At 37.1% G+C, this 288,358-nt stretch overlaps 3 protein-coding genes, 1 long non-coding RNA gene and 1 pseudogene across 7 annotated transcripts in view; 2 read left to right on the forward strand and 3 right to left on the reverse strand.

Moving 5' to 3' along the window:
* LOC106056254 (uncharacterized) overlaps positions 1–11,274 on the forward strand; it is a 46,280-nt gene extending 35,006 nt beyond the window's left edge. The window contains exons 14-18 of the mRNA XM_056019520.1: positions 1,089–1,324; positions 3,851–4,095; positions 5,599–5,734; positions 8,100–8,983; positions 10,234–11,274. Coding sequence (XP_055875495.1) covers positions 1,089–1,324; positions 3,851–4,095; positions 5,599–5,734; positions 8,100–8,983; positions 10,234–10,578 — 1,846 coding nt within the window. The 3' untranslated portion in view covers positions 10,579–11,274. The remainder of the gene's footprint in view (positions 1–1,088; positions 1,325–3,850; positions 4,096–5,598; positions 5,735–8,099; positions 8,984–10,233) is intronic.
* A 747-nt stretch (positions 11,275–12,021) lies between these two features.
* On the reverse strand, positions 12,022–17,907 carry LOC106056253 (ciliogenesis and planar polarity effector 2-like). Of its 3 annotated transcripts, none has more exons than XM_013212887.2 (6): positions 17,763–17,907; positions 15,776–15,944; positions 14,636–14,788; positions 13,958–14,082; positions 13,452–13,588; positions 12,022–12,446 (listed from the first exon to the last, which is right to left on the reverse strand). In XM_013212887.2, the coding sequence occupies exons 2-6, from the start codon at positions 15,882–15,884 to the stop codon at positions 12,254–12,256; spliced, it is 717 nt and encodes a 238-aa protein (XP_013068341.2). In that variant the 5' UTR covers positions 15,885–15,944; positions 17,763–17,907; the 3' UTR covers positions 12,022–12,253. The 3 variants fall into 3 exon arrangements, with proteins under 3 accessions (XP_013068341.2, XP_013068343.2, XP_055875496.1); XM_013212889.2 differs by having other exon boundaries at positions 15,776–15,926; positions 17,763–17,905; XM_056019521.1 differs by lacking the exon at positions 17,763–17,907 and adding an exon at positions 17,589–17,633.
* Positions 17,908–20,840: 2,933 nt separating this feature from the next.
* LOC106072555 (glutamate receptor ionotropic, NMDA 2B-like) lies at positions 20,841–217,084 on the reverse strand. Of its 2 annotated transcripts, none has more exons than XM_056019524.1 (18): positions 216,889–217,084; positions 63,575–63,654; positions 61,717–63,154; positions 56,984–57,198; positions 55,659–55,766; positions 54,025–54,155; positions 51,451–51,637; positions 49,031–49,166; positions 48,050–48,267; positions 46,720–46,855; positions 45,064–45,241; positions 38,854–38,979; positions 37,074–37,294; positions 32,799–32,959; positions 30,987–31,183; positions 27,009–27,244; positions 24,926–25,089; positions 20,841–24,300 (listed from the first exon to the last, which is right to left on the reverse strand). In XM_056019524.1, the coding sequence occupies exons 3-18, from the start codon at positions 62,848–62,850 to the stop codon at positions 23,646–23,648; spliced, it is 4,203 nt and encodes a 1,400-aa protein (XP_055875499.1). In that variant the 5' UTR covers positions 62,851–63,154; positions 63,575–63,654; positions 216,889–217,084; the 3' UTR covers positions 20,841–23,645. The 2 variants fall into 2 exon arrangements, with proteins under 2 accessions (XP_055875499.1, XP_055875497.1); XM_056019522.1 differs by lacking the exon at positions 216,889–217,084 and adding an exon at positions 151,840–152,170.
* Positions 182,266–187,855, forward strand: LOC106051001 (uncharacterized). Its single transcript, XR_001214790.2, has 2 exons — positions 182,266–182,786; positions 187,478–187,855. It is a non-coding gene; the product is annotated as an uncharacterized LOC106051001 (long non-coding RNA).
* A 21,311-nt stretch (positions 217,085–238,395) lies between the features above and the next one.
* Positions 238,396–238,850, reverse strand: LOC129924645 (40S ribosomal protein S12-like; annotated as a pseudogene).
* Between the last annotated feature and the right edge of the window lie 49,508 nt (positions 238,851–288,358).

The raw sequence follows: 288,358 nt of genomic DNA on the forward strand, positions 1-288,358 counted from the left end.
CTCTTCCCAGACAAGCGAGGGTAGTTGGTCCGCAAACATTTATTAAAATAACACATAGTCTCGACATAGTGTATTCTCTCTTCCCAGACAAGCGAGGGTAGTTGGTCCGCAAACATTTATTAAAATAAAACATAGTCTCTACATAGTGTATTCTCTCTTCCCAGACAAGCGAGGGTAGTTGGTCCGCAAACATTTATTAAAATAACACATAGTCTCGACATAGTGTATTCTCTCTTCCCAGACAAACGAGGGTAGTTGGTCCGCAAACATTTATTAAAATAACACATAGTCTCGACATAGTGTATTCTCTCTTCCCAGACAAACGAGGGTAGTTGGTCCGCAAACATTTATTAAAATAACACATAGTCTCTACATAGTGTATTCTCTCTTCCCAGACAAACGAGGGTAGTTGGTCCGCAAACATTTATTAAAATAAAACATAGTCTCTACATAGTGTATTCTCTCTTCCCAGACAAGCGAGGGTAGTTGGTCCGCAAACATTTATTAAAATAACACATAGTCTCTACATAGTGTATTCTCTCTTCCCAGACAAACGAGGGTAGTTGGTCCGCAAACATTTATTAAAATAAAACATAGTCTCGACATAGTGTATTCTCTCTTCCCAGACAAGCGAGGGTAGTTGGTCCGCAAACATTTATTAAAATAACACATAGTCTCTACATAGTGTATTCTCTCTTCCCAGACAAGCGAGGGTAGTTGGTCCGCAAACATTTATTAAAATAAAACATAGTCTCTACATAGTGTATTCTCTCTTCCCAGACAAGCGAGGGTAGTTGGTCCGCAAACATTTATTAAAATAAAACATAGTCTCTACATAGTGTATTCTCTCTTCCCAGACAAACGAGGGTAGTTGGTCCGCAAACATTTATTAAAATAAAACATAGTCTCTACATAGTGTATTCTCTCTTCCCAGACAAACGAGGGTAGTTGGTCCGCAAACATTTATTAAAATAAAACATAGTCTCGACATAGTGTATTCTCTCTTCCCAGACTAGCGAGGGTAGTTGGTCCGCAAACATTTATTAAAATAAAACATAGTCTCTACATAGTGTATTCTCTCTTCCCAGACTAGCGAGGGTGCAGCTTCAAAGTTTTATTTCCGACGAGGACCTGAAGAAAGAGGAAGACAATAAGATAGAACTCAACAACTACATCCACATCTACCAGGACAATGTCACCAACAGAATCTTTCTGAACGGCCCGGACATCACGGCCTTCTACGCTAGACCTCCCCCGACCTTGTTTGATCACCTGCACGTGCTTGATCCCGACTTTGGTCAGCAGACTGACTGGGAGATCAGTGGTATGTGATAACATAGTGAATAACAGACTGACTGAGAGGTCAGTGGTATGTGATAACATAGTGAATAACAGACTGTCCGGGAGATCAGTGGTATGTGATAACATAGCGAATAACAGACTGACTGAGAGGTCAGTGGTATGTGATAACATAGTGAATAACAGACTGACTGAGAGGTAAGTGGGATGTGATAACATAGTGAATACCAGACTGACTGAGAGGTCAGTGGGATGTGATAACATAGTGAATAACAGACTGACTGAGAGGTCAGTGGGATGTGATAACATAGTGAATACAAGACTGACTGAGAGGTCAGTGGGATGTGATAACATAGTGAATACCAGACTGACTGAGAGGTCAGTGGGATGTGATAACATAGTGAATACAAGACTGACTGAGAGGTCAGTGGGATGTGATAACATAGTGAATACCAGACTGACTGAGAGGTCAGTGGGATGTGATAACATAGTGAATAACAGACTGACTGAGAGGTCAGTGGGATGTGATAACATAGTGAATAACAGACTGACTGAGAGGTCAGTGGGATGTGATAACATAGTGAATACCAGACTGACTGAGAGGTCAGTGGTATGTGATAACATAGTGAATACCAGACTGACTGAGAGGTCAGTGGGATGTGATAACATAGTGAATACCAGACTGACTGAGAGGTCAGTGGGATGTGATAACATAGTGAATACCAGACTGACTGAGAGGTCAGTGGGATGTGATAACATAGTGAATACCAGACTGACTGAGAGGTCAGTGGGATGTGATAACATAGTGAATAACAGACTGACTGAGAGGTCAGTGGGATGTGATAACATAGTGAATACCAGACTGACTGAGAGGTAAGTGGGATGTGATAACATAGTGAATAACAGACTGACTGAGAGGTCAGTGGGATGTGATAACATAGTGAATAACAGACTGACTGAGAGGTCAGTGGGATGTGATAACATAGTGAATACCAGACTGACTGAGAGGTCAGTGGGATGTGATAACATAGTGAATAACAGACTGACTGAGAGGTCAGTGGGATGTGATAACATAGTGAATAGAAGAATCACTGGGACATAAAGGGGAATGTGATATAGTGAATAGAAGAATCACTGCGACATAAAGGGGAATGTGATATAGTGAATAGAAGAATCACTGGGACATAAAGGGGTATGTGATAACATAGTGAATAGAAGAATCACTGGGACATAAAGGGGTATGTGATATAGTGAATAGAAGAATCACTGGGACAGAAAAGGGGTATGTGATAACATAGTGAATAGAAGAATCACTGGGACATAAAGGGGTATGTGATAACATAGTGAATAGAAGAATCACTGGGACATAAAGGGGTATGTGATAACATAGTGAATAGAAGAATCACTGGGACATAAAGGGGTATGTGATAACATAGTGAATAGAAGAATCACTGGGACATAAAGGAGTATGTGATAACATAGTGAATAGAATAATCACTGGGACATAAAGGGTTATGTGATACCATAGTGAATCGAAGAATCACTGGGACATAAAGGGGAATGTGATAACATAGTGAATAGAAGAATCACTGCGACATAAAGGGGAATGTGATATAGTGAATAGAAGAATCACTGGGACATAAAGGGGTATGTGATAACATGGCGAATAGAAGAATCACTGGGACATAAAGAGGAATGTGATATAGTGAATAAAAGAATCACTGGGACATAAAGGTGTATGTGATATAGTGAATAGAAGAATCACTGGGACATAAAGGGGTATGTGATACCATAGTGAATAGAAAAATCACTGGGACATAAAGGGGTATGTGATAACATAGTGAATAGAAGAATAAGAGTGAGATAAAGAGGTATATGAATATATCATCATCATCACTCCTTTGAGTTCCTCATGGAACATAGGGCCTCGACAAAAACACGCCACTCTCCACGGTCTCTTGCTAGCTTTTTGATGGTGTCCCAGCTCTTCCCGGTCTTCTCTGCTTCTTCAAGTACACTGCGTCGCCATGTTCTTTTTGGTCTTCCTCTGCGTCTTGTTCCCTGGGGGTTCCACTCTAAGGCCTGCCTAGCTCTGTTGCTGGTATCTTTTCTAAGGGTGTGACCAATCCATCTCCACTTCCTCTCTAAGATCTGCACTTCTATATTTTTCTGTCCACTCATCTCCCACAGTTTGGTGTTTTCTACTTTGTCATACCAGTGTATTTTTAGGATATTTCTCAATATGAATATATAGAGAAGACATTAAGAACGTGACCTATGAATTTCTATAAACACTTACACTATTCGAATGAATTTTGTTCTAGTTACACATAGGACTAGCAAGTAACGTCAAATGGAAATGTGGGGGATGGTTTTCGAAAAATCAATCGTTACAAATTTATAATGTCGTCAATGTCTTTCACTCATAGTAAAAAGAAAAAAAAGAATTTTAAGAACAAAAAATTATCTTTAAAAAAAAAGTCTGCCTACAAAGCAAAATACTGAATCGATATTTCATAGTAAAAACATCCTTATTTAATATTCTACGCAGGCTCCTTAGCTGATGTGACGGAGGCTATCAAGGTCATGACCTCAGGACACCAGCTGAGCGACATCTTGTTGACCATGTCTGATGACTTCCGGTTGGGCAGGTGGAGTTTGTACGACGGAACACTGGTCTGGAGCAAGACACTAGGAGGAGAGGGCAGTGATTTAAAAGACCTGGTGTCAGTTTACTATGACCAGGCAGTACTTATTGTGGACAGTTCTAGAATCGGCAGTGGTTTAAGTTTGTCAGTAAGCACTCAACTCAGCTCTCTCTCTCTCTTTTTCTTTCGAATTCTTAAGCGCTAGCGGCGCTACACACTCAGAGCAGCACTTTGTTTTTCTTAGATCTTTTATGTCATTTTCTGTCTACTGTTAAAATCATAAAAAAATTTCCAGTGGTTCTCACCCAGTTAATTATGACAAGAGATCTATGGGAGCAATGTAAGTTTCCGAATAGGGTACCAATAATCTTCCCTGCATTTTGAGTTGCTTAGATACCATCTCCAGGAGTCTGAGGTGAACACTTCATCATAGTAACAAGCAAAATATTTTTTTTAAAATCCTTCTAAAAATACAAACACACAGAAAGATTTATATAAGGGGAAGAACTCCACACTTACAACTATATCTCTAAATAATGTAGAAAATATTTTCCTTATTCTATATGAAACAAATAATTAATTACCAATCATTAATCGACTGATTGGTAATTTTTTTTATATTGATTCATGTTTTGTTGGGTACAATAAATAATTGTTTAAAATTTAAACTTGATCTGAGAATGGGTTGTGGGAGAAATAATGTGAGCAATTATATATGGGAACGAAACCCTACATATTTAGCCATATATAGTGAATACTGAATGCCATTGTCGATATCAAACAGAATAATTAATTAGCAGCAGTTAATTAACCAACTGGTTATACTTTTTTTACTGATTCCTTTTTTTTGTCTATGCCAATGAATATTTTTGCAAAGTTTTAATTTGATCTGAGAATGGGTGTTGGAGAAATAACGTTTTCAAACGTTTTACCAGACAGAGTGAGTAAATATAAGCTTCGCAAAAACAATGTAGGTCAAATAGTCAAGTAAAGAAAACTGAAAGTGTGATACACTTTCAAGGCACATACAGCTTATGAACGTCTGTAATGTCGCGTACCGTCTTGAAATCAACTTATCATAGAGAAGGACATAAGATCGATAGTACAGCGCTCGGTAGAAATTCTACAGGTTTGAAGTGAGAAAGACGGATAGAATTGCTTTAGCGTGAGACATTGAGATACCTTCTGCAAGAGGACGTGTCAGTTGATATAGTTGCAGATGCTTCACTCGAAAACGGTTTAAACTTTTTTGCTGGGAGAAATTTTCTCGTGCTGCCTTAGTAAACACGACTCTGCTCCGGGTGTCAAAATGGGCCCCCCTGATAGCTTGCCAAGCTCCCTTGATAGTTTGCTCCTTGATTAAAGCCTCTCGGTCACACACAGCACAATGTATTTATTAATTATTAAAAATTAAAAGCCAAAAAAAGACAATGTAATATATTTACCTGCGCCTATTAGTGGGCTGCTTGGATAATACAATTGTAATATTGATTGTTATAACACATTGAAAGCATTTACTTTAAAGAGCGTCTCAGTCACAGAGGTGCCGTATTCAGTAAAGTACAGATGCTTTTGAAGTACTGTAGACATTAACAAATTACATACTCCTTTGAGGTACTGTAAACATTAACAAATTACATACTCCTTTGAGGTACTCTACACTGGAGAGGGTCAAAACAAGATGATAACTCGGGACAACGTGACTCACTACTGGCTGTCATCTGACAGAACACACATACTTATGTTGTGCCATATGCCAGGAAGGTCCAGTGCACTACTCACGACAGGTAGTCATCCAAAAGTTAATAGTTGAAATCAATTTAAATCTCTCCGCTAAATAAATATTATAATTTAATATAAAAATCTCTTGATATTTCTGTTCTGTATATTTTGTTAATCTGTTCTATTAGCACGATATGATCATGTGGTAAAATCATTCATACTTTGTTTATGTAACATGATGAGAATGTGTTGAAAACATTGATGTAGTGTGATGCCATGGGCCCCGCAGGAGGGTGAAAGGCCTGGGCTTGCTGCCCTGCCTAATCGTGGCGCCCGGGTGGAAACGGTCGTGAGAGGGGACGACTAGGCCAAATGGGTTGCAAAACAAGGCTCCCGCGGGAGTGCCTAAGAGGGTACTAGAGTCGACGAGTCCGGAGTGTCCGTGTCCACCGGAAGTGAACGCAAAATCAAACTCTAAGTTTAACCCCAAGTCTTACTCCCGTCAGGCAGGGTGACGGGAAGGAGGAACACGCCGGCCACTTCGTGTGCTTCCACTGAAGAAGTAATATTGTAATAGGTGAACATAAATAAGTGATATTGTAATAGGTGAACATAAATAAGTGATATTGTAATAGGTGAACATAAAGAAGTGATATTGTAATAGGTGAACATAAAGAAGTGATATTGTAATAGGTGAACATAAATAAGTGATATTGTAATAGGTGAACATAAAGAAGTGATATTGTAATAGGTGAACATAAAGAAGTGATATTGTAATAGGTGAACATAAAGAAGTGATATTGTAATAGGTGAACATAAATAAGTGATATTGTAATAGGTGAACATAAATAAGTGATATTGTAATAGGTGAACATAAAGAAGTGATATTGTAATAGGTGAACATAAAGAAGTGATATTGTAATAGGTGAACATAAAGAAGTGATATTGTAATAGGTGAACATAAATAAGTTATATTGTAATAGGTGAACATAAAGAAGTGATATTGTAATAGGTGAACATAAATAAGTGATATTGTAATAGGTGAACATAAATAAGTGATATTGTAATAGGTGAACATAAATAAGTTATATTGTAATAGGTGAACATAAATAAGTGATATTGTAATAGGTGAACATAAAGAAGTGATATTGTAATAGGTGAACATAAATAAGTTATATTGTAATAGGTGAACATAAATAAGTGATATTGTAATAGGTGAACATAAATAAGTGATATTGTAATAGGTGAACATAAATAAGTTATATTGTAATAGGTGAACATAAATAAGTGATATTGTAATAGGTGAACATAAATAAGTGATATTGTAATAGGTGAACATAAATAAGTGATATTGTAATAGGTGAACATAAATAAGTGATATTGTAATAGGTGAACATAAATAAGTTATATTGTAATAGGTGAACATAAATAAGTTATATTGTAATAGGTGAACATAAATAAATAAGGCATTGATGGCCGACACTTCTTATAGATTTGCGATTCTTTACATCAGTGACGCCCAACCGAATTCAACCTGTAGGGAGTGTAGGCTTCCGGTTTGTTAATGGAGATTGTATTCAAGAAGACTTGGTTTTGTCCCTGTTGTTCAGAGAAACGCACTGTCTGTGTCAAACGTCATTGTCAACGAATACATACAGTCTAGACATGGACAAACTATTTGGCCAAACTTCGATGGCTGCTCAGTGATGACTGTTCATGGCAAGCTACAACTATGAGCCACAGGTTGCAGCTTGCACCCTCCTCCTGTGAACAATTTTGCGGGCGCCCCTGTGTGTTTTTGTCTATCTGTCGTCAATTCATGTACCGTTTTAGCTCAATAAAGCCTTGTATTTGAGTTGTCAGTTGTGTTGTCTTAATTCTTATAATTTGTTAAGCTAGTTTTTTTTTTCGTTATTTTGATTTTGCAACTATCTTATCTTATCTGTCCATTGACTTTTGTCGTAAGGGTGGTGTGAATTTTTGCGCAACCGAATCCTTCCACTTTTCCCAGTCAGCAAATGTTCTTAGCAAAAGGAAGGCCTGTCCATTGGTTTATGTTATCCAGCCAGCTTGTCTTGGGATGACCATTTCTTCTTGCTCTCTCCTCTGTACCTTGAGGGATGACTTGTCAGTAAGTCATGTCTTGACCGAACCAGCTCAGCTTTCGTCACCACATAGTATTGAGGAGTTTCTCATTTTTGCCAGTCAAAGTGTCCACCAGCAGAAGTACATACTCGTGTGTCTTTTGTTTGACACCCAGCATTTTTCTGTAGCATTTAGTCTCAAAGGCTTGACTTTTTCTTTGAGCCTCATCGATCAGTGTCCAACTTTCACAACCATATAGGACGAGATAGAATAGCTATTTAGGTCTTCAAGTTATTATAAAGTTCTTTAATAATAATTTTGTAACTTTTGTTTTTTGCTTCGCAGATATAAAGCTTTATGCTTGGGATTTGATCAATAGCATAGAAACACGTCACAGCTTTATGACGCAACCAAATATAACAGACGACACAACGTCCTTTGTATTTGTCTCACCTGAGCTGACTCAGTGTGTCACTGTGACCCTTCCTGCAAACACACAGCAATTAAACGGAAGCGCCTGCATTTTCAGGTCATTGAAACAATCCAAAGATCCAGCAAGATCTCCAAAAAATGATTACTCCAGCTCGTATTCCAGTTTGGATTCCTTCGAGTCATTCACAGAAGTAAACGAGACAAAGGGGAGCCAGCCAAATGATGTCCTTGATGTGTCAAGTAAAGATGGGCATCTGAAGTTGCAAGTTCCTAAGTCTGACATTCCAGAACCTTTTCATTTTAATGAGCTTTGCCAGATTTTCTGGACAAGAGTAGCACATCAAGATACTTTATCTGGCAGTGTAAGTTCTGGCAGAATTCACTCAAGTCTAACCAAAAATCTACACTCAGATCTTGAAAGTAAAAATAGACTTTCAGTGGACACAAACAACGAAGCCGCCAGTTCAGAAATGTCTTTTCCAGTGAGAGTAACGTCCCTTTGTTTCGTTGGCGAAGAAAATATTTTAATCGGCACTGCCTCTGGACATGTCTGTTTAATCAATTTGCCTTTCTTAAAACACGTATGTGTGTTGACCAAAACTGGACCAAAATCGATAGAAAAATTGTCTGAGAAGATTCTTGTTGATTTCATGACTCCACACAGACAATGGGTTAAAAGTGTCAGAACATCAGAAGACATGAATACATTGATCAGTCAAGATTGTAACACAGTGTGTGTCTGGAATGCAAGAAATAAGAATCTAGTCATGAATATTGAGCTTGGCAGTCAAGAAAAGGTAACTCTAGGTTTACTTTCTTAGAAAATGAGTCCGTGTGTAACCAAACTATAAAGCTCGAAACTGAACTCATTAAAACTATACTTAAGGAACGGTAACTTCGAGTTTTTTGAAACAAGGCCTTATAGAGAGAACAGGGCCGCTGCGCGTCATGCACTGTATTTAAAAAATATTGAGACAAAGAAGGATTTCACGCCTCGACACACATTCTTAAATACTTCATCCATTTACTAGAGTAAAAGATCATCACAATAACATTTTAATTTTGATCACCCTACAGTGGTGAAAGTAGTGTTCATTAATTAATTAAAGAAAACAAATATTTCTTCTTCCCCAACTGTTAGGCTTATCTTATACTACCAAATAAATACTACCAAGTGACTAGTTTCTACTTTACCAAGTGAAACAAATAAGTTACATATACTTTTTGACTTTTAACTCATTAAAAGTAATGGCGTCGTTCACATTCTCTCTACTAAATAGTAAGTCTTAAGTTCCATGATTATTTCATTTTCTTCCATTAAATGTTGATGATTACATACGAATTACAGTGGTGTTATTTGATCAGTGACATTCTCGGCTTGTTTCTTTTCTGTTTGTTTGTTAGAAGTTTTGGACATTCCCTCAGAAATGAGAACAATTCCGTCCTAGCCCAAACCTCCAGCAGGAAGATGGAAGCGGGCAGTGTCCGAACTCTCGTGACAACAGTCCGAAGTGCATACCATACGACCAGGGAGCCATTGCTTGTATTGCTTTAGTCATAAACTTTTAGAATATCTAACGGAGATATTTGATACATTTTGTTTTGCTTAGCATTTAAAATTATGGCTATAAAAATAGCCATAAATATTGAGCTAAGGTACTTTAATAATATACAATAATAAATTAGAGATCAATGAACTATGAACTGACTTCTGTTGATTTTTATTATTATTGTACATAAGCTGGTCATGTCCGCAAGGATTGGCTCCTATTATCTATAAAATAGGCCCACTTTTAAAAAGCATGCATTTCTATAGTTTCTAGCAATAGAGTGTAGCACCTATGGGAAGACATTTCAAATGAGTAGTACACACGGGAGGAAACTTTTGTCTAGTGTATATCCCATATTAATCCCCCTGCCTCTTGAGATGAAAGCTTTATAATAGGTTTTTAATAACCGGTTAGTATTGTTTAAATGGAATGGTCTATGTTAAAGGCAATGCTATTCTAATGTATAATTCCGTTTTTTCTTTTTACTTTTCTGACAGATTTCTAACTTAGTTGTGTCGAAAGATGCAGCGATTATCGTTCTTGTTGCTGACTACCAAATACTTCACCTCTACACACCTCTAGAGAAACGAGAAATAGCCAACTACAAAACAACATTTGACATCACATCACTCTACATGACTTGCGATTGTCGTAAAATTCTGATACGAGGAACAGACTCCGGCATGAAACCGGTTCTCGAGATTTTTGAGGTGAGAAATGTGGATGACATTTTGATGCACATTGCCGGCCGAAAAGTGTCGCAACAGAATGAAGTACGTGAGAGCCTGACCAATGAGAGAACAAGAAGAGCAAGTCATGTTGTCAAGACTGATAAGTCATGATAACTGGACAACTTATGATGACTTGACAACTTTTCGTTGAAAGTTTTGGTCATGTGATATTGACAGTGAACTATTCAATTCTGAATTCTGTCAGATTTCTCAAACCAATTAATTTTTTTGTTAGTTCATGGGTATTTTCTAAAATACAAGAAGCAATGATTAACTATAACTTAAATATATTTTGTCAAATTAATGTACAGTATTTGATATAAGCTACAATGTTATTTATTTGATGTTATGATTTCTATTACCTATGTAACATGTTTAATGATACATTAATTGTATATCAATAGTAACATTTTTTATTTTTTGAATATTCTTTTTTTTTAAATTCAAAGTTCATTGTTCATATATTGTAATGTATTTATTTAAATTTCTTTAATTGACTTTTTGTCTCTATCTACCATACCAAACAATGAACATATCACACACTTGACATATCAATCATTTACCACATCAACCAATCAACATGTATCTTTTTGGAACAAAATCTTAGTGATATTGGTAATGTTTTGCTTATTATTTATACACAACATGTCCTGTTTTTTTTTTTTTTTTACATTTGTAAACTAAATTTGAGAAAACACATTCATAAAAATATTAGCTTTGTATTTATACAACAAAATTGTGTCCACTATTAAAATAGCCAAAGTGAACTTTTAATAAATTTAAAAAATGACAATCAGACACATCAACTCCCAATAATTATGTTTTTTTAGTGTGTGTGTGTTTACATATAAAGCTTCATAATTACAGGCTCATTTCGATGTATGCAAATAAAACTGTAGTGTCCAGTCTTGGCCTAGAAAAAGCAACTTACTCTCAAGTGACTTTTGAGATGATTTCAGTTTGTTTTCCAGAGGTTTTTCTTTGCTTGTTCTTTTTGCCTGTCAGCTGTTCTTTTGTTTCATAGCCTGAACCTCCAAACCAAGATAATTAATCCTTGAGCTAATTATTCCCTGATTATACATTTTTTGAGATACCAAATGCGTATTAAAAAGCTCATTGTGTGCCATCTTTACAATAGCTTCCCAAAGAGTCTTCTAGGAAGTTGACTGTCACCCAATGTAGTTTTATCTTAGTTCGAGGACATTTTACTTCTACAAATTCAGTTCTACTGGCTAATGATTATTAGTGCAGATTAAAATGATTCAACTGTTTGATATGCCACAAGTATAAATTCTATGGAGGCACAGTGGCTGAGTGGTAAAGTGCTTGACTTTCAAACCGGGGGTCCTGGGTTCCAATCTTGGTGTAGACTGGGATTTTTACTTTCGGGCGCCAATGAGTCCACGTAGGTCATTGTGGCTCGTTAACTGTGTGCCATAGAAACAGATGACCTTCTACATCATCCACCCCACAGATCACAAGGTCTGATAGGGAAAATTTAGTGTTTTTTTTATTTATAACTTCTATGACTTAAAAGAAAGAGAGGAAAAACTATTACCTTGTAAAGCTGAGAACAAGTTTTTTTTTTATCTTTGTACAAATCTTTTTATTTCCTTCTGAATTTATGTAACAACCCCACCCCCAACAACAAAGCATTACATTTCATGTATAATAAGAAAAGTAATGTTTACTGTACAAATAAGTCTATACATCAATCAGCACATTTTTACATCAATCAGCACATTTTATAAATAAAGACATTGGTTTATCTGAACACAATGGCACCTCATTTAGCTTCTTCCCCCAGCACATCTCTGTGACACAAATGTTCACACAGGCAGTTCAACACAGGGACAATGTCATTGATGCTGGACTCTGTAGACACTATATTGGACACTGTCTTCAATGGAATCTGCCATCGGACTTCAAACTCCCTCAGCTCTCTCTGGCTCACTTCACTGTGAGAAAACTGATCAAATCTTTCAAATGTTAAAGGGAAAACATCAGTCTATGTAGGTTGTTTACAAATAAATAATTATGTAGCTACCGGTATCTGAGAAATGTGTACAAATTAGAATAAACATATTTACAAGATTCTTGCAGTGTCTTATTGTCTCCCTCATGACCTTACCTTCACCCAGTAAGCAAGTCCTGCCAATTCCTATGAATTTACACCCCAAACCAGTTTTTAAAAAAATAGTTACAAAATATTGTGCATTAGATACATGCATGCCCCACACAAATAGTACAGTATGCTATTGTTACAAGCATAGGAGTGGTGGTCAATGAAATTAAGCTCATATAGCAGAAATATGAACTAGTATGATATCAACACTTGTTCAAAATTGATAGCACCTACAAGAATGACTAAAAATAGATTTTAGGTTTCTGGATTACAAATATAGAAAAAGTTAAATATCTCTTGAGGTCAGTAGAATCATCTGGAATCATCTTTCATTAAATAGAATTTTATTGTAATTTGGAACTACTTGTTCTTAATGACAGAAAATTCTACTGTAAACTAAATACCTTACTACTGTATTCTGCAGACAATACTACTGTAGGCTAAATACCATAATACTGTATTATCCAGACAATACTAGATCAAATACTAAGAGCAAAGTCTAGAAGTGCTGCACACTATAAAAGACTTGCTAAAAGCACTGCAGCAAGGTTTACTACTTTCAAATAGGACTAAGCACCCCTTGCAGCTACTGATAAACTACGCATTAAGACAATCTTTGAAGGAAAATTTGATTTTTTTTTCTTAAGAAAAATACTACAGAAATTCTGCTTACAATACTGAGGCTAAATACATGTACTGATTATCTGCACAAGGAGGAAGGACAGGTAATGAATGAAACATTAAAATGTGAGGTATTGGCAAATCAACACCAACATTTGGTGACATAAAAAAAAAGGTCTTAATAACTATTTAGCTTTATTAAATGCCTTTTATTTCATGAAGTCTAAATTTAGGATACTTTGTACCAATGACTAGTTTTGCAAGTTTGTCATTAGGTTCTGTGAGCCTGGAGATTAAATTCGGAATTTCATCCCAACTACCTTTGTCCACAAATGAAAATAAAAAGAGAATGCCATCTACTCCACTTTTGCAGGCCTGGAATCAGAAACAAGTGAAAAACAAATTAAAACAAACAAACAAAAACATTGAAGATCAAACACATCACATCATAAGCCAAATTATACAAAGTTTTATGAACCAATATTAAATATAATTTCCAAAACTGCTTGAGATAATTTGTTATTATTAATAAAAACGTTTTCCTTCTTGCAATGCATCTATGAGTTGAATGTTTAATGTCCATGATATCTTCTAGACTATTAAGAAACTTTACTATTCAAATAATTTTATTCAAATTAACCCAAACCAAGGCTAAAGTTTTTAAAAATAAAATGCTCTAGACATCTTTCTTTCCTCTCCAATAATCCCACAGGTACTATGTAAAACTTAAAAGAATCAACCTACTGGTGAAATGTGATCAAATTTTTTTAGAGCGATTTCTCCTGTGTCCCACAATTCTAAATTCATGAGAACCACTTTGTTCAAATGGGCTATTTTCACTGGCCAATACATTTTTGTCACTTGAATACCTGAGTCACAAAGAAATAATCACACCATCAAGTAATCTTCTTCAGCAAATGAAGACAAAAAAATCAGGATAAAAATTTAAGCAATTATAAGAAAATGTGAAGTAAATAAAAATACACCCTTTCAGACCTCACGATCTATAGGGAAGATGAAGATCTGATTCTATGGTCCATAGTTAACAATTGGGCCAGCAAAATGACCAACCCCCTTTACCTTCACCATGTAATGTCAGGCACATATTAAAGTTGGTTGGACTCAGGGGCATCCTAAAAATCATGAAATTCAAAATCTGAGATTCTAACATGAGAACACTCCTTCCAGAAGACAAGTACTTTACCATTCAGCCTATGTTCTCTATAATAAAATATAAGTGTGTAATATTGACAACACAATGGACATCAAAATATTTAGCAGTCCTCCAAAGGTTGACAAATTATTAGAAAAAAATGTATTCCCCACAATAATAATATATTATTTATATTATTTTAAAAGAAGATTAGTAAATTATAAGATAAGAGATGAAAAAAAAGCAACTAACCAAATAAATAAGCCTACCTGCTGTTTCACTGTGGATGCTTGGAATAGGGTGTCCAGAAAGTTTTGCAATAGTACTAGTTTTACCAACTCCACTTTTACCAACAACAACTATTTTGTAATGTACATTCTCGAGAGATATATTAGAAGGAAACATTGGCCTTTCCAGTAAACCTATAAAATAAATTCATGTAAAATACAATGGAACCTCGGCTAATAGGTTCAATTAATTCTGGAAAGTTGGTCGCACCTGAACTGTTTCTTATCCAAAACAGTTTTCCCCATATAAAATACAGAAAAAAGATTTAATCATGTCCCAGCCCATATTGACTTGCAAATTTATGAAAATTATGTTTTAAGTTATGTTTTTTAAATGAGAACAGTTAGAATGGAATTAAATAAAGAAGAAAATATTAAAGAAAGCATTTAAAGCGTGGTACATTTAAAAACATATGGTACATATGAGAACATGTGGCATTGCAAAAATGGAGCTCATGGCTGTTCGAAATCCAGTGCAAATTTTGTTTTGCTATCAGAGGCATTTGCAAGGTTCCACTGTAATTGAAATACTGCATATTTCTAAATAGCAAGTAAAGTAATAAAGTAAGTTTCCTTTCATACCTTACCATTTAAAGCTAATCTGTCGCTATTACCTAAGTAGAAAAAGGGTTAAAGTGGCCAACTAAATGACCAACCACCTTCACTTTCACAGAGTAATGTCAAGTATCCATTAGAGTTGGTCCTAAATATCACAAAAGTTTTAAAATGCCAGACTTCCTCAGGATTCAAACATAAGATCCCTAAGATTGAAAGCCACCTAGCCACCATGCACCTAATTATTACTTATACCGGTACATATTACTCATAACGACCATTTAAATAAACTGTCAAAATAACATTATGGAGATGTTATTATACTGCTATATAAAAAGCACATGAGGACGTCAATAAAATACTTAGTCAGAAAGTACTCAGCATCCTAATACATTTTGGATATGATATAGTAGAAATCTTCTCTTCTAAAAACTGTGTAACTTAATAAATTCCCTACACAGTGTATATGCCAGCATTAAAATAATGGTTATTACAACTTATTTTACTGTCTGTATAAAGAATTGGTTTAGATGTACACACATACAAAAGAAGAATTACAAGAATTACCATAAGGTCGCAGGTGCTGGCCATTGATGGAAGATAAATTTCTCAGAATGTCTACTCCCTCATGAGATCGTATCCAGTCATGGAGAATCAAATAGCCAGGTTGTAGCATTTTCTTTAGGCAGACTTTTCGGTTAAGTTGAGCCAATCTTATCTACTTGTCAATAAATTACTAAATAATAGGTTTCCATTAAAAAGACAAATGTTTACACAATAATATTATGGTAATTTAAATTATAAGTCTTTTAAATTTAAATTTTGATTCACAATTAAAAAAAAATATTAAAGGCTAGATGATACTTTATATAATAATCTGTCTATAGATAGATCTAAATCAGCGGTTCTCAACCTTTTTAGCTCCGCGACCCCCTAATACATCTTTAAACTAGACGACAACCCCAACCATAAAATCTTTTTCGTTCATTGGCTTAGGTAAATGGGATTTAGCTAGTGTTAAATGTTCTTCACTACGTGATTAGATGATCACCACAGAAATGTTTCATTGCGCAATGGCGTTACGACACATTTAATGGACAATAACTTCGGTTGTTGAAAAAGTATTCTGCAACAACGAAGATGTGGTACGCAACAAATATTTTTGAATAACAATTATACAAAAAAATAGAAAGAAGTAACTACCAATAAAAATCACTTCTACGTTCAATGATGAAACATTCACATAAGTGTCATTCATATTCCCTGGCTATTTGCTATATAGTTTTGAAACACCATGACTAGACTTCCAAAACCATGGTGTTAGTTGATTGATTGTTGTTTTTACATTTGCTTCATGTTTTAAAAACCCTTGTGCTAATCTTAAAGAAGGATTCCTAAGCTTTTGAATGATACCACATTGTCAACAAATGAAAATTGTGTTTATTTAGAAAATTTACAGTAAAGTCATGGGTAAGAATGATTTTGCATTTAATATAATTTTTAAGCAAGCTTGGAATATTTTGATCGAATTTAGACCTAGATTTATGCTTAAAGTTTGTTATTTCATTATTTTTTAATGAAATTTTGTCCTCCAAAATTAAAAAAACTTACCCTAACATGCTTTATAAGATGCCAAATTAGGCTATTTTTCAAAATGGGTAAGTGGAAAAATTATAACTACCATAACAATCTATGACTATAGTATTAAAATCAATATTTTTATTATAGAGTAGTGTTAGAAATCTTTTTTTTCTATACTTAGGTACACAAAATATAAAAGGAAATCAGCTTTATTAAGGCAAATTTGGGCCCATCCTGACGATGTTAAATGAAGTCACTCCATGATGCAGCGACATGTGGCGCCAGACATTAGTAATTCTCGTGGATAATATGAAGTATAAATGAGAGAATGCTATCAAGGTGTTATTTTACATTATATTTATAAATATTATAAAGCTGAGGAAATTTCTATCAAACAGCATTCTAGAAAAAGGATTGAAGTCAATTTTCAAACAATTGGATTAGCTGTGAATGAATGTTAGCTGCATGTGAGATGAAACATTCAAATTAAAAATCATATAATGCCATTAATGGGGTAGCTGTGTTCCAAATTTCAAGCTTTTATCTATTATGGTTATAAAGTTATGATGAGAATTGAGATAAGACGAAAATTCATTTTTTCGATCACAGCTTTTTGGACATTTTCTATATTCAATACTGTCAATAGTCCATTTTTCTACACATAAAACGGCATAACTTTGCTCCAATATAACATAGAAAGATAAATGTGGTATCATTGTAACCCTCTCAGCAAGCTCTACAAAACTAAATAGCTTCTGTCAATATATATTTATTTTGAATTTTTTGTCAAAGTACCTACACTATTAGTAGTAGTTAGTTACTAGTACTAGATCTAGATCTAGACCTAGATCTAGTAGTGAGTCTCACTCTCTAGCCTACTAGCCAGTCTAGGTCTAGACTAGACTAGTCTAGATCTATCTTATAAATTAGAAACGTTAATCCAATAAAAAAGAAGAAGATAATTAAATCCTACCAATATTAGATCTAGATCAATCAACCAATTTGACAATAAGCGAGAATAACATCAATAAAATTGTAGAGCCTTTGAAAGGCTATCAGTCTCATACTGATAATTTAGCATTTGAGTCTATAACAACAAAGCGGAAGTTATGCTTCTTATTTAGTTTTAGAGTTATCCAGCCTTTATCTACAGGGCTTCTCAAATATCCTCTTCATATATAGATCGATGCCTAAAACATACTCATAATTATAAAGAGCTCCCTATAAACTTATTTATAAATCGGAGATTAAAACGAGTTTAAGGGTCTACTATAAAAAATAAAACCAAAATTAAATAAAAAAAATCATCTTCTTTATGAAGCTGATGGGGTAGGCCTAGTTAATATAGGCCTATATTTCTCATTGTATTTATTTCTAGCAATGCTTCATAATCGCGAAGGCTCTTTCAAGTGAGGCATTGCGCTTCCCACAATTATTTATCTGACTAGAATCTAGCTCTAGTCTATGTTCAGGTTATTTTATATTTGTATATTTCAAAACATTCGTGGAAATTACAACTACACAAGATGGTGTGCATCATGCACGTTTATTTATTTCTACAAAGTGTGTCGAGTGCGTTATAAGTCCCGCTGAAACCGTGTTAAAAAACAACAAACACATTTATGTGACGTCATTCGGAGCAATTTCATTGATGAAAAAGACGGAAGCCAAATTTAATTTTTAGATGGTTATAAAAATAATTCTGAAAAATTATAACGGTCAAACCAGAGTTCTCACCGTGTATCAGCTAATAATGTTTTCACCAAATTAGGCCTATACAGAAACTGACAAATTTCTAGAAAAAATGGTTATTAATGAGTCGTCTAGATTCCAGTTTCTTTTTTCTTCCTCCCACCTATAAAGAGAGCAGTAACGTAGCTAGGGTATTTGATGCCCTGTGCGGCAGTTTCTCATGATTCCCCCCCCCCACCCAAAAAAAAAAACTTTTTAAAACAGCAAAAAGTTTCTAATTGTAACATCATGTAAGGATTCAAAAAAAGTGTAAAGGTTACCTTTAGAGAATAGAACACACCTGGTCAAATTTGATTCCAGTTGGTCTACAGCTTACATTTAATTTAATTTAATTTTAAGAAAGAATATATGAAAGAATATATATAACAAATAAATGTGTTTGTTTTTATTTATATAATTACAATGTGTAGTTTTACTGAGAAAGTTTGTCCTCAGTTTGATGCCCCCCACCACGTGATGCCCCGTGCGGCCCGCACATTGCTAGCTACGCCACTGAAAGAGAGTGCAAGCGAATAGTAGGAAGTGTTAACGAAAAATCGTTATGTATGAAAACTGACTCAGTGGCACCGTTCCAAGAACATGATTCTCTCCTTCTTTCCCCTTAGAAACTCAAAACGAGCCAAACTGTATGTAGCAGACGGCCTAAATGTAGGCCACTAAAAGCTTTCCAATGTAACTACTACCTATTACAACCAGGCCTCATACATACAAGATATTCAGTTAGGACTTCTTACAAGTCAAATTCTCAAGACATTTCATTCTTTTAGGGCTTTTAAGAAGGAATACAATGGATCAAGTTGAAACTTTACATAACTATTTTTTTTACGTAACAAATCTTGAAGACTTGAATCCATTAAAAAATTAACCAATTAGTCAATTAATGATTTGTAATTAATTATTTGGCAATGTATTCTTCGTTATTGAGAGCTATAGTTCTAAGCGTGGGATTCTTTTCATTAGATAAACCATTTTGTTAAAAAAAAAAGTAGGCCTACATTTATATTTTGCTTTTTTTTCCTTCCGAGTAGCAAGTCAGAAAGAAGTGTATCTTTTCTCTAGACGTTTGGCTGTTTATCACTAAATAGAACTATGATTCATAGTAGAAAGTAAAGTTCCCCTTTTAGACCTTGTGGTCTATAGGGCAGATGATGTAAAGGTCATTTGTTTTTATGGCCTACGGTTTACGAGGGTGTCATGTGGCCAACACAACGACCAACGGCCTTTACTTTTCCCCAACTAATGTCAGGTACCCATTAGAGCTGGGTGGACTCAGAGGCGCCCAAAGATCCCGAAATAAAAATACCAGTCTTCACCTGGATTCGAACCCGGGACCCTCCGTTCGGAAGCCGAGTGTTTACCGCTCAGTCACCGCGCCTCACCTTTCAAGATAATAAAGTGGCAGGGGTAAATTGTTTTGCAATGAAATTAATGAGCAGAGGTAATCATTAACCAATAGATAAAGACGTATTATTTACAGTAATAAGAAGACATCAAATTACAGTGTTATGCCTTACAATGGCGGCTAGAAATTTCCTTCCTGTACCCGAGCTACTCGAGGTAGAAGGTAACATGGCGCGAATTGGCAAATGTTTCACCGGAGCTGGCGAAACTATGAGTTGGTGGAAAAAATCAGAGGTTAGAGAGGCCACTTCTCTAACAGAAATAGGGACAAAAGCGATGAACGTATATGAAGGTCTTGAAATAGAAAATGGAAAAAAACAAAAAAAGGGAAGAAATTTGAATATTTCCATTGGAAAAACGAATGAAACTTATTTATGAGCGCTATATTTTCAATGAACTGCAAGAAAGCGAGGACATTGAAAAGTACATTACAAATACGAGAAGAGTAGCACAGACATCTGGGTTTGAACGACTGGAAGATAGTCTTTTTAGAGACAGAGTAGTTCTCGGAGTTAGGCAGGAATGCCTCAAAATGAAATTATTACAAGATAGTAATCTAACATTGAAAAGGTGCAGAGGCAATTGCAGAGCCTATGAGACTGCCAGCAAACAGATAGATACAAGCCGACCCTCCAATCATTGAGAAAGCAGTAACACCATCAAAGGCAAAGGTACGGAAAGAAAAATGCACGTATTGTGGAAGGATTAACGAATACGCAAAGAAATCCTCCCCTAGACACCATGCATCTAATCTTAGACGATTTACTTCAAACAAGAAGATGATTACGTCCTAATCAATGGAAATGTGTTAGCAGTTGTTGTTTTTTTTTGTCTCCACAGACTAAAGTTAGAATTTTTTTCTGTTATCTAAGATAATATTTTGAACAAATACTTGTCAAGAGAAAAAAATCATTTATTAAGTAACAATATACAAGTTGTAACAATAGATTTGTTGACTACAAGTTGTAACAATAGATTTGTTGACTAAAACGAATGGACAGTAAACAGATGCAATGATTAAAGATTTGATGTGGCAAGAAATCCATATTAAAAGGAACAACCATCGTAATGAATTAGAAAACAATGGATACTAAGTGACACAATCTTTCAATCACAGGATATAGACGACATACACTGACGTAATTCTAATTAATTAATTAATGGCGGTGTTCTTTATCTTTTGACCCATAATAAACAAATATCGAAAGGGAGCAAATAACACAACAGATATTCTAATATATCAGACAGAGCATTGATAAATTAGCACTACTCATCGGCTACACTGTTACACTGGCTACAAAAAAGTAGATTAAATTTTAAAAAAGGTAAAATAAAAAAAAAATCAATTCTTATTAGCTGACGATGGTCTTTCTCTCTATAGCATCTCATTCTTTTTATTTCTTTATTATTATAAGAAGTTTTTTACAGTGACCTTATCACTATCAAGTTTTACAAACGAACTAATGATTCGACAAGGGCATGTGGACTGCCAAAATATTCATAGAAGTCTATTTATTTATTTAAATCTTCACTGACAAAAAAGAAACATTGGAGGCGAGAGCGAAAATTCCCCACTAAAGTCGTTTTGAAAAAGGGTAATCCAAACCAGGGCCGGTTCTAACAATTGCGGGGCCCTATGCGAAACTGATTTCGCGGGGCCTAGTCTTGGTGGGAATAAGGATAATAAGTGAAAATTAAGATTTTGTATTAGAAAAAAAATTCGACTTTGAATTGTATTCATTCTTTACTAAGTACAAAATTGCGATCAAATTAACTTTACTTTATGAACCTTTCAACCTATGGCATATTTATATGCCAGTGACTATAAAAGTAAATAAAGTATTGGAACTTCCGATTAAGGTGAACATTCGCCCGATTATTAAATTCTATTGCATGAATGCTGACAATGCCTTTTTCTTTTAACGCGTGTAGGATTGGCGTTTTCCACAATGAATGACACCCACAAATGACAATTTTGTCTATTTTTCAGGAGATTTTTATGACTTTTCATGAGATTTTAATAAATTCAGGAGATTTCCAGGAATTTTTCGTAGGCCTACAAATTTTGAAATTTAATAATTACTTCGAATTAGCGCGGGGCCTATGCAAGCGCGGGGCCCACTGCGACCGCATAGGTTGCAGTGGCCTAAGACCGGCCCTGAGCCAAACTATAGAAAGGGAAACCTTTTACTTACTTTACAAAGCGAAATAAAATTTTAAGCTGGTAATATTTTAAAAAACTATCACGACCAAACTAGAGTTTTCACAGAGTGGCAAACTAGATTGTAATTTTCCCAAAGATATACATAATTGTCTAATTTTCAGAAAAACTCATTAGAGCAGTTTCCGAAATATTCGCCCAGCCTTTTTCCACCAAAGATGAGACTGCAAGCTAACTGGAGGAGTTCTAACATAAGTCTAAATCTTCTTAAAACCTTGCAACACAGATAGTGTTCAGATCCAAAAACTCTTTCGGTTTCCATTCATGACATCATTTGACACCGAAGATAATGAACAAAAGCAGTTTAAAGTTGATATTACAGAGCTACAATCAAATAGACACCAGCTAATAGAACTACAGACATCCTGCTTTATAATCAGGAGCAAATGGAATTTTAACACTCAGTTTACTCAAACATGCACATTGAACAAAAATGGTGTGTAAGTGTGAATGTATTTATGTGTGTGTGTGTATATAGGATACCGTCTGCTGAATAAGCTGTTCTAAATTTTTCTTCACAGCCTTAGAAAAAAAAAAAAAGAAAATGACTTGACTTAATAGCATGGCTGAATAAACACACACACACATACACATAAACTAAAATTGTTTTTCCTTTACATATCACTACAACGTAATTAAGAGATAAGCTGTTTAATTATCTAAAATTATTTTATCGAAGACACACGATGAATTTCTAACAACGCCGCAGAAATAGGAATTCGTTCTATTGTGTTACAAGGTTTCTTCAGTCCGAAAAATATTCTTAGAGTTTTTTTCCTCTCCATATAAAATTGTTACAAACAAAATTGGACAAAGATGCGCAGATGCAATCACAATTTTAAGAAAGTAATGATATCATATAAGACATCAGGTTTATGCGGAGAGAAACACCATAACGCCCAACATCGACCGGTTTTTACACAGAAACGCACAAAACCTTTAAGAAATTTAGTAAATGATACATATTGGAAACATTGAGACATTATTCGGTGTAATGCTTCACTGAAACTATGCTACTAATTAAGTTATGTCATTTTAATGCTTGAATAGAAAACAATAGAAAAAATACAACCGGAAGAAAAATGACGAGACAATATTTACAAATGGAAAACAATTCCAGATCAAAGCTCAAATATATACTAGATAGGTCAGTACTATGATGAATGTGCCGGTATAGTTATGCGTCACTTCTATGTATAGGAAGGTTTTATTTGGGACACCACACGCCAGCATGACGTCTGCCTGATTGTGTGCCCCTTTGTACTCCCCGCCACGGTGGTGTCGAGCTCGAAACCTTCACACCGCTAACTCTGGCCATCTTTCAGGAGCTTTGTGCTAGGACGCAATGATCTTCAGCTCGGAAGAAATGTCTGAAGCTTTCAAGTCAGACTTTGAAACAGCTCATTAAGAGATGCCCTACCATGTTCACCAAATGGAATGACACAAAAAAAAAAACCCAACTAATTACGTGATTAAGAATGATCATGTTATTCTGTTCCGGCTGTCTACTCCAATATATGTTTTACCGTCATACAGCCTGACACGGCCAGACATGTTTGGAGAGTTTTCTCCCGCGCTGTCAGAGCCAGTGTCCCGACCAACAGCAGAGGAGTAACTTGGCGTGCGTCTCAGAGCGTTGCCCGGGGAGGAACCCGACAAGTGTATTCTGCCGGCCAGGGCGCTGAGACTTCTGGCACTGCCGGACTCACTGGTAAAGTCATCAAACCCATAGCTAGTCTCCCCTCCTCCTGTGACGTTACTGACGCTAGCGCTAAGCAGAGGAGACTCTCCCAGGGGAGGTGGAGGCAGGGAGGGATCAGGATACTCTTCTGCCAATGGAGAGCTGTCCGTCTCATCAAAATGCTCCACCAGCTGGTCCATCTTTCCAGCAACAGGATCACAAAGAACCTGATCATTACTTTTCATGAAAGCAGTCTCCTGTAGATCTGGGCCGAATGGCTGCATTGTTCTCAACCTCATTCCACATTTAGATAAAGGTTGAGACCCTATAAAAGACGCTTGAGGACTTTGCATCCCATTGGCTCTGATGGCACCAAAATTCTGTGCATGTTCTGCTTCCTGCTCCGTGACATGCGTAGATGCTGGTAATATAGCTAAATATTCCACTCCAAGATCGCTGAACCATAGACAAAAAAAAAAGAGTTAGTATAAATTTACATGTACATTATTATAACTTGTTAAAAATATACAGCTAATTCAGGGTGGTTTGTTAGAAAAGAGGAAAATTTGAGGGTCTGATGAGATATGAATAAAATGCAATCTTACTTATTTCCATTTTGATTTACTTAGATCACGAATAGAATGCATGATTTTAATCTCAATATTTCATTTTTCAATGGCGTCAGTTCAATCTCTTCAGCAAATCTACCGGAGGATTTACCCTCCAAAAGTCCAGACTTAAAATGTCTTGGATTGCTGCGTTTGTATCTTGTTATTTAAAGAGCACCAGAAATGTCCACGTGACGTGAACTCTAGTGATGGTTTGAAAAGGAGCTTGGAACCATATCTCACAAGTTATCTTTCAAAACCCTACACGAGCTTGCATTTCTAGGTTAAGACACTGCTTCAAAATGTACAGACGAAAATTTTTAACCATCTATGAGAGTAATATAACATATTAAGATAAGAAGCCTTTAAAAAACTTAGGAAAATTTATCATTTGTAAAAATAAATAGATGATTGACAAATTTTCCACTTTTCAAGGGGGCCACTCTGTATTAAGACAGATAACGTGAGAATACCCGAGCTGATTCTGGAGATGGTCAATCTTTAACAAAGCCATATCGAGCTGATGTCTCAGTTTCCACATCTGTGTTTCACACGTTGGGTCTTTGCATCGGGATTTCCCAAAAGTATTCATCGCCTCCTCGACGTAGTCTTTAAACTGTAAAGATCTGCCCATACTCTGGGGAAATGTATATAGTTGAGTGCACATTGCAACGTATCTATTTATGACCTACTTTGAAGAGATATATAGTTGACTGCACATTGCAACGTATCTATTTATGACCTACTTTGAAGAGATATATAGTTGTGCACATTGCAACGTATCTATTTATGACCTACTTTGAAGAGATATATAGTTGAGTGCACATTGCAACGTATCTATTTATGACCTACTTTGAAGAGATATATAGTTGAGTGCACATTGCAACGTATCTATTTATGACCTACTTTGAAGAGATATATAGTTGACTGCACATTGCAACGTATCTATTTATGACCTACTTTGAAGAGATATATAGTTGACTGCACATTGCAACGTATCTATTTATGACCTACTTTGAAGAGATATATAGTTGACTGCACATTGCAACGTATCTATTTATGACCTACTTTGAAGAGATATATAGTTGACTGCACATTGCAACGTATCTATTTATGACCTACTTTGAAGAGATATATAGATGGCTGTACATTGCAACGTATCTATTTATGACCTACTTTGAAGAGATATTTAGTTGACTGCACATTGCAACGTATCTATTTATGACCTACTTTGAAGAGATATATAGTTGACTGCACATTGCAACGTATCTATTTATGACCTACTTTGAAGAGATATATAGTTGACTGCACATTGCAACGTATCTATTTATGACCTACTTTGAAGAGATATATAGATGGCTGTACATTGCAACGTATCTATTTATGACCTACTTTGAAGAGATATATAGATGGCTGTACATTGCAACGTATCTATTTATGACCTACTTTGAAGAGATATTTAGTTGACTGCACATTGCAACGTATCTATTTATGACCTACTTTGAAGAGATATATAGTTGACTGCACATTGCAACGTATCTATTTATGACCTACTTTGAAGAGATATATAGTTGACTGCACATTGCAACGTATCTATTTATGACGACTTTGAGGGGATACATATAGTTGCAATGTATTTAGTTCACATTACAACGCATGTCGTCATGCTCTAGGAAATATATATAGTTTATTGCATATTGTAAAGCAGTGTTCCCCAAACTTTTTATTTAACAGAACACTTCACAAATTCTGAGCTCTAAGCGGAACATTTTATTTATTTATTTTTGGGCAGATGAATTCACGTGTTGGACTACTAGTTAATTATTCCAGTAGTTTGTTGAAAATTCAGGCGTCGCGGAACACTAGGGAGCACAGTTTGGGAAACACTGTTGTAATGTATGTATTCTTGATATACCTATTTTCTGGTTAGTGCATATCGTTACATGTATATTCATGGTATGCCCATAATGGGGGAAATATATATATATGTAAGTGCACATTTTTACATTTATTTTCATGTGTTGCCCATTATGGAGGAAAAATATATAAGTTCATGCATATTGTTATTTTATGTCATTAAAGAAATGCCCATATTTGGGGAAATATATAGGTTAGTGCACAGTGTTACATCTAAATATTTATATAATGCTCATACTGTAGTAAAAATATGGGTTATGCACATTGTTATGTCCATGCCGTATCAAGGACGCTAAATTGAACTTCAATGTTGTCAACTAAATGTAAAAAAAAATGGACTACACCGGAAAAGCTTAGATAACTCTGATATAAGTCAAAGGGAAACAAATCACATAAAACATTGTTGACTTTGTCGCCAGTTACACCAAAAAGCTAGCTATTTATATTTTGTTTCCGCCATAGAGGAAAGTTTCAAATGTTGAAACAATGAAAAATATTTCAATGTATTTCCCTTTGTAGTTTCCCAATACATTCATCTTCATTTTAATGTATCCGCTTTCTCTTTCCCGCCATATGACGCTCTTCCAATAGAACATGATGAAAACTTAAATCCAACTAAAACAAAAAACCTAGACTTACCAAGGATACCAAAGCACAACATCCACATTTATCCCATTTTTTTAAACGCTTGCGACAGAACTTGAAGTAGATGTGTTCAAATATTAAAATGAGGAGCCCCAACAAAACTCCAGTACCCAATAAAATGAAAGCAGACGTGAAGTTCAAAATTCCCAAAGTTCTGTTGGACACGCCTTTTTCTTTTTTCGTATCACAAGCTCCGGCAAGCCAAAACTTTTGTAACCTGTCAAGTTCACCTGCAAAAGAAATAGTGAGACGAAATACTCAAACAAACTATTGAACAGTTTAATGTAGTGATTCTTATACCACTGTCACAACTATAGGAAACAATTTCATAATATCCTTAATTACTACGGAGAGTAAGCTGGGCCACAAACATGATGCACTTATATTGAAAATAATGTTGCACTAATATTGAAAATAATGTTGCACTAATATTGAAAATAATGTTGCACTAATATTGAAAAGAATGTTGCACTAATATTGAGAAAAAAATGTTGCACTTATATTGACAATAATGTTGCACTTATATTGAAAAGAATGTTGCACTTATATTGAAAATAATGTTGCACTAAGATTGAAAAGAATGTTGCACTAATATTGAAAAGAATGTTGCACTAATATTGAAAATAATGTTGCACTAATATTGAGAAAAGAATGTTGCACTAATATTGAAAATAATGTTGCACTAATATTGAAAAGAATGTTGCACTAATATTGAAAAGAATGTTGCACTAATATTGAAAATAATGTTGCACTAAGATTGAAAAGAATGTTGGACTAATATTGAAAAGAATGTTGCACTTATATTGAAAAGAATGTTACACTTATATTGAAAAAAATGTTGCACTTATATTGAAAATAATGTTGCACTAAGATTGAAAAGAATGTTGGACTAATATTGAAAAGAATGTTGCACTTATATTGAAAAGAATGTTACACTTATATTGAAAAGAATGTTGCACTTATATTGAAAATAATGTTGCACTAAGATTGAAAAGAATGTTGCACTAATATTGAAAAGAATGTTGCACTAAGATTGAAAAGAATGTTGCACTTATATTGAAAATAATGTTGCACTAAGATTGAAAAGAATGTTGCACTAATATTGAAAAGAATGTTGCACTAATATTGAAAATAATGTTGCACTAATATTGAAAATATTGTTGCACTAATATTGAAAAGAATGTTGCACTAATATTGAAAAGAATGTTGCACTAATATTGAGAAAAAAATGTTGCACTTATATTGAAAATACTGTTGCACTTATATTGAAAAGAATGTTGCACTTATATTGAAAATAATGTTGCACTAAGATTGAAAAGAATGTTGCACTAATATTGAAAAGAATGTTGCACTTATATTGAAAAGAATGCTGCACTAATATTGAAAAGAACGTTGCACTAAGATTAAAAAGAATGTTGCACTAATATTGAAAAGAATGTTGCACTTATATTGAAAAGAATGTTGCACTAATATTGAAAATAATGTTGCACTTATATTGAAAAGAATGTTGCACCAATATTGAAAAGAATGTTGCACTAATATTGAAAAGAATGTTGCACTAATATTGAGAAAATAATGTTGCACTAATATTGAAAAGAATGTTGCACTTATATTGAAAAGAATGTTGCACTAATATTGAAAATAATGTTGCACTAATATTGAAAAGAATGTTGCACTAATATTGAAAAGAATGTTGCACTAATATTGAAAATAATGTTGCACTTATATTGAAAATAATGCTGCACTAATATTGAAAAGAATGTTGCACTTATATTGAAAAGAATGTTGCACTAATATTGAAAATAATGTTGCACTTATATTGAAAAGAATGTTGCACCAATATTGAAAAGAATGTTGCACTAATATTGAGAAAAGAATGTTGCACTAATATTGAAAATAATGTTGCACTTATATTGAAAAGAATGTTGCACTAATATTGAAAATAATGTTGCACTAATATTGAGAAAAGAATGTTGCACTAATATTGAAAAGAATGTTGCACTAATATTGAAAAGAATGTTGCACTAATATTGAAAAGAATGTTGCACTAATATTGAAAAGAATGTTGCACTAATATTGAAAATAATGTTGCACTTATATTGAAAATAATGCTGCACTAATATTGAAAAGAATGTTGCACTTATATTGAAAAGAATGTTGCACTAATATTGAAAAGAATGTAGCACTAATATTAAAAATAATGTTGCACTTATATTGAAAATAATGTTGCACTTATATTGAAAATAATGTTGCACTTATATTGAAAATAATGCTGCACTAATATTGAAAAGAATGTTGCACTTATATTGAAAAGAATGTTGCACTAATATTGAAAAGAATGTAGCACTAATATTGAAAATAATGTTGCACTTATATTGAAAATAATGTTGCACTAATATTGAAAATAATGTTGCACTTTTATTGAAAAGAATGTTGCACTAATATTGAAAAGAATGTGGCACTAATGTTTAGAAGAATGTTGCACTAATATTGAAAAGAATGTTGCACTAATATTGAAAAGAATGCTGCACCAATATTGAAAAGAATGTTGGACTAATATTGAAAATTATGTTGCACTAATATTGAGAAAATAATGTTGCACTTATATTGAAAATAATGCTGCACTAATATTGAAAAGAATGTTGCACTTATATTGAAAAGAATGTTGCACTAATATTGAAAAGAATGTTGCACTAATATTGAAAAGAATGTTGCACTAATATTGAAAAGAATGTTGCACTTATATTGAAAAGAATGTTGCACTAATATTGAAAATAATGTAGCACTGATATTGAAAATAATGTAGCACTTATATTGAAAAGAATGTTGCACTATTATTGAAAAGAATGTTGCACTAATATTGAAAAGAATGTTGCACTAATATTGAAAAGAATGTTGCTTTAATATTGAGAAAAGAATGTTGGACTAATATTGAAAAGAATGTTGCACTAATGTTTAGAAGAATGTTGCACTAATATTGAAAATAATGTTGCACTTATATTGAAAAGAATGCTGCACTAATATTGAAAAGAATGTTGCACTAATATTGAGAAAAGAATGTTGCACTAATATTGAAAAGAATGTTGCACTTATATTGAAAAGAATGCTGCACTAATATTTAGAAAAGAATGTTGCACTTATATTGAAAAGAATACTGCACTAATATTGAGAAAAGAATGTTGCACTAATATTGAAAAGAATGCTGCACTAATATTGAAAAGAATACTGCACTAATATTGAGAAAAGAATGTTGCACTAATATTGAAAAGAATGTTGCACTAATATTGAAAAGAATGTTGCACTTATATTGAAAAGAATACTGCACTAATATTGAGAAAAGAATGTTGGACTAATATTGAAAAGAATGTTGCACTTATATTGAAAAGAATGCTGCACTAATATTGAAAAGAATGTTGCACTAATATTGAGAAAAGAATGTAGCACTAATATTGAAAAGAATGTAGCACTAATATTGAAAAGAATGTTGCACTTATATTGAAAAGAATGCTGCACTAATATTGAAAAGAATGTTGCACTAATGTTTAGAAGAATGTTGAACAAAATTAAGGACAAAGTTTCATAAGATTTAATGGCAAAGTTGCATTAACGTTGAGAATTATGCCGCACTAGCATTGAGGATAATGTTGCATTAGTATTGAGGATAATGTTGCATTAGTATTGGGGATAATGTTGCATTAGTATTGAGGATAATGTTGCATTAGTATTGAGGATAATGTTGCATTAGTATTGAGGATAATGCTGCATTAGTATTGAGGATAATGTTGCATTAGTATTGAGGATAATGTCGCTCTAACATTGAGGATAAACTTTCAACATTGATTGTTTTCTAAAGAAATTTTTTAAAACAAAATATCAAGATGCACTACTATTAGGCACACAGTACATATACTTAACAGATAGAAATTATTTTGAGAATTAAAAAAATCGTATTCATTGAGCAGATCAAATTACCGTTTTCCTGCAGTTTGAGAATCACTTTGTTGAATTTATCAATCCAAGGATTTTTAAACTGTTTATTATTTGGCGGGAAACCAACACCGTATCCTGTCATGGCGTATCTGTTGCCTACAGTCACAAGTCCACACTTTGGGTCACGTGACGCTCTGTATTCCAACACTGATGAGTCGTAAATAAAAGCTTGAATCTTTCTGAAACATTTAAAAAGTTTCACTTGTAAAGTACTATTACAACGAAACAAAATAGACGCATAGACGGAACCATAGACATAAATAAATATAGACTGGCTGATTAAAGAGTTTTATGAAACGAACATTTGTGACTTGCAATTTTTTGTACTTTATTATACAGCATTTATGAGCAGTATAAAAATTAAGTATTCATATCTATTTCAGACATAACCTATATAAGTATTACAATATGTTCACTAATGTTTTGTTTAATCTCTAAGAATGAAGATCATGCAATTTTTCATAATTCGGAAATCCGAATACAATAGATATACATGTTTTCAAGTTACATGAAGTTACTTCCTTCGGCCAGTCTATATTTATTTATGTCTATGGACGGAACATAATAACCATAGACCATAGACTTATACATACTACTCTAGACTGGCCATGGAGATTTTTTTAGCACTACAAAAAATGTCGTGAAATTTTTTTTGAAAGCTGGATCAAGGCGTTGTTTTGTAAAGTAGTTCAAAGATGTAAAGTTGTTTTTTTCTCAACCCTAACCTACGTAACATATAATTTAATTTTTCGATCTAGATCTAGTAATTGAACATCAAAAATAAGAGTACTCTCGTCTCATAATTATTATTTTGCAATTTTTAGATACATAATCTAGAAAGATCTAGGTAATCAATCTATTTAAATGTACATACGATGATTTAAATCAACATGAATTATTTCGATCTAGGATTTTTAAAACATTATCTCAATGGAAACTAACAGGAAATGGCTTTGTTTCATATATTTGCTTGAATATCCGAGAAATGATTTTGCATTATTTCTAAACTTTGAAAACTAAAGATCAGTACTTTTCTAAGACAGAAAAGATTGAATGTGGTGACTCGCCTTAGAGCCTGAAAAAAGAGTTTAGGTACATAAAAATCTCTCTATATATATAGGTCTGTGAATCATCGATCAATCGCGGATAAGAATTTGTTTCCGGTTTCCAGTTTAGATATAGGCTAACCATGGCCTAATATATAAGTCTATGTTCAGGTTATTTTATATTTGTACATTTCAAAACATTCGTGGAACTTACAACTACACAAGATGGTGTGCATCATGCACGTTAATTTATTTCTACAAGTCCTTTATTAGTACAAAGTGTGTCGAGTGCCGCAGTGCGTTATATAAGTCCCGCTGAAACCGTGTTAAAAAACAACAAACACATTTATGTGACGTCATTCGGAACAATTTCACTGCTAAAAAAACGAAAGCCAAATTTAATTTTTAGATGGTTATAAAAATAATTCTGAAAAATTATAACGGTCAAACCAGAGTTCTCACCGTGTGGCCTACCAGCGAGTAATGCAAAGTAAAATTATATCAGAATTGGATACCTTTTGTTAATATCTTTTTATAAGTGCCACCTGGGCCCCTATTGGTCATGGGCCAGGGTTCATTGAACCCCTTCGCACCATGGATGCTAGGCCACTGATTCTATCGTATCATTCACTTCTTAACAAATCATCGTGTTTGTGTGTGAACGCTGTAAGAGTGAGTGTTTTGGTAACAAAGGCGCGTATTTATTTAAAAAAAATATGATTTTGTAAGTTCAAAAGGTTAAAAGTACCCTTGTTTCAAAGCCGTAATTCCTGACTCCACATCCGGTAAGTTGTATGCCTTCATATAGTTGTACATATCAATATGATTAGTACGTATGTTGGCTTCAGTGCTGCCATTCGGTATAGTGGCGTATTTAAAGGGAGGATTCATTGTATATGGATTCTGAAGCTGAAAACAAAGAGTTTCAACGTTATGACATTGCATCTTTAGTAAACAGAAACAGGGTCTTGAAAAAATACAAGAATAGTTAATTTCTTTTAAAACCTTTTCCCTAAGATATTTCTTCAAAATTTAGTTATTGTTTAATTTATTTAAAAAAAATCTGCACAAAATAAATAAAAAAATTGATTGTGGGGAAAAAAAAGAGCACATCAAAGCAGATGGGACACAAAGAATAATTTGATGGCCAATTTTTAGCGGCCCCCGTAAGGGGAAAAAGCCGCTATTAGGTTTGTGCAAAATGTCCGTCTGTCCGTCTGTCCGTCTGTCCGTCTGTCACACTCAGATCTCGAAAACTAGAAGAGATATGAAAAATATTATTTCATCATTAAATCCGGCTTGAAAAGTTTAGGTGCAACGGCTACTTTTGGTTTTCTAAAAGCAAACCGTTTAATTTATAAAATTAATTATGCAAGCGATTTTTTCATAAAAATACACCAATTCTAAAACAATTACGTAAATGTAAGGGAGGCAATGTTACAATATGCTAACAAAGATGGACTATTTTTGTGTATTTTCAGTATCACTAAGTCAAATATATTTTTAAAATGTACAGGAAATGTTTACAACAAATACAAATAATAGTTAAAGACGTTTTTTCTGGTCAACTAGCTGCTAAAATTAAAAGAAAACATTTCTGTTTGTTTATAAAGGCTAATAATGCACTTTGTATGTAAATATCACGCACATTTTTTTAAATGGACTTTTTATGCAGCGATTTTCGTGCAGTAGCGTAACGTCGCAACATGATCAGGTGCTAAACCAATTCCTTAAACTTTTTTTAAAAATCAGATTTTATTTATTTTTTGTTTAGTGCCCCCATCCGAATAAAAGAAGCTTATTTTTGTGCGTTTTGTCTGTTGGTCGGTCTGTCCGTCACGATTAGATTTAAAAAACTAGAACTCTAAAAGCTATTGAAAATCTGATTTACCCTTTAATGTTCCTCCCATAACATCTCAATAGTTTTAAGTATCTAAAATTGATTGTTCCGGATTTTTTTGTGCAAAACTAATCAACGCCAACAAATGTTTGTTTGCTCTTCTAACTTATATTACATTCAATTTCCATGCTTAAACGTTGCAAAAACACATTATCAATAATATGTTGTTCCGTTTTTTATGTAAATAGCATATTAATGCTAAATCATAATCTCTATACTGACTTATATTTCATTAAGTGTAAAAATGTTCCGGATATTGTTTAATAAAACATGAATTATGCCTAATGATTGTTTGAAATCGCATAAGGCTTTTAAAAAAAGTAATTTACTAGAATTGATTACTGAAAATTACTTTTTAGACATTTAATTTTCTTGTAAAACATAACATAGAAGTTTTGTAATCGATAAAGAAAGTTCCGGATTTTGTTTCTTACAAATCGTCGCCAGAAATTTCCGAATTTATTTAAAAATCTACTAACGCCAAATAATTGTTTGAACTCCCTCTTCTAATTAATAAACAAATAATCTTCTCATTTACGAAATAATGTTTTTACGGATTTTTATGAAAAATATTTTAACTCACTACTCTCTTACAGTACATTTAACTTTCTACCTTAAACATTAAAATATCTAATTATCGTTAATATTATGTTCCGATTTTTAAGGAAAACAGAATCCAAACACCAAAGTAAGGTATGAAAATCTCTCCACGTGGCTGTAGTACATCTAATTTTTATACGAGACCATCCAAAAAATTTAATTAACGGTATTACATTTATCTGAAATTCTCTTTTTCTTTTACTATTTATACAAACATCCGGAACAATCTATTATATAAACTTTTCAATTGTGTTCATACCTAAAAATTATTGCGATGTTTTGAAACGTAAAATAAAGGTTAATCAATTTTTAATAACTTTTAGTTGTTTTTTTATATCAAGATAACGGACAGACCGACTGACAGACAAAACGCAAAAACAATGTGGCTTTGATCCTTTTTAAATAATATCTATTAGAACTCAGTGCACCAATGTCTATGAACCCTCGTTAAATATCTCGTGTAAATAAAGACATTTTTTTTTATGGTACCGGTACTAGCCTATTGTGAGGTAATGGATTTTTTTTTCTTTGACGTCATATGAATGGACTCTTTAAATGTAATGTTAAAAGAACGCACTCGGTGCACCAATGTCTATTAACCCTCGAAAAAATTGCTTGTATTAATGAAAACATATTTTAGTCTAACTAAGCCGTGTGACGTAGTGTTTTTTTTTTCCTTTGACGTCACATGGAATGAATTCTTTAAATGAAATGCTAAAAGAACGCACTCGGTGCACCAATGTCTATGAACACTCGAGAAATGGCTCGTGTTGATAAAGGTGATTTTTAGTCTAGCTAGGCCTTGTGACGTAGTGTTTTTTTTTTCCTTTGACGTCATATGGAATGAATTCTTTAAATGAAATGCTAAAAGAACGCACTCGGTGCACCAATGTCTATGAATACTCGATAAAAGGCTCGTAATGATGAAGGCGATTTTTATTCTAGCTAGGCGTGTGACGTAGTGTTTTTTTTCCTTTGACGTCATATGGAATGAATTCTTTAAATGAAATGCTTAAAGAACGCACTCGGCGCACCAAAGTCTATGAACACTCGATAAATGGCTCTTATAGATGAAGGCGATTTTTAGTCTAGCTAGGCCGTGTGACGTAGTGTTTTTTTTCCCTCTGACGTTATATGGAATTAATTCTTCAAATGAAATGAAAAAAGAACTCGGTATAGTAATGTTTATTGAGCCTCGTTATGTAACTCGCGTTTAAAAAAGGAATGATATCTTGATTTAGATCTAATCTAGATTTTTTAAACTAGATCTAGATTTTTATTACAGTATATCTAGATCTGGATTTATATTCTAATTAAAATTATTTTAGAGTCTAGATCTAGAATTTCTAGATCTAGTTTAGACTAAAATAGACTAGATTAAGATGTAGAATTTCAATTTCTAAACTTAAAGTGTAAAAAAAAAGTGTAGATTTTCATTTCCAAACGTTTTGATCAATATTGTAATGTTTTAATATACTAAAACTAATCTACTATTTTTTATTAAATTTAAATTTAAATTTACGGCAAATGAATCTTTGAAACATTATTACTTTTGACCATCGGATGGCTGCCTGGTCGTGCGGTTTGCGCGCTGGACTGTCGTTCAGATTTATGGATGGCCCAGGGTTCAAACCCTGCCCGCTCCCATCCCCCGTCGTCCTGCGGGAGGTTTGGACTAGGAAGTAATTATCTTCAACTCTGAAGGAACATCCGAAACGTGTAAAACATTTTACATCAAAATTAAATCACCTCTTGAATATTATTTGCGAATATGCAGATCCGACAGGGATCCGACTTCGACGGGGGCCGCCTCTGAGTTTGTGTAACACAAACTCTCTTTGTAATCTTGTTTAATTTTATTTCGGTGCTTTTAGCCTTCTCAATACGCAATTATCCTATCTGTTGGGAAAATTTGGGGATGGGGAGAAGGGGGGAATATGGGTGAATTTTACCAAAACCACTTTATAAATGCATTCATAAAAAATGTAAATGACCTGAATTCGAACTCAGGGCTAAAATCTCCACAAACCGACACACTAACCTCTCTGCTAGTGAAGTGTTTCAAACTTACTTTAAAGTGGCGACCTAAAAAGGGGACTAATTCAGCATAAACCACCACTTCAGTCAAGTAGAATTTCTTTCCATTGTTTGATACCAAAGAAAATAATAAATTACCAATAGTTAATTAACTAATTAGTTAATTATTTATATTGATTCATGTTTCGTCAGGTAAAAGCAATAACTGAGCAAAATTTCAACTTGATCTGAGGTCGGGTGTCGGAGAAATAACGTGTACACACTTTTTACCAGACATTCAGAGTGAGTTGATATAACCGTTGTTAAAAAATAGGATTAGCTACTGCTAAAAAAATTGTTGGCTACTTGTGGCTAGCAACTTCTTTAGCTAACTTGGCTAATGTTCGATAGCTTAAGCCTTAAGGACTAAGAATTACAATTTACAATTAGAAAGATATATTATAAGGACAACTACAAATACATGGGTTCACTATCAAAATGTTTTACCCTGTAATCTTGAATGCCAGACAAATCATAGTACTCTTCTTTAGTGATCATAAATGCTGCCAGGTTGGCAGTGTAGGAAGCCAGAAACACCAGGGCAAAGAGAGCCCAGATATTGGCCAGGAACCTACTGGCTATTCCTTTCGGGGAGTCCGTCTGCACTGATGTACTGAACAGCATAGCCCAGATTAACCAGAAGGATCTGAATAAGGAGAACTTGTGATCTGTGGACAAAAGGATAGTGAATTATGTCCAACGCTATTCCTTGAGCAAGACTATTTAACGAGCTATATAAGTTAGATACTAAAGTACATCTTGATATTTGCATTAAGGATTGACGTGAAAACCAATAATATACTCAAAAAAAAATTAATGAATGAAATAAATTTATTGATTGATGAAATATGTGCCATTTTTAACACTTATAATAATCAATTTTTAATGGGGAAATAGGTTTTAAATATTGGCTTTAACTAACAAATTAATACACTTTTACTTGTTATTTAATATTAGAAGAAAGGCCATCAAACACCCAAAGCATAAAATGAACAGAAAACAAAGGACAAGATCTAATAGTAGAAACGGGTTAAAACAGAATTAAAAAACAACAATTATATAAAAAACAAAACATATAGATGATCAGTGTTTTGTTTGTAGATATCCCATCTCTTATCTATTTGTATGTAGGCTACACATTATTAGTTACGCAATTAGTGTGAAAATAGTCCGGCACCAGTTGATTTTATTTTAATTGCATATATTTTGAACACTAACTTTAGATTGCGTGTGACTAAAAGAAGAAAAAAGAGACAATTGGCAGAAGTAAAACTATTGTTGCCATTCCATAGGGTTATAAATAAATATCATGAGTTTTTCTCTTCTCAGAGAGTGGGAGTTCTAACGTCCAGAACTAAAAAGACTTTGTACTCTTTCTTTGCTTTTTTTTTTAAATACAAAAAGGGAGGAATATCGTCTGCCCTACGTAATGGTTTACATTTCTCAATCGCCAGATTTTTTTTTTTAAGGATACCTCAGCTTTTTAGCTTTTGTCTTCAGTTGTCGAGCTGTTTAAATCCTAAGAATCCTTGGGCCTTTGCCTCTTTTTTGGGCATCGCCTCTTTTTTGGGCTATTGGCCTCTTTATTGGGCTTTTTTTTTAATAACAAAAAGATGCATATTTTATTAGTAAGCGTACAAATTAAATAGATACATTTTAAAGTACAATGATTGTAAAACATGGCAATGCAAATAATTACATTTAGGTTGTCATAATATTTTAACGTTTTAAATTGCTTTGTATATGGAGTTATTTTTTTCCAATAGCATATAATGAATATTTTTGAAATTTAAGGTTCTTAAAATATATGTGGTGAGAATGTCAACAATAGGTAATTAAATAATTAATTATCGCCAGATTTCATTGTCATAAAATTATCGAGAGTACTGGTATGTATGCTCTCCACGTTTTCTCGCTTCTTTAATAACTACCCTGACAAAATTGAAGTTATGAAAATAGTAGAGCCCAGATTATGTATTAAATATTATTATTATTTTCTTTAAATTCCCAGCTTCCAAGAATAAACGAACTTTTCAAAAATTATTATAGGACTAGATAGATTTAAAATAAAATTAAAGTATTGTTAATTGGAGGACACGTTCTTGTAAGTTTTATTTGAATATAAGTTACCCACTTGAGTGATGAGTGTTCTATTCTCCCCTACATATGTGTGACATGCGCAGTATGGTAGATGGGAATCATACTTCCAGAGTTTTACCTCAGTTACCTCTCATATGTGTCAGTCCACGGTTCAGTCCATAGGGACTTAACCATTCAAATATCAGGATGGACGAGCCGGTAGCATGGACACTGAAGATTAGGATAAGCGACCAGGAGGCATAGTCATAAGGCTCTGTTGGGATACGAGAGAGGTGAAAACACACAGAAAGAAACAGTAACAGAGAAAAAGATAGAGAAAGAGATAGAGACAGAGAAAGACACAGAAAAAAGAGATAAAGGAAAAGAACAATAAAGAGTACAAGGAAAAGAAATAGAGAGAGGGAGAACAGAAGAGAAAGAGAAAGAAACATACTTTATATAAAATCTAAGTTCAATAATTAAACTTCAAATACAAATAAACATTCGTTTCAGAGAAATAACTCAATTAGTTGCTTTTTTTTTTAAAAAAAGATAAATCCATTGTATTAATAAACGTCACTTTCTTTATTTCAGACATTGCTGAAAATGAACCTGCAAAATATGGCCAATGGTACTTTGTATGTATTTTTTTTTGTCTTTTCTTTTTTGTAAAAGAAAATAGATGGATTTTGTACGCTAATTCTATAAAACTATTTTTAAACATTTTGAAATTTTAGAAGATTGACACACACTTGTAAAAATGTTGAAACAATTTGTTATATGAACTAGACTTACTAGACACTTAGATCACTTTAAAAAGTTCGTAAAAAGTGTAAAAAAAAAGGTGTTATGGAGGCTGCAAGCAAAGAAAATATTTGTACATGTAAAGGTCATGAAAGTGCGACGTTAGATTAAGAAACAAGCCAAAGGTCAAGGATGGGAAAAACGCCATGAAGAAGAAATTAAAACGACGTCATCACTTCAAATGCAAATTGTAATTTAACAAAAAAAAAGACTACAAAAAAAAAAAAAAAAAAAAAAAAAAAAAAACAAATAGCCCAACAGAAAGAAATTGAAAATTCTTTTTTTTTGACGCTAGCCAGTGGCTACCTTGATGTCTTCTCTTTGTCTTGGGCACTGCCCAGTCGAACAGGAAGATAACTGTAGCCGTGACGTGAACCAACAGAACCATAATCAGCATCCAGGAGAAAAAGTCAAAGGGCTCTGAAAGAATGGAGGGACTTCATTTGTTGAACAAACTCTCTGGTTAGAGGCGCAGCCATTTCACACCTGCTCAATACGTGCCTTCATATTTTACGCACAAGATAAAAGACAGTAGTAGGCCTACATAAACTGAGTATTATATGGTGCTAGCCTTATATGACCCGCGGCCTGCGGGTCATATTTTGGTATTACTGATCTACTGGTTTGAATTTAGATCTATGTTGAACATAGTAATGTTCCATTCACATTTTTTAAACATTTGCCACGAAAATAAAAGTAGTTTGTGACATATTTATATCAAATATAAACTACTTTGAAAACGGGTTAACCCGATTTGTAAAAAAAAAATGTTCGTTTTTTGATAGAGATACAATTTGGTACTTTTTGTGTATTTTTAGAGCCTTCCGGTAATGGTTGACACATTAAACATACATTACGGTCTCCCGTCATGATCTAAGGAGCATTTAAGCCAAGTTTTGTTTTTATCAGATTGGTCAAACGGTTTTGATTTCTATGCGAAACATACATACATACATACGCCTTTCTTTCTGCTTTATATATTACATTAATAATACGGCTTGTCTTCGAGTCCGAAGATTAGTGAGGAGTGCAGTATTTCCCGTGGCTGCGCAGCCCCAGATGTGACCTACATATTTTGCCACATCAGGGGCAAGCATAACCATTGTCCGCAGGTGGTCGATTTAGATTTTCTTTTCGCCGTCTGCGTTTGTCCTCGGCAGCGGATTTTCTTTTGGTTTCAAATGTGTATCCCGCGGCCTTCGTGAGTGACCTCCAGCTGTCTCGTTCTGAGGCCGCATGCAACCAGGTGCTCTCTTCTATGTCAGCCAAGGAAAGTTGGCGCCTAAGCTGGTCTTTGAAGCGTTTCCGTGGGGCGCCTCTGTTACGTCGACCACCTTTTAGCTCACCAAAAAAAGACTGCCTTTGGCATACGTTCATCTCCCATACGGGATACGTGCCCTACCCAGCGTAACTGCCGGACCATAAGAAGTCCCTCTATACTGTCCATACCGGCGTTCGCAAGGACATCGTTGTTTGTAGTGCGGTCTTGCCACCGTATGTCCATGATGGAGCGCAAGCATCTTTGGTGGAAGCGCTCAAGAAGTCTTAGTTGTTTTCTGTATAGCATTATGTATAGTATGTTAATCGACTTCTATTGACAAGCCTCGTAATAAAAATGTAGAAATGTCCTCAAGGTCTTACAATCAGGGGCGATCTTAGCAATGCGCGGGGCCCAGGGCGAGTGTCATGCGCTGGGCCCTGGGCGAATGTCATACGCGGGACCTTGAGCCGTAATGGTAGACTATATATAATGTATCATTTCACGCTAACGGACTCGTCCGCCTCTAATGCTGAAGGCCTTATTTTTTGTTACAAACATACTACCTTACGTCAGTTAGCCAAAGGCAGTCTTTTTTTAGCTATATGAACTCGAAATGTTCTTCACTATAACTTCTGGATCTGATACGTCAACAAAACACTATGTAAAAGACATCTGCTCTTAGTGGCTAACGTCAAGGGAGCAGTCAAGGATGACTCGAAAATATGCCCTGAGGTCTATAAGCTCGTTTTGAATAAGTATATAAGTATGGATGGCTGCCTGGCCGCGCGGTATGCGCGTTGGACTATTGTTTGGTTGTCTCGATGGTCCCAGGTTCTTACCCTGCCGGCTGCCACCCCCGTCGTCCTGCGGGAGATTTGGACTAGGAAGTAGATTATCCAAAACATTTTACAAACATTTGAACGTGATTTACAGCTGAGTTTTATTACCAAAATGTTTCCAGTCGCAGAAGCTTTCGTTTACTAATTGGCATCCATTAGCTCTCGTGCCAAACAACTTACTAGGAAAAGAAAATACTGTCTTTAGTCTTTGGTATAAGAACAAAGTGTACGATAGGAGCTACAGTGGTCCATTGACTTTTGGTAGATCCGACTTTCTAATGAAAAAAAATACGTCCGCGTTTTTTTTTGACACTGAAACACACGTGTCTTTTCTTTTCTATGTTGGACCAAAGTAACAGTATATTTAGTGTATACTTATCAATTATTTGTAAACTGTAATGCGACATAATACTACTCTATGACTCTTTATTTACGAAGTAAACGATTTTGATTGGTTGCTTCCGGATAAGCTTTTTTTTAAATGCAAAGCTAAACTGTTAAGCAGTGATAGCCGCTTCAAATGTACAGGCCATTAGATACTGTCTTTACTAAAAACTGAACAGTATTTCGAAACCAAAAATGTCATGTTAAGAGTTTACATGGTCATTGGTATCATATAGATGCCAGGGAATTATAAGCAACAAGTCCTAGTTTATGAGAACTGGTCTGTTTTCGAACCTGACGGTCACGAGAGAATCTCCGACCGCGGGGCCCCCCCTCAGGCGCGGGGCCTGGAGTGGTTGCCCCATTTGCCACCCTCTAAGTCTGCTACTGCTTACAATGTTTACAAACGTTGTGATGCTAACTTTCTAGATGCATGGCCAATAGATCTTCAAAATGACTGACAGACGTTTCTTAAGTCTAAGTAAACTTGGTCAAGTCACTATTGAAGAAAGGTGCATTGGTAGGTCATCGCCTTTATCGTGTCAACTGCAGCAAAATATGTAGGTGGCAAGATATTTGTCGCCTCGTAAAGCCTGCACTATGTGACCAACTGGAATACATCGCTAGACTTGAAGGGGACTCGAACTCTTATCTCGATGTAGACATGGAGTTTTTAATTCAAGAATCGACTCGAGCTGAATGTCCACAGGCAGCAGAAGACATCTTCCCAAACACCCCCTCCCCACATGTCCACAATGGATGTCGGGCTTTACTAAATCAATTTTTAAAATTTCATTCATCTTGACCTTGAACAAAAAAAGTTTGTACAGTATACAAATTTATAAAACAGTCAAACATCTATACAGCCATGTCACTGTCGATAAATTTGACTTACAGCAGATCAAAATTTTAGGAACCATTGGTATCTAGTGTGTTCAAAAAGTTATAGGAAACAGCAACATGTCAGTCCTCCAGGAAGACAATGATAACACTGCTAATGTCGCTGGGCCAAAAGACTCGGACACGTATCGATCTCAGGATCTCCCAGAGTGCCAGCTGACGCAAAGTTTTCCAGAGCTGCACCATGTAACCATGTATATGAGGTCTAGGATTAATCACGAGCTGTTTAGTGTTCAGATCAGTGCCAGAAAATGAACAATTATATTGAACAATTATATCCATTTGGCTTAGGTTCAAAGCCCAAAGGTGTTTCCTCCCTTCAGAGAAACTTAAAGGAAATCTAAACAAGTAAATTTAAATTGTTTAAAAATCCTTTAAAAAAACAAACAAAGCTTATCTACGGGGAAGAACTCTGCACTTAAAAACTCTCTCAGTAACGTGGAAGTTATTTCACTTATTCGATACCACAGAAAGGAATTAAATGCCAAAATTTGTTTATTTGATAATTTTATTAGGTACAATAAAATAACATTAAGTTTCAAACTGATCCAAATATATGTGTGTGGAAGAAATAATGTGTTAAATTATGTAAGGGAAACAAACCTTATATAAATAAACATATTTATGAATACAGACTGATTAATTTCCCTTGTTAGAATCCAACAGCAACAAATGAACTAATTAGTTAATTTTTTAAAATTCATGTCTTGTCTATGCCAATGATTTACTGTGTAAAGTATCAAGTTGATGAGAAAATGGATGAGGGAGAAATAACGTGTACAATCATTTTACCAGACAGACAGACAGACAGACAGACGATGTTATATAATTTAAAAAAAAAAACAAACAAATCTTGAATCTTGAGGGTCAGCCATGTCAAAGACTTAAATATACAGATAGTACTTTTCTTCTAATAAAACAGCTTAATACCAACTGCTTAGAAGCGCTGTCCCTGAACACATTTCACTTTTTATTGAAGATTTTTATCTAAAGCGGTTAACTATAAATAACTATTTTTTGGTGTGTCCATGAATTTCATGGCAGTATGAATTTTAAAAGAGTTGCTATATTTTTTAGCACTATAAAAACACATTTCTAAGGTATTTCGCTTGTAGCAAAAAAAAATTTTAACTTAGAAGGCAACAGTTATTTCTCACAATATTCAATTTTTTTATAACTTTTTTTTCTTTAAGTTTCTTTATATCGCCTCCACAGTCCTCCATAAAGCATTCTTTTCTTTATCTATGTTACTGTATTTTATGACTTGGGATTTAAGCGGATCTTACAAATCCATGGAGAGATTACTGATCTTACAAAATTATCGTGAAAATCCAAATTAAAAAAAGATACACATTTGTACTTATTTTGCCATAAAACTTTAGATTGACTGTACAAGGCGCGTGCATCTGGATATACACTCTTGGCAGACCTTGTTTAAGACATATGTAATATGTAATATGTATTCTTGTGGGTACATCTTAATGTACACTTAGGTGTCTGTGTGAACATAAAGTCTGTGTGTAAGCTTTGGTATGTTTGTAAATTACATATAAATGTCTGTGTGCATATTTGCGTATATTTGTATACAATGCCAGATTTAATTTACGATCGCAGCCTAACGTCTTCACTATTTTTGTACAAACTTATACAAGTGCTTAAAACTGCATTTAATTTTTTTTCAAGCCATGCATTAATTTTATTTATTTGCCAATCATTATTAAGCCATCTCAAAATTAAAAGCGACGAGAAAAACATAAATTCTAAAAGTTGTGAAACAAATCACACTCTTGGAAAGAAGTCTGAGAATTGACTTTAACATTCTAGAGTTGCGAGTTCCTGTCTCCACAATTGTACTGCCAGATAATTGAGTCTGAAGATTAAAAAGAGCTCGGGAAATGGAAACCTTTTTTTTTTTTTTTTGAACAAAAAGAATGGAAGAAAAACAGATGCTCAAATGTCCACCAACCTAAATCAAAAGTCCATCTACTTATTTATTTATGTCTTTAGTTACTGTCCTTATTTATTTTGTATCTCGAAAAAAAAGATTAAAAAGAAGGAATCTCTTTTAAGAAGAGAGAAAGTCTCCTCCATTTGAAAGCTCAGTAAATAAACGATTTGGCTGGGCTGCCTCCCAAGCTGGGCATCAGTAAGGAGAACAGGAAGCACTGACCTAGAAAGGCTGTTGGCGATATGGCGCCGTCACGTAGCGCCACAATGATCTTAATGCCAGTCTCCAAGTAGGGCACCGAAAAGTTCACGGCGCTGGCCCTGTCCGGGTTGATTTTGAATGACGTCATCACTATGTCCGCTTCCTTTGTCAACAGGGCTTTGACCAGGCCATTCCAAGTCTGGGAAAGAAATTTAAAAAAAAAGCACAAAATGATTTCGACTTTCAACTCGGTCGAATTTCGATTTGGAAATTAGACTAGTTATTAATGTCTTTTTAATGTAAACGAATGTGACCTTAAGTTTGGGCGCACTCACTGTCTCTCAAGACTTTACATTATGTATATATATATATATATATATATATATATATATATATATATATGTGCGTATGCGTGTCTGTGTGCGTGTGCGTGTGTGAGAAAGAGAGAGTGAGGAATCTTATTTAATCAGAAATAAACTAGTTCATCTGGTATTGTTACAATTTTAAAAAAAAATTAAAAAGATAAAAAATAATCAAAATTTAAACGAATACTTAAAATAAATATTATAAGGGAAAGAATCGCACAAATACTGTTATATCTATCAATACTGCAAGGTTCATCTCCATTCTTCTATATAAAACACAATTCATTTATAACTACTAATTAGCGCACGAAGGGCTTTCACTAGTACACGTGTGTGTGTATGTGTGTGTGTGTGTTCGCTTTTAATGTTATGATGAATCATCAGAAACCTTCTAAGTGGGCAGGCCCAAGAAAACCTGGAAGAGGTCAGTGATCAGTGAAGCTGCTCAGAACTGAGTTCGGTGGACAGGTGTGGGTGCTCTTCACCGGAAGTTCACAGGATTAAGTAAGTAAGAAGTAATTATTTAATTATTTTTTTTTAGATTTATGTATTGTCTTCGACCATGAATAATTGTGCAAAGATTCAACTTGATCTGTGTGAGAAAAGACGCGTACAAGATTTGTACCAGACAGACAGACAGACAGACAGACAGAGTGAGCTAATAAAATCTTTGTAAAGTTTACCCCAACCTCAAATTTAAATAAAAGGCAGATGTTATTAAAAGACACGCTCAAAGCTATAATTAAGGGGTTAGTACTCTTGCTATGTATATGTAACACACAACAAATGCGAAAAAGAGACAGCCTACAGAGACCTCAAAGGAAATAACTAAAAAAAAGACAACTAACTAACTAGACTCTGGTATTTGTTCAGTTTGTGCTTTAAAAGGACATTCACAGACAATTATAAAGAAAAATTAAGAAAACAAATTAGTAATTCCCCCCTCCCCCCTTCCAGACACAACATAAACTCTGATGCATATTTTAGCAATAAGTCTGCACAGCGACGTTCTAAATGGACGCGCTAATAGACGTCTAGACAGGATGCACTCGTGACTATTAGTTTCTTTTCTTAAATCAAACGCCATATGAAAGGGCAGACAACTAACTCTATATTAAATATTAACCTCTTACGTGTCAGATAAGATAAGAACAGAGTCGTTCAGAAAAGTTACATTTACACAGAAATAATCCTTCTTGGGGTCAGCTCAGTTCAGTTCACCATTTTATAACACGGTGTCGTGACTTGAGAAAAAGGTATGAGAACCACTGGCAAAGTGAGTAAATGTGTAAATTTAGATAATGTCACTGACCTTATTGACCAATAATCCCCACTGACCATCATAAACTTCCTTGATTTCAAAGTCAAAGTTGAGTTGTTCGCTGAATATCTTCAGTAGGTCCATACTTAATCCAGAGCAACATTTGAAGATTGTTTCGTTACTTAGTCTACACAGAATACATTAGATTGTTTCGTTACTTAGTCTACAAAGAATACATTAGATTGTTTCGTTACTTAGTCTACACAGAATACATTAGATTGTTTCGTTACATAGTTTACAGAGAATACATTATACAAAATATTTCATAATTTGACATATAAAACAATTTTAGTCACATCAATGTTAACTTGGTGTATAGTCACTGTATAGTATTCAAGTGTATGTTGTCATGAGTTTGGATTATTCCCCTTGGAAATGGAGATAATATTGCAATGTTGTGTATCAAATCGTATGTTGTGTAAATGTTGAGCCATTGTTTTTGCTTCCTTAGTTACTCACGTGTTGCTTTTAATGTTTTTTTTTAAATTATAATTAACATTAGATTTTAAAACTATGTTTTTTTTTCTTCATCTAATATTGAACCTTTGTGAAGATTGTTTGAAGATCTAAATGTATCATGCAGTTCATTGTCTCTAGGTTACTGTGTACTAAGTGTGTAGTGACTGAAATCAAAAGTATTGATGTTCCTCAATTATACTCAGGCAATCAGTCATACAAAATGTGTGTGTGTGTTTGCTTTCAGTATTGTGATGAATCGTGTTGAATAGTTCTGTTGGTGTTCATTGATCACAGAGAGGTGTTCATTGATCACAGAGAGGTGTTCATTGATCACAGAGAGATTGATCACAGAGAGGTGTTCATTGATCACAGAGAGGTGGTCATTGATCACAGAGAGGTGTTCATTGATCACAGAGAGGTGTTCATTGATCACAGAGAGGTGTTCATTGATCACAGAGAGGTGGTCATTGATCACAGAGAGGTGTTCATTGATCACAGAGAGGTGTTCATTGATCACAGAGAGGTGTTCATTGATCACAGAGAGGTCGTGTCTAGCAATACAACAGATGTCTATGTAATATAATGTATTGCCTGACTCATGAACCATTACCGAATAGTTTAACGTATTATTATAATAGTTTATTTATTGGAGATTATTATAAATGGTACTTATTAATAATTAGCTTTTTGGTGTTGATAAATGGGGGAGAGAGGGGGAGAAAGAGAGGGAGAGAGAGGGGGAAGAGAGACAGAGAGAGAGAGAGAGAGGCATCAGGCATAAGTTATTTGGAAGGGTCATGACATCGTGATGACTATGATTTAACCACGTGACTGTCACACAAAAAAAAGTGTCTCTACTAACAAGACTTTCTTCTCATTCCTCTGGTAGATGTGACATGGCAGTGACTTGTCATCACATTTCCCTTCTTCTTCCGGCTGCCGGTAAATGACGTACGGCTCTTCGTACAGCGTGGCAATACGGAGGAACGCCCTCTTAGGTTTCCCCGATGGAGGAGTGGAGCCCCCGCCTGGCCACGTGATCTCCGACATCTTTAAACCGTTTACTGTCCATCGACCAACCTGTAGAGCAAAAAAAAAAATGGTCCTTTGATTGCCGTCATGATATTGTCCACTCTTGGTGTTCACATTGTCAAACTTTAAACTGTCTCTAATATGTTCTATTTTATTAGCTGTTCGGCATTTTTTCTTTGGACTCAATGCTCTAGATGAGTGGTTCTCAAAGTGTGTGTGTGTGGGGGGGGGGTGCATGTATCCCCAGGGGTACTGGAAATGTTTGAAGGGGGTACGTGATGCACCGAAGGCGCGGCGGCTGAGCTGTAAAGCGTTTGACTTCCGAACCGGCGGTCCAAGGCTCGAATCCTGGTGTAGGCTGAGATTTTTACTTTCGGGACCTTTAGGGCGCCTCTAATTGGTACCAGATATTAGTTAGCCCAAAGTAAAGGCAGTTGGTCGTTGTGCTGGACATATGACACCATCGTTAACTGTGGGCCATTGAAACAAATGACCTTCACATCATCTGCCCCATAGATCACAAGGTCTGAATAAGGAACTTTATTACATGATGCACCTTATTAAATAAGCTTGTTTTTAAATACCTAGGTACTATGTTCAGTTAATAAATGTCAATTACTGATAAATAATATAACAGATTTAAATTAAAATTTTATTAATAATAATTTTAAGAATAATTTCTACAACAATCATGAAATAAGATATTACTAGATCTAGTTTTCAAGCTTATTCGTGAAACAAATACAATATGAACACAAACACAATTTTAAAAGGTTTCTGAGAAGATCAAAGAAGAAAGCTCTAGTTCTACCTCTTTCCATTCTGTGGTGTTTTTACTGCCACCCAACCACTGCAAGTTCCAGATGATCAGGTCTGTCTGTTTCAGAGTTCCATTCTGATTGAACTTCAGATGTGTTTCTCCTGGTATGGACACATTTAGCATGTGTCTGGGGGAGGGAAATAAGGAAGGTCATAATCATTCTGCATGTTTTTATTAGATTTATAGATAGATCTATTTCATAATTTTATATATAATGTTTTTCTTTTTTTTAACATGTTATAATTTTGAATTTCATGTTGAAATTTTTTATTTCATGTCTCTTTTTAGCGGCCCCCGAAAGGGGAAAAGACGCTATTAGTTTTGTGTGGTCTGTCTGTCCGTCTGTCCGTCCCGTTTAGATCTCAGAAACTAGAAGAGAAAATGAAAATCAGACATCATGATATTTTAGATCATTTAAATTTCTGATGCAACGGTTACTTTTTTCTTTTCCGAAAGTGAACCATCTCATTATAAAAATTATCTATGCAAGCAGATTTTTCTGAAAAATACACCAATTTTACAACTATTTACTATTAATAGTAACAAACACGGGCGGCTTTTTAGTAGGGGAAACTACATTTCACCATATTTTTAACACATTTACGCAAACGGTTTTAGATTTTTTGTAATTTTTTTTTTACATTTGTATTGCTAAGTAAGTTCTGTCATACTAACTACTACATTGACACAAACAAATGTTAACTATTTTTTGAAGAGAAAAAAAATATTTTTATGCAGATAAGTTGGACAGAATTTAAAACAACAATTAATAAGTAGTTTTTCATATTATTGCATGAACTGCAGGCATGTACAATGAATATAGAACACTCAACCAAGTGGAATTTCTTTTTTTTACGGAAATGTTTTTTTCTTGAGGATTTGAATAAGAGATTAACCCTTTACAAAATAATTAGATCAATTAGATATTCATTATAAGAAATTACTTAGGCCAGGTTCACATCTAACTTCACATTCACCTATCCTTTGGTCTGCTTGACCGCTGGGGCACCATACAAGATCTGTCAACCCTTTTTCTCCATTTTTCTCTGTCATTTGTCTTTGATAGAATTTCATTCTGATGTTCTTTCTGAAAATATTGAAACCTACCTTTTTTCCTGCCTGGGTGGACCACTTCGGGGGTCGATTTTGAGTTTGTGTTTTCACACAAACTGTCTTTGTAACCTTGTTGATTTCATATTGCCGTTTTATATTTTATGTTGTAGTTTTATATTTCATGTAATGATATTTTCAGTGTCTACTTTGTTATATGTCATCATTTTTAAAATTAAAATTACAATTTTATCATTTTCTACACTATATATATATACCAAAAATATTACGAAGTGTTATACACTGTAAGTTATAAGATTTATATTTATGTAATATGTTCATTATATGTCACATTATTTAGGGAGGCCAGTAGAAATCGTATTTAAGTCTCATAATTTATTTTTGGTGTGTTTTACTAATTAAGACCCTTTTTTTATTTATTGATATTCAATATTAAATTTACTTTGTTTTGATTTCGTATTGTCATTGTAACACTATTATATGGTCATTATCATGATTTAGTTTTGATTCTGCATCAATATTGCATTGTTACTGTGTTTTTAATATGTTGATGTTATGTTAATATTACATTTTAGATGACTACTTTACCAATCTAGTGCTGCTAAAGTAATTAGAAATATCTAAAGTATAAACAAATACTGCAAGCTTGCTCATTTTAAAACACTCATACACAAAACACACACTTGTAAAAAATGATTTCAAATGCAAAATGCTCGTTAGCACCATCTCTATTATTCCTACTTTTTAAATCAACCATTTGAAGGGAGCAAGATATTAACCGAAGTGCTCCCATTCTGTGTCTATTCCACTCGTGACCAATCATGTTCAATGTCTCTAGATTTGTGTTGCTATTTGAAACTCACACTAGTTAATCCTTTGTCGCCTTTCAATTCATTCAGTCTGCTGGGCGGATTTTGAAGATTATGTAATAATTGTGTTTCTTCTCTGCATTATCTAATTTTTATATTTAATACAAGAGAAGAAGATGCCTTAGTCTCACAGAGAATATAGTGAACTGCATGTGGATTAAGAACTTAATTGTAGACGATTCTCATTTGGGAAGTCCTGCTTCCAGTGTCATCATGACCTTATTATTTCATGGCGTGATGCTAGCCATCAAGTCTCAATGATACCAAAAAAAAATCTTCTGAACACCAAATATTTATTATATTTCTGCCAACTACCTCAGCATGTCACGCTGATCAGGTGATGAGAGTAGTTATTAGAAAAAGACTCTTCCATTGATATTGCATTGTGTGTAGAAAGATTTTCTTAATAATATCTAGATCTTGTTTAAAAACGAAAGATGAATCTATCAAATAATATTTAGAACAATGAACCTGTACAAAATTTCACCATCTTGCCACACCGGAAGTTGTTCTGCATCGCATGAAAACTTTGGCTGCAGTGTGATGTTGGTCAGTAGGCCAGGTTTTTTGCTGAGTTCTAAAAGTGTGTAGAGAAAGACCTTCATGCCCCACCGCAAGGCCTGCTTGATTGCCTGTTTGTCATAGTCGAAAGTTATCCCTGAAAAAACAACAGCAATCAAACAGATTTCGAGTTTTATTTTGGCCAAGTATTGTTCAGCATTATGACATTATTCAGAATGTACAAGACATATATAAGAAATAGGACATCAGAAACTGATACATTCATTGAAACTATGTTCTGCTCGTCGTTTTGTTTGGTTCTGACAGTTTGAGACCCCCTCCACCGATCTCTCTTCTTCCCACCATGCTACCATGTTGTCATCGGCTCTTACGTATAGCACGGGATAAAAGACAAGGAGTCGGGTCCTCTTCATAGAACGGGTCTAGCCTAAATCTTCTTCATAGAACGGGTCTAGCCTAAATCTTCTTCATAGAACGGGTCTAGCCTTAATCTTCTTCATAGAACGGGTCTAGCTTAAATCTTCTTCATAGAACGGGTCTAGCCTAAATTTTCTTCATAGAACGGGTCTAGCCTAAATCTTCTTCATAGAACGCGTATAGCCTAAATCTTCTTCATAGAACGGGTCTAGCCTAAATCTTCTTCATAGAACGGGTCTAGCCTAAATCTTCTTCATAGAACGGGTCTCTAGCCTAAATCTTCTTCATAGAACGGGTCTAGCCTAAATCTTCTTCATAGAACGGGTCTAGCCTAAATCTTCTTCATAGAACGGGTCTAGCCTAAATCTTCCTTATACAACGGGTCAAGCCTAAATTCTCTTTATAGAACGGGTCTAGCCTAAATTCTCTTCATAGAACGGGTCTAGCCTAAATCTTCTTCATAGAACGTGTCTAGCCTAAATTCTCTTCATAGAACGGGTCTAGCCTAAATCTTCTTCATAGAACGGGTCTAGCCTAAATCTTCTTCATAGAACGGGTCTAACCTAAATTCTCTTCATAGAACGGGTCTAGCCTAAATCTTCTTTATAGAACGGGTTTAGCCTAAATTCTCTTCATAGAACGGGTCTAGCCTAAATCTTCTTCATAGAACGGGTCTAACCTTAATTGGGATACCTCCCCCACCAAAAAAGGGCAACTTAAATACCTAAACTTGACCTATAAGGGAAAGAAAAATTAAATTGCAATCTAGCCATAATAACACAAATATGGTTGACAAACTCCCTTCGGGGTGCGGACGAGATACTCCACATAACTGTTGATCGAATTTAATTTATGTGTATATTTTTTACTGAAGGGGTATTTAGAGAAGACTATGTTGAGAAACGCTTAGCAATGCCCATTCAATCCACCAAGTGCTCGCTGTCCACTGCTTCGGTCATTGGTTTGTTGTTCCTAACAGCTGGTTCAACTAAACCGGTGTAAATAATTTAAAGTTCCCCTACCAGACCATGCAGTCTATAAGGCAGACGATGTAAAGGTCACCTGTTTCTATGGCCCACAGCTAACTAGGGTGTCGGGGCCAACATAACGACCAATTACCTTAACTTTTTTCCAAATTAATGTCAGGTACGTATTAGAACTGGATCAGCCCAGAGGCGCCCTAAAAATACAGGAATTGAAATCCCATTTCTTCACCAGTATTCGAACCCGGGAACCTCCGGTTCGGAAGCCAAGCGCTTTACCACTCAGCCACCGCGCCACCAACTAAACCGGTGCAGGCGTATTAAATTCTAAAAGTAGAACTTGAAATAAAACACAAACAAACATCTTTTAAAATAAAATTTGTATGTATACATTTATATAGATTCAACATGAAAGTAGAAATGTGTAGAAATATAAATGCAATGATAATCAAAGCACAATCTAAATCTAACTCACTACAGATAGATATTTCTGTCAGACGTCTCTTGTTGGTCTCCCCTTTCTTCCATTTTCATCTAAGTCTTTCTTCACTTTAATTACGCAAAACCACACCCTAACCCAAACTCTTCAGCCTAGACAACCCTAACCATCCGCTCTCCATTTCACATGCTTACATCATAAACACTCACATACACTCCATAAAACTCACCATATAAATTATTAGTCCATTACAGAATATCTGCTAATCTCAGAAGTAGTCTTTTCATACACATAATATTTTTATATCTATTTATAGTCAAAGAAAGATAAAAGGAAGAATAGATAAACAAATAAAAGAGGAAAAAGGAAGAAAAGTAACAAACAAAGAAAGAAAAAACAAACAAAGAAGAACAGATAAGAAGAAAGAAATAGAGACAAAACTAATTAAAAACAAAAGGTTTCTTTATTTAGATACACATATATATAGATAAATAGATAGATAGATAGATAGATAGATAGATAGATAGATAGATAGATAGATAGATAGATAGATATAGATAGATAGATAGATTAAGAGAGAGAGAAAGAAAGAGGGAGAGAGTTGAAAGGAAAAAAAAAGAATAAAGGAAATAATCAAAGCAAGTTGAACTTAAAAAAAAAAAAATCTGGCGTGCTAGTTCCTACCCATAAGTCCTATGGGCAGTTTGGTACTTTGCCTGACGTTCGGAATGGCTGATCGACTCAATATCCAGACGTAATCTTTATCTGCTAGACTCAAGTTCCTGGCCACGGCTATGACGTCAAAGGTCATGGTGCTGCAAGGACATGGATAAATTAGTACACCATCTTGTGACAGGGGACACGACAATTCGTGCACTGACATTTCGTTCACCCGACAATTCGTTCACCCGACAATTCGTTCACCGACAGCTTGCTCACAGACAACTTGTTCACCGACAGTTGGTTCACCACAAATCGTTCACTAACATATTGTTCACTGGATAGCAACATATTGTTCACTGGAGAGCAACATATTGTTCACTGGATAGCAACATATTGTTCACTGGATAGCAACATATTGTTCACTGGATAGCAACATTTTGTTCACTGGATAGCAACATATTGTTCACTGGATAGCAACATATTGTTCACTGGATAGCAACATATTGTTCACTGGATAGCAACATATTGTTCACTGGATAGCAACATATTGTTCACTGGATAGCAACATATTGTTCAATGGATAGCAACATATTGTTCACTGGATAGCAACATATTGTTCAATGGATAGCAACATATTGTTCAATGGATAGCAACATATTGTTTCATTTGTTTACATTAAAACTTGTAGCTATTTTTTCAACAAAAATTGGATTGCTTGAGATCGGGCCTAATCTGAGTTTCTTTATTCTTTTTTGGGGGGTTAATTCTTTGTCAATGAGGACAGAATGTGATAAAAATGTAGGTCTTCTTTTACACTCAACCGTCAAGTAGTCTTATTTGCCCCACCCACATTGGCTTATCTTCTTCATAGCGGTCCAGATGTTTCATTGACAGACCTGTTCCATCCTGCCGTTATTGTCAACACTCTTCCTCTACCTATACCTCCCCTTTTTTTTTATCTACCCATTCAACTGGATACTCTAGTTAACACCTAGCTGAGTGCTAGACAGAATGGCGGCTCTACTGTCATTATAACTTTATCGGACAGGGAACCATTACTTATAAAAGGAGAAATGGTTCATGGACAAGTCATTGTTTTTTTACATTCATCTTCGTGTTTGCAAAGCATTGGTGAAAGTTTTTGTATTAAATTGTTATCTTTGAGTATTTTAAATATATATATAACTTTTTTGTACCTAACTTAATAGACCTATTTGACATTGTTCACTATAAGTAAAGAATGAACAAAGAATTAACAAAAAAAAATTAACATGAATAATATTTTTTTTTTGGAAACAATAGCTACAAAAGTTTTAATGTAAACAAATTAAACACGCGACAAGAATATAAAATATTAACAATATGTTGCTATCCAGTGAACGATTTGTCTGTGAACAATTTGTCAGTGAACCAACTGTCGGTGAACAAGTTGTCGGTGAACAAGTTGTCGGTGAGCAATATGTCGGGTGAACGAATTGTTGGGTGAACGAAATGTCGGGTGAACGAATTGTCGTGGAACCATTGTGAAAATCTCCTCTACCCCTCCCCCCAGACACACACAAGCTCACGCTCTATCAGCTCCCACCCCCTTTTTCAAAACATTTGTAATCCCCCTCCCCCATGTCAATCCCCCCCTAAAATCAAAATGACCAAACCTGGTACAGTGCATTAAGAAAACTCTGCTGTCTGAACCTTTGATCTTGGACAATTGAATCGATATGTCTTTAACGTCTTTCAGATGAATATGGGAGATAATTTCCAAACTGAAATGAAAAAAAAAAAGTTGTGTGAGATAAGGACATCAGGTTTTTTTAATTTCTTGTTTGTATTTTGTGCTAGTTATGTCCCTTCCCTTTTTGTAGAGATCTTTTGTGTTTAAGTGTAATCAAGAGGCGCATTTACACGTGTGTTTGTTTGACATGTGTGTTTGTTTGACATGTGTGTTTGTTTAACATGTTTGTTTGTTTGACATGTGTGTTTGTTTGACATGTGTGTTTGTTTGACATGTGTGTTTGTTTGACATGTGTGTTTGTTTTACATGTGTGTTTGTTTGACATGTGTGTTTGTTTGACATGTGTGTTTGTTTTACACGTGTGTTTGTTTTGAAGATTATTTCCACCTAGCAATCCATGGCGACGGGAAGGATTTGCATCCGTGACCATAAAGATTACAGTCCAAAGCGCATATCACATGACCAGGCAGCCAAGTAGATTGGCAATGTCTTCACAGTATATTGACATATTTCATAAACCACAATTCATGGTCAGAGTTGTAAGACGTTATAACCATTGCCATTTCAAACATTAACAGTCTCAACACATACGCAGTCAATAATCCTGCTTCATAAACAGGGGCGGCATCAAATGCGCTATTGGTTTTAAGTGGTCTGTCTGTCACTCTGGCCGTCCTTGCGTTTATCAATTTTATATCTCAAAAAAGTAGGAAAAAGAACAGCTCTAAGTCCGTGTGTTCTGTCTGTCCGTTAGTCTGTCTCAAAAACTAGAAAAACTGTTGAAAATCCAATTTTATACAAACTGTCTGCAATAGGAAATACGATGAACGAGTCAAAGACTTTTTGTAGTCTTTGTTTTTTGTTTCTTTAAATCACCTTAAACGCATTCCAACCACACAAACCAACATTTTCAACCACTCAAATACACACTCTAACCACACAAACACACACTCTCCAACCACACAAACACACAATCTCAAACCACACAAACACACACTCTCCAACCACACACTCTCAAACCACACAAATACAAACTCTCCAATCACACAGGCACATATTCTCCAACCACACAAACACACTCTCCAACCACACGTGCACATACTCTCCAACCACATGGACAGGATGCATACAGCGGATAAATTGCTTGTCTTTCCGTCTCGAAGTGAGCATACAAATCACTCCACCAACTTTCCTCCGCTAACACGCCCACATCACTCACCACGCCTCTGCACCTAGTCGTTGGCCTACCTTTCTTTCCTTGCCGATGCGGGCGCTGTCACTGCTCTCTTCTGACTCTCCTCGACCATCAACTCGAGGGCCGTGACGAACTGCGTGCTGCCTATCACAGGGCAAGTCACGATAGTAAAAGCAGTCCAGTTGTATCTCTCCAGCATGCTGACCATGGCGGATGCCTGATGCTCTATGGTGGGGGCTAGCTGGATGGTACGATGCAACTGAGATGCCTGAAATAAGAGAAAAAAAAACAAGTAAACAATTTGTTGTCCAACTTTTCTTGTCTCAACATGGAGGCCACATCCACTCCCTTCTATATTGAGATTTTCATACATGGAGGCCACATCCACTCCCTTCTATAGGGAGATTTTCATACATGGAGGCCACATCCACTCCCTTCTATAGGGAGATTTTCATACATGGAGGCCACATCCACTCCCTTCTATAGGGAGATTTTCATACATGGAGGCCACATCCACTCCCTTCTATATTGAGATTTTCATACATGGAGGCCACATCCACTCCCTTCTATAGGGAGATTTTCATACATGTAGGCCACATCCACTCCCTTCTATAGGGAGATTTTCATACATGGAGGCCACATCCACTCCCTTCTATAGGGAGATTTTCATACATGGAGGCCACATCCACTCCCTTCTATAGGGAGATTTTCATACATTGGGGGCCATATCCACTCCCTTCTATAGGGAGATTTTCATACATGGAGGCCACATCCACTCCCTTCTATAGGGAGATTTTCATACATGGAGGCCACATCCACTCCCTTCTATAGGGAGATTTTCATACATGGAGGCCACATCCACTCCCTTCTATAGGGAGATTTTCATACATGGAGGCCACATCCACTCCCTTCTATAGGGAGATTTTCATACATGGAGGCCACATCCACTCCCTTCTATAGGGAGATTTTCATACATGGAGGCCACATCCACTCCCTTCTATAGGGAGATTTTCATACATGGAGGCCACATCCACTCCCTTCTATAGGGAGATTTTCATAAATGGAGGCTAAACTATAGAGCAAACTTTTTGGTGTATCCGGAGTACAGAATACGGAAGTATTGAACAAGAAACATTTCAATAAATAATTTTGTGTGTGTGTGTGTGTGTGTGTGTGTGTGTGTGTGTGTGCTCTTTTCATTCCTTTAGGATCAAATTACTAAGCTCTTTGGCTTGATGCCTTTGTTTTATTTAATGGACAGATCTTTGTAGTGATCTTTGTAATGATCTTTGTAGTGATCTATGTAGTGATCTATGTAATGATCTTTGTAATGATCTTTGTAGTGATTTTTTATTATTTCGTTTATTTATTTTAAAATGTCTCCCAATCTGCCTCTTTTCATTTTCATACGTTTTTCTGTTGGTCCCATTATATCGCCACCACGTTTCTCCATATTGATCTTTTTGCTTTCACTCGTCCAGCATTGAATTGTTTGAAGAACCTAAGCGGAATCTTAAAACTCAAAGTGCCAACTAAGAGCAGATTACTGTGATGAACATTGACTTTGAACATCCGCATCACTGCTTAACATGATCGATTCCAGCGAACCAAGCCTCTGAGGTTTCATTATGTTTGGTGGGCGAAAATTTCGCGGGTGTGGATAGCATCCTAACAGGTGCTGGAAATGACCCTCGGATCTTAGATTGGGCATCACTGAGTTAAACATATTTCTCGATTGCAAGACTTCATAAAATTGACAAACAAAACCATGGTCTAATATTGATTGCTAAATGAATGTAGTCAACTGAGCCGTAGTAGGCCGATATTGTATGAACGCAGACCTATAATGTAAAACCGAAGGCTACAACTCTATGAAGTGAAGGACAGAGCAGAGTTTTTGGTGTAGATATGTTCAAATTTATATTTGGAATTTTTGAAATGCGATATTAAGTTCCATATAGCAAGAACATTATAGCAATAAGATCGACATAATTATAATCTGTATATATACTGTATATATAAATGTCTAAGTCGCCCAAACATGCGGGACACGACGCATTCATGCCGACTCTCTATCCCTAGATGAAAAAGTCATGGAAAGATAACTCTTATTTCTGTAAGTCGGACTAGCAGTGATTCCCAAACTTTTTTGTCTCGTAGATCCCTTGCCATGTTTTCTGGTTTTCGGTAGACCCCCTGCATTTTTGCAAATTCATCAATATTTAAAAAAAAAATCAATTTCTGACTGTAGTGAGTTGAATATTGAAAAAGTCATTTAAAGCTACATCAAAATTTATAGACATCTATCTTTTTTATTGATGAAATTCAAATTTTAACAAACAAAAATAGCATTTAATATTTATTACTGGAATCACCAAACACACTGGAAAAGTTTTTAAAATTTTTGGTTGCTACGGATATTATGTTTCATATAGGAATTAGTTGTTGTATGAAGTAGTCCTTCAAACATTAAATACTTATTAATTTGCCTTAAATATCATTGTCAAAGTTTTCGCCAAGAGCAGTTTCCTGTTTATTTCTTGATCTTTCACGTGCGGTTCAAATATTGGGTCTGCGTAACTGTTGTCACTAACAGGAGAAGGGGGAAGGCGAGTAACTGGCGCTTAAACCAGTAAGCTTCGAGCAGGAATGTGTCATTAGCCTTGGCTTGCTACTCACCAAGTAGATGGAAAACTGAATTCAAACCTCTTCTGCCTTGAAGTACCTTCAAAATATGGGAAAGGTTATGTGGGTAAACTCTGAGGGAAAATAATGAGCCAACGACCATTAGGCTGTTTGCAGTCCACAACACCACACCCTGTCAGAACCTATGACGCCGCTGATCTCAAACTGTATCTTATCTTTCTGGGTCTATGTTGTTTGCAAAGAATTACATGAGAAGCTTTTAATTTTATAACTCTTGCCACTGATGTATTGTTGCTTATAGAAATTCTTTTAATAATATCAGATGTAGATTTGTGTAAAATAGTTTTTTAAAACTACAAAGGCTGGTAAAATTAATGTTTTATCTATAGTGTTTTCCGTATTTTGCTGTAAGTAAAGAGATCTTGTAAGACGCTCACAAACCGTTTTCTCTATATGATGTTGAAGATAGATTTTGTGGGTCTATTATGAACTTTATCTTTGAGTGTTGGCAAGTTTTTCAAATCTTTATCTATTTTGTCAGGTAGGCTTTGTCTCAAATGATCCTCCAGCGTAATTGGTTTCGTATAATAATTAAAGGGCAGTTAGGTAACAGCTTGTTTGACAAGGAAGGAATTAAACTCAGTTTTTAAATTGTCTACGCTGTACAGTCTACATTTTTTTTCTTAAACATAAGCTCTATAAATATAATTAAGTATTAAAATTAAATACAACAATTTTCTTTTTGAATGGCAGGATAAACATTTAAAGGTTTAACTGAGGTCAAATCATATATTAGTGTATGAAAGAGTTACATAAATGGAATGTAAAAATTAAAGTCACGACCTGCTTAAATGATATGTATTATAGTAGACCCACGTGGACATCTCATAGACCCCCAATTTATTTTTTCACTTTCGTAGACCCCTTGGAAGTCTTCGTAGACCCCTGGGGGTCTATATAGACCACTTTGGGAATCACTGGACTAGAGTTACCCCAGACAACGTTCGCGGCGACAGAGTAATCTTATCTTTTGGACAACTGTGTCTTTCAGGAAGTGTTCACCCGTCACGTTATAGCGGCGTATGCTACGCCGCGGGTCGCTTGTAATAATAAGTATGTTGAGAAGTAAAAATGTGTCCAGGACGATATTAGATTTAGGTGCACGATTTTTTTAAATAGTGTTGCATTTATTAAAACATTTTACCCGGTGGACGGTAAGCACTTTACGTTCATTGGTATTGAAAGAGAACTATCTGAGCAAGCAGCATGTCAACATACAATCATGGTAAACCAGTTTGTTCTATGCCCGAATAAGGCTGAATTTTGAAATATTGCATTTCAAATACATTGAGAAACAGAAGACTGTTTGGGCCTAAACTACTTTTGACTATCGATATGTAATTATGTATACAGGACAAGGATTTGCTACTAATTACTACTAATTACTAATAATTGCGGTATTCGCGCTATTAAAATGGTAATTTTCATGCGTTGGACGGAGTTCGTATCCGACAGAAAAAGAAACGCGTAAAAAAGTCCTCAGAGAACTCTGAAAAGTTGAGCTCCACAGAATAACCAACAAGAGACACATACATTAAAAACAAAAGACAATACCTCCTTTAGGCAACTTAATGAGCGAATGTTTTTCTCTTAAAAATTAATGAATGTTAGTTTTAAAAACATTTTTTTACCCTGCTCCCTTCCCCCCGAGAGAGACTCCTGGTGAAGTGAATGTATAGATCTAGTACACCTTTTAATATTCCAAATGATAAGCATTTAGATCTAGACAATGCGCAACATTTTCCTGAACATTAGTTTATTAAACTCGTGAATCGATAAAACATTACATTCGGAAATTTACGAACGCGATAAACCTTTCAAGAAGGCGATAGTCCTTTTAAAACCGATGTAGGATCTAGATCTAGATTTACTCTCTAGCCAAATTTACATTTAATTATTTTTTACAACGAGCTAGTAATTCTTTTCTCAGCAATATACATCAACTGTTAAATTTCTAGGAATATCGTTAGAGCCATTTTTGAGATCAGCGTTCGCCCACCCTCCATGAAGGAGTGACTAAAGTAGAGGTATTGTCAAAAAACAAAATCTGAGACTAGAGATATTATACCTAAGTGCTTACCTGTGAACTACCTGTATATTCTGTGTCCCATGAAATTATAGGTATGCCGAGATACCTAGTCAGCTGGTTGATGTAGTGGTTGGAGCTCGTTCTTCTGGTCATTCCCAGGGGGTTGTTGATGTTTAGAACTGTGATCACCTGGTTGGGGAAGAAATCCTTACAGAACATGTTCAGGATCTCTCGAGGGTCGTCAAACTTGATGGCTTTGTGAAACACGTGAACTGTGAAGTGGTCACGCAGGGAGATATGGCTGCGCCACACCGCGGCGAAGTTGTTCCACAGTTCGGAATGCAGATCTCTGGTAGCCATCAGCTCCGGATAGATGGCGCTGATGGCCAGGCTAATTGGCTGGCAGCTCGTGCGTGTCGTGGTCAAGGCCAAGATGGCTAAGAGAAAGGTGCATAGTAGTGACGTTGGTTGATAATGATGCCTGCATACACTCCTGCATACACTCCTGCTAGTGCTTCTTTTGGTATCTGAAACTTTCGATTTCTCACTAGAGACATAAACGTTTCTGTCTTCGGTACCACTGCTGAATTTTGCGTAGGTTTTAGAGCTTGCCGATGAATGGGATGAGGTAGTCTGGTTGATAATTCTGCAAGTCGAGTCAACAGCCCAACTTGACAACAAAAGGAAGCGACGAATGGTGCGTGTCGAATTCGATGTTGTGGAGTCATTCTCTAAGGCAGGAAGTGGTATGCAAGGTTCAAGGCCACGGGGAAAAGTCCATGCATCAGTCAACAAAACTGTTCGCTGGAAGTGTTTAGAACAAATGGGGTGATAACTCTCATGATTTTCACAGCTTACACCAGCGCAGAAAGGTGATCGTTTAAAAAGCAACGCTGGCATAAGGCAGAAATACTGACAGTCAGGAACCTTGACATTGTAATCTCGAGATCTGGCAATGGGCAGACGACATTGAGTGACGCAATCCAAACCGGTGTCATCTGGGTGTAAGGCTCCTCTGGAGGCATGATTTTCATGCATATTTTTGTGGCACCGACATTTAATATCGCAGACAAAGATCTGATTGTTACAGACATTTAAATCGCTTATCGCGGTATTTATTGAACCAATGCTGATAGAAATATTGACACGTTGATCAGTTGCCGATGGGATGAAATGGAAATCCATTTTGTCGTCTAGTTTACATTAAAGCCACATACTTTATTCTTTATTTGTCTAACATTACTCTAATCCGTACACAATGGAAGTCCTGAGCGTGAAAGCAGCTAACACACAATGAACTGTGAACATTTTTAACTAGACTTTATTGAACACATTTAATCTATTCCTATATTCTAGTTTCCATTTTAAATGAAGCTTTTATCCAGAGCAAGAAATATAGATATGTTTTTACAGTATTCTGTCAGCTCATTTTAAACGTATCCATTTAAGGTCCATACCAGACAGAGAGCTCCCATCATTATTAGATTACCTGAAACATTGGAATATATCAATAATGTGTGTTCTTTGTTAGCATGTTTTCTTTCTATTCTATTAGAGATATCTTAAACATTTGGAATATTTTAAACTTGAAACTTACATTTTTTATGTTCAGCGAATATTTTATCATTTTTGAGAATTTGTACAGAATGATCAGAAACTGAGTCTTAGAAGTGAAGTGTGAGGGAAAAAGAGAGAGAGAGAGAGAGAAAGAAAGAAAGAAAGGAAGTGAGAGGAATGAAGGGAGAGAGAAGAAGGGAGATAGAGACAGGGAGAGAGAGAGGTAAAAAAAGAGTAAAAAAGGAGAGAGAGAGAGAGAGAGAGAGAGAGAGAGAGGGAGAGAGGGAAAGAGAGAATATATACAAATAATAATGCCCGAAACTATGTCTTAATGTTCTGAAGTAAACTTTACATTTGATGTGATGGATATCCACATTTCTCCACAGATTTTGTCATCATTGACTTTCCACTTGCTTGGAGACACTCTAGTTTCTGGAAATAAAACAAATATTAACAACATTCATTGAATCATGCAAATAACAGTAGGTTAATATAACATAATGTTATTCATAAAATCATCCTCTATCTATATACTTAGGCCTATACAAATAATGAGCATTTTCTAAAAAAAAAATGATCTACATAATTTTTACAAAGCTTATCAACTCACTCTATTTGTCAGGTAAAAAGTTTGAAAACGTTATTTCTCCCAAACCCATTCTCGAATCAAGTTGAAACTCAACACAATTATTCACTGGCAAAGACAATAGATGAATCAATAAAAAAATTAAACAATTAATCAATTAATTATTGGTAATTAATTATTTTGTTTGATAATGAAGAGGGGAGATAATTTATCAATTATTGAGAGATTTAGTTGTAAATGCTAAGATCTCTCCTTCTCTCTAGCTCTGCAGTCAGCGTCCAAGACTCACAGCATATATAAATGTGGCCATGTCCAGGGAGCACATCAGTCTGATTTTAGTGCCGAGGGCTAAGCCTTTGTCTTTCCATATTATTTATAAGTTTTGAAAGGGCTGCTATGGACTGTGTAATTCGGGTCAGTAGTTCAGGTTTCGTTCCCCCATCTGAGACAATAGCTCCGAGGTATTTGAAGCTACTGACACTAGTCAGCTTTTCACCTCCAATAATGATGCCCCTTTTAAAGCTCTGTTGGCTATTGGTCATACTTTTTTTTTCAGAGGGTTTTGAATTTTAAAAAACCCTCCATCGGAATTTGAAGCTAAAAGTGACCTCGTTAATATAAAATTAAAGCAAACTACAGTAGCCAAACTGGTTTTGAATTTAAACTTTTAATTTTTTTTCTTAATATTAAGGTGGCGGACAGACAGACTGACAGACAAAACGCATAACTAATGCGGCTTTATTTTTCTTCAAATGATTTCTATTAGATCTCAGTGCAACAAAGTCTATATCGTTAAATCTCTCGTGTCAATAAAGATATTTTTTTGGTACTAGCCCATTGTGACGTAATGGAATTATTTTTCTTTTGACGTCATATGGATGCATTCTTTTAATGTTATGCTAAAAAAAAACTCGGCGCACCAATGTCTTTGAGCAATCGAAAACTTTCTCGTACTGATGAAGACATTTTTTTAGCCTAACTAGGCCATGTGACGTAGTGGATTTGTTTCCTTTAATTCTTTAAATAAAATGCTAAAACAACTCGGTATAGTAATGTTTATTAAACCTCGTTATCTGACTCGTATTCACAAAAGACATTATAGCCAGATTAAGATCTTATCTAGATTTTTAAAACTAGATCTATATTTTTTACAGTATATCTAGATTTTTTAAATACTAGATCTATATCTATATTCTAATTAAAATCATTGTGGACACAAAAACTCTTTTGTTCCCCTGGCAATCAAATCATTAAATAGAAAAAATTTGATATAAACTTTTCACATGTAAATTATGAGTGAGTCAGGTGTGAATGTACATTTTGTTTTTGTCTAGTTACAATGTTTTGTATGGTGCACAAATTGAAAAACAAATTTTCTTAAGGACAACAAAGATTATTATTATTATCTAGAATGTCTAGGTCTAGTTTAGAATGATATAGACTAGATCAAGATATAGAATTTCAATTTCTAGACTTAAAAAGTAGATTTTGATTTCCAAACGCCTAGATCAATATTGCAATGTTATAATATACTAAAACTAATCTAGTATTTTTAAATTTAATGTTGCATTCTGTCTATTAATAAATTATCTAGGCTTTTTTTTCATAAATCTAATGTAAATTACATCTAAATTATTCCAAATTTATATTTTAGATCGAGATCTAGTATATATAGATCGAGTGCTAAATCAGAAATACCGGAAATAGTGCTTGGCGGCGTGGCTCCACCCCAGACCCCGCTGTGGGAGCTTACATCGCTCCCCCAGACTACTTAACTGGCAAGGCCGTGGTGTCTACAGCCCTTCCTCTACCTCTACCTAGGGTACAGTAAACGTCTTTTCCAAAACATTGAAGGATTGGAATGTAATAAAGATTCATTACGTGTACACACACACACACACACATGTCGGGGAAGGGGGAGAAAAAAAATCCCCCCCCGAAAAAACTCCTGGCTACGCCCATGGACTAAAGTATCTTAATAGTATTGTTCTCGTGAACTTCCTTATGCTCCATGTTTCAGACACTGCACCACACAATGTGCCTCCATCAGGGAACAGAGACAAATACACCAGCAATTAGAATCTAGAAGAGGGAGATAATGAAGCATTTCATGCACTCCATTCTAATAGTAGACTTTGTAACTCTACTTTCCTTTTTTTTAATTCTACATTTTTTTAACCTTTTGTTGTTATTTGTATTATTCTTATTATTTATACGATGGGGTAGGATGGCGGAAAAAAAAATTAAATTGGCAAATTATCATTTCTGGAATCAAGAAAAACCTTGAAAGCACGACATTATACTTTCATAAGAAAGAGAAAGAGAGAGAGAGAGAGAAAGAATGGCAAACATAACGGCACTGACTTAAGGTAGAATAAAAAAAATCTCATTTTCCAATAAGAATATTTCTTGCTCCTTTATTCATTACACGCGAGAAAATCATTCAGAAGCGATGACTTGAACTTCTTGAATTACAAATGACAATCTTCAGCTAAAGTGAAAAGCACAAAGAGGCCAAAGCTCGTTTCATTCTCTTGTTTCATTAGCACACTCAAGTGTTTAGGTTTAGGTTTAGGTGCTTGTTTTTTTTTAAAGTTAAATACAGAAGCAGCTGCTCACGTTCAAACGTGTTTCTTTCAGATATAGCAAGTTGTGGAGTTGGATAAGAATTTGAGGTGAATAGGACGTAGAGTTAGGACATGACGTAGAGCTAGATAGGACGTGTAGATAGGACAAGACGTGTAAGAAGATAGGACAAGACGTGGAGCTAGACAAGACGTGTAGATAAGAAAAGCCGTGGAGCAAGACAGGACTGTAGATAGGACATGACGTGGAGCTAGACAAGACGTGTAGTAAGACAGGACATGACGTGGAGCTAGACAGGACGTGTAGATAGGACCTGAGATTGGATAGAATATTGTTGGAGGGGAAAACATTGATGACTACACTTAAAAACCGTGAGCAAAACTCTTCTTAATGGCAGTACCATGACGAAGAATGGATGCAACAAAACACACAACTTAATAGCCATTTACACACTAGCTGATAACATCAAAGGCAACAACAACAACAATACAACTGAACAATTAAGATATTTGATTATATAAAAAAAACTGATAACATACAACCTGACCAAGTGTCTGCATCCTCTTGTTGACCAACTTTTCAATGGTCCTAACTCTAATCTTATAAATCTATAATTAAAAACATTTTCACATGATAGTCCACGCAACAGACGGTTCCAGGAATCTTATCCATGCATGGAGATAGACAACTTAGTCAAAGTAGAAGTTAGCAACCAATAAGAACTGAGCAGCTATAAAGATGAATGCTTCAGGCTTTGGGCTTTAGGAAGCCATCATGTAAGTGTGTAATGTAAGAACAGGGGCCACTTTCAGTTTGTGACAACCTTTTCTTCTCTACCTCTAAAAAAAAGAGTCCCTATTAAGGGAGCAAAAAATCTGTTGTATTAGTAGATTGGGTATTTAGAGACTATAATATTAAGACATACGATTCTCTCAGATCTGTTTACTTTTATCACCGACCAATCGTCACTGCCAGTATATTTAAAGTTAGTTACTGAATACAATGGTGGTGAGCGTTGAAGGCATTCAATAAGAGTAGAGAGAGAGAGAGAGAGAGAGAGAGAGACCTTTGACCTTTCCTAATAACCGTGCTTTCCTTATTCTCTTAAAAGCAATCTTGCTCCAGAAGTCTTAATAATTGATAATTCGCCTTCTTTTTAACTTCGAAAGTATTTCTGTGTGTTATTGACTTGTCTTTATTTCGTACCGAACTGCAAGCACATTTTAGAGGAAGATGACATTGAGTCTTAGACACCCTCCCCCATTTCGCTTTTGGCCAGAGCTCCCATATGCTGGCGCATATGAAGCACCAGAGTTGCTTCCCTTTTGGCTTCCCTTGAGGTATGCGAAAATAAAAAGTAGGTCATGTCCTGGGAGGGAAAGACCTGGGATTAAATCAAACAAACTGTTAAGGGAGCTTTGTTTTCAGTCCACTCACGCGGTGGTCGGTTTACAAATGGGGGGAGGGGTAATAAAAGAAAGAGTTTAGACTAAAAAAAAAAGACAACTTGAGATGACGGGGAGAGGCTATACAGGGGCGTAACTAGGGATTTGGGGGCCCGGGGGGATTGACCTCTTTGGGGGCCCCTTGCATTTTGACATTCGACATATGACATGAGATAATGTAAGCAAAAATATATAAGCCCCAAATCAAATTGGTTCAGCATATCAGTAAACTTAACAAACAGTAATCATCAAGACTCTTTTAATAAATAATACCGTTGTTTATTAGTTAAATTATGCACAAATGACAAATCTAAATTGATATCGCTTCACGTCGTGCATTCTGTGCAGCAAAGAAATCTATAACATCAACTACATCGATACTTTCTAGTATTTGTGACTTCACTGACATTAAAGCCATGATAAGCCTTTCTTGTGTCATTGTGCTCCTGAGATAGTTTTTGATGAACTTGAGCGTTGAGAATGATCTCTCACATGACGTAATGGAAGTGGCCTGAGTTAGCGGTATTTTGAGTAGGTTGCAAAGTTTGAGCACACGTAATTACCATATGAAGCCTGTTTCCTCAATATGTCTATTGGTGATTGTATTACTGTTTGTTGATGAAAAGTGCTCGCGCATCAATGACATCATTGAAAAAGCGATTTTCCATTTATTTCATCATACAAACAGGAAAAGTAGCACAGTTTGTCACAAGCGTGTCTTCATCTAACAGGTGTCTTGGTTCAAGAAGAAACCCAAAGGTATCCATTTTCTTTCCAGCCTTTGGAATCTGCCCTTCATCTCCATATGAAATCTGTCCAGCTCATCTGTCGCAACCTGTTTGAATTGCAGTTCTAATGACAGTCCTACATTAGAACTCAACTTCCCATCAAGTCTTTTCTTTCTTCTGGTTGTTTTGATTACAGGGAATCCATACCTACTTTTGCTTTTTCGATGGATTGGGTTTTTGTCAGTTTCTCATCATTTTGCATAAAGCATGAAAGGGTACTAATTTCTTTAGCAGCTTCCCGTATATGCAGTCCAGACTTTTGTAGTTTCTTCCGAACTATATTAATTAGGCGAAGGAGCTTTGACCAGATTTCAAGATAGGCAAAAAAATCTTAATTTTCCACTGCATGAAGAAGATTCTGTGCTAATATTATATGGCATTACGTCATTGTTGGTTGTTTATGTTTTGTGCGAAAGCAAAAGGATTCAGAGAATACAAAAGTGGGAAAGATCCATATCTCGTTATGCTCGAGTATAGAAATACTCCGATAAGTGGACTGCCGTATTCACCATCACAACTGCTGACGAGTAGAAAACTCAGGGAATCATTCCAACTGATCCCAAACTATTGAAACCATCGGTAGCTGAAAATGCAGAGACATTACTCAACGAACGACAGATGAAAGCAAAGTGAAATACGATGCAAAAGCAAGACTACCTAAAGATTATTCTGTCGGAGAGTTCGTCTAGGTCAAGCATGGCAGAAAGCAGTTGTCATAAAAAAACATTCAGCACCCAGATCTTACATCATAAAGACAAACGATGGAAAAACATAGAATACAGAAGAAATCAACGCTTTTTGAATAAGAGTTTCGATGAAGACATCTCTGGGTACTATGATACCGATGAAGACAATGAACTGCAAACTGTTGGAACAAACGAAACAGACGGTTATAGACCAACGTCTAGAGAACTTGTGCCAATCAAGACAACCAGAAGTGGACGAATTGTTAAAGTTTCTAGTAGACAGGGCCGGCATTAGGCCACTGCAGCCTATGCAGTCGCAGTGGACGCCGCGCTTTCATAGGCCCCGCGCTAATTCCAAGTGTACGTTATTAAATTAAACAATTATAACGTATATAAAATAACAGGGTTTTCGCGACCTCCTGATTTTCCAGGGCCTCCAGGAAATCTCATGAAAGGCAAAATATACGATAAAGTCCTGAACTTTTTTTGAATTTATTCACATCTCCTAAAGAATAGACGAAATTGACATTTTGGGGTGCCAATAAATAAAAAGTGGCATTGCGAGCTTTCATTTGATAAAAATTTATTGCAAAGACGAAAGTAGGCCTATATTTCTAATTAAAAAAAAAATAATTTTGACATTATGCTTATCCTTACCCAGACAAGGCTTCGCGCGATCCGTTTCGCATAGGGCCGGCCCTGCTAGTAGATATCACTCTTAAGAACTTTAAAAGGAAGGGTGTGATAATAACTTCAAAAGGAAGGATGTGTTAATATTATATGATATTACATCATTATTTTTTTTTTATGTTTTGTGCGAAAGCAAAAGGATTAGATCATTAGATGTAAATAAAAAGAGAGTTTCCATTGGATTGAGGAAAGATGAATAAAGGAGTAATAACTCGAGAGTGAAGTTTAATTCTGAAATTATACACGCCAATCTAGAAAAAAGGGAAAATTTTAGCATTATTAAGAATAACTTTTAGATCTGTTATACTCGATTCTGTAAATTTTGCTTCAAGGTTAATTAGTGTAGCCATATAATACTCTCCATTTAGATCTAGTATTAGTAAAGGTAACAAGATACCTGGAATTCGCTGTATATTATGCAGTTTTATTCGTGGCAACAAAGTTTAAAATGTAAGACTAATTTTTTTTTTAAATTTGATCTCTGTGGGAAAAAATATTTTTAAAACGTCAACAAATATTTGTACTGATAGACCTAGATCTAGGTTTAGTCTTTGTGATAAATTTAATCCATAAATGTTGAAAAAAAAAAGACACCCGTTGACACTATTTGTCAATTAAATATATTAATTTATGTATTTACAAATAAATTTCGGACACCCATTTGGGGGCCCCCCCAGGTGGGGGCCCGGGGGGATTTAAAAATTCTCCCCCCCATCCCCCCCCCCCCCCTTAGTTACGCCACTGAGGCTATAGACAAAATTCTTGCATCCAATTTTTTTTTATTACAATTGAAATGTGGTGGGCAAATGTTGAGTCATTTATTGGGGACAATAGTGTGTTAAACAAAAGTGAAACCTGTCAAAGGGTATTTTCTTTTAGTTCCAATTCGTTCTCTTTGAATTTCAGTGTTCGTTGTTCGAGTTTCAGTGTTCATTGTTCGAGTTTCAGTGTTCGTTGTTCGATTTTCAGTGTTCGTTGTTTACATTCCAGTGCTCGATGTTTGCAAGTAAAATGGGCAATCTATATTTGGGTTGTGCCTAATCATAACCTCATCATGTTTGCAAGTAAAAGGGCAATCTATATTTGGGTTGTGTCTAATCATAACCTCATCATGTTTGCAAGTAAAAGGGCAATCTATATTTGGGTTGTGCCTAATCATAACCTCATCATGTTTGCAAGTAAAAGTGCAATCTATATTTGGGTTGTGCCTAATCATAACCTCATCATGTTTGCAAGTAAAAAGGGCAATCTATATTTGGGTTGTGCCTAATCATAACCTCATCATGTTTGCAAGTAAAAAGGGCAATCTATATTTGGGTTGTGCCTAATCATAACCTCATCATGTTTGCAAGTAAAAAGGGCAATCTATATTTGGGTTGTGTCTAATCATAACCTCATCATGTTTGCAAGTAAAAAGGGCAATCTATATTTGGGTTGTGTCTAATCATAACCTCATCATGTTTGCAAGTAAAAAGGGCAATTTATATTTGGGTTGTGCCTAATCATAACCTCATCATGTTTGCAAGTAAAAAGGGCAATCTATATTTGGGTTGTGCCTAATCATAACCTCATCATGTTTGCAAGTAAAAAGGGCAATCTATATTTGGGTTGTGTCTAATCATAACCTCATCATGTTTGCAAGTAAAAAGGGCAATCTATATTTGGGTTGTGTCTAATCATAACCTCATCATGTTTGCAAGTTAAAAGGGCAATCTATATTTGGGTTGTGTCTAATCATAACCTCATCATGTTTGCAAGTAAAAGGGCAATCTATATTTGGGTTGTGCCTCCTTCGGTTCGATTTCATCGTGCTCAACCACTCCGCACTTTCCCGCGGGAAATTTGAATTCTACAAGTATATATCTACAAGTATAAATCTACAAGTATATAGCCACAAGTATATAATAATAATATTATAATATAATAATAATAATAATAATAATAATAATAATAAGGCTTGTCTAGGAGTCCGAAGATTAGTGAGGAATGCAGTATTTCCCGTGGATGCGATGCCCCAGCTGTGACCTACATATTTTGCCACAGTCAGGGGGCAAGCATAACCATTGTCCGCAAGTGGTCGATTTAGATATATATAGGTATATATCTACAAGTATAAACTACAAGTGTATAACTACAAGTACATAACTACAAATATATACTTACAAGTATAAACCTGCAAGTATATAGCTACAAGTATATAATGTTAATAATAACATGGCTTGTCTTCGAGTCCGAAGATTAGTGACGAATGCAGTATTTCCCGTGGCTGCGCAGCCCCAGCTGTGACCTACATATTTTGCCTCATCCAAGGTAAGCATAACCATTATTCGCAGGTGGTCGATTTAGATATATATATATATATATGTGTGTATAAACCTGCAAGTATATAACTACAAGTATATAAGTACAAGTATATTTTCAATCACTAGGCGTGCATTGAGTAAGACACAACACCAGCACCACCAACAACAATGAACTTGTCCTCGTGTATGTTATTGGTTACAAAAAAACCACAAATGAAAGAAATATAAGTAGTAGTATCTCTCTTTCGTGCTCTCTCTGTCTCTCTTTGCTTCTTGTATTTTCTCTCTTCTGTCTTTCATTCTCGTAATTCTCTTACTCTATCTTTATTTTACTCTTTTTTTCTCTCTCTCACTAACTCACAATACATCTCGTACAAGATTCTATTAGAGAGGCTTGGACCCGGTCATTACTTGTCACGGCATGGCTGTCTTACATCTCAGGAAGGGGTGGGGGGATGTATGAGTGTCTATTGCTAACGATGTGTTCGGATATGACTTCTCCTCAGTCCGCGTCCCAGGGCCACAATTACCCCACGACTAGCTGGTGCCAGAGTTGACCGAATGACCGTCACCAAAAACTCCAGACTGTTTGATATTAAACGCCAATAAGGTAGCATCATCTTAAAGGTGACGATTACAGTGGAATGGTTGAGCTATTGTCAGAAGAAATAATACACTTGACTTGTGGAGGGCCAGTGTGTAGACAGATACCCAGTTGACTCTTTGTTACAAGGAGGTGCAGATGTCCATTGCACAATTTCTATTTTCTCCCATTCTTGAAAATCCTCAGATTTTGGCCACTTTGGACAAAAGTATTCGTTTTTAAAATGGTAAGTTTGGGGGGGGGGGGGGGGAGAGGGGGCTTAGTAACTCACTGCAAACAGAGAGCCATCTACTTTCCTTGCCTAGGAATAAAATAAAGAGTGAAAATGTTGGTGTCAATATTTTTTCATTTCAGGTTTATTATTTGCCTACTCGGGATAAACTCAGCTCGAGGAGGGATTAGAACTCAAGCTCCCAAGATAGATAGCTATTGCTAAACAAATGGTCAACAATGCGGCCCAAGTAACAACCTCAAAAGAAAGTGGACTGGTCACTAATTAGGACAATAGGAGAACTTTGTTAAGTATTATAGATCATATTTCTGTACTCTTGTTAATGTTTATGATATCTATAATTGCTTTTTACTTTTTTACAAAGCTTATATTAACTCACTGTCTGTCTGTCTGTCTGGGTGGATGCTTTTACACGTGTTTTCTTTCACTTCCCATTTTCGGATAAGAGAATGCGCGAATCAAGCAATACAATTAACCAATTAGTTAATCAATTAGTGTTAAATAATTTAGTTTTATATAAAAAGAGAGAGAAGTCTTGTAGTTTTGATAGATATGTCATTGATTGCGCGGTGCTTTCCCATATATTTTTTTTTTTTGACCTGCAGGCCATCTACATTTCCGACAAATGTGTCATAGACCGCTGAAAGTTGTCTGATCCTCCTCGGTTTCAATATACAGTGTGGGCAGTCATTTCGAGTGGCTAGATAGAATTGCATTACGGGCCGGATACGCCCGCGAGTATTATTGATTTCATTTCAGCCGTGAGTGTAGAAATCAACTTTTTTAATGTATAATATTATCCCCGTTCGGTAGGCTTTTAAAATAACCGCCCAGTTGAACTCTAATTGCACGTTCAATGTTAGCTAACAGGACTGAATGTTTTATTTCTATGTTGAATACTTGTATTTTTGTATTTTCCTCTTTCTCGCCATGACTACCGTTTTGCCATCGTGTTAAGTTTTATAACCATTTTACACACCAAGCTAAGGGAAGCAACTTCTAGTATTGCTAATTTTTATTAACCCACATTCTTGCACTAATATGAGACTTTTTTTTTTTTCAAAATATATTATTTAAAACATTTTTCTTCATTTTTATAGACGGGGTCCATTAAATAGGACATTATATATTTTATTACAATACCTCTATTCAAGTCACTCCATGGAGGGTGGGCGGACAGATTTTCTAGAAGTTTAACAGTTGATGTGTATCGCTGAGAAAAGCTCTTTGGCCACATGGAGAGAACTTTGGTTTGACCATTATGACTTTTCAAAGTTAAAATAAATAAATCGAAATCTGACTAGCGACTAAAGCTAGTTCTATATCTGGCATCAGTTTTCAAGGACAATCGCGATATTGAAAAGGCTATAGCTTTCGGGAATTCCCGAATGTAAGGCTTTATTGATTCAAGAGTTGAATAAATTAAAATTCTAAACAAAATCTAACTCACTACAGTTTTACATCTTTTCAGTCTCACGTCCTGGAGTGGCCTACCCTAATTAAGACCAATGACGACAACGCCCCCTATGTTGCAACATTCACATCCAATCGCTAACCACTTCCCACCATCACCATAGAAACACACACACACACCATAACAAGGAGCAAGAACATAAAATGGCGCCCTAACAAGTTTAGTTTTTTTTCCCCTCTGCCTATTTATAGAACTGGACTTCAGAACAACTTCAATACACAACTAATGAACTATCAACGGAAGATCCTTGAATGTGAGGCGCCATTAAAAGGGGTCGTACACACACATAGGGTTGTCAGTGACACAGAGAGTTGTCGCTGTGACGCGCTGGAGGTCTGAGATCAGCTTTCAAAGTGTTTACATTTCGTTTCCATGTTGGTGTCAAGTAACGGGAAAGCGACAAAATCAGATGTCAGAGAAGCTGATAGTGGATGGATGGATGAACCTAACTATTTGTCATAGAAGTTCATACCATTGATTACATTATTTCTCCCACAGGCATTCTCTGATCAAGTTGATACTTTAAACAATTATTTATTGTACCTAACAAAACATGAATCAAGAAAAAAAATACTCAATTAGTCAATCAATCTTTTGTTATTAATTACTTTGTTTGATATCGAATATGGGAAATAATATTGTACATTAGTGAGAGTTTGCGTTTTTGAGTTTTTCTCCTTTAGATAAGCTTTGTTTTTTTAAAGGATTTTTTTTTTGTAATATTTCTCTTGTTTCTGACTTGAATCAACTTCTTCCAACTCATAAACTCAAACAATGCATTGAGTCTAGATTCAGCATCAACTTGTCATACACTTTGTAATAATTCACTTAAGAAATACAACCTGTTAGACACCTTATTTATAGTTTAGTTATTTAGCGACGCACCATAGAAGACGCATATTGAACGGGACTAGTGACGTTTGGGATATGTTGGGTTAGAGACCGGAAAATCAGTTAGCGATATAATCCTCTAGGGTAACGACGTGTTTAGTGACAGAGACTTTTACTGTGGCCTTTTCTTAGAATAAATACATGTTACATTGTTCTTCAGCGTTGACTACATCTCTTTACTAGTTAAAACCGATGTGTTTGTTTTGTCTGGATTGTTGATCAACTACACGGAATACACCCGAACAATTATACCCAAACGCTTACAGAGTAATTGGTTGAAATTCAACAGTCATCCATAGTTGACCTCAAGACAGCCTGAACGAGCAACATCACAGTGGCGACCCCGAACCTCGAAGCCCAACCTCGAAGCCGAACATTGAACCGAACCTCGAAGCTGAACGTTTACTCAGGTGAGGGTCGTGCACTCGAAGATATAAAGTTTCATCGGAGTACGGCTGAACACAGCATCATCGCAGAGTGACTTTGTTCTAGATCTACATGCAGTCGTCGCCTGCTCGATCGTACGTTCAACGAGCCGTTAACTCAGGGTGACCTTCGTCAGGACAGTGATCATCGTAACGTCTGGTCTACTCAACGCTTATATTATCAACGCCTGATCTTCGTATGCTGAATCGACCTGAAGCCAGAGGAACCGTTCATTCATAACGGGTGAGAGTTTGTCAGTGAACCTGTTGGACATATTTTTTCTTCGCTTGAGAAAACAGTCGTAGGAGCCACATAGTCGTATCAAGTTTTACCTCGTCAGCTTTGAGAAGGACAGTTTGCCCGCTGTCAGAAGTATTGTGAGTACTACAAGTTTGGTAGCTAACTAAATCGCTCTGTCGTCTTACCCTTTGAGAGATTCTTGTGGAGCAGTTTGCTCATTGAACCGGTTGCTTGCCACTTTTATAACGTCACTGCATTTAACCTTTGGAAGGTTAGTGAAGTCGTATTTGTCGTTGCTGGACATTGATATATTTATTATACGTTGGTCTAGACCATTTCTAGACTTGTCAATATTGAAGTAGTGGAAACAGCTACATCTAGAAGCAGTGAACTATTTTAGAGAACCGTTATTCGTCAGCCCAGATCAAGTCATCGTCAAGAAAGTCGTTATTCGTCAGCCCAGATCAAGTCATCGTAAAGAAATTCGTTATTCGTCAGTCGTCCAGATCAAGTTGCCGTCAAGAGACTGTTATTTGTCAGTAGTCGTCTACGCAAATCAAGTCGTCGCCAGGAGAACCGTTAACCTATTCGTCAGTAACTGTGTACACAAAGTCGTCGGAACTACACATACGGTCATCAACAGTCGTCGAAGAAACTGAAACATTTTGCTGTGGCATATCAAGACATCTGGAGCATTACGTGGGATACTCGACACGGATTGTATCCACTGGTAGCATCGAAGAACAGAGTCAGAACTGGAAGAGAAGCAGAGGAATTTGTTGTAGATCTATCATATTCGAGAATCCGAACAAAGGGGATCTTTCTTATCAAAAGCTAAGTGCCATTTTTCTTATTAGTATATGTTTAGATTGCCCTTAGAAATAGATTTTGTCTAAATTTGGTACGTTAGCCTGAGTAAAATCAGGTGGTGCGCCTTAAAACCCGTCGGGGTAAAAGACGTAATTTAGATGAAAAGCTATATTATACGTTTAGGATAGTGATTGTTTTGTTTGTGTAAACGTCATATCCGTTGTTGCTTGGTTACTTCGTGACGTTATTAATGTGTGCCATATTGTCATATCCCAACCCATAGCGATAGTCTCATTTAATTATTTCATTTGTATATATTATTTTATATTATTTATTTTTATTAATTTAATTAGATCTGTTAATTTTTCACTTAATGATAGAAAGTACAGGTAGGATTCTTTTATTGTGAATCAGACTAAAATACATTTTAGTTTGAGCGGTTAAAATCAAATATGATTTTGCCATGAGAATAATGCCGAAACTGGCATAATAGTCAAACATTGTCGTCTGGCTAATTTTAGATCCACAAATTTTTGTACATTTCGTTTGTACATCTACTGATATGGAATCTAATTTTGAATATTAATTGGAAAGATGAATGAACTTTTTAATGAAGGTAGTCAATTCTAGATGTATATATCTTGTTAAAGATATATTTGACATTGTATGAACATATTTATTTCATATGGTTAAATAGAACCATAAATTCTGGATTAGATCTAGACTCTATCTACTCTACTCTAGACACTTCAGTCACATCAAATTTTAAAATTGATCATAGTTATTCATACTAATAGTCATAGTGCTCTTGATAACTGTAGATCTAAATGGTACTATTATATATACTATAATATACTAGATTTAAATTTGTGTGATATTAATATACAGATTTGAATATAACTCAGACTAGATTTACACATTTACTGAATCTATAGAGACATAACACTTAAAACTTGTATAAAAGTTTGTAAAAACTTAAATATAAAATTAGTTTAAAGTATAACCATAACTAATATAAGCTAAGTAAAAATATATAAATTTGGATGAAAATAAAATACAATGGCTACATCATCATATGTGGACCTTAAGGAGGTTAAGGAAACAGATATGCAGGATGGAAAGGCCATGGAGTTAAAAGGAAAGGACTTAGCAGCTTATGTACAGCAAGTTGTGAGGGAAGAAATGGAACGGCAAGATAAAATAAGAAGGGAAAAAGAAGAGATAGAAAGACAAGAAGAACGTCAAAGACAAGAGATAGAAAGACAAGAGATAGAGAGACAAGATAGGATCAGAAAGGAAGAATATGAGAAACAAAAAGAGGACCAAGAAAAGCAGAGAGAGCATGAGGCTAAAATGGAGAAGATGAGATTGAATGCAGCACAAGCCAGAGCTCAAACTGCACAGGCAACTCAAGGAAACAACACAAATAACTCAAATAATTCTACCACACAAAGAGACAACCCTAATTCGCAAACATGGCTAAAGAGAAAGATACAAAGTTTTGATGAACAGAAGGATGACATTGGTGATTTTCTGAAAAGATATGAGGCAAAAATGTCTACATTTAATATGCCAGAAGAAGAATGGTCTGAAATACTGATAGACTTCGTTCATGGTCAAGCTCTAACAATATGCCAAAATCATGACCATCATATTGATGATAACTATCAAGTTTTGAAAAGAGAGTTGTTGAATGCCTATGGTCATAATGCTACAACGTTCAGAAAGAAATACTTTGACAATGTACCATCAGTAGATATAGAACCTCAAACTACCATTAATATGGAGAAAGATTTTTTTAATAAATGGGTAAAACTAGAAAAAGTAGGAAATTCTTATGAGGGATTAAAAAATTTCATTCTATTAGATAACTTTATTAACAAATGTGATCCCCAACTTCAATCATTTATTAAAGAGAGAAATCCAAAATGTTTAGATGAAGTAACAGAAATAATGAGAATTTATAAAAATGCTTATCCAACTAATCCATTCTCTACTAAAGATAAGAATAAGGTAGATTTAATAGGATACACAAGTGAGAAAAAAGTCAGAAGTAATGATAGACATTCTAGAGAAACTGAAGATAGGTTTGAAAATAGAAATAGAGATAGAAATGCAAGATCAAAATCTAGGGATAATCATTATGAGGAAATAACTTGTTTCAATTGCCATAAGAAAGGTCACATAGCTTCCCATTGCAAAAAACCAACATACTATAAATCTAATGATAGAAACTCCTATAGAGATAGAAATCAAAACAGAAGTAGTAGTAAACATAGAGATAGGAATCAAACAAGTAGAGTTTACTATACTAATGAAAATCAGGATAGAGATTATAGTGATGAAGATAGTGATATTGAGCAATTAAATTATGGTAACACTATAGAAGAAATTAACATGGTTGAGGGAAAGAGAAATACTTTTAAACTATTCAAAGGTCTAGTAAATGGAAAATCTATAAATTTTATCAGGGACACAGCATGCACAACAATTGCAATTCATTCCAAATTTGTAGAACCATGGTGTTATTTAGATTATATGAAAAAGGTTAGATTGTTAGATGGGAGTATTAAGAAATTTAAGGCTTGTAGAATTTTTATTAAGACACCTTTTTTCACTGGTTACTGTAATGCTGTAGCAATACCTAGTTTGACACAAGATATGTTATTGGGTAACATTAGAGGAATTAAGTCTTGTACCATGAGGGACATTAACAGATGGCAAAACAAATATGAACATTTATTGAACAGAAATGTGTTAAACAGAAATACTAGACAATACAATAGACCTGTGAATAACTCATACAATAGAAAAAACATGAGTTGTTATAATTGCCATAAACAAGGACATTTTGCTAGAGAATGTTGGAATAAGTTCCATACCAATCAGAAGATAGCGAGTTCTCGTTGTAGATTTGGTGAAAGAATCAACCAAAGTAGAAACAAATACAATGATCATAGATCAAATGGGTACAGAGCTTATGATAAACAAAATGACAGGACAAGATATGATGTAAAATAAATAAGTATTCTGAATATGGAATCGTGATCAGGTTTAAACTTGTCTATTAAAGTTTATAATATGGAACAAAAGAATTTTAAATTAAAGTATTTAAGTTGATTAATGAAATATTTGACTATAATGATAATGAGTAGATTCTATGATGGGACATTCCATAGAATAGTAATAATATGTTTGAAACTTTTAAAGTTATAAAACTAAAGTGAAAGTACCTCTTGTATTTATTGAAATAGGGATATTAATTATTGATTGATAATTTTAAATTGGGTATATGCTGTCTAGATTGACATACACTTACATATGGAAGTGATACTTGTAAATACTATGTATATATTACATTGATGTTTGATATTAGATTTTTGTATGATAATATTAATTAACATGGCACAATTTATATGATATGGAAAAGGGAGATAAGTAAATTTGATGTTAAGCATTTAAAAGTAAGTATGGATATTTTTTGTGTGAATCATTTCATATATCATTGACGAAAGTTATTTCGATGGAAAAGGGTGAGTATAAAAGAAAAATGGACAAAAGCGTATAAAAGGGTGGTATGGAAAAACTTATTGAATGTGGAAATAAAGTCTATAATTGTTTTTGAAATATTGTATTTTGTCAGATTACTGCCAATGGAGAACATTTGTGAGAAGTGCATGACGTGCCCATGAGATGCCACATTTCCATGATGAACTGTTACTGTTTACTAATGAAGATGATTCTGGAATTTTGGAAGTAACGGTGTAATGTTATGAACATTGACATGAACATGAGGAACTGTCAAGCCAAGATGAAGATGTCAAGATTTTATGTTTGTTGTCTTCCCCTTAAATTGCAAATGCCCTTGTAAGACTTGACAGTAGTGGAAAAATATTGACATATTTTTTTTTCAAGGGGGGGGGGGAGGAATCTGTTAGACACCTTATTTATAGTTTAGTTATTTAGCGACGCACCATAGAAGACGCATATTGAACGGGACTAGTGACGTTTGGGATATGTTGGGTTAGAGACCGGAAAATCAGTTAGCGATATAATCCTCTAGGGTAACGACGTGTTTAGTGACAGAGACTTTTACTGTGGCCTTTTCTTAGAATAAATACATGTTACATTGTTCTTCAGCGTTGACTACATCTCTTTACTAGTTAAAACCGATGTGTTTGTTTTGTCTGGATTGTTGATCAACTACACGGAATACACCCGAACAATTATACCCAAACGCTTACAGAGTAATTGGTTGAAATTCAACAGTCATCCATAGCTGACCTCAAGACAGCCTGAACGAGCAACATCACAAACCACAAAATACTGTTTCTGAGTTACACTGTAATTATACAGTTACAACTTAACTCTGATACAACTTTATACTGATACAACTTAGTACTGATACAGCTTAGTACTGATACAGCTTAGTACTGATACAACTTAGTACTGATACAGCTTAGTACTGATACAACTTAGTACTGATACAGCTTAGTACTGATACAACTTTATACTGATACAGCTTAGTACTGATACAACTTAGTACTGATACAACTTTATACTGATACAACTTAGTACCAGCGGCGTAGCTAGGAATTTGCCATCATTTGGGGGCTCAGGGGGGGCTTGGCCTCTTTGGGGGCCTCTGCATTTAGCGTAATATTTAATGTAAAAAAAAACAACAAATTTGGAACACTCACTCTGCTATCTCAAGTGGGGGCCCGAGAGGATTTTCAAAGTCTCCTCCCTCCCCTCACCCTAGCTACGCCACTGCTTAGTACTGATACAACTTAGTACTGATACAACTTAGTACTGATACAACTTAGTACTGATACAACTTAGTACTGATACAACTTAGTACTGATACAACTTAGTACTGATACAACTTAGTACTGATACAACTGAACTTTTTATATTCAACTTGTCTCTAAACAACTCGTGGACCCGCCCTGCTCAAGGACCCGTTACAACGCAAGGACCCCGACTAGCTTTCCCTCAATTTATACCTTTTTAAACGTTTTTTTTTTTTTAGAATCATAGAAACTTCGAAATATTTTTAATTAGCTATGACCACTGGCGGATCCAGGGGGGGGGGGGGGGGGGCGGTAGGGGCGATCGCCCCCCCCCCCCCACTCGGCCGACCCCCCCCCCCCCGAAGGGGGGGGCGGACGAACTTTTTGTATTATAGTTAAGAAATTACAAATTTAAAAAAATCTGTCATTAATATAATTTATATATACTATAAATTAAATTCTTATATCGAGTCGCACCACCCCTATTCTTTAATGCCAAATGCAATCTTTAGCAGAAATTATTAAAGGAACGAGGATTAATCGTTTTCACTCTACCGCCCCTCCCATTTCCAGACAGAGTTTTTTGTAATTTCACATGAATTTATCATAAGTATTTTAAGAAAGACTTTGCATTGGAAAAGTTAGAATTCAAACGAAATTTTTCAGTATAAGAGTCATGATTGACATGAGTTTTAAACTCAAATAATGTTTTTATAGTCGCCTTTTCCCAACCTTTACTCAATCTGATATTTTTCTAGCTAAAAATTTTGAAACTATAACTCACAATTCATACTACGGTTTTCTTGAATACTATTTATCGAAATATTTTTTTTTCGGCGGCGATCCTCAAAGCAAAAATCTAAATATGTGGGGTATCCTATCTTTTCAAGGAACAAATCGGTTTTATTTGCAATGTATTATGGGCCTATAAATTCATATTAGAATATTTTTCAAGTACAACATTATTCGAAAGGTCCTTTTTTAATAGTATGAATAATGAGCTTTAGGTCAGGAGAATGCTTTTCTGCAGTGAAGAATGCAAGAAAACGCTTTTGGCGTCGGGGCTTCGCCCTGAACTCCATTTATTAAAAATGAGTTGTAGATGTCAGGAGAATGCGTTTCTGCAATGAAGAATGCAAGAAAACGCTTTTGGCGTCAGGGCTTCGCCCCGAACTCCATTTATGAATAATGAGTTGTAGATGTCAGGAGAATGCATTTCTGCAGTGAAGAATGCAAGAAAACGCTTTTGGCGTCAGGGCTTCGCCCCGAACTTTATTGATGAATAATGCGCTGTAGATGTCAGGAGAATACGTTTCTGCAGTGAATAATACAAAAAAACGCTTTTGGCGTCGGGGCTTCGCCCGAACTCCATTGATGAATAATGAGGTGTAGATGTCAGGAGAATACGTTTCTGCAGTGAATAATGCAAAAAAACGCTTTTGGCGTCGGGGCTTCGCCCCGTACTCCTTTGATGAATAATGAGCTGTAAATGTCAGGAGAATACGTTTCTGCAGTGAATAATGCAAAAAAACGCTTTTGGCGTCGGGGCTTCGCCCCGAACTCCTTTGATGAATAATTAGCTGTAGATGTCAGCAGAATACGTTTCTGCAGTGAATAATGCAAAAATACGCTTTTGGCGTCGAGGCTTCGCCCCGAACTCCACAAGAGAACCTTAAAGCCCTGCCCCAGTTGTTTTGTTTTTCGCCGAAGGTAGAGAAATGCTGCTTTTTTTTATTCTCAAATATATATATATATATATATATATATTATAAAGTAGAATGTGAGGTGTATGTATGTATGTATGTTACTTATAGACATCAAAACCGCTTGACCAATCTTGATAAAACTAGGCAGGAATGTTCCTTGGGTACTAACTTAGACCGTAGTGTATGTATTGTAGCCCTAAAACAAACTTACGACCCTAAAAAAAAAAAATAAAGTTGTCCGACTCTATTACAGCTATAGTATTTTATGGATCTAGGCCATGTCTAAAATGTTGACATGAGAAAAGATCGAAAGGATTTAGACCTAGATCTAATTTTAAGAAATACACTTTGCGCAGATAGTTTTTTACTTTGACACATGAAAATACAAAAGAAGATCCATTGATTTCGTTATATAATAAAATTAGCCTTCAATTTTGTGTTTCAAAAGCATTTTTTACATAAATTAGTTCCTGATATATGTGACTACAGATTTCCTGGCGAACATTCTTTCATTAGACAATACCAATTGGTTACACATTAACACATCTCTCTACTGAGTCTATTCCCAGGTCTAGGTCTAAAACTCTTATTGAACTCTAAGATGATAAAACTTCTTTTTGCAAAGATAGTTTTGTGCTTTAACACATAAACATACTAATTATTGTCCGTTCATTTGATATTCAAAAGGTCACAGAATGAACTCTATAAAAGCCAATTTTTAACTCTAGATTAGTGTAAATTTAGATCTATGTCTACCTCAAGATCTTCTTTATACTTTAACACATGAACATACAAAATTAAGTCTATTCATCTCAAATTTTAATCAAATATATGTAGGCCTACAAGCAAATGTTTTAATTTGAAAAATAGATTTAAGCCTATTAGTTATTTTGATTTGAGAGCTTCATTCACACTATTTTTACATTGACACATTCGCTTTACTTATTACATTATTATTTCGTTTAATTGTTTACAAAACACTCTCAGTGACTATATCGACAGTAATGCGCAAATAAAGACCCGCGGGTCGCGGGTAACATATGTCTAGTCTATATTATAAAGTAGAATGTGAGGGGTATGTATGGATGTATGTTACTTATAGACATCAAAACCGCTTGACCAATCTTGATAAAACTTGGCAGGAATGTTTCTTGGGTACCAACTTAGACCTTAGTATTGTAGCCCTAAAACAAACGTAAGACCCTAAAAAAAAAAATAATGTTGTCCGACTCTATTACAGCTATAGTATTTTATGGATCTAGGCCATGTCTACAATGTTGACATTAGAAAAGATAGAAAGGATTTAGACCTAGATCTAATTTTAAGAAATACACTTTGCGCAGATAGTTTTTTACTTTGACACATGAAAATACAAAAGAAGATACATTGATTTCATTATATAATAAAATTAACCTTCAATTTTGTGTTTCAAAAGCATTTTTTACATTAATTAGTTCCTTATATCTGTGATTACAGATTTCCTGACGAACATTCTTTCATTAGACAATTCAGTAATAAATCGCGTACTAAATATTAATTCGTTTAATTGTTTACTTTATAATCCCATCCCTAGATCTAAAACTCTAATTCAACTCTAAGATGATAAAACTTCTCTTCGCACAGATAGTTTTATACTTTAACACATAAACATATTAATTAAAGTCCATTCATTTCATATTTTGATCAAATAAACATTCAAATTTGGTTTTCTAAAGCTACATTCATCTACGAAAGCTGCGAAGCCGAGTTAAAGGCCTAGATCTATATTCATTCATGAATCGCGTACTAAAAATTATTTCGTTTTATTGTTACTTTATAATCCCATCCCTAGATCTAAAACTCTAATTCAACACTAAGATGATAAAACTTCTCTTCGCACTGATAGTTTTATACTTTAACACATAAACATATTAATTAAAGTCCATTCACTTCATATTTTGATCAAATAAACATTCAAATTTGGTTTTCTAAAGCTACATTCGTTTACGAAAGCTGCGAAGCCGATTTGAGATAGGCCTAGATCTATATTCATTCATGAATCGCGTACTAAAAATTATTTCGTTTTATTGTTACTTTATAATCCCATCCCTAGATCTAAAACTCTAATTCAACACTAAGATGATAAAACTTCTCTTCGCACAGATAGTTTTATACTTTAACACATAAACATATTAATTAAAGTCCATTCACTTCATATTTTGATCAAATAAACATTTAAATTTGGTTTTCTAAAGCTACATTCGTATACGAAAGCTGCGAAGCCGATTTGAGATAGGCCTAGATCTATATTCATTCATGAATCGCGTACTAAAAATTATGTCGTTTAATTGTTCACTTTATAATCCCATTCATTTAACAAAGCTATCGCTCTTTTTGTTTTTTAATAGATATGAATGTATCGGCTTCGGGTAATCCCATTTTCGCAAACCTAATTTTATTTTCGTAGCGAAAGAGAAAAAACTTGAAAGGATCATTAGTTAAGTTTAACATACATCTAAATCCAATCCACTAGATTATTCAAAAGCATTTTTTACATAAATTAGTTCCTGATATCTGTGACTACAGATTTCCTGGCGAACATTATTTCATTAGACATTACCAATGGTTACACATTAACACATCTATGTGACAAGTCAAAAACTCGCTGTCAGAGTCACTCAAATTTATCACAGCATTAATTATTATTTTTCCTTATTTATTTATTTTATTTTAATTATTTGTCCATCCTACCCCTAAATCATTCACCCGCCACACCTTTTCCGCTCCAGGCTAGACTTAGTTGACCACCTTGGAGATAGCTAAGGCGCGTCCTTTCATTTATCTGCCCTTGATCGGGGAAAGGTAGACACGCAATCTCTTTTGTCTTCCCGCCGGATGTCTGAAGGACGGTCGCAGTGGACACCACCTTGTGTGGGATGCAAGTCGCTCCCCCCCCCTTCCCACTTCTCTCTTTGATCTAGGAGATTACTCGAGTCAAAGTGCTTCTCGACGCTCCCATCTTAAGTCTAATTCACCCACGTGTAAGATAATTCTTAGCCTAGGACATTTCCTGTGTCCGCCCACATTCTCCAGGCCGGTATATAAGTAGATTCAAATCAAGCCAGACCCTTTCACTCCTCTATCGCTGTCGATCGAGTCTGGACTATATCATTTATTCTCCCTCCTAGAGGAATACCTGGTGGTAAGCCGAACTTAATCACAAGTTCCATCTTAATTACTTTTGTGCTATTTCCACTGGATATTATCATGTGTATTTTGCCTAGTTCATTTATATTTAATTAGTGCATTGTGTATTTCTCACTGGCGTAAGTAGAAAACATAAACATGTCCTATGTATTTATTTATGTATTGCATTAATCTATTAATGCTACGTTGCTCAATTGATCGTTGATGCAACCATGTATATATTTGTACATCCTAGTCTATTTCCTTTATCTCGGCTGACAACCGTGATATTTTTACTAGCGCACTAATACTGCGTCTAGAAAAGAGATACGAGTTATCTCCCCTGTAGTGAATTGTCTCCCCTGTACTCATTTTATTCTAAGGAGAGTTGCGCCGCTTGAAGGGACACCCTCTCCATTCAAGCACGCTTCATTGTTCTCGACCCACGGTCATATGTAAACAAACCATCTGGGTCGCTGACCACCGCCCATTCCCCCCCCTTCTTTCTCTATCCACCTGTGTTGTTTATTTGAGATTATTATTTCCCCTTCTATGTACATTTTATATTATTATTTCCCCTTTTATGTACATTTCTATATTGCTACTATCTGCCATCTATTTTCCCAAATCTCATTTGTCATCATCTCCTCATTGTGCTCTAAAGCAATTTCACCAATCTGACAAATGCACCTCAGTCGAGGGCATCGATAAGATGCATGAGAGACATGTCCTAACTTGTCTTTATTTATCCGCAGCCTCCCTCAGGTGTCTGCCTATTTAGGTGCTTAGTGCTATTCAGCACTGTATTTGCTATCGAGAATCACCTATTGCCTATTTATTTATTGGATCAACGATCTATTTACCTGCATCTGTGCTTAGTGCTATTCAGCACCGCACTTGCCTACTGAGATCTACTCAACTCTACCACTTGGCGCTATCGGCATTGCCCGCCTATTCGACAGCCCACCTGTCAACTTACTAGGTGAGACGTCCCTATAGACCCAGATCTGTGTGAGACGTCATAGCTACGCCAATCCCTCTGCAACTCACTGGACATATCCTGTCACCACGCTGCCCACGGCAGATCCGCTCTGCCCGCAGTAACCTTGTGCCCACGGTAGCCGGCCACCCGCCCTACTGTGCCCACTACAGATACTAGAACTTGGGATTGAGACTCCACAAGAACTATATCACCGGCGTCCCTCTATCCGCTAGAGCGCCACCTCCAGCTGCAGAACCTCAAGCCAGGACACAGCCAGCTGCGACATCAACAGGAAAACCAGCTAAGTCAGAGGACAAAGTGACATACTCTCTTATTAAGTGCAAGAGTGATGATTAAATCTAGTAATACTTAGAGATAGATGCAAACCCTCCCCCTTTTTATTCTTATATGTATATTTTTGTAAATAAATATTCTTTATTTGTAACTTTTGTATCTATCTTTCATTGCTTGTCTAGTTGCGTGTCTGCTCCCGATTCATATGCTGATAGGTTGGTGTGTGATAGCTTTAAAAATAATCATCCCCTAGACATAAAACGCGCCAAACACACATCACATTTCCCCACCTGTCACACTCTCTACTGAGTCTATTCCTAGGCCCAAAACTCTTATTGAACTCTAAGATGATAAAACTTCTTTTCGCAAAGATAGTTTTGTGCTTTAACACATAAAAATACTAATTATTGTCCATTCATTTCATATTTTAATCAAATTAACATTCAAATTTGTTTTTCTAAAGCATTTTAATACATTCGTTCGCTGTTCGCTAAAGCTGCGTAGCCGTGTTGAGATAGGCCTATATTTATTCATGAAAAAAGGTCACGCATGCACAGCACAGAATGAACTCTATAAAAGCCAATGTTTAACTCTAGATTAGTGTAGATTTAGATCTATGTCTACCTCAATATATACTTTATACTTTATACACATGAACATACAAAATTTAGTCTATTCATCTCAAATTTTAATCAAATATATGTAGGCCTACAAGCAAATGTTTTAATTTGAAAAAAAAAATGGATTTAAGCCTATTAGCTATTTTGATTTGATAGCTTCATTCACACTATTTTTACATTGACACATTCGCTTTACTTATTACATTATTATTTCGTTTAATTGTTTACAAAACACTCTCAGTGACTATATCGACAGTAATGCGCAAATAAAGACCCGCGGGTCGCGGGTAACATATGTCTAGTATATATATATATATATATATATATATATATATATATATATATATATATGTGTGTGTGTGTCTGTGTGTGTGTGTGTGTGTGTGTGCTGTACGCACGTTTATGCGTAGGATTAGGGTTTACTGGGCGTTAGGGTTAGGGTTTGGAAAAAAATCGCCCCCCCCCCCCAAGTCCAAAGTTCTGGATCCGCTAGTGGCTATGACCTTCTTAAAACTGACGTAATGAACTCGTTCTCTGATTGGTTGATTATAATTAGCACGTGTTTGTTCTGCTTTGACCAGACCCCCGGTTCTAGAAAGAGGTAGAATGAAGCAGAGCCGGGCTTACGAATTGCGGGGAACAATGTAATGGATGCTTACTAGGCCCTTTCTTCTAATTTATTTTTATAACTATTACTATTAATTATATCATGATACAAACATTTGCTATATAACATGCATTGGAAGCAACTCAAACGCCATCGGGTTAATTAAAGTTACGTCAACCGTATCGTACGATAGGCCTACACTAACTATCGGGTTAATTAAAGTTACGTCAATCGTATCGTACGATAGGCCTTCACTAACTATCGGGTTAATTAAAGTTACGTCAATCGTATCGTACGACAGGCCTACACTAACTATGTTATCCCTTTAAGTACTACATCTTTAAGCCCGTGACAAGAGCCTTGACTGATAGTGATAGTGATATGCTTAATGTATATGGGATTGGGGGGGGGGGGTAATCGGAGCAATTGATCAAATCGGCCTAAGGCCGGCCCATGAAATGAGGTCACAGTATGGATTCGTGACAGTAAGGATCGTTTTTGAAATAGCCGTCCATGGTCCAGTTGCCAGTTGTTGTTTTTGTTTACTTTTTGAACCCAGGAGAAGTTGACAAGCTCGTAGGAGACGTGTTAATAGAGGAGAAATACTTCAGAAGAGACACGAGTAGTGTAGTTATAGAGTCTAGGTCAGAGGTTCTCATACTTTTGTTGACCCATGGACCCATTTATATAGTCCAAACTTTACCCCTAAATGAATGAGTGTATTTATACCCGGCTCAGTGAGCACACATTTCGAGTCGGTTTCTTTTATTTGTGATGAGGTTCATTAAAGCAATGAACCCACGTTGTACCGAACAAGAAGGCGGGAACTTCTTTAATAATAATAATAATAATAATAATAATGATAATAATGATAATAGTGATAATAATAATAACAATAATACTGATAATAATGATAATAATGATCCTTATTGTCCGTAAGGAAATTTGTTTTACGATTTGTGCATTACTCCAAACAAAACATTATAACTATAACAAAAATTTACATTCACACCAGACTCACTCATAATTTACATGTGTTAAGTTTACATCAGATAGTTTCTATTTAATGATTTGATTGCCAGGGAATAAAAGGAGTTTTTGTGTTTGTTTGTCTATGCTATCTGTGTCTTGTATCTCTTTTGGGATGGTAAAATCACAAAATCCTGACCCAAAGGGTGATTTCTTATTTCTAGAATCTTTTTAGTTTTTTTTTTATGGATGTTCGTCTCAAACATCTGCCCAAATAGGTTTTTTTTTTTTTTTTGCCAATGACATTACCAGCAGCATTTAGGATTGCAATGACTCGTAATGCAGAAGTTTGTGGTATCCTTGATTAAACATTGGTTTCAGTTCCTCGATGGTAGATATTTCAAGTGAGTAGGTCTAAATTGACGTGCAAATGGGCTCAACATCCAGTCGGGTATATACAAGTGAAAAATGTCTAGAAATCTTCGATTTAGGGTCATCATAGAATAAGTAAAGTACGTACTAGACATATCAAACAGGAGTGATGGATGAGTCGATTCGTAGTCAAGTTATCCGATCGGAGTAACTGTCTTTTAATTTTAATTCTATACACTTTTCATCTTTCTGTAGACCCGTTTCAGTCATCTTCCGGACCCCAGTTTGAGAAACACTGGCCTATGTGATTGCCAACCAACAGAGGCTAGGGATATCAACCACCAGACAAAACTCAGATGAAGTAAATGAAATGGAATGTACTTTAACTAGTTTATTTTGGCTTTATTTAAATGGAATAAAAGTTACAATTATTCAAATTAAATCTTTGCAGAAAGAAAAAAAAAGCAATGGACCTTGAATTAAGTTACTCCAGCACAATTAAAGAACATTTCCTCTCATTAATATCCTTTCTTAACACGTGATAACCGTAACGGCTTTCGGTGGTTACACTGTCCAGACATGCGCAGAGGCAGACTTCCTAATCTCACTTTACAGTCCTGACGGCAGTAGATCTAGTTTCTACTCTCTACCAGCTTGTCAAGTTAGTTTTAAGAACTTCTGTTTTCCACGAATTTAACAGTTACCTTAGTGTTTTCCCAGCTAATTTAAAAGTCTAATTGATAAACATGAGACCTAGGACTCCATTTCGAAGATGGAGGTATTGAAATAGTCCAGCAGTTTAAAAAGTCTTGGGTAATGGAGAAGACAAGTCATCGATTATTTCCCCACTTAAAAGTCATTTATTTAGTTGTTTTTTTAATCAGAAAATATTCAGCAACTACACTTCTTCTTTTTTAACTTGAATTCAAATCTAGGTTTAGTATAAGAAGACAATTTTAATGGTGCACAATAATCCAGCCTTATATCAGTGGCTCCGAAACGTGTTTGTCTCGTAGATCCCTTGGGATGTTTTCCAGTTTACGGTAGACCCCCTGCTTAGCCTATTTTGCATTTTTAAAATCAAAGAGTCTTTTCCCCATTGATTTCTAAGTCGTATACATTTATTAATGAACTTTAAATTAAAACGAAGCAAAAATTAAAATTAATATTTAATGTATTACATGAATTCGGCAAAATAAAACAAAACCACGCCTATGAGTTTGCTGATGTACTAATAAAATGTCCATAATGGCCTTCAATTTAGTTAGGTTTAATATTAAAACTTCTTGGTTAGTGATGTCCTGTTTTAGTGATGTCCTTTTTTATTTGAAGATAGGAAACCTTTATCCACTAGATATCTAATATATCACCATCGAATGGATTGATTATTCATTGAAGTATGATCATTTTCAGAATGTCCTTAAACCTTAGCTGAAAATCGGAATAAAGAGCATTTGTTCAATGTTCAACATATGTCAATATATCAGCTTCATTACAATTTTTACTGTTCTAAATTGGAAATTAGGACAAATCGCAATGTCCATATTTTGTTTTGTTTCATTAATTACATTCTCATAAGAAACGTTGAGATTATAGACTTGGTTTTGATCCAAAGAAGTTATCACCTTGTAGCTGCAAAGTCATCTCATTACATTTATGAAACAAATCTGTTCAGTAGACTATGATTTCTATTTGATTATTATTTTGTTTTAAAATTAAATCTTAAGAATTCAAGAACTCTGAAACTCTGTTAAAAAGAGAAAAGAATATTGTCAAACTTCCGGCGGCCACCCTACTTCCGTGTGATTCAAAAAGTAAAGGGAAAGTTCTCAACAAACAACAGTTCTTCGTGGATTTCTTGATTCATAAGAAAATGTACACATGCCAAATAATAATGTTTTATTACCAAGCAAGGTTAACTTGTCCAGATTTATTGAGAAATATGTTGCTTGCAACTTTCAATATCATAGCTCTTTTCACAAATACGCCTTTGAACTGTATTGTTACATTGCTTACAGGAATTCTATTTATAATATCAGATGCAGGTTTGTGTAAAACAGTTCTAAAAACTTCTTCAATGGCTGGCAAAGTCAATTTTTCACTTACGGTTTTAAAGATTTCCCCCTAAGTAGAGATAGTTTAAGACTCTTGCAAACATCTTGCATGCATTATGTCGAAGCGAATAGTTTGTTCCAGTCTGAAATGTATTTTTGAATATTCGAAAGTATTTCAGACCTTCATCTGTTTGATCATAGTGTCCTCCTCTCTAATGATCTTCCAGCTAAGATAACGTCATAGCGCCATTACTTAAGAGTGTATTGCCTGAAAGGAAGATATTCAATAAATGAAGGAATGAAGCCAAATTTAAAATAATCAGCACTGTAATGTCTACATTTTGTTTTGATTCGACCATGTTTAATATGAGATTCATTTAGTTCTTAAGGAGACAGCTTGCCGCTCTATATGCCTGACGGTCTAGAGGACCTAAGTTTAAATCTAAGTAATTAAGACTTTTAAATAAGATGTTACAATTTTAAAATGCTAATGTACACATCATATGTGTGTAAGAGCTAGACCTGATTCCGTTAAAGGGAAATAACATTTTAAGTCTTGAACTGCTTAAATCAAATCCACTATCTTAGATCGCCATTTACATCTGATAGACCCCCTATTTATTTTTTCATTCTCGTAGACCCCTTGGAAGTCGTCATCGACCCCTGCGGTCTATAGACCACTTTGTGAATCACTGATCTAGATGTTTATAGACCACTTTGTGAATCACTGATCTAGATGTTTATAGATTAACTTTGTACATCGCATGTATCCATCTACTTAAACACTTTGATCTTGTCAGCTAAGTCGTCTTCCTATTTTGCACACAATAGATTTTACCGTATCTTAAATTTAGATGATTAATTAAAAGCTAAGGAAGTAAAAAATGAAAAACAATTTCTATAAAACATTTGAAGTCAATGTATTTATAGTTGGCAACAAAACCAGGGAGCACCCCATCACCCCACTCTCTACTACAGCACATTCTGCCAGAGTCCTTAGCGGACACCCAATTTAGTTTGTCCCACATCGAAATAGTCGGTAAACATGACACTAATTAACGCCAGCGATTGTTCTTCGAATGTTGGTAACTTCTATCCATCTACAATTTAAACAAGAAATCTCAGACCAACAAAAGAAACAAACATTTGTTTTCTTCTCTTGGAGTTGGAGCTGTAACGATGGATTTGTTCTCCCCCTTCATAACAGCACAAAGAAACTATAAGCCTGTGGATTCGAAGTAGTTGAAGCCTGTAATCTTGCAAGAGTGAATGCTTAAACAACTCCTCCTCCCCCCCCTCTTTCTTCTCCGCATTCAGTCTCTCTCCTTCTGCCATTGTAACAAAAGTGAACTTCTGATTGTTGCTCTGTTACAAACTAATCAATAGTTATTTCGGTACAACATTCTCTCTCTCTTTCTCTCGATTATTACAGTCAAATTGGTAGCAGGAGGATCTGATGAATGAAGTTGTTGGTAAACATGTCTCTCTTGAATTCATCTGTCACGTAGATCACACGTTTAATATTTTGTGATAGCTCGAAATAAGAAAGCTTGGGGAAAAAAGATGTATCATTTCTAGTTTCACTGCATTACAGTTAATTAATGGATTTGTCTGTCTGTCCGTCCGTCCCACGCATCTCTCTCTCTCTCTCTCTCTCTCTCTATCTATCTATCTATCTATCTATCTATCTATCTATCTATCTATCTATCTATCTGCATGTCTGTCTGTCTGTCTATTTATGGATTCCAATTTAACTCAATCATATCTGTCTATGTAATCAATCCACTAATTAATCTATCCCTGTCATCGATCAGCCCAGCGTTAAGTGCAATGTCCACTTCCTTTTATCCCAATACAAAAATATTTGATCGTCACACTGTTTGTCGTTCTGTTTTTTTTTTGATTAATTATATCCCATGCACCATCTGGCTAGTTTCTTGAGACTTGACCTGAGCAATGAGAGTATTCTAGTGCTTGCAAACGAAATATGGATGTCAAGAATTAGTAACTGTTAAGAAGAGTAACGGGATCTAAACGTACTCTGATGTAACCATTAGTTGCTCAAAGTCTGCAGTTATTGTTCTACATTCTCTCAGTGTATATATGTATACAATAAGTATAGTCGTTTACGAATAATTCAAAAAATGATCAGTTAGGTAACTGTTGAATTATTAATAAGGAATTTAATATCAGGGAATCTTTTCTTAACCCCTTCCATCCACTGGTGCGGTTCATAGCATTTTGAGTTTTCTAACAAAAGTATAAGGTAGATAAGGGCAAGAGTGGTCGCCCTATAAGTGGTTTGCCCGTGGCCTTGATGTTTGCTTGTTGTCGCTAAGTTTATTTACTTACGAAAAAGACATAGAAAATAAAGCTCTCAAAATTTTAAAAGAAAAAACAAAACAACAACAAAAAAAAATAAAAAAAATACAGGAGTTTTGAGAAGATGAGCTCGTTATCATTATTTAACTATTCGTCTAAGACAAGGTTACATTCAAAGGTTACATTCAAAGGTTACATTCAAAGGTTACATTTAAAGTTTACATTCAAAGGTTACATTCAAAGGTTACATTCAATGGTTACATTCAAAGGTAACATTCAAAGGTTACATTCATTTAGAATCTCCTCTACTTTGTGGTGCTAACATTTTGAAAGTTTACCTTAAGGAAGTAAAGCCACTTAAACGATAGGGACTATTAATGTATGGTATTTCCTCTGGCAGTCCTTGCTACTGAGTTGGTACCTGACACACATGCATCACACCAGCCAGGTCCAGAGCGGAGCCACAAGACGCAACCCTTTATCCCGTTTTCTATGACCTAAATAATGTTCCCTTAAGAGGTGGTCGTGCTGAAGTCGTTTGTATGAGCGCACCCATCATCGTCTCTAGAAAACCAAGGAGCCTTGAATACTATGTACATACTATATGTTCTTTGACGAAAAAGAAATGTGCATCGTCAACGACTTTTTTTCTTCTAAGTCACAAGTTAACACGATATAATCACCGAATGGTCGATGCTTATCAGTCCATATGTATAAAGATAGATAGACAGATAAATATTTATACAAATAAATTCATACTTTAAGCTTGAATAATATAGATCTACTAAACTAAAATTCATATTATATTTTTTCAGAATTTGAATAAAAGAAATAGCTTTGCATGGGGGAGGTCATATGCTAAAGGTATATTACTAATACTCGGTAATTAGGAAAAAATATTGGAACACTGAGTTTCAACGATAACTAAAATATACATTCAATAAGTAATGAAGTGATCATTTAGAAATTCTAATAAATTGGGTGGTCACGCATCATGAGTTACAGTGCGAAATGTTTGCTTGATTGAATACTAAAAAGTGTTCGATAAATAAAAATAAAAATTTAAATTTGTACTGACGAAAGTGTGCGTTATTATAAGTAATGTTAACAAACGTACACCATAGATTATAGAATTAACCAATAAAAACAATTCACAAAGCAATGTTTATTGTATTTTTGATATCGTTATATATTAATAACTTTTAATTAGTGTTTTAAAAATATTCTTCATATTACTAGGGCATGGTGGCCGAGGGGTGGGGCACTTGGCTTCTTAACAGTGGTGTATCAAGTTCGAAGACTGGGTTTTTTTCTTTTCAATTTTTAAAGGAATTCCTTGAGTCGACCCAGCTCTAATGAGTGCCAGAAAAACATTGGGAAGTAAAGGCGGATTTGTGTGTGTGTACTGGCCACGTGACATCCTTTTTAAAAGGAGGTTTACAGCATATGCTCCGATACGTCAAAAGGTATGAATGAAAATTATTCAAATATAAATTAATGTTTACAGAATTATAGTCCAGTGGAATAAAACAAACGATGCTCTGGTGAGTACTAGTATTTATAGAACTAAGACTATATTGTCTGTTGCCCAACTGTTTCAATAATGATTGGTTGGCTTTAAATTGAATATTTGGTTTTTAGTTTTAGTTTTACAAGGTTTGCATAACCAACCTTTCCTAATTTTATTTAAATGTTAGACTAGACAAATCGTTGAACTGGCAAATGTAATTCATTTCTTACGGGTAAGGGAACTATCCACATTGTATGTACTTTATTTACAGACGTCTAGATGTTCAATACACATTGTGACCTTTATCTGCGTGCATGAAATCTTATATGTGACACAACAAGCAATTTAAGATAATTGGATTCTATTTTTAGAATCTTACAGATTCAGTTGAAGAAGGGAAGATGAGAGGGGGATAGAAATAGATAAGAGAGAGAGAGGGGGGGTAACATTCTTCTATTAAGGAGAATGGGGTTGACCGCTGTCCTCGGGGACTGGTCATCAAAACACTGTTAAATAAGTGGTCAGTGTGAAATGAGTTGTTCGAGGTGGACGCTGGCCGAGACAGAAAACTGATATCGCGGCGGGAAGTTAATCGGTGTAGCTAAGTCTAACGTTAAATAAAGTCATTGCTAGATAGAGCTCTACACTATGAACCCACCTTCAATGTAGTCATTTATTAAATGAACTCACTGCTAGATAGTCTAACATTAAATGAATCACTGCTAGATAGTCTAACAATAAATGAACTCACTGCTAGATAGTCTAACAATAAATGAACTCACTGCTAGATAGTCTAACAATAAATGAACTCACTGCAAGATAGTCTAACAATAAATGAACTCACTGCAAGATAGTCTAACAATAAATGAACTCACTGCAAGATAGTCTAACAATAAATGAACTCACTGCTAGATAGTCTAACATTAAATGAACTCACTGCTAGATAGTCCAACAATAAATGAACTCACTGCAAGATAGTCTAACAATAAATGAATCACTGCTAGATAGTCTAACATTAAATGAACTCACTGCTAGATAGTCTAACAATAAATGAACTCACTGCAAGATAGTCTAACAATAAATGAACTCACTGCAAGAAAGTCTTTCAATAAATTAACTCACTGCAAGATAGTCTATTAATAAATGAACTCACTGCAAGATAGTCTAACAATAAATGAACTCACTGCAAGATAGTCTAACAATAAATGAAATCTCTGCAAGATAGTCTATCAATAAATGAACTCACTGCAAGATAGTCTATCAATAAATGAACTCACTGCAAGATAGTCTAACAATAAATGAACTCACTACTAGATAGTGTAACAATAAATGAACTCACTGCTAGATAGTCTAACATTAAATGAACTCACTGCTAGATAGTCTAACAATAAATGAACTCACTGCTAGATAGTCTAACATTAAATGAACTCACTGCTAGATAGTCTAACATTAAATGAACTCACTGCTAGATAGTCTAACATTAAATGAACTCACTGCTAGATAGTCTAACAATAAATGAACTCACTGCTAGATAGTCTAACAATAAATGAACTCACTGCTAGATAGTCTAACATTAAATGAATCACTGCTAGATAGTCTAACATTAAATGAACTCACTGCTAGATAGTCTAACATTAAATGAATCACTGCTAGATAGTCTAACATTAAATGAACTCACTGCTAGATAGTCTAACAATAAATGAACTCACTGCTAGATAGTCTAACATTAAATGAATCACTGCTAGATAGTCTAACATTAAATGAACTCACTGCTAGATAGTCTAACATTAAATGAATCACTGCTAGATAGTCTAACATTAAATGAATCACTGCTAGATAGTCTAACATTAAATGAACTCACTGCTAGATAGTCTAACATTAAATGAATCACTGCTAGATAGTCTAACATTAAATGAACTCACTGCTAGATAGTCTAACATTAAATGAACTCACTGCTAGATAGTCTGACAATAAGTGAACTCACTGCTAGATACAGTTCTACATTAACAAGCCCACGCTTCACTAAAGACTTACAAGACGTGACCTCATTACTAGATAGTAAATAAAGCTTTACATTAATAAGCCCACTTTCAATGTAGTCATATTATTAAATGAGCTCACTGCTAGATAGAATTCTACAAGATTACAAAGAAAGTTTGTGTTTCACACAAACTCATTTATGGCCCCCGAAAAATTTACCTATGGATCATTTGTTTGGTAAGAAATGCAGGCAAAAAACAACAACAACAGGTTTCAGTATATAATTTTTTTTTTTTACAAAATGCCCGTATGGTAGCTGGTGATGTCTGCGTTATGAACTCTGTCGGAACATAACTTTGACACAGGCATTGAATCTATTGTGTATGTCTAAGTATCATTTCAGAGGTTAGGATTAGTGCAGATAGCGAGTAGTCCTTCATGGTACCAATATCTTCCAATAATTGTATGATGTTGGTCCCTGACTTTTTGTTTGTTTTCATGAAGTGTCAAGTTGAACTAAAATAAGTTGTTGTGTTTTGTTTTTGTACAGACATTTTTTCTTTCTACTTCCTTGACTCAATCTGAACATTTCAAACAGTTCAGTACGTTACTTGAACTGCTAGGCTCCACCTTGGCTATATAATAACACGCACTCTAGCTCTCTCTCTCTCTCTCCTTAAGGATATAATTTGGGAGAAATAGGAAGAGGGAGAGAAAGGAAGAGATTGAGAGAGAGAGACAGAGATAGGGGGAGAGAGCAAAAGATAGTGAAAGGGAGAGACAGATAAGAAAACAAAGGGGAGAGAACTAGAAAAATTAATAAAAATCCTTTTTTTTAAATCCCAAAGTTTATACGAAGTGTAATTGTATCAATTAGTTTAGATCAGTCATGTAATTAAATTTGTAATAGATCTTGACCAGTGATGCCCAACCTAATTCGACCTGCGGGCCATTTTAATTTCCGACACTCATGTCGCGGGCCACATGACCGAAAAGATACAAAAACGAAATGGAATTTCCCTGAAACTTTAAGAAACTCGTGTATCTAGGACTTACATTAATTCATGAGCTATTTGATGTATATTTTATTACACGCCCGAAAATGGCTTCATTTCTCTACCTAAAATGTGAGCAACATTGTAGCTTTACCACTAACTTATTTTAGTCTCATTTTGCTAAATACTCTAATCAATCCTCCAATCTCTAGGCGTAGTTTAACAATCTTTTATTTGTGGCTCAAAACAAGAATTCAGCCATATTTGTTTCATAATTTCTATTGTATGTTTTTTTTAAACAGCAACACTTTCATTAGAAAACATATATATTGACATATTATCATGCTCCACAAAAAAGTAAAGATCCGTTCACTTTCCTGGTAGGTTATACACTCAGAGTCACACAAATGTTAAAGGTCATGGTACCAATCCACCAGAGAAAAATGAAGGCCCTAACGCAATTTTCTACTTTTTTTTTTTTTTTTTTGAAAGGCGATTTTCTACATTTTGTACCGACATTTCGTCGGGCCGAATGTGGTCCGCGGGCCGTATTTTGAGCATCACTGATCTAGACCAACAACAATAAAACTTTGCTTTCTAAATTTTAACCAATTGTTTTTATTTAACAATATTTCATGCTTTTATCTTTCCCACTACCTTATAATCTACTCACTTATCTGGGCCAGTTGGGAACATAGAGGAAGGGGAGAGTAATAAATGGATACATGGGGGGATTGTAGCGTCATTGGGTTCCAAAAACATTTACCAAAAAAAAAAAGGGGGGGGGGCAGATCTGAATTCGAACTCGTGACATACGCCTGCTTGTACTGACTTGCTAACCACTCTGTTAGTGAAATACTTATGACTAGAGAAGATAGAATAGTTATATATTGTTTGTTTTGATTTAGAGCGCAACTAATTCAGCTTATACCAACACTTCTGTCAAGTTCGAGATACAAAACAAAATAATTAATTACCATTAGTAAATTAACTAATTGTTTTTTTTTTAAATTGATTCTTTCGTTGTCATGTAAAATAAATAATTGTTCAAAATTTCAGCTAGATCCAAGATTGGGTGTCGGAGAAATAACTTGTACAACTTTTTAAAAGACAGACAGAGTGAGTTGATATAAGCTGGAAGAAACTCAACAGAGGGAGTAAGGAAGAGTGAAAGAGATAGGGAAAGAGAGAGAAAGAAAGAGAGAGAAAGAGAGAGAAAGAGAGAGGAAAACAGCAGGGCTTTAACCAAGATTAAAACCAAGGACCTTTCCCTAAGAGTTTTTAGAGTGGGGGTTTGGCGTATATCCTGGAAATGAAAGAATAGAACGGAACCGCACGCTGATTTGTGTAAATAGAAATTGGGGGAGATTGGAGTGTTGCTGAGAATTTGTTGAGATGTGCTCGCGCTGGGAGTCTATTACACTGTCTTCAGGGGGTCTAATGCCTTGAGAATATTGAGGCTTGGAGATTAGGGAGCACACGTCTGTCAAAGACGTCCTACACCGACGGAACACGTGGAGAGTCTAACAATCTATGTATTGGGAGTCTAGAATACTTGGAGAATATTGATATATGACAACTAGTGTAAGCTACACAGTTTATGTCCATGCCTTTCTTTTTATTTATCTCTAGTAGGGAAAACACTTTTTTAGCGGCCCCCGAAAAGGGAAAAGACGCTATTAGTTTTATGTGATCTGTCTGAACGTCCGTCCGTCTGTCAAGTTTCAACTTAAAAACTATAACTGAATATTCGATAACAGATTTTCAAATTTATGGTTAAAAGGCTACTTTTTATGTTCTGAAAGCGAACCGTTTTTAGAGGCCCTGAACCCTGAATAGCCACAATTAGTTTTGTGTGGTCTGGCCGTCCGGCCATTTCTTGTCAGAACTTAGAAAAGTTATTGAAAATCCGATATAATGATATTTATGATTTTTCAAAGTTCTGATGCAAGATCATGCAACGGCATTTTTTTTTCTGAAAGCGAAACAAAATGTTTTTAAAATCAACTATGCAAGCAGTTTTGTTTTCATTACATGTATACTAGCCGGATATGACCCGCGGCCAGCGAGCCTTAGTTTGTGTATCACTGTTCTAGTACATTGATGCGTGACCAATCGTTATAAAAGGCCTGAACACTGACCTGCAACATCACAACCTGTGGGCAGTTTAGACCAATACTTACAAATGCTATACCCAAACATGGGAAAGGTTTTGGTGACCACCTTGAAGAAACAACATACGAACTAACAAATAACACCCAAACTAACAAAACATCTTCCAAACTAACAAATAACACTCAAACTAACAAAACATCTTCCAAACTAACAAATAACACCCAAACTAATAAAACATCTTCCAAACTAACAAATAACACCCAAACTAACAAAACATCTTCAAAACTAACAAATAACACTCAAACTAACAAAACATCTTCCAAACTAACAAATAACACCCAAACTAACAAAACATCTTCCAAACTAACAAATAACACCCAAACTAACAAAACATCTTCCAAACTAACAAATAACACCCAAACTAACAAAACATCTTCCAAACTAACAAATAACACCCAAACTAACAAAACATCTTCCAAACTAACAAATAACAGTCAAAGTAACAAAAGATCTTCCAAACTAACAAATAACACTCAAAGTAACAAAAGATCTTCCAAACTAACAAATAACACCCAAACTAACAAAACATCTTCCAAACTAACAAATAACACTCAAACTAACAAAACATCTTCCAAACTAACAAATAACACTCAAACTAACAAAACATTTTCCAAACTAACAAATTACACTCAAACTAACAAAACATCTTCCAAACTAACAAATAACACTCAAACTAACAAAACATCTTCAAAACTATCAAATTACACACAAACTAACAAAACATCTTCAAAACTAACAAATTACACCAAAACTAACAAAACAACTAACAAATAACACCCAAACTAACAAAACATCTTCCAAACTAACAAATAACACCCAAACTAACAAAACATCTTCCAAACTAACAAATAACACCCAAACTAACAAAACATCTTCCAAACTAACAAAACATCTTCCAAACTAACAACACTTAAACTAACAAAAGATCTTCCAAACTAACAAATAACACTCAAACTAACAAAACATCTTCCAAACTAACAAATAACACTCAAACTAACAAAACATCTTCCAAACTAACAAATAACACTCAAACTAACAAAACATCTTCCAAACTAACAAATTACACCCAAACTAATAAAACATCTTCCAAACTAACAAATAACACTCAAACTAACAAACATCTTCCAAACTAACAAATAACACTCAAACTAACAAAACATCTTCAAAACTAACAAATAACACACAAACTAACAAAACATCTTCCAAACTTATAAATAACACTCAAACTAACAAAAACATCTTCCAAACTAACAAATAACTCTCAAACTAACAAAACATCTTCCAAACTAACAAATAACACCCAAACTAACAAAACATTTTCCAAACTAACAAACTACACCCAAGCTAATAAAACATCTTCCAAACTAACAAATTACACATAAACTAACAAAACATCTTCCAAACTAACAAATAACACTCAAACTAATAAAACATCTTCCAAACTAACAAATAACACTCAAACTAATAAAACATCTTCCAAACTAACAAATAACACTCAAACTAACCAACGTGTTTCTTCAAACACCCCATTCTGTTCTCTGTATTGATTGTAGAAGGCTCACGGGACAGTAATATTTAGGCAAATATTGTGGGCAGGACGGTACTGTTCCGTTTCCTGTACAGACTGTATTCAAATCTCGGACTGCGGGAACACTGAGTGCTGTTACAGACAAACACGCAAACACGATCGAAGGAGCAGCATTCTGGGATAGGGTTAGCCATTTCTGAATGTGTATAGGAGACTCTGAGGAGGTGACAACACTATAGACTGAATACATAATGAGCGTTTATAGTATTTATAGTGAATTTACGTTTTTTGTTTATTACAAACCAATTTCGTCTAGTGACCGCGTTCATAGCTCGCTTACTCATACCATCAAGCTTATTCAAGAAAATCTATTTCCAAAACATAAATGAGTAAGCTAACTTCAATGTTTACCAATTCAGTTTCAGTTTTACTGTTATTCAGGGAGACATCCCCGTGGTACATCCACACCTTATAAAACAAACTTCTGTTGAGTCTCAAAAAAACTAGTAAAAGCTTTACTATTTATATTTTGTAGTTAATAATAATATATAAAAAAAGAAACTTTGTTAATATGTGTATCTAAGGCAGTGTTTCTCAAATTGTGTTCCGCGGACCCCCAGCGGTTCGCTAGACGCCAGTAGGAGGTTCCACAGAAAGATGACAATGATATACAATTCAACTAAAAGCCATATCAGTCGAGAAAATGAGAATCAACTGGCTCCTCACTATTGTTTAATATGTTAATTACGAACCATTGCATGACTACCTAAACCAAAGATTTGATGATATTCTTCAATGATCGGATATTCCCAACTGAGCATTGAACGCTTTTTTTTTTAGCGCGGACAAACTTAGATTCCAATCATAGATAAAATCCATTCTAATGTAATAGCAGCTTAATGAAATATTCACACACACACACACACAAACCAGGAACTAATGTTTGAACAAGGGAGACCACAAATTCTGGTTACTAAAGCATACCCCAAATGTATATTCTGCCTTATAGGTCAATGTAAGGAAGTTGTTAACTGCTTTCCCATCTTCTTATGTTGGTACAACATGGATTCAGTGTCGTAATGAATATAATCACAAATGTAGGAAGCTGACTAGACATTTGAGCCGTAAATACATTCAGTGGGCAAGTTTTGACTATATAAAGGGTTCCCAGTTCAAAAAAGTTTGAGAACCTCTGTTCTGCGGGACCAAAACAGAGCGGCTTGGGGGGTCTTGCTTAACTGGAAAAAGATTTTACGACGACCTCACGCGTTTTAATTTATCCACTCACTTCGGCCTTCGTGTCCTCCAAGAAACATGGCCCCATAGAAATCTAGATCTAGACTAGTTCCAATGTTTAATATATATATATATATATAACGTTTACTATATATATATATATATATATATATATATATATATATATATATATATATATATATATTGCTCCTTTTGTCTCGAAAGGCAATGGATGCGCCCAAGTGAGTCACTGGTTTTGGCTTAATCTTGAGACGGGGCAGAATCTGGTGTGGCTAATCAAGCCAATTCTAGAACGGCAGACTTTGCCACAATTCGTACATGTGTATGCCTCTGATTTAGGGCTAGCAGACAGGGCAGCTTTCTTTTTTTTCCCTCTTGATTAAAGCCGCTTCAATTCTTTTGTTCTCAGCAAGGGTTGTCCCAGCACGCACAGTCTGTCTCCATGCACTCCGGTCTTTGGCTATGTTTTCCCACATACTTTCACTGATGCCTGAGGCTCTCATGTCTCGCTTGCAGACATCTCTATATGTTAGTCTTGGGCGGCCCTTGGGTCTGACTCCTTCCACAAGCTCAGCATATAATATATCTTTCGGGATTCTACCATCTGGCATGCGGGTGACATGTCCGAGCTAGCGTAATCTTCTTTGTGTCAGGAGAGCATACATGCTGTTCATATTGGCCAATCTCAAAACTTCCTGATTGGAGACATGGTCCCTCCAAGAGATGCCCATTATGCGTCTCAGGCAGCGCAATTGGAAACTATTCAATCTGTGCTCTTGGTACATGTATGTTGACCAGCTTTCACTGCCATAAAGGAGAGTGCTCACAACACAGGCGTTGTAGACTAGGATTTTGGTCGCTGTGGTCAATTTACCATTTTCCCAGACGCGCTTGGAGAGTTTTGCCAATGCTGTGGTAGCTTTTCCTATCCTTTTTGTCAGCTCGATGTCTAAGTCTAGGTTACTGACAATTTAAACCCAAGTAGGTAAATTCCTGCACCACTGAAAGGGTGTGGTTCCCAATTTGTATTATAGGTATTTCTGCGACGTCTTGTGCCAGGATTTCGGTCTTGGAGAGACTTATAGTAAGGCTAAACTCTTGACAAGCAGCTGCTAAGGCGTTCACTAGCTTCTGTAGACCTCCTTGTGAGTGAGATACGAGTGCCGCGTCATCGGCAAACAGCAGCTCCCTTATCAAGATACGACGCCTTTTCGTTTTGGCTTTAAGACGTGCCAGGTTAAAGAGCCTTCCATCGGATCTGCTATGGATGTATATTCCGTCTTCCAGGGATTTAAAAGCACTGGATAGTACGACTGAGAAGAAGATGCCAAATAGTGTAGGGGCCAGTACACATCCTTGTTTTACACCGCTCTTAATGGAGAATGGCCTGGAGGAAGAACTTTCAAACTGAACGGTGCCCTGCATATTTCCGTGAAATGCTGACACTAGTTTTCTTAACTTATTTGGGCAGCCGATTCTCTCTAGTACAGCAAACAGACCGCTTCTGCTAACAAGGTCAAAGGCCTTGGTCAAATCAATAAAAGCTACGAAGAGGGGCTGCTTTTGTTCTCTGCTCTTCTCCTGTAGCTGCCGCAGAGAGAAAATCATATCTGTTGTAGATCTACCTGCCCTAAAGCCACACTGCGACTCTGGATAAACACGATCTGCCAGGATCTGTAATCGCTTTAGTAATACTTTAGCAAAAGCCTTTCCGACTATGCTAAGCAGTGAGATGCCTCTGTAATTGTTACAATCAGAGCGGTCGCCTTTATTTTTATAAATTGTAACAATGTTGGAGTCTTTCAATTCCTGGGGGACCATTCCTTGTTCCCAGCACAAGCTTAGCAGTTCATGCAGTGGTTTAATTAGGGCATGTTTTCCAGCCTGAATTACTTCAGCAGGAATGCCATCTCCTCCGGGTGTTTTCCCATGTGCAAGCATGTCAATGGCAATGCTCAGCTCCTTTACTGAGGGCGTTTCGTCTAATTCCGTCAAAACTGGAAGTGATGGGAAGTTGGAAACAGCATTTGGTGAGATGGCGTTTTCAATCTGGTAGAGTTCTGCATAGTGTTCTACCCATCGTTCCATTTGCAGCGCACGATCGCTGATGATTGAGCCATCTTTTGACTTGAGCGGAGCACACTTGCTGGTGATATATATATATCATGGGCGTAACAAGGATTTTTTCCGGAGGGGGGGGGATTTTTTCTCCCCCTCCCCTCCCGCAAAAAAATTCATATGTGTGTGTGTACACAATTAATCCCTTCTTTCTTTAGGAAGACGTTTAGTGTACCCTAGAATAGGTTCTTCCTGGAGATAGTGGAAAAATTGTAGACTCTCCCTTGCTGGCAAGGGGGTCTGGCGAAGCCTCGCCGCCAAGCACTATTTCCGGTATTGAAAGCCAACAAAATATATATGCTGAGGTATCTACATGCATTATCCTACTAGTAAAAAGTTTTATTTCAAAAGCCTTATGTGCTCTTCTTACTAACTTAGATCCTCCCGCGCCTTGCGGCGCATCGGGCGGAAAGCTGTTTCCACAAAAATCTGTCACTGGCAATGTCTGAAGCCTCTACACAACTGCTCTGAGGACTTCCTTGAAAGTGTGGCGTGAAGTTGTACTAGGATGTTCCTGTTTGCACTTTCCTCGTAAAGGCCTCCATGTCATCACAAATCTGTGTATGCGACGATCTGTCACAAACTTACTGAGGGGTCGACTCCCAGTTCGGCATAGAATTTTTTTGATTGCGACCCGATCTCTATAACTGACTCCTAAATCCGTCTTAGCCAGTGGCGTAGCATGATACCTGTGGGCCCGGGTTCAAGAATATATTGGTGGGCTCCCTCCCCCAAAAAGACGAATACAATGTATGACAAAACAATTGAGTAATCTGAATGTATCGGTACATTGACCAAAAGACATTCCAATGCAAGTAGAGTAGCTTTTTAATCATCTTATTACGATTGACTCTGTTAGAACTCCAACACGAATTAAAAGTTTGTATGTTGGTACAATTTTTGAACAGAATGAAACGAGTAAAGACTAATACTAAGACTAAGACTGCTTTATTGATCCTTACGGAAATTTGTTGTGATTACAAGGACTCGTTTCTCATATAAAGACAACACAACAGAAAAATACACATAAATACAACAGACAACATAAAGAGTTCATTCAGCGACTACACACAGGTATCTTGGTGCATTTCATGTTCCCTGATCAATGAGTGGCGGTGATAGAGTCTGACCGAGTGAGGTACGAACGAGTTTTTGTACCGCTCCGTTCTTGTTTTGATTGACAGCAGTCGCCCACTTCGCGACGACCTGGCGTAGTTCTGATGGAGCGAGTGGCCGTTTTCTTCCAAAATTTTTTCGATTTTTCTTAGGCACGTTTGTTCAAAAAGTTCCTTTAAATCTGGTAATGTTGTGAGTGTAATTTTTTATGCTTTTTTAATGATGTTTTCTAGACGTTGCAACATTTTAGATGAGGCGTTGCCTTGCCAACAACTTATTCCGTATGTTAGCAGATTTTGTACAGTCACGCCGTAAAATGTCTCAAGGATCTTCTTGTTTAATTTAAAACTGTTGAGTTTGTATAGAAAAAAGAGTCGCTGGGCTGTTTTCTTTGTCAGAGTTCCAAGGTGGTCATCCCATGAAAGCTTGTTGTTGATGATAATGCCTAGATATTTATATGCCTTTACTTGTTCTATAGATTTGCAGTTCACGTATAGTTTGTTTTTTCTTTCTAAAATCTATTATAAGTTCTTTAGTTTTTGTTACAATCAGTTCTAGAAAGTTGTCGGTGCACCAGTTTGTAAACTCTTCTATCGAGCTTCGATACTGAGTTTCGTCTCCTGAAATAAGACCGACTATGGCAGTATCAACAGCGAATTTAATGAGTTTAACTGAGTCATAGATGCTTCTTATGTCATTAGTGTATTGAGTGTATAGCACAGGAGAAAGTACACAACCTTGTGGAGCACCCGTACATAGTACTCGAGTTGACGATTTGGTGTTGTTGACTTTAACATACTGGGGCCGCTGGGTTAAAAAGTTTAGAACCCATGCTTGTAAGTAAGGGTTTACATATAAGTTACTCAGTTTGTTTATCATTAGATATGGCTGTATGGTATTGAAAGCCGAGGAGAAATCTACGAAGAGAACTCGTGCATATGTTTTGGGTATATCGAGATGCTTATAACTGAGTTTCAAATATAAAAAGAAATGTTTTATGAGTTCTAGTTCCCATTCTAAACATTGACATTCCTAAAACACTTCTAGGTGTCACGCTTTGAAACATTGATACAAACTAGTATCGAGTTCTACGTCCATTATATAATAGTAAAAAGATCGAATATTTATTTACTGAACATTTCTCTGGCCTTCTAAGTAGCAAAGTAAGAAACCAGTGCATCTATTTCTTAACTAGTTGACCGGCGCGTAGCCTACGCCGCTATTTTGCAGGGCCGGCCTTAGGCTGGTTTTGAAGTTAATATTAATTTGTGATACAACGTTCAGGAATTTTGAGGGAGCTTTTTAAATTCTATTTTTCATCGGTTTTTACAAAAAAATTAATTTATTTATTCACTTTGGTGTCACCCCCAAGTTCTCAACAAGTCAAGAGTCATGGGCCCAAGCGCAGTGGGCCCCTAATGGTCGTGGACCCGGGTTCATTGAGCCCTTTCGCGCCATGGATGCTACGCCACTGGTCTTAGCCATCTTTGTTGAGCCACATTTAGTCTTTTTCAATTTTGGCAGACTATTCTCTGCACTTTATTAATGGAGCCCAGAAACTGGTAGAAATTTGTAACCTCTCTTGGTTACACTCTTGGAATTAGGTGACTGTAGCTTGCTTTACATTTAAATCGTAAACTCAAAACCCCTTTGGCAACGCACATAGCATTTTGAGTGCGTAATTTGCTTTTTTAGCGGCCCCCGAAAGGGGAAAAGACGCTATTAGTTTTGTGTGAAATGTCTGTCCGTCTGTCCGTCTGTCCCGTTTAGATCTCGTAAACTAGAAAAGATATTGAAAATCCGACTTCACAATATTTTAGATCATTCAAAATTCTGATGCATCGGCTACTTTTTTTTTTCCCTGAAAGCGAGAATTCTCATTTTTAAAATCAGTTATGCAAGTTTTTTTTTAAAGAGAAAAAGCTAATTAGTATGCATTATAAGTTAGACCTAATTTAAAACGAATAGTAATCTTATAAAGTTCATTTTCGTGAACATTTTATTTTTATATCGCGGAGATTTTTTTTTTTTTTTTGAGGATTCAAATATGAGATTGAGACTTTTCAAAACAATTACATTATTTATTCCGAACCGAGGGTCCAGGGTTCGAATCCTGGTGAAGACTGGGATTTTCAACTTCTGAGTCTACCCAGCTCTAATGGGTACCTGACATTAGTTGGGGAAAAGTAAAGGCGGTTGGTCGTTGTGCTGGCTACATGACACCCTCGTTAACCGTAGGCCACAAAAACAGATGAACTTTACATCATCTGCCCTATAGACCACAAGGTCTGAAAGGGAAACTAGTTAGGCCAGGTTCACATCTAATTTTACATTCACTTTCACCTATCCTTTGATCTGCGGGACCGTTGGGGCACTCCAAGCAGCGAGTGTCTCAGTACATGTCACTCCAAGCAGCGAGTGTCTCAGTACATGTCACTCCAAGCAGCGAGTGTCTCAGTACTTGCCACTCCAAGCAGCGAGTGTCTCAGTACTTGCCACTCCAAGCAGCGAGTGTCTCAGTACTTGCCACTCCAAGCAGCGAGTGTCTCAGTACTTGCCACTCCAAGCAGCGAGTGTCTCAGTACTTGCCACTCCAAGCAGCGAGTGTCTCAGTACTTGTCACTCCAAGCAGCGAGTGTCTCAGTACTTGCCACTCCAAGCAGCGAGTGTCTCAGTACTTGTCACTCCAAGCAGCGAGTGTCTCAGTACTTGCCACTCCAAGCAGCGAGTGTCTCAGTACTTGCCACTCCAAGCAGCGAGTGTCTCAGTACTTGAAACTCCAAGCAGCGAGTGTCTCAGTACTTGCCACTCCAAGCACCAATGTGTATTAAGTGCACTATTTTTAAACGCACTTTCTTTTTGTTGCCTTGCTTGTAAGTTGATGGAGTGTTTTTTGTTCTGCTGGTGTAACGTTTGTTGAGATTCTTCTGTGTTCCCCTTTGATCTGCGGGACCGTTGGGGCACTCCAAGCAGCGAGTGTCTCAGTACATGTCACTCCAAGCAGCGAGTGTCTCAGTACATGTCACTCCAAGCAGCGAGTGTCTCAGTACTTGCCACTCCAAGCAGCGAGTGTCTCAGTACTTGCCACTCCAAGCAGCGAGTGTCTCAGTACTTGCCACTCCAAGCAGCGAGTGTCTCAGTACTTGCCACTCCAAGCAGCGAGTGTCTCAGTACTTGCCACTCCAAGCAGCGAGTGTCTCAGTACTTGCCACTCCAAGCAGCGAGTGTCTCAGTACTTGCCACTCCAAGCAGCGAGTGTCTCAGTACTTGCCACTCCAAGCAGCGAGTGTCTCAGTACTTGCCACTCCAAGCAGCGAGTGTCTCAGTACTTGCCACTCCAAGCAGCGAGTGTCTCAGTACTTGCCACTCCAAGCAGCGAGTGTCTCAGTACTTGTCACTCCAAGCAGCGAGTGTCTCAGTACTTGCCACTCCAAGCAGCGAGTGTCTCAGTACTTGCCACTACAAGCAGCGAGTGTCTCAGTACTTGCCACTCCAAGCAGCGAGTGTCTCAGTACTTGCCACTCCAAGCAGCGAGTGTCTCAGTACTTGCCACTCCAAGCAGCGAGTGTCTCAGTACTTGTCACTCCAAGCAGCGAGTGTCTCAGTACTTGCCACTCCAAGCAGCGAGTGTCTCAGTACTTGTCACTCCAAGCAGCGAGTGTCTCAGTACTTGCCACTCCAAGCAGCGAGTGTCTCAGTACTTGCCACTACAAGCAGCGAGTGTCTCAGTACTTGCCACTCCAAGCAGCGAGTGTCTCTGTACTTGTCACTCCAAGCAGCGAGTGTCTCAGTACTTGCCACTCCAAGCAGCGAGTGTCTCAGTACTTGCCACTCCAAGCAGCGAGTGTCTCTGTACTTGCCACTCCAAGCAGCGAGTGTCTCAGTACTTGCCACTCCAAGCAGCGAGTGTCTCAGTACTTGCCACTCCAAGCAGCGAGTGTCTCAGTACTTGTCACTCCAAGCAGCGAGTGTCTCAGCACTTGAAACTCCAAGCAGCGAGTGTCTCAGTACTTGCCACTCCAAGCACCAATGTGTATTAAGTGCACTATTTTTAAACGCACTTTCTTTTTGTTGCCTTGCTTGTAAGTTGATGGAGTGTTTTTTGTTCTGCTGGTGTAACGTTTGTTGAGATTCTTCTGTGTTCCCCTGTTTAGGGTGAGTATCTAAGGCATAACTGCGTTTCGCAGTTGTCGATGCCATAGTGATAGTCTACTAGACCTTTTTAGTTTGTCTTTACTTTGTCTTTACAGGGAGTTAGCTTGGGATTGGAAGTCTACGCGGGTGACAAAAGACAGCAGTGTGTTGTGTTTTCGAACATTAATGTGTACGTTGTGGGACAGCAAGGTGTGGAATTATTATTTAATTAATAAATTCACAGTATTAAAATGTTCCAAATTCAATGTCATTACTCCATTAGTTTGTCATCATACTTATATTTATATCATTAAATATTTACATTGTTATCAGTGAGTCATTTATTTATTGTAAGCACGAAGGTGCCTGGTTGAATGTCAGGGGCCCGGGCAAACGAGCTAAGGCCTTAACATAACCCTGACAGTTGGGTGCAATTTGGTAGATCATTTATGTAAATTAAAAATAGTAGTGGACCCAAGACTGTTCCTTGAGGTACACCTGAGTTTACTGTTATCGGTGTTGATTTAGAGCCATTTATTATTACAGTTTGTTCTCTCCCTATCAGAAAATCTTTAATCCACTGATGCAGTGAACCATTAATGCCAAAATATTTTAATTTTTTAAGCAAACTATGGTGGTGAACTTTGTCAAAAGCCTTAGAAAAATCTAGTAAGATAGCATCTATTTGTTCACTATTATCTAAACCCTTTGAAAAATCATCAATTAGTCCTATTAGTTGTGTTTCACATGATCTATATTTCCTAAAGCCATGCTGGCTTGGTGTGAGGACATTATGTTTGTCTAAGTGGTTTATGATGTTGCAACATATTATGTGTTCTAGGATTTTACATGTGATACTGGTAAGTGATACTGGTCTGTAGTTTCCTGGGTCAGATTTTTCTCCTTTTTTAAATAGGGGGGTGTGTCATGTATCAGTTTTAGAACCCGTGTAATATTTGGTGACTAGTAGTCACTGAACTATTCCGTGCTAACTGCACGAGATTTTTCTCCTGGTCGGGGACTGACCACGAGGTGGACACCTCAGTAGATATTAGACTCCCGTAGAGAAAGGAGTGCTATGGATATTTTTGACAGCAGAGTTATGTATTAGTATTGAAGTATTGAAGTTATTATAATTGATTTGAATTTGGGATTTATTTCCTTGGATATGTATAATATGTGATGGCTGAAGTCGCCAATATCTTTTGTGATATATTATTGTGTGAATAAAATTCATGTCTGCTACAAGAGCGTTTATTAATAATTCTAAATGTTGTGGTCGGAGAGTTCAGTATGTCAGTGTTCTTACGTACCTGCAAATCTAGTGCGTGTGAGAAAATATTTAGTTAACAAGTCAGAGAACATTATAGTAGTACCAGAAGAGGTATCTACACTACACGCGACATTCGCGTCATCACGCCTACAACAAGAACCAGGCCGTGACATATGGTGGCCAGTATGTCTTAAATGACAGAACGAACCTACACTCTTTAACAAGTAAATCGTCGATCGTCTACATTCCATCTGGCGTAGAAGTACAAGGACTATTTCTTCCATTAGCTTCTTTCCAGTCCTTTGGTACTCTGCCCTGGTTAAGTGAAGCCTGAAAGAGTATTTTGAACACTGGGGCTAGCTCATTGCTTAGTTCTTCGAGTAATCTAGCTGGAATACCATCAGGTCCAGACGCTTTATTTGGTTTGGTGTTGGCTAATAGTTTTTGAATTCCATTTTCGTGTACTACTATATCTTCTATGTTGTCTACTTGGTTCAAATTAAGTAATATGTCTTTGTCTCCTGGGGCCGAGAATGCTGATGCAAAGTATTTGTTTAGGATGTTTGCTTTATTTTTTATTATCATTATGTATTATGTTATGTTCATCTTTTAATGGCGCCATGCCTGTTGTTTCCATTTTCCTAGACTTAATGTATGACCAAAGGCTTTTGTTGTTATCTTTAGATATTACATTGTTTATGTATTCACTCTGCAGCTGTCTGCTTACTTTTTGGGTTAAGTGTTTAATTTTTATATACTTCAAAACAAAACAAAACACTAAATTCCGTTTCAAGCTACGCCCATGATATATATATATATATAAAATATATATCAGCAAAATATAAAAATATACTTAAAAAAAAACAAAGCTAACAAAGGGAAAGAACTATAGGCTATATATCGATACATTAAAACTTGTTTCCCCTTTCCAATATCAAACAAAATTAATTAATTACAAATAATTAATCAATTGGTTAATTTTTAAATTGATTACATATTTTGATAGGAACAATGATTACTTGTTTGTACCATGTTTCAACTTGATTTAAATTGATAGAAAAATATGTTCCTGGGTCTAAAAATGTGTAAGAACCACTGATCTAAGCAAAGAAACTCTCTCTCTCTCTCTCTCTCTCTCTCTCTCTCTCTCTCTCTCTCTCTCTCTGTGTATGTGTGTGTGTCTGTCTCTCTCTTTCTCTGTCTGTCTGTCTTTAACTCTCCAATATTTGTCAGTAGGGAAAAAGATTCTCCAATAGTTGTCTGAAGGGAAGAAACTCTTTAATTTCTGTATGTAATTTAACTCCCTGTCTTTGAATGAAGTAAATGAGGAAAGAGAAAATGTAGGTTTGGATTTTATTCTAATTGAAAGTACAATGCTAGATGTAGGAAACATGATACCTTGACTAGTGTTAATAAAAACACTACTAGAGATATCTCCGTTGTCCTTTTAATAATGTATTTCTTCACAGAACTTAGACTGTTTTAAATTAATTTTTTTTTATTTGAACACAAAGCTAAGATGATAAATACTATCTATTGGTTTAATTACATATGAGAACAACAGTCCCCTCTTGAGAGATGCCTAAAATAGAGAGAGTTGGGTTTAGCAAGATGTATAGTGCTTCCACTAGTGTAATGCTTCAAAATTGTGTAGTGTTTACGCTACAATAGTACTTCCACTCAAATAGCACTTCTATTTGTGTAGTGCTACAAATGTAATGCCTTTATTTGTTTAGTGTTTCCACTAGTATAGTACTTCTGTGTGTGTACTGCTTCCACTAGACCAGTGTTTCCCAAAGGGGGGTTCGCCTTGCACCTCATTAACTATATTGATTTTTTTCTAATACTCATTTTTTATGTTCGATTAATACATTAAAATAAATAATAATTAGTAATAGTAATAATTTTTAATTCAAATTTTGTAAAAATATTATTTGATTTTATATTTATAAAAACTCATAATCTGTGTTATTATACATCTTAAATCTTTATTTTACAAATGTCGGATAATGAATATGATGTTTTTTTAAGGTGAAAAGATTATAATTTGTATATTAAGTGGATGAAAGTCAATGATACAAATTAATCCCACCAATAGAATTTTTTTTATTGTAAAAGATTAATAGTTTTTGATGTACCAATAAAAATGGCAATGAATTACTTTGAAGCTTCGCCATGTGTTACATTTATTAAATGTCTCAAAATATCCGTTTCATTTCCCCATGTGTGGTTTAAAAAAGGTTAGGATCGCCAATCAGTTCAACTCTCTGGTATCTGTAACATGTGTATCCAGTTTTAACAGAAAAAGGTTTGAAATACATCTTGTCTTTTACAACTTCGTATGTAAAGTTGCTTTTTCAGCATTTGTAGGTGTTAGGTAAAAGAAAATGAACAGACTATAGGACTCGGAACAGAATCTCAGATAAACTATACTGACCAGGGAACCCTATTAGATGATCTGTCATCTCAGCATGTAGATGCAAGTTCAAAGGGGGTGGGATGGGGGTATTCAGCGTTACAAAAATTATAAAAGGGGTACACATAGGTCAAAAGATTGGGAAACACTGCACTAGAGTAATGCTTCTGTTTGTGTTGTGATTGCATTAGTATAATGGTTCTATTTGTGTAGTGTGTAGCCCAGACTAGCCTTGTGCATTTTCTAGTTTTAACAGAAGCAAATGAAGGATTAATTTCCCTTGTTGGTATCAAACAAAATAATTAATTACCAATAATTAATTGTCTAATTGTCATTTTTTAAATTGATTCATGTGTTGTTTACGCCAAAGAATAATTGTGCAAAGTTTTAACTTGGTCCGAGTTTGGGTGTAGAAGAAATAACATCTACAAATGTTTTTTTAACCAGACAGACAGACAGACAGACAGACGAGTGAGTTGATATAAACTTTGTAAGAATAGGAAGATGACACAGACAGACGGACAGAGAGAGAGAGAGAGAGAGAGAGAGTGAGAGAGAGAGAGAGAGACAATATACTAGTATTGATGTATTCTCTAGATAGCTCAAGATAAACTCTAATTTCAATGTAATTTAATCACAATTAATTATTTCAGAAATGAACAAAGAAAAGAAACCCTTTTGTCCATAACATTGACTGATCACATTTCATGAAGGATTTAAAAGACAGATAAAAGAATGAAAATGTCGCATCCTAGATATCTTGATGTCATGTGTTCTAATTTCAAACACTCTGTGAGAAATTTGGATGTCATGTGTTCTAACTTCATTCCCTATGGGAAACATTTGATGTCATGTGTTCTAACTTCATTCCCTATGGGAAACATTTGATGTCATGTGTTCTAACTTCATACACTTTGTATGACATTTGATGTCATGTGTTCTAACTTCATACACTTTGTATGACATTTGATGTCATGTGTTCTAACTTCATACACTTTGTATGACATTTGATGTCATGTGTTCTAACTTCATACACTCTGTATGACATTTGATGTCATGTGTTCTAACTTCATCCACGTTGTCAGAGACATTTGATGTCATCTGTACTAAATTCATCCACTTTTGTGTGACATTTGATGTCATGTATTCTAACTTACACTCTGGGAGACATTTGATGCCATGTTTACTACCATGTACTCTACAGCAGAGCAGAGGCCTGAGAAAGTGAAACTAGAGCTCTCAGCATGTTTAAAGCCGGCACTTGACATTATGAACTAGCTTGAAACAGATGACCACGAAGATAAACCTCCAGGTCTTGGGCCAGTGTCTCATCATCAATATTGCTTCCATCCAGCTCTCCGTCTCCCCCTGTCACAATCTAGGCCAGACCATCGCTGCTCTCGCCTCACATAAGAGTCAGTTAACATATAGGGAAGAAAAAGAAAATAAAGGGGTGGGGGGCGAGCCATAAAAAATATCTATGCCACGAGCTCTAATAAGAGGACCAGCAGCCACGGAACCCGAGAGATGAGAGCGTCACACCATTTTGATTACACCAGACACGCAATTATTGGTATATTTATATGAGGGATGGTGCTTGGTCTTCAGGGTCGGCGCTCTCAAGTTTCGAACCCAACTCTAGGTCTCGATTTGTATCGCGTTCACGCGCCAGGCGTCCCCCCCCCCTCCGCAGGACATTCAGTGTTTTTCGTGGTGCAACTAGGTCATGGGGGGGGGTAGTAGACGTGAACACGACTTACCCAAACAAATACAACAACGTTAAGAGACCACAGAGACGGCTTGTTGCTTACAGTCTGTAGACTTCGTTGTTAGCTTGATGTGCCAAAGCTTTCCGATGGTGCCAACGTAATTAGATTGGTTGGATTCAAGAGCTCAGTGTATGTGTCACTTTATGAGTGAGTGTGAGTGTGTGTGAGTGTATGGAAAACGTTTTTATTTATTTATTATTGTCGTTTTTTGTTTTCTTTTAGGATTATTTTGCAACATTGATAAAAAGAGCAGCATTGCTAAGGGAGACAACAATTATTTCTTTTTTTTTTTTTAATGTTCAATAATGTCAATCCTGACGGAGCCAATGAGTGTGAATTAGCTTATTGTTACGAAAATAATAAAATATTTTTTTTCGCAAACAATAATAAGGTGTAATGATCACAAGGAAAAAAAGTTAATTTTAAAAAAAGCTAATACTAGGAAAAGCACCGCATAATCACTGCCATACCTCTCATTACTGAAAGTTTTTAGCTCCCCTTTTCTACATAAAACTAAATTAATTAATTTGCACTAATTAACTAATTGGTCAACTGTTTGATACTTGCATTGTCTTCAACTATGAACGATTGTACACATTTGTGTCTTGATCCGAGAACGAGAAGCAGGAGAAATAAACGTGTACAAGAATCCTCCCAGACAGAGAGACGGGATAATTCGAATCGAAACGAAAGAAAGAAATGAAGATACTAGGGAAGTCTGCCACAGGACATTCTGTATGGCGATCTAATAGAAGGCAGGAGAGCCGCTGGTCGCCCACTATTACGGTATACGGATGTATGCAAACGCGACTTGAAGCTCTTCAAAATCGACACCAGCAGCTGTGAAAAAGTAGCACTGGATAGATCCACATGGAGAGAGAGCATAAAGGAAGGGTCACGGATTGCAGATGCCATACACTACAGAAGCAGAAAGAAGGGTGAAAATGCAACGGCGCCTGGTGATTACATATGCCCAACCTGCGACCGCAGCTGTGTATCAAGGATTGGCCTCTTTAGTCACACAAGAAGTTGCAAAGGGAAAAGATCGTCACTCGAGACGTAAAATGCCACAGATTAGTTGTAAAAGGTGGCCCACGATGGTGTTATGTGGCCAGCACATAGACCTACCGCCTTTACTTTTCCACAACTAATGTCGGAAACCCATTGAAGCTGGGTGGACTTATAGACGCCCAAAGATCCCGAAATTAAAAATCCCAGTCTTCACCAGGATTTGAACCCGGGACTCCCGAATTTGAAGCCAAGCGCTTTACCGCCATATATATATATATATATATATATATATATATATATATATATATATATATATATATATATATATATATATATATATATGTTGTTTTTTATGTCATACTCATGAGATTGTTAGGGAATGGGGCGCATATGTTTCTCGCTACGCCACTGAATATCGCTCCACAATTTCTCAGTGTACATTGTCCGGGGGAACAACTTCGTGTTCCCTTGAATGTATCTCCATTCCATCAGGGGCAGATAATGACCATTAGCTCCTGATTACAATCATAATAATAATTAGCACGATTGCATGACTTCATGATTTGTATTTTCTCTAGCCAAAAAAAAGTTTACATAATGTCATCATTCTCTCTTTACAAATCCCATGACTAGGTGTTTGTGTCGTTTCTATGTTGTTTTTTCTTAAAAGAAACCAATTACAAACAAAAAGAAAAAAAAACCTATCACACGCTTAATTACTTTCTTGTGTCGTGTTATTGTCAGCAAGCTCCCAACACAAGTGCTTCTTTCTAACCTAAGTGTTAAATAGAAGCCATTCTCCGCCAGTGTATTTCCTGCAGCACAATGTCCGAACTAGCCCTCAGGAGAAGGCTTGTAATTTGATACAAAAGCCAGAGACCGCATACTGTAATTACAGCCAACCTAATAAATACATTCATCGATCCAGATAAACGGGATTGTGCGAATGGAAAGATTTGAATTGCGGCCAATTTGGAACAAGTATCGCCTGCAAACTCCCGCCGCCTCTCTCGGTGTGGGTTTTGTTTTTTTTTACAAAGAAAGAGAAGGGGGGTGGGGAATGAGGCACATGCTGAGGAAGGAGAGAGTGATCTCAGGACAATAAGTAAAGCTGGACGTTGTGGCTGGGCTCTGTACGTATGTGTGTGTGTGTGTGTTTGTTTATATATGTGTGTGTGTATGTGTGTGTGTTTGTGTATGTGTGTGTGAGTATGTGTGTTTGTATGTTTGAGTACGTGTGTTTGTGTGTGTGAGTTTTGTGTATTTCTGAGTTAGGGTGTTAGTGAATTTTTTTGTTTGTGTTTGTTTCTGTAAGTGTGTGTTTGTGTATGTCTGTTTCTGTAATTGTGTGTTTATCTGTGTATTTTGTGGACTAATGATTGTGTTTCTTATCAGCAGAGAGAATCAAAAGAAATGAACATTTCACACACGCATGTGAACAACGTCATCAATACTAAAAGGAAACAAACTGGAGGAGAAACAAAATGCCGACTTTAAAAAAAACAAAATTTTTCAAAGTTTCATTAAGTGTAAGTATGTGTGCCCGAATATATATGAGGCACAGTCCTTGTTTTATATGCTAGGACAAATTTGTACAAAAGCTCCTTCTTCCCTAGCGCTATTAGAGCATGGAATTGGTTGCTTGAGCTAGCCAGGAAAACCAGTGACTTGGCGGAGTTTAGGTCATTGGTTAATATGTATGACTAAATACATGACGCATAGGACGCAATCATCTTCTTTTTTGAAGTAACGTCTGTATCATATAAGATAAGAAGAAGAAGATCTATCTTTAGCTCAGTCTTTTCACTTTGGCTCTCGACTTGGGCGGAAATCGTTCTTCTTCTTCCCAATATTGACATCCTTCTCAGTTTGGTTTCTAGAAGTGCACACCTTCTGCACTAGCCTGGATGGCTATGCGCATGGCAGAGTTATAACAATATTCTAATATGAATTTATAGACCCTTACTACATTGCAAATTTGTTCCTTGATTTTATAAGATACCCCACAGATTATGATTAAGGCTTTGAGGATCGCCGCCCAAATAAGAAAATATATGCGAAAAATAATATTTAAAAAAATTGTAAGTGATACATTTTGTTCAATAGGCATGTTTGTAGTGGTAGAGTGAAAACAATGAATCCTCGCTCCTTTTTATAATTTCTTTTAGTGATTGCATTTGGCATTAAAGAATACGGGGTGGTGCGACTCGATATAAGAATTTAATTTATAGCATATATAAAGTATATATTATATATAAATTATATTAGTGACAGATTTTTTTTTTTTAATTTTGTAATTTCTTAACTCAACTACAAAAGAAAAAGTATTGATTTGTCCTATGGGCGGATGGCTGTTACATGTGTCGCCCCTTCCACCTGGTACAACCCTTTACAAATGATAAAGTCTGAGATTAGAGTATGGTGCGACATAAAGTACAAATGGGTTCAAATATCAATAAGTATCGTATATATATAGATATTCAACTAATTGTGTTCGCAAACTATGACTTCTCCATAAAATCAGGACCGCATCCCCCTCACTGAAAACTCAAAAGAGTGGGGAGGGCAGTAGATGCCCCCCCCCCCACACACCTCACCGACTCGGCTAAGGTATCAGAAGGGTATCGACATAATATAAAAATTATATAGTAATTCAACTAATTTTGTTCACAAACTATGATTTCTAAATAAGAGTAGGACCCCCACCCCACTCAAAAGGTTTAGGTGAGATGTATTCGCCTCCCCCCCCCAACCCAATTGGCTAACAGGGGAACGACATAATATAAAGATCGGTTAAAATATCAATAACAAGTTTTAACCCTATCGGATATTTAATTGATTCTGTAAACAAGCTGTGATGTCTACAAATAAATTGGACGGCTTCATACCCCCTCGAAAGTTTATGGTAGCGGGGGGGGCGGGATTGATGCCATCGCCACCTCCCTACCACACCCAATAAGCAACATACTAGCGGGAGAGGGGAGAAATAATCTAAAAATACGTTGAAATATAAATAATTAGTATATATTATTAACAGAAGTAATAAATTCGTATACAATATGTTTTATTTTTTTACTAAAATTCGCCCCTACCGACCCCCCCCCCCCCAGTGGACCTGTAGAGGTTTCCAGCGATGTAGAGCCTATTAATTTTTTTAAATTATTCTTTTTTTTTAATTGCAATAGAGAATTCTGAATGTGTACACATTCATTACACACTTTAAACTTTAAACAATACATAGCTGGACAATATTTGCATAGTTTGTACACCGGATACTTCGGAGACGCCATTTAATTTAAAAAATGCCCCCATAGCTTCAACTTGACCAAGGAATAATGTCATCGATTCGGTAACGTTGTTTGATGAATGCCCTTTGTCATCCTAACCCACCATCCCGAGTCGTCGTTATTTCAGGTGAATACTCTGTGTCATCGTTAATTCAGGTGAATACCCTGTATCCTATGTTATCATTGTTTCAGACTTTAGATGCATACCTTGTATAATCGTGTTTGGCATTTAAATGAATAGCATGTGTCATAAAATAAATAAAATAAATTATGGCTTTTATATAGCGCTACTTTCATGCTTATAGCATGCTCAGAGCGCTTTGATCCAAATTCAGTTGTGCACCAGGGAGGAGGGGGTATCTAGGTATCTAGTTTTTCAGGCGCTCAGTAAACAGTGTCGAACCTCGAGCCCCCTTTATATGTGGCCAAGCCAAGCCAAGTTTAAGCGCACTTAGCCTCTCGACGACGCTTCCCATAGAGAGAATGGATGAAAGAGGATATATCAAGTTCACGATATCAACAGGTGGTTAGCACAATACTTTAATTCCAATGGACCTCATTCACCAATCGTAAACAAACAACATTTAGCCACGTGATAATATTGATAAAACAATGAAAATTACGTATCACGTGACAGCCTTTATGGATTGCGTAATTTGTATAGAAGATATAGAGAACCACAGGGCAAAATGTTGTTTGTTTATGATTGGTGGATGAGGTCCATTGTTGAAAAACTTTTTTTTACGGCAAACAGATTAGATGAAGTAGTTACCTCTACAAGAGTATATAACTTTTTATTAATGACTAATTAAATTCATTCCTCCTTCAAGAGCTCTTGTTTATAAATTAAAAAATTTCATCCTTCTAACACTATAATTTCTATGTTCATGTAACAAAATGGGTTTTTAAAGTTTTAACGAATTAGTCTCAATAAACTATTATCCATACTATAAAGTAGAATGTGAGGTGTATGTATGTTACTTATAGACATCAAAACCGCTTGACCAATCTTGATAAAACTTGGCAGGAATGTTTCTTGGGTACCAACTTAGACCTTAGTGTATGTATTGTATCCCTAAAACAAATTTAAGATCCTAAAAAAAAAATAAAGTTGTCCGACTCTATTACAGCTATAGTATTTTATGGATCTAGGCCATGTCTACAATGTTGACATGAGAAAAGATCGAAAGGATTTAGACCTAGATCTAATTTTAAGAAATACACTTTGCGCAGATAGTTTTGTACTTTGACACATGAAAATACAAAAGAAGATCCATTGATTTCATTATATAATAAATTAATCTTCAATTTTATGTTTCAAAAGCATTTTTTGCATTAATTACTGCGTTATATCTGTGACTACAGATTTCCTGGCGAACATTCTTTCATTAGACATTACCAAATGGTTACACATTAACAAATCTCTCTACTGAGTCTTAAACCCTCATTGAACTCTAAGATGATAAAATTTCTTTTCGCAAAGATAGTTTTATGCTTTAACACATAAACATACTAATTATTGTCCATTCATTTCATATTTTAATCAAATTAACATTCAAATTTGTTTTTCTAAAGCATTTTTAAATACATTCGTTCGCTGTTCGCTAAAGCTGCGTAGCCGTGTTGAGACAGGCCATATATTCATTCATGAAAAAAGGTCACGCATGCGCAACACAGAATGAACTCTGTAAAAGCCAATTTAGATTAGTGTAGATTTAGATCTATGTCTACATCAAGATCTACTTTATACTTTAACACATGAACATACAAAAATTAAGTCTATTCATCTCAAATTTTAATCAAATATATGTAGGCCTAAAAGCAAATGTTTTAATTTGAAAAAATGGATTTAAGCCTATTAGCTATTTTGATTTCATAGCTTCATTCACACTATTTTTACATTGACACATTCGCTTTACTTAGTACATTATTATTTCGTTTAATTGTTTACAAAACACTCTCAGTGACTATATCGACAGTAATGCGCAAATAAAGACCCGCGGGTCGCGGGTAACATATGTCTAGTATGAAATAAATTGGGAAAATGGGGGGGGGGGGAGAAAGAAGGGATATCTGTGTGAATTTTACAGTGATAGGTTTTCAAAATTTTTTTTTCTAAAAAAGGGAACGACATGAATTTGAACTCAAGGCTCAAGACTCTTCAAGCCGACATACTAACCACTCTCCCTGTGAGGTGCTAATGACTGTAGAAGATTGTATAGTTCTCTTTTTTTGTTTCAAACTTACTTTAAAGTGGCGACCTATATAGAAGACTAATTCAGCTTATACAACTACTTCAGTCAAGTATAATTTCTTTCCCTTGTTCGAGAAAAAGTATTAGAAAAAGTGCGTTGTACACGATATGGAAATAAATTTCTGAATCTCAGAAATCTAGAAAACGCTTGGCACAGGGGCTTCACCGCTCCCCCAGACACCCTTGATGTCTGGAATTGGAACCTGGCGCCTCTCCAATAGACCTGCTAGCTACAAAGAAAATATGTTTTTACTAGTATTCCAAACAATTACTGTCTACGAAACATTTTTACCGATTTAAATCAACAGACTAGACGGACTTGAAGATTCATGACCTAAATTAAACTGGACAACTGTGTTACTATTAAGTCTGTCGTTTTTCTTTTGTTCTTCAGTGAACCCGTAAAACACTCCCTGATTCCAATGTAGGTGCTTACTATAATCTTCTGTAGTCATAAGCATCTCACTAGCAGAGTGGTTAGTATGTCAGCTTGAGTAGGCGTGAGCTCTGAGTTCGAATTGAGGTCGTTCCCACTTTTTTTTAATGCTTTTAGAAACCTTTTACGGTAAAATTCACCCAGCGCTCACCTAGATCTCAGATGGCTAAAGGTGCGCGGACGAATTGGTGTGGAGAAGGGTAGCGCTTCTGGTAAAAGTTTGAGAAACACTGTAGTTAAAATTGGTTGTTTACACGTGTCAGACGAAAAAAAATGTATTAAATTTATTGATTTGTATTATTGGGAAATGACTTATTTTATGCCCTATAGATCTGGACTCAATGGTTTGCCTCTTTAGGCACACGAGAAAGTGATTGGGGATCAACTTGCCACACGTAAAATACTACAAAATATAAAGAGAAATAGAACAGTGCAAAATTGTTATGTTTTTTTTTTTTGTTCACTGTATTTGTTCACTGTATTTGTTCACTGTATTTGTTCACTGTATTTGTTCACTGTATTTGTTCACTGTATTTGTTCACTGTATTTGCTCATTGTATTTGTTCACTGTATTTGTTCACAAAAAGAACTAACTAGCAATAGTGTTGAACATATTTGAAGAAAGTTGATTGGGAAGGGAGGACACCCTGAGCTACCGCACCAGGTGCTACCGACACTGGGAGGTTTCCATTTTGTTTTTAGGTGATCAGTAAAGACGAAGTGTTGTCCTGTTTGCTTTTATGTGGAAAAAAACAACAGTCAAATGTTTTTTTACAATTTTATTAATTTGCACGATCAAAACAAGACTATGGCTTAAATATTCCTGGTCCATTGGTGACTTCGTTTTTTTATAAGTTTGTCATATGTATTAGGATCATAGGAAAATTTATAAAAATAAAAGGAAAACCAAAATAGTACTCATGATTAAGCTACATTTCCATGCACCAAGTGGGTATCCCCAGTATTCCATAAGCACTACAATGATATGAAATCATTATCCGTTAAAGCTCCATATTTGTGTTATATTGAATCATTTCCGTTAAGTGAAATAAAGTTAATTTTCATGTTACTAAACTATCTTTTTTTTTCCCAGGATCTACACTGCATTTAAAAACAAGTCGTTAAGGCCCCAAAAGATGGTTAACTCGTGTTTTATAGATACCACCGATCGATACTCGTGACAGGCCAATTCGTCAAATTTCGGAGGTTGCTTTAAATAAACATAGTTTCTTATCGCAGCCTTCCCGCGGCTAATGGAATTACAGCGAACTCTGGCGGCATGTTCTCTTTTTTTTTCCTATGATGTGTTGCCGCTGTACAGGCTAGACCTGGACCGAACCAGAGAATATGATCACAGCTCGAGACCTCATTGACATTTTCTGTCATGCATTTACTCTGTTCTTTTGTTTTTCCTAAACTTTCTTCTTGTTGATACGTTTTGCGATGGCTGCTTGGTTGGATGTATGGATCTTATAGTTTGAACGTTCAGCATTAGATCGCCATGGCAGCCTAATATTGAACTTTTAGTGTACAACAAAATACATTGACATGCCTATTTATTTGTACACAGGATGACACATTGTTGATAGTTTCTGTCCAGTGTTTGCTCTGGTCATTTAGTATCGTATCTTCCTGGCTGGATGGAAATGTATTTCAAAAAATGCAAAAACAAGTTCTTCAGAAGCTGGAAGCCTAATTGCGCAGCATGATGTGCAAGTGGAATGGCGTGAATATGTTTTGAAGAAATAAGCAAGAGAAAAAAAAAACAAGGAAAGGAACAATTTATTTCAAGCTAAAGTGTCGCATAGTTATAACAGATCCAAACTGATCATATCAAATTCGATAACATCCGAATATATCCAATTTGATCCGATCCGATTAGATTCGATCAAATCCGATTCGACCCAATACAATTTTATACTAAAATTTCCCATATACTATTATGGCTGGTAAGGGTTCGATCTCTGTATGAACAATTGTTCTTTTCTTTTCAATAGCTATAAAATACAATATTTATTTATTATATTATGTGTATATAAGAAGTAGGATTTTTTCTTTAGAAATGTAGAAACCTGTTTATTTATATTTCGTTCACTTATACATTTGTTTGTAACTCACTAATCTTGCAACGACATTATTACAGAATGCAACTTGAAAACTTAAAGCGTCTTGAGAAACTGATCGTCAAGTTTTGGAAACTTCTCTGTCAAAATAAAACAACAACACAACTAGTTCGGTCAAGGCCTGATAATTCACATCCACATCCACACATACAAATACATCAATATAAACACACATAAACAGACTAAAACACACACATGCAAATACATCAACATAAACTCACACACACACACAGGGCCGGACTGGGTGTTACAATCGGCATAGGCATTTCTATACAATCCGGCCCACAAATTGTATATCATATGATTGACATCCATTTCTAGGTCTACATGTCCTCTAAGTCATTATGTTAAATTTGATAATGTATCGATAACTGAACGCATGCATACAATGGACTCTGGATTTTTTAAAAAGAAATATGTTCCTTTTTAATCGCTAAAAGTGTTGGTCCTAAAAGGATGAAGGCTACAAGTAGCACTGTCTACGGATAAAGAATATTACACTGTAGAGTCTGTAAAAGATTTTTTCTTTAAACACGACTCTCAGAGGGCCTTTTTTACAAGAGAATATTATAAAGCCTTTAACAGTTTTAATGCATTCTTTAGGGGCATTCATGAGACCCTTTAGGTGGTCCTACCGGCCCACAGAGTATGTGCCCGAATGCCCATATCGCCAGTCCGCCCCTGCACACAGACACATACGCACATAGTCACACACTGTCCAGAGCAAACGAAGTTGAAAGCTTTAAGATCACTTGAGAACGCAGGCGTCAACTACAAGTCAAGCATGAGACCGTAAACGTGTTTTTTTTTTAAGAGAGAGTTCCAACTTCCAAGCAACCCAAAAAATGTGATAATGAAATAAAATTAGTTCTTATTTGACTTGTCTAGAAACGTAAATATTAAAATAACGAAAACTAAAACGGATATGTCCTGCCTTGCTTCAGAAGTCAGTTACTTGCAGGTGTCCAGATTGACGGAAAAAAAATTTAATTATGTTTGCTGCATTTTAAAAAGCACTCAAAGAATTTCGAAATTATACGAAGATTCACTTTTATAAATAGGTGATACTAACAATTGCTCGATGTTTGCCTTTGGCTATTTGTTTTTATGCGAAACGCGCATGGAGACATGAACGTCAGCAGTAATAAAAAAGAAAGGTTTAAAGTGGCTTTGACGGATTTTAAGTCACTGGCAAAGATCAGGTCAGACAACAAATAAAATACTATGCTGGACAGGCACTTGACCATTTAATAAGGTTGTGACTGAGTGTCTGTTTGAATGAACGAATCGCGCACCCCAAGGTTAGCAATTGGAGACGCGGTGGCTGAGTGATAAAGCGCTTGGCTTCTGAACCGAAGGTCTTAAGTTCGAAACTTCGTAAAGACTGGGATTTCTAATTCTTGGATCCTTAGGGCGCCTCTGAGTCCACCCAGCTCTAATGGGGAAAAGTAATGGCGATTGGTCGATGTGCTGGCCATATGACACCCTCCTTAACCGTGGGCCACAGAAACAAATGCCTTTTACATCATCTGCCCTATAGATCGCAAGGTCTGAAAGAGGGTACTTACTTAAGGTCAGCAATTACATGGAGGCTGTTACGAGGAACACGCAAACAGGGACGTCCTCGTTTAACTTGACGCCTAACCTTCATGGAGGATCTCAGGACAGTGGACTCTAGTTGTGAAGAGGTTGTACACATTCCTGGAGTCCAATTGTTATGGAGACAACTTTCCGCACAATGCACCGAACGTCACGGGAGAATCTAAGTCTAAGTAAAATGATAACGTTCTTAAAATTATCTTGATTTAGAATGACAAACTCAAAAATAATTGTCAGAACGTAGTAAATGAATTCACTGTATGTCTAAACTGTATCTATTTTGTCCTGCGTGGTCAGAGGGATGGAAATACTGCAGAGTTTTAGCGGCATCCGAAAGGGGAAAAGACGCTATTAGTTTTGTGTGGCCTGTGTGTCCCTCCATCTGTCCGTCCGTCCGTCCCGTTTATATCTCAGAAACTAGACAACTAGAAGAGAAAATGAAAATCGGACATCATCATATTTTAGATCATTGAAAGTTCTTTTTTTCTTTTCCAAAATGTGAACCATCTAATTTTTAAAATTGTATATGCAAGCAGATTTTTCAAAAAATTACACCACTTTTCAATGAAAAACTTCAGGGGAGATAACTTTTTTTTAAAAAAAAAAAAAAGATCATGGACTTCTTCATTAATAACTCAAGCTTCATTCATAGATTCGCGCATTGGTAAAAAAAAATTGCATCTAAGGTCACAATGGTAAAAGTGTCGATGGATCCTTATAAAATATATTTTCTATTTATTATCTAACTCATTGAATAGAATATTGATTCAAATGTTGTTTAAAAAAAAAGAATTTTGATACGAACTTCGTTTTAGTTATAAGTTTAAAAAATAACATACTGCTTTTTTAGCGCGCAGTTTTGACAAATCCTCCTTATAGGGTCCTACACTTGACATTCTAAGTAAGACTAAATAGAGTCCAGATCAAGATATATTTATAATATATGTATATTATAAATGTATTAATAATTTGAACAAAAATGAAATTATTAAGACAATAATTATCTTCTGACAGCTTATCGGTGCAGATTTATTTATTATGTAAACAATAGTATCACATTAAGGAATGAATCGGATTCGAACAGCAAAGTACACCATTACCAGGTAACAAAAGGCCTACTATTCATGATTATAACATTTGCCTAGGTCTAGTAATTTTAGAATTAAACGTGTTAAGTCATACTACGAGTTCTAGTCTAGATATAGACTAGTAGATTCTATACCAAGATTCTATATCTATTTCAGATCTAGATCTAGACTCATATCCAGATATAGATATATCTAATTCTAGATCTAGACTTAGATCCTAGACTTTAGTCACTTTAGATCTAGTTCCAGATCTAGACCTAGACTTAGATTTTGAATCTAGATTTAGATCTAGAACAAGGTCTAGATCAAGCTAGATCTAGTTCTAGTTTGTATGACAAATGACAACGGAGACATTAATTTTTATTTGCTAGGGGAAAGTATTGTCAAGTCATTTGTACACAACTGTAGCTAGCTCACTACCTAGAGTAATCTAGGTCAAGATTTTTTTTTCGTGTTACCAATTTATCTAATTTTGTAAGAAGAATAAATCTTTTTTAGTTTCTCTTTATTACATGTAACATCATTTTAATTTTGAATATATGGATAAAGTTAATAATAATTATTTTTAAAAATATAAGGGTACGCTTAATGAATATATAAAGATGTTGTGGCTGAGGGGTAGCACTTGGAACTGTAAGTCCTGAGTTCGAATCCTAGTGAAGACTCTCGGTGGACCACTTCGAGTGCCGATTTTGAGTTTGCGTTTCCACACAAACTGTCTTTGTAACCTTTTTTTTTTTCGATTTATAAAATGACAGAATTAATAAAACGAAACAAATTTAGAAAATTGAGCAACTAGTCCAAATGTGTGCACAGCTTTTATCGGTATTCCTCCATCAGGGATTGATGAAACAAGCTATGCGGGATGTTTAGGTTGGTGACCATAAACCGTTAGGCTACCTATCAGGTGGGCTCGTGTTTGTATCCTGATCTGAGTTGTGTTGATTTAGCGCCTAAAGGCAACACGGAAACTCTTCCTCTAGATACCACCTCCCACACATGTCACCAAAAGAGATTTGACTATAGCGCACTAAGCATTCTACAGCTCTTAGTTTGTTGGACCTTTGGGGCACAACACAAGATCAGCTGAACGTCTTTCTCCAATCCTCTCTGTATTTTGCCTTTAATAGAATCTGTTTCACTGACAGGTCCGTTCATTCTTTTATGTTCTTCCTATTGTTTTCTATGTCAGAATCTTTTTCTTTTCCATGTACTGTTCCCTGAAGGAAGATTTTTGCAAAAGGAACTTGTGATATGGCCATAGAGTTTTCTTTTCGTTTTTTTTTTTTACAGTAGTTAGCAAGTCATCGTGGGGTCCGATCGCTGAACTAATTATATTTCTAATCTCTTCATTTGTGATACGTTCTTCGTATGTAATACCTAGGAGATGGGCTATGCAAAAGCTATACGCAAATACAGTTCAATGAAGGTGTAGTCTATGTCTGGTTCTGGAACCTCGGTAGGAAACAGTATCCAAGCGAGTCAAATGATGTTAGACCAGGTTGTGATGTTTATGACTTGTACCAAGGTTCATATCGTTCCAAACCCTGACGATTAAACTGTGGCTATATATAACTACTGTCGTGCGGCCGCTATTGATTAAGTCAGTTGTATATATTAGGTGATCATATTTCTCGTTGAGCACAGCCAGAAGTGTCCAAGTCAGCTTTGTTTTCAGCCAGGAGTGTTTAATTTCATCAAATCACTTTTAGATATTGAACTTTCTAAATAAACGTCAGTCATTAGCATTACAGTTTTATCAACTAATACAAGTATGTTAAAATACCGTAACATTGCATAAATATTTATAAATTGTAAAAGTTAGTTGGCAATATTAGAAGAAACGAAATATGTGAATACAAAAACTGAAGTAGTGAAAAATATGCAAATACAAAGGGCTAAAAGGTTATAATGTAACGGAAATCTACGTTTCTTTCCAAATCAAGGTGTGAAACATGAAATGGAAGAGAACCAACGTCCTGACAAGTATGTTTAACAGAAGCATGATGGTTATACAATTTGTCGTGGCGATATTAAACAGAAAAGAAAAATTTTAAACACCATTTCAGTCTTATTACTTCCTTTGTCCGGCTGTTTCATGCCAGTTTTGGAATACAGTTGTATCGTGGGCGAGTCTACAATACTGTACTAATACATGTCCAGTCCTGCGAGGGACAGTCATACTTTAAATGTCAGCCAATCTCCTAATTTTATTGCTTCGAATTCTGGTGGGCGTCTTACCGTTTTATTAGTTGGGAACGTCATTCAGACGTCAATACATTTATTGAAACAAAAATAAGTTTTTTCATTTTAGTAGGCTTTGCTTTCGTATGAAATTTGTGTTTTCCAAAAATAACTTTTTAAAACGTTGAATCGTGATTTGATAATTTGGTGAGCTGCCATAGAGTTAAATACTGCATTTTATGTATCTTTATTCTTACACGTGAGACAGGTAAACTAGTTTATTTAATGAAAGAAAAAGAGTCACAGGTAAATAGACAGACAGACAGACAGACAGGCAGATAGATAGATAGATAGATAGATAGATAGATAGATAGATAGATAGATAGATAGATAGATAGATAGATAGATAGATAGATAGATAGATAGATAGATAGATAGATAGATAGATAGATAGATAGATAGATAGATAGATAGATAGATAGATAGATAGATAGATAGATAGATAGATAGATAGATAGATGGACGATTAGCTGCACACATTCATTCTTCTAAAAACCCATACACAACTACACAATCACTCATGGGGTAATTGTTTTTATAAAACATTTTTATTTTTCATGGACAAACAAACTGACAAACAACAAGAATACAACAATTTTTTTTTCGATATCTACATTAGCCAAGTCATCAATATCAAGCACATCCCGTCTCTCCCTCGCCGTCTCTCTCCCCCCACAAGTTAAATATATAGATTGCGTCTTCATTGCCCAGCGACCAGAAACAATAAACGAGGTCCTCACAGGAGGGGAAAAAAAGAATGGAGATTAACGAGCAACGTCTATAAACAGGAGAGAGAGAGAGAGAGAGAGAGAGAGAGAGAGAGAGAGAGAGGAGAACAGAGGACACGGGGAAGGATGGGGTGGGGTAGGGTGAGTGTCTTGGTCAACATTAATCTATGCGCTTACATCAGCCACTGGGTGACACCAACAAAAATAAAAATGTTTGATCTCATCAACGTAATTACTTTTATTTCAAGTGAACATTGACAACATTGGACTTGTTGAGACAAAGAGTTTTAAAGTACTTTCTCGCGCAACTGAATTACTAAACAAATAACTCATAGATTTTCTGTGTACAGTTTGGTTTGTTTGCTTGATTCTTGCTAAAGGAGGCGGTTTTGACATTACATAAGCAGTCTGAGCTTAAGACATTTTATTTGTTTCCATCAGACATTTTGTTTACAACTTATTAGATTTAATTTCTGCAAATTACTAATTAAAGGGAAACTCCGATAGTTTTTCAAATTTTAGTTATTGACATATTTAAATTCTGCGTAAAAAGTTGTAATAGTAAACATTATATCATTTTTTATTTAAATGCTCGGAAAATTTTATATTTAATAAATTAGACAGAAAATTCTCCACGCCCCCCAAAAAACGGGGTTCTGCGAGATGTTTTTAGTTTTTAAAAACGTGACGTCACAAGGGTGCTGGCTAAATTTAGATCTAGACCTATATAACCGATAAACTCTCTAGTCTAGATCTAGACCTATCAGATCGCATTTATTGTTACGCTTCACAGCTAGATCTAGTCTCCACGTTGATTTATAATCGGTCATTGTTTATAAATAATATTCTAGATCTAAACCTCTATTTCTACTTGAAGAAAATTAAATATTGTTTTTCAGCTTGTTGCAGATAAAAGATAAAATCAGCAAGTATGCTGATACAGAAATTATTGTCTCTTTTCATTTGTTTCCAAGAGATGAACTTGAATGAAGTTTTAAAGGGAAAATGGGAAAAATTTATTCGCCTGAAGAGCAAATATTTTACAAAGGCATTAGCTAATTCCTGTTTATGCTCAAACCATTTTGAGAGAAGCTGTTTCAGCAACTTCATTTTCATTGCTGTGGAAATGGGATTTGAAAAAAATTGAAGTTAATACTAGGTGCAGTACCAACAATACATTGGATTTCCAGGCCAAAGAATTCAATTAATGATACTACTGAGACATTTAAAAAAAAACTGAAGTTCATAAATATAAATGAATCAGATTTGTGAGCTAGAAATTTACTACGAATACTAGATCTACTATTAAATTTCTTATTTAATAAGTAGATCTATCGTCTACGAAACTCAATTCCAACTTTTAAACTTTTGACCTTGGGGGTGTGTCTCGCCGGCTGAGCCAGCGTCAAGCTCTCTCATCACTTTTTCCATGTCAACCAATGTTAGGTCAAAACGGCACAAAAAAATCATAACTTTCTTACTGTCAAACATACAGTCATAATTTATACACCATTAGAAATTTCTTTTAAAGTATTTTAATGATGTACTAACGAAAATTTTTTTTATCAAAGATATTTTTTTTTCCTCGTCCTCGTACCTTCGTGACGTCACACAGAAATTCAGTGAAAATCTGACTGTTTTGGATGCGCAGAAAAATTATGTCACAAAAACATCAATTACTAAGTTATTCTTGCAAATAAAAAAAAAAGAATAATATATTCATTATCTATAAATCAAAACACATATTATATCAAAAATTGTCAAAACCATCGGAGTTTCCCTTTAAAGAACTATTCAAAAGATTTTTAAAAAATTGTTCGTCAATGCTATACTTCTGGTTAAGGCCGTCAAAAAACATTTCAAATCTAACTTAAAAAACAAGTAATATATATATACATTTTTTAAATGTATTCCGACATTATGTTTCAATTATAAACTAAACATTTATTTCAGAGTTCAAATGATCAGAAACATTTGCATGGCGCACCAGAATTAGAAGGAATAAAAGGAGAGTGGAAATCAAAATGTTCCCCCCCCCCCCTTTTGCTCTACATCTAATTTTGTTTCCTCCTAAAGCATAATGCGACGAATTCGAAATTAACGTCATAATTAATATCTCATTTTGATTCAGTCCATCTCCTAACGCCTATCAGAATCTTGATTTTTTTTCTAAAGTCGGCAAACATCCCGGCCCATTGCTTAATTCAGTCATAGTAAAGTGCCTCCTGCATTGTGCCCCAACCTTAAAGCCTCACGATGCTTACATCATTGCCCAGTTCAATCTGCCTCGTGTCATGGCCTAGGTTATGTCGATTTTTTGCAGTGTTTTTAATCCATATTTTAGTTTTGTTTCATAAAGATTTGATTTCCAGACTCGGATGATGTTTTTCATTCCACTCAGTGATATTCAACTCAGAAAGCATCAAGCACACAGAACACCAGCAGATAAAAACCCAGATCTAGTTGCCTTGAATATAAGGTTTCTAAATAATTAGAAAACTTTTTTCTAGAAATTTCTTTAAATTTTGTAACTGTTAAGGATATTTTTATTTAAAAGAGAAAACTTGAAGGGGAAAAAAGTGAAAATATGAGATGCTATTAATCAGTGTGTGTGTGTGTATGTGTGTTCGACTGTGTGTGAGTGTGTGAGTGTGAAAAAGAAACGGAGACAGAAAAAAAAAGTCAGAGAAAGACCAAGTGGGGGGGGGGGGAGGGAAGGGGTCATGGAAATAGTAAAACAGAAAGAACGCCAGAATGTTAAGATGGAAAGGACAGATAGACAGAGAAAAACAGACAGAGAAAAGCAGACAGAGAAAAACAGACAGAGAAAAATAGACAGAGAAAGACAAACAGAAAATAAAGCCAGAGAAAGACAGACAGAGAAAGACAAACAGAGAAAGAAAGACAAAGACAGACAGAGAAAGATAAACATAGACAGAGGCAGAAAGACAAACAGAGAAAGACAGAGAAAAACAAACAGAGAAAGACAGACAGAGAAAGACAGACAGAGAAAGACAGACAGAGAAGGACAGATAGAGAAAGACAGAGAAAGAAAGATAGAGAACGACAAGCAGAGAAAGACAGAGAAAGACAGGCAGAGAAAGACAGATATAGAAAAGAAAACAGAGAGAGACAAACAGAGAAAGACAGATAGAGAAAAAAAAAGACAGAGAAAGACAGATGGAGAAAAAAAGACAGAGAAAGACAGATAGAGAAAAAAAGACAGAGAAAGACAGATAGAGAAAAAAAGACAGAGAAAGACAGATAGAGAAAAAAAGACAGAGAAAGACAGATAGAGAAAAAAAGACAGAGAAAGACAGATAGAGAAAAAAAGACAGAGAAAGACAGATAGAGAAAAAAAGACAGAAAGACAGAGAAAAAAAGACAGAGAAAGACAGATAGAGAAAAAAAGACAGAGAAAGACAGATAGAGAAAAAAAGACAGAGAAAGACAGATAGAGAAAAAAAAAGACAGAGAAAGAAAAACAGACAAAGAAAGACAGAGAAAGAAAAACAGACAAAGAAAGACAGAAAGAAAGACAAAGAAAAGCAAACAGAGAAAGACAGAGAAAGATAGAGAAAGGCAGAGAAAGACAGACAAAGGCAGACAGAGAAAAATATAGAAAGACAGAGAACGAGAGATAATAAGTGGATTAAAAGTTAGACAGAGAAAGAAGAAAAATGAGAGAAACAGAGAATATTTTTCTTATATATATTACAGACGTTATTTCAAAAAAGAACATAATTATGTCCTACGCATTTCATGTGTCAAACTAGTCAAGCATGTTAATTAATCACTTAACCTCCGCTAAGTCGTTAGTTTTCCTGGCTGATCCATGCAGCCCATTCCATTCTCTAATGGCACTAGGGAAGAAGGAGCAATTTGTTCTACCGTATAAAATAATAAATGTGCCTCTTACTGTGTATCTTTCTGTGTATTTCATTTTTTTTTGTTGAAAATTATGGTTCCGTGTTTGATGTATTTTAGCTACCTGACTTTGTCCTAAAATGTCTCTTAGTTGAGTGATTTGACTAATGGTGTTAATCTTATCAAATTTGAATATTCGTTTGTAATAAATTTCACTGCTCTTTTTTGTATTAGTTCTAGTTTCTATATGTTTACCTGCATTGAGACATCCCAAACAGTTTAGTCAAACTAAAGTTAAATGGTATTTTAGATTTATGTTCTTGTTTGATTTGTAAAAATTTCTTTTAATGAACCCTTATGTTTTGCTTAGTTTTACAATGCCCATAACTGTGGCATCTGGTGAAAGAAGCTTCTCGCGCTTCAAACTAATCAAGAATTACTTGAGGTCAACAATTCACGAAGATAGATTGAACAATTTGGCAATTCTTGCTATTGAGCATTATTTATGTAGGAAACAGAATTTTGATGATATACTGTATGACCTCGCCACACTCAGGGCTCGTAAAGTTCATTGGATCGTGATTTTATAATTAGTAAAATAAAGACAACTTTTTCTAATACAAAATCTTAATTTTCAATTATTATCCTTATCCCTTCCTAAACTGGGTAGGACCCCGCAATTCTTAGGGCCGGCACTGTCTGTCTGTTACTAATCATATACACGTTATTTCAACCACTTCCCATTGTCGAATCAAGTTTAATCAAGCTCAAACTTTGTACAATTAATTATTGTCCTAATAAAACATGAAATCAATTTTAAAAAATTCAGTTATTGAGTGATCATAAATTAATTTTGTTTCATACAGGAAAAGGGAAACAAATCTTACAGTATTGATATATATGGCTGTAAATATGCAGCTGTTTCCTTATATTAGCTTTTCTAAAAGTATTTTTGTATTGCTTGTTATATTTTTTTTAATTTTTTTATTTTAACATTGGATCTTGTCTAGTTGTAGATCTCTATGGAGGCATTTTTCTTGGAGTGCACGGAGTGTCAGTAACAATTGAAACATGTGAGATTGTCGTAAAATTAATACATGTGAGATTGTCGTAAAATTAAAACACGTATGGTCGTCGTTAAATGTGTTTCCAGTTAAGCAAGACTTCCCGCTCTGTTTTGGTTCCGCAGAAGACGTCCGAAGAACGATTGCTCAAGGCTTTAACGTAAGACGCGCTGGCCTAGACATATTGAACTAACTCTACAAATAAACTAGTTGAATCAAGACAGATTTACTAAGAGAACAAGCAAAATATAAAAAAATTCCTTTTAAAAAACAAAGCTTATCTGAGGGAAAGTATATAGAACTTTATTCCCTTATCTATATTATAAAGTAGAATGTGAGGTGTATGTATGTATGTATGTATGTTAATTATAGACATCAAAACCGGTTGACCAATCTTGATAAAACTAGGCAGGAATGTTCCTTGGGTACTAACTTAGACCGTAGTGTATGTATTGTAGCCCTAAAACAAACTTAAGATCCTAAAAAAAAAATAAAGTTGTCCGACTCTATTACAGCTATAGTATTTTATGGATCTAGAATCTAGGCCATGGTTAACAATGTTGACATGAGAAAAGATCGAAAGGATTTAGACCTAGATCTAATTTTAAGAAATACACTTTGCGCACATAGTTTTTTACTTTGACACATGAAAATACAAAAGAAGATCCATTGATTTCATTATATAATAAAATTAACCTTCAATTTTGTGTTTCAAAAGCATTTTTTACATAAATTAGTTCCTGATATCTGTGACTACAGAATTCCTGGCGAAAATTCTTTCATTAGACATTACCAATTGGTTACACATTAACACATCTCTCTACTGAGTCTATTCCAAGGTCTAGGTCTAAAACTCTTATTGAACTCTAAGATGATAAAACTTCTTTTCGCAAAGATAGTTTTGTGCTTTAACACATAAACATACTCATTATTGTCCATTCATTTGATATTTTAATCAATTTAACATTCAAATTTGTTTTTCTAAAGCATTTTTAATACATTCGTTCGCTGTTCGCTAAAGCTGCGTAGCCGTGTTGAGATAGGCCTATATTCGTTCATGAAAAAAGGTCACGCATGGGCAACACAGAACTCTATAAAAGCCAATTTTTAACTCAAGATTAGTGTAGATTTAGATCTATGTCTACCTCAAGATCTACTTTATACTTTAACACATGAACATACAAAATTAAGTCTATTCATCTCAAATTTTAATCAAATATATGTAGGCCTACAAGCAAATGATTTAATTTGAAAAAATGGATTTAAGCCTATTAGCTATTTTTATTTGATAGCTTCATTCACACTATTTTTACATTGACACATTCGCTTTACTTATTACATTATTATTTCGTTTAATTGTGACTATATCGACAGTAATGCGCAAATAAAGACCCGTGGGTCGCGGGTAACATATGTCTAGTACGATATAAAACAAAAAATAATTAATTACCAATAATTAATTAACAAATTGGTTGATTTTAAATTGATTCAAGTTTTGTTAGCTACAATAAATAATTGTTAAATGTTTCAACCTGAACCGAGAATAGGTGTAAAAGAAAAAACGCGTTCAATTATCTAAAGGGACGAAACCCTACATATTTAGCAGTATAGGTGAATACTGAAAGATTAATTTCCTTTGCTTGTATCAAACAGAATAATTAATTACCAGTAATTGATTAACTACTTGGATGATTTTTTAAATTGATTCATATCTTGTCTATGCCAATAAATAATTGTGCGAAGTTTCAACTTGATCTGAAAATGGTTGTGGGTGAAATAACGTGTACAAACGTTTTATCAGACAGACAGGCAGAGTGAGTTGATAAGAATCTTTGGAAAAACGAAGAAAGAAACAAACCTCCTAGATCCTCGAAGTGTGACAATCATCTTTTACCCTCGGCTTTCAAAATATAAAACCTAAACATGTGCTTGAAGCAATCATGTCAGTCAGTCAGTCAGTCTTACCAGATTAGCTGTGCAGCGCGTGTGTGGAACTTAATTTTTATGTAAAACTAATTTAGGTGTTAAGATGTAGTCGTTTGGATGGTTTTGTCACGTGACATAAACAGATGAGTTGAAACTGTACAAATGTTTGAATTAATTCTATCAAATATCCACGTGCAGAACTCAGTTTTATGAGATTTTAACGAGATAACCGGATATCTCGCTTAGATAACTTTTGATACAGCTTCACATACAGCTATCTCTAACTAGCCCCCTTCTGTCTCTTCCTCTCTCTTTAGCCATCCTCTTTCTGTCTATCTCTATCCTCTTCCTGTTTCTCCCTCTATCTCTAAATATTACTTTTCTGTCTCCAACTCTCACTATATCTCCTTCTATCCCATACTATGTCCCGTCTCTCTCCCTCCTTCTTGCTCCCTCTGTCTCTCATTCCCTCCGATTCTCTATAAACTCTCCCATCCTATCTTTCTTCTTCCTTCATCGCTCCGTTTGTTTCTTCTCTACCTTCATGCACTCTCTCTCTCTTTCTCTAACTCCAGTTCTGCCCCTTCTCTCTTTTTCTCTCTCCCCTTCTCTCTCTATAATCTCCTTTCTCCTTCTCTCTCCCCCTCTCTCCCTTACTCTCCCCCTCTCCTTTAATATTTACCATCCCATTCGTTTTTTATTATTTAAACTTTGACCTCGAGCTCCATGTCTACAATGTCAACAAAAACACGTGTGACCTATTTTCTTCGAGCACAGGTTAATCCAAAGTTATCTAATTAGCACCAAGATTGTTCTTTGAACACCTGCTTCTTCAAATTAGCAAGGAGGAAAAAAAAAGTTAAAATCAGACACAAATAAAATCATACAGACAACATATAGCCTACACATAAAGGGAGCAACGAAAAATAACTTTTAAACTCGTTTCAGAATAAGATTATAAAAACACGGCTGTCATCTGGCCTAGACGTTGAACTGTTCCATTCGCTTTTCTTTAAGCCTACGAGAAAAATGAAAATCCCCGAGTCCTTCTAAAAACCTCCCCTCCCCCTTTTCTTGGACGAATTCCCGTGAGGACAAGAATGGCATGACAGCACCTGCTTCAGCCCTAGCTGGCAGCTAACTGAGGCACAGGGCAGATATACAGACTTAGAGATCTAAAACAAGGAAATGGCAGGAAAGTGGAGGAGGTCAGCTGGGAATGAAGGAAAATATGTATAAACACAGAGAGAGAGGGAGAGAGAGAGAGAGAGAAAAAATGAGAGAGAACTAAATAAGTTATAGAGAAAGAGAAACAATAAAAGGAGCAGGAAAGAGAGACAGAAAGAGAGATAGATGGATACAATGAAATAAAGGGAGAGTGAGAAAGAGAGAAAAAGGAAGACAGAGAGAGAGAAAAAAAAAGAGATGTTTGTTATAGTACAAGCCAAATCAAAATATATATTTAGAAAAGAGAGAAAGAGAGAATGAGAAAAGAGAAAGAGAGAGACAAAAATCTAGAAGAAAAAGAAGAGAGAGAGAGAGAGATTTAAAGAAAAGAGAAAAATATAAAGAGAAGAGAGAGAGAGAGAAAGAAAGATTATTTGCAGACGATTGCATAATATATAGAACAATAAAAACAACACAAGACACAGATATTTTACAAAGAGAATTAGATGAATTACAGAAATGGGAATCAAATTGTAGCATGTCTTTCCACCCAGAAAAATGTCAGTTGTTAAGAGTAACAAAAAAACTAAAACAAATTAATTCCACTTATCTTATTCATGGCAAACCAGTAACACAGACTAAAAACGCAAAATACCTAGGTGTTATAATAAATGAAAAACTGTCATGGAATCCACATATTGATGAAACTACAAAAAAATCAAACAAAGCATTAGGATTTATTAAAAGAAATTTCTATAAATCAAATAAGAACATAAAACTAAAATGTTATTTAACCTTGGTTAGGCCAATAATAGAATATGCATCCTCTGTTTGGGACCCCTCAACTCAAGAAAACATTAAGAAACTAGAACAGACACAAAATAGAGCAGTGCGATTCATAACAAACGAATATTCACATTTGACTAGAGTAACACCTTTAGTAAAATCACTAAATTTAGAAAGCCTTCAGGACAGAAGGCTCAAAAGTAAAGTAGCAATAATACATATAAAGTAGAATGTGAGGGGTATGTATGTATGTTACTTATAGACATCAAAACCGCTTGACCAATCTTGATAAAACTTGGCAGGAATGTTTCTTGGGTACCAACTTAGACCTTAGTGTATGTATTGTAGCCCTAAAACAAACGTAAGACCCTAAAAAAAAAATAATGTTGTCCGACTCTATTACAGCTATAGTATTTTATGGATCTAGGCCATGTCTACAATGTTGACATTAGAAAAGATAGAAAGGATTTAGACCTAGATCTAATTTTAAGAAATACACTTTGCGCAGATAGTTTTTTACTTTGACACATGAAAAGACAAAAGAAGATCCATTGATTTCATTATATAATAAAATTAACCTTCAATTTTGTGTTTCAAAAGCATTTTTTACATTAATTAGTTCCTTATATCTGTGATTACAGATTTCCTGACGAACATTCTTTCATTAGACAATTCCGTAATGAATCGCGTACTAAATATTAATTCGTTTAATTGTTTACTTTATAATCCCATCCCTAGATCTAAAACTCTAATTCAAATCTAAGATGATAAAACTTCTCTTCGCACAGATAGTTTTATACTTTAACACATAAACATATTAATTAAAGTACATTCATTTCATATTTTGATCAAATAAACATTCAAATTTGGTTTTCTAAAGCTACATTCGCTTACGAAAGCTGCGAAGCCGAGTTGAGATAGGCCTAGATCTATATTCATTCATGAATCGCGTACTAAATATAATTTCGTTTAATTGTTCACTTTATAATCCCATTCATTTAACAAAGCTATCGCTCTTTTCGTTTTTAATAGATAAGAATGTATCGACTTCGGGTAAACCCATTTTCGCAAACCTAATTTTATTTTCGTAGCGAAAGAGAAATAACGTGAAAGGATCATTAGCTAAGTTTAACATACATATAAATCCAATCCACTAGATTATTCAAAAGCATTTTTTACATAAATTAGTTCCTGATATCTACAGATTTCCTGGCGAACATTCTTTCATTAGACATTACCAAATGGTTACACATTAACACATCTCTCTTCTGAGGTCTGAGTCTATTCCTAGGTCTAGGTCTAAAACTCTTACTGAACTCTAAGATGATAAAACTTCTTTTCGCAAAGATAGTTTTATGCTTTAACACATAAACATACTAATTATTGTCCATTCATTTGATATTTTAATCAAATTAACATTCAAATTTGTTTTCTAAAGCATTTTTAATACATTCGTTCGCTGTTCGCTAAAGCTGCGTAGCCGTGTTGAGATAGGCCTATAATCATTCATGAAAAAAAGTTCACGCATGCGCAGCACAGAACTCTAGATTAGTGTAGATTTAGATCTACGTGTACCTCAAGATCTACTTTATACTTTATACACATGAACATACAAAATTTAGTCTATTCATCTCAAATTTTAATCAAATATATGTAGGCCTACAAGCAAATGTTTTAATTTGAAAAAAAAATGGATTTAATTAAGCCTATTAGTATTAGCTATTTTGATTTGATAGCTTCATTCACACTATTTTTACATTGACACATTCGCTTTACTTATTACATTATTATTTCGTTTAATTGTTTACAAAACACTCTCAGTGACTATATCGACAGTAATGCGCAAATAAAGACCCGCGGGTCGCGGGTAACATATGTCTAGTAATACATAAAACACTGAACCATAATCTTCAAATACAAAAACAAAATTTAATAAAATACTCTGAAAGACACAAAGATAAAGGCACATTCCTCGTCCCATATGCTAGGACAAATGTGTACAAATACTCCTTCTTCCCTAGTGCTATTAGAGCATGGAATGGGTTGCCTGAGCTAGCCAGGAAAACCAGTGACTTGGCAGAATTTAAGTCATTGGTTAATATGCATGACTAAATGCATGACGCGTAGGACGTAATCATCTTCTTTTTTGAAGTAACGTCTGTATTATATAAGATAAGATAAGATAAGATAAGAAAGAAGAGAAAGACAAAAAAAGGAGAAGAAAAAAGTGAAAGAAAGAAAGCCAAGAAATATTTCCACTTTTCATATAGATCAGTGATACCTGACATGTTCAGTCTTAGGGCCAGATACCTCTACGTTATATGGGTCATGGTCCCAATTAGTCGTCTAGTGGCAGTCTAGTCCAATGGAGCCAGGACTCATTTTCATTATGCTCAATGGCTGAACATTTTGAAGGGCTGAATAGCTCCGCGGTATGTCTCCCGCGGGCCGTAAGCTAGGCACCATTGGTTATATAGAGACTGTTGCAAAGAAATAGTTGTGTTTCAAGTCAGCTGTCACCTGTCACTGTACATCGGGAAGAAAATGAACAGAAACAAAGGAAGAGGACATGCTCCAATGGTGATTGAGGTGTGAGTGTGTAACATTACCTGTGTGCACCATTGACAAAATGATGTAATGTATAAATGCTTCTTAGGAATAACATTTTACTTTGTCAATATAGTCACCCCTAACATTTATGTTTGTTTTAAAAGTGGTGTATTAAAAAAAAAGTTTACTTAATTAATGTAAAAAAAATTAAGCTGTTCGATTTCAGTACACAAAAAAAAAGAATGTTTTCCCTAAACCTAGCAAACTACAAAATATGTTGAAATCAGACTTTCAATAGCTGTTCTAGATTCTGACATCTAAACGTGACAGACAGACTAACAGACTACTCGAAACTAACAGCGGCTCTTCCCCTGGAAGCTAACAAAAAAAAAAGCAATTTAAAAAATTTAAAAATCAAGGATGAATATGTGACATTGAACAAGCCAAGAGACAAATACAAATACTCAGCTAAACCCTACACACACATTCACACACACTACACACGCACGCACGCACACCACACTAAGTCTCGAGCTCGTCCTCTGACTTTTCCCTCACAGCCAGAGCATAATGTGTGCACGCCAATGGCGATACATTGACACTTAACCTACACCAAGGGACCAAACTCCGTGGAAGCGTTTTAAAATCACTTTGTCTACAGCAACGAAGTCGTGCATAATTTAGTAGATTTTAGCCTCAACATGCCAACTTCTCTTTAGGTTCGTGCTGGCACTTTTTTTTTGTGTGTTGGTCTGTCCTTAAACAAAAATATATTTTAAAATAGAAAAAAAGTGTGAAAGTGTCATATGACCACCCACACGTGCTAAAAATAGATTTTTTTTTTAATGAAAAAAAAATTCTATTGCAAAATAGATAACAAATGTGACATTTTGGCAGCTTACAGTTCAAATATGGTGGAGTTCGAAGAACCAAACCCGTTATTGACACATCCGGTTTGTATCCTGCACTACACTAACTTGGTTCAAATCTCTAGCTAAGAAGAGGGGCTGGGATCAGAGGGAGAGAAGCGCATTTTCTATGTCAATCTAGCTTTGCACGTTGATCAGTGACTTAAACTCTACTAAGTTGGTTTTCCTGTCTGATTCAGGCAACCCATCCATTCTCTACTGAAAGTATGGAAGATGGAACACTTGAACGACTCTGTCCTAGCATATGGAATTTTAAAAAATGTGCCTCGATCTTTGTGTCTTTCTGAGTATTGAACTAGGTTTTGTTTGTCTATTTGTAACTTATGGTTCAGCGTTTTGATGTAGCATGGCTACTTACACTTTACTCTTTTTATTCTTTTGTCCTGGAGTGTCTCCGACTTCAATGATTTTAACTAATGGCGTTACTGTTTATTAAATGTGACTAGTTAAGGGGGTCCCAAACAGAAGACGCATATTCTAATACTAGCCTAAGGTAAAAGTAAAGTAAAAGTTCCCCTTTCAGACCTTGTGGTCTATAGGGCAGACGACGTAAAGGTCATCTGTTTCTGTGGCCTAAGGTTAACGAGGGTGTCATGTAGCCAGCACAACGACCAACCGCCTTTACTTTTCCCCAACTAATATCAGGTACCCATTAGAGCTGGGTGGACTTAGAGGCGCCAAAGATCCCGAAATTCAAAATCTCAGACTTCACTAGCATTCGAACCCGGCCCTGCAAAATAGCGGCGTATGCTACTAGTTAAAAATAATTCTTAAAAAAACAAAAAACAATACCAACTGTATAGATCTACTACATTGTATAATATTCCAGTGTTAGGCCTTTAGATCTAGAATCAGAAGATGATGCTCAATTTTTTTTCTGATCATTAAATTTACGAAACTCTTCAAGGAATGTGGAAATACCCGAAGACGTTGATAGTTCCTTGTTCTCAGACACATTTAAATTTCTTTCTTTTTTTTTTACTTTGATCGGATGGTAATCATGGTATACGTTCAAATTGGAAGGTATTTGTTCAGATCGGCTGGTATTTATTAAGACCAGAGGGCATTTGTTCAGATAGGAGGACATTTGTTCAGATCGGATTCTATTTGTTCGGATCGGCTGGTATTTAAGACCAGAGGGCATTTGTTCAGATAGGAGGGCATTTGTTCAGATCGGCTGGTATTTATTAAGACCAGAGGGCATTTGTTCAGATAGGAGGGCATTTGTTCAGATCGGATTCTATTTGTTCGGATCGGCTGGTATTTATTAAGACCAGAGGGCATTTGTTCAGATAGGAGGGCATTTGTTCAGATCGGATTCTATTTGTTCGGATCGGATGGTATTTGTTTACATCGGATAGTATATGTTCAAATCGGATGGTATTTGTTTACATCGGATCATACTGGATCGGATGAGATCCTCTTAGGCTAGTAAGGAGATGGCGTTATTAGCTTGACACTCGACATCTAATTCGCTGCTAATTTCACTATCTTTTCCATCTAAATCTTTGTCAATACATATTTCTCCTTCCTTCATAGCAAGAACTAAAAAAAAACACATTCTTTTAGGTCAATGAAGATTGGGCGCGAAGTTAGATGTCAAAGTCGAGTCTAAGTTTCCAGAGAGAGGACAACGTTTCATTTGATGCTAAGGTTGGATCATTAAATGGACACTGAATGCAGCTTGAGTAAAGTCAGCAATGCTCCCCTATCAGACCATAAGGTCTATAGGGCAGATGATGTTAAGGTCATCTGTTTCTTTGGCCAACGGTTAACAAGCAGGGTGTCATGTGGCCAGCACAACGACCAACTGTCTTTACTTTCCATTGACAGTAGTGAATGGGTTAAGAACATTGACAGTGGGGAATGGGCTAAGAACATTGACAGAGGTGAATGGGTTATGACCATTGACAAAATTATGTATCATAAAAAAAACGTATTTGAATATTTTTTAAAGCATAACGTTTATGGTCATAAAATTGATAAAATTTGATAAAACAAGAACAAGCAAACGGTGTCTTTGCATTAGCATATGTCAATGTATGTCAATGTATGTCAATGTATGTCAATGTATGTCAATGTATGTCAATGCATGCACTAGGCTTCCAGTTAATCATCAAAACATGAGTGTTCAGAAGTCCAAAAATTAGCAATCGTAACTATAGTAAAAAGTAAAGTAGAGTTTACCTATAACAAGCAAAATACTTTTTAAAATCCTTTTTTTTTTTTAAAAAAAAGCTTATTTAAAGGAAAGAACTGCGCACTAAAAACTATATCTAAATATAATGGAAAAGTTATTGTCCTTATTCGATATCAATCAAAATAGTTAATTAGCAATAATTAATTGTCTAATTGGCAAATTTTTAAAATGATTCATGCTTTGTTAGGTACAATAAATAATTGCTTAAAGTTTCAACTTGATTCGAAAATGGTTCTGGAGAAAACGTGTTTAATTATTTAAGGGGACAAAACCCTACATATTTAGCTGTATCTGTAAATACTGAATGGTTAATTCCCTTTGTTGGTATAAAAAATCACTAATTACCTGTAATTAATTGACTAATCGGTTATTTTTTTAATTGACCCATGTCTTGTCTATGTCAATGAATAATTGTGCAAAGTTTCAACTTGATCCGAGAATGCGTGTGGGAAAAATAACGTGCACAAACTTTTTACCAGACAGACAGACAGGCTGACAAATAGACAACAGAAATACAATTACGGCTCTTCCTTACTAGCAAAAAGAGGAAAACTTATTTATTATATTTAATTAAATTTGTAATGAAAAACAAACTCGCTATAGTCTTTTTATAGTGTTAACAATAATAATCATTGGATGCGAGCAGCAATAAAAGATATTCCATGACCTTGCTAATATAATTATTTTAGATTACAAGCATCAAATTAAAGTTGAGTTTTATGTGGCATCAGTTTTTACAGTTCGAAAATTATAATGATGCTTCTCAGTTTATTATAACACACCAGCATAAAGACACACACACACACACACATGCACTTTATGCACGCAAATAGTTATACCTCGCCTCTTGTCCCCCCCCCCTCTTTTTTTTTCCTCCCACCAAAAAAACAACAAATAAGCAACAACAAGAAATGTTCTAATTGTTGTGATAGAAATATATGTTCTAATTTTTCTATTGTGTAGAAAATCGCCAGGAGAGATGGGTCGTGTGTGTGTGTGTTTGTTACGTCTGTAAGGAGGTAGAGGTTTGGGCCATCATTAAAGCACGTATCTATGCTGGCCATAGGTGTCCGGAATCTGAGGGTTTTGTCTGATCGTCATGGGATGAGCCCTTCATTGGTGGAATAGAACACATTTAGCTTTATGATCGCTATAGATTTTTACGGACTTAGTTTCCGCTGCGCAATGGAACACAAGCAAATAGGTCGACAAGGTTACAAAAAGAGACTCAGAATCGGCCCCTGAAAGGGTCAACTCTGGCAGGTAAAAAGTCAGCTGTCAATATCAGAAGCTAGGAACTAAAAACTCTCAACAACCACAACAGTATCTTTGGCAATACAACAAGTAGACACGCGTACGTATTGTAAGGCCGACTGACGTCATAGTAAGGAGATACGAGCGTATAGTTATCTAATTATTATTACAGTTTTAATATTTAGAAGTATTCAATAAACGGATAATTGAAAAGATATGGTTCAGTGTGAACAAGGCTTATCTGAGGTGATCGAATGGTTGATCGATTTCTAATGGGCCAATCACTCATTCCAGGCCTCAAGGAATGAGACGTTTCCCTTTGCTTGAATGTCTACCTTATTGCTGTAGATAGTTCACTGCACTGCCAGTACATAACGTGAAACAGTGCCTTGTAAATGATGTTTTAAATTATGTTCCACTTGTATACATACTAAATATATTCTTTACATTTTAAAACAAAAGTAAACATTTTATTTCAAATGCAAGTCATTTATATAGCAGAATACGCGTACATTAGTAATACAAATATTTCTGAAACATTTTTTAAAGAAAAAAAACAACAAAAAAACGCAAAAATATTCATTAAATATATAAGGAATGCTATGATTGATTGTAATAGAATCTCCTGCCTTTTTTTTATTTATTATTTTTATTAATAGTGTATATTAATTAAAATGATGTATTTTTATGAAAATAATTCTTACATAATTAATTTTTAAAAGTAAATGATCCGCTTTCAGAAAATAAAAAACGTAGCCGTTTCATCAGAACTTTGAAAGGTCTAAATTATCGTCAGATTTTCATTATCTTTTCTAGTTTCTGTGATCTAAACGGGACGGACGGACGGAGGGACGGGGAGACCACACAAAACCAAAAAGCGGCTATTTCTCTTTCGAGAGCCGGTAATAACAGGTCAATACAAACAGCAACAAAACAAGTTGACGTGGGAAGTGTTTCATTACCAACACATACTCGCACCAATCATTCATCATCACACTTAACACGCTAACTCACACATTCACCGCTTTCACCACATTCACCACACCGGTCATAAATAAACGTGTGACAGACCGTTATGATTATGAACAGACTTGAAAGGAGAGAATCGAGGTCATTTGCTAGACTTGTAACCCTTTGACCTTCGTATTAGTGGATGTAAATGTATGCAACCAGTGTATGAAACGTATTAGTGCGCGTTGAAATGCGGGTAGAAACAACAGATGGAAAGAATAAGACAACGCTGAAGCTTTTAGAAACCTAACAATTCATTCATGATGATGTTCGTACTGATGACAGCGCAGAAAAAAATAGATCCCGATCATTCGGTTATGTAATTCAAAAACATTTTTCCCTTCTTTTCAAAATCGTTTGTGTGTTTACAGATGCATTTTTTTAATTCAAAATTAAAACATAGCCTAGCTGTATCATTTAGTTTGGATCAGTCATTTAATTGAATTTGCAATAGATCCAGACTAACAATTAGATTAATACATCTGTGCGCTTACAAATATTTTTACCAATTGTATTTTTTTAGCGCATTTTGAAGCATTTAGCTTTCTCTATGATTCTATCACTTGTCTGGGTATGTTCAAAAAATAAAAGAGGGGGGGGGGGGGAATGGGGTATTAACTAATTGGTTCAATTTTTTTTATGGTTTCTTGTTTTGTCATATAAAAGAATTTTTTTTTTTGCAAAATTTCAGCATGATCCGAAAATGGGTGTGGGAAAAATAGCGAGTAGTAATAACGTTTTACTAGACAGACAGACCAACAGTCAGACAGAGTGAGTTGTTATAAGCTTTGTGAGAAGGACGCTTCCTGTAGATGGTAAGTAGAAAAGAAGTAATCTTAGTTGGCATTATTTCGAGCTCCTTCGAGGCGAGGCAATCAGATATTCCGTCCGGGATATGCGAAGCAAAAGTTAATCAGAGTTATCTCCTCGCTTTGTTAACACTTTAAATTTCTAAGATCACGTGACGTTCTTTAAGCTATACAAATTCAGTGAGAGAGAAAAAGAAGTAGATCTAAGTGATAAGCAGAAATGTGGAGGTGATGTAATGAAACCTGATAAAAAAAAAAAAAAAGACGTAAGTAAATGAGAACAGGAAGACTAGAAAAGATGTTTAATTAAGTTGAACTCAACTGTCGAGGACGCCATAGTGAAAGATTAGTTTGTTCTTCCTGCAAAAGAGCATATACTTGTGTACAAAATTATTATATCGTTTAAAAGAACACTTTACTTATCAATCATTCCCTATTCTATACACCAAAAAGCTTGGATTTACCTTCATGTATGAAACTCTCCCATGGCAAATTTTTTAAAAACATTTCATACGGACAGAAAGACAACTAATATGGACACAATATGGACACAATATGCAGTCTTTTTTCTCTTTAAACGAGAAATAACACTACTAATTTAAAAAAAAAGCAAAATTTAAAAGAGTCCTTTTAAAACAAAAGTTTATCTAAAGGGGTAAAACTTAAAACCATATCTATCTCAATAATGTACAATTGATTTTCTTTATTTGACATCAAACAAAATAATTAATTATATATAATTCATTGACTTATTGAGTATTTTTGTTTCATTGATTCGTGTTTAGTTAGGTGCAATAAATAATTGTTTGAAGTATCAATCTGATCTGAGAATTCCTTAGGGAGCAATAGCGTTAACAACTGTTTAAGTGGACTAAACCTAACAAATTCAGCCATGTATGTCAATACTGAAGTATTAGTTTCCCAAAATAATACCAGTAATTAATAGTCTAATTAGTTACTTTTGTATTGATCTATGTCTTGTCTATGTCAATTAATAATGGTACGAAGTTTGAACCTGATCCGAGAATGGGTGTGGGAGAAATATCGTGTACACACTTTCTGACAGATAGACAGACAGACAGATAAACAGAGTGAATTGATATAAGCTTTGTAAAAATACGCATACAGAAATTAATGACTATCACTTTACGTGTCTGAAATTTAAATATGAATCTATTGCATCTAGTATTCTTCCTACCAAGAATATTCTAACATCTATAATTCTTTACAAAATTTACCATTGTGTAAAAAAAAATCCAAGTTAAAGATTAACAAAGATAATGTAAAAAAAAAATAGTCATATTGAATGACAATATTATCGATCCTGACATTGGCAAGGTTTCTTTCAATCAGAGATTCATAATTATTTTTACACTTAGCGAAACAAACATTCTAACGTGTCCTAACATTTCGCAATTTTCAAACACCGTTTCGAATGACAATGACGCTAGGTTCAGGCTTCTTCCTTGTCAGTCCAGGGAGGGTGTTAGGTGGAGGGGCTGAGGCGTGGGGTGGGTGGGGAAACGGGGGCGGGGTGAAACATGTTGAAATCACAAGCAAACAATTTTCTTTAAGCTAAATGAGTTTTACTAGAGCGATCGTTCAGTTTTGTAAGTCTTGGAGTTTGGAGAAAGAGGTGATAAGGAGGGAGTTAGAAATGAAGAGAGTTAAAGAGAGAGAAAGGGGGGATTATGGAGAGGGATACTTGGGATGCAGGATGGAGAGGAAGCGAGAAGGAAGTTGAAGAGAAAGAGGGATGAAAGAGGTAGAATGAGAGAATGGGAAAAAGAGAAAGAGTGAGTGAGAGAGAGAGAGAGAGAGTTAAAGAGGAAAAAACGAGCAAGGTAGATTGGGTAGGAGAGACAGTGAGGATTGGAGGAAAAGAGAGAAGGAGAGAGAAAGAGGGAGGAGAGACAGAGAGAGTGGAATGTAGAGAGGAGTTAAAGAGAGAAAGAGAGGAGGAGCGAAGGAGAAAAAAGAACATGAAAATGAACAAAAGAGAGAGAGACAAATAAAAAGGTATTTAAAAAATAAATCTGTAAGTTTATGTAAGCGTACTTCATGACTGTGAAAGTGAACTTTTTACTTTCATAGACATTTTATTTTCACTGAAGTCATTGACATGTTACTGACATATGCAAACAAAGAAACAAAAAAAAAATTTTTTTGAGACAACGTTCGCCAATTTCAACCAATTTTATTATTTCTCCCCCCCCCCCATCGGATACTAAAATAAAACATCTTCTGATCTTGTAAATAATTTTTAAAGTCATTTTTTCCTCACTAAATCATAGCCTATGTAGGCCTAACTAAATTTACATTAAGGCATTTAACATATTCTGCAAAAAAAACAACTTATGTTTCTTACCTTATCGCTTTATTCCAGTTAAAGCAGTTTAAAATGTTACAGATCGTAAAAGAAAAAAAAGTCTCCTGTAAAAAATGAATGCCTACGTTAAATAAGTGTATCCAGTTGATCGCCTCCACAGAAGGGATTTAATCAAACATTTTCTCTCGGAAAATGATCCAACTTTTTCAGATAACCAGTCAGCAGACTCAAGAAGGCGCTCTCACGCATTTTTTTTTTTTTGGTGCCAACTCTTTTGTGTTCCAATAGAAATGATTTTTTTCTCTTTATGTGGCCAACATTCTACAAGTGGCAAGCTCTCTTGAGTCCGGGCGATGGCGTTGGTTGAACCATTTGGCAGAGAAACCTCCAAGAGGTCTGTGTATGAAAATATGATTACAATAGACAGTTAAACACCATACTTATGTATTGATTTTCTGTATCCCAATATGAACATTACATGGGGGAACTTTTGAAAAGCTGCTTAAAGCCTATGACACGTCACACATAGTTTTCTAGATGTAGTCTACACTTCATCTTTCAATGACAATGCTTGAAATTATATGGTTGTCAGGGGCGGACTGGCTATCTGGGCAAATACGAAATAGGACAGTAAGACTGCAGCCGAATGGGACACATAGAATGGCAGTAATGGCAGTATGGCTATGCCAGCAAAAATTCGTACAAGTGCTCTTTCTTTACTAGTGCCGTTAGTGACTGGAATGGGTTGCCTAAATCAGCCACGAAAACCAACAACTTAATAGAGTTTAAGTCACTGATTAACAAGCATGAGTTTGCTAAATAAAAAGATTGTAAAACAGACTTATAAAGAGTTTCGATGGGCTATAGTGACTATAGGCTTATATTTTGTAAAATATTTTCAAACGACTTTACTTGTTTAAAGTCTAAAGCATATTCTGAAATCACACATGAATACAGTGTTTCTATAAGGCTTCAATGTCATATCTACACTAAGCGATAAACAAAAAACATAGATATCAAGAATTCGCATGAGTGTGAACATGTTCGGATAAAATCTGTATGGGGTAGTATCGAATCTCCTAGTACATATCAGTGTTTCCCAAATTTTACATAATGTTATAGGGTAGTATCGAATCCCCTAGTACATATCAGTGTTTCCCAAATTTTACATAATGTTATAGGGTAGTATCGAATCCCCTAGTACATATCAGTGTTTCCCATATTTTACATAATGTTATAGGGTAGTATCGAATCCCCTAGTACATATCAGTGTTTCCCAAATTTTACATAATGTTATAGGGTAGTATCGAATCCCCTAGTACATATCAGTGTTTAACATATTTTACATAATGGTTTTCAGGACAGGCACGAATGTATGCCCGATATAAGTCACACATTATTGGGCCGGATTATATATTGAACTGTCAGGGCCGAGTTTGCAGTCCACTCCTAATGGTTGGGTTAGAATTAACGATCTATCACATACTTGTCCAGGAGGGGGGCTAACTCATTCAGGAGGGACAACTTATGAATTTCGATGAAGCCTGAGAAGATGAGAACAATTTAATGCAGAAATGTATGGATCAGATTCAGTTTGGCTGCCTGGTCTTATGCGCTCTGAACTGCAGACTCGATGGTCTCTGCGTCGAACCCCCCCCCCCCCCCCACCGTCCTACGGGAGTTTTGGGCTAGGAAAGTGTTTCCCAAACTGTGTTCCACGGAACACTAGCGTTCCTCGAGGCCTGAGTAGCTGTTCCGCGATCTACTAGAAGAATGATCGTATAGGCAACCCCGTGAATTAATCTCTCTAGAAACAATAGCAAAAAGTGTTCCGCTAAATACGAACGTTAAGGAAAAGGTTTGGAAACTACTGGGCAAGGATATTATAATCTTGAATTCTGAAGGAGCATAATGAAACAAACATTGCATATCAGAGTTGTCGTTACATTACAACTCATTACAGAGATAAATAGAATTGTTTCACCTCACACATAATTGGTTTTAAAAAAAAAATATATCAGTTTGAAATTTTAAAATGATTGGAATTGTGTAGTCTATAAATTACTATTTAACGAAATAAATCCAATTTACTTATTGAAAAAAAAAAAATTGTTGCAAATAAAAAAAAAGAATATTAAACTTCAATACTATTTAACTTTAACCTAGAATATGCATCCTGCGCTATAAATCCCTGTAAGTAATAAAACATAAAGTCTATTAGAACTCCCCTGCCACTTGTTCGATGCGAGTTGCTATTTGCATTAGCTTTGAGTTAGTGTTTAGTTGTCTTTTGTTAGATGTTTAATGTAATATGTTAAGTCTCCATTCATTATTTGTTAGAAGCAAGTTTGTCATTTGTTAGTTCTAGTTTCCTTTTTTGACTTGTCATTAGCATTTATTAAGTGTCAGTGTTCAGTTGTCATTTTTTATTTGTTAGTTGTTATTTGTCCTTTGTTATTTGATAGTTGTCAGCGCTGTTTGGCACATCGGCACTATTCAGTCAGAGTAGTGCCCATTTAGTTTCAATCTTTCTAAATTACCAATCATACGCACACACTAAACCAACTTCCGAGAAATCGTCAAACTTATAATTAATATATTTGAAATGAGTGTAGACTTTATTTGTAATATAGTATTTTCTGCCCCATTGTACTAGATTCTCAACATTAATCCTAGCTCCCTAAGGAAATGTATCGCGACGGCTGAGTGATTAAGCGCATGGCTTCCAAACCTAGGGTCCTAAGCTCGAATCACGGTGAAGACTGGGATTTTGAATTTCAGGATCTTTAACTGACATTAGTTGGGGAAAGTAAAGGCAGTTGGTCGTTGTGCTGACCACATGGCTCGTTAACTGTTGGCCAAAAAAACAGATGCCTTAACATTATCTGCCCTAACGCAAGGTCTGAAAGAGGAACTTTACTTTTACCCTAATCCCAATATTCTTCCACGGGTTATATCGTTAAATAATGCCATCAGGCATCTGACATTCAAAGACTTCTTTCGAATTCATATTTTGAAATTCGAAGCAGTGAAAGCGTAAAAAAACAAACAAGAAAAACTCAAACCTAAAAACAACACATCTCGTGTTTCATAGTCTAGGACTTATTCAAATGGAAATCTTTCTACGAGCTATTCCAACGAAAGATAGGTTCCCTGAATCCAATAACAAGCAAATATTTTTTTTTTAAATCTATTTTAAAAAAAAAGCTTACCTAAAAGGGAAGAACTCAGTCTTTAAAACTATATCTACCAATAATATACAAACTATTTCCATTATTCGATATCAAACAAAATAATTGACAATAAATGTTTCAAGTATCGGGCAGTAACTTTTGTTTTCGTCTTATTGGTCTTCCTTTACTTAAGTCGTTTTAAGTCCACTGACCACATGAGTCTTAAGTCCACTCACCACTTGAGTCTTAAGTCCACTTACCACATGAGTCTTAAGTCCACTTACCACATGAGTCTTAAGTCCACTCACCACATGAGTCTTAAGTCCACTCACCACTTGAGTCTTAAGTCCACTCACCACTTGAGTCTTAAGTCCACTTACCACATGAGTCTTTAGTCCACTTACCACATAAGTCTTAAGTCCACTTACCACATGAGTCTTAAGTCCACTCACCACTTGAGTCTTAAGTCCACTCACCACATGAGTCTTAAGTCCACTTACCACATGATTCTTAAGTCCACTCACCACTTGAGTCTTAAGTCCACTCACCACATGAGTCTTAAGTCTACTTACCACATGAGTCTTAAGTCCACTTACCACATGAGTCTTAAGTCCACTCACCACTTGAGTCTTAATTCCACTCACCACATGAGTCTTAAGTCCACTCACCACTTGAGTCTTAAGTCCACTCACCACATGAGTCTTAAGTCCACTCACCACATGAGTCTTAAGTCCACTCACCACATGAGTCTTAAGTCCACTTACCACATGAGTCTTAAGTCCACTCACCACTTGAGTCTTAAGTCCACTTACCACATGAGTCTTAAGTCCACTCACCACTTGAGTCTTAAGTCCACTCACCACATGAGTCTTAAGTCCACTTACCACATGATTCTTAAGTCCACTCACCACTTGAGTCTTAAGTCCACTCACCACTTGAGTCTTAAGTCCACTCACCACATGAGTCTTAAGTCCACTTACCACATGAGTCTTAAGTCCACTTACCACATGAGTCTTAAGTCCACTCACCACATGAGTCTTAAGTCCACTCACCACTTGAGTCTTAAGTCCACTCACCACATGAGTCTTAAGTCCACTCACCACATGAGTCTTAAGTCCACTCACCACATGAGTCTTAAGTCCACTCACCACTTGAGTCTTAAGTCCACTCACCACTTGAGTCTTAAGTCCACTTACCACATGAGTCTTAAGTCCACTCACCACTTGAGTCTTAAGTCCACTCACCACATGAGTCTTAAGTCCACTCACCACTTGAGTCTTAAGTCCACTTACCACATGAGTCTTAAGTCCACTCACCACTTGAGTCTTAAGTCCACTCACCACTTGAGTCTTAAGTCCACTCACCACATGAGTCTTAAGTCCACTCACCACATGAGTCTTAAGTCCACTTACCACTTGAGTCTTAAGTCCACTTACCACATGAGTCTTAAGTCCACTTACCACATGAGTCTTAAGTCCACTCACCACATGAGTCTTAAGTCCACTCACCACATGAGTCTTAAGTCCACTCACCACATGAGTCTTAAGTCCACTCACCACATGAGTCTTTTGTCCACTCACCACATGAGTCTTAAGTCCACTCACCACTTGAGTCTTAAGTCCACTCACCACATGAGTTTTAAGTCCACTCACCACTTGAGTCTTAAGTCCACTCACCACATGAGTCTTAAGTCCACTCACCACTTGAGTCTTAAGTCCACTCACCACATGAGTCTTAAGTCCACTTACCACATGAGTCTTAAGTCCACTCACAGCACGTGTATGTTTTAGTTCATTTGCTTTGTTATTATTAAGTGACTCTTTAGAATGTCCACTAATTGACTACTGCATTTATGACCTCGACGTAATAGGTGGGGGGGGGGGCAAGATGACACGTTATTTCTAGTTGTTAAACGTCTTGTCTATTGAACCCTCTAACAATCTAGCTGTCACTAGTCTTACTTTAATCAAATCAAACCCAACATCTTTGGATTGTTGAAAAAAAAATTGTTATTAAAAATATTAAGGTAGTGGTGAGGGGCTGAAGAGTGTGAGTGGTTGATTGTGTTTGGTGTGCTTAATATTCTGTTGAGCCGACTGGAATCTGGAGGCATGCCGGCTTGAGAAATGGGTGTTGTGGTGGGAAAAGGAGGGCGCTTGAAAAGGGCGTTATTTAGTGAGACTTCTTGAAAAAAAAATCAATGGTACAAATTGTAAGCGTCTGAACCAAAGCCCTTCAGAAAATGTCTCGCGATCCCAAGAGAGAAATGAAGAGAGACAGAGAGAAGAAGAGAGAAAGGAATCATAAAGAGAGATCAAATGAAGAGGAATGGAGGAAAGATAGAAGATGGAAAGAAGGAAGATGGAAAGAAGGAAGATGGAAAGAAGGAAGATGAAAAGAAGGAAGAATGAAAGAAGGAAGATGGAAAGAAGGAAGATGGAAAGAAGGAAGATGGAAAGAAGGAAGATGGAAAGAAGGAAGATGGAAAGAAGAAAGATGAAAAGAAGGAAGATGGAAAGAAGGAAGAATGAAAGAAGGAAGATGGAAAGAAGGAAGATGGAAAGAAGAAAGATGAAAAGAAGGAAGATGGAAAGAAGAAAGATGAAAAGAAGAAAGATGAAAAGTAGGAAGATAAAAGAAGAAAGATGAAAAGAGGGAAGATGGAAAGAAGGAAAATGGAAAGAAGAAAGATGAAAAGAAGGAAGATGGAAAGAAGAAAGATGAAAAGAAGAAAGATGAAAAGTAGGAAGATAAAAGAAGAAAGATGAAAAGAGGGAAGATGGAAAGAAGGAAAATGGAAAGAAGAAAGATGAAATGAAGGAAGATGGAAAGTAGGAAGATAAAAGAAGAAAGATGAAAAGAAGAAAGATGAAAAGAGGGAAGATGGAAAGTAGGAAGATAAAAGAAGAAAGATGAAAAGTAGGAAGATGAAAAGAAGGAAGATGGAAAGAAGAAAGATGGAAAGAAGAAAGATGGAAAGAATGAAGATGGAAAGAAGAAAGTTGAAAAGAAGAAAGATGGAAAGAAGGAAGATGGAAAGAAGAAAGATGGAAGGAAATGAGAAATATGAAAAGTTGTAAATTTTAATCTAACAGTGTAAGTCTTGTAACTTCAGGTGTGGCTGTTCACCCAACAGCTTTCAAAAAAATGACCCTACATATTAAAAAGGCGAATCCACTAATACTTTGATAAAAGGGCTGGAGTAAGCGCGAAATAAGGAGAAGATTGAGAGAGGTAAGCAGAAGGTAAGAGCAGAGTTCCCCTCTCTCTTCGCATCATTTTGGAGTCTTGGTCTCATGATTCCCTATTGCTAATTATTCTCTATTGACATTAGCAGGTCTTTGTGAGTCCATATGTTTAACATGAAATATAAGTCTAGATTGATGTTCTAGGGTTAACATAAGACTTTTTATGGTCTGTCTTTTTGTTGTTACAATTTACGAAAAAAAAGTATTGTCTGAGAGTTATAAATAAAAGCAGGCTCTATTACTGTAGGATCTTGAAACAAAGTAAAAAGTAATATTCTTTAGCAAGCATTATTTTCAAGGTTTAGTACCAAAAAAATAATGGCCAGGCTGTAACATATTGGTATAATTTGTACATCAGTGTAGCACCGCTTGTGTTTACGTAATAAATTGAGCTCCTAATATGTCTTTCCTCTTAAACACTAGTTTGTTATTTGTGTAATACGAATATTCTACATGGTGTCAGAAGTTTTGTTTCGTTACTTGTCATAGAGCCTAAATCAGTCAGACGAAAGAAAATTGTCCTTGACCTATAAAAACAAGTTCCACGCAATTACAGCCTCAAATGAACTCTGAACTCATCGGCTGACTACAAAATATTCGCAGTATCTTTTATTGTATCTAAATATGTTAAAGATTGTCATCTATGGCGATACAACTATAGATAGCTTTTTGGGTGTGTCCAGTGTACAGAATAAAGGAAGTGTTGTCTACAAGCGTCATATATTTGTTTCCCTTAGTTAGCCCCGCACAATCAAATGTTCTCTTGTCTTTCTTTTGTAGTTTTTTTTTTTTGGTTTAGTTGGCAACATTGGAGTTCAATTTAGTGTCCTTGACATTGTCTAGTTTACCTTGAAACTCCTTAATAGATCTATTCTGTTGTGGTGTGTAAGATATGTACACTATTAAATAGACTAACAGTGACTCAATAAGTTTTGCAGAATTAAAATGTCCAAAGTTCCAAGCTTTTGCAGACTGCAGGGTAATCGATTGACCTTTTGTAGGAGCACTAACCTATATAAATATGATCTATGTGTTGGTGCTTTCAAGAAAGAAATCGACTCGAGCAATTCTTCTCTGACATCTCAAGTTTCGGTTTTCTCTCAGACTGTTTTTACCCTTTTGTTTGTTTCTGATGTCACGTTGAAGAGAGATGTGTAATATAGAAACAGATGGACGTTACTGTAACACGTAGATCTACTGGTGGAGATAAATAGGTCTTAAGTTACAGCTTATGAGTTGAGGTTCGGGTTACGACGTAAATAAGCTCCACGATCACGATTTAAAATGTAGGCAAATATGTAACTTTAGACCCCCTAAGGAAGAGTCGATATTTTTGTCTGTAAGTATTCTCTCTCTTTTCTCGCTCTCTCTCTCTCTCTTTCTCTCTCCCTCTCCATTTCTCCCTTTCACTTTCTTGCTCCTCTCTCTCTTCCTTTGGCTCTATCGGTTTCTCCAATTCAATTTCTATTTTTTCGTACACGTTTTATTTGGTTTAAGACCAAACATTTGTCACAAGAAAATTGTATGTATAAGCCTTCATTTCAGCTACAACAAATGGAGAACAGAAACAATAAATGTTTCCATACAAACTTGAAAATTTGATACTTCCAAGTTAAAACAATCTAGTAAAAAGTTTTTTTAAGAGTGTGTAGGCTTAATTAGCATAATAGTTTAAATCTAAATTGTAAAAGGCTTATGAGTCCGATCCCAATCATCTCCAGGTTTCAAACCCAAAACCTTGGCTCTGAAATGTGTGCGCCTTTACGTTCTTTGCACTTTGTCCATGTTTCAACAAAAACAAGAAGAAACGAAAGACCTTAATCTGGCTAGAAGGGTCCCTTTGGCAAGGGAAAAGGAAATGGTGGTGACATCATTAGCTAATCACACCGAATGACACCCCTCCTAGCCACGCCCCTGTCAGGGGCTACTTCTTAGTAACACTTATTTACTGCTCTTCTTGACACTTACAAAGTCAAGTCTGAATCTCGTAAACATCTAGGGAGCAAAACAGAAATACATTGACAAGCTTTGTGTGGATCACTTCGGAGGCCGAGATAGGTCAGTTAAGGCTAGGAAAGTTGTCAGATCCAAATCTCTTGGGACCTGGTCAAGTTGACACATATTTGGGAATTCAAAAATTGAGCATACAGTACAATGAGGTTGTGTCCTTGAGTTCAAAATGTATACAACGCTAACTTTCGATCTTCTATATGTTTGCGAGTTAGTTATCTATGGCAGTGATGCTCAATCTTCTAAGACTACACGTGTGTCACGGCCCACATCACCATAAACCAGTGTTTCTCAGATTATAAATCCATGTCTGAATATCAGTAAATTACATCATTACCAACGTTTTGTAAATCATCTTCTAATAAGACCCTGTAAGATGTATACCGTTTTCTTGAAAGTAGTATACAACAATGTTGACTCAAAACTTTTTGAAGAAGACATTTTGAGACATCTCTGTTGTGATTTTTCTGGACTTTCTAGTCTCAGAATGGTCCAATTTCCTCCTACTTTTGCACCTCATTATTATAACGGGCCGGATAACACCGCTTTCTAGGCCGGAAGTAGTCTGCGGGCCATAGGTTAGGCATCACTGGTCTAGGAATATTTCAAGAAGTATCAAACTCCTGGACAATTATTCTCAGCTTCAACATGGCGCTCGGATGGAAACGGTCGATACGGAAGACGATTAGGCTATTAAGGAAGCAAAATAGAAACCCTGTAGGGATTCAGCAGGTTTAGGAGAGATGGGGAAAAACAGTAAACCTATACACACCATTCCTCAAGGGGCCGTTTCTATGGCGTACTCCTGTACGGCTGATGTGTGGTACAGAGAAGAAATATGGGTGAATTTTCCTGGTGTGCTCGGTCTTCGGTCTCGCATCTAACCCAAGCATCGGTAGCTGGGATGTAAAAAAAAATTATTACATCTGCTTGGATCTTTCCCAGAGAAAATAAAAAAAAAAAGGATGGCAAATCTAAGGGACATAATTACAAAATAGTTAGAAATTATGGGCAGGTAATTTTTATTGCGTCCAGAGCTTATTTACATTTTCGCCAATGTGGTAGTGAAATGAAAGGAAATTGGTTGAATAGTGGATAAAGGGGAGGGAAGAGAAAACACATAGCGAAGGGGAAGGGGAGAGAAGTAAATACTAATTGGTTTTCTAGACACTTGAAAAGGTCAAAGGGTATTTCGTATGCAAGCTTAATTTGTGACTATGAATACCATGGGGGTCACAACAACAATCCGATTGACCAAATCTCCCCATGATCGTTCGAGGTATAAAACTCATCTGGACACTCAGCTGTGAGAGAGACAGATCAGAAGAGAACATTCGTACAGCCCAGCAACCTAATTATGTATAGAAAATAAAAGCACCGTGGAAGTTATTTAGAAATATTTAAAGAAGAGTCAGGACTAGAGTTATCGGACATTACAACGCACTATTTGAATGTGTTCTAAGTAGATCCAATTCCTGTCATTAATTAACAAATCTACCAATTAATTCCTTGCCCTATAATGCTGGTATAAGAAGGTTCGGTTTTTCTTTCCAAGCGTTATCAAAAAAAACGAAACGAATTTCCTGAATTAGCATATTAAATGTATAACGGGGAAAATAAAAAAAAAACCTCAATAAGGCTATAACTTTTGGTTAGCATGTGGGTCTATAGTTTACAGTCTACATGCTGACAATCATCCGATGTTCACGCCGGTTATATTTAGGCAGGTGCCAGGCATGAGTTTATGTCATGGGTGTGGGGGAGGTCATCCTGCTTTAAATGAACATTTTGTAGGGGGGCAGATAGAATTGTGGTTATTGATAACTCATCGGTTCTGATATTCATTCCGAATCTATTGAAACTTGCCTTTAGACTGACTTAGCAAAACCAGAGAGGTCGTCAATTGGTGTTATTATACTCAAATTATTATTTTCTTTTCTTTCAATTGTGTATTGGTACGCATCATAGTAATCTCGTCTTTTAAGTATTGTTTTTAAAATAGTAACAAAATAAGAACAAAAGAGTTCTTTTCAGAAGACTTCCGTTCCACCTGGGTTTTTTTTTAGCACGTTACAAAATAGCTTGTAACATCAATAGTGGATGTAGTTTTCAAAATCGTAACATGACCGACAGAGAAACGGACCATCTCCTTTCCCTTAGTCTGGTGAACCGTTAGGCACCAGCAGGGGTCGCTAAAAAAAAATGAAAAGTTTTGCTAGCCCGACAACCTGACGTAAGGAAGATGAAATCAAGTAACGCACGAACATGCTGTATCAAGTGAACAATTTATTGGAGGGTTCGCTGACCTCTGCGTGACCTTGATTAGCCCCAGGATATTCCACTGAGCTCCTCTGATCAGCGCGGGGATTGTTTCCTAGTTGGCGCACGTCAGGGAACAGCCGCTTCAAACCATGAGGCCGGTCATGCTGACCACTGGGTAGGGCTATCATCTTACAGGCCAGTTATTTAATGCCGGTTATACGGAAAGGGAGGGGGTGATAAGGAAGGGGGCTTATTCGGATGATCCAGGCTGAACATGTGTGTAAATCATTACAACAGCTTTACAACAAGAGGCAACTGGCCTTAACTGCTAGTGCCTGTGTAAACTAAAGGATACATTCTGTTGGAGATTTGTATCACTTGTGACTAACTATAGATAGATCACATTTTGGTGTCTCCGCTGTACAGAACTAAAAGAAGTGTTCATAAGCTCTATCACTTTGAAAATGTACGATTGTATGATATATATAGTGAGCCTATTTTTCCACTGTAAAATCAAATGTGTAAGCTATTCTGATTCTGGCACAAACTAATTTTATTATTTATTTGGCAGCAGTCTTTGACATTGTTTGAAATGGACAAGACATTTGTGAAAATCCAAAAATGTAAAGAAAACTCATTAAAATACGTAGGTTCTTTAGCTCCGGTTCCTAGACTCTAATTTAACAATTAGTAGATCTCATTTAACAAGTAGTATATATAATTATATATAGATCTAATTAAAAAATTAGTAGATCTAATGTATCAATTAGTAGATCGAATGTAACAATTTGTAGATCTAATGTATCAATTAGTAGATCGAATGTAACAATTTGTAGATCTAATGTATCAATTAGTAGATCTAATGAAAACTGTAGATCTAATTTAACGATTAGTAGATAAAGAATATTTTCTGCCAGTTTTTAAGATGTTTTATAAACGAGGTGTTGTTATCAAGAGATGTGTCTCCTTATATACCTACGTCAATAGATTTATTGTGTACTCCGTGCGTCTCTTAGAGTCAAATTGCGAGAGAGGGAGGGAGAGAGAGAGTTGAAGAGAAATTTAAAAAAAAGAAAAAGGTAGGGAAAAGAAAGATATTGAAAGTAAATAAAATTTGTTAAGAGAGAGAGAGAAAGAGAGTTACAGTTTAAAGAAAAAGAAGAGGATGGACGCAATAGAGATATGAAAGAGAGAGGGAACACAGGAATGAGATATATGAAAAGAGAAAAGAGTGGTTGTAGAGGAAAAAGAGAATGAGAAATTCGATAGTGATGTTGTAAGTGTGGTCAATTAAACTATGCCAAGCAACTTGACTATGAAACCAAACCAGCATAAACTGTATTCATAGATCCGACATAGGATGCTCTATCTGTCAATAGTCTATGACTCTATGTAACCTGTAGGTGCCAATAGTCTATGTAACTTGACTCCAGTGTGTAGTAGGCAACATATATGTGAGCAGAAACAAGGCAATAAAGCCCACTGGCATTGAAAACATATAGGGATATTGGAAGAAAATCGTTCTTGGATATTTGACATTTTGACATTTGAAATATGAGGGTGAAATAACCGGAGGCCGTCACGGAGTAAAATACATTTTCAACACAATTCTAGTGCAAGAGAATAGCTATTTTTATTTTGTTAACAAAGCTTCAATCAACTCACTCTGTCTGTCTGGTAAAAAGTTTATAAATGTTATTTCTTCAACATCTAACCTCGGATCAAGCTGAAATTTAGCACAATTATTTCTGTTACCTGGCAACACATGAAAATAATAATAATAATAAAAAAAGCAAATAGTTGGTAATTAATTATTTTGTTTGCTATCTCAAACAAGGGAAAAAAATTGTACTTAACTAAAGTGGTGTTGTAAGATGAATTAGTCCCCTTTAAAGGTCGCCGCTTTAAAGTAATTTTGAAACAAACAATACAGAACTATACAATCTTCTATTTTCACGAGCACCTCACCAGCAGAGTGGCTAGTATGTCGGCTTGAAGAGGCTTAAGCCATAAGTTCAAATTCAGGTCGTTCCCTTTTTCTTCATTTTTTTAAAAATAATGCTTTAAAAATTCACCCAGATATACCCTTCGTTCTTGCGTCCCCCCACCCCTTTTCCCAAATGGTCCAAATGAGTCCATTGCATACCATGTGTTATCTGAGACTGTGCTACACACTCTACGTAGCCGAGTCTACACTACGTAATGTAAAACGGATCTTGTTTGTTTTTTCTTCTTATTTCGTGGTTACTAAAGTTTAAAAGCACTTTTAAAACTCCTATCTAAAACGTTCTTTCAGACATGAACTAAAATATTTCATTATCCTTCCTTTGCAAGTTCCTCTTTTTAAAGTAAAGGTATTAATTCATTGTATTGATTTTGTTTACATATATCAGTCACTGACAGTCACAGTCAGTGATAATGTTATCTTGGATTGTTCACCCTCCAAACTGTTTGCGTATTTAAATAAGAAAGAAAGGAAGTTTGGAATGCTTTATACAAATAGTCTAAAAACTATTTTCGTTGTGCTATTTTAAATGATCAGCAGAAAGATGTGATGCATTATTTGAACCGAGCAAAGTTTTCTGAAGATTTCATCAATGACACTAATACGAGACTTTTTTTCTTCAGCATGCTCTCAGAGCGCCCTGGGTCAGTCTCCTTAGTGGACTTGTGAGGGGGAAGTGAGGTATCTGGGAGATTTTCGTGTTATCTTTGAGCGCTCAGCAAACATACTCAGCTCCGACAAATCCAAAACTCAGTCAAATCGAAATCTGAAAAAAGTTCCTGGACAACATCTGGATTCAAAACTGGCCCCGTTTGTAGGCAGACATAAGGTCTATGCCACAGAGCCACTCATTCAACTTAAATTACCAATCGTTGTCAACGTTTATAGGTGTCCCGTAGCGTACAGCAGCTGTTGCATTAAATTTATTTTTAGTGTTCTGCAAGCGTCTACAGAGCAGGGTCAAGGTTAATTGTCGAAGGGTTCTTGGAACAAGCAAGCTTTCTTGGAACAGAAGCGGGTAATTTACTTCCATAAAAGGAAATTTATCGGGGCGAAAGGAGTTGTTTTTTGGTTTCGAAAATGACAGAGGGATTGATTAATAAAACATTTTGGAAGGCTGGGTAAAGTCAGTTGTAGACTTGTAGTTATGAGCTTGAACGAAGATAGTTCAATTGTTTAATTGTATTGTACAGTGTGTATATTTTATTAAAATGATTCCTAGTTCCAGAATTAAAGCTTGGTATTTATTGTTGAAGAATTTTCATTGTTTGAATTAATAGTTTACATTTGAATCTCCGGCAAAAACGATATTATTTGAGCGTTCGTAATTGTTTAGAAGAGAAATCTACACTAAATTATAACATCAGAAACGCATTGTCTGATCAACACAATCTTATAGTAACATCAAGACATCTTAACATCTAGCACTCAAGATCGTTACAATAGGCGAACAACTAAAAGTACATTGTCTTTTTTTCGGAAACTGTCCACACATTGTAGATCTGATGGCTCACATAAGCCACGTCATCACAGCATGGGTATGTCGACATACGAGGAATCTCAGGACCAGGCAGTGACGTCTGCTCTTCTGGTTGTGAAATAACATCCGGGACATCATCCAATAGAACGTATTTGTCTTTTGATGAAGTCATCAAATATTTAACCAATAAGACACTTGCCCATTACAAGACGGGTGTTAATACTAGTGGAAGGAAGGAAAGGTTGTGATTTATTCTGTCATAGAAGAGCCTTGGTCTAGTGGCGCTATTGTCATTTATTTGTCATTAAAGAATCTATGTCTAGTGGCGCTACTGTCTTTTATTTGTCATAGAAGAATATATGTCTAGGTGGCGCTTTTATAATCAATTATGTATATTGTATGCAAATTCGAATAAACCTTTTTAAAAAAGATGCGAATGGCAGTTCACTTTTTTGTCTGTTGCTCCGAGACATACAATATTCCAGAGATGCGATTAAGATGTAAAATTTTTGTAATGTAATAAGTAAGGACCAGCATACGCCACCTACGAGTTTAATCATGATATTTAAACTCTCTTTGGTAGTATTTATCATTATCTGATTTTAGTTTCATTCAAACATTCCATTCATTATAGATCAAAATGTTGAAATCTTGTTGAATATTTTCGTTGAGGACATTTGTTATTTCAAATGCCATTGTAAGAGCTTAGGAAACTTTCCACAGATTTTTATGTAAATATGTCAAACCTGCCATAAGTTACTTTTAAAATCTTTTGGAAATTAATGTCGGCACAAAGTTTTGGAATGAAAATATACATACATAAATATATTGGTAAGGATTAAAAGGGGATAACTCAAGAGGAAGTTATTAAGAATAAAACATATGAGGAATACTGACTTTTTTCCCCTAGATATTGACATTTTTAAAGGAAAAACGAAACAGATAGCCCTATACTTAACATTCCAACTTACCCACATTAGGAAACGACCGCCACTAGGTTCTAAAACTATACATTTTTTTGTTTTACAAAGCATATATCAACTCAATCTGTCTGTCAGTCTGTTGAAAAGTGCGAATACGTTATTTCTCCCGCACCTATTGTCGGATCAAGTTGAAACTTTGCACAATTATTTATTGGCATAGACAAGACATGAATGAATAAAAAAAACAACAACCAATGAGACAATTTAATTGCTGGTAATTAATTTTTTTTTATACCAACAACGGAAAGTAATCCTTCAGTATTCACGGATATGGTTAAATTTGTTGGGTTTAGTCCCCTTAAATAACACCGGCGAAAGGCTGAACAATCAATAGAAGTTTGTTGACGCTGATAATGAATGTCAAACAAGTTTAATAGCAATGAAGGGAACCGTCGAATGTCAGCTAACTCTAGACGTTTATATAATGCAACTTATTTCTACGTTGTCCTGGAAGAAGTCTTTTTACGTCGACTCTAAAACCCTCTCCTTGTTCTACTAGTCACGTCATTGTCATTAAGTCAAAGCGTCCCCTATTTCCGAAACAATTAATAAATTCCTAATCGTGCCCTAACATAAAGGCTGAGTTCCTTTCCTTTAAATAAGTTTACATTTAAAAAAAAAAAAAGGGATTTTTTATATTTTGCTTGGTAAATATGTTTCTAATTCCACAAAGTCTTCTTATAGTCACTTTTTTCTCTCGACTTGTTTTTCTTCAGTTTTTAAAAGTTGTTGATATAGTGGATACAAGTTCAGAAACAAAAACAAAATTCTGTTTCTAAAGTTTTATATTTCAATGACATTTCAAGCATTTAGATTCAAAGGTTGGATAAAAATATTTGAAGTTTAGACTTGTCACAGCGATGCCCAAAGAGTACCAACTACATTAATAGGGCAAGTATGTCCCTAACTCACTTCTCACCCCAGAGTGATGTTAAGAGCTAATTATAGATATCGTGCTAATATGCTTCTTTTGTGAATTAATGTATTTATTAATGAATGTTAGGAACTATTTCTTTGCGCGGAGTCAGTTATCTGAGCAGACGTCGACCCACTTCTCATATGGGTTTGTAAAAAAAGCGATATTCCAATCCCTAATAAATCTACGAACAGAGTGCCTACGTAATGCGTTTGGGGGTGTGCGTGTTTGTGTGAGTGAGTGAATGAGTGAACGAGTAAATCCTTATATTCTATTAAATTATCTCCCATGTATAAAAGAAAAAGGGGCCTCAATGAAATATTGATGCCATGACGTCATAAACGCAGGAACACTCGAATGTATTGAGTTATCAACTTAGTTCTGAGCATGGCGCAAGTGTTGCAGGGACTCTCAGTCCAGAGATCTACCAGTGGCATGAAGCGGGAGATAATCTAGTGAACATTCTGGCATTCTGGAGTTTTCATTGACACATTTCTGAAGCCCCAAGCAACGGATGAAATGCAGTAAGAAAACACAGACAACAAAAGAAATAATCCCAAGAAAACGAAAACAGATAACTTTGAGTAGTTTAGTCCAACTCTGAAGCTGTTTCTCACATTTCATTAACAATCATCCTAACGCTTTGGGATTGGCTTGCAATAACAACTCTGTAAGTGCAAAAAATGTGTAAACAATTATCAAAAGTTAATGATTCGATATCAATAAAAATTCACTGTGTTTATGATTCGCCTACAGCATCAAAAGTTCTTAATGACTGAAAAGTGATTACATTTAAAGAGACAGTTGTCTAAATGGGGTGGGTTTGGGCAAACGACTTTGTGCGCATGCAAGGATGGCGCGGGTGTGGGTGGGGTGGGGGGCGGTAGGAGGGTTAAAGAGTCGGCGTGTGTGTCTGGTGTCTCGCATGGTTGGTCGACGTAGAGAATTATATATACATAGAAGATTACTTGTTCTCCCCACCCCCTACCTTTTTTTCTGAGCCGCGCTCTCTGTCGCCGCGAAAGTTACGTGGGATAACTCTAGTCCGACTTCCTTTTCATCAAGGGTTAGAGAGTCGGCGTGCGTGCGTAGTGTCCCGCATGGTTGGACGACGTAGAGAATTATATATACAGATGTGCCTTGAACTAGAAATAGGTCAATATCATTTGCAGGCCATATGGCCACATGCATACTAAATGGTCCGCCTTCATCACCCAGCTCTCTATCCAGCTACTTGGGCGGAACTCCGTTTTTTTTTCACACATCAAACATTCCGTTTTAGTACAGTCTCATGTAGTGCGTTAAATGTTGCGCACCTTATGAACTGTGTCGAGGGTGGTGTGCAAAAAGGAGTTACATTAATATGCATTTAATTAATAAAAGTGATTCGGATAATTTAAAAAAATGTTTTTCGACTGACTACTATTTTCACCCCAACCTGATTCATTTTCGCTAATTGTTTTAGTTTCTATTTCGCTTAAAGTTACTTCTCTTTCAAGTTTTTCAACGTAATTTTATCTCAAACTGCACCTTGCCAGATGGGGGGCGTTTTGTTCAGCTTCGCTGAATATATTGACACCTAACAATTCCATTTTGGGGGGGGGGGGAAGTGTCGGGAGGAACGTCTGTGGCTGGTTACATTTGTTACTTTTTTTTACCTCTACAATTGAGACTATTTCTTTGACCTCTACATTTGAGACTCTTTCTTTGACCTCTACAATTGAGACTCTTTCTTTGACCTCTACATTTGAGACTCTTTTTCGGACCTCTACATTTGAAACTCTTTCTTTAACCCCTACATTTGAGACTCTTGCTTAGACCTCTACATTTGAGACTCTTTCTTTGACCCCTACATTTGAGACTCTTGCTTTGACCTCTACATTTGAGACTCTTTCTTTGACCTCGACATTACTTAGTCTTTATTCGACCTCTAAATTTGAGACTCTTTCTTTGACCCCTACATTTGAGACTCTTGCTTTGACCTCTACATTTGAGACTCTTTCTTTGACCTCTACATTTGAGACTATTTCTTTGACCTCGACATTAATTAGTCTTTAATTGACCTCTAGTTAGTCTTTATTCGACCTCTAAATTTGAGACTCTTTCTTTGACCTCTACAATTGAGACTCTTTCTTTGACCTCTAAATTTGAGACTCTTTCTTTGACCTCTACATTAATTAGTCTTTAATTGACCTCTAGTTAGTCTTTATTCGACCTCTAAATTTGAGACTCTTTCTTTGACCTCTACAATTGAGACTCTTTCTTTGACCTCTAAATTTGAGACTCTTTCTTTGACCTCTACATTAATTAGTCTTTAATTGACCTCTAGTTAGTCTTTATTCGACCTCTAAATTTGAGACCCTTTCTTTGACCTTTACATTTGTTGGTTGTCCTTTTATGAAGCTTGTGAAAAATGAACGGAAACGTTTTATTCTGGAGGGGGAGGGGAGGGCGGGAAGCCAGCACGGCGTCGTCTCTGCACGTAAGATTAATTACATGAGATCTGCATAATTTACAGGCTCCAAGAAGAAGAAGAAACAACGGCTACTCTAAAAGCTTGGTCTGATCAGTTTTTCCAACGTGAACAACAAAAGTCTAACAACATCTTTACAGTCGTCTGCTACCAAAAGTGTCTTATGAATAATTCAAAGCTGCTTCTTACATTTAAAGTTTATAACCCAAAGATCTAGGTATTTTATTCTTTAGCCACACTGGTACACAAATTCATTATTGTATATTTCAATGCAGGAACAACAATACCAAAAAGTTGTATTCAAAACGAAATGATAAAAAGAATTAAAAATTGTATAAGTACACACTCCGTCATGAGCTAAACGAGCAAAGTATTAAAAATACTTATTTAAAAAAAGCTAATTTAAGGAGAAGAACATCACATTTACAGTAATATTTCTCAACCCTATAAGATTAATTTCTCTTTATCTATATCAAACACAATTAATTAATTACCATTAACTAACTTTGTTAAAATTTTGCTTGATTATGACAATGATAAAACCCAAAAGAAAAATCTTACTCTGGAATAAATGTAACCTAACACAACTACACCAAGCTGCATTAAACTTTCAACAAACATTCTTATTAGAAAAAGACATTAACCAACCAGTCGATGACCTCTGGAATTTCATTAAAAACCATCTTAAAAGCATTATAGAAAATCAAATACCAACTAAATACACATCAGACAAAATAAATAAATGCTGGTTTAATAATAGACTAAAGAAGCTTTGTAAACAGAAGGAAAACCTATATAGAAAATTTAAAGAAACTAATGCAGAAAGAGTTTACAAAAAGTATATGAAAATTAAACACTTAACCCAAAAAGTAAGCAGACAGCTGCAGAGTGAATACATAAACAATGTAATATCTAAAGACAACAACAAAAACCTATGGTCATACATTAAGTCTAAAAAAATGGAAACAACAGGCGTAGCGCCATTAAAAGATGAACATAACATAATACATAATGATAATGAAACTAAAGCAAACATTCTAAACAAATACTTTGCATCAGCATTCTCAGCCCCAGGAGACAAAGACATATTACTGAATTTGAACCAAGTAGACAACATAGAAGATATAGTAGTACAAGAAAATGGAATTCAAAAACTATTAGCCAACACCAAACCAAATAAAGCTTCTGGACCTGATGGTATTCCAGCTAGATTACTCAAAGAACTAAGTAATGAGCTAGCCCCAGTGTTCAAAATACTCTTTCAGGCTTCACTTAACCAGGGCAGAGTACCAAAGGACTGGAAAGAAGCTAATGTCACCCCCCTATTTAAAAAAGGAGAAAAATCTGACCCAGGAAACTACAGACCAGTATCACTTACCAGCATCACATGTAAAATCCTAGAACACATAATATGTAGTAACATCATAAACCACTTAGACAAACATAATGTCCTCACACCATACCAACATGGCTTTAGGAAATATAGATCATGTGAAACACAACTAATAGGACTAATTGATGATTTTTCAAAAGGTTTAGATAATAGTGAACAAATAGATGCTATCTTACTAGATTTTTCTAAGGCTTTTGACAAAGTTCACCACCATAGTTTGCTTAAAAAATTAAAATATTTCGGCATTAATGGTCCACTGCATCAGTGGATTAAAGACTTTCTGATAGGGAGAGAACAAACTGTAATATTAAATGGCTCTAAATCAACACCGATAACAGTAAACTCAGGTGTACCTCAAGGAACAGTCTTGGGTCCACTACTATTTTTAATTTACATAAATGATTTACCAAATTGCATTACTTCAGGAACAAAAGTCAGATTATTTGCAGACGATTGCATAATATATAGAACAATAAAAACAACACAAGACACAGATATTTTACAAAGAGAATTAGATGAATTACAGAAATGGGAATCAAATTGGAGCATGTCTTTCCACCCAGAAAAATGTCAGTTGTTAAGAGTAACAAAAAAACTAAAACAAATTAATTCCACTTATCTTATTCATGGCAAACCAGTAACACAGACTAAAAACGCAAAATACCTAGGTGTTATAATAAATGAAAAACTGTCATGGAATCCACATATTGATGAAACTACAAAAAAATCAAACAAAGCATTAGGATTTATTAAAAGAAATTTCTATAAATCAAATAAGAACATAAAACTAAAATGTTATTTAACCTTGGTTAGGCCAATAATAGAATATGCATCCTCTGTTTGGGACCCCTCAACTCAAGAAAACATTAAGAAACTAGAACAGACACAAAATAGAGCAGTGCGATTCATAACAAACGAATATTCACATTTGACTAGAGTAACACCTTTAGTAAAATCACTAAATTTAGAAAGCCTTCAGGACAGAAGGCTCAAAAGTAAAGTAGCAATAATACATAAAACACTGAACCATAATCTTCAAATACAAAAACAAAATTTAATAAAATACTCTGAAAGACACAAAGATAAAGGCACATTCCTCATCCCATATGCTAGGACAAATTTGTACAAATACTCCTTCTTCCCTAGTGCTATTAGAGCATGGAATGGGTTGCCTGAGCTAGCCAGGAAAACCAGTGACTTGGCAGAATTTAAGTCATTGGTTAATATGCATGACTAAATGCATGACGCGTAGGACGTAATCATCTTCTTTTTTGAAGTAACGTCTGTATTATATAAGATAAGAAGATAAGATTGTGTAAAGTTTCAAATTGATCCGAAAATGGTAGGTGGGAGAACCAATGTGTACACAAATTTTATCAGACAAACAGTGAGTGAGCTAATATAAGCTTTGTACAAAAAAAAAAATACCCAGACATTGTGTAAAATCCACAGTATTAAAATTACTGCTCTTGGCGTCCTTCAAAGGGACATTTTTATCAGACAGTAACACTTCTTAACTCTGATCTTCAGGAGGAGATAAACGAATGAGAATATAACAAAGAAAGCAAAAGGGGAGAGAATCCTTCGACCAAAAGTGTATTCACCGAAAGTCATCCCTCATACTTGTCAAAAAATATCGAAGCTGACGATAAACACACAGCCGTCTTTTTTTTTTATATATATTTTTTTTTGTCCCGTAGATCCTCTTTTCTCCCCTTGGGCAGTACAGGACAGTATCCAGCGATGGCAATCGTTGGGTCATCCTTGGTACGATCGTCTCCCCTTTCACTGCCAACACAGACATTCATTAAATGTTTCCTCTTTCATAAGCGGTTATTCCCTCTCTCTCCCTCTCTCTCTCTCTCTGCGTCTCTCTCTCTCTATGTTCTCTTTTATCGCCACCCTCTTGTAAAAAAACATGAGAGTTATTTCAGGACGGCCCATTGCGGTTTCCACTATTGGAACATTGGTGTTGGTTGTTGGCTCAAGGGGTTTTAGGGTTGGAAGGAGGAACTGAACACAAACAAAAAAGTTTGAAACGGTACGTGGATCCCCCCCCCCCCACCTCAATATTTTCCTAAAGGCCAGTGGGATACATCGTGAAACACATCTTCAAGTTTTCTGTTGCCTTTTTACAAAGATGATATCAACTCCCTCCGTCTGTCTGACTGACTGACTGACTGACTGATACACGTTTTGAATAGTTTATTTCTCCCACTTCCCATTCTAGGATCAAGTTGAGACTTTGCACAATTATTTAATGTCCCTAACAAAACACAAATCAACCGAGAAATTAACAAATTGATTAATTAATTAGTTATTAATCAATTAATTTTAGAATTGAAAAATGGAAATAAAGGATACATTATTAAGATATATGACTGTAAATGTACAGTTCTTTGCATTGGCGTAGCCAGGAAGTTTTTCGGAATTTATGTGTGTCACGAATTAATACTGTGACCTAATTCGACCAGTTTCTAGAAGCCAGTGTCAGGTCATAGAAGACGCAAAACAAACACACATTAATTATAATCATCCAATCAGGGAAAGAGGTCAGCAAAAATAGTATACGTCAGTTTCTAGCAGATCACAGTTAATAAAATGTTTAGGATAGAAGTTTCTAGGATTCTGGAAAATATGGTTTAGAAAATTATAAATTAGGGGAAAGTTAGTTAGTAACGGGCCCTTGCATAGTAACTGTCGTTGTGTTATAGTGAGTGCAGGTCCATTAGTTGAAGTTGTATTATAAAGTTGTATTGTTAAGCTGATTAAATGATAAATTATATTTGGTTAATGTCGTATTAGTAACAAGTTCAATATTATCGAAGATATTGGTATTGAATTGAAAGTCTACGTAGATCTCTATGTTTAGTTTGAGGAGGTTTCATAAAGAAGTAAGGAAAGAACACTAGATCTATATGTTTAGTTTGGGGAGGTTTCATAAAGAAGTAAGGAAAGAACACTAGATCTATATGTTTAGTTTGGGGAGGTTTCATAAAGAAGTAAGGAAAGAACACTAGATCTATATGTTTAGTTTGGGGAGGTTTCATAAAGAAGTAAGGAAAGAACACTAGATCTATATGTTTAGTTTGAGGAGGTTTCATAAAGAAGTAAGGAAAGAACACTAGATCTATATGTTTAGTTTGAGGAGGTTTCATAAAGAAGTAAGGAAAGAACACTAGATCTCTATGTTTAGTTTGGGGAGGTTTCATAAAGAAGTAAGGAAAGAACACTAGATCTATATGTTTAGTTTGAGGAGGTTTCATAAAGAAGTAAGGAAAGAACACTAGATCTATATGTTTAGTTTGAGGAGGTTTCATAAAGAAGTAAGGAAAGAACACCAGATGTTTCTTCAGTTTGTTGTCAAGTAACTTATAGACATCTCCTGCAAGATGAGTCTGTTTTTGCCATTGTTAAGATAATAAGAAATATCAGGCAATCAAGAAACAGAAATCGTCACAATGTGACTCTTTTTTTTTACAAAGCTTACATCAAGTCACGTCTATCTGTCTGGTCAAAAGTGTTGACACGTTATTTCACCGACACCCAAAATCGGATCAAGCTGAAATTTTGCAAATTTCTTTTATGTGCCAACAAAAGAATCAATAAAAAATTAACCAGTTATTTAATTAACAATTGGTAATTAATTATTTTGTTTGGTATCTTGAACAAGGGAAAGAAATTATACTCGACTGAGGAGGTGGCATAAGATGAATTATTCCCATTTATAGGTCGCCGCTTTAAGTAAGTCTGAAACTAACCAGAGATAATTAAACAATCTTCTATTTTCATGCACACCTCACTAGCAGAATGGTTAGAATTTAGGCTGGTGTAGGCTTGAGTCAGAGTTCGAATTCAGGTCGTTCCTCCCACCCTTTTTTTTTTATAAATGCTTTTAAAATGCTCTAACGGGTTCCTGACATTTGTTGGGGAAAAGTAAAGGCCGTTGTGCTGGCCACATGATGGCCTCGTAAACTGTAAGCCACAGAGACAGATGACCTTTACATCAGCCCAATAGACCACAAGGTCTGAAAGGGGAACTTTTTTTTTTTTTTACTTTACTAATCATCCTAATAAATTTAAAAACATCGCGTATTTGTTCAGACAGAAATGTAGAAGTTGTACATTTGATCTCACATTGCCCTTAGTTTCGTATAGTCACTATTTAAAAAAAAAATACATTTTGAAATGTGGGATTCTCATTCAAGGATGGGGCCCTGTGTGGTTGCACAGTCACAAATCCGGCTCTGGTGTCTGGATGTATTATGATCTATTTTCCCACTAAACCCGTTTCAAAATGTAAATCTGTACCGTTTTTGATTTGCGTTAGTTTTATTTGGCTGTAAACCCATTATTCCCCCACCCACCCAGCCGCAAAATGTTTCATTCACGAAGGCCCCCCAACTGCCCCCAACACCACAACTCATTTCTCCCTTGACTTGATTTCAACAATGGGTTAACTTTACGCGCTTTCCCACCTCATGAATCATAAAGTGAGTTGATTCGTGAGTTGATTTGTAAGTTGATTTGTTGAATCACTCGAGTAGACACCACAAAAGTCGGAAGTCTATTCCATCAGACTCAACGACATTACTGGACTCTCAGGAGTAAATAGATTATTCGTTGTACAGGGAACTAGTATCTTCTACAAGACTTCAATTGGGATGTCTCGGCGCCCTGGAGTCATTTCTGACGCCGCTTGGGGGAGGGGGAAATGGGTTAGTATTCATATATCTGATTCTTTACTTTTATAATATTGTTTGCTTCTGAAGAGGGATATATTTCATTCTGTAGCTGAATTTTTTTTTTAATTGAATTTCAATTTTTTACTGGAAGGCCCCAGTTCCATTTTAGGCGGGATGAGGTCGGGAAAAGGAAAGGCAAACTTTTAGTCAGTTAAAATGTTTAAATAAAGTGGGCATTGAGCCCTAGAGGCATCTTTCTTTGTTACTAGTGTAATGAAACTCTGCATTAAGCCCTAGACATCTTTCTTTGGTACTAGTGTAATGAAACTCTGCATTGAGCCCTAGACATCTTTCTTTGTTACTAGTGTCATGAAACTCTGCATTGCGCCCTAGAGACATCTTTCTTTGTTAATAGTGTCATGAAACTCTGCATTGCGCCCTAGACATCTTTCTTTGTTAATAGTGTCATGAAACTCTGCATTGAGCCCTAGAGACATCTTTCTTTGTTACTAGTGTCATGAAACTCTGCATTGAGCCCTAGACATCTTTCTTTGTTACTAGTGTCATGAAACTCTGCATTGCGCCCTAGAGACATCTTTCTTTGGTACTAGTGTCATGAAACTATGCATGAAGCCCTACACATCTTTCTTTGTTACTAGTGTCATGAACCTATGCATGAAGCCCTACACATCTTTCTTTGTTACTAGTGTCATGAACCTATGCATGAAGCCCTACACATCTTTCTTTGTTACTAGTGTCATGAACCTATGCATGAAGCCCTACACATCTTTCTTTGTTACTAGTGTCATGAACCACTACATGGGGCAGGTCCTGGCCTAATGTTACTGAAGTTTACTTTAAATCTACTTTCATCATTTCATTCCCCCCCCCCCAAACCCATTATTTTTTTCGTTGGTAAGGAGGAGGTCCATTCGACCAGATAAAATCAACAGCCGATTAAAAGTGACGGGAGAGAACCCAACATATAATTCAACATACAAAACCAGACTTTTGTATAATATTGTAATATTGCCCTGTAGTTGCACTGGACAATAGCCAGCAACAATCATTTTATTTTATTATAGTGAGCAGGGCCCAGTCAGCGGGTCACGTGAGACAAGCAATTCTTTGATGTGTCCCGTTAATTGACTTAGCCATGCCCTACACAAGTGCAGTGTAATGAATAACAAATAACCCAATTGTTAATACGTAAACAGTAGCAACTGTACACAAGAATCCGATATTATTACCAAAGTATCAATCGGATCGCTGCTAGGTATAGTGGTATGCGCCGCTGCCAGGTATAGTAGTATGCGTCAAAACAAAATCGCGGATCAAACTAAGCCAAACAAAGAAGTATTGGCCAATACCATCATGCGAGGGTTTTTTTTGTGTGCATAGGGCGTACTTTCGTCTGTAACAGCCCTCATCGTCGATAGATGTAAGACGTCTTATCATGGAACTTTTTTCTTTGGTCACGCAAAATTCATCCACAGAAAGATGCACGACCATTGTGAATTGAGACCGTCTGGTACAATAACTTTAGCAGAGTCTATTACATTGTACTCTTCCTCTTCAAATAGAAAGTGTTTGTAGTCCATACGCAGGGCCGAAGTATCTGGAGGCTCCCGAGCAGGATTTTTGTGGAGGCCCCTACATTTTTTTTCGAAAGCTTGAATAAAGATCCACATAGGAATGAAAATATTTATATCTAAAAAATTATAATATATTTTAGAAGAGAGTTCTTTTAAATTTAATTTCACTTTCTTTTTTTTTTAAATATTTAATTTGCATATTTTTGTTTTAAAATGTGTATATCTTTAGTTTTTGGAGGGTAAGGCCCTTGGTAGAGGCTCTGTTGTAAATCCGGAGCTGTATTGACTTATTCCGATCATGCTATAAGCGTTCACTTCTTAATCACATTTTTGCCAGCTATAGACATTTTTTTAAAGGTTGGGGGAAAAAAAAACTTAAAAAGGTTTCGGGCGCGTCGAAATTCGATTTATATTTTTTTATCTCTTTTGTGGAGACCCTTTTCCTGTGGAGGTCCCCGGGGCTGTTGCCCTGATTGCCCTCCCTTAAATCCGGCCCTGTCCATAAAGGTTGCAGACGCCTCTCACGATAAACAGTCTGTCTACAACAAGTCAGACCTAAAATATGAAACATTGATTGTAATGTAGTGCCATCTTTATCTACTTCATATTAAACCTTGGTTTAAATTAAAACTACAATGTAAGTAAAAAAAAAAATTGACCCCTGAAAAACAAAATTTAACAACTACACTACAGCTTCCCTTAGTAAGCCCCTTGAGTCTCCAGATTGACAAAAGGTTGTCTAGCATCCATTAAAAGCTGACATCTATGTCCATTACGACCAGATATGCACTTTCTAAATCACCAAACATAGACTCCATGACTTCACTGGGTATTGAGCATATTGACGTTTAGGTCTATCACAGAAATGTTAGGTCTACAACTATCAGATTGGCATCAAAGTCGATAATAACATCTGATATAACCTCGTCCATAAGTACCCTCTACGTTTATAATAACATGATGGGTATCTATTATGTATTTATCTATAACAAATACATATTGTATCTATATCAATTACACATCTTTGTCCAAAACATGTACATATCTTTATTATTACCTATTAAATATAGATAACAGCCTGGTGTGTAAGGCTCTAACAACATGCTACCTGTATCAAAACTAATTGGTTGTCTATGACAAAATAATGTGCTTCTTCATGTGAAACCAAGCTGCTGTCTATTCTCAAGTCATACAACTGTTTCCTCACAATGTAATCAATAGTGGAACAACAATAGAGGAGGGGGGGGGGGGGTTAGGCAACATGGTGTTTACCGCGTAAGTAAGAAATATAATGATTTTACTAGACATTTCACAGTAACTGTATAACGCTGGGAAAAGAATGTCTAGTTTGTTGGCCACACTGGGAAAAGAATGTCTAGCTTGTTGGCCACACACTGGGAAAAGAATGTCTAGCTTGTTGGCCACACTGTAGTCTGACCGTTATCATTTTTTATGATTTGTTCAGAGTATAAAAAAAAAGAAAATTAAAATTTGGCTTGAGAACAAGCTCTAGATGTCGATCCAAACATTACATTGGTTTTAAAAGAACTATCGCATTCTTGAAAGGACAATCCCGTTCTTGAAAGGACAATCCCGTTCTTGAAAGGACAATCCCGTTCTTGAAAGGACAATCCCGTTCTTGAAAGGACTTCAGCGTTCGGGAATTTCCGAATTTAAGACCTTATTGATTCAAGATTTTGATAAATTAAAGAATAATTTTACGCAACGTCTGCTAATAGAAATCAAGTATTAATGACATATCAACAAGCGTATCTTACATTTTTATTTTAGTTTTTATCTATATTAATAACTGGTGGTAGACTTATTGGTTGGACTAATTAACACTAACACAGACTAGAAACTCAAAATACCTAAGTGTTAAAATAAATGAAGAACTATCGTGAAATTCTCATATTGATGAAATTATTTAAAAAATCAAACACAGCATTAGGGTTTATTAAATGACATTTCTATAAATCAAATAAGAACATATGACAAAAATAGTATTTAACCTTGGTTAGGCCATATATATAAAACATGAACCATAATCTTCAAATGCAAAAGCAAAACTTAACAAGGTTTGAATGACAGATTGTGTGGAAACACAAACTCAAAATCGGCCCCCGAAGTGGTCGCTCACGCAAGTTTTAATATTTTCAGAAAAGAATATTAGAAAGTATGAAATACAAACTGTCAACAAGTACAACCCTATCAACTAGTACAACCCTGTCAACTAGTACAACACTGTCAACTAGTACAACACTGTCAACTAGTACAACACTGTCAACTAGTACAACACTGTCAACTAGTACAACCCTATTAACTAGTACAACCCTATCAACTAGTACAACCCTATCAACTAGTACAACCCTATCAACTAGTACAACCCTATCAACTAGTACAACCCTATCAACTAGTACAACCCTGTCAACTAGTACAACCCTATCAACTAGTACAACCCTAGCAACTAGTAAAACCCTGTCAACTAGTACAACCCTATCAACTAGTACAACCCTAGCAACTAGTACAACCCTATCAACTAGTACAACCCTATCAACTAGTACAACCCTGTCAACTAGTACAACCCTATCAACTAGTACAACCCTATCAACTAGTAAAACCCTGTCAACTAGTACAACCCTGTCAACTAGTACAACCCTGTCAACAAGTTATACTCTGTCAACAAGTACAACCCTGTCAACAAATTATACTCTGTCAACAAGTTATGCCCTGTCAAAAAGTACTACTCTGTCAACAAGTACTACCCTATCAACAAGTTATACTCTGTCAACAAGTTATACCCTGTCAACAAGTACTACCCTGTCAACAAGTTATACTCTGTCAACAAGTACTACCCTGTCAACAAGTTAAACTCTGTCAACAAGTACAACCCTGTTTCCGTGGATAAGGAAAAGAAGAGACGTGCACATGTCGAGAGTGTGGCCGATACTGTTGTAGTGTTACTTCGACTAACGACAGCATATGATGAATAAAAGTACGAATTAGCGCTACGAATATTGAACACAGGCATAAGATGGCGCTAAGAATATTGAACACAAGGAATAAGATGTCGCTACGAATATTGAACACAAGGCATAAGATGGCGCTAAGAATGTTGAACACAAGGCATAAGATGTCGCTACGAATATTGAACACAGGCACAAGATGTCGCTAAGAATATTGAACACAGGCACACGATGTCGCTAAGAATATTGAACACAAACACAAGATGTCGCTAAGAATATTGAACACAAACACAAGATGTCGCTAAGAATATTGAACACAAACACAAGATGTCGCTAAGAATATTGAACACAAACACAAGATGTCGCTAAGAATATTGAACACAGGCACACGATGTCGCTAAGAATATTGATCACAACACAAGATGTCGCTAAGAATAATGAACACAAGGCACAAGATGTCGCTAAGAATATTGAACACAAACACAAGATGTCGCTAAGAATACTGAACACAAGGCTCAAGATGTCGCTAAGAATATTGAACACAAACACAAGATGTCGCTAAGAATATTGAACACAAACACAAGATGTCGCTAAGAATATTGAACACAAACACAAAATGTCGCTAAGAATATTGAACACAAGGCACAAGATGTCGCTAAGAATATTGAACACAAACACAAGATGTCGCTTAGAATATTGAACACAAGGCACAATATGTCGCTAAGAATATTGAACACAAACACAAGATGGCGCTAAGAATATTGAACACAAACACAAGATGGCGCTAAGAATATTGAACACAAGGCACAAGATGTCGCTAAGAATATTGAACACAAACACAAGATGGCGCAAAGCATTTTAAAAAATGAAGTACTCTGCAATAATTCATTTTAATGTTTGCAGTCTAAGGGTAATTTTAAATATTCTCAAAGTCTAGTCTACTGTAGAGTCAAAATAGTTCAGTGTGATCAGTCTCGTTAAGGGGCCGTACCATGGCATACAAATTACAAAGATCTCAGCAAAACTTTGCTAGATGTCAGATTCATTTAATTTGTCTAAATGTTTGTGTTCCAGTCCTAGCAGTCATGATCTTCCTATTGACCTGTTTGTTTGTCTTACCTTACAAAGCAGACAATCATGGGCTATATGGGGGGAAAGGAGGAGGAAACCTTCAGCAGAATCTCTACACTAGTAAAGCTAATTCTGCAATTTGTTTCATTAAAGATTCTTTATAGCAAAACAAATAAACCTAACCTTAGCTTTTAAAAAAAAAAAAAAAAAAAAAGATTTATTTGTATATAATCTCTAAGCCGTCGACAATAGATAGTGACATCATTTCCCTTTTGTTCTCAATGTCTTCCGTCTAGGGCATAGAGAAGCACTTCATAGACTCGCTTGTCCCACTCAGTTAAACATCATGTCCAATAAAGCAAAAACTGAAAGCAGCAATAAGGCAGCCGAAACAGATGATTGCCCTCCGTTAAGACCACCATGTTATGTTCTTCTGCCACCCTGTCCGAAGAAAAAGACGCCAACCCCTCCACCAGAACCTGAACCAGAGATGCCACCCTGTCCATGCCCACCGCCACTTCTACCACCTTGTAATAAATGCCAAGACGGCACAGGCCAGCCCGCAACTGCGAAAAAACAGTGAGATTTCCAGTCGAAAAAGAAAAAGTTAAAACTGTCTGAGACGAGACTTCAGATCCAAGTGCACCGTATCACCGTTTTTGTAGGACACCAACTTTCTAGGGCACCTTCAAACTCCAATCTGCAGATAACATGAACCAAAACAAGGTAAGTTATTAGATCTAGATCTAGATCTATTCTAGAATTACTTACACTTAAGGTCATATCGCGCCGATCGGAGCATAGGGCGTCAAGCTGTCTCCATAGAGATTGGTCATAAGCGAATTTCACAATCTCTTCCCAGGTAGTCCCCACTAATGTTAGGTCTTCTAAGAAGTTTCAATTATCACAATCACTTTCCAGCTGGTGCCCACAGATGTTAGGTCTTCCTTCTAAGGAGGTTCAATTATCACAATCACTTCCCAGCTGGTGCCCACGGATGTTAGGTCTTCCTTCTAAGGAGGTTCAATTATCACAATCACTTCCCAGCTGGTGCCCACGGATGTTAGGTCTTCCTTCTAAGGAGGTTCAATTATCACAATCACTTCCCAGCTGGTGCCCACGGATGTTAGGTCTTCTTTCTAAGGTGGTTCAATTATCACAATCACTTTCCAGCTGGTGCCCACGGATGTTAGGTCTTCCTTCTAAGGAGGTTCAATTATCACAAACACTTCCTCAGCTGGTGCCCACGGATGTTAGGTCTTCCTTCTAAGGAGGTTCAATTATCACTGTTCAACGTTTGCTGTTTCTGTAGTAATTGAGATTTTACAAGATGGGGATCGCTAAACCCACGCCACCCCCCTCCTTTCTGATCTGGGCGTGGGATTGGTCATGGACGGACAAGGGATGGATTTAAAACATAACTAGATTGTGCGGCCATCCAGGGCCTCACCTTTAAAGGGAAACTAAGTATTTCAGAAATATAGAATGTGTAACATAACAAGTATATTAAAACAATCTAACAAATTTGTTGAATGAGATGGACTGCACAAGAAAACCTACTCAGGTTTGTATTTCTGATAGCCACGACATGCTTTTATATCTATGAACTTTGTTAAGTGAATTTCTATTGAAGTTTAAAAGACAGTAGGAGACTACACCACTCTCTTGCCCAGGGCCTCAATGTACTTAAATCCGGCACTGCTAGTAGATCGAGATCGCGTGGTGACTGAGTGGTACAGCTCTTGGCTTTCCAAACGAGTCGGGTTCGAATCTCTTTGATGACCAAGAATTTGAATCTCAGAATTTCTAGGACAACCCTTTGTCCAACCAATTCTGATGTGTACCTGACTGTAGTTGGGAAAGTAAAGGTGGTTGGTCGTTGTGCTGGTCACATGACACCCTGCTCTGATGTGTACCTGACTGTAGTTGGGAAAGTAAAGGTGGTTGGTCGTTGTGCTGGTCACATGACACCCTCGTAAACCGTGGGCCACAGAAACAGATGATTTTTACATCATCTTTCATCTGTCTTCTTGGTCGCAAGGCTGAAAGTGGTTCACAACTCTTTCTCTTTTTTATTACATCTAGATTCTAGTCATTTTTACTATCTATTAGTTTAGGTGCATTCCATGATACACACAAAAAGATAAGCTATTACTGTATTATTATTACTATTGTTTTAATTGTTTTTTGTTAGATAGAGAGTCTTCCATGTTGCTGCTATCATGTATAGCAGTGGTTCTGAAACTTTGGTTCGCGGACCTTTAGGGGTCGCAGATAGATTAAAATTGTATACATTTAACATAATTTCCTTGCTACAAGCCAGTTTATCCGATCGGATAATTTGAATAATAATCAAATAGTTCCTCACTGCGGGAAGCTTGGTCGAGAGGTTAGGTACGCTTGGAATTGGCTTGGCTTGACTACCTATGAAAGGGGCTCGCGGTTCGACACCCGACTCGAACAGAAAACCTCCTCCTGGATACATTTGGTCCACAAATGAGATTGGATCATAGCGCTCTGAACATGCTATAAGCATGAAAGTAGCGCTATATTAAAGCTATACATTTACTTTAATGTTCACTACTGTTTAAACTGTTACGAACTATTCTAACACGACGCCATTGTTGACACAGCTTGGCAGAGCACAAATGATTGTTAACAGCCCTGTGATAGAATTCTAATTTGAGTATGAATATCATATTTACTTATTCTGCAAACCAGTTCAAGTCGGTCCTTAGATTTCTCTGCCATATCTCTGCTACATCACACCATTCAAGAAGTGGGTCAAACTTCGTTTTCAAGTTTCCATCAGACGACCCTGAGAAACCAGCACACACCACATGGTGCACATTTTATAAAATAATGATAAATTTACTAGTCGACCGGCGGCGTAGCATACGCCGCTATTTTGCACAGACGGCCTTAGGCCACTGCAACCTATGCGACCGCATTGGGCCCCGCACTTTCATAGGACCCGCGCTAATTCTAGCTGTATAAATTATTAAATTAAACCATATTATAACTTAAAACAGATTTCCCGCGCCCTCCTTTCGATTTACCAGGAGGTCCTGAAAATCTCCAGAAATTACAAAATATACGAAAAAATCCTTAAAATATACGGAAATATATAGACAAAATTGTCGTTCTGGGGTGTCGTTCAATAAGGAAAACGCACATCCTACGTTCGATAAATAAAAACGGCATTATACATTAGCTGTAATTGTGTAATCTGGTGAAAGAAGCTTCTCGCGCCTCGAACTAATGAAGAATTACTTGAGGTCAACAATTCTCGTAGATAGATTGAAACATTTGGTAATTCTTGCTATTGAGCGTGATCTATGTAGGAAACAGAATTATTATGATATACTGTATGACTTCACTACACGCAAGGCTCGTGAAGTAATTCTGTACGAAGTAAAGAATGAATAAAATGCATAGACGAATTTATTTTCTAATACCAACTCTTAAATTTCACTTATTATCCACTTCCCTACCCAAACTTGGACCCGCGAAATCCGTTTCGCATAGGGCCCCACAATGCTTAAGTCCGGCCCTGCTAGTTGGATACATAGTACATTACTTGTTCTCTTTCCATGACAATTTGGATTTATGCCGTACAAAGGCAACATTGATCGGCCACAATGTGTCGATAGTTTGAAACAATGTGTCATTTGTTTGAATGGGTGATCCGACAGAAAAGCGCCGACATAATAGTGCCGACAAAATAGCGCTAAATTTCACGACAAAATAGTGTTCTATATGATGTGTATAAAAGTAGCGGATTTATGCTATTGAAGGTCCTGGGCATTTTTGTTTTATCTCTATCTTCAATATGAATAGATCTAAAATTTTATCTCATTCTCTTTTTTTCACCAATGTTTAAAATGCTTTTGAAATGTAGTGACCCCGTTCAAGGTTTAGGTATATGATGATGTGTAACACACGTGTGTTATAGTATAATCAGAAATCTTGTTTATCTGTGGCATCTCTCTTTGATCAAACCAAAGCGCCTTTTGCCGCAACATTAGCAAACTTAGATGATGAGTTCAGCTGGCGATCACATTTCTTATCTCGACAAATGTTATCGAAAAATGTTAGAAAACTGCTCAACTGAAGGGCCATCTTTGAACAAATCATAATGAACTAAAAGACAAAGCACAAAACTATTACCAATGTGACAACAATGAATTAAGCTGTTAATGCTTCACATATCATAGCATTGCGAGAAGCGCAATGTCAACAAAATAGCACTCACGGCTGCGGAGAGTTTGATTATGCCAACGGCTTTAGAAATATTCGTTTGGGGGCAGACAAATCAGTCTGCGTCGGGGTTCCTTAATTTCGTATGGCTTTAAAAAGGGTCCCTGAACTGAAAACGTTTGAGAACCTCTGACCTATAGTTTGCTTAGTGTGCTCTGGCCCAATCTATTATATATATATATGGGGGTGGGGGGATTGCGACTGGCAAAAAAACTTTTTTTTTGTGCTTCTTTTATGTAGTTCGAGCCTCATTTCGAATAATTAATTCGTGTCGAGAGCTCTGGCCATTACGCCACAAGCTAATTCTAACATGTATCATTATCTAGAAACTCTACAACATACTTTCTCTGCCTATGTAATAACAAACCTATTTCTTTGATATCGAAAAGCATGTTGAATGTAAAGAAAAACACCAGATGTCTCTAAACCTGTTAAACACTTAATACCACACGACGCTAAGCAATTTTAAAGCAGATGGCAATAAGCATGTTGGGGCACTTAGCACCAGAAGGCGCTAAGCATGTTGAACACAACACCAGATGGGCTAATCAAGCTAAACTTTTAACAGTAGATGACGCTAAGCAACATATGGTGTTAAGCATGTTAAACACTTAACACCAGATGACGCTAAGCATGTTGGCGCAAATGGCGCTAAGCAGGTGTTGGAACACTAAACAGATGAAGCTAAGCATTTTCAACACTTAACATTAGATTTCGATAAGCATGTTGAACACAACACCAGATGGCGCTAAACAAGTTGAACTCTAAAAAGCAGATGACGCTAAGTATTTTGAACGAGATAGCATTAAGCGTGTGGAACAATATAGAGCTCAGGGCACGTTTAAGACTTAAAATTTGATGACACCAGATGTCGCAAAGCATATTGAACACTTAGCACCAAACTACGCATATTGAACGCTTAGCACCAAACTGCGCATATTGAACACTTAGCACCAAACTACGCATATTGAACGCTTAGCACCAAACTGTGCATGTTGAACGCATGCTTGAGGGGAGAGTACAATACAGAATCCTTTCTTATTTCTTTTTTCTTTCCGATTTTTTTTTCCCTGTACAAGTTTTAGTTTACCTCGTAAAAAAAATATTTAAAAAAAAACTGAACGGAAACTAAAGCTTTGATTTCTGTGTCTCCACAGATGATGATTTGAAATCTCTGGGAAGATTATTGACCAGTGAAGCGAACGTACCAGGAACTCGGACAAGATAACATGGACATAAAGATTCAGTGCGGACACAACATTTGGGGGGGATCTTTGAACGATAGGAACAGATCGGAGAGGGACAAAACAGAAAGTGATTTGTCATTACAGCCAAAGAATTCAAGTTCAGGTCTCGTTTTCTTTCCAATCAACATTTGGAGTTTTCATGAGCGATTGAAAACACACTAAAAACAAAACACACAGGAATAAATTAACATAAAAAAATAATGTGAAATAATGTAAAATGTAATAGATGAAAACATCGACGTTTTAAAAACAAATGGTCTTCTAAAAATAAAGTCTGCATAAAACATGTTTTAATTGTGTATTTAGTTGATTCAAAATATATTTAGAGTTCAACCATTTATAATGCTTTGAATTGAAATACATAATCACAAAATACTTGAATACAAATAGAGACAAAGCCTATAATGGACGCATTCAAAATATTTGGAAACATTTATCCGGAAAGTATTTTTGGAATTCCTTTTATAAAACAAAAGAATAAAAGAGTTTATTCAGGCATGTAATAAGACCACTCTGAATTCTTGTACATATTTTTTGCAATAAAACATGAAATCAATTCCAATTGCTCATTAAAATATCTAGAAATAAATGACTTTAGGATGTCTGTATCATTGCACTGCACTCCTCAATCTTAGGATCTGTCTTACTCCACATGGTTTAAACACTAACTTACACAAAAATATCAAAGTTAAAATTCATTGGGGAAGGGTGATATTCTCCGAGGAAAAAAATATATATCTCTAAGCTAAACCTATTTAACCTATTATTACATTCATTATGCCTAGAAAAACTAAGCGCTTATCACACTCCAAATGACAACAGTTAATTTTCAGGTGAGCTCATATTCGAATCTTTAAGTATTTGGTTTGGAGGCATCTGGACACATTCAAACAAAAGTATATTATAATAATTCTCGCAAAACATCAGCGGGCGTAATCGGTGGGTTATGCTAGTGACTATAAAATTTTGTCCACTTTAAGGAAGAAACAAAAGTTATGTCAAAAAAGTATGCTCTACATACCTAAACAATTCCAGGTAAAGTCTCTTACGTTGCCAGGTCACAGGTGTGTACGACGTGGCAACGGGCTCTCGGTCTAAACTGCCCACAGATTGTGAAGTTACAGGTCAGTGTTGAGGCCTTCTATAACAAAAAGTCTCGGTGGAAGGCGTGTGAGTACAACCAAAAAAAAAGTACAAACGATTTCTGTACATCTATTTCGAACTTTTAAGTGGGGTGGGAATTAGGCTGCCTGGTCGTGCGGTTTGCGCGCTGGGCTGTCATTCAGATTTATCGATGGTCCCGGGTTCAAACCCTGCCCGCTCCCATCCCCCGTCGTCCTGCGGGAGGTTTGGTCTAGGAAGTAATTATCATCAGCTCTGAAGGAACATCCGAAATATGTAAAACATTTTACAAAACATTGGAACAGATTTACAATCTCAATGCATAAGATGTAGACGGTATACCATAGACTAATTCACATCAATACTGACCAATTTTAGAACTGTTTAAATGAGGACAAAACCAAAATTCAAGTAAGAAGAGATCATATTGGATAACACAATAGACACACAATATATGGGACTCTATGATGTACACAATACAGGACGACATAATGTGCATACTGTAGGACTAAAAGATATGTACACTATAGGAGTACTCAGTATAGATATAAATGATTTGCAGAAATAGACAATGTAGGTCAAATATTTGGTCAGGTTTTCTCGTCGAGTGCAGTTTGTAGACTATCGAATCTGGTTAATCGGAGAAGCCGTTTATTGGGACCGAAACCAAAACTAACGAAACAAATCCTATTGTACAATCCAATCGAGTTAATCGGACGAGCTGGTTACTAGGACCAGAACTATCGCGTCTCAATGTGCTCCCATTAAACGGATTCGATTGTATAACATGCCCTTGATTTGAAAATGTGAAAGATGAGTATTTTATTTTTGTAGCTGTTATTTATTCCAATACGAGAGTGAGTCAAAACACACACACACAACTTCCCAAACACATATAAACACACTCAAGAGTTTCACACAAACACATACACACACACACACAACTTCTGAGCATCCAGTGGGAAACGAGACATACCGAGCTCGCGCAGGCGCACAAACAATCAACACACATTGGAGGCTGCGAGCTGTCTCCAGTTACAAGTGAATTGATCAAGTTCAGTCCATTAAACAAGAAATAACGCTAGTGAGGAATGATCGAGTCTGTAGACAAGATGTCTCAATCAGTTGTTTACAAAATTCTCCACACACAAACTCACGTAGCGCACTCGCTTACACACCTTCTTCCCACATGTACACATATAATAATATAGCGCCCCAATGTTATAGCGCCTCTATCACACTCACCTTCTTCCCACATGTACACACATAATAATATAGCGCCCCAATGTTATAGCGCCTCTATCACACTCACCTTCTTCCCACATGTACACAGCACACACATAATAATATAGCACCCTTATGAGATAGCACCTCTCTCACACACCATCTTCCCACATGTACACACATAATAATATAGCGCCCCAATGTTATAGCGCCTCTATCACACTCACCTTCTTCCCACATGTACACACATAATAATATAACACCCCAATGTTATAGCGCCTCTATCACACTCACCTTGTTCCCACATGTACACACATAATAATATAGCGCCCCAATGTTATAGCGCCTATTTCACACACACCTGTTTCCCAAATGTACACACATAATAATATAGCGCCCCAATGTTATAGCGCCTATTTCACACACACCTGTTTCCCAAATGTACACACATAATAATATAGCGCCCCAATGTTATAGCGCCTATTTCACACACACCTGTTTCCCACATGTACACACATAATAATATAGCGCCCCAATGTTATAGCGCCTATTTCACACACACCTGTTTCCCAAATGTACACACATAATAATATAGCGCCCCAATGTTATAGCGCCTATTTCACACACACCTGTTTCCCACATGTACACACATAATAATAGAGCGCCCCAATGTTATAGCGCCTATTTCACACACACCTGTTTCCCACATGTACACACATAATAATAGAGCGCCCCCTATGTGATAGCCTCACACACCATCCTCCCACATGTACACACATAATAATATAGCGCCCCCTATGTGATAGCGCCTCTCTCACACACCATCCTCCCACATAATAATATAGAGCCCCCTACGAGAGAGCGCCTCTATCATACACTTTTAACTCACCAAGCAGTCTACATTAAAAGAAAAAAAAAGAAGAAAGTCATTCATGTCACTTAAGGCTAGATTTAGACGATAGTGTCGAGTTATAATATCAAGGGGAGTGAATTAGTGGGAGCAACATAACGTGCCAGAGACTGGGGGATATTAAAGTGACATTTGACTAACGCTCGGTTCTCTCACCTTGAATGTTATGACAAGCAGAAGTAATCTTTTGGTTTCATTACTTTTACAATTCCTCTATTCGCCTGAAAACTCTTCATCGGTAAAAACAAAAACCTGGTCGAACACAAGGAACACGGTTCTAAAAAATAGCTCTATAGATTTTCCTAGAAATTTGACAGTTTATGTTTATCTTTGGGAAATAAATTACCAGTTAATTGGTCACAAAGGGAAAACTCTGAGCTTTTAAAATGTAATTAAATTTAAAATATTGGTCTGAATGTCTAGACCAGTCATGCCCAACCTTCGATCAGCTCGCGGGCCAAATAGATTGCCCGCACTCTTGTCGCGGGCCACATCACTGCAAAAATAGAAATGAAACAGACCAGACACCATTTTTATTTGAAACGCATTTTATCCAACATTGATTCAATGTTAATTAATTTGATGTTATGCAGTGGCGTAGCTAGTGTGGGGGAGGAGGAGGGGAGATTTTGAAAATTTCCCGGTCCCCCACTTGAGGGTGGCCCACAAACAAATGGTTGTTTTTTTAAAATTAACAAGGTTACCAAGACAGTTTGTGTGAAACACAAACTCAAAATTGGCCCCCAAAGTTGTCCACTTAGAGTCTTCACCAGGATTTGATCACGGGACTTCCAGTTTCAAGTGCTTTACCCCTCAGCCACAGTATCTCTATATATTCATTTAGAGTACACTTATATTTTAAAAAATAATAATTACTAACCTTATCCATACATTCAAAATTATTAACATGTTACAATGTAATAAAGAGAAACTAAAAAAGATTTATTCTTGTTACAAAATGAGATAAATTGGTAACACGAAAAAAAAATTATTGCACTTCTTTAAGCTACAATTGTGTACAGATGACAAGACTTTCCACTCGCAAATAAACATTAATACAACCATTGTCATTTGTCATACAAACTAGACATTGATCTAAATCTAGATTCAAGATCTAAGACTAAGCCTAGATCTAGAAATAGATCTAAGTCTCTAAGTCTAGATCTAGAAATAGATCTCAGTCTCTAAGTCTAGATCTAGATCTAGATTCTTGTTAAATATAGATCTATGTAGATCTGGCCTCTATTTATTGTAATTTAGATTGTTGTCAAGTACATAGCCTAATGTGGATGTGTGAAAACTGCGCGGTATAAAGTAGTTTGTTTTTTTTAAACTTACAATTGAAACGAAGTTCATATTAAAATTCTTTTTAAAACAACATTTGAATCAATATTCTATTCCATGAGTTAGTTAATAAATGGAAAATCTACTTTATAGGCTTAATGATCCATTGATACTTTTTCAATCGTTAGATGCATTTTTTTTGTACCAATGCGCGAATCTAAGAATGAAGCTTGGTTTATTAATGAAGAAGCTTGTGAACTTTTTAATTAGACTTACTTCCCCTGAAGTTCTTCATTGAAAAGTGGTGTAATTTTTTGAAAAATCTGATTGCATATATAATTTTAAAAATTAGATGGTTCACTTTCGGAAAAGAAAAAAGTAGCCATTGCATCAGAACTTTGAATGATCTAAAATATCATGATGTCAGATTTTCATTTTCTCTTTTAGTTTCTGAGATCTAAACGGGACAAACGGACAGACGGACGAACAGACGGACAGACAGGCCACACAAAACTAATAGCGTCTTTTCCCCTTTCCGGGGCCGCTAAAAATTAAATATTACGCAAACTGCAGGGCCTAAGAAGAGGTCAAGCATCCGGGCCCCCAAACAATGGAAAATTTCTAGCAACGCCCCTGATGCTAGTAGTTGTTCCTCAAGGTTGTTAACGCGGAAGTGGTAATGGTTTTAAGCCCATCATTACCTATAAAATGTTTGCAATGACATTGTGACAGGTGGGGAAATGTGACGTGTGTTTGGCGCGTTTTATGTCTAGGGGATGATTATTTTTAAAGCTATCACACACCAACCTATCAGCATATGAATCGGGAGCAGACACGCAACGAGACAAGCAATGAAAGATAGATACAAAAGTTAGAATAAAAGAATATTTATTTACATAAATATACATATAAGAATAAAAAGGGGGAGGGTTTGCATCTATCTCTAAATAATACTAGGTCTAATCATCACTCTTGCACCTAATAAGAGAGTATGTCACTTTGTCCTATGACTTAGCTGGTATTCCTGTTGATGTCGCAGCTGGCTGTGTCCTGGCTTGAGGTTCTGCAGCTGGAGGTGGCGCTCTAGCGGATAGAGGGACGCCGGTGATATAGTTCTTGTGGAGTCTCAATCCCCAAAATCTAATATCTGTAGTGGGCACAGTAGGGCGGGTGGCCGGCTACCGTGGGCACAAGGTTACTGCGGGCAGAGCGGATCTGCCGTGGGCAGCGTAGTTGACAGGATATGTCCAGTGAGTTGCAGAGGGTTGGCGTAGCTATGACGTCTCACACAGATCTGAATCTATAGGGACGTCGCACCTAATAACTTGACAGGTGGGCTGTCGAATAGGCGGGCAATGCCGATAGCGCCGAGTAGTAGAGTTGAGTAGATCTCAGTAGGCGAGTGCAGTGCTGAATAGCACAAAGCACAAAAAAAGGTAAATAGTTCTTGATAGCAAATACCAATAGATAAAAAGGCAGACACCTGAGGGAGGCTGCGGATAAATAAAGACAAGTTAGGACATGTCTTTCATGCATCTTATCGATGCCCTCGACTGAGGTGCATTCGTCAGATTGGTAAAATTGCTTTATAGCACAATAGGGAGATGACAAATGGGATTTGGAAAATAGATGGCTGATAGTAGCAATATGAAAATGTACATAGAAGGGGAAATAATAATATAAAATGTACATATAAGGGGAAATAATAATCTCAAATAAACAACACAGGTGGATAGAGAAAGAGGGGGGAGTGAAATGGGCGGTGGTCAGCGACCAAGACGGTATGTTTACATATGACCGTAGGTCGAGAACAATGGAGCGCGCTTGAATGGAGAGGGTGTCCGTTCAAGCGGCGCAACTCTCGTTAGAGTGAAATGACTACAGGGGGATAATTCAATATAGGGGAGATAACTCATAACTCTTCTCTAGATGCAGTATTAGTGCGCTAGTAAAATTATCACGGTTGTCAGCTGAGATAAAGAAAATAAAATAAGATGTACAAATATATACATGGTTGCATCAATGATCAATTGAGCAACGTAGCATTAATAGATTAATGCAATACATAAAATATACATTAGCCATGTTCATGTTTTCTACTTACGACAGTGAGAAATACAAAATGCACTAATTAAATATAAATGAAATAATAAACTACACATGATAAAATCCAATGGAAATATACACAGAGTAATTAAGATGGAACTTGTGATTAAGTTCGGCTTACCACCAGGTATTCCTCTAGGAGAAAGGATAAATGAAGTAGTCCAGACTCGATAGCTCAGCTCGAATGAGAAATGAAAGAGTCTGATTTTATTTGGATCTACTTTATATAGGCCTGGAAAATGCGAGCGGAAACAGGAAATGTCCTAGGCTTAGAATTATCTTACACGTGGGTGAGGCAGACTTGAGATGGGAGTTGCACATTGGGAATGTCAATGGGCGTGTTTGTCCTCGTGGTCTCCTAGATCAAAGAGAGACGTGGGAGAAAAAGGGGGGGGAGTGACTTGCATTCCACACAAGGTGGTGTCCACTGCGGCCGTCAGACATCCTGCCGATAAGATCAAAGTCTGTGCGTATCTTTGCCCCGGTCAAGGGAAGATAAATCGAAAGACGTGGCCTAGCTATCTCCAATGTGGTCAACTAAGTCTAGCCTGGAGGGGAAAAGGTGGTGCGGGTGAAGAATTTGGGGGTAGGATGGGGAAAGAATTAAAATAAAATAAATAAATAAGGAAAAATAATAATTAATGCTGTGATAAATTTGAGTGACTCTGACAGCGAGTTTTTGACTTGTCACAGACATGCGTCTAAAAATAGCCTCTTACAACCCGTCCAACTCCTGGCCTTCACGTGTGATTCAGATATTGAGCCTGGCAAAACTGTTACCACTGACAGGAGAAGGAGCAAAGACGAGCCACTGGCGCCTTGATTGACTACTTATCTAGGAGAAGGAAAACTCTGTATCCAAACCTCCGCTGCCTTACGGCTATACCCAAACACTGGAAACGCTTCGGGAGGCAACCCTCCTGGGGTAAAATCAGGAGCTGGTGACCCTTAGGCAGATTGTTGCACACTGTGCAGCAGCCTGGCAGAGCCTGCGGTCTACTGATCCCAAACTGTATTGGATACTCTTTCCTTTGGTCACATCAGCTGCGTGGAGAAGGGGGAACTACTACCATTAACAATACCCAGGCTTCCATCTCGCTTCTGCTATATATGTGGACGGGGTGCCTCTTCAAATTAGAGCTCCACAGTCACATGAAAAAGTTTTCCACAAGATGAACCAGGTCGTTCTACAACTGAAGGAGGCCAAAAAGAAGGAGTTGTTTTCCATAAACCAACTTCTGAATTCCGCAGCATCGCAAGTAGTCCAGGTCGCTGCATTGAAGTTCATTTTCATTTCATTTGTGATACAATCACGCAATTACGTATGGTGGATTTCGCCCGTTTTATAACTGAAAACCTTCATTCACTCACAAAATTGTTTGTAAAGATTAACTTGACGCTAGATTTTTGAAGTTTCGGTAAGTTTCTGTAGATTTTTAAAGTTTCGGTAAGTTTCTGTATGCAAGAGCGTAAAACCAAATATATTCATTGCTCAAAACTCGTCAAGCAAGAGAATGGTTTTCAAAGTCAGTTTCAGGTTGGTCGTGCCACTTGTTAGAACGGTCGCAAAACAAATCTCTGACTATTTCGAGTTTCAAAGGAAAAATAAAACTTTTCTTGACAAAGCTAAAGTTGTTAAAGACAAAGAACGGGGTGTGGACAGGGCTGTCGTGGGTTCTCTTCCTCCCCTACCAATGAACTCGCTTTCCTTTGGCATCCCATAGGGTATTCTACTTTGCTTCTCTTTTGGTCTATTCCTCTCTTCTAATAAATGCCAGGCCTATCTCCACCAGGATTTTATTGTTTAAAGCAACGGGCCGTGATTGCTACAGGTAAAATGTGGTCCTATCTCACACCGCCGAGCCACACGTTCAAAGCAGAAAGCCGTGATTGCTACAGGTAAAATGTGGTCCTATCTCACACTGCCGAGCCACACCCTAGAAGAGGCTGCGATGCCGCTGATCCCAAACTGTATCGGCACTGGCCTTTCCTTTGGATAGAGCAGCTGCGTGGAGACGGGAGAACCTTTGTAAGGGTGACATCGTTCCAGTCGTAGCTAATGCCCAGGCATTCATCTCATTTCCTTGATATAATCCATAGTCGTTTCGCAACTGAAGGAGGCCGTATGATATCAAACATTAACTTCTCCTAGACTTTAAGTTTGTATGCAAAAACAACAGAATACTAACTGTATTATTTCGCACACCAAAGACAATTATTACTGCCGAGGAAAGGTCAGACGTCAGCGCAAATGCAAATTTCTCCGAATAAACGATGCACCGAATGCCAATTTGCATTGTTGATGGCCTACAGTCTGGTTTTAAATTAATATACGGGTCTCACGCCGCAAGTAGTGCTTGATTTATAGAGACGGCCTGAGACCTAGATTTAGATCTATAATGTAGGATTATTGTCAACTTATAAGTAAAAAAAAAGAAGTTCCCCTACCAGACCATGCGATCTATGGAGCAGATGATGTAAAGTTCATCTGTTTCTTTGGCCAACGGTTTACGAGCAGGGTGTCATGGGACAAGCACAACGACTAACCGCCTTTACTTTGCCCAACTATAGGTCAGGTATTCATTAAGGACTAATGGGCGTATTTAAAATCTTGATATTACAGTTATCATCGAGATTCGAACCCGGACTGTCGGTTCGGAAGCCAAGAGCTTTACCCCTCAGCCACCATGCATCTAACTTCTTTTTAGTTTCGTACATGTTCTCTTTAGATGATCAAATATCACAGTAAAATAGACAAATTAGAGAAAACGATATAGAGAAATGTGGGAAACGATATAAAATAACCTGAAGAAAAACATAAGAAAAGAAAAAGGAAAAAATGAGAAAAGATTTGGCCATAAATAGACAAACTTAGCCATGTCGTCTTATTGAAAGATCACTGCTGCCGTTCTTTGGACCTGACAGTCTTACGGCCACACCCAAAGCTCAGGCTCTCATTTCTATCAACATATGTTCCTGGAGATGAGCTTTGTCTTTTAAGGAAGGCGGTCAATGTTAATAGTTTGCAGGGTAGTTCTTTATTTGGCAACAAGCATTTTTTAAGTCCATGGTTTAAAAAAAAAAATCGGTTTCCAAATCTCCTCTCTCTCTCTCTCTTTCTCTCCCGCTCCCTTTCTCTTATTCTCTCCCGCTCCCACTCTCTCTCTCTTTCTCTCCCGCTCCCTTTCTCTTATTCTCTCCCGCTCCCACTCTCTCTCTCTTTCTCTCACTACGGCATCCTTCGTTTTTTTTCTTTGTTTGTCTGTTTACTTTGTATATGCCATTACATGTGAAATGAAACCAAAACTAACAAAGTCAAATGTATACCAATGTATACTGCCAGCTGAATTTCAAAACTAAACAATGTTTCTCTCATCATCCATTTTTTTAACAAGCTTATATCAACTCACTTTGTCTGTCTGGGTTAAGCTTATATCAACTCACTTTGTCTGTCTGGGTTAAGCTTATATCAACTCACTTTGTCTGTCTGGGTTAAGCTTATATCAACTCACTTTGTCTGTCTGGGTTAAGCTTATATCAACTCACTTTGTCTGTCTGGGTTAAGCTTATATCAACTCACTTTGACTGTCTGGGTAGAACTTTGAGCTCGTTGTTACTCTCACTTCCCATTCTAGGATCAAGTTGAAACTTTGCACCAATTCTTTATTGTCGATGACAACTCATTGATCAAATCAAAAATTAAGCTGATTGGTTCATCTATTAGTCGTAAATAATTTAGTTTTATATAGAAAATGTATTAACCATTTGTAAAGAGTTAGGTCGTTCGCCAAAATTGTAAACGAAAGTTTTTTTCAGCAATAAAACTCAGTGGCTAACACTTCGCTTTTCTCTAACAGAGGCTACACGAAACTCGAGTACGAATTTAATCTCAGCAACTCTAAAAAAAATAGCTTTTAATAAGTCAGCAAAGAAACCTTCTTTCAAATGTACTAATGCCAGCATCCCGTAGAAACTAGTAACTAATATAGATAGAGTAGTAACGTACAACAGAGGCAGTAGCCTATACAAAGGCAGAAACTTACAGTAGAGGCAGAAACTTACAATAGAGGCAGAAACTTACAGTAGAAGCAGAAACTTACAATAGAGGCAGAAACTTACAATTGAAGCAGAAACTTACAGTAGAAGCAGAAACTTACAGTAGAAGCAGAAATTTACAGTAGAGGCAGAAACTTACAGAGGAGGCAGAAATTTACAGTAGAGGCAGAAACTTACAATGAAGGCAATAACTTACAGTGAAGGCAGTAACTCACAGTGGAGGCAATAACTTACAGTGAAGGCAGTAACTTACAGTGAAGGTAATAACTTACAGTGAAGGCAATAACTCACAGTGAAGGCAATAACTTACAGTGAAGGCAGTAACTCACAGTGAAGGTAATAACTTACAGTGAAGGCAGTAACTTACATGGAGGCAGTAACTTACAGTGGAGACAGTAAATTACAGTGAAGGCAGTAACTCACAGTGGAGGCAATAACTTACAGTGAAGGCAGTAACTTACAGTGAAGGTAATAACTTACAGTGAAGGCAGTAACTTACAGTAGAGGCAGAAACTTGCAGTAGAGGCAGTAACTTACAGTGAAGGCAGTAACTTACAATAGAGGCAGAGGCAGAAACGTACAGTGAAGGCAGTAACTTACAGTGGAGGCAGTAACTTACAGTGAAAGCAGTAACTTACAGTGGAGGCAGTAACTTACAGTGGAGGCAGTAACTTACAGTGGAGGTAGTAACTTAAAGTGGAAGTAGTAACTTACAGTGGAGGCAGTAACTTACAGTGGGGGCAGTAACTTACAGTGGAGGTAGTAACTTACAGTGGAGGCAGTAACTTAAAGTGGAGGTAGTAACTTACAGTGAAGGCAGTAACTTACAGTGGAGGCAGTAACTTACAGTGGAGGTAGTAACTTACAGTGGAGGCAGTAACTTACAGTGGAGGTAGTAACTTACAGTGGAGGCAGTAACTTACAGTGGAGGTAGTAACTTACAGTGAAGGCAGTAACTTACAGTGGAGGCAGTAACTTACAGTGGAGGTAGTAACTTACAGTGGAGGCAGTAACTTACATGGAGGCAGTAACTTACAGTGGAGGCAGTAACTTACATGGAGGCAGTAACTTACAGTGGAGGCAGTAACTTACAGTGGAGGCAATAACGTACAGTGGAGGCAGTAACTTACATGGAGGCAGTAACTTAAAGTGGAGGCAGTAACTTGCAGTGGAGGTAGTAACTTACAGTGGAGGCAGTAACTTACAGTGGAGGTAGTAACTTACAGTGGAGGCAGAAACTTACAGTAGAGGCAGTAACTTACAGTGGAGGCAGTAACTTACAGTGGAGGTAGTAACTTACAGTGGAGGCAGTAACTTACAGTGGAGGCAGTAACTTACAGTGGAGGCAGTAACTTACAGTGGAGGTAGTAACTTACAGTGGAGGCAGTAACTTACAGTGGAGGCAGTAACTTACAGTGGAGGCAGTAACTTACAGTGGAGGCAGTAACTTACAGTGGAGGCAGTAACTTACATGGAGGCAGTAACTTACAGTGAAGGCAGTAACTTACAGTGAAGGTAGTAACTTACAGTGGAGGCAGTAACTTACATGGAGGCAGTAACTTACAGTGGAGGCAATAACGTACAGTGAAGGCAGTAACTTACAGTGGAGACAGTAACTTACATGGAGGCAGTAACTTACAGTGGAGGCAGTAACTTACAGTGGAGGCAGTAACTTACAGTGGAGGCAATAACGTACAGTGAAGGCAATAACTTACAGTGGAGGCAGTAACTTACATGGAGGCAGTAACTTACATGGAGGCAGTAACTTACATGGAGGCAGTAACTTACATGGAGGCAGTAACTTACGTGGTGGCAGTAACTTACATGGAGGCAGTAACTTACAGTGGAGGCAATAACTTACAGTGGAGGCAATAACGTACAGTGGAGGCAGTAACTTACAGTGGAGGCAGTAACTTACAGTGGAGGCAGTAACTTACAGTGGAGGCAATAACTTACAGTGGAGGCAATAACTTACAGTGGAGGCAATAACTTACAGTGAAGGCAGTAACTTACAGTGGAGGCAGTAACTTACATGGAGGCAGTAACTTACATGGAGGCAGTAACTTACAGTGGAGGCAATAACTTACAGTGGAGGCAATAACGTACAGTGGAGGCAGTAACTTACAGTGGAGGCAGTAACTTACAGTGGAGGCAGTAACTTACAGTGGAGGCAGTAACTTACATGGAGGCAGTAACTTACAGTGGAGGCAATAACTTACAGTGGAGGCAATAACTTACAGTGAAGGCAGTAACTTACAGTGGAGGCAGTAACTTACATGGAGGCAGTAACTTACAGTGGAGGCAGTAACTTACAGTGAAGGCAGTAACTTACAGTGGATGCAATAACGTACAGTGAAGGCAGTAACTTACAGTGGAGGCAGTAACTTACAGTGGAGGCAGTAACTTACAGTGGAGGCAATAACTTACAGTGGAGGCAGTAACTTACAGTGAAGGTAATAACTTACAGTGAAGGCAATAACTCACAGTGAAGGCAATAACTTACAGTGAAGGCAGTAACTCACAGTGAAGGTAATAACTTACAGTGAAGGCAGTAACTTACATGGAGGCAGTAACTTACAGTGGAGACAGTAAATTACAGTGAAGGCAGTAACTCACAGTGGAGGCAATAACTTACAGTGAAGGCAGTAACTTACAGTGAAGGTAATAACTTACAGTGAAGGCAGTAACTTACAGTAGAGGCAGAAACTTGCAGTAGAGGCAGTAACTTACAGTGAAGGCAGTAACTTACAATAGAGGCAGAGGCAGAAACGTACAGTGAAGGCAGTAACTTACAGTGGAGGCAGTAACTTACAGTGAAGGCAGTAACTTACAGTGGAGGCAGTAACTTACAGTGGAGGCAGTAACTTACAGTGGAGGTAGTAACTTAAAGTGGAGGTAGTAACTTACAGTGGAGGCAGTAACTTACAGTGGGGGCAGTAACTTACAGTGGAGGTAGTAACTTACAGTGGAGGCAGTAACTTAAAGTGGAGGTAGTAACTTACAGTGAAGGCAGTAACTTACAGTGGAGGCAGTAACTTACAGTGGAGGTAGTAACTTAAAGTGGAGGTAGTAACTTACAGTGAAGGCAGTAACTTACTTACAGTGAAGGTAATAACTTACAGTGAAGGCAGTAACTTACAGTAGAGGCAGAAACTTGCAGTAGAGGCAGTAACTTACAGTGAAGGCAGTAACTTACAATAGAGGCAGAGGCAGAAACGTACAGTGAAGGCAGTAACTTACAGTGGAGGCAGTAACTTACAGTGAAGGCAGTAACTTACAGTGGAGGCAGTAACTTACAGTGGAGGCAGTAACTTACAGTGGAGGTAGTAACTTAAAGTGGAGGTAGTAACTTACAGTGGAGGCAGTAACTTACAGTGGGGGCAGTAACTTACAGTGGAGGTAGTAACTTACAGTGGAGGCAGTAACTTAAAGTGGAGGTAGTAACTTACAGTGAAGGCAGTAACCTACAGTGGAGGCAGTAACTTACAGTGGAGGTAGTAACTTACAGTGGAGGCAGTAACTTACAGTGGAGGTAGTAACTTACAGTGGAGGCAGTAACTTACAGTGGAGGTAGTAACTTACAGTGAAGGCAGTAACTTACAGTGGAGGCAGTAACTTACAGTGGAGGTAGTAACTTACAGTGGAGGCAGTAACTTACATGGAGGCAGTAACTTACAGTGGAGGCAGTAACTTACATGGAGGCAGTAACTTACAGTGGAGGCAGTAACTTACAGTGGAGGCAATAACGTACAGTGGAGGCAGTAACTTACATGGAGGCAGTAACTTAAAGTGGAGGCAGTAACTTGCAGTGGAGGTAGTAACTTACAGTGGAGGCAGTAACTTACAGTGGAGGTAGTAACTTACAGTGGAGGCAGTAACTTACAGTGGAGGCAGTAACTTACAGTGGAGGCAGTAACTTACAGTGGAGGCAGTAACTTACAGTGGAGGCAGTAACTTACAGTGGAGGCAGTAACTTACAGTGGAGGTAGTAACTTACAGTGGAGGCAGTAACTTACAGTGGAGGCAGTAACTTACAGTGGAGACAGTAACTTACATGGAGGCAGTAACTTACAGTGGAGGCAGTAACTTACAGTGGAGGCAGTAACTTAAAGTGAAGGCAGTAACTTACATGGAGGCAGTAACTTACAGTGGAGGCAGTAACTTACAGTGGAGTCAGTAACTTACACTGGAGACAGTAACTTAGAGTGGAGGCAGTAACTTACAGTGGAGGCAGTAACTTACACTGGAAACAGTAACTTACAGTGGAGACAGTAACTTACAGTGGAGGCAGTATCTTACAGTGGAGACAGTAACTTACACTGGAGGCAGTAACTTAGAGTGGAGGCAGTAACTTACAGTGGAGGCAGTAACTTACACTGGAAACAGTAACTTACAGTGGAGACAGTAACTTACAGTGGAGGCAGTATCTTACAGTGGAGACAGTAACTTACACTGGAGGCAGTAACTTACAGTGGAGGCAGTAATTTACAGTGGAGGCAGTAACTTACACTGGAGACAGTAACTTACAGTGGAGAAAGTAACTTACAGTGGAGGCAGTAACTTACAGTGGAGGCAGTAACTTACAGTGGAGGCAGTAACTTACAGTGAAGGCAGTAACTTAAAGTGGAGACAGTAACTTATAGTGGAGGCAGTAACTTAAAGTGGAGGCAGTAACTTACAGTGGAGGCAGTAACTCACAGAGAAGGCAGTAACTTACAGAGAAGGCAGTAACTTACAGTGGAGGCAGTAACTTACAGAGAATGCAGTAACTTACATGGAGACAGTAACTTACAGAGAAGGCAGTAACTTACATGGAGGCAGTAACTTACAGAGAAGGCAGTAACTTACATGGAGGCAGTAACTTACAGAGAAGGCAGTAACTTACAGAGAAGGCAGTAACTTACAGTGGAGGCAGTAACCTACAGAGAAGGCAGTAACTTACATGGAGGCAGTAACTTACAGAGAAGGCATTAACTTACAGTGGAGGCAGTAACTTACAGAGAAGGCAGTAACTTACAGTGGAGGCAGTAACTTACAGAGAAGGCAGTAACTTATAATGGAGACAGATTATTCCAGAGTGTCTAAAAGTTAAACTCTTCCTATACATTGACCTGAGACGAGAAAAAGGGAAGATGGCCGACGTAATTTCCGTTATTTCTTCGGGGATGAAGCTAGGTGACGAGGAGGAAGCGAGTCAAATTAAGAAGATTTTTTCCTTCTCTCCCGTCCATATGAGACTTTAATATCTTAATATACGCCTCAGGGAGGAAAATAACGAAATCGTGGCCAGATGTTTTTTTTTTAAAAGTCGAATATTGCTTGAATGACAGAACTGATGACTGGCATAGAAGGCTGTTGACCAAGAAAACCAGTCTATGGATTGACTTAACCAAAGTGAAACTATGAATTGAATAAACAAAAACCTTTTCACAGATACGTTCGCCCCACCCCCCTTACTGGTCCACAGAGGAGATTGAACCATAGAGCTCTGAGCATGCTATAAGCATGAAAGTAGCGTAATAGAAAAGGTATATTTTTAAAAATGTTAATATACGCCCTAAGTATCTGGGTTATAAAGCTGGCCGTATCAATTATTTAAAAGAGATTGTAAAATTCAAACATTTATGATAAAATAAATATATAGACTGAGGACCAAATCAACGGGGTGCATAATGCTAGTAGTATAGTAGTAGACCTTATACATCTAAAAAGTAAAAAAAAATGCAGACCTATACAAATAATGAGCTCTAAGTATCAGAATGGTTCAACAAAAATGTACATACTGTTTTTACGCTCATGCGTTCGCTTGACTTATAAGATTATTATGTTGTTGTATTGTTTCTAATACAGAACATCTGTGACTAGAGTTGACTAGAGGCTATATCAGTCATTTGCAAATTAAGATATATATTCAGTGAGAGAGGGACAGAGACAGAGAGAGAGAGACAGAAAGAGAGAGAGCTGGATAGATGATTGGAAGAAAGGATTGTTGAATAGATGGATGGGTAAATGGATGAATTTGGTGGATGGATGGATGGACAGACAAAAAGACAGCCTAGTAGTTAAAATTAAACAAATGGACCAACTGTGACATCGATGTTCCGAAGATACAATACACAAATGACAAAATTCTCAGACAATCCAGAATTTCTTATTACCGCACACGCACGCAGGCACACACTTTCCCACAAGGTCATGGCGGTGTAAATAATGCATACTAAAGTTTTGCTTAGACTGGTATGTCATGCTTTTATATTCAGTGCATTATGTCTGGGCTGTTGCACAATGAGGTCAAGTGGTTACAATTACAATGTACTAATAGGCACCGTGGTTCTTATCCACTAAGTCATATGCACCATTCTTCTTTTCCACTAAGTCATATGCACCATTCTTATTTTCTACTAAGTCATATGCACCATTCTTCTTTTCCACTAAGTCATATGCACCATTCTTCTTTTTCACTAAGTCATATGCACCATTCTTCTTTTCCACTAAGTCATATGCACCATTCTTCTTTTCCACTAAGTCATATGCACCATGCATTTTATCCACAGTCATATGCATCGTGCTTCTTATCCAAACATCCAATACGCATATATTTCTAGTAAGGTATAGCGCAGGTGACGTAACGGTCATCTGTTTGTATGGTCGACGTCTAACGTGGGTGTCATGTGTCCAGCACAACGACCAACTAATGTCATGTACCCTATTAGGGTATGGTGGAATCAGGGGCGCTCTAAAAATCCCGAAATTAGAACCCCAGTCCTCACCGAGATTCGAACTGGGACCCCACCATTTGGAAGCCAAGAGCTCTACCACTCAGCCACCACAACCTCAAATATTTCTAACAGAAAATGTACGTGAACGTTTTGTCTTCTGTTATTTGTTACTTCACGACTGTCTATTATAAATCTCACCCCCCCCCCAACCCAACAAGTTATGGGGGTGGTATACTATTTTTCCTCAACAGTTAGGCTTGCTTAGTGCTCGGTATTGTGCGAAAAAGAAAAAGCTTCAATGCGTATCTCGCCCCCAGCCTGAAAACAAACAAACTTAAAGTTTTTCTTAGAGAAATCCCAGATTTGTTTCATTGTCGATACACTTGTTTTTGTTTTTATGAACCCACTTGACAAGAACCGAGGAGAGCGTGGACTAGCTATAGTTTCTTGGGGGCTTTCTTCATGTCCTCGAGCCCCCCCTTCGGACACTTGTAACATTCAGCTGTTGCCTTACCTTATAGGTCACATATCCTCCAGGTCTGTCTATTAGGCTGCTCTTGTTGCTTGTGAGTTACCTCCTTTTGACTAGCAACTCCGTGACGCGCGCACACGGGTAAGCACACACACACACACACACACGGTTAACCGCCCGTTGACAAATGTTGAACCATTGACAGCGTTGAACCACAGGCTTGTGTAGCCAAATAGAAAGTAGCTGATGTCGATCTCTCACGGTTTAGTGAATCGACTTTTTTTTACCGTGTACAAGAAACAAAAGGATTGTATGGTGTATGCAAGTCATACTCTGTACTACTCGTTTTAAAATACAGATTTTATACATAAATATACAGAACATTTTAAACAGCATGTATGCACTGCCGCGAAATAGAAAGTCACAATATATATTCAGCTAGCATTTTAAAATGTCCACTAGAACAATTGTTAAAATGAAATTCAAACGCAATTCACACCAATTATTGTGGTTGTTGAGATGAAGGTTCATTGTTTTAAACTATATATTACACTACTTTGTATTGCGATGAATGATCACAATTTCTCAACGGGTATACACGTAAATGTTGGAACTAATTGAAATTAACTTTCTAAATGAGATGCTTGTTATTAATTGACAGAGAAATTCTTCTACAATAAACGAAAGAGCTCTGTTATTAATCCCCCTCCATTTCATTCCCTGTCATTTAATCCCCCTCCATTTCATTCCCTGTCATTTAACCCCCCTCCATTTCATTCCCTGTCATTTAACCCCCCCTACCATTTCATTCCCTCTCATTTAATCCCCCACCATTTCATTCCCTCTCATTTAATCCCCCACCATTTCATTCCATGTCATTTAATCCCCCACCATTTCATTCCATGTCATTTAATCCCCCACCATTTCATTCCCTGTCATTTAACCCCCCTCCATTTCATTCCCTGTCATTTAACCCCCCTCCATTTCATTCCCTGTCATTTAACCCCCCTCCATTTCATTCCCTGTCATTTAACCCCCCTCCATTTCATTCCCTGTCATTTAACCCCCCTCCATTTCATTCCCTGTCATTTAACCCCCCTCCATTTCATTCCCTGTCATTTAACCCCCCTCCATTTCATTCACTGCCATTTAACCCCCCTCCATTTCATTCCCTGCCATTTAACCCCCCTCCATTTCATTCCCTGTCATTTAATCCCCCACCATTTCATTCCCTGTCATTTAATCCCCCTCCATTTCATTCCCTGTCATTTAATCCCCCACCATTTCATTCCCTGTCATTTAATCCCCCTCCATTTCATTCCCTGCCATTTAACCCCCCTCCATTTCATTCCCTGTCATTTAATCCCCCACCATTTCATTCCCTGTCATTTAATCCCCCTCCATTTCATTCCCTGCCATTTAACCCCCCTCCATTTCATTCCCTGTCATTTAATCCCCCACCATTTCATTCCCTGTCATTTAATCCCCCACCATTTCATTCCCTGTCATTTAATCCCCCTCCATTTCATTCCCTGTCATTTAATCCCCCTCCATTTCATTCCCTGTCCTTTAATGCCCAATTAAATAAATGTGTATAAGTCATTGTATAATGGTGCCAGTTAACGCTTTGACTTTAAGCACCCATTTGATATAGTCAACCTGAAATCTATACTATATTTGTAAAATACCACTGAATGATTTATGTATCAAGATATCTCTTAAACTGGCAAAAGGATTCACGAGAAATTTCGTATAGAGTTCCCTTTTATAACTAAGGTGCTACCTAAGGCGCAGTTTTGAAAGATTCGCTGCCTGATCACCGCTATTCGCGAAAACCCGCAAAATTTCCGTAAAACCTATGTATTTTATTTTCTGTATGCCCATGAGAAGCAATATCATATGTATAAAGCATAAATAGAAATTACAGTTAAATACGAAATTCGAATTTTTAATGTGTATTTTCTTTCTTTTTCCCTGACTCATTTTTAATTTGCATTACGTCATATTGTATTTATTTCCGCTTCCTTATAGACACGAAAACAAAAAACAAAAACTTAGCCGAAAGGGTCAAAAAGAGATCTAGATTCTATTTCTTTTTTCGAGAGAGAGAGAGAGAGAGAGAGTGAAAGGACAACGATTTCGCGCGAAGGCATGTGTAGATAACACAACTTTGATCAAGAAACATGAAAAGGACCAAGATGTCTGTGTGTAGTCGCTGAATGAACTCTATATTTTATGTCTGTTCTATTTATGTGAATGTTTCTGTTGTGTTGTTTTTATATGAGAAAAGAGTCCTTGTAATCACAACAAATTTCCATAAGGATCAATAAAGCAGTCTTAGTCTTATACTCTGTTTTGTAGCACTGTCCATTCTTTCCAATTATCGAATACATTTAATAAAACCAAACTGATATTTGTTTTTGTTTTTTCTTATAAGACAATGCCGAAATAAACGCTGTAGGGCAGTGATTTCCAAAGTGGTCTATATGGACCCCCAGGGGTCTACGAAGACTTTCAAGGGGTCTACGAAAGTGAAAAAACAAATTGGGGGTCCATGAGATGTCCAAGGGGGTCTATGATAATAGATTTCATATAAGCAGGTCATGACTTTAATTTTTACATCCCATTAATGTAATTCTTCACACTATATATAATTTGTAACTTAGTTAATCATTTAAATATTTATCCTGCTATTCAAACGAAAAATTATTAAAATAACTTAATTTAGTCTTCATGTAAATAATGTTTAACAAAAAGAAATGTAGACTGTCTAGCGTTGATTATATAAAATTGTTCATTCTTTCCTTGTCAACCAAGCGGTTACCGATTGCCTTTTTTATGACGATATGAAACTAATTACGCTTGAGGATCATCTGCGACAATATCACCCTGATAAAAAGATATAGATTTGAAAAACTTTTGAACATTCAAAGATAAACCCACAAAATCTCTATTCAACATCATGTAGAGAAGAGGGTGGTTTATGAATCTTACAATATCTGTTCACTTATAGCAAAATAAGGGTGTGGTGGTAGTGGTTAAGCGCTTGGCTTCCGTAATTGGGGTCCTGGGTTCGAACCTCTGTGAATTTGGAATTTCAGGATTTTCAGGGCTCCCCTGAGTCCACCCATCTCTAATGGGTACCTGAATTATGTTAGTAAAAGTAAAGGCGGTTGGTCGTTGTTCTGCCCACATGACACCCTGCTCGTTAACCGTTGGCCAAAGAAACAGATGACCATAACATCATCACAATGTCTGAAAGGGGAAATTTACTTATTTATGGCAAATTGCGGAAAACACCATAGGTAAAACATTGATTTTTACCAGCCGTTGTAGTTTTAAAACCTGTTTTACACAAACCCTCTCGTCCCGAGACATGACGTTAAACTGCGCTCCTCTTTCCTTAGCACTTTTGGAGCTCAAAAGTGCCCTACTTCTTTTCTATCATTGTGTCTGCCTCCTCTTTTCCTAAGTCTGCCTTCATTGATCATCACACTGTCTCCTTAACTTTAAATTCTCACTACGTCCTAGACCAGTCCGTTTGCCGTGGACTGCGACGGGTAAGGGGGGATAAAGAGATCCTGGTGTTTGAGTGGTGGCTATCTGAGGATAGGCCACAACAACACAATACTTTGGCTCCAAGTTCCCCTAGACCTGAGACCCAGATGGCCCGCTCTGGGTCAACCGGCTGGTCATGCCGAGCTACCAGCATAGGTCGTCGACCTATGCTGGAGGGCGGTGGCTGGAGGGTCAATCAGGGAGCTGCTGTATCGGACACATGTCCGATGTAGCAGCTGACTGAGTATAGCACCTGTGTAGCCCTGGCGGGCTCATTCTGGACATCCGAATGGCCCGTCCCCTTGTTGGACTCGATGGCGGGTGGGGAGCACAGGTGCCGAATTAACCAAAATATATATGGACAAAAAAACACACACAAAACTACTTGCCCCAGACCTGTGTCTGGGCAAGAAACGACGAATTGACGATAAAAAGGAGGAGGTCCCAAAAGGCTGTGCCACCTGGCCATCATTTCTGGTGGTTAGATGCACAGAGGAGGGAAAAAGCCTGACCAAGATGAGCCCTTTTATTATCTATAAGGGACTCAAGTCAGTAGTGGGAGAGCCCAAGAGTGTGTCTAAGCTACACAAAACAATGGAACTCCTTGTAGAAGTAGACAGCAAGACACACTCTGATGGGCTTTTAAGATGCAGAAGACTCTGTGATCTCCAAGTGGAAGTCATGCCACACAAGAGTCTGAACACCAGCAGAGGTGTAATCAGCTCTAGGGACCTACTGGAATGTTCCGAGAAGGAAATAGTGGAGGGCATTGAAGGAGTCACCCATGCCCGGCGCATTACCAGGCGCAGGGAGGGTGAGGAGGTCAAAACCGCCACTATTATCCTCACATTCGGAACTAGGACACCGCCAGAGTATGTGAAGGCAGGATACCTACGAGTTCCAGTGAGGCCCTACATACCTAACCCCATGAGGTGCTTCAAGTGCCAGGGTTATGGACACGGCGCGGCAGTCTGCAAGAGGAACACTGTGTGTGCCAGATGTGCTGGAGAGGGTCATGAGGACAAGGGCTGCACAGCCCAGTTCAAATGCCCAAACTGTCAAGCTGGCCACTCAGCCTACTCCAAGGACTGCCCTGTGTGGAAACAGGAGGTTGCCGTGCAGGAGTACAAGGCAAGAAACGGATGTACCTTTAGCCAGGCGAAATCGGCTGTACTGGCCCTACCCAAGGGCCAATTCGGCTTGACAAAGACCTACGCCCAGGCTGTTGCTAAGAAAGGAAGATCCATAGCCACACAGACGGACACATTGACCCCACCACCCCCTCCTCCTCCCCCAACTCAGAAGAAAACACCGCCAAAGAACACACCTCTGAAGAAACAAGAAAGCCCTGTTGTCATGCTAAAGAACAGGTTCTCTGTGCTCGCTGATGAGAGCATGGAGACTGAGCAGCATGTCAAAACCAATACTCCGGGAGAACCCGGAGACATCATGTCTGACACAGGTTCTCCTCAGAGAACCCAGCCAGACACCCCAACCTCTACCGAGTTAGAGGTTGACCAACTCCCTAAGGGGAGAAATCAAAGCGGAGAGGATGCCCGAGGTGAGAGAGGAGGAAATAACCTCCGCTCTAACCAGAGGGATCTCCCCTCTCCAGAGAGAAAGACTTCCCCCAAAAGGGGGTTGTCCTCCTCTCCATCCAAACCCAAGAATAAAAATACCAAGGTCACTGGAATAAAGGGAAACCCCTCCGGGGGCCTCCCAAGGCCAAATAGCTCCTAGTAGGTCATCTAGAATAAGCCATGGATTCCAGAATTGTACAGTGGAATTGTAGAGGCCTCAAGGCCAATTACGAGGAAATGCAGCTACTGATGGACTCTGAGACTCCTGTAGCTGTCTGCTTACAGGAAACATTTCTGAAAGATTGCATCAGCTTCCGAAGCTACCGTGCTTACACCAAGAATGTTGAGGATGCAGAGAGAGCATCAGGTGGAGTCTGTATCCTTGTGAAGGATAGCATCCCCCATGAGAGGGTAGAACTACAGACCACACTACAGGCCGTAGCAGCTAGGATAACGCTTCACAAGGTTATCACTTGCTGCAGCCTGTATCTACCACCAGGCGCTCCATTAAACCGAACAGACATGGAGGACCTATTGAAACAACTCCCCCGGCCTTATTTAATCCTTGGGGATTTCAATGCCCATAACACCATGTGGGGATCCAACAATACCGACACAAGAGGTCGTATGCTGGAGGATATCTTCCTCCAACATGATTTATGCATACTTAATGATGCATCACCGACCTACTTGCACCCAGGAACTGGATCATTCACATGCATTGACCTCACCGTATGCGTCCCCGGACTTCTGGACGATTTTAAATGGTCAGTTAGCAATGATCTACGGGGAAGTGATCACTTCCCAATCATCATTACTAACAATCTCCCTTCATTGGGACGACCTCAGCGGTGGAAACTGAATAAGGCCGATTGGGAACAATTCCAAAAAAGATGCTCTGAGGATATCACAGAAAATATCCTCCATGAACAGAACCCAGCTGATACCTTTGCTAGCAAGCTACTAAGTATAGCCAGGAAAGTTGTACCCCTAACCTCTGCAAATCCAAAACGGCCTAGCAAACCATGGTTTGATACAGCTTGCAAAAGTGCTATTGGTGATAGGAAAAAACAACTGGCTGCATTTATAAAGAATCCTTCCCAGGAAAACCTAAAGCTATTCAGGATAGCTAGAGCAAAGGCTAGACAAACCATACGGTCAGCCAAAAGGAATTCCTGGAGAAGTTTTGTCGGCAGTCTGGATGCCAAAACTTCTGCTAGAGCGGTTTGGAAGGCAGTAAGGCGAATCAAAGGGAAAGAATCAAATGCAATAGGGCATTTGAAAAACCAAGGACGAACTGTCACGTCCCCCAGAGAAATAGCTGACTGCCTGGCATCCTCAATAGCAGAAAAATCATCCACTGCACACTACACGCCAGAGTTCCAAAAAGTCAAAACCAGGGAGGAAAGACATCCCATTGATTTCAGGTCAGAGAACAATGAAGACTACAACAAACCGTTCTCGCTTGAGGAACTGAGGGAATCGCTGGACAAGTCACATGACACAGCGCCTGGAGAAGACGAAATCCATTACCAGTTCCTCAAGCACCTTCCCGAACCCTCATTGGCAGTCCTGCTAGGGGTCTATAACTGTGTGTGGCAAACAGGCGCTTTCCCAAACAGCTGGAGGAAAGCCACAGTTATACCGATACCTAAACCGGGAAGAGACGGCTCTGACCCAGCTAACTATCGACCAATAGCACTAACAAGCTGCATCTGCAAAACCATGGAAAGAATGATTAACAGTAGGCTGGTCTGGTACCTGGAAAGGAATAAAGTGATCTCAAACTACCAGTGCGGATTCCGGCAGGGGCGGACAACAACTGACCACCTGGTAAGGCTGGAAGCTTATATTAGAAATGCATTACTCAGAAGAGAACATCTAGTAGCTGTATTCTTCGATATAGAAAAGGCCTACGACACAACCTGGAAACATGGCATTCTACGTGACCTGGCGCTTATGGGGCTTAAGGGACACCTCCCCCGTTTTGTGGAGGAATTTCTGAAAGATCGAAAATTTCAGGTTCGAGTGGGCAACTCCGCTTCTGACACTCATGACCAGGAAATGGGTGTACCCCAGGGCAGCATTCTGTCAGTCACCCTGTTCAACATTAAAATAAATAGCATCATAAATGCGCTGTCCCCTGGCATAGAGTGCTCTTTGTATGTTGATGACTTTGTCATTCTTACTTATGGGAAAAACATGAACACCTTAGAAAGAAAATTACAGTTATGTTTAAACAAAATTCAGGGTTGGGCAAACTATAATGGCTTCAAATTCTCAGACTCCAAAACAGTTAGTATGCATTTTTGTAATCTAAGGGGACTCCACCCAGACCCTGAACTATTTATACACAAAAAGAAGATCCCTGTCGTGAAAACTACAAAATTTTTAGGCCTCACCTTAGATTCCAAATTTAATTTTCTCCCCCACATTAAGGAACTTAAGAAGAAATGCCAAAAGTCATTAAACATACTAAGAGTACTCAGCCATACGGACTGGGGAGCTGACAGAGATACCTTGCTGCTGCTCTATCGGAGTCTAATTCGATCCAAGCTAGACTACGGATCCATAATATATGGAGCAGCAAGGAAGTCGTACCAAAAAATACTGGAACCAATACAAAATGCTGCCCTGCGTCTCTGTCTCGGCGGGTTTCGTACATCACCTATCCCAAGTCTCCATGTGGAGGCTGGAGAACTCCCCATGGATATAAGAATGAAAAAGCTTGCAATGCAGTATATAGTCAAGCTAAAATCCAACCCCACGAACCCTGCTTTTGACTCCATATTTAACCCCACAGAGGTAGAACTATACAATCGAAGGCCTAACGTCATACAGCCGTTGGGCCTTCGAATGAGAGAACCCATCCAAAATTTAACCCCACCCATTGACCAAATCTCTAAAATAGAAACCCCTCAGAATCCTCCTTGGCTAATGAATAAACCCAAATTAAATTTATCCCTCCTTAATTTCAAAAAAGAAAATACAGACCCAAGCATACTACAAGTCCACTTTAGGGAACTGCAGGAGAGCTACGGAGATTGTGGCACCATCTACACAGACGGATCCAAAATGGAGGGAAAGGTCGCGTGTGCCTGCTCCTTTCGGAACAAAACAATCTCCCGTAGACTCCCTGATGGCTGCTCCATCTTTACGGCCGAATTGCACGCAATATTGCTTGCACTTATGGCCGTAAAAGCATCAGAAAGGAGTAAATTTATAATCTGCTCCGACTCCAAATCTGCATTGCAAGCTTTGGGGCGGATGAAGACTGACATCCCATTGGTACATAAGAGCCTGAAGCTGTTGGACCAAATAACAGCCGACCGTAGGGATGTCACCTTCATCTGGGTCCCCTCCCATGTTGGCATTGAGGGAAACGAAGCCGCAGACAGAGAAGCAAAGAGAGCCCTAAATCATGCGGTGTCAGGAACCCAAATTCCCTACTCGGACCTGAGACAAAGTATTGCCTCTGCTACCTATCGAGAGTGGCAGAACCGATGGGAGGCTGAGACTCACAGTAAACTCAGGCAGATTGTGGCGGATGTCAGGTGGCGGCCCACATCTAAGGGTCTGACAAGGCGTGGTAGCACAACCATGTCCAGACTTAGGATTGGCCACACCTACATCACGCACTCTTTTGTACTGAAGAGAGAGGAGCCCCCACTTTGCGAGTACTGTGACTCTCGCCTCACCGTGGAACATATCCTCGTTGATTGCCCCAGATACCAGGATGTCAGGGCGAAATATTTTAGAGCCACTAATCTAAAAACACTATTTAATAATGTCGACCCTGGGAAGGTACTGGGCTTTATTCGGGAAGTGGGGCTATCTACGAAGATCTGATTTCTGAATTTGTGAACATGCACTATTTACATTAGATTTTTACCAAATATTTAAATTTTTACTACCTTTACTATTTTAACTGTGAATAGACCTTGATTTTAATTATATGACTGTATAGAATCTGGCCCTTGTTGTTTAGAGAGAGAGTGGTCCTTGAGGGACTGCAGGCACGACATGGCCTAAATTGTGCCGATGTGCCTCAAATCAACAAAATGAAAATGAAAAATGAAACACAAACCCTCATTCGATATTATTAAAAGAATTTCTTTAAGCAACAATACAGTTCAAGGTTGCTTCGGTGGCATGAGTTATAAAATTAAAAGCTTCTTATGTAATTCTTTGCAAACGACATATATAAGTTTGGGCTCAGCAGCGTCACAGGTTCTGACAGGATGTAGTGGTGTGTGCTGCAAACTGCATTATGGTCGCCGGCTCCTTATTTTTCCTCAGGTTAAACCAAAAAACCTTTCCCATGTTTGAGTTGCAAGACTGGAGAGTTTTGAATTCAGTTTTACTTCTGCTAGGTGGGTAGCCAGCCAAGACTAATGAGCCCTTCCTGCTCGAAGCTTACTGGTTGAGGCGACAGTCACTCGCCTTCGCTCTTTCTACCGATAATGATAACATCTTCGCAGCTTCAATATTCGAGCAACACGTGAAACATCAAGATAGACACGAGAAACTGCTCTTTGCGAAAACTCTTACAATGATACTTAAGGCCATTGTGTTTGGAGATTCAAGCAATACATATTGCTATTTTAATTGGTTTTGAATTTTATCAATAAAAAAGAGAGATCTCTAAAATCTCTAATATGTAGCTTTTAAATTACTTTTTCACTTTTTCAACTCTCTACAGATAGAAATTAGGAGGCGTTTTGGCTGAGCGGTAAAGTGTTTGGCTTCTGAACCGGGGATCCCGAGTTTGAATCCTATTGAAAACTTGGATTTTTAATTTCGGGATCTTTTGGGCGCCTCCCGGGCCACCCAGCTCTAATGGGTACCTGACATTAGTTGGGGAAAGTAAAGGCTGTTGGTAGTTGTGCTGGCCACATGACACCCTCGATAATCGTAGTCCACAGAAACGGATGACCTTTACATCATCTGCCCTATAGACCATAAGGTCTAAAAGGGGAACTTTACTTTACTTTTTGTACAGATAGAAATTAGTTTTAAAAAGGTTGAATTTGCAAAAATTTGAAAGTTAAGCAGGGGGTCTACCGATAACCAGAAAACATGGCAAGGGGTCTACGAGACAAAAAAGTTTGGGAACCACTGCTGTAGGGAATGTTTTTGTTTTTTTTACAAAGCATCAAAGTCCTTGTTTAAAGTCAGAAAAATGGCAGACAATTATAGCCTATCATTGTCATTTTAGAAAATTTTTACATCCAATTTTTTTTTTTTTTTTTTTTTTAAATTACAGATAGGTCTCACATATAGATCTTAAATGCATGTATTGCATGTATAGGTTTTACATATACATCTTACATATAGATCCTAACTACAGATCTTGTATACATGTATAGATTTCACATGTAAATCTTACATATAGACTGGTACATAATATTTTCTCGAAATACCCGACTGAAATGACTGCTAATGTACATCCACATGTGTAATTATCGAGAGAGTTGAGTCATAGACTTTTGAAACCCTAGGCCAACAAAAGCGCCCTTCCATCGGCCTGTTTAAACAATTGTTATATCTAGGATGATTGCAAGAAGATTAGAACAGATCACATCTCGATTACCAGTGGTTTTAATCCGAAGACTCGCGGGACTAGAGATGAGGCCGAAGCCGAAGAACACCGTGGAAATTCCTCCATATTGCTTCGATGTACCACAGTGGTCTTGCAGGTTTCAGCCCTAAAACGACCCCTTGAGAAACGACGCGTGCATCCTGACTGGGATGTTAGGGATTGCTTTCAAGTCTGAGGCACCACATCCAATTGTGTAGCTTACATCTTGTTGGGATCAAGACAGAGAGAATGTGGTTTGGTGCTAGGCCGACTCGGCAGTCACACAATAAGCGTAGAAGCATATGACCATCAAAGACTATACTAGCACAACCCAGAGCGCACCTCCCCCCCCCCCCCATTGATCCTTTTTTTCACTTTGACTCGAACTTCCCCACCACAAACATGTATTACCCACACGACCCCACACCACCACAAACATGTATTACCCACACGACCCCACTGATAGGTAAAATATATTTTGAAGTAAAATATCAAAAAACAAATGTCTGCCTGATTCAAGTCAAAGTTTCTCACTTCATAATCAAATGCAAATACTTTCAAAAAAAACAAACAAACAAAGAACAACATATAGTTGACTTTCTATTCACCTTGATAAAAACGTCATAGGCTTTCGTGATAGTGTCTGTTATAAAATTATTAATACGATTTTTTTTTCAACAAATCAAATGAGAACAGAATTTGAGCTTACCTCGGTTGCATTTAATTCCTGATCTACATTTCAGAGATATCACATAGTAAGACATAAAGTACTACAAAGCAATCTTGAAGGCTTCCATCATGAAAATCGAAATTTCCGGGGCCTATAATTTCAAACTTATGTTAAAAAGAATGTAGATCTAATTCCAAGTCCAACGAACGCACAACATTCACACCCATTTGTCTCTTGAACCTTAGAAAGACTAACAGAGTTTACAGAGCATATATTTGATGTACCCTTTCCCCAACTCACACGCGCGTGCACACACACACACACACAGTCCCACATGTTACTATCAAATTGTTCTCCGAACGTGAAGCATGAAATGTCAAAGCCTGGCCGCCATGTTGTCGTCTCTAACTTGTTCGCTCAACTGTAAAATAAAACTCAGTGGTGTAGGCCTTTGTTTTTTGCTGTTGTTGTTTTGACATCTATTGATGTCTTTTGTTGTTGTATTTTGTTTGTACAGTGATGACAAGTTCAGGCAGGGTTTAGGGGAGGGCAGGCGGGGGCCCGGGACATTCACGAGAGTCCCTACAATAAAGATATTCGCATTTTTATAACCCAGGAGGTGCGGTGGCTTAGTGGTAAAGTGCAAATGCTTTCTAACTCAGAGGTTCCAGGTTCGAATCCTGATAAAGACTGTGATTTTTAATTTCGGGATCCTAAAGGCGCCATCAGACTCTAATGGGTACCTGATATTTAGTTGTGGAAAAGTAAAGACGATTGGTCGTTGTGCTGGCCTCATGACTCCCTCGCTAACAATGGCCACAGAAACAGATTATCTATACACCATCTGTCCTATACAGGGCCGGTCTTAGGCCACTGCAACCTATGCCGCCGCAGTGGGCCGCACTTTCATAGGCCCCGTGCTAATTCTAGGTTGTATTATTAAATTAAACCATAGAGCTTATATTACAGGCTTTCGGGCGCCGCCTGATGTTCCAAGAGCTCATGGAAATCTCGTGGAATCATACAAATCTCCTGCAAAATACACAACATTGTCATAATGGGGTGTCATTCAATTACTTGAGGTCAACAATTCACGAAGATAGATTGAACAATTTGGCAATACTTGCTATTGCTATTGAGCTTGATCTATGTAGGAAACACACATTTGATGATATACTGTATAACTTCTCTACACGCAAGGCCCGTAAAGTTAATTGGATTGTGATTGTGTACTTAGTAAAAAAAATGAATAAAATGCAAAGACGAATTTACTTTCTAATTAAAAATCTTAATTTTTCCTTATTATCCTTATCCCTACCCATACTGGGCCCCACGCAATCGGGCCCCGCAACTGTTAGGACCGGCCCTGGTCCTATAGACCGCAATTTCTGATAGTGAAAATTCATCTTTTACCTACAATACTTTAAATCTTACGCTTGGCAACACTATCGTGGTTAAGAAATGTTCGCTTCTAGCATGCTCATAACAAGAAATGCAGCTCCGAATTTACGGCAGTGTGTCAACCTATACCTTTTTTAAAACAATAATATGCATATTAAATATTTTGTAAAGAGGAATAAGCGACAATGACACATTCTGCACTATATATCCTTCTTCTAAAAACAAGACATGCATTAAGATAGAAGTATTATTATTAATCATTAGCGGAAATTTATTACAACTTTAAAAAAAAAAGTGTAGGGACCTCCACTAAAATCCTGCCCCGGGGTCTCCACGTAATTAAATCCGACCTTAAGTTCAAGGGACACAAACTAGTGCAGTGGAATTCTCAAACTGAACAATTATACAGTCCCAGTAACTATAGCTAGTCTCAAAATATAAAACCAGATAGTCCGTTGTTTACTATTATATATATATATATATATATATATGGCTCTTTTTGTCTCGAAAGGCAATGGATGCGCCCAAATGAGTCACTGGTTTTGGCTTAATCTTGAGACGGGGCAGAATCTGGTGTGGCTAATCAAGCCAATTCTAGAACGGCAGACTTTGCCACAATTCGTACATGTGTATGCCTCTGATTTAGGGCTAGCAGACAGGGCAGCTTTCTTTTTATCCCTCTTGATTAAAGCCGCTTCAATTCTTTTGTTCTCAGCAAGGGTTGTCCCAGCACGCACAGTCTGTCTCCATGCACTCCGGTCTTTGGCTATGTTTTCCCACATACTTTCGCTGATGCCTGAGGCTCTCATGTCTCGCTTGTAGACATCTCTATATGTTAGTCTTGGGCGGCCCTTGGGTCTGACTCCTTCCACAAGCTCAGCATATAAGATATCTTTCGGGATTCTGCCATCTGGCATGCGGGTGACATGTCCGAGCCAGCGTAATCTTCTTTGTGTCAGGAGAGCATACATGCTGTTCATATTGGCCAATCTTAAAACTTCCTGATTGGAGACATGGTCCCTCCAAGAGATGCCCATTATGCGTCTCAGGCAGCGCAAGTGGAAACTATTCAATCTGTGCTCTTGGTACATGTATGTTGACCAGCTCTCACTGCCATAAAGGAGATTGCTCACAACACAGGCGTTGTAGACTAGGATTTTTGTCGCTGTGGTCAATTTACCATTTTCCCAGACGCGCTTGGAGAGTTTTGCCAATGCTGTGGTAGCTTTTCCTATCCTTTTTGTCAGCTCGATGTCTAAGTCTAGGTTACTGACAATTGTTGAACCCAAGTAGGTAAATTCCTGCACCACTGAAAGGGTGTGGTTCCCAATTTGTATTATAGGTATTTCTGCGACGTCTTGTGCCAGGATTTCGGTCTTGGAGAGACTTATAGTAAGGCTAAACTCTTGACAAGCAGCTGCTAAGGCGTTCACTAGCTTCTGTAGACCTCCTTGTGAGTGAGATACGAGTGCCGCGTCATCGGCAAACAGCAGCTCCCTTATCAAGATACGACGCCTTTTCGTTTTGGCTTTAAGACGTGCCAGGTTAAAGAGCCTTCCATCGGATCTGCTATGGATGTATATTCCGTCTTCCAGGGATTTAAAAGCACTGGATAGTACGACTGAGAAGAAGATGCCAAATAGTGTAGGGGCCAGTACACATCCTTGTTTGACACCGCTCTTAATGGAGAATGGCCTGGAGGAAGAACTTTCAAACTGAACGGTGCCCTGCATATTTTCGTGAAAAGCTGACACTAGTTTTCTTAACTTATTTGGGCAGCCGATTCTCTCTAGTACAGCAAACAGACCGCTTCTGCTAACAAGGTCAAAGGCCTTGGTCAAATCAATAAATGCTATGAAGAGGGGCTGCTTTTGTTCTCTGCTCTTCTCCTGTAGCTGCCGAAGAGAGAAAATCATATCTGTTGTAGATCTACCTGCCCTAAAGCCACACTGCGACTCTGTATAAACACGATCTGCCAGGATCTGTAATCGCTTTAGTAATACTCTAGCAAAAGCCTTTCCGACTATGCTAAGCAGCGAGATGCCTCTGTAATTGTTACAATCAGAGCGGTCGCCTTTATTTTTATAAATTGTAACAATGTTGGAGTCTTTCAATTCCTGGGGGACCATTCCTTGTTCCCAGCACAAGCTTAGCAGTTCATGGAGTGGTTTGATTAGGGCATGTTTTCCAGCCTGAATTACTTCAGCAGGAATGCCATCTCCTCCGGGTGTTTTCCCATGTGCAAGCATGTCAATGGCAATGCTCAGCTCCTTTACTGAGGGCGTTTCGTCTAATTCCGTCAAAACTGGAAGTGATGGGAAGTTGGAAACAGCATTTGGTGAGATGGCGTTTTCAATCTCGTAGAGTTCTGCATAGTGTTCAACCCATCGTTCCATTTGCAGCGCACGATCGCTGATGATTGAGCCATCTTTTGACTTGAGCGGAGCACACTTGCTGGTGTGAGGTCCAAAGGCTTTTCTCATGCCCTCATATAGTCCTCTTATGTTACCACAGTCGGCACAAGATTGAATATCTTCGCATAGCTCCTGCCAGTATTTGTTAGCACATTGTCTCGCTACTCTTTGGGCATTGTTACGTGCAGCTCTGAGCCTTTTTAAGTTGCTTGGGGTGGGATCCTTCTTGTAGATTAGCATGGCTGCTCTCTTGTTCGTAGTGGCAGTTTCCATTTCTGGTAGACTAGCTTCAAACCAGTCTTCGCTTTTCTTGGTTTTGTTTCCAAAGACCAGTGATGATGTTTGGTAGATTGTATCACGCATAAACGTCCAGCTTTTTTCTACCTCAGTCACAGAGAAGTTTTTAAAAGCTTCCTCTAAACCAGATAGTCCGTTGTTTACTATTACTATTATCATTATCCATATATATATACATATAACTCTCTTCATGGCTCAACAGTTTGGAGACCAAGACGTAAAGAAGGATCACTCTTTTATTTCCAAAAGTCGGACCAAGTTTGGGTAGGGATACTGATAATAAGTGAAAATTAAAGAGATTGTATTAGAAAATTAATTCGTCTTTGCATTTTATTCATTCTTTACTACGTACAGAGTTACTTTACGAGCCTTGCGTGTAGCAAAGTCATACAGTATATCATACAAATTCTATTTCCTACCTAGATCACGTTCAATAGAAAGAATTACCAATGGTTTCAAACTATCTACGATAATTGATGACTTCAAGTAATTCTTCATTAGCTTGTGGCGCGAAAAGCTTCTTTCACCAGATTACACAATAACGGGTACTCCATAATGCCTTTTTTTTATCGCGCGTAGGATTGGCGTTTTCCATGTTGAATAACACCCCAAAATGACAATTTTTGTCTATATATTTCAGGAGATATGAATGAGTTTTCTAAACATTTTAACAATTTCCGGAGATTTCTAGAACTTCTTCGTATATTTTGCAATTTCAGGAGATTTCCAGGAGCTCCTGATAAATCAGGAGACCGCGGGCAATCTGTTATAAGTTATAAAAATGGTTTAATTTTATAATTTACACCTAGAATTAGAGCGGGTCCTATGAAATTGCGGGGCCCACTGCGGTCGTATAGGTTGCAGTACCCTAAGGCCGATATTGTAAAATAGCGGCGTATGCTACGTCGTGGGTCGACTAGTTATTATTATTATTATTATCTATTTTATCCTTACATCATTATTATATTTCATTTGTTGTTTTGTTTTTTATTTAGAGTATGTTATTTGTATGCTGCTAGTATTTGTAATGAATGCCTTTGTAGCCCTTGTGTTTTTTATGACAAAACAAATACATTGTTAAATTAAACACGCTTCACCCTGGAATTGTTTTATTTCTCATGTCGTTTGTTTTCCTCTATTAAAAGTAAACGTTTCCATACGAAAGATTCTAACTTCTCTTTCCTCTCTAAGCACGTGATTTTCTCCTTTATGTTTACTGATCTCATAAGTTTCGAGCAACAGAAGATGCTCGTCCCCAGAATGCAGAACTTGTTTGCTGCGGTCCTGATTTGTGTCTAGATAATCGTAATTTTACATAAAGACCAAAATAAATGACGTAGTACATATTTTGGACTTAATTGAAGAGCATTTCTGTACCATACGTCATAGCGATGTCTAAGGCGGATCTTTAAAATAAGGTGGCAAGATAAATTAATCAATGAGGAAGTGCTACGAAGAGCAGGATGCCAGGACATCCGCTTTGTTATCAGCAACAGACGCCTAAGCTGGCTTGTCCACGTTCATAGAATGCCAGTGTGTCGACTTCTAAAAGACATTCTGTATGGCGATCTAATAGAAGGCAGGAGAGCCTCCCACTTTTACGGTATACAGATGTATGCAAACGTGACATGAAGCTCTTCAAAATCGACACTAGCAGCTGGGAAAAAGTGGCACTGGATAGATCCACATGGAGAGCGAGCATAAAGGAAGGGTCCTGGATTGCAGATGCCATACACAACAGTAGTAGAAAGAAGGGTGACAATGCAACAGCGCCTGGTGATTACATATACCCAACCTGTGGCCGCAGCTGTGTATCAAGGATTTGGCCTCTTTAGTCACATAAGAAGTTGCAAAGGTAAAAGATACTCGCTCGAGACGTAAAAAGCTACAGAGAGACATCGTAGCGTGTACTTTAACTCTATAATGTATATTGCCGTAGTTACTGCTAAATACAGATATAATTTGGGGGTGTTTGGTTTAAAGAGCCAGGCTATTTTGAATTGATTTTTAGCGGCCCCCGAAAGGGGAAAAGACGCTATTAGTTTTGTGCGAAATGTCTGTCCGTCTATCCGTCTGTCCGTCTGTCCCGTTTTTTTTTTTTTTTTTTTTTTTAAGAGGCGCGGTAGGCGCGGTAGCTGAGAGGTAAAGCGCTTGGCTTCTGAACCGGGGCCCTGGGTTCGAATCCTGGTGAAGACTGGGATTTTCAACTTCGGAATCCTTATGCGCATCTGAGTCCACCCAGCTCCAATGGGTACCTGATAGTAGTTGGGGAAAAGTAAAGGTGGTTGGTCGTTGTGCTGGCTACATGACACCCTCGTTGACCGTAGGCCACAAAAACAGATGAACTTTACATCATCTGCCCTATAGGCCACAAGGTCTGAAAGGGGAACTAATTAGGCCAGGTTCACATCTAACTTTGCATTCACTTGCACCTATCCTTTGATCTGCAGCACCATTGGGGCACTACACAAGATCTGTCAACCTTCTTTCTCCATTCTTATCTCTCATTTGTCTTTGATATAATTTCATTTGGATGTTCTTTCTGAAAATATTGAAGCCTGCCTGGGTGGACCACTTCGGGGGCCGATTTTAAGTTTGTGTTTCCACACAAACTGTCTTTGTAACCTTGTTTTTTTTTTAAACGTCAATTAACAATACTTACATATTCTCTACATCTAATACACATAAAACTTGCAAGTTAGGAATCGTGTTTGAAAATTTCTTATCTATTTTATATAACGCTCATATTAATTTCATTTGTGTAAAGGGCAATTTGTTTTGGACTATGTTGGAAAAGAACTATCCGCTTATATTCGATTTAGAGGACACTGATCATCTACAAATAAGTGTATGGAGTTATGTGCTATGTCATACAACACGACTGAAGGACCTATTGGTATATCCCAGCAGTCCGGGTTAAAACAGTTCATTTCAATAACAGTCGGTACACAGGTTGAGGCTTGGACCTTTGCGGTCCAAGATTAACCCCAAGGGCGCTATAAAAAAAGAGAAGGCGTTAAAGTGCGCCGGTAGGGTAGCTGAAAATCAACGCCCCACCACATATCGATACAGAGCATGAGTTCAGAGGTCGCACGATCTGATTGGTCTCTTGATAAACTTGAAGTAAACGTTTAAATTAGCATTAAACAGTTGCAGTCTAGATTGCATATTGGAAGGTATCCTAAAAAGTATAATTTTGTTATTTATAAAGATAATAGTTTGAAAATTGGTAAAGTGGTGTATATGGACATTGTAAAATAAAAAAAATGCAAAAAAAAAAAAAGCAATAAACAGTTGCTGTCTAGATTGTAATTTTTTAAGGGTGCCCCTTCCAGACCTAGCGCTCTACGGAGGCAGTTAATGTAAAGCTATGTTAACTAGGCTGTCACGTGACAAGCAATACAACTTCACCGAGTACCTCCATTTTGTGAATAGTCCTATAAATCCAAATGCTCAAAATCCGCGTAATCACCAGGATTCGAAATCAGGATCCTCGAATTGGAACCCGAGAGCTTTACCACTTAACCCCAACGCCCCACTGATTATATATTACGGGGTTTAACTGGTGCCACATTCAACCGTTCATCTAAATTCCCTGCTTGCACATCCTTAACTAGACTAGCTCTAACGTCGAAATGAAAGGTACAGTGGCGTAGCTAGGACTTGCCATCATTTGGGGGCCCGGGGACTTGACCTCCTTGGGGGCCCCTGTATTTTGCGTAATATTTAATAATTAATGTAGAAAAACCTCATTTGCGGTCACCCTCAAGTCGGGGCTGGGGGGGATTTTCAAATTCTCCCACTCCCTTCTTCACCCTAGCTACGCCTCTGGAAACATAGTGTTTTTTTTTCATGAATTTTTCTACTAAAATAAATGAAATAATAGGAACAGAATTGACACTAAAAGTTCAAACTCTAACAAGAATCAAAGAACAAAAAGGAAAATAGAAAGTCAAGAGAGCATTAAAAGAGCGAGCCAAGTCGAGGATCACGTCTCTACTAGTAAAACACACCCGTCATTCATTCCTGCTGTAATGACCGTCCCCCTCGGTCCCTGGCAAGTGAGGACAAAATGGAAAGAATTTCCCCCGAGTGTTTCGTTCATGTCTGAATGTTTTCCTCATTTCCTAGTCAGGCCAGAGGTGTGTACAAGCTTACAGGACTTTAACATCCCTGGTGGGACATTGGGCTGTCGGCCTGAGACTAACTACTGAGTTGGTGAGTCTAGGTTTCGGTGACTGTGTGGGTGAGTGAGTATGTGTGCGATGGGGTGAGTATGTGTGCGAGAGAGTGAGGGAGCATGCGAGTGATTGGTGGTGGATGGTAATGTTTATTGTGGATTGTTGTTTTACTTACTTGATACATTCATATATATATATATATATATATATATATATATATATATATATATATATATATATGAATGAATCTTTTTTTTAATACTCAGTTAGTCAATTAATTATTAGTAATAATTTATTATATCTAATAAGGGAAATAGTTTGTATATTATTGATAGATATAGTTTTAATGGCGGAGTTCTTCCCCATAAGCCTTTTTTTTTATTTTTAATAGGATTTTTTATATTTTACTTGTTATTTTCTTATATTTTCTTAAGGTTCCATTATATCGCCAACACATTTCTTCATATCTCTTTCTCTCAGACTGAATTTTATTTCTTAAGGAAGGCAATGTTAACGTCAACACTAAAAACAAAGAACAGATTGCTGTGTTGTTGTTTTTGGATTTGGAATCCAGAGTGAATGCACCATTAGATTAAAATTACTCAAGCTCTCTTTACTGTGACTAGTGTGACTGTAAATTATATCTCTTATTGAGAGAGTTATTATGACCTTATCGATCTTAAGTCCAGACCTTATCGATCTTAAGTCCAGACCTCATCGACTTTAAGTCCAGACCTCATTGACCTTAACATATTAATGGGATGTTTGACTGAAAGGCGAAAACCTAGGCAGCTCGAGTTTGAATCCCTACTTGAGAAGAGTTGTGTTTGTTAAAGATACTTAAGGCAGCACGGAAGCCTGCTCCCAGATACCCCTTTTCAGAGCATGCTGACAAATGCACTATATATACTGTAATTTAATATAAGGTTTGTGGGGCAATTTAGTGCTTAATGCATAAAAATACTCCATCCGTTAGGAAAAGGGATCTACATATACTTTAAGAATTCTTTCGAGTCCGCCTTTTATTGAATCCCAAACACATATAAACATATACCAAATTTAACCATTTCTGGATTGATCTGTAGGCAACCTAATCTTTAACTTACGCCAAAAAGGGTTCCAGAAATATTTATTTTTTTTAAAAGAATTGCAAAGGAACAACTTGCTTTAGGTTTGTTACATGAGGCTCACATCTCAAATAGCTTACAGGTTTATGGAGTCTAAATCATGACTAGCACCACACACATACACACACACACACCAGCCTAAATTCACACACACACACTATTCCCTCCATATATTTCGGTCCCAACTCTCCCGCACATCGTTTTTATAGTCCCTCACATTTGCATTAATTACCTCAACACACACTCACACAGCTTCTCCCCACCCCTTTACAAACACACACACACACACACACACAGTCTTATGTCCCCCAATACCTGCAGTAACACTCCACACTTTAAGCTGGATATAAAAGTTTATTACAAAAGTGACTTGACTAAAAGGCCTGGCTTGTCTCCATTTCAATGAGATTGAACATTTTAATATCTGACCAGTGTCAGTGGCGTCCAATTTCAAACTGGCCTTCTGACATTTCAGACTTGACAGCAGAAGGAAGGAAATTAGACTCCCAATTATTTCCGCTGTTGGGGCTGTTTAGTTACACCGCTTTGGTTATCCTGGTTTAGTTACACCGGTTTAGTTATCCTGGTTTAGTTACACCGGTTTAGTTATCTTGGTTACACTGACATTGTACATTTCATTATAAATGTTTATTAATAATAAACTGATAATGTTTTAATTTAGTTCGATTGTTCAAAATGCTATGAAAAATCCGATTTCGACATGAGTTTAACGGCTTTCTACGTTAGCGTGCCTGCATGGCTGCCTAAGAGCAAATTACTGTGAGTCTTGATTTTGGATAAAATCTAATTTGATCGTTGCCATCAGATGGCTGCCTGCAGTGCCTGGTCGTGCGGTATGCGCGCTGAAATATTGTTCGGTTGTCTAGATAGTTCCGGGTTCATACCGTGCCCGCTGCGATCACCTGTTGTTCTGCAGGAGGTTTGGATTAATATGCAGATTACCTTCAACAGGGCCGGATTTACGTATGTGGAGGCCCCGGGGCAGAATTTTTAGTGGAGGCACCTACAATTTTTCAAAAGTTGTAATAAAAATCCAGATATGAATAAAATTACTTATAACCTTATCTAAAAGCATGTTAAATTTTAAGAAAAAAAACTTCTTGCATAGTTGATTTTAAAAATTATTTTTTTTTTGTTTTCTGAAAAGAAATAAGACGCCGTTGCATCAGAACTTTGAATGGTCTAAAATATCATGATGTCGGATTTTCAATATCTTTTCTAGCTTACGAGATCTAAACGGCACGGACGGACGGGTGGACGGACGAACGGACTGATGGACGGACGGACAGACAAATCACACAAAACTAATAGCGTCTATTCCCCATTCGGGGGCCGCTAAAAATAAACCAATTAGTTAATTAATTATTGGTAATTAAGTATTTCGTTTGGTATCTCGAACAAGAGAAGGAAATTGTACTTGACTGATTTGGGGGTATACGTTGAATAAGCCCCCCCTGAGTTCTTGTAGGTCGCCGCTTGAAAGTTTGAAGCTAACAACAGATAACGATTTGCTAGCACGGTGTATTGGTTTGAGGAGGCTGAAAAAGCGATCACCCAGATACCCCTTTTCTTTGTCTCCCTATGTCTTTCCAACTGGTCCAGACAAGTGATACTTTAACAGCATATTGAGAAAGCCAAAAAGCATGAAATAGCGCTAAACAAAAACAATGAGTAAAAATATTTCTAATCGCACAGATTTATTATAATTAGTCTAGAATAGATCTATTACAAATTTAAATACGTGACTGATTTATACTAATGGACCTCATTCACCAATCGTAAACAAACAACATTTTGCCACGTGGTTCTCTATATCTTCTATACAAATTACGCAATCCATAAAGGCTGTCACGTGATATGTACTTTTTTTTTTTGTTTTAGCAATATTATCACATGGCTAAATGTTATTTGTTTACGATTGGTGAATGAGGTCCACTGGTACAGCTACGCTTAATATAAACTTTGGGTTGTTGTTTTTTTTTGTTTTATTTTCAAAAGTGTGTTTTAGGTTTCTGTTGTTACAAAGCTTATATCAATCAATACACTCTGTCTGTCTGGTCAAAAAGTTGAAACACGTTGTTTCTCCCACAACCATTCTCGACTCAAGTTGAAATTTTGCACAATTAATTTTGTGCTTGTTATTTCCATCGACACATGAGTTTAGCTGTCAGTTTATCCTAAATAACATAGACAAATGTGAAGTATTGCCTTGACTAGAATAACACATTATGCTCTGCATTACACTAACATAGACAAATGTGAAGTATTGCCTTGACTAGAATAACACATTATGCTCTGCATTACACTAACATAGACAAATGTGAAGTATTGCCTTGACTAGAATAACACATTATGCTCTGCATTACACTAACATAGACAAATGTGAAGTATTGCCTTGACTAGAATAACACATTATGCTCTGTATGACACTAACATAGACAAATGTGAAGTATTGCCTTGACTAGAATAACACATTATGCTCTGCATTACACTAACATAGACAAATGTGAAGTATTGCCTTGACTAGAATAACACATTATGCTCTGCAGTACACTAACATAGACAAATGTGAAGTATTGCCTTGACACATTATGCTCTGCAGTACACTAACATAGACAAATGTGAAGTATTGCCTTGACACATTATGCTCTGTATGACACTAACCTAGACAAACTTTACAAATAACACGGCAACAGAGTCTTAAAAAACAAGGGAACAAACTTTGCTTAGTAACAACAAAAAATCAAGTAGATATCTGTCCTTGTATCTTGTTGGTTATGAGATAAGCTGCTTTAAGAGACAAATTTACAATGATGGATGGGATATAATAGCCCGATATATTATCCAGAAGGCGGATACAAAGATATAAGAAGAACTTGGCATCTCGCCATAGACACACCCCAGACTAACTTGTAGGGAATTCTCGACAACTAGGTAAGAGATTATCGACTAGCACAAATGTAGTCGTGGTTCGGTTCCCTCTGGGGCTGCTATCTTTTACCATTCATAACTGTAGTGCGGGGCAGGGGCGTCCACACAATGTGTTCTGCTGGGGAGGGAGATGGTGATGTAGCAGTAAATGGAACGTTTAGAACTTCCAATCTTTTTTAGGTTTCAACTTCAACTACAAAATATAAAAATAAAATACATTTCTTCGTTTTTTCGTCATTGTTTTCCGTGGGTTTTTTAAAAATCGTTTTAAACCTATTAGAATAAAGTTAAGTGCCCCCTTCAGACCTTGCGATTTATAGGGCAGATGATGTAAGCGTCATGTTTCTGGGACCCACGGTTAACGAGGTTGTCATGTGGCCAGCACAACGACCAACCTCCTTTACTTTTAAAACTAATGTCAGGTAGAGCTGGGTGGACTCAGAGGCGCCAAAAGATCCCGAAATTTAAAATCCCAATCTTCACCAGGATTCGAACCCTGGACCCCTCTCAGCCACCGCGCCTCCATTAGACTATTGATTGGATATTAATTACTTGCATAAATGCACGGATCTGCTCGTGTTGACAAGGAGGGAGAAATATAAAATGTATTACGTCCCCTGAAAGGATTTGAGGATCATTCATTCATGCCAAGTGTTACAAAGATTGGTCAAATGGTTTACATTTTTATGAGGTATATACACCTTACATTTTATTTTATATAGATAGATCAGATATCAGACTTCGTTCCGACCACAGCTAATGCCCATGCATTCATCTCATTTCCGTGAGATGATCCATAGTCGCTTCGCAACTGAAGGAGGCCATAGAGATCAGATAAATATAAACTACTGCCACGTGGTTACGTGTCAAGGTACCAAGAGAAGTGTAAACATTAAGTTTTATTTATATATTGGCATCTCGAAGCTTCGAGTTTCTATACAGAGAAGTAAATAAATTTAAGGGAAATAATACATTTCAGGTAGGGCGAGTCGTAGGAATATGTGTCAGCTTTTGGTTTGAGAATACAGAGCAGACGAGCTTGTTTCAGTTTGTTCAGTTTGTAGGATTTATTTTTTTATGATTTCTACTTGGCAATCAAAATATCTTATGTTTAAAATATCTTATTTAGTAAAAGCGAAATTTGCTTTATCTTTAGAAGGCTCACCGGCATACATTGTCCTTTAAATCGTCAGATTTAATTTCTGATGTTATAAGTATGTATTCACCGCCCAATTCCATTGTAACAACTACATAATGAGTTTTTGGCATATAATTATGCCAGAAGTGCTAGCCGCGAAATGTCACTGTCATATAAAAAAAATTGTGTATATTAATGTTGCTATTTGTACTAGTCAATTTATCCGACTCATTTACTGTTGTTACTCAACCTTTGATCTAGTCCCACGTACCAGACAACGATCTGTAGCGATATAGTGCACAGCCTGAGTAAACAGGTTAACACATACTCAACGTGACCTAAGTTGGCTTTATTTTTTTTAAGCTGTCAGACCTAGCGAGAAAAAAAAAAAAAAAAGAAAAAGGGGCTGTAACTGTGGGATCTTTTTTTATTTGTCTGGCTAGAATCTCTATTTAAGTGTAAAGTGCATTCCATGTGTAAATGATGTGATAACATTTGTGATAGTTAATACTAGCGTTAGTAACTGCCTCGTTATCACTTGATTTACTGCAAGAGTGCTATACAGGAGTTTCAAAGGTTGTCATGGCCAAGGGTGTCAATAGGGATAAGCTCCCATTGTCTATAAAATACTCCTAATGGCATGTGTCTCAAATAGCCTCTGACAACTAAGTCCAGCACCTGGCCTGCTCGTATGGCTTAGATTTTAAGCCCGGTGAAACTGCTCTTACTAACAGGTGAAGGGGTGAAGTCGGTGACCTGGCGCCCTAAAACCGGGAGCTTCGGGCAGATGGAGCCTCGTCAGCCTAAGGCAGTTCATCTAGAAGAGGGGTACTCTGACTTCAAGCCCCCGCTGCCTTTCGGTACTGAGGCTTCAGGAGACAACCTCGAGGAGAAATCAGGAGTGAAGCCCTTAGGCGTTGGGAGTATCAGCTATGAAATTCCCTCCGGCAGCTTCTGCAACTGAGTTGGTGCCAAATGTAACGCGATGTGAGGGATCATGAGAGAGGGATCATGACGCATGGGCCACCCATGACCCCTTTATCCAAGCCCCAGGAATGCGCCCTGGAGAGGAAACTCTGGTGCTGCTGCAAAGCTATACAGATGAATGGATAGTCAATGTTGTTATTCATTGTTGTATATGTAACTAACATATCACCATAGTCTGATAGAGGCTGGTGTGGGAAGGATAGACGCACTACTTACCACTCGACAGCTTCGTTATGTGGGGGATGACCGCATGCCAAAGACGATCTCTTATGGCGAGCTTTAAGGAGGACGGCGTAACCAAGGTGCCTATAAAGATCAAATCATGATCAACTTTGACCTCACTGGCATAGAGGAAAGTAGCTGGAGAGGACAGAGGTCAAGGGTCACTGAACTGAGACCCAAAGATAAGCCCTTTCCGAAGACAGCGTGCAGAAGATGAAAAGAACACTTTAAAAAGAAGCTATCGATGGACAACGGTTTTGTCTGCATCTGATTTGGCAAAATAAGCAGGTCGCAATTGGGTTTGTGTGGCACATTAAAACTTCACTCATCCCACATATTCGGGCTGGAAGATAATGCCTTATTAATACCTTGCGATGAGAGTTGGACTATTTCTTTATGATGGTTGGACTATTTCTTTTTGATGGTGGAAATTGGTCAAAAGTCTAAAAACTCAACGTGGATGTAAGATAATGCCAGAGGCTTGTATTGAATGGAGTTAAAACAAGAGGAACAATTGAAAAAAAATACTTTTTAAAAAAAAAGCTTATATTAAGTGTAGTTGTATCAATTAGTTTGGATCAGTCATGTAATTAGATTTGTAATAGATCTAGACTAGTAATAATAAATCTGTGCGATTACAAATATTTTTACAAAACTTATATCAACTCTGTCAGGTAAACAAGTTTGTACACATTATTTCTTCCACATTCCACCTCGGATCAAGCTGAAACTTTGTATTATTATTTTTTTTACCTGCAAACACAAGAATAAAAAAAAATAATTACTAATTGTTAATTTACTTATTATTTACTTTAAAAAAAAAATAGATTTTTTTTTTTTTTTTTTTTTTTTTTAAGGTAAAAGAGATAATTGTTAAAATTTCAGCTTGATCCGCGACTGGGTGTGTGAGAAAAAAAGTGTACAAACTTTTTTACCAGACAGACAGACAGAGTTGATATAAGCTTTGTAAAAGCAGTTTACTGTTTCGCCTGTACTTTAAACCTAAATCTCTATAAACTTAAATGCAGCTTACATCGGGGCTTCTTCTATATGCTACTACTACACAAAAAGCTACACAATCATTTGCTGACAGCTGTTCGCTCTAGAAACTAGATATAGGTCAACCAAGAAAAGAAAAGCTTTTTTCAAAAGAAAGAAAGTCTACACTCCAATGGCTTGCTTACGTAGGTCTAGAGACGTCACCGAGTAGCAGTAATGATCTCCCCCTCCCCCGCTATCAAACAAACACGTTTTCTACCTCGTATATTTCTGAACATTTTTTTTGTCAGTCGCCAAATCCGCCAATGCCCAACGAATGCCCAGACGAATGCCCAAATGCCGTAACGTAAATTAAATAAGGAACAGAAATGCCAACAATTTGGCACGCTACACAGTTTTGGCGCTAAAAAAGAAACTCAGGCTCTGGTCGATACAAAAGTTGAAAACCAGATCAGTTCGACGAAACTGTCTCGCGCCACTTGTTTGGTGGGTCAGAGGTTATCGAATGGAAGTGAACGGTTTCTGGGCCGGTTAGGAAGTATTTGTGAAGGTCATTTTCAAGGTCATCGAGAACATGTTAAAAAAATAATAAATTGATTTTCGAGAGTTAAAAGTAGTTAAGACCTTGTATGTATAACACACAATTTGTTTCACGAAAGATCGTCCAAAGTTAAAGCATGTTATTGTAGCTGTCACATAGTGCGGAAAAAAAAGGGTGGGGGGTGGAGTCAGAATAAAATCTTATGGAAGTCTTAAAAATCTGGAACACGATCTTAACTTTGGAATGACATGGTACAGTCATTAGGACTTGAAGCTCGAAGTCACATAGAATGGTAACCTATTTCTAGTATTTCTTTTAAATCTAGACCTTTTTTTTTCTTTACAATTCCTCTATTCAGCGTGCAAACTCATGGGCACTGAGTATGTGGGTCATGATTGGGTGGACGTGGTCACGTCCTCGGCTAGTTTAGCACAGTGTCGGCTCCATTCATTGAAGAGTTTCATTACAAACCAAAACGTTAAAGAACTTCTAGTGCACCGCCTTCTATTTCCTAGGTCTAGATCTATATAGGCCGAGCTTTAGAATGGTAAAAGCTCTACTAGATCTATATAGGCCGAGCTTTAGAATGGTAAAAGCTCTACTAGATCTATATAGGCCGAGCTTTAGAATGGTCAAAGCTCTACTAGATCTATACATTCGTTTAATCTTGTTGTTTTTTTTTTGGGCTCGGGGGTGGAGTGGTACGCGATGGAACGCGTAAAATTTTTTTCTTTTTTGTACAAAGATTACATCAACCTCTCTGTCTGTCTGGCCAAAAGTTTGTTCACCTTATTTCTCCCACACTCCCACACTCCCACACTCGGATCAAGCTGAAACTTCGCACAATTATTTCTTTTACGTCACAACACATGAATCACTAAACAACAACCAATTAGTAATTGGTAATAAATTATTGTGTTTGGTATCTCAAACAAGAGAAAGAAATAGCACTTAACTGAAGTGGTGATATAAGCTTAATTAGTCCCATTAATATTTAGATGTCTCTGAGGCTTAGTGAACATAAACATGAAATAGAAGCCATAAATAACTAGACAATCTTCCATGTTCATAGATTCTTCTCTCGCAGAGTGGTTAGCGCGTTGGCTTGAGAAGCCTGAGAAGGCTTTAGCCCAGAATTTCGAATTCAGGTCGTTCTCTTTTTTTTAAAAAAATACATTTATAAAGCTATCACCCAGATACCCCGTTCTTTCTCTCCCCCCCCCCCTTTTTTTCAACTGGTCCAGAGAAGTGATAGGATCATAGCGTGTTGAGAACGCTAAAAGCATGAAATCGCCTACCAAATCAATAGGTAAACAAATTCTAATCGCACAGATATATTATTGTTATTCTAGATCTATTACAAATTAAATTTTATGACTGATCCAAACTAATTTATACACAAAATATAGGCTTTGTTTGTTGTTGTTTTTTTAAAGTATTTTTTGTATTTTTTTTTGCTCTGTAATTTTAATATTCTTTAAAAGATTAAAGAAGGTAAATGTGTGTGTGTGTGTGTGTGTGTGTGTGTGTGTGTTTGTTTTGGTTTATATTTTATAACTTAAGAAATTATTGTCTTTTGAACCAATCGCGCGTTGGACATTGTGTACAATCTGGATGCTTAAAATATTCCCACACCCCGACCATCAATGATAAAATTCTCTAGAGATATTTAGTTTCTCTATCTCGCTATTTTAAAATATATTTTTTTTGCTTTTAATGTTTTATACATTAATATATACATACATAATACCTACATACATACATATACCCAGAACTTGGCGCCATAAAGTGTTTATATATACATTCACCAATATACACACATTTTCCTTTACCGTATCATTCTTTACATTGCCCCGAAGTTCTCTAGTTCAAAGTCTACAATTTGTCTAAACATAATCTCAAGATCATCAGGAAAGAAATTTGTATTATCTATAACAATTTTCAGTCTAGTAACCCAAACAAGTTTCCTATACTCTGCCAAAATAATAAGGTTTAAATTCCCAAGAGTTTTATTACGTAATTTGGGAACCTTGTTTAAAAGGATCGCCAGATTTACATCCACATCTGAGTCTCAATTAGCATCTAACAGACTTGTAACAGTATTTTTAACCTTAGAAAACAACGGACAATCTATAAACAAATGTTTCTCTTCCATTGCCACTGACATGTTACAAATTTTACATATACAACAGATTTTTAAAATATTGACCTTCTTATGTCCGAAAGATGTCATGCCAAAAATGAGCCAATAGGTTATTTCCCTAGCCTTGGGCGCAATGTGCTTATAATGAAGGTTTATAAAGGAATCCCTAAGTTCTGTTATACCTCTTTCCTTTCCCCATTTAATTCTGAGACCCAAGTTCTCCTTTAGTGTGCACTTCAGGGCCGTGTAAATTTCCTAGGACGTATTATATATTAAGTGTTCATTATTCAAAAGAATTTGTGAAACCGACCTATAAAATGGGTGAACAAGTGCACCAAAATAATGTGGGGTATCATTCCGAATTGTAAGTAATCACCCCACCCCATTCTAATTCCATAATAATACACTGCTACTGGAAATTTTATATGATTTCTAACTATCTGTCCGACGAACTGAAGTCTTACTGCCTTGATCTTAACTCGAATATCTTGTAAATTAATTCCCTTGTCTTGTTTATCTTGGATCAAAGTGTTATGCTTGATACATTTAATTGTGTTTCTAAAAATGAAGCTTCTAATTATTGTGTTCATTTTGAATATGAAATTAGGAGGGGGTTCTATAATACTCGCTATATAGACCACCCTTGGAATGACCATATTATTCATCTAAAGTACTCGCCATATAGACCACCCTTGGAACGACCATATTATTCATCAAAATCGAACTCCCAAAAATGGTAGACGAGGTATGCTTATACATTTTCATCAAGTTACAAGTTTTATTATAAATACTGTCCCACTGGTCTTTGGAATACTAAAGTGGATTGCTATTCCAAACTATAGCATAGATCTTGACTGTCAAGTTGAGCGAGGAGGTATATTTAAACTTCCAATTACCCAGCCACATAATGGATGACATTCCTATGTTAATTTTTGACCCGCTAGCCAGTCCAAAAGATTTAAACTTGTCCAAAATATTGATTATATCGCTCTCGCTTGATGGGAAAAACGTTGTATCCTCTGCGTAAGCTTTTAATTTAACAACAGGTGTTGGGCCAGGAATGTTACTACCCACAATTGAACTGTCTACTACACCCCTGGCGTACTGACCTTTTCAATGAGAAACTCGAACTAAGGGGGGAGTGATTTATTAACAATTTACTTGTGGCTCCCGAGTAACCTAGCCAAATAAACCCCCAGTAAATAAGAACCAATTCTACTCTTGTCGAATACCTGGAACAGAAAAGAATGGTCAACTCGATCAAAAACCTTTTCTTGGTCAATGGACAGAAGGGCAGCATTTAGGTTTTTTTCTTTGCTAAAACTGATGAAGTCTCTCAGAAAGTGATTCATTTCAAGAATACTATTTTCAGGATTGCAGCAGAATTGGTCATGACCAATGAGTTGAGGAATGAAAGGCCTTAATCTAACAAAGATAATTTCCATTAACAACTTATGATCAGTATTCAATAAAGAAATGGGTCTATAGTCATTAACAGACGTGTTGTTTTCCGATTTCTTTGGTATTAGTGTAATGTAAGCCTCATTAAATTGGGCAGGAAATTGTCCAGACTGTAACGCATCACTATACATTCGCAAGAGAAGAGGACCTAGTAAAGGAAAAAAGGCCCTATAAAACTCAAATGTTAGTCCATCAAGGCCAGGAGATTTGTTGTTTTGTGTTAAAGGTAGAGCAGTTTCAAGTTCTTCCAATGTAAAGGGGGATTCTAAATGTTCTTGTTTAAACTCAGGTAACTAACTGTCTACTGTATTTTTGTTTTCTTTTTAAGCTGCCTATGTTAAGTGACAAGATTCTGATTTCTATCATGATTGAGTTGTATTGGATTAGTTTCTATCATGATTGAGTTGTATTGGATTAGTTTCTATCATGATTGAGTTGTATTGGATTAGTTTCTATCATGATTGAGTTGTATTGGATTAGTTTCTATCATGATTGAGTTGTATTGGATTAGTTTCTATCATGATTGAGTTGTATTGGATTAGTTTCTATCATGATTGAGTTGTATTGGATTAGTTTCTATCATGATTGAGTTGTATTGGATTAGTTTCTATCATGATTGAGTTGTATTGGATTAGTTTCTATCATGATTGAGTTGTATTGGATTAGTTTCTATCATGATTGAGTTGTATTGGATTAGTTTCTATCATGATTGAGTTGTATTGGATTAGTTTCTATCATGATTGAGTTGTATTGGATTAGTTTCTATCATGATTGAGTTGTATTGGATTAGTTTCTATCATGATTGAGTTGTATTGGATTAGTTTCTATCATGATTGAGTTGTATTGGATTAGTTTCTATCATGATTGAGTTGTATTGGATTAGTTTCTATCATGATTGAGTTGTATTGGATTAGTTTCTATCATGATTGAGTTGTATTGGATTAGATGTATTTCTATTAGCATTTTAATGGTTTGGACGGCGTAGAGCTGTCCAGTTCATCTATTATAAGAGGAGGAGTCTCAGGGATCTCTGCGGTGCTGACATCCGACCGCTCTTGGCTTGGACTCACAGCCTCCTCGTCTCTAATGGCCCTTGGGCTCGCAAATATATCCTCAGAAGAAGATACAGACAAACTTCCCTTCTTTTTTAGTTTCATAGGAGGCCCAGGAGCAGATCTCACATGATCTCCAGAGCGGAATCTCTTATTCAGCTTGAAGTTTTCACTACCCTGGGCATCTGCCTCCACCACCTCAGCCTCACCCGATGTTGAATCCTCAATTACCCCTACTTTGGTATTTTTCTTTGGGGATCCCTTGGAGCCCTTTTTTACCAGAATGAAGCCATCACTCTGTAGCCATTGCTCTATAGCAGGGGTTCTCAACCTTTGGGTCGCGACGCCCTTGGGGGTCGATTGATAATTTTTCAGGGGTCGCTTATGTCTACCGAAAATATGGATTTTTTTTCCCATTCTAACATGTGAAACTTGTCACCTATTAAGTTTTTTCCGTTGAAATTTACTAACTATATTGTTATTCGAGGAAAGATGCTGCAGACAACGGAATCAGAATTTGTTCGAACATTTTGATTGTCCAGCAGATATATTTGTATAGGTTTAAATTAATGCAGATTAATGCATATCGTCTGTTAACTAAAAAGTCAAAGTGTTATTCATCTAACTTTTTTTATATCTTTAATTTTCCAAATACAGAATTTTTTTTTAAATTGGATTTGAAATAATTCATGACAATATCGAGAGCCTGAGAATCTTTACCATAATCCTTAACAACTAGAGCCCCACATGCATTAACATTTCCTGCTTTGCCTTCTAATTTGCAGAGGCCAGCCCATTCACCCACTTTCTTGGCATCATCCACCTTCAGAAGATTGATTCCATGTTCTTCAATAAGCTTGGTATACAATGGTTCATCAACACTGTTAGCTAACACACACAAATGAGTCTGTCGTTTGTCTAATGCTTTTGTGACTTCTTTAACACCTCTACATCGGCCATTATGTAATAAAGCTGTTTTAAGAACTTCTTGCAAGCCTCATATATATCCATTGAAGCACTGGAGTCTTTGGCAGCACTTGGGGTTGAGGTTTGGACATCAGTTCCTTCCGCGTCAGACATTTTGAAAGAGATCCCAGAGAAGAACGCTTATGTGGAAATTTAACACATAAATTTGAAAAATTCGTAATATATGAACTAAACCTTGTACGTTTTAAAAAAGGTTGAATAAGGCATCCATAAATTTGAATTTTAATATGTAAACTTTTTTAGAAATCCATAACCCATTGGATAACATGAAAATTGGATGAACTCTAAATGGTAGCAGGGGAGGAAAGCATTGGCTTCCCGTAGTGCTCTGCTAAGTTAGTTCCTTATAACTCCTCCATTCAGTTCATGTCACCCTTCAGTTGTCTCTCCGCAGCTATTGGACACACTTGTAGGATATGCACCACTGTTTCCTCTGTCTGCCCCATTAGTTAAAGCGGGGGGGGGGGGAATATGTCATTTGTAACGAAAATCATATTTACATGTTTCCAATCGTATCTGCTCTCTATGAGGGAAATGACTTTGAACCTGGCCATCAGATCAAATGATAATTTCTGTGACAGAACATTTGCGTATGTCTGTAGATAAAATTTCCTCCTACTTTCCAAATCTACTCAACATCTCATTGCACTTGCCAGAAATCCAATGAAAGTCAAAGTTAAAAGATTTTTAGGAGACATAAATAATTTCACTGTGCAACTTTTCTCTTTAAGTAGGCCTACCCAATTCTGGATCAAGCGTTTGCAGCCATGTTTCTATTTGTCTCGGTTGAACCTTCTTCCATTTGCAATACTAGATTTATTTCTCGAAACAGCCTGCTAGTTATCCAATTTAAATACAGAAAATTTGTCACGTGTGTGGAATGTGACTATGAAATACTAATGTAAAAAGAGACACGTCAAAAGGAAATTATTTCATTTATTTGTAATTGTTAATAAGGAGAAATATATATATCAAGAATATAATTAGGCCTACATATTGTTCCGAGATTAAACATTAAGCTTTGGCAATGCAAATCAGATACTTACAACAGGTCTCCAATTATAATTTTCTAACATCATACTTAACATCATACTTAAAAACGAAAATAATTTAATGTTGGGGTCGCGAATAAGTGAGAAATTGTAAAAAGGGGTCGCCAAGCTAAGAAAATTGAGAACCGCTGCTCTATAGTCTCCTTTTCCTGTGCTTTAGGGGGTGTCCCCTCTAACCACTTGGGCATAACTTGGGGGTACCGCTCCTTTCCTTAGGGGGCTCAACTCGAGCAGGAGCAGGACACTGATTAGACCAATGCTGGTCTATTCCGCCCGGAGGAATGCTGCCATCGCCCCAGCGTTGGTCCTCCGGTAGAAACGTCCGCCCGGGAAAGTGGATAGGTAGCAAACATAGCTCTCAGTGAGCTACCACAAGTATCCTCTAGCGAGGGTACATTACACGTGGAAGGGATGGAAAAAAAGCTCGTTTAAACCAGTCCGAAACCCTCATCAGCCCGTTTCCCAAAGGCGCCCATACGTGTGGTGATGGTCCCTTCACTGGTACGATGGGATAGCATAGGCATAAGGATGGCCCCCACGTGGGGCTTGAGCTTCCAGCACACATGAAAGGAGGAATTCATGCAGAGGTTCGGAAGAACGTGCAACATGCCAAGACGGGTGTGAATAAATGAATCACTTAGTCGACGGGGGCCTCCTGACAGGGAGATCGGTGAAGAGACAATTTCTTATCCAGGCCACGAGATAAAGCCTTTCTCTGGTCACATGGTTCATAAAAGGGGCGTGCTTGCCTCGAACCATTTGGACATCTGAACCAGGTCTATTCCGCAGTGCCAGCATTGTTGCCTTCTCCCCGGGATAGTTATTACAACTTTGTATGTCTTGGGGTCTCCTTCAGAGCGCAACTATAAGTAGTGCGGAACAGACAAACCTTTTTTTACCTTAATGGAGGATACTCATTTGTCAGATGTGCCTATCTGTGTCACCTCCACCCTGGAGCCTTCCTCTGCGAAATATTGGAAATTTTCCACTACTCTCCTTTTGGCTATAGCTGGGCAAACCCAGTGTAGCGTAATATTGGTTCTTTCCTCCTCAATTGGGATGACCTCAACCTTGAAGGTATCATTCCCAAAGGACTTACCGACAGGTCTCTCTCTCTCAATCTGCCAGATATCGGCACCAAGAACACGAATATGGGTTCTCGAAGCGATACAGAGAGGTGACGTCCACAGTCGAATTCTTGAGAGCCTCCAGGGGGCTACTCATTGAGCCTTTCATGACATTACTGCCAGACAACTTTAAGAGGAGAGTCCCCATGGGGTGGACCAACCCATTCTCCAAGTCTTTCTTTTCTATTAGAATTGTCTGGAAAGACCTTCCTCAAATAGATAAAGGAAACGCCATGTGATACGCCATTCTAAAGAAAAAAAGCGACCACCAATTAACAAATAAAATTACGATAAAAGCACAGAATTGCGATACGTAGGTAGTTTAAGCTCAAAGACAGTACTCCCTGAACATAAAAAAACAATACATCTTGATTGAGGTGCAGAGACCACGCGTAGAAAATCACAATAAATATGCAAATAAATAAAAGTCTAGATCTAGACTAAATAATGCAACATATGGTATGGTTGGTATGTTAAACAATTTTAAAGTTAAATATTTTACGCATATATACATAAAATTCATGTTATATCTATAGTTTCTGACTGTCTTAACAAGAAAAATATAAACAAGAAAAGTTGTAAAAATATTTTTTTTTAAGAAAGCCAATACCTCCTTTATACAACTGATTCTAATCATTATTTACTTACTTTTGACATTAATAGTTTTAAATTCCTGTTAGCAAATACTTACTACAGTTGAATACGGCTCATTTCGATTGAACTAGAGTATTTTTCTTTTTTTTTCCGAAAGAGAGAGAAAGAGTGAGAGCAAAGAATGGTACTTTGTAACACTGTTAAAAAAACAAAACAAGAACATTGGTGGGCCAATAGGAATCGGGACCGCTCCTTTATATCCAAGACCAACGGAAAACTTCTTGTCTACCGGAGAGGTTCTCCTAACATGCTTAGTAATAATTATTTTAAAAATATTTAAATACAAAAAAAATTAAGGTTTTCAATGTGAGTTGAAACATTATAAAGTAATATTGCGATATAAACAAGTGTTTCTCATTTGCAATGAACCCATGTCGTTCATAAGCCAGCCCTATCTCCTGATAGTTCACTTCTAACAAAACTATATATACATCCATGACCGATGACGAAAGAAAAACACAGAAAACAAAAAAAAAATATTTCCGAAAAAATTTAAAAAATCTAACAAAATCTTTTATATATAAAAAGATATTGTCTATTGCACTGAAACTCGATACACCTACGAGCTATATTGTTGTGTAGTACTGAAAGTAATAAAACACTTTCTGACGGGGACTTTGTTAAAAAGTATACGATTCATTTCTGACAAGTTTTATGTCTTTTAAAAAAAAGAGATTTTAAACTAAGTTTATCTCGAAAAACATCTAGAGTTGAATCGACACATACAATTGTCTATCCCAGTTAACTTCCAAGATAAGTCAAGGTCAGTTCTGCTCCATTAGCATGGACGAATCGGTCTTAATGAATGATACAGCGCAATAGATTTTATTTTTAAGAAAAATGTTGTGAAACTAAAACATTGAGCATGCCAGCGTTCATTGAGGGCAGTAACCAAAGGGCCCGAGAGTTGTCATGAATTTGTAGAAGGTTAATGAATTAGAAATACCTAGGAGAAATGGAGCTCCAAATACGATAGGGGAAATATTTGGATATGTTGGGATTTTCAAGTAAAACTCTCCCAAGAACAATGTTTCCTGACTGCATCATGTAACAAGACATTCTCTGTAAAACTGCCTTAAAATAATAATCCTCGATGTAATAGAAAAGATTGTAAATACTAATTGCTTCCGTAATCTGATTACTTTGATAGGCTCAACTACATGAAGGCAAGACGGCTTAGTGTAGGATGTCACAGTTGATTTTATGAGTTCATCTAGGGGTTTACTAACTTGACCGTTTTCCCCACCTCAACATGTTAATGCAATAACCAACAAACATCAGCATTCCAAGTTGCATGATAGATGGTCATCACTAAATGGTCATTCAAACTGAAGAGGGAATAACTGACCAACGATTGTTCAATAAGAACAATATTTAATAATACGCTAAATACAAATAAACAATATATTTCGAACATATGCCAATCAATGAATCATGGATATTTAAGTATTGCATTGGTAATTTACAACTAACACAAATCACACACGCACGCTCCATTTCGGCCATATGGTCATACGGATCGGTAGCTTCAAATACTATTATACGACTCAAGAAACAGTCACGGCTCCAAGGGCGAGCCCAAGACTACACTCTCCATCATAATTACAAGCCTAACACCTGTTAAAAAGGGGGAGACAGTGAAACTGTAGCGTGCCCAGATTCTACAGCCAAAAAGCTCTCTCTGCTTTAAGGACAATATGGCAACTAAGTGTGACGTAAAGACACACACACACTGGTCTCGACACCAAAACACGCCCACTACAAACTACTTCCTAGACATCAAAACACAACTATTCAGCACGAAAAGAACACTTCACGCGCACACCACATTGGATTCTTCTACAAGGAAATTTGGGCGCTGAAAAAAAACAACTAGTGTCTTTTCACAGATTTTCTGTCACATAAATAAATTAAATATTAAGGTACGTGCAAATCAATTGAGTAATGGTATCTTAAGGGCCACTTTAAATATTTGAAACAAAAACTTTTTTTAAAGGTATACATCAGTGAGTTAAATTGTCTAGCCACATTGGACGAGTTTCAATTCAGGCACTAGTAAAGGAAGACAAGTTTTGGTGTTATAAAGATAACACATTTTAAAGGAGATTTTAAGACTTCACTTGCTATTGAAAAAGATATTTTCAAAAAGCTTTTAGTGTGTACGGTAAAGTAATGAAACCAGACTTGAATTAATTGAACTTCTATCTAATAGTCGGAGGTGCGGTGGCAGAGCGGTAAAGCGCTTGCTTATAAATCGAGGTCCCGGGTTCGAATTCTGGTGAAGACTGGGATTTTTAATTTCGGGATCCTTGAGCGGCTCTGAGTCCACCCAGCTCTAATGGGTACCTGACATTAGTTGGGGAAAAGTAAAGAAAGTTGGTCGTTGATACCCTCGTTAATCGTAGGTCACAGAAACAGATGACCTTTACATCATCTGTACTATAGACCACAAGGTCTGAAAGGGGAACCTAACTTTACTTTTAACTATCTAATAGTCATCTTTTTTAACAATTGTTTTCTCAGTATTCCAATATTAGAATACTACAAGGGGCGTGTCGACCTCCAGCTTTCCAAAAGGAAAAGCCTAAAAAAAAAGTCAGCGGCAGCACTAGATAAACAAGGAAAAACTTATTGGACACTTTAGAAAAACTAATTTCAGATCTGAACTTTTATAAAAGCACTGCAGCTTGAATTTATAGATGACACTAGCTCAATTTTGATAGCCTTAGATCTATTACAAATTTCATAATTTTTATTTATTATGGCCCGCCAATTTATTTTCTATACATTTTTGGCCCGCTCCTAAAAATGTTTGCTCATCACTGTTCTAACAGAAATGTGTATGTCACAAATTTTCTCTTAACAGAAATGTGTATGTCACAACTTTTATCCATACAGAGGAGAGCGGGCTGGAAATGATCACGTAGTTTTACGTCTCAGGATCATCGTGACTACGCCTCAGAGCGAATACCATTACACTACTTATTCCTACATTTAGTACAATCATTTGTATTTAATAAATGTTGTTAAACTATACCAGCGTCAACGTTAGTACAACCCCAATGGGAACATTGGCCTCCGGGCCGCCTCCGGGCGTTTTTCGTAAGGCTTTCTTTTAGTCCCGTCAATTTCAAGATACTTGGTTTTATATGGCGCACCATCGAAAGTTCTTTTGTTAGTCTATTCCTTTCATCCCAATGGATGATACCTCAGTTGTGCTTTCCAATAGATCTATTTGTACCTGCACACTTGGTACATCTGATTGATGTGTGAACAACGTTACTAAATCTACTTTCAAATGAACAAGAAAAGAAATTCAATTCCTACTAAAAGAGAAGATCTAATTTTATGAACATTTGACTGTTTTTGTGATAATTGAGATTTGAAAAGATCATATTTTTTCACAACTACTTTCATCTCCTCCGGCCTAATTTCTGTCAACTCTGCACCCCCCCCCCCCCATGGGTACGCCTTTGTCTTACCGGAGAGAGAGAAAGAAAGCGAGAGAAAGAGAGAGACATATTTTCTGACTACTGTCTGTGACATGTTCAAAAATTTAAAAAAAAAAAAAGGTCTGGCAGTTCACCAAAAACCAGTAAGAGAGCCAGTGAATGTATTCAGCAGAATGTCCACGCTTCACCCGCCCCGAGGGACATCGGATGGAAACAGACATCTTACAGGATGTTAAGCGTAGACACAAACTGACACAGAGAATGCTAAATTGCTAACCATATTGTTTAACTTGGACCACACGTACACTCACAGACCTTGATACACACACACACACACATTAAAGCCCATGCACACAATGAAGCACAAACACACTACAGAAATGTATAAGTATCCAAATAGTATAGAAGATGTATTTACATACAATAGATGTATTCACATACAAGAGATGTAATGTATTCACATATAATAGATGTATCCACATACAAGAGATGTATCCACATACAATAGATGTAATGTATCCCCATACAATTGATGTATTCACATACAAGAGATGTATACACAAACAACAGAAATATTTACATGTAATAAATGTGTCCTCAGACAATACCTTCGATGAATAAACAACAATAGATATATCCCAAACCCCACACAATTTATGTCTGTGGCATTTTACGTCTCGCGAGACGATCTTTTCCCTTTGCAACTTCTTGTGTGACTAAAGAGGCCAATCCTTGATACACAGCTGCGATCACAGGTTGGGCATATAAAATCACCAGGCGCCATTGCATTTTCACCTTTCTTTCTGCTTCTGTTGTGTATGACATCTGCAATCTGTGACCCTTCCTTTATGCTCTCTCTCCATGTGGATCTGTCCAGTGCCACCTCTTCCCAGTTGCCAGTGTCGATTTTGAAGAGCTTCATGTCGCGTTTGCATACATCCGTATAACGTAAAAGTGGGCGACCAGCGGCTCTCCTGCCTTCAATTAGATCGCCATACAGGATGTCCTGTGGAAGTCGACCTACTGGCATTCTACGAACGTGGCCAAGCCAGCCAAGGCGTCTGCTGCTGATAACAGAGCGGATGTCCTGGCATCCTGCTCTATGTAGCACTTCCTCATTTGTTATCTTATCTTGCCACCTTATTTTAAAGATCCGCCTTAGGCATCGGAGGTGGAAGACATTCAGCTTTTTTTCCTGCCATGAGTAGGTTGACCATGTTTCACTTCCGTACAGCAAGGTGCTCAACACACAGGTCCGGTAGACTAGGGCTTTAGTCCTGCTAGTCAGCAATATGTTGTCCCAGACTCTTTTCTGCAACCGTGACATGGTGGCCATTGCCTTGGCTATCCTGTTGTTTATGTCTTTATCCAGTAGAGTGTTGTTGGATATGATGGAGCCAAGGTAACAAAAGTGATCAACAATTTCTAGTGGTTGGCCATTAATGCTTACTTGAGGTGCAGTGTTTGTGTTTTGGACAAGTATCTTAGTCTTGCTTTGACTGATGTTTAAGCCGAACTTCTGGCAAGCAGCAGACAGTTTGTCAACCATGGACTGTAGCTGAATATCAGAATCAGCCACAATAGCTGCATCATCGGCATACAGGAGTTCCCTGACGAGTAGCTTCCTAACCTTGGTTTTTGCCCGCAGCCTTGATACATTAAATAGTTTTCCAGAGGATCTTGTATGGAGAAACACACCTTCGTTTATGTCGCTGTACGCATAATGCAGTAGACAGGAGAAGAATATGCCAAACAGAGTAGGTGCGAGCACACATCCCTGCTTGACACCACAGCAAACCTCAAAAGGTGCTGATTGGGCTCCATTGAATTTGACAGTACATTTAGTTTCCTCGTGAAAACCCTCAATTAACTTCAGTAGTTTGGGAGGGCAACCTATTTTCCTCAGGAGTTTGAAAAGGCCACTTCTGCTGACCATGTCAAAAGCTTTAGTCAGATCGACAAAAACAATGTAAAGGGGTCTGTCTCTCTCTCTAAATTTCTCCTGCAGTAGTCGTAGAGAAGATATCATGTCTATAGTGGACCTACCACTCCTGAATCCACACTGAGACTCTGGGTAGACTCTAGAAGCTATCACTTGCAGCCTGGATAGTGTCACTCTAGCAAAGATTTTGCCCACTATACTGAGAAGAGAGATACCCCTATAGTTGTTGCAATCACTCCGATCCCCTTTGTTCTTGTATATTGTGACTATAGTTGCGTCACGCATGTCCTGTGGGACATGACCTGTTTCCCAACAGCGGCAGAGGAGAATATAGAGTTCAGGGAGCAGGAGTGATTCGTTGACTTTCACTACTTCCACTGGGATACCATCACTCCCAGGAGATTTTCTATTTTTTAAGCAGTTAATGGCTTTTTTGAGGTCACTAAGGCTCGGAAGCTCATCTAGGCATTCCAGTACTGGAAGATCTGGTAGAGAAGCCAGGGCGACATCGTCTACTGTATTCTGTGTGGCATAGACTTCGAGGTAGTGTTCTGTCCATCGTTCTAGCTGCTTGGTTTGATCTGTAATTTTTTCTCCTGATTTGGATAGAAGGGGGGCAGGCTTAGACACTGCTGGACCCAGGGCCGCTTTAATGACATCAAATAGAGCTTTGCTATTTCCTGAGTGGAGACTGTCTTGGATTCTGTTGCAGGTATCCCTCCAAAAGTTGTTAGCACATTTTCTAGCCATTTGTTTTGCCTCTTTATTAGCACTTTTGAAGGCCTCCAAAGATTTTGGATTAGGCTTTGTCTTGTGAGCGAGGTGTGCAGATCGTTTTTTCTCGATGCAAGGTTCCATATGTGCTAGATTCGCCTCAAACCAGTCTACATTTTTGTGTTTTTGAGGCCCAAAGGCGGTGATTGCCGAATTGTAGATTACGTCTCTTAATTTCTCCCATCTGATCGAGATGTCTTCTTCATCACTTAACGAGGGGATTGAACTGTTCAGGAGCTCGCCAAAGAGTGCACACTTCTCTGGGTCACCTACATGGTTGACGTTAATTCGCCTAGTTCTGGGTTGAGTGGAAGTGTAAGCCTTCTTGAGAAGTAGTTTGATTTTGCTTAGCACTAGTGAATGGTCTGAGTTGCAGTCCGCACTATGGTATGAACGGGTGTGGATGACACTTTTCAGATCCATCCTTCGGGTGATGCAGAGGTCAAGCTGGTGCCACCTTTTTGAGCGTGGGTGCTGCCAAGAGACTTTATGGCGTTCCTTGCCAGAGAAGAATGTGTTTGTTACACACAGTTCATGAGAGCTACAGAACTCGAGTAGCCTTTGGCCATTGTCATTTATTTTGCCAACACCATGAGGTCCCAGGCATTTTGGCCATGCATCATTTCCATCACCAACACGGGCATTAAAGTCTCCATTTATATAGAGGTGCTCGGATTTTGGAATACTTTTAATTACGTCCTCCAGAGCTTGAAAGAATCTGTCTTTGTCCTCTTCTGGTGCAGCAAGGGTTGGTGAGTAAGCACAGATTATATTAACTTTGCCTTGCGGTGATGCAAATTTCATGTGTGCTACTCTTTCATTGCCAATGGGAAACATTGCAATGCAGGGGACGAGACTGTTTCTTATTGCAAAGCCGACGCCATGTATTCTAGGGCTTTGTTCTGGTTTTCCTTGCCAGTAGAATGTATAGTTGCTTTCTGTAAGAGATCCACTGTCTGCCAGTCTGGTTTCTTGCAGGCAGGCCACATCAATGTTTAGTCTGCTGAGTTCTCTGTCGATGATAGCTGTTTGTCGCATGTCGGTGACGAGTTCAGGGTCAGTATTGAAGCCAGGACACATTGTCCGTATGTTCCAGCTTGCTAAACGCATTAATGTTGAGGGTTTTCTTTTCATTTTATTTGCAGGTGCGGGTGAGCAGCTTGCTTTTTGATTTTGTCTTAGCACCAAGCACCCAGTGGTGCGGCAAGCTGTGGCGGGATAGCACTTTATTGTCCGAGGGCTGCTCGGCTTAAGGCAGGCAGTAGCTATCCAGTGAGGCTAAAAAGCCCCTCCTACCGTCAAGAGTGGTCCCTGGCGTTCCAGCTTACGCCAATCAGCTAGGAACTTATCACCGGTAACTACCACTCTCCGTGTTTTTTCAAAGACATTACTGTCAGAGATGGAGTGACCTCTCCATTGCTGGGGGAAAGCCTGGGCAGTAAATTTGCGAGTGCTGGGCTGCCCACACGTCAGCACCCGCCTCTCTTCCATACTGACCGGGTCCAAAGGGATGGCGAGCCATCACAATTTGGGGACAGGTGGCTGCAGGAGTTTGCCAGAGAGCAGTAGTCTTACTACTGTCCCCCCGCCTACAGGGCTCCAGGACCGGATTTTCTGTTAGGGTTTACTCCCTTAGCCTTAGACCTTACAGGGACACACACACAAGGCAGTGCGGCTATTGACCTATAGCTAGGGGTTTGGTTTGTGGGCAACAGGGCGTGTCCGCACTCCGACGGGCCATGCCTGCCTCACATCTTGGGGCCTAACCTCCTCCGAGACCCTTGCAGTTTAGCCTAAAGCTTCGCAGCCTCAGTTTCCATCTGCCACCACGAGGAGGTACTGCATAGGACTTGCTGTGGAGAGGCTATGTACTGGCAAGAGAGACTTACAAAATTGCTCCCCTTTCACAGATGCTAGCCAGCGGTGGCAACAAGTTAAGCTACCACACTAGACGCTTCACACAGCCATTGGACAGACAATTTATGTATACATTTACTATCGATGTATCCCAATTCAAATTACATGTATTCCATTACATTCGATGTATTCACACACCATAGATGCCACCACATGCATGTATTCCATACAACCAAGAACAGCAACCCGAAACTCTTGTTCTAGCGTCTCAAGACATTTGTCCCGCCTGTCACTAACCTAAAAATACTCTGTGGCACAATGTATCGAAAAACTTCTGCATCTATAGTCAGATAAATAGTTTATCAAATAGAAACCGAACTAATTGAATTGTAGCAACGGCCAATACGACTCCACTCCAGCAGTTTAAAAAAAACAGACCATGTATATATGCATATGTAGACTCTATTGGCCACTACAATTGTATTGAAAATATAAGAGCTTTAGGAGTCATCCTCTCCTGAGGTCATAAAGAGTCATCCAAAACAATTCCGAAAACGATCAATTTTATTTATTTTCAAGTATGAAGATACTGTAAACGAGGCGGTGGAAAAGATTGCCTCGTTTTGGGGAGTCTGAAAAGATGGGGCAGACGTAGGCCTGAAATGGTTGCAAACACAATAATTACATTCTTCACTGGGCATTAAAACAGCGCAAATTTACGTAATGCTGCAGACCTTGGCACTTTACGCCACAGATTGAGGACGGCGTTGGACCAGGGTACGCTGGGTTTATTTCTCCGCCAAGGCAATTTATTAAGACAAGTTTACGGTCGATTCCGGCTGTCACTTTGCTGAATTCGATTTGTTGCTTGGAATAAGAGAGGTCAGTGGGGGCCACGCCTGTCTGTTTACGACCTGATCTAGTTCTGAAGTCAGATACATACATTTTCTGTTCTTGACCCCTGGCCACTCACTGTGAATACGTTTAAATGACGTTTCCGCAAAGAAATGAAAAATAATAATAAAAAATAAATAAATAAACATTCAACAGTGCTACATTGAAAGCTGCACTAAAAACTTCAATGGTGATGTGTGTGAGTATACGTGGAGCGCTATGTTTTTAATTCAAATAATATTAAATGCTTCTTTTTTTAAAGTCTATTTTGAATGACAAACATTGGACTTTTTACAAAGCTTGTAATGGCTTTATCAACTCACTCTGTATGTGTGGTAAAAAGTGTGTACACGTGATATATCTCCCACACCATTCTCGGATCATGTTCAAACTTCGTACAACTATTTATTGTCATAGACAAAATATGAAGTAATAAAAAAAAACAACAATCAGTCAATTAGTTACTAGTAATTAATTATTTTGTTTGATACCAACAAGGGAAACTAATCCTTCAGTATTCACAGATGTGGCTAAATTTGTTGGGTTAAGTCCCCTCAAATAATTGAACAAGTTATTTCTCCCACACGCACTCATCAATCAAGTTGATACTTTAAGAAATTATTTATTGTACCTGACAAAGCATGAATCAGTAAAATATAATAACCAATTAGTCAATTAATTATTGGTAATTAATTATTTTGTTTAATATCGAATAATGGAAATAACTTGTATATATATAGATAATCTTTGAGTCTTTTTTAAAGGATTTTTTATGTTTTTCTTGTTAAATAATGCTGTGTTCATAGCTATCGTTTTAGTTTCGAATATACGTTTGATAGCATGATTGCTGACCATCAACTGTCCATCGCTAACGCTAGAGATCAAATAAAATATTCAGAAGTACACAAAGATACAGGCCCATTGTATATTTCCTTTTCTAGGACGAAACTCTCATAAGTGCTCTTTCTTCCTAAGTGCCATTATCTCGGAAAGGGTTGCCTGAATCAGCCAGAAAAACCAATGAATTAGTAGAGTTTTAAGTCTCTAGTTAACAGATAACGTGTCGACCATAGTTAATGCCCAGACTTTCTGTTCGTTGTGGACGTAAATGTCTCTCCAGAGTTCTACAGTCACAAAACAACCTGCTCTAGGAGATGAACCACGGTCGGTAAACGACTGAAGGAGGTCAACAGAATCAAAATGCACTGATGGCATCACCAAGTATCCCTAATGTCATCTTTTTATTAGAAGAACGTCTATAATTTATAAGATAAGACGTCGTAGATAATTTGGAACACTTCCGTCAACTAGCGGGAGAGAGGGGATGAGAGCTTGATTGCTGGTTATGTCTGTAAGAGCCTGGAATGTTCGCCAACTCTGTCTGTAAGAGCCTGGAATGTTCGCCAACTCTGTCTGTAAGAGCCTGGAATGTTCGCCAACTCATATCTGTAAGAGCCTGGAATGTTCTCCAACTCATGTCTGTAAGAGCCTGGAATGTTCGTCAACTTCTGTCTGTAAGAGCCTGAAATGTTCTCCAACTCATGTCTGTAAGAGCCTGGAATGTTCGTCAACTTCTGTCTGTAAGAGCCTGGAATGTTCTCCAACTCATGTCTGTAAGAGCCTGGAATGTTATCCCACTCTGTCTGTAAGAGCCTGGAATGTATCTCCAACTCTGTCTGTAAGAGCCTGGAATGTTATCCAACTCTGTCTGTAAGAGCCTGGAATGTTATGCAACTCTGTCTGTAAGAGCCTGGAATGTATCTCTAACTCTGTCTGTAAGAGCCTGGAATGTTCTCCAACTCATGTCTGTAAGAGCCTGGAATGTTCGCCAACTCTGTCTGTATAAGCCTGGAATGTTCTCCAACTCTGTCATAATAGCCTGGAATGTTCTCCAAATCATGTCTGTAAGAGCCTGGAATGTTCTCCAAATCATGTCTGTAAGAGCCTGGAATGTATCTCCAACTCTGTCTGTAAGAGCCTGGAATGTTCTCCAACTCTGTCTGTAAGAGCCTGGAATGTTCTCCAACTCTGTCTGTAAGAGCCTGGAATGTATCTCCAACTCTGTCTGTAAGAGCCTGAAATGTTCTCCAACTCTGTCTGTAATAGCCTGGAATGTTTTCCAACTCATGTCTGTAAGAGCCTGGAATGTTCTCCAACTCTGTCTGTAAGAGGCTGGAATGTTCTCCAACTCATGTCATAATAGCCTGGAATGTTCTCCAAATCATGTCTGTAAGAGCCTGGAATGTTCTCCAACTCATGTCTGTAAGAGCCTGGAATGTTCTCCAACTCTGTCTGTAAGAGCCTGGAATGTTCTCCAACTCTGTCTGTAAGAGCCTGGAATGTTCTCCAACTCATGTCTGTAAGAGCCTGGAATGTATCTCCAACTCTGTCTGTAAGAGCCTGGAATGTTCGCCAACTCATGTCTGTAAGAGCCTGGAATGTTTTCCAACTCATGTCTGTAAGATCCTGGAATGTTCGCCAACTCATGTCTGTAAGAGCCTTGAATGTTCTCCAACTCATGTCTGTAAGAGCCTGGAATGTTCTCCAACTCATGTCTGTAAGAGCCTGGAATGTTCTCCAACTCATGTCTGTAAGAGCCTGGAATGTTCGCCAACTCATGTCTGTAAGAGCCTGGAATGTTCTCCAACTCATGTCTGTAAGAGCCTGGAATGTTCTCCAACTCATGTCTGTAAGAGCCTGGAATGTTCTCCAACTCATGTCTGTAAGAGCCTGGAATGTTCGCCAACTCATGTCTGTAAGAGCCTGGAATGTTCTCCAACTCATGTCTGTAAGAGCCTGGAATGAACGCCAACTCATGTCTGTAAGAGCCAGGAATGTTCGCCAACTCATGTCTGTAAGAGCCTCCAATGTTCGCCAACTCTGTCTGTAAGAGCCTCCAATGTTCGCCAACTCTGTCTGTAAGAGCCTGGAATGTTCTCCAACTCTGTCTGTAAGAGCCTGGAATGTTATCCAACTCATGTCTGTAAGAGCCTGGAATGTTATCCAATTCATGTCTGTAAGAGCCTGGAATGTTCTCCAACTCATGTCTGTAAGAGCCTGGAATGATATCCAACTCATGTCTGTAAGAGCCTGGAATGTTCTCCAACTCTGTCTGTAAGAGCCTGGAATGTTATCCAACTCTGTCTGTAAGAGCCTGGAATGTTCTCCAACTCATGTCTGTAATAGCCTGGAATGTTCTCCAACTCATGTCTGTAAGAGCCTGGAATGATCGCCAACTCATGTCTGTAAAAGCCTGGAATGTTCTCCAACTCATGTCTATAAGAGCCTGGAATGTTATCCAACTCTGTCTGTAAGAGCCTGGAATGTTCTCCAACTCATGTCTGTAATAGCCTGGAATGTTCTCCAACTCATGTCTGTAAGAGCCTGGAATGTTCTCCAACTCATGTCTGTAAGAGCCTGGAATGTTCTCCAACTCTGTCTGTAAGAGCCTGGAATGTATCTCCAACTCTGTCTGTAAGAGCCTGGAATGTTCTCCAACTCATGTCTGTAATAGCCTGGAATGTTTTCCAACTCATGTCTGTAAGAGCCTGGAATGTTCTCCAACTCTGTCTTTAAGAGCCTGGAATGTATCTCCAACTCATGTCTGTAAGAGCCTGGAATGTTCTCCAACTCTGTCTGTAAGAGCCTGAAATGTTCTCCAAATCATGTCTGTAAGAGCCTGGAATGTTCTCCAACTCATGTCTGTAAGAGCCTGGAATGTTCTCCAACTCTGTCTGTAAGAGCCTGGAATGTTCTCCAACTCTGTCTGTAAGAGCCTGGAATCTTCTCCAACTCATGTCTGTAAGAGCCTGGAATGTATCTCCAACTCTGTCTGTAAGAGCCTGGAATGTTCGCCAACTCATGTCTGTAATAGCCTGGAATGTTCTCCAAATCATGTCTGTAAGAGCCTGGATTGTTCTCCAACTCATGTCTGTAAGAGCCTGGAATGTTCTCCAACTCTGTCTGTAAGAGCCTGGAATGTTCTCCAACTCTGTCTGTAAGAGCCTGGAATGTTCTCCAACTCATGTCTGTAAGAGCCTGGAATGTATCTCCAACTCTGTCTGTAAGAGCCTGGAATGTTCGCCAACTCATGTCTGTAAGAGCCTGGAATGTTCTCCAACTCTGTCTGTAAGAGCCTGGAATGTTCTCAAACTCATGTCTGTAATAGCCTGGAATGTTTTCTAACTCATGTCTGTAAGAGCCTGGAATGTTCTCCAACTCATGTCTGTAAGAGCCTGGAATGTTCTCCAACTCATGTCTGTAATAGCCTGGAATGTTTTCTAACTCATGTCTGTAAGAGCCTGGAGTGTTCTCCAACTCATGTCTGTAAGAGCCTGGAATGTTCTCCAACTCATGTCTGTAAGAGCCTGGAATGTTCTCCAACTCATGTCTGTAAGAGCCTGGAATGTTCTCCAACTCATGTCTGTAAGAGCCTGGAATGTTCGCCAACTAACTTGGCATGCTATTGTAGCCGGTGCCGGTATACAATGGTCGCTTCTTTGTCTCCTTGTATGTCATTACTTAACCTTTCTATCAGGACATAAAATAGAAACATATTGTTAGCAATTATAAATAGTTTGAATTGATTTTTTATGGTACATTTCTTTCGTGTAAATGTTTACCTGCTAAAGTTTCATTTTCAGAGCGTGGTTGATTTATAAATAACATAGCACTGCTCACTAGTATAGTCTACAATTTCTGACCCGGAAGTGTTTTGTAAATGTCAGTTTCCTTTCTTCCTGCATTGCAAGTTTTTTTGCCCTCAGTCCTTTCCAAAATCACTAAATGTTGGCACTGTGATTCAGTCCCTTGGTAACTGGTTCATTCAGGGTGATTTTAAAAGTTAAACTTTAACTCTTTTGAGTAGCTCTCTTGTGTGATTTAAATCTTACATGAACGTGTGTCATAGAAAGTAGAAACATTATTTAATAGTCTCCCTTCACCCAAAAAAGGGGGTGGAGCTATATATGTGAAAATCATGTTTTTATTCTATTGTAGGTATGTAGAAAGTTCTCCACCACCCACCCACCCCCTCACACATGTGAAAAAAAAATTGACTACGTTACTGTATGTATAAATATAATCAAGGGCGTCTCTCGGAGGAAATAAAAGAGTACAATCAAAGCGTTCCTCCTTAAGCACATACAAATATTAAATCAAATTGTCTCTCCCCGTGAAGCAGGCTTAGGCTCTCCACAGTTATGCAAACTTGTAGCAGTGATCAATACATGGGTTACCGTGACACTGATCAGTTTTGACAGTCCGAGATGAAATCGGTTTCCATGTAGAAATTGGATTACGTTCAAATGTTTCGGTATCCAGGAAGTCGTTTGTCACGCTGGACGTGAACTGCCACGGTAGTAAAACACTTAAGACTTCCGAAAGTCGTGAAAATGTATGAGGAACACTCGTAGGACAACGTGATCAACACGAAGGTTTTAGACTTGCAACACTAGTTTATTAGATACTCGCACATTCGAGTCCCACTTTGTTATGTGACATCTATACAACTGGGCTAGGCTTGAGTTCTGGTGCTAGTTAATGTATCAAAATTTTTCTTGAGATTCTTAAATAATGTTTACATGACTTGCTGAAGAGTAGACTTATAGTATATGCATAGAGTTTGTTTTACAGGGCTTAGATGGTCCTACAGAATTATTGCATCCTAGCCCAAACCTCTGAGTACGGCAGAGTAGGGTTTGAACTCGGGACCATCGAAACGACAGTTCGGAACTCATGCCACACATCCAGACTGGCACAGACGACTCTGTATTAATTGTAAGTCTCTGTTTGTGTCTGTGTGTGTGTGTTGAGTTTCATTTATCGTGGTCAGTGTCTAGAGTCTAGACCATTCTTTCAATGATACACAGAAGTCTTAATTTAATAATACATTATAATATTGATACTAAAAATATTTTCTTTTCAAAACTACGGGTTTTATACAAAATATCAGCGACCAAATGTTTAAAATTACTTTCAGACATATAATCTTTTTAAAATGGAAGGTTTATTCAACTTTTGATAATTATTTTGATCCAAATTATACCCAGAACGCTTCCAAACCCATACAATGAGATTCATGTAATAAAAAACACGGATTATTCTTTCTTCATTCGCCTCACATCTGATTAACAATGCCCAGCAAACCTGTTTCACTAGAAAAACTTTAATTAATAATAAATAGCCAATGGCTAAAGCGAGCATCTGAATGTTTAACCCATTGATCAGCTAATAAAGTAACAGTTTGATAGAATAACAATGGAACTATGTTGGTTTTTTTTTTTTGGTTATCAAAGCAATTTAGGCTATTTATTGCGCATTGCATTGGAAGTGATAGCCTTGTAGGCCTGAGTTGAGGCAAAAGAAAAAGAATCGCCTATTTAGCATGGTGCTCAGCACTATATTAACAATAATATTTGCATAGTAAACTTTATTCTGCACATTTTTTTAAGATATTTAGTAATTTTTATTTTTAAAAAAGCTTTGTAAGTTATTTTTTTCAATTCCTACTACTAGCTTAAACTTTTTTTCATGAATGGACAATATGGTGGGAAAAGTTCCTTATTTCGAGATCATTCGTAAAAATTTTCTTAGAACTTTGACAATTTAAATTTACGGCCTTTCTTTGGGGAAAAAAACACTAGCTGATTCGCCACACAGTAAAAGCTCTGGTTTGACCGTTACAATTTTTCAGAATTATTTAATCAATTTTAATTTGGCTTACAAATTTTCAGAAATGAAAAGATGACGTCAGACGGCTTCAGCGGGAATTACCGCATTCGACTTATATGTTTGTTTGTATTCAAAAGTAAGTTGAATAAATACATAGACTTACAGGAACATTTTGCGCTCTGTTTTATGTCAGTGTAAACTCCAAGAATGTTTGGATATCATAGACATATATTGAAAAATACAAATGTAAACTACTAGGCCAGTTCTGGACTCTAGATTGATGAGTGTGGGAAGTTCAATGGAAACTACTAGGCCAGTTCTAGACTCTAGATTGATGAGTGTGGGAAGTTCAATGGAAACTACTAGGCCAGTTCTAGACTCTAGATTGATGAGTGTGGGAAGTTCAATGGAAACTACTTGGCCAGTTCTAGACTCTAGATTGATGGTTGTGGGAAGTTCAATGGAAACTACTAGACCAGTTCTAGACTCTAGATTGATGGTTGTGGGAAGTTCAATGGAAACTACTAGGCCAGTTCTAGACTCTAGATTGATGGTTGTGGGAAGTTCAATGGAAACTACTTGACCAGTTCTAGACTCTAGATTAATGGTTGTGGGAAGTTCAATGTAAACTACTTGGCCAGTTCTAGACTCTAGATCGATGGTTGTGGAAAGTTCAATGGAAACTACTAGACCAGTTCTAGACTCTAGATTGATGGTTGTGGGAAGTTCAATGGAAACTACTAGACCAGTTCTAGACTCTAGATTGATGGTTGTGGGAAGTTCAATGTAAACTACTAGGCCAGTTCTAGACTCTAGATTGATGAGTGTGGGAAGTTCAATGGAAACTAATTGGCCAGTTCTAGTATCTAGATTGACGATTGTGGGAAGTTCAATGGAAACACTCAGGAAGCAAGAAATGAAAAGAAAGAGAAATCCTAGAGCACCATCAGCTTCAGTTAAGGTCACGTCTGCTTTGTCTCTAAACTGTGAAGTAAAGCTGGTGTGAATCACAACCTAAACAGGATCGTTTATCGTCAGCAAGTCAGCAGGGCAGCAAAACAGAGACGATATGCTATATTTTAGAAGAGGAGATATTTAAGAAAAGGCTATATATTAGAAGAAGTGATATTTTACAAGTTGCAAGATTTTAGAAGAGGTTAGATTTTAGTAGAGGCAAGATTTTAAAAGAGACTAGATTTTAGAAGAAGCTAGATTTTAGAAAAGGCTAGATTTAGAAGAGGCTAGATTTAGAAGAGGTTAGATTTTAGAAGAGGCTAGATTTTAGAAAAGGCTAGATTTAGAAGAGGCTAGATCAGTGTTTCTCAAACTGTGTGCTGCGGCACACTAGTGTGCCGCCGAAGATTTGCAGGTGTGCCGCGGGAGTTTTCAGAACGCCACACGTGCAGGCGTTACACAAGTCTGCCTACTATTAAATTTGTATTTTAGGTTGCGACGACATCCACACTTGTAACGACCAGTAATAGTAGTGGAGCGCTCCATAGTGACGGAAAGGGCTGTTAGCTCTTCAGGTTATGGAATTGTCCACTATACATATATTATTATAATGACTAAAAGTTGGCCGTCTTAGCAGACGCACAGCAGTTCTTGAATTGGTAACGATAATAATAAGCGATGTGTTTCATGTAAATTGTTTAGGTGTATGCTAATAATAACAAATTATAAGCGTTATTCATTGTTAACCATGGAGAAATACGTTAGTAAGAATGAAACTGCGAAAGCGCTAATGACAAGCAAGGAACCAAACTAAGGTACAAAGAAGATTGCATCGTATATGGTCTCATATTTTTTGGTCCTGAAGATGCTCCATTGCCATTCTGTCTGATCTGCAATACAACTCTGTCGAATGAGGCGCTTGTTCCATGCAAATTGAAGAGACACTTGGAAACAAAACATCCAGCTGTAAAAGTGCAACCACACAGAGAGCTGAATCAGTCATTGCACCAGCTTTAGCAATAGTTGTTAAAACTATCCTTGGACCTGATGACGCCGAAAAAGTTAAAAAAGTTCCTTTGTCAAATGATACTATATCGCGCAGAATTATCGTCAGATTTACAAGATCAAATCTGCGAATACTTCGACGTGACTGACGATGAAGTGTCTCCTCTGAGGTCTCTTCAAGTTGATGACTCCACTGACGTTATCGGCAAAGCCCAGATGCTAGCTTTTATTCGGTTCATAAAGGATGAAAAATGTGTCAACGAATTCTTATTTTGCAAAGATTTACCAACTACGACCAAAGGCGAAGATATTTTCAAAGTGGTAAATGAAAACATTTTACTATTCAAACTACAGTGGAAAAACTGCGTCAGCGTTTGCACCTATAGCTGTCCTTCCATGCAGGGAAATAGAAAAGGGATTCGTCACTCTTGTGCGTCAAGAAAATCCAAATGTATTAGTTGTTCACTGCATGATCGACAGAGAAGCTCTTGCCTTCAAATCTTTGCCGAAAGATTTGATGTCTGTTCTGGATCATGTCATTGAAGTTGTAAACTTCATAAAATCTCGACCGCTTGCATCCCGACTTTTCTCAGAGCTTTGTGAAGCAATGGACTCAGACTACAAATGTCTCCTGTATCACACCAACGTTCGTTGGCTCTCCATGGGGAAAAGTGTTAAAGCGTGTCGTCTAACTCAAAGCTGAGCTGATTTTATTCTTGGATGCTGAAAAAAAAGACTTTGGATTTTCTATTCTTGACGAGATCTGGTGGGTTAAGGTGACATTTCTCTCTGATTTATTTGACAAATTAAATTCATTGAATTTAAGTCTTCAAGGACCATCGGAAACCATCATCCCTGCATCCTCAAAACTGAAAGTCATTTGGTGAAAAATTGTCTTTGAGGCAAAGTAAGATCTCGAAAGGAGTCTTCGACTGCTTTCCAACTTACAATGAATGTGCTTCAAATAAAGAAATCACCCCCGAAATTCTGGACACATTGACACACCTGCAGTCAGCATTGCAGCAATAGTTTCCAACAGTTGGAAGTAATGAGTATGGATAGGTCATTTGGAAACAATGAAGCTACAAATCGGACAACTGAAGAAGCAGAGCAGCTCATTGATTTAAAAAAACGATGCAGTTCTTAAGCCAAGTTTTGCCGAGAAAAGCCTGGATGTGTTTTGGATTTCAATCAACAAGTTATATCCTGCAATCAGTTTAAAAGTAATCAAAATTATTCTTCCATTTGCATCTTCATGGTTTTGTGAGTTTGTATTTTCAGCACTGACTGAAATCAAGTCTAAGAAAAGAGAGAGCCTAGACTTCTTACAATAGACGATGAAATGCGAGTTTGTTTGTCGATTTTGGAGCCTCGATTAGATCGCATTTGCTCTCAAAAAACAGGCACACCCTTCACATTAAATGTAATACTTAAAAATAGCTAAAATCTTTTTTTCTTTTTATTATAAAACAACTGTTGCTCTTAGTGGTGTGCCGCGAAATTTTTGTAGTTTTTTTTACTGTGCCGCCATACAAAAAAGTTTGAGAAACACTGGGCTAGATTTTAGAAAAGGCTAGAATTAGAAGAGGCTAGATTTTAGAAAAGGCTAGAATTAGAAGAGGCTAGATTTTAGTAACGGTGAGCTCATACAAAGTTTGCACTTTGATTTCTGTGGAAATAAAATGTTCAAATGTAAAACAATAAAATGTTGGTAATTGGATATATTTAATACCTAACCAACAAAACAATCGGTAAATTTTGTTTATGCTTTTGTGTTTAAAGTAGACTTTAAAATTCACTTTAAAAATTCGCAATTTCAAAACTTCAACTAAACTAGAGCATGCCATGACATAGTGATGTGTGTGTGTGAGTGTTTGTGTGAGGGAACCTGAGATGAACAATTGGAAAAACACAGCAGGAAGGACTCAATCCTACCGTAGTGCTCTGGCAAGAAACTTGGCCGTTCGGCTTAATGCCTCATAGCTACCATACAAGTCGAGAGTGGGGGAGTGGAGAAAGATCTTAGAACGTGTATTAAAATAAAAGATCTGGGGAAAAAAAAGTCTTCTTACCTTATCGTATGTCACAGATAGTTTGTCAATCAAGGAGACAAATACCCAGCCACCTACACGTATCCATGTTGCAACCTGGTCATTCATGTTAATAAGAGACTCGCACTCACAAGACATTCGTTTCCATGGCCGTCTCCAACAACCCGCTCCATGCTATAATGGCACTAGTAAAGAACGAGCATAATATATAAACTGAGAGGTTAATATACAATAGGCCTATAATCACTAAGAAGAACAATATAAATCTTTTTTAAAAACACCAGAAATAGCTCCATTAAAAGAAAAAGATAATAGAGCAAACAAAGTGAAATGAAGTTACTGAAAGAAAACTTTGTAACAATATTCTCAGCTCCAGGAAACCAAGAAATAAACCCAGCTGAAAAGAAAGGGAAAATGATTGGAGAAGAAATAGGAATCAACAAATTATGAACTGCCTTAAAAATAAATCAAGAATTATGTCCGGATGGCTATCCAGCCGGTTAAATCATTAATAAATGAACTTTTTAATTGCTTTGTTTTAAGGGGAAGAATCAAACATCCCGAGTAAAAGAAAAGAGTTATTTATGTCTTTTTTTTGTTTTACGATATCCAATCAGATTTAAAGTTACAACAACTGAGAACATGAGCAGGCAATAGGTTAAGGAAAATATATTTACATAGGATGATTGTTTACTTTAATTCAATTAACTGTTACATCAAGTTTGAGCCCTCCTATTTGAAGTCACATTTTTCTTCTTTAAAAAAAACAAATTTTCATGCTGCTAAGTAGACCGAGAAGTGTCTATATATATATATATATATATATATATATATATATATATATATATATATATATATATATATATATATATATATATATATATATATATATATATATATATATATATATATATAATTCTCTTCATGGCTCAAGAATTTGGACAAGAAGAAGAAGTAAAGGAAAGATCACTCTTTTATTTATGCAAGTCGGACGACTAGAGTTACCCTACGAAAAAAAATAGGGAGGGGGAGAACAAGTAGTATTCACCCGTCACAAAAAGCAGGGCCGGGCTTAACCGTTGTGACCAAGAAGTCATGGAAAGATCACTCTTTTTTTTATTTCTTCTACACATATAATTCCCTTCATGGCTCAAGAGTTTGGACACGCAAGAAGTAAAGGAATTATTAATCTTGTATTTCTGCAAGTCGTACTAGAGTTATCCTACGAAAATAAAAAAGAGGGAGGGGGAGATAACAAGTAGTATTCAACCGTCACAAAATAGCAGGGCTTGACTTAACCGTTGTGACCAAAAGGTCATGGAAAGATCACTCTTATTATTTCTACCCCACGTAGTCTTAGCGGCGAACAAAAGAAAGGGGGGGGGGAGGAGGAGAACAAGTAATCTACTCTGTATTCACCCGTCACCAGAAAGCAGGGCCGGACTCGACCGTTGTGGGGCCCTATGCGAAACGGATTTCGCGAGGCCAAGTTTGGGTAGGGAATCGGATAATAAGAGAAATGTAAGAGTTTATATTAGAAAATAAATTCATCTTTGCATTTTATTCATTCTTTACTACGTTCAGTATTACTTTACGAGCCTTGCGTGTATCGAAGTCATTCATTATATTATAAAAATTATATTTCCTACATAGATCACGCTCAAGAGCAAGAATTACCAAATGTTTCAATCTATCTACGAAAATTGTTGACCTCAAGTAGTTCTTCATTAGTTAGAGACATGTTACTTATCACGATGATAGCCTAATCTTAAAAATTCGAATAGATCTAGTAATAGTATAGATTCTATCTTGAGACTAAATTGCCGAGTCTAGCCTATGCTATGCCTATAGTCAGTTTTTATTAGAATAAATTCTAGACATTACTAAAGACTAAAGTTTATTAATTAATAGATTATTAGATATAGACATATGACATAGATCTAATAATACTGTAATACATTTACCATACTCTATACTTAATCAACTAGACTAGAGATCTATATATAGATCTATCTATTATCTAGTCAATCTAGATCTATACAAGATTCATTATAATACTTCTACTTATTTATAAAGTTAGTAGGCCTACTTAGATTTATATGATTAGATCTATTATAGTTTATTAATAGATTTACTTTTCAATGTCTAGACCTAATAATAAAATTTCTATTGATAGTGTTACGAATGAACAGTGACAGGTAGAGGTCACTATGTGTGACCCCGGCGAGATGACACAGCACCGAGTGTTCTCTGGAATCTATGCGTGTAAACAAAGACAGGATGTGACGTGCCCTCACGTGTTGTTCCAGGGGACGAACAGATTTACGAAGGGGGGCAGTGTGACAAATGAACAGTGACAGTTAGAGGTCACTACGTGTGACCTCGGCGAGATGACACTGCAGCAGGTGTCCTCTGGAATCGACATGTATAAACAACAACAGGATGTGATGTTTCCTCCCATGTTGTTCCAGAGGATACTAGCAGTGTTTTTGCAACAATAGACAAGCGATTAGGGACTCTATATAAACCAGAGAGTTCATGTGAAAAGAGTCAGTACAGTCGTCGTTACTGTTGTCTACTGTGCGAGACAGTAGAAGAGAATGGACTTGAGCCGTTACAGTCGATACAGTCGATGTAAGACGTATACGCTACATGTTACAGTGACGAATTATTATAGTTATTAATCAATAAAGTTATATAAAGCTGAAAGTTGAGTCGTCAAGTTCTTTGCAGTGTTTTTTTTTATTTGTGTGCCTACTAGTACATTTAGCCAGAAGATGAGAAATATGTAACAATTGGTGTCAGAAGTGGGATACTTTCTGGCTGAAATGTCTTCGAAGAAACTACTTAACCAGCTGTTGGTCAAAGAATTAAGGCAAGAACATCGCGAGAGAGGTCTGCAGCTCAACGGTAACAAAGAAACACTAACAGAACGCCTAAGAAAGGTCCTTATTGAAGAAGATCAAGATCCAGATGAATACATATTTGAATTAAACCCAGATATGACAGAGATCCTGAGTAACATGCAGGGCCAGATGGACTTAATGAAGGAGAGCCTCAAGAAAATAAACGCCATGAATGAAAAAGTAAATGAACAGATGAGCTCTATGAACGAGAAGATTGACCAGAGAGTCAACACTGTGGAAAAAGAAATGGAAGAGATAAGGACTCATGTCCAAGAACAACTGAGCAAGAAACGGGGTACTAGAACAAAAACATTAGTGCCCGAAATCTCTGGGAAGATAAAGCCGCCTGTGTTTGATGGATCCATCTCATGGACTGTTTACAAAAGACAGTTTGAGGCAGCGGCCAAGGTTAATAACTGGAACACTGAAGAAGAGAAAGCGACTGCTCTGGTGTTAGCTTTAAGAGGGAAGGCAGCAGAACTGCTTCAGTCAATAACAAATCAACAAGATTACGATGCCATTGTTAAGGCTATGGAGCTCCGTTACGGAGACGAACATTTACTAGAAGTTTATAAAGTTCAGTTGAAAACCCGACAACAACGCTCCGGTGAAACCTTGCAAGAGCTAAATGCGGACATAGAACGTCTTGCTCATTTGGCATATCCGACAGCAGCACAAGACTTTCTGGACGTCGTTATCACTGATGCATTCATTGATGCTATTCGAGATCCAGAACTGAAGAAGGCAATAAGAATCAGTGGTAAGCGCAAATCCAGCGAAGCTCTGGTCTACGCCCTCTCCTATGAAGCCGCCAAAGACGCCTCTAAGAATATCCATCATGGGCGTATGCTGGAAGTCCAAGAAGAAGATCTTACACAACTTCTCAGATAGGTAACTGAAGTGCTAGAAGAACGCAGACCAAATAAGAAGCAAGAAGGACATAATAGAACCAGTGTACGTTGTTGGAATTGTGGAGAACCTGGCCATCTACAAAGGAACTGCTCGAGAAGATTTCCCCGACAAACAGAGTATCAGCACAGACCGGAGACAGATGCAAGGTCAGGTGCTCATGTCTACCAGGGAAACTAACTTTCGCCGGTTTTATGGGGCAAAAATCGGCGATCAAGAACATGACAGCCCCTGCAACTATAATTCCAGTCGCTGTGTTAGGGAAGAATAAAAGTCTGTACATCAATGGTAGAATTGGATCTCGAAATTACCGTTTTCTTCTAGATACTGGTGCCTCACGTTCAGTCATTCGTCCAGACATTGTCAAAAAGAACGAAATCAAGAGAGTGAACTCTTACTCCTTGAAGACGGCCAGTGGAGAGACGATGCCTATACATGGACTGACAAATATAAACTTTGAGCTCAGGCATCAGTCATTTATACATGAATTTCTGATCGCTAACATTACGGATGACTGTATTATTGGGCTCGATTTTATGCAGAAATGTGAATTCTCTCTGAACATCGGAGGTGGTACTTTGAAATGTGGTGATGTTGAGATTCCCTTGCTCGGGGATGAAGATGAAGAGAATGGTCAAATAAGAAGAATCCTTTTAACAGAAGATACAAGTTTGCCAGCTCAGTCTGAAGCAATTATCTGGGGAAAGTTAGAGCATGGTCAAACTGCAACGATGACGGCGATAGTGGAAGGCATTGAAAATGACAACAGCGGAATGGCAGTAGGAAAAACATTGGTCCTTGTCGGAAAAGATCAAAAGGTGCCCGTCAGAATCATGAACTTCGGCCTACAGGAGAGACATCTAGAGAAAGACAGCCCCATCGCAATATGTAATACTCTTGACCTGATCAGAAACTGTAATAATGATATCACGATCGTTAATTCCACCAAACCTTTCAATCCACAAATTACCAAGCTCCTGACAGAAATGAAAGTGAATTTATCAGATGAGCAGTACAGCAAAGCGGAACAGTTTATCATGGAGTTTGCAGATATTCTGCCATCTGATGAAACAGACTGCGGACGGACAAACATGATACAACATGTCACCAGACACTGGAAACACCAGACCGATTCGACAGCCACCACGTCGCTTGCCGCTAGCAAAGCAACAAGAAGCTATGGACATGATAGAGGGCATGACGCAGCAAGGAATCATTGAGCCCTCAAATAGTCCTTGGTGTTCGCCTATTGTCTTAGTAAAGAAGAAGGATGGATCTACGCTTGCAGGGTCCCAGGTATTTTCTACTCTCGACCTAAAGAGTGGGTATTGGCAAGTTGAAATGCATCCCAATGATAGAGAGAAAACCGACTTCTCTGCTGGCAACGGCCTCTGGCAATTTACTGTGATGCCATTCGGTCTCTGCAACGCACCAGCCACCTTTGAACGATTGATGGAGAGGGTTTTACGAGGACTTCATTGGACTACATGCCTTGTTTACCTTGATGACATTATTGTCATTGGCAAAACGTTCGAAGAGCACCTTGCAAATCTGAAGGAAGTACTTCAACGGATAAGAAGTGCGGGAATGAGACTCAGCCCAAAGAAGTGTTCCTTATTCAGGAAAAACGTTAAGTACCTTGGTCACATTGTGTCAAATGACGGAGTCAGCACTGACCCTGACAAAGTTGAGGCAGTGAAACGATGGCCTACGCCAATTAATATCCATGAGCTGAGAAGTTTCTTGGGACTCTGTACATACTACCGACGTTTCGTGCCAAATTTCTCAAACATCTGTAAGGTCCTTCGTCAACTGACAGAGCAAAAGAGGCCATTTATTTGGACATCTGAATGTCAAGAAGCTTTCGAGAGGCTGAAAAACACCAGTATTGGCCTACCCCATTCCAGGGAAGACATTCATACTCGACACAGATGCAAGCAACACTGGAAAAGGTGGATGAAACTGAACGAGTCATCGCATACTTCAGTCGAAGCCTATCGAGAGCTGAAAGGAACTACTGTGTGACGAGAAGTGAATTGCTGGCTGCTGTGGATGCAATAAAACATTTCCACAAGTACCTATACGGGCAGAAATTTATCTTAAGGTCAGATCACGCAGCTCTGCAATGGTTGCTTTCGTTTAAGAGCCCTGAAGGTCAGGTGGCAAGGTGGATCGAACGTCTTCAAACCTATGAATTTGAAACTAAGTACCGAAAAGGGCAAATTCACCTAAATGCTGATGCACTGTCTCGACGACCCTGCAAATCAGAATGTAAGCACTGCAAGAGGGCTGAAGAAAAGGAGGTAGCTGTCAATTGTCTTCGGCTCGGAGTAGATGTTTCCGGACCCTGGTGTGATAAAAGGATTCGAGAGGACCAAATGCAAGATGAAGATCTGGCTCCCATTCTTCTATGGAAAGAAGATGGACAACGGCCAGATTGGAAAGACATCTCTGAGAAGGGGGTAGCCACCAAGGCGTACTGGGCTCAGTGGGACTCGCTGACGTTGGTCAATGGTGTCATCAAAAGAGTTTGGGAATCTGCTGATGGAACATCCAATCGCCTTCAGCTGATGTTACCGAAGGTGAGAGTTGCTGAAGTACTGAAAGAAATGCATAATGGCGCTAGCGGATCTCATCTTGGTGTCAATAAGACTCTGGAAAAGGTTCTTCAGCGGTTCTACTGGTTCAGATATAGAGAGGATGTAGAGGAATGGTTTCGAAGGTGCGACATATGTGCGGCAGCAAAAGGCCCTCGACGCAAAACTAAGGGTCTTTTGCAACAGTATAATGTTGGTGTTCCATTCGAGAGGATCGCAATAGATGTAGCAGGCCCATTTCCTGAAACCAAGAAAGGAAACAAATACATCTTGGTAGTCATTGACTATTTCAGCTAATGGCCAGAAGCTTATGCCATACCAAATCAAGAAGCTATCACAGTGGCCGAAACAGTCGCTTTGGTGTACCTAATGAGTTGCACTCTGACCAGGGCAGGAACTTCGAGTCCAAAGTTTTCCAGGAGATGTGCAAGACACTTGGCATCGAAAAGACTCACACGACAGCTCTCCATCCGCAATCTGATGGGATGGTGGAGCGATTCAACAGAACCCTAGAACAACATCTGTCTAAGGTTACTGATGACCGACAAGACGACTGGGACACTCATATCCTCATGTTCCTCATGTCATACAGAGGATCCGTTCATAGCACCACAGGATATACCCCAGCGAAGATGTTATTTGGTCGTGAGCTTCGTCTACCATGTGACCTGTTATTTGGGATTCCGAGGGATACGCCAGTGTCTTCAACTGAATATGTCACCAATCTCCGAAGACGATTGGAGAATGCTCATGTATTGGCCCGCAGAAACATCAAGACCAACAGTGACCTGATGAAAACGAGGTATGACAAACGGGCCAATACGTCGGGGTTCCATGAGAATGATGTAGTGTGGCTCTATAACCCACAGAGAAGAAAAGGCAGATCCCCGAAACTCCAAAGAGACTGGGAAGGTCCATACCGTGTCGTAAAAAGAATAAACAACGTGGTCTACCGGATACAGAAAAGTCCACGGTCCAAGCTGAAGGTTGTCCACGTTGACCGACTCCATCAGTACCGTGGTGAAATAGAATCTGTTCGGGACGAACAGATCTAAGAAGGGGGCAGTGTTACGAATGAACAGTGACAGGTAGAGGTCACTATGTGTGACCCCGGCGAGATGACACAGCACCGAGTGTTCTCTGGAATCTATGCGTGTAAACAAAGACAGGATGTGACGTGCCCTCACGTGTTGTTCCAGGGGACGAACAGATTTACGAAGGGGGGCAGTGTGACAAATGAACAGTGACAGTTAGAGGTCACTACGTGTGACCTCGGCGAGATGACACTGCAGCAGGTGTCCTCTGGAATCGACATGTATAAACAACGACAGTATGTAATGTTTCCTCCCGTGTTGTTCCAGAGGATACTAGAAGTGTTTTTGCAATATTGGACAAACGATTAGGGACTCTATATAAACCAGAGAGTTCATGTGAAAAGAGTCAGTACAGTCGTCGATACTGTTGTCTACTGTGCGAGACAGTAGAAGAGAGTGGACTTGAGCCGTTACAGTCGATACAGTCGATGTAAGACGTATACGCTAAATGTTACAGTGACGAATTATTATAGTTATTAATCAATAAAGTTATATAAAGCTGAAAGTTGAGTCGTCAAGTTCTTTGCAGTGTTTTTTTTTATTTGTGTGCCTACTAGTACATTTAGCCAGAAGATGAGAAATACGTAACAATATCTAATGACTGATTTTTTTTAACTGTAATAGGCCTACTAGATCTAGACTCTACTTAGATTTAGTCTAAAATAATGACTGTCTAAGACTCTAGATGATTGAGACTTTCACATATAGGTGTTGTTAATAATACGGCATGTCGGCTGAAAGTGAGCAGTATACAAAGTATACATATATAAAGTGATTTTTTTTGTAAAAAAAAAAAATAGGTGCCGGTACTCAGTGATAGATTGCCTAACTTTCAACTACTAATAAATTAACTATTAACGGTGAAATACAAGAAAAGTAATAATTTTTCCTGACATTGAAAAAAGGTACCGGTACCCCGTACCGATGAGTACCGTAACAAAAATATATGTATATCTCAATCTTTTTTCATTTAACTTTTTTTTTTTTTTTTGCTACTTAATACATTAATACCGGATCGATTTATATAGGGCCTAAGTATACAAGCAGGATCTCGAGCATTGATAAATTTATTTTTTAAATACAAAAGTTTTATGGAAGAGGCTATATATTAGTTGTTTGAAGTTTGTAACTTCTTAAATTAAGGCTAAAAATATCGAAGCCTACATTTTTACACTCATTTCTAAACAATTAGAAGAGATGGACTGACTCATAATGTACCTTGCGTACATTTGCAAAAATACAAACTCTCTTTGTAATCTTATCAGACTTTCAAAACAATTAAAACTAAAAAAAAATATTATTATATGATTATTTTTACTGTATAATTCTATTTATTATTCCTTTTTAGAATGAGGATATAACAAAAATTTGCCATATGACTTTGTCTAACAGAAAAAAAAATGAAACTTACGTCTATTTATACAGTTATTTATAGTTACCTAGTAATATAAAGTATATTGAACTAACACGTACATTCATCATAATGCAGCCATGCGGTTTTTCATTTATGAACATATCATTATTTAAAACCAATATTTTAGAAAGGCTGCTTGGAGAAATCAGGTATACCCATTAGGAGAATAACCCTTTTCTCAAGAAAAATTTAAGAAACTAGAACAGACACAAAATAGACAGTGACATTCATAACAAACTAATATTCAAAATGGATTAGAGTAACACCTTTTTAAGTAATCATTTAAAGTTTAAAAACACTACAATTTTTTTCAACAATGATTTTGTGTATGAAATTGTGTATCGGAAAATGCCGGTACTTGAAATAAGCTAGTCCTAAAAAAACAACACAGATCTTGGGTAAAATGCTCATCAAATAAAGTACTATAAATGTGTAGTTTAAGTTTAACGCAATAGTTTCAGGTCTTTTCTTTTTATAGCCTCTATCGGGTTTGTTCCCAACTACTATTTTTGTGCAGAATTTTTTTCTCTATCAGGTACACTTAAAATTATAGCATAATAATGTCAGTTTAATTTAAAGAGTGAACTGAAAAATGCAAAGATATATAAGGAAAAAAGCCACTTCCGGCCCAGTACTTTTTATTATAAGAAACGAAACGGACTAGTCTAGCTGTTCTCAACCTTTTAAGTTCGGCGACCCCTTTTTAATATCCCCCACTCTGCCGCGACCCCACCCCCTACACACACACATACAGCAATTGAAGAGTAGACAATAACAATCCATATTTTCGATGGTCTTAGGCGACCTCTGGCAAATGGTCAATCGACCCCCAAGGGGGTCGCGACCCACAGGTTGAGAACCCCTGGACTAGTCCAACAAACCATATTGGCCAGTTGAGCTGTGTCTGTTAGTTATTTTATTTCGTATCTCGTATAAGAGGAAAGAATTTGTACTTAACAGATGTGGTGTGGTATACTTTGAATAATTGAGGAAATGTATGCCTTCGAATTCAAGTCGTACAACTTTTTTTTTTTTCTTTTCAAAAGCGATCACTGTAACATTCAGCCAGATGATCACCCCTTTTCATTCCCCTCCCAACCTTTGTCAAACTTGTTCAGACAAGTGATAGGATCATAAAGCATTTAGAAAGCTAAAAGCCTGAATTTGCGCTAAACAAAAAAAAAATGTAAAAAAATATTTCTAATCGCACAGATGTATTATTGTTAGTTTAAATCTATTACAAATTTAATGACATGACTGATTCAAACTAATTGATACAATTACAATTTAATTTACGTTTTTTTTTAAAAAATATTTTTTTAGGTTTTCTTGTTGTTTAATACATTTATGTGACCAATTCAAAAACCAAACATATAAGGTAGAAAAATGGAGAGAGAACTAAAATAGGGAGATAGACAAATGAAAGGATAGAATGAAGAGAGGAAGCGAGAAGAGTGAAATATAGAAAGAGAAAAAAGCTGGAATGAAGGAAAGTTACGAAACAAATTAATGCTAAAGTGACTAATTTAAAGCGAAAGCGGAAGAAAATACATATTTGTGTACTTTAGACATTGAAATGTCGGCTTAAGAAACATATTGGGTCGAAATTGCGAATATAAAAAAAAAAGTTTTTTGGTAAATTTAACCGCTGACATTTTCATCCTGAAAAAGGCTTAGTTGTTCTAGGCTTAAGTTAAGTAACAGGTTACATTCTCGTATTTCATCGTTCACGGCCAGTGGGAGATTATCAGTCAGTCAGTCTGTCAGTCAGTCCTCAGGACCAAGGATTTTATAAGCTGAAGAAGATGGCTAGCTACTGTGAAAAGACAAATAGTGAGGCAAAAGGAGAGATGAGAGAAATGGAGAAAGAGATGCAAATAAAAAAGAGAGAAGAAAGATAGTGATAGACATAAAGAGAATAAAGAAAGAAGAGAACTCGACACTAATGTTTCACTGAAAAGTTCTCAGCCGACTTTTAACTCTAAACGTTCTTCCGGATATTTCCAGGAAACTGTGCTCTAGATCGTCTCTCTCGCAATGTCGTCTGCTTTCAGTTCAGGAATTCTGTGACTGGCAGATACCCTTACCTAAGAATCCCCCATCTTGAATCACAGTTCTATTCACAGCTCCGGGTACCTTCATTCAGCGTCTGCGTAGTCCTAGCTAAACACTTTATTTACAACTTTCTGGCAGAGCTGTAGAATAGTACTCTAAGCTTTACAAGTCTGGGAAAACACATAACTCTGATGTCATTGGTGGGGTCATTCACGCCGTCTATTCAAATGGTGAACGTTACTGTGAGTGATGGTTAGTGCTAACTAATAGCTAATCCCCAAGCTACTGGGGAAAAAAAGTTTCCAAAGGCGTCATTAGAAAGCTTTTATAGACGGGATCACTCGATATTTTGTATTGCATTCACGACCTTTGTGAATGTAGGAATTAAATTTAAATTCTGATTCTTAGCTGTTTACAACATTCTTTTAAAGAATGGTCACTGAATCGCATCTGAGGTTGCTTCCACCCAAAATGTCTACATATTGTTATAACTCTGCCATGCGCACCGCCATCTAAGCTAGTGCAGAGGTGCGCACTGTTATAGAATAGACTGAGAAGGATGTCAACATTAGGAAGAAGAACGATTTCCGCCCAAGTCTGGAGCCGAGATGAAGATGCTGTGCTCAGGGCAGATGCCCTTTGTGTTTGTCATGTCCTCTTGTAAATAAACACATATATCTCGTTGAGTTGCCTCACTTAAGTTATTACAATATCTAAGGCGCGCAGTGATTTCATGACAATATATATGTCCTAAGATCTACATCCTGTAAAATGTTGGTACGTTTTACATGTTTCGGATGTTCGTTCAGAGTTCAAGCTCATCTATATCCTAGCCCAAACCTCTGCTGGATGATGGGGGATGGCCGCGCACATACCAAAGACCAGGCAACAATCTGGTGGCCATACGTCAACGATAAAATTAACTTTTTTCCCAAACCAAGACAATTACAATTCTTTGTGTTTGCTCTCTATTAACTTTGCTTTATTAGTTCTGGAACTTAAAAAGACTTTTGTCTCTCTAAAATAAAATCAAATGTTGCTCTTTTGAGACGACTTTCTCAACAATGAAGTTGATAACATCCTATACTACAGCAGGTGATAGGGGTGGGCAGGGTTGAAACCCGAAACACTAGGAACAACAGACTAGTACGCAATGAAGTGGAGCTAGACATGCGTGCCAGAAATGTATTTTGGTTCGGTCTCTGTAATCTAAGGTGACAAAATGAAGAAAAATAAGTGTTTACCTTAACCAACTAAATAATTAATTCTTAAAGACTTTTTTTCCTTTATAGATAGATAGAGATATATAGATAGATTAGATATAGATAGATAGATAGACAGACAGACAGACAGATGGAAGGACGAACGGACGGACTGACAGACATGTAGCTAGGCAGACACATAATTAGATGGATAGATAGATAGATAGATAAAGATAGATAGATAGATAGATAGATAGATAAAGATAGATAGATAGATAGATAGATAGATAGATAGATAGATAGATAGATAGATAGATAGATAGATAGATAGATAGATAGATAGATAGATAAAGATAGATAGATAGATAGATAGACCCATGGGCGTAGCCAGGGGGGGGTTCTTGGGGTTCAAACCCCCCCCGAAATGAAATCCCCCCCCCTTGGGGGGGGGGGGAGTCGGAATTTAGTGACTGATTTTTTGCTTTGATTTTGTTTATTTTAGGTGAGATTTTAATACTAAACCATCACTTGCCCTAGCACAACAAAAGTGGTTTTGAGTTTAAAACCCCCTACCAGGGGGGTTCGAGTTTAAAAACCCCTACCAGCGGGGTTCGAGTTTAAAAACCCCTACTAGGGGGGTTCGAGTTTAAAACGCCTACCATAGCGGTTCGAGTTTAAAAACCCCTACTAGGGGTTTTGAGTTTAAACCCCCTACCTGGGGTTTTCGCAGTTAACTCCCCCTCTTCTATAAAACAAAACCAAAAAAAAAATGCAAACGAAAATCCCCTAATTCCAAGAGCACAGTTAAGGAAGATTTTGATTTTAAAACCCCGTCTAAAATTTACGATAAACCCCCTCTTTCATATAAAAAAAAAGCTAATTAGGCACTCAAAATGTTATGAGCGTAGCTAAATGGGTTTTGACTCAGTTTTGAGTTTAAACCCCACTTCAGTGGGGTTTGAAGGTAAAAAATACCTCTTTTTAATAATAAAAAAAAAGCAAATTATACACTAAAAATGTTATGAGTGTAGTCTATGGGGTTTTGAGTTTAAACTCCCCTCCAGTGGAGTTTGAAGCTAAAAAGTACCTCTTCAATTTAAATAAAAGAAAATTACTCACTCTAAAATCTATGAGCGTAGTCAAAGGGGTTTTGAATTTAAAACCCCCGCCATCTTCAGTGTAAGAAAAAAAGCAAATTACGCACTCAAAATGCTATGAGTGTTGCCGAAATGGGTTTTGAGTTTAAACCCCTATTCAGAGGGGTTTGGTGCTAAAAATACATCTTCAATATAAAAAAAAAAAAGCAAATTACACACTAAAATTATTTGAGCGTAGCCAAGCCAATCGTTGGTTTTGAGTTTCTTCTACAGATGACTTTTTTTTAAAGTTTAAAACCCCTCCAGATGGTTTTGAGTCTAAGATCCCCCTACAGAGCATTTGAGGTGAAAACCCCCAACAGAAGATTTTGACGATAAAACTTCTCTTTTCGATATAAAATCTAAAGCAAACTACAGTCACTTAATTCCAAGAGTGTATTCAAGAGCGGTTACTTATTTTTACCAGTGGCAGGGCTCCCTTAATAAACTGCATTGAATAGTCATCTGCCGAAATTGAAAAACACTAAATGTCGCTCAACAAAGATGGCTAATACAGATTTCAGGAGTCAGTTATAGAGATCGGATCTAAATCAAGGAAATCCTATGCCGAACTGGGAGTCGACCCCTTTGTAAGATTGTGAGAGAACGACGCATGAGGTTTGCGGGACATATTCTCCGACAAAATGAATTACGCATAAGAAGAGTTGCAATGATATGCTAGTACAACTTGACGCCACTCATTCATGGAGGTCCTCATGGTAGGTGGGAAGAGGCTTCAGACATTACCAGTGACAGATTTTTATGGAAACTGCTTGACGTCAAATGCTCTGAACGGCGTGGGAGGGTCTAAGTCAGTAAGAATAGCACATTAGGTTTTCGAAATAAAACTTTTTAATAGCATTAAAATGGACTGTAGATACCTCAGAATATGCATTTTGTTGGCTTTCAATACCAGAAATAGTGCTTGGCGGCGGGGCTTCGCCCCGCGCTGGGGAGCTCCTGGCGCTCCCCCAGAACCCCTTGCTAGTAATGGCGGGGAGTCCACAATTTTATGGAAACAGCTTGAAGGCAAATGCGCCGAACGACGTGGGAGGGTCTAAGTCAGTAAGAATAACACATTAGGTTTTTGAAATAGAACTTTTTAATAGCAGGAAAATGCACTGTAGATACCTCAGAATATGCATTTTGTTGGTTTTCAATATCAGAAATAGTGCTTGGCGGCGGGGCTTCGCCCCGCGCTGGTGGAGCTCCTAGCGCTCCCCAAGACCCCTTTGCTAGTAGTGTCGGGGAATCTACAATTTTTTCACTAACTCATGGAAGAACCTATTCTAGGGCACAATAAACGTCTTCCGAAAGAATGAAGGGTCAGAATGTAATAAAGATTATGTACACACACACACATAAATACATATAATTTTTTTCCCGGGAGGGGGGGGGGTCGGGGGGGGGGAGAAAAAAATTTACCCCCCCCCCAAACCCCCCCCGAAAAAAAATCCTGGCTACGCCCATGGATAGACCCCCACTCACAGACTGACACATCAAAAGCTGTATTATTCTTCTAGTAATATAAATTGTTGTATCTTGTGTAACGTCTCTACAACAATTTGGTCACTTTGTTGTGTGACTCAAAAAACGTTTACTTTAGGCCAGAAGAAGTCTCTAGTCATCTTTCCATCTTAAAGAAAACTAACACACTCACAAAAATGGTCTGGACCAGAAGTAGTCAATAAGACGTAATGAAAACTAAGTCCCCCGTCGAGATGATTCTACTGACCACAGACTGGCCGAATGAATAGAAATGACCAATAGGGTGATGTATTAGCAGCTCTTCAAAGCCTGACCATCTAGCCATCAAACAATTAGCCATCGTGGAGGGACTCGTGAACTAGCCCACATTGCGGTGGAGATGGGGGGGGGAGGGGAAACATAATGACCAGCTCAGCTACTTGTAGGGAACTAGACACGATGATGGCTAACACCTTGGTTCAAGTCTAAACCGAACAGAATTCGTTTTCATTTCTAGTTGTGTTTGGCTCAGTGAGTACAGTACAGATTTAAAAATGGCATAGTTCTAATGCATGCATTGTGTTTTCTTTTAAAAACAAACATATTACTTAAGGCGTGGGTTCAAAACCTGACAGATGACTCCTTCGATTATTATTTTCTATCAACATTTTCTTTTCCCTTCCTCTTATCGGTAATAACTAGGAAACTCATTCAATTCACTATCATTTATATATATAATTATATTCTTCCCTCAACAGTTTGGACAAGCAAGAAGTAGAGGAAACATCACTGTCTTATCTCTGCGGATAGTCACCCCACGAAAAAACAAGAGTAGCATTCACACTACGGGTGGCTGCCTACGCGCTGGACTGTCGTTTAAATGTATCAAACCCTGTCCGCTCCCATCCCCCTTTGTGCGGGAGGTTTGGAGTAGGAAGTAAACTATCTTCAAATCTGAATGAACATAAAACATTCTACAAACAAACATTTTACAAACAGTAAATAGCAGCGCCGAACTTAACCATTGCGACAAAGAAGTCATGGAAAGAGATTAAGTAATCTACTATGTATATATATATATATATTAATATATATAAATAGCAGGGCCGGACTTCATCATTGTGGGGCCCTATGCGAAATGGATTTCGCGGGTCCAAGTTTGGCTAGGGAAGCGGATAATAGGTGAAATTTAAGAGTTTGTATTAGAAAATAAATTCGTCTATGCATTTTATTCATTCTTTACTACGTACAGAATTACTTTACGAGCCTATCATGTAGCAAAGTCATACAGTATATCCTAATAATTCTGTTTCCTACATAGATCACGCTCAACAGCAAGAATTACCAAATGTTTCAATCTATCTTTGAGAATTGTTGACCTCAAGTAGTTCTTCATTAGTTTGAGGCACAATTACGGCTGAGGCATAATGCCGCGCGTAAGATTTGCGTTTTCCATATTGACTGACACCCCAAAATGACAATTTTTGTGTATATATTTCCGTATATTTTAAGGACATTTTCGTATATTTTGTAATTTCGGGAGATTTCCAGGAGCTCCTGGTAAATCGACAGGAGGGTGCGGGAAATCTGTTTTAAGTTATAAAATGGTTTAATTTAATAATTTATACACCTAGAATTAGTGCGGGTCCTATGAAAGTGCGGGTTCTATGAAAGTGCGGGGCCCACTGCGATCGTATAGTTTGCAGTGGCCTAAGGCCGGTCCTGCAAAATAGCGGCGTATGCTATGCCGCCGGTCGACTAGTACAAGTTAATCTTGCAAGTATGGAAAGTATTTGACTCCATAGTACTCTGATGTAAATGTGATGTTTTTAACAAGACTTTTATTTTGTCATGGTCTTGAACTTCAACCAATCAGCTATCACCTTTTCAAAATCTCTGTAAAAATTTGGATGAATCTGCTCTATCTACATTTTACACTTTGGCTCAAGAAATTTTAAGCCGGACTTTACCGAGAACAGTCCCAGTCCCATATTACAAACAGATACGGCAATTGTAAATTGGTTTCGGAATAAAACACAAACTGCATTTTTAATTAGTATCCATGTCAGCATCATTTCACATAGGTCGTAACAATATGGAATCTATCGGGTGTAAAGCAACCTTAGCTCTGAAGCCGAGTTTAATCAGAATAGCTCTCAAGCTCCCCACTTGATCAGTTAAGAACTTCCCAAATACTTTCTATACTACATTTTATATATCTATCTATATTATAAAGTAGAATGTGAGGGGTATGTATGTATGTATGTATGTATGTTACTTATAGACATCAAAACCGCTTGACCAATCTTGATAAAACTAGGCAGGAATGTTCCTTGGGTACCAACTTAGACCTTAGTGAATGTATTGTAGCCCTAAAACAAATGTAAGACCCTCAAAAAAAATAAAGTTGTCCGACTCTATTACAGCTATAGTATTTTATGGATCTAGGCCATGTCTACAATGTTGACATGAGAAAAGATAGAAAGGATTTAGACCTAGATCTAATTTTAAGAAATACACTTTGCGCAGATAGTTTTTTACTTTGACACATGAAAAGACAAAAGAAGATCCATTGATTTCATTATATACTAAAATTAACCTTCAATTTTGTGTTTCAAAAGCATTTTTTACATTAATTAGTTCCTTATATCTGTGACTACAGATTTCCTGACGAACATTCTTTCATTAGACAATACCGTAATGAATCGCGTACTAAATATTAATTCGTTTAATTGTTTACTTTATAATCCCATCCCTAGATCTAAAACTCTAATTCAACTCTAAGATGATAAAACTTCTCTTCGCACATATAGTTTTATACTTTAACACATAAACATATTAATTAAAGTCCATTCATTTCATATTTTGATCAAATAAACATTCAAATTTGGTTTTCTAAAGCTACATTCGCCTACGAAAGCTGCGAAACCGAGTTGAGATAGGCCTAGATCTATATTCATTCATGAATCGCGTACTAAATATAATTTCGTTTAATTGTTCACTTTATAATCCCATTCATTTAACAAAGCTATCGCTCTTTTCGTTTTTAATAGATAAGAATGTATCGACTTCGGGTAAACCCATTTTCGCAAACCTAATTTTATTTTCGTAGCGAAAGAGAAATAACGTGAAAGGATCATTAGCTACGTTTAACATACATCTAAATCCAATCCACTAGATTAGTAAACACAAACTTAGACCCGAAGGCCGCGGTAAAGTCTGGCGAACATCCTTTCATTAGACTTTAGACATTACCAAATGGTTACACTGAGAGTTACACATTAACAGTGATTAACACATCTCTCTACTGAGTCTATTCCTAGGCCTAGGTCTAAAACTCTTATTGAACTCTAAGATAATAAAACTTCTTTTCGCAAAGATAGTTTTATGCTTTAACACATAAACATACTAATTATTGTCCACTCATTTCATATTTTAATCAAATTAACATTCAAATTTGTTTTTCTAAAGCATTTTTAATACATTCGTTCGCTGTTCTCTAAATAAAGCTGCGTAGCCGTGTTGAGATAGGCCTATATTCATTCATGAAAAAAGGTCACGCATGCGCAACACAGAATGAACTCTATAAAAGGCAACTAGATTAGTGTAGATTTAGATCTATGTCTACCTCAAGATCTACTTTATACTTTAACACATGAACATACAAAATTAAGTCTATTCATCTCAATTTTTAATCAAATATATGTAGGCCTACAAGCAAATGTTTTAATTTGGAAAAATGGATTTAAGCCTATTAGCTATTCTGATTTGATAGCTTCATTCACACTATTTTTACATCGACACATTCGCTTTACTTATTACATTATTATTTCGTTTAACTGTTTACAAAACACTCTCAGTAACTATATCGACAGTAATGCGCAAATAAAGACCCGCGGGTCGCGGGTAACATATGTCTAGTATATTACTAAAGTACAATATTTAGATAATGTAAACCATGAGATTCAATAGCACTATATTGAATAGGTCAATGGTTTATGGAGTCTACTAGAATCCCAGAGGACACACCATAAAAAGGGCACAGTGACCATCTTACAGAGGCACCATATATAAATTCATATCTACGTTTGTCTGAAGCTAATATTGGAGTATCTGAGTGGAATGCTGTATCTGGTGAACGCACGTACAACAAAGGGAACAAACTCGGTGCAGTGTTCAAATAGTTTGATTAACAATAATTCACAAAGTTTTTTAAAAAAAGGGGAGGGGTCAACTAGGGGTGAACAGTACGTTATTTGTTAAACTCATTATGTGTAGGCTGGGGTTTGGGGTGGAGTCAATAGTTGCTCTATGATCCCCGCATGTCGATGAGGTTTTTTGCTATGGCTGCTGTCTTTATCATTGAAGAGAAAGGGGTATGTTAGGCTAGCTGTAATCTGAACATCAATGAAATAAAGTGAAGTGAGTGGCACCATTCTATGCCATCCAGAGAGAGACAGAGCTCTTCAAAAATAAAAACACATTCAAGATGGAAAGAGACTAGTATGTGGGGACTGTGCCATAAGTCCAGTGGAATGAAAGAAAATACAAGATAAACGGGTTATCCATGGCGGAGTCATCCATGGAACCAGGAACCTATTAGCTGACACGGCATCCGCCTACAGCCTTACCATGGAACCAGGAACCTATTAGCTGACACGGCATCCGCCTAGAGCCTTACCATGGAACCAGGAACCTATTAGCTGACATGGCATCCGCATAGAGCCTTACCATGGAACCAGGAACCTATTAGCTGACTTGGCATCCGCCTAGAGCCTTACCATGGAAAAGGGACTTCCACAATTTCAAATATGAAAAATAAAATCTAAGAAATGTACACACTAAATGCAAAACGGATTAAATTTACGGGTACTCCAACCCAAGCTAATTAAATTCATTTATATAAAAGTTTTTTTTTTCTAAAGTTTAAGCCTCCATAAAAATCCTACACAGGGCATCCGCCTAGAGCCTTACCATGGAACCAGGAACCTATTAGCTGACACGGCATCCGCCTACAGCCTTACCATGGAACCAGGAACCTATTAGCTGACATGGCATCCGCCTAGAGCCTTACCATGGAACCAGGAACCTATTAGCTGACACGGCATCCGCCTAGAGCCTTACCATGGAACCAGGAACCTATTAGCTGACATGGCATCCGCATAGAGCCTTACCATGGAACCAGGAACCTATTAGCTGACTTGGCATCCGCCTAGAGCCTTACCATGGAAAAGGGACTTCCACAATTTCAAATATGAAAAATAAAATCTAAGAAATGTACACACTAAATGCAAAACGGATTAAATTTACGGGTACTCCAACCCAAGCTAATTAAATTCATTTATATAAAAGTTTTTTTTTTCTAAAGTTTAAGCCTCCATAAAAATCCTACACAGGGCCTCTAGCTACTTAAATCTAGTCCGCAATGGAACAACCGGAAATACCGGTAAATTATATCACGAGCTATTGAAAGAGAAATGGTCATAGCACCGTCCCACCAAACAAACTAGGCAATATTAATTTCTTTCCCCTCAAAGAGCAAACTAGAATCCTACAACTCAGAACAGAACCCACATTAAAATATCATCTAAATAGGGGACCTCTGCACAAATCGCTCATACCGTCGCAAAACAGTTAACCATTTTGAATGTCCAAATTTACTAACTCTCAGACTCACACTATTACCTAAACAGCCCAGCAAAACCAACAGCCCAGGATTACCAACAACTAAGCGTTCCCGACAGTCCACCATTACCAACAGCAGGGCGTTCCCAACAGTCCACCATTACCAACAGCAGGGCGTTCCCAACAGCCCACCATTACCAGTAGCAGAGCGTTCCCAACAGTCCACCATTACCAACAGCAGAGCGTTCCCAACAGTCCACCATTACCAACAGCAGAGCGTTCCCAACAGCCCACCATTACCAACAGCCGAGCGTTCCCAACAGCCCAGCCTAACCTGTGTCAATCATAACAAACACCATTTGTGACTTCCTGTGTATATAGCGGACTCGTTGGTAAGACGTTGAACAAAGAAGTTAACCAATTTGGTATTTAAAAAGACTTTTTCAAAAATACATAATAAATCTTGCAAACGTGTCTGTGTTTAGCCCAGTGTTAGCAGTAAGAAACATTCTTCCGATTGGATGTCTTTGTGCTGGTTCTGAACTGGACTATGTGTCAATCTCATCTACAAATCTTGACTCGCTTGAAGACAAGTAAAAGAAAATGTTTATTTATTTATTAAGGGACCACTCCTAAGATCCAATGACGTGTTTGACCTTGCTATAGATCAGCTCGACTGGGGAGTGTGGCGAGGTCGACCAGTGAGATACATCAGTTAGAGAAACCCCAGGGAGTAATAGAGCTCAATGGGAATAGTGGAAGAAGAAAATAATAGGTGTTTTATACTAGTTGGGCTATTTTTTTATCACGTTACGTAAATAGCTACCCTGTAGTTAAAGCTTTCTACTCTTATAGGAAGCTTACAATTTTTATTGAAATGAATCAATATTATTAAGCTAACAAACAAATAGTTCTACACAAAATTAATTATCCATGCATAAAACTAGCAAAATCGGATATGAAACTAACAAACCTCAAACCTAACCTTCGCCTTCACCAACCCCTTAATCTGTTGAACCGTTGGGGCACCACACAAGATCTGCTTACTGTCTTTCTTCATTCCTCTCTGTCTTTTGCCTTGGATAAAATTTCATCTCCAAACCTTAAAAAAACTGACAAACTTTACATGAAACCAAGAAACCTTTAAAAATTAACAAACCTATTATGAAATAAACAAAACTTAGATGGAAGTAAAAAAAATATTTAAAAAATGGACTGTCGTGATTTCAACCAGTATCCTTCAGTATTTTACATATAGTGTTGAATATTGAAGGCGTTGTCCTTTACATAACTGAATACGTTATTTCTCACACACCCATCCTTGGATCGAGTTACACACGCATGAAATATTTTTTTAACCGAACAAAACATGAATCAATTAAAAAATTGAACTAGTGAGTCAATTAATTATTTAATTATTGGTAATTACCTATTGTGTTTGAATAAGGGAAATAACTTCTACATTAATGAGATATATAGTTGTAAGTGCAAAGTTCTTTCCCTTAGATAAGCTTTTTTTTTAAAGGATTTCATTTTATATTTTGCTTGTTCTTCTCTCCCTTTACCTTTTATTCTCTCCTCTTCCCAGTTGAACTTATGGTGATAGGACCTTCATTCAATACATATACTTTTTATCAACAACGCTTATTTCCTTTAATAATGTCAGAGACTGATCTTCTGGGCACAGCCGCCCGTCCTCCTTTTATTTAATTGTCCTAAAAAATACTTTTTGAATCTCTCACCTTGCAGAAAAACAGCAGCGTTTTTTTTTTATTCCCAATCAGAACTCCCCCCCCCCGGTCTCCTCCAGTGTGCCCCACTCAGCACCCTACACACGACTAATATACAGATTAGAACTGGCCCTCTCTACACTCACCTTCCCACATTCTTAATTGATTGTGGGACCCCACACAAAAGAGATTGATGAACTAGAAAATGCGAATTGGCATTTAGACATAAGAAAACTTCATACACACAAAAAAGTTTCGTTGCAATGTCCCACTTCACATCCCTGGCACTTTCCCATTTCCCACTTTTCTTCCAGCCCGCAGTGTTTGGTTTATTCATCAATGTTCTGACGCCATTCCATCAGCTCATTGAATTTGTTCCGATTCGCAATCTGCACATTTCATCGTTCCCACAATTCCCTGTTTTTTAACATGATTGCATTATTTTAGCGTTTCGGCATTCCACTAGCTTGATATATTCTGTTCAAACAGAAAACGAAAATGACTTGTGTAAATATCTCGTACTAAGTTGTAAAGTAACTCATGCACTCTCTCACTCTTCTCCGTAACCTAGCGGGTCTTTAGATCACAGTTTTTCAAAGACCTATTATTGTCGTATCATTGGTTTCGTGGACCGATACTTCAATTCTGCTACATCTTTTATGCAATTCTGCTAATTTCTCTTGAATTCTAACATCTTTTCTTGAATTCATTGCTATAACCTTAATTTTGACGACTTTTCTTTGATTTCAAAGACCGTCTTGATTTCATAGACTTTTAATTGTTTTTATATAACATGACCTTGACTTCATCGAACTTTCCTCGACCCAATGGTGGTTTTTTTTAGTTGTTGCTGTTTTGTAAAATTGTTTACATGTTTCGGATGTTTTACATGTTTCAGGTGTTCCTTAAGCTCTTAAGATAATCTTTTTCCTAGTCCAAATATAAATTGGAAAACACTAACCATAGATAAACACCAAAACCTTAAGGACATAAATGAGCTTTCCATAGAAACTTTACACAACCTAAGTTTAGATCAAATCATTAAAAAGCCAACTAGATTAAACAACACATTAGATCTCTTCTTAACCAACAGACCTGGATTAGTAGAAGATTATGATATCATCCCTGGTCTATCAGACCATGAGATCATAAAAATACAGTCACATAAAAGCAGTAGCCAATATAAAACCCAAAAGAAAAATCTTACTCTGGAACAAATGCAACCTAACACAACTACACCAAGCTGCATTAAACTTTCAACAAACATTCTTATCAGAAAGAGACATTAACCAACCAGTCGATGACCTCTGGAATTTCATTAAAAAATTATCTTAAGAATATTATAAAAAACCATATACCAACTAAATACATATCAAACAAAATAAATAAATGCTGGTTTAATAATAGATTAAAGAAGCTTTGTAAACAGAAGGAAAACCTATATAGAAAATTTAAAGAAACTAAGGCAGAAAGAGTTTATAAAACGTACATAAAACTTAAACACCTAACCCAAAAAGTAAGCAGACATCTGCAGAGTGAATACATAAACAATGTAATATCTAAAGATAACAACAAAAACCTATGGTCATACATTAAGTCTAAGAAAATGGAAACAACAGGCATAGCGCCATTAAAAGGAGAAGACAACTTAACACACAATGATAATGAAACTAAAGCAAACATCCTAAACAAATACTTTGCATCAGCATTCTCAGCCCCAGTAGACAAAGACATATTCCTCAATTTGAACCAAGTAGACAACATAGGAGATATAGAAGTACAAGAAAAGGGAATCCAAAAACTATTAGCCAACATCAAACCTAATAAAGCAACTGGACCTGATGGTATTCCAGCTAGATTACTCAAACAATTAAGCAATGAGCTTCACCAGTGTTCAAAATACTTTTTCAGGCATCTCTTAACCAGGGCAGAGTACCAAGTGACTGGAAAGAAGCTAATGTCACCCCTCTATTTAAAAAAGGAGATAAATCAGACCCAGGAAACTACAGACCAGTATCACTTACCAGCATCACATGTAAAATCCTAGAACACATAATATGTAGCAACATCATAAACTACTTAGACAAACATAATGTCCTTACTCCATACCAACATAGCGTTGGAAATATAGATCATGTGAAACACAACCAATAGGACTAATTGATGATTTTTCAAAAGGTTTAGATAACAATGAGCAAATAGATGCTATCTTACTAGATTTTTCCAAAGCTTTTGATAAAGTTCACCACCATAGTTTGCTTTAAAAATTTTAATATTTTGGCATTAATGGTCCATTGCATCAGTGGATTAAAGATTTCCTGATAGGGAGAGAACAAACTGTAATAATAAATGGCTGTAAATCAACACCAATAACAGTAAACTCAGGCGTACCTCAAGGTACAGTCTTAGGTCCACTACTATTTTTAATTTACATAAACGATTTACCAAATTGCATTAGTTCAGAAACAAAAGTCAGATTATTCGCAGACGATTGCATAATATATAGAACAATAAAAACAACACAAGATACAGATATTTTACGAAGAGAATTAGATGAATTACATAAATGGGAATCAAATTGGAGCATGTCTTTCCACCCAGAAAAATGTAAGTTATTAAGAGTAACAAAAAAGCTAAAACAAATTAATTCCACTTATCTTATTCATGGTAAACCAGTAACACAAACTAAAAACGCAAAATACCTAGGTGTTATAATAAATGAAAAAAAAATGTCATGGAATCCACATATTGATCAAACTATCAAAAAATCAAACAAAGCGTTAGGGTTTATAAAAAGAAATTTCTATAAATCAAATAAGAACATAAAACTAAAATGTTATTTAACCTTGGTTAGGCCAATAATAGAATATGCATCCTCCGTTTGGGACCCCTCAACTCAAGAAAACATTAAGAAACTGGAACAGACACAAAATAGAGCAGTGAGATTCATAACAAACGAATATTCCTATTTGACTAGAGTAACACCTTTAGTAAAATCACTAAATTTAGAAAGCCTTCAGGACAGAAGGCTCAAAAGTAAAGTAGCAATCATACATAAAACACTGAACCATAATTTTCAAATACAAAAACAAAATCTAACAAGGTTACAAAAGACAGTTTGTGTGGAGACACAAACTCAGAATCGGCCCCCGAAGTAAAATGTTTTACATAATTCGGATAATCCTTCAGAGTTGAAGATAGCTTACTTCCTAGTCCAAACCTCCCGCAGGACGACGGGGGATGGGAGCAGGCAGGGTTTGAACCTTCGATCGTCGATAAATCCAAACGACAGTCCAGCGCGCAAACCGCACGACCAGTGGTCCACCCAGGAAGGCTTCAATATTTTCAGAAAGAACATCCGAATGAAATTATATCAAAGACAAATAAGATAAGAATGGAGAAAGAAGGTTAACAGATCTTGTGTAGTGCCCCAACCGTCCCGCAGATCAAAGGATACGTGAAAGTGAATGTAAAGTTAGATGTGAACCTGGCCTAACTAGTTTGTGGTCTATAGGGCAGATGATGTAAAGTTCATCTGTTTTTGTGGCCTACGGTTAACGAGGGTGTCATGTTGCCAGCACAACGACCAACCGCCTTTGCTTTTCCCCAACTAGTGTCAGGTACCCATTAGAGCTGGGTAGACTCAGAAGTTGAAAATCCCAGTCTTCACCAGGATTCGAACCCGGGACCCTCGGTTCGAACTAAATAAGTTATTTGTTTTGAAAAGGATCAATCTCATATTCGAATCCTAAAAAAAAAAAAAAAAAAAAAAAAAAAAAATGTCCGCTATATAGAAAAAATATTCACGAAAATGATGTTTATAAGATTACTATTCGTCTTATATTAGGTCTAACATATAATGCATACTAATTAGCTTTTTCTTATAAAAAAACTGCTTGCATAATTGATTTTAAAAATTAGAATTTTCGTTTTCAGGAAAAAAAAAAGTAGCCGTTGCATCAGAACTTTGAATGGTCTAAAATATTGTAAGTCGGATTTTCAATATATCTTCTAGTTTACGAGATCTAAACGGGACGGACGGACAGACGGGCAGACGGACAGACATTTCGCACAAAACTAATAGCGTCTTTTCCCCTTTCGGGGGCCGCTAATAAAATACTTAGAAAGACACAAAGATAAAGGCATATTCCTCGTCCCATATTTTAGGACAAATTTGTACAAATACTCCTTCTTCCCGAGTGCTATTAGAGCATGGAATGGGTTGCCTGAGCTAGCCAGGAAAACCAGTGACTTGGCAGAATTTAAGTCATTGGTTAATATGCATGACTGAAGCATGACGCGTAGGACGTAATCATCTTCTTTTTTGAAGTAACGTCTGTATTATATAAGATAAGATAAACTTCCCGCAGACGACGGCGGATGGCAGCAGGAACGGTGTGAAACCGGGACCATCGAAACAACCGCACGACAGTTTAGCGTGCATACCACACAACCAGGCAGCTACCTATCCTAGATTTACTAGACCTATCCTAGATTTACTAGACCTATCATGGATTTACTAGACCTATCCTAGATTTACTAGACCTATCATGGATTTACTAGATCTATCATGGATTTACTAGACCTATCCTAGATTTACTAGGCCTATCATGGATTTACTAGACCTATCATGGATTTACTAGACCTATCCTAGATTTACTAGACCTATCGTGGATTTACTAGTCCTATCATGGATTCACTCGATCTCTACTGTTCATATTAAACTGTTTGGTTACAGCATATCGATATTTACTTGTGACGTCAGGAGGGAAAAAAAAAGTAAGCCGCGTGCCTTCCTTATTAAATGCTTTCTTGCAGGGCAGAACTACACAATCTCCTACCGTTTATAGCACACATCCTAGTTGAAATATAGTGGCAATAATAACGATGGACTCTACTTAAACGATACCCCTCTTGTGGAGCGCTTTACAAGTTGAGAACCGCGAAGTTCCGAAAAAAAAATAATTACTTAACAAAACGAAAACTGTTCTCCCTTTCCCTTATAGTCAAGGGAGGTAAGACTGTCACAATAAGAAAA

Source organism: Biomphalaria glabrata, chromosome 2 (assembly GCF_947242115.1).
Source record: "Biomphalaria glabrata chromosome 2, xgBioGlab47.1, whole genome shotgun sequence".
NCBI classification, from domain to species: Eukaryota; Metazoa; Mollusca; class Gastropoda; family Planorbidae; genus Biomphalaria; species Biomphalaria glabrata.

Bases quoted from the DNA above. Each gene is read 5' to 3' on its own strand.
- LOC106056253 (XM_013212887.2), bottom strand. From the start codon at position 15,884: ATGCTACAACCTGGCTATTTGATTCTCCATGACTGGATACGATCTCAT. The intron at 14,083-14,635 runs GTAGGCTTATTT...TTTGTGACTCAG, and splicing joins CATCCACAGTGAAACAGCAG to GTATTCAAGTGACAAAAATG. The intron at 12,447-13,451 runs GTATCCTAAATT...AACATTTGAAAG, and splicing joins AAACTAGTCATTGGTACAAA to ATTTGATCAGTTTTCTCACA.
- LOC106072555 (XM_056019524.1), bottom strand. From the start codon at position 62,850: ATGGATTTCCATTTCATCCCATCGGCAACTGATCAACGTGTCAATATT. The intron at 45,242-46,719 runs GTCAGTGACATT...TTTCTTTCCCAG, and splicing joins GGGGATTATTGGTCAATAAG to ACTTGGAATGGCCTGGTCAA. The intron at 38,980-45,063 runs GTCAGTGCTTCC...GTATCCCAACAG, and splicing joins ATCGCCAACAGCCTTTCTAG to AGCCTTATGACTATGCCTCC.